The sequence below is a fragment of the Mesocricetus auratus genome, unplaced genomic scaffold (assembly GCF_017639785.1).
Source record: "Mesocricetus auratus isolate SY011 unplaced genomic scaffold, BCM_Maur_2.0 Super-Scaffold_100024, whole genome shotgun sequence".
NCBI classification, from domain to species: Eukaryota; Metazoa; Chordata; class Mammalia; order Rodentia; family Cricetidae; genus Mesocricetus; species Mesocricetus auratus.
The window spans coordinates 18,994,822-19,283,179 of record NW_024429205.1 but is presented as its reverse complement, the minus strand read 5'-3'; the positions used below and the strand labels follow the sequence as shown (position 1 = coordinate 19,283,179).

The 288,358-nt window shown below is 45.3% G+C and overlaps 2 protein-coding genes and 1 long non-coding RNA gene across 12 annotated transcripts in view; 2 read left to right on the top strand and 1 right to left on the bottom strand.

Moving 5' to 3' along the window:
* Asxl2 (ASXL transcriptional regulator 2) overlaps positions 1–4,664 on the top strand; it is a 78,309-nt gene extending 73,645 nt beyond the window's left edge. For all 4 annotated transcript variants that reach the window (XM_021232399.2, XM_005079112.4, XM_021232404.2 and 1 more), the window contains one exon: positions 1–4,664. This exon is cut by the window's left edge and continues 5,589 nt beyond it. The gene's annotated coding sequence lies outside the window, so the exon portion shown is untranslated.
* A 15,434-nt stretch (positions 4,665–20,098) lies between these two features.
* Positions 20,099–38,779, bottom strand: LOC121133840. Its single transcript, XR_005870850.1, has 2 exons — positions 38,458–38,779; positions 20,099–20,767 (listed from the first exon to the last, which is right to left on the bottom strand). It is a non-coding gene; the product is annotated as an uncharacterized LOC121133840 (long non-coding RNA).
* Positions 38,780–51,353: 12,574 nt separating this feature from the next.
* On the top strand, positions 51,354–251,460 carry Dtnb (dystrobrevin beta). 7 transcript variants are annotated; one of them, XM_013119858.3, is made up of 20 exons: positions 51,354–51,547; positions 71,874–71,941; positions 78,194–78,274; positions 82,892–83,105; positions 96,396–96,481; positions 106,310–106,464; positions 115,722–115,827; positions 118,094–118,260; positions 154,024–154,148; positions 180,970–181,044; positions 196,465–196,554; positions 199,011–199,098; positions 213,301–213,386; positions 214,112–214,225; positions 215,994–216,090; positions 222,338–222,358; positions 242,415–242,574; positions 243,269–243,358; positions 249,675–249,710; positions 251,344–251,460. In XM_013119858.3, exons 2-19 carry the CDS (start codon positions 71,875–71,877, stop codon positions 249,677–249,679), a joined length of 1,827 nt encoding a protein of 608 aa, XP_012975312.1. In that variant the 5' UTR covers positions 51,354–51,547; position 71,874; the 3' UTR covers positions 249,680–249,710; positions 251,344–251,460. The 7 variants fall into 7 exon arrangements, with proteins under 7 accessions (XP_012975312.1, XP_012975313.1, XP_021088100.2 ...); XM_013119859.3 differs by lacking the exon at positions 51,354–51,547 and adding an exon at positions 51,803–51,824; XM_021232441.2 differs by lacking the exons at positions 51,354–51,547; positions 196,465–196,554.
* The last annotated feature ends 36,898 nt before the right edge of the window (positions 251,461–288,358 follow it).

Sequence of the window (288,358 nt, the reverse complement as noted above, 5' to 3'; positions counted from 1 at the left end):
GAGGAGCTTTTCTTCGGGTGGGAAGGCTGCGCTTTCCTGGGTATACAGATGTGGATATTTGAGAGCCTGTCTCAGATGTAGATTAACAGACCTCACTGCCTTCCAGGTGGAGGTGCGATGCCCTGCGTAGAACAGGCCCATCAGTTACCATTCTGATTGCTCCATACTGCCTTTCTCCACTTTAGAAAATCTCAATGAGCTCTTTGGTTAAATGGGTCGCTAGAATAAGGGACTTCCTCTGGTCATTATACTGCTATTTGTTTTAGAGCTCATTGCTAATGAGCAGTGTCAGTTGTTTTCTCTCTGACTTCACATCATAACAAGGAGAAGGAAGCTTCCCATTGCAACACAATAGATAATTGGAAAGCTTGGCCATGGGTAGTTTGTAGCTCAATTTATAGAACAGTCCAAAGAGACTTCTTGAAACATGACAGGCAGGGACCTTTTCCTATGTGTTTCAATACCTACATACCTATTGAACAAAACAGTAGGTAGACATTTCCTAAAGTTGAAGCAATAGCTTCATAGAGTCTTGGTTACTTTATTTTTTTTAATGCTTTACATTTGATACAACTATTAAAGATCAATTTTAAAATAACTTTCCAGTAATATATTTTAAGTAATATATTTTAATATCTATGTAAAAAGTGACAGTGGAAGACTGAATTTCTCATATATGGTATGTTTAATGTAGGATCTCAACTGTTAAGGCACAAATTATTTCAAAGGAGTTACTCTAAAAACACTCAGATTATTTACCCCCCCAAAAGAAAAATGCAATAAGGGGAATGATTTGGGGGGTCTTTATTTTTTATTTTAAAGGAAAATTGACTTATTTACCACAAGCTATTTTTCCCTCTCTGGTGATAAGGTTTGTACAGACTGGTTTGGTAAATTCTAAATTTTTGTGTCTTTTGCCTTTTTAAAGGAATTGTTAACATTGGAATTGAGGGTATGTACAGAGAAGTTGGTGTCGACGCCATTTAATAAGTCATATTTTTTCACAAATAAGGAAAAATCATTTTAATAAGAATTTTAAGTATTTGCAATAAATATATGTATATAGATTGTATGTATTCATATATTATTTTTCATTTTATTATTAAGTAAAAGATAATTAAAAGTGAAATTTAAAACCTTGTAGTTTTTTTGATGAATCTTGAGATCTGACATCTGGATGTGACATGGGGAAGGGCCCTCAAATAGTTGCCTTAAACAGTTATGGTAGTGTCACCACAGACTGGGAAGAGGAACTTGACCATAAGTCAGGGTAGTGTATTTCACAACTTAAGTAAAAATATTAAAACTTCACCGCTTATCTGTCTTGTGTTTTTACCCTCATCTGTTCTTTCTCTTAACCATGTAATATCACTAGAAGGGTGAGATAAACGGTAGTCTCTTGTAGCAAGCCTGTGGTTTCTTGTAGCACCAAATGAGCTAAAGAGATGTTAGGGGAAACGGGCTTTTTATATATCAATTGACGCTTTGTTAAACATTGCTCCCACTACATACCAAGCCCTGGGTATGTTGAAGAACTATTATCCTCTTAAAGATACAAAAGGCTTGTTTTCTGTTGCCCAATCATTATTCCAAGGTGAGTTTCATAGCCAAATTCATGGCCTGCTTGATTGATCTAGGCAGGTCAAATACTACATCTGTGTCAGAGAACGTCTGTGCTTGATTAGGCTCTGTTTCCATGTGGTTGTGAGGATGGCTTGTATCAAGAAGAGTATTTAGGGAAGTGAGCAGTAGCAGAATATTTGAAGTTAATTATCTTTGGTACCACGACTGGATTACTGTTGAATCAAAGAAGTCACTTGTGGTTGAAAAATAAATGGGGAGAACAGAATATCTACATAGAGGGTCTTAGAGATAAAGGTAGATCTCCTGTTGTATAACATAGGTAGTGAAGGACAGAGATGGAGTTCAGTGATAAAATTACCTGCTCTTCCTGAGTGCTGGGATTTTAAAAAGTATCTTTTGAGTCCAACATCTGAATTACGGCATAAAACATTGAAGTTCAGCCATCCAAGAGGTCTAGAGATCTCAGTTGCCAGTATTATATATAAGTAACAAATTTCTCATGAGGACCTGACTGCAGGACCCCTGTGATACCAGTTCTAGGGAGTGAAGCAAGACTCATCTGGAGGTTTCCTGGCCAGTTAAGCTCCAGGTTCAGTGAGAAAACCCTTTCTCAAAAATAAGGTGGAGAATCAACCTCTACAAGTGTCCATGCAGGCAAGTGCACTTGAATACATATGTTTGCACAAACAAAAGGAAATTCTGTGAACTCAGGGAACATGTATTTGTGTCATAATTCCTACTCATGAAAGCAACGATAGTGAGATAATTCCCATTTTTAAGCTGGGCATTGGTGGCACACGCCTTTCATTCCAGCACTCAAGAGGCAAAGGAAGGTGGATCTCTGTGAGTTCGAGACCAGCTTGGTCTACAGAGCAAGTTCCAGGACAGCCTCCAAAACAGAGAAACCCTGTCTAAAAAACAATAAATAAATAAATAAATAAATCCCATTTTTGTAGCAGTACATATTGATCTCAGTCCCATAGTCACGTGATATAGGACTCTATTTACTTTCCAGAGTCTTGGAAACCTATGTTCATTATGTTTTACACTACTTTATTTCAACTGGTTTTCAGTCACATTGAACATTGCTCAGCTTTTATATACAAACCCTGTTACTTAAATATTTATTGGGTGCTTTTTGTGTGCTCAATGTTGCCAAAGTGCTGAATATACGAGGATAAGACAAATTCACCTAAACAGTTCTTCCTAAAATGCAACCCTGCAGCACTGGCTATAGATTTTAGTATCCAAAAGAAGTATAAGTGAGTTGATCACTGAACAAAGCAGTAGTGACATGAAAAAAAGTGTCATTGGATGGAAGCAGCCAACGTAGACCTAAGGGACCACAGTAATAAGATGTACCTTTTGGGATCATTGGAGTGTAGAGAGGTAAAGTGAACAGCTAGGGCACACACAACTTTATGGAAGTTTTAAACGTTGAGTTTCATATTCTTGCTGAGAAGAAACAGTCCCTTCATTTGAAATCTTGTGTCCTTGTTTTTTCTCCACAGTGGATGGATAGGATCACTTTAATAAGTAATCTCAATATTGTAGAATTGCCCTTAAGCCACTGAATGAAAATGCACTTCAACCTCTTCTTCCTTAGGCCCCAGTCCTAATTCTCTAGGCCTTTCTGGGAGGTAAAAAGTCATGGTCAGTACTTGCTCTTGAATTTTCCTCACCTCTTGTCTTTAACTAGATATTTGGGTTCACAATCTGATTTCTGTATGCCAAAATATCTGTATCTACACTTCAAAGGGAGACTCAGTGTATTTCACCAAGCTCTGTCCAGAACTCTTGCTGCCCTTGGGACATCTCACAGTATTTCCCTATACAGTAGTTTCACCCTTCCCACCTAAGATGGGGAGTTCCCAGAAGGCTTTTAGAACAGGAAAAAGGAGCCCTGAAAAGGCCAGATGGTCAGTTGTGGAGGCCGACTGTGACTAGATGGTGGCTTCTCCCGAGAGGAGTCTCATTTTCTTGTTCTTGATACTTGAAGCTGAGGGGTAGAAATAAAAATCAAAAGTTGATTTTCATCTTAACTGCAAAACTTAAAGGATCCCTTGGGGAGAAGAGGGGTAAACCCAAGATGGGTTTTTTTTTTTTAATGGGCTCCAGTAAAATTTCAGTTGAGTGCCTTAAGGACTTTTAAAAGATCACGGGTTCATTTAACATGAGTCACCAAGAGTGTTGCATGGAATTTGCTATGGGACATGGATGAAAAAGCTAGTTTTCTGTGAATAATGACAGCTTTTGCCACAAGTCAGGGCTTTGGGCTATGTGTCTGTATCTGAACTTCATGAACTATTAGTCCAACTGAAGCCAACACTCAAGTTTTATTAAATTTAATCAAGATGCTCATGAAATTGGACTTTTCCCCTTCAAGTTAGCAATTCCTTTGCAGTCAGGTTTTCAGGCAGTATTAACGTTTGCAGACTTCAGGAGTGACCCTGCTGAGCCCTGTCACTTCAACATCTAAAATGGAACTGTGCCAGAGTCACTGGTCCATCACGAGTGGTCAGTGGAAGGGATGAGGGTATGGTCACATGCCTGAAGTTCCTGACAGCTGGCAGGTGAAGGCTGCAAGATGAGCTCAAGATCATCTTCAGCTGTGGCAAGTTCAGGACCAGACTGGGCTACATGAGACCCTATCTCAAGAGGGAATCCCCTGGGCTGGGAATATGATGCTTAGTCAAACTGTTCTTGAAAAAAATGTATATTTCTTGAATATATGAAAGATCTAGAGTACACAACAAATGAATCTCTACAAGTTAGAAAGTGTTCTGTAGCCGTAAGTGCTTCGGTGTTTTTAGACCTCCTAACTAGGTTAGTTTCTACAGCACACTTTTCACCAGCAGCAAGAGTCAGAACAGAAGAGATGGGCTTAGCATTACTTGCTGGCTGAAATCTTTGTGCATATAGTCCTCAGCGCTTTGACACAGTCTGCCTTTCAACTCCACACTATCGTCCTTTCACTTTCTACTCTTCTTTTATTGGTACTGCAGAAGCTGTCTTCTTGAATGTATGTATGGTTCTGTCTTAATGACTCTTGTTAAATAAAGGCATAAAGTTTTACTCTATTTGTTGTGCCTTTTCTTTCCTAAAGGAATGGGACACATGGTACTTGCCTTACTTGCTGCTGGTCTCTTCCCTGGTTCATCACTTAATGTTTCAGACACATTCAAAAAGAGTTCAGGAACTCAGTTTAAACCCCAGTCTGTCTAAAAAAAAAAAAGGTAAATAAAGAAAAACATGTTTATATTGGCTTATTTTACCACCACTGTTAGGAGTTTGGTGTTTTCCTCTCTAAGATTATACAGTTTTTCTAGACTGATTTGCAGCCATGTTTGGAAGCTTTAGAATACTGTCAAGGGATCCATCATAATACTTAGTCCAATCTTGACCCTTAGTCCTTAGATATCTAATGATGAAAATCTGCCCAAAGATTGTATGGGCTCACAGCCAGAAAAGTTAATAAAAGATAGTTTCAACTCTAGTATCAAGCTCCTCCTTCTTTCCCAGGAAAGTTTACTTCAGGGTTGAGACAGAAGGGAAAGGATCTTTCAGACCACGGTAGCTTTGCACTATTGGAGAATGGGAACTGCAGGTGTCACTATTGTGGAAAGGACAGATGTCAAAATCGAGATAGAACCTAAGCTGCAGAAGCCCTTGGCTCAAAGACAACCAGGAGAGTTGGTCTTGAATGAGTTCGGAGTGAATCAGGAAGGGTGATAGCTGTTGAATTGTGCCTGCAGACATAATGTGTATCATTAGATTCTTTAACTAGGATGGGGGCTGGTCACAATAGGGTTGTGTTAGGCATCAAGTCTTCTGTTCTTCCCTGCTGTTCACTTAGATGCAGCAGGTGGCAAAAGCTAGGACAGCTTTGAATACCCAACATGTGATGATGTGAGTGCTATGACATTCCTAGCACTTTCCAGGGTAGAGTTGGTACCAGTAATTGACAGTTTACATAGTTTGGATGTATGTGGATGTCCCAATGAGTTAAATATTCCCATGTGCTATAACAAACAAGAAGTCTTTGGGTGGGGGGAAGCGGAGTGTGGTGGCACACGCCTTTAATCCCAGCACTAAGGAGGCAGAGACAGGTGGATCTCTGAATTAGAAGCCAGCCTGGTCTACAAAGCAAGTTCTAGGACTGTTACACAGAGAAAACCTATCTACAAACCAGCAAACAAAAACAAACAAAAAAACAGTAACTTGAAGGAATATAAAGAAAGTTTTGTCATAGGGAATTAAGAGGTATGTTTTCTAACTTTGAAGTTTTTGCAGCAAAATTTGCAGTAAAAAGTAAATGTTTTTATTTTCAATAGCAAATGTATGAAAGTATACATCCTATTTTGCTTTTCTGTTACTGTGATAAAATATTAATCAAAAGAACTGAGGGAGGGAAAACCTTACAGGGTATAGCCTACTATTGGGAGAAACCAAGGCAAAAATTCAAGACCAGAGCTTGAAGTAGAAACTAAAATAGGAACACTGGTTACTGGCTTGCTTCCCACAGTTTGCCCAGCTTACTTTATTACACAGCCCAAGACCGGCACTGCCCACAGTGGACTGGGCCCTCATGAGTCAGTAGTAAAAAGAGAAACCTTGCGCTTTGGTCTACAATGACCTGTCTGCATGGTGTGCTGGTGCAGTAGTGGCACAGCAGCTGGGCGGTGGTGGCACACACCTTCAGGAGGCAGAGACAAGCAGATCTCTTGAGAGTTCGAGGCCAGCCGAGAACACACAGAGAAACCCTGACTTGAAAAACTGAAAAAAAAAAAAAGAAAATCTATATCCAAAGCTACCAATCAAAACTAGTTCTGGCAAGAGGACAGGTTCATTGTGTAGGGTGCCCCAGAAGTAAACTCAGAGGCAAATGATTTTCAATGTCATGGGAAATGTGGGAAAGGGCAGTTCTCAACAAATGTGAACACTTGTTAACTTGATCATGTGTAAAATAATGAGACCCTTATCTAATGCTTAGAAAGTCAAGCAGAAGAAAGCAGAACATGCTTTATAGTTGGACTTGACAATGGCTTTCTGGATATGAAAAGGCAGAAAAGGAGAACAGTGAATACAAACAGAGCTTACGCTGGGCATGGTGGTACTCAGGAAGAAGGAGCAGGCAGATCTCTTGAATACCAGGCTAACCTGGTCTACATAGGTAGTTCCACACTGCACAGTGCTACTAGTGAGATCTTTCTCAAGAAAATAAAAAAAATTAAAACAGCTTAAAATTTTGTGCATCAGCTGGGCAGTGGTGGCACTCACCTTTAATCCCAGCACCTGGGAGGCAGAGGCAGGTAGATTTCTATGAGCTCGAGACCAGCCTGGTCCATTGAGCTAGTTCCAGGACAGGCTCCAAAGCAATACAGAGAAACCTTGTCTTGGAAAGCCAAAAAAAAAATGTACATCAGAGAACATTATGAGTAGAATGAGAAAACAACCTGGAGAATGATAGAAAATACAAATGATACCCAATAAATTCTGGACTTATGAGGAAAAAGGTTGGGGGCTGTCTTTTTGTGTATTTGACCTGGAACTTGCTCTAACATCCTAGTCTTTCTAACCCTCAGATAGTGCCACTCCCTGATTATTGAACATTCAAATATGGGGGTCAATTTTTATTCAAACCACCACAGGGGCAAAAGATTTGAATAGATTTTTTTTTTAACCCTGAAGTCAGTATACAGATGGCAAAAAAAAAAAATGTCTTGGAAAGTACTAGGAGAAAAGGGAACCCTCGTGCCTTGGTGGTAAAATGCTCAAGACTGACCAGTAGGTTGACAGTTATGTTTTGCCTTTGTGACAAGCACTTGGAGGAGGAAGTCTTTAGCTCCTGGTTTCAGTCCATGGCCAGCCGTCTCTATTACTTCTGGATGACAGTGACGAGACAGTGTTGTCACGACAGAAGGGACTTGAGAAGCAAGTGAAAGGCAGAGGTGGCTGGGGTGTGGAGGGCAAAGAGCATCCTTCCAGCACGTGGCCCTGGTGACTGTCTCTTCCAATTGGCTCTGTCCATCTTCTCTCCCCTCTCCAGACCGTACCAACGTGAGCCTGCCGTGTGCACTCCCCATCCCAGCCGTCCCGGTATATAGCCAGAGAAGTAAGCACAAAGGGACCCAGATCTTTTATTTCTGAGACAGTTATGTTCAAGCATGTTTGTACATCAATTTTTGTGGCATTGCTATAGCCTTACAGAAGCAACCCGTGAACCTTCACAAACAGATGGGAAAAGGTGTTTTATAAATACAGTAGTAGGACATTATTAAGCCTTAAAGTGGGAGGAAAAAGTGATATTTGGCAACATGTTCAACCTTGAAGTCATGCCCAATAAATAAACCAGACACAAAATTGACAATCACTGATGATTCCAGGAATATGAAACTTTAGAGTAGCCAAAACCACAGCCAGGAGTGAATGGATGAAAGAAAATGGGAATCATGTCTAATGGGTTCAGAAGTTCCAAAAAATAGGAAAAATTGTGCTGTGGTGGGTATTATAGTTCTGACTGCCAACTCCCCACAGTGTAGCATTATGTAGGAAGGAAGTCTCAATGAAGAACTATGTTAGTTATGTTGGTCTATGTACATACCTATGATGGCTTTTTCTCAATTGAGTTCAGGTGGGAAACTCAACCTTGAGAGTGGGTAGCACAATTCCCTAGGCCGGGCCCTGCATGTAAAGAAGTTGCTGAGCCATTGTTTGCCTGCGTTGTCTGCTCTGTGCTCCTAATTATGGATGTGACACAATCAATTCCCTCAAGCTTCTGCTGCTGTTAAGTCAGGGTGAGTTATAGCAACAGGAAGCAAAACTAACACAGCAGGTTTCACAACAGTGTGAACGTACATTATGTAAGTTGTTGTTACTGTACTTTGTGGATGTGTGACTTATGTAAATGCCACCTGTGTGCCCTATGTGCACATGCGTGTGGTCTTTATATGTGCTTGCAGAGCCAGAGGAAGATGATGGGTGTCTTGCTTAGTCAGCTTTCTCTTGTTCTTTGAAACAGTGTCTCTCACTGAACTTGGAGCTAGGATCCAGGGCAGCGCAGCAAGCTCCAGGGATCTTGCTGTTTCTGTCCCCAAGCACCACCGTCACAGTGGTGGGGGCTGATTTGTTACTGGCTTTCACTTGATCGTACATTTCTTTTGGCCTTGGTTTTTTTTTTTTTTTCCCCCAGTGCTGGGTGTTGATTCTTTCCAGACAAGCATTCCACCGCCGAGGACTCTCAGTCTCCAGCCCCCTCAGCTCACTTGTTCATCTGTGTTGTCAAGTGTATGAAAAGCTGGTTCCTCTTTATTGCTGGGCACTATTGTGTGGTTGTTTTTATAGTTTAACCAGTGAGTGACTGAGTTGGTTTTAACCCTTTCCTGTTCCTAACAAAGCTGCTTTTGTACACATCTTCAAATGGGCATATAATTTGGTTTCTCTCTGGATAAAGTGACGGCAACATGGTTAGCACTCCATGAGATACTTGATTTCCTAAACAATTGTAATAATCTATGTTCCTACACACAGTATGAAGATTCAGCCCTTCTGTGTCCTTGACAACATTTGGGTCAGTGTTTTGGCCATTTAAACAGATGTGTAGTGGCATCTCTCCAGGGATGCATGCTTGACACCCACAAGTGTGGGTTAACTTTTAGATACGGTGAGAGGTATAGCCCAAAGTGCACTCAGCATCTTGATTTCCAGTTGCTCTAGCATGGTGTTTGTTTTGAGACAGGGTTTCTCTGTGTAGCCTGGATGTCCTAGAGTTCACTCTGTAGATCAGGCTGGTCTCGAACTCAGGGAGCTCTGCCTGCTGCTCCAGCACATTTTAAAAGACTAGTATTTCCACAGAAGACGTTTGTTCCTCTGTTGAGAGTGGGTAGCCTAATGTTTTGGACTCCATTCTATTGGCATAGCTGTATATCTTTGAATGTTGCAACATTGTATTACTCACTGCAGCTTTAAGAGTTCTTGAAGTCAGGTCATGTTATTAATCTTTCAACTTTACTTTTATAAAATCGGATACACTGTATTAGATATTTTATTTCTATATGAATTGGAGTACCAGATAACCAGTTTCTACAAAATGGGTTTTTGTTTGACTGATTTTTTGAGACAGGATTTCTCTGTATAGCCCTGGCCTTCTGGGAACTAGCTGTTCCCAGGCTGGCCTCGAACTCACAGAGATCTGCCTGCCTCTGCCTCCCAAGTGCTGGGATTAAAGGCGTATGCCACCACCTCCCAGCAAAAAATGGTTTTTTTTATTGGAATTTATTTATTATTTTGTCACAAGGTCTCACTCTGCAGTACTGGCTGGGCTAGAATTTACTCTGTAGCCAATTTACTCTTATCCGAACTCAACCTCCCAAGTCTGGAATTACAAATGTAATCTCAATTTAAGATTATATTTAATCCATCAATTGTGGGGGAATTGACAACATAATACTGCCTGATCATCTGTCTTATGATGTATGATTCTTTAGTTTCAGTAATGGTAAGTTCTTTTAAATGAATATGCCTTCTACATCTTTTGTCATATTTACCCTAAGTGATATTATAAGTAAGATTCAATCCTAAATGATATTGCAAATACAAATTAACACTGCATATTTTAAGTATTTGTTTCTTCTTTTTTTTTTGAGACAAAGTTTTTCTGTGTAGCCCTGGCTGTCCTGAAACTTGTTCTATAGACCAAGCTGGCCTTGAACTCAGAGATCTGTCTGCCCCTGCCTCCTGGGTGCTGAGATTAAAGGTGTGTACTCAACCAATAAATAGTGCAATTTCAATTTTGATGTTTTGAGAAAGGGTCTCATTATGTAGCTCTGGCTGTGTAGACCAGGCTGGCTTCAAATGCAGAGATGCCCATCCTCTTCTCCCAAGCGATGGGATTAAAGACATGCATCCCTGCCCTTAGGTTAATTGCAGTTGTAAAGCTCCGCATTCATGCATGTATAATTTCAGTAGAGTCAAGGGACCATCATGAATCCAGACCAGCCCGGGCTACACATTGAAGCCCTCTCTCCAAGTTAAACATAGAGCCAACAACTTGATAGCCTTAGTTCTGACCCATGAATCCCACAGTAAAAGGAGACTCACCTCCTAAAAGCTTCTCATCTCTACAGGACCCAAGCACAGGTGCATACATGCACACACACAAATAATCATTTATGACCCAATTGATGGACACAAACATTGTTTATTTTTATGCTGATTTTTCTTCCTCTATGTTGATAAATCAACACTTGTACAGCCCTTTGGATTTTCTATCCAGATGTCAATGCCATCTCCAGGAACAGAACTCATTATTCTCAATTGCTCCCTTCGACGGACTGCACTGGTGCCACATCCTCAGTGCAGCATTGAGTAAAAGCAGAGAGTGCATCCTGGGTCTGACCTTACAGAAAGGCAGCTGGTGTTTCACGCCAAGTGTGATACCTTCCGCCGGGTCTCCACAGTGCCCCACATCAGGCTCACAAAGCTCACTAATGTTACCTGCTGGGAGCACACTGCTTCTGCTGCCCAGAAAGGAGAGCCGGATGCTGTGTTCTCTGCATCTGTCAATACACTTGACGTCTTGGGTCTGTTAGTGCTCACTTGTCTTGAGAATAGTAAACCAGCTTCAGGATTTACCGGTTTTCCACTTTCTAGTTTTGACTTACTCAGATACTTGATATGATTTCACATCTTCTGCTTAGTTTGTGTTTCATTTGTTGTCTCATGTTTAATTTCGAGAGCTGATGTCATTAATTTGAGACAGTTGTATTTTGGGGGAGGAGGGTTTTCATTTGTAACTCAGACTAACTGGAAAGGATTACGGGTGTGTGCCAGGAGCTGCCTCCTCTTCCTTCTATTTCTTCCTCCTCCTCTTCCTCCTCTTCAGGTTTCAGTTTATTTTATTATGTGTGTGTATTTGTGTACATGCAGATGACATGGAGTCCAGAAGATAGCACCCTTGGAGCTGAAGTTTGTGAACACCCCCCGCCCCACACACACACAATGTGGGTGCTAGGGTCTGAACTCTGGTTCACTGGTACAGCAGTAAGCACTCAACCATTAAACCCCCTCTCCACGGCCGGGTGGTGGTGGTGCCACCTTTAATCCCAGCACTTGGGAGGTAGAGGCAGGCGGATCTCTGTGAGTTCGAGGCTGGGTTGGGCCGACAGCCTCCAAAACAATACAGAGAAACCCTGTCTCATAAAACCAAAACAACAAAAAAAACCCTCTCCAGCCCCCAGAGCCTTCTTTTCTAATAGATATGCTTAGTCTGTAAGCTTTCTCCCAAGTGCTACTTTTGCAGTATCCCAGCAATCCTGATATGTTCTCATCTCACTTCTCCAGTTCATAATACTTCCAAAGTTCCACTTAAGTATGCCTTGTTGGGGCTGCATTTAATCCCAGCAGTCACTGGGAAGAGGCAGGAGGGACTCTTGAGTTTGAAGTCAGCTTGGTCTATATCATGAGTTAGTTCAGTGTCAGTCAGAACTACAAAATGAGACCCTATCTCAAAGAAAAAGAAAAGAAAAGAAAGAAAGAAAGAAAGAAGAGAGGAATTGGAGAGATGGCTCAGAGGTTAAGAGCACAAACTTTTCCAGAGGTCCTGAGTTCAATTCCCAGCAACTACATTGTGGCTCACAACCATCTGTAGTGAGATCTGGTGCCCTCTTCTGGTCGGCAGGCATACATGTAGGCAGAGCACTGTATACATAATGAATAAATCTTTAAAAAAAAAAACTTTACTGGAGCTAAAGACATGGATGGCTCACTGGCCTAGAGGGCAAACTGCTCTCCCAAAGAGCCTGGGCTCTGTTCCCAGCACTCAGAGGCTCACAACTCCCTAAAATCCTAACTCCAGAGGGATGGGCAACCTCAGTCTCCAAGGACACTTGCACACAAATGCACACTCCTCCACACAGACATGCATCATTAAAATAATATCTTTACAAATGGTTTATTAGATGGCTGGTGGTAGTGCATGCCTTTAACCCCAGCACTCAGGAGGCAGAGGCAGGCGGATCTCTGTGCGTTTGAGGCCAGTCTGGTCTACAGAGTGAATTCCAGGACAGTCAGGGCTGTTATACAGAGAAACCTTGTCTCGAAAAAACAGGAAAAAAAAGTTTATTAGGAAATACATATTTTATAACCTTTTTATAGCCTCTAAACACCTGTCATTTTAGTATGTATGAAATATGAGTTTGCTCAAGAAACACTTTTGTTTGTTGAATGCAAGTCATAGCAATTATCTTGGCAAAAATGATTTATGTGGTCGAGCCATGAAGTAAGCTAGGCTTTCATCATATAACTGTTTAGGGAAATGATGAAATGATAGTCTTGAGGCTTGGACATTTCTAAAAATGAACAAGCTTAAAACAATGGGTATTGTTTGTTAGCAATGATGAAATTTGAGATTTTAGGTAAAAACAAAGCAAAATGACAACAACAAAAAATAAGTTTATTTGCCACCATGAACTTGACAGATTTTCAACGTTTACAGTTTTCTGAGGAATTAAAAATATGAACGATACACCCTTTGATGTTACATAATGAATTTGAAGGCCACACTGGTGCTCTCTCCTGCTCTCCTACCTTGTGGGAACACAGCAGCTACTCAGTGGCAGAGTTGGGGACCAAACCTTATTTCCTGTTGTGTCCCATGACTTCCCCTCCAAGCCCGACTCCCCTACACTGTTCCCCTCTGGCATCAGTGTCTGCTAGGGAGGAATCCAAGACTCCTCTGGGGGAGAAAAAGCTGTGCAATTAGACTAAATATAGCTGGGAGAGGCTGCATCTCATTTGGACTAATTATCCTGTCACCCATCAGAAGAACAAAGAGTGAAGAATTTCAAGCCTCATCATCTCCTTTCCTTTCACTAGCTTGGGCTTTTATGTAATGGGCCTGACCCTGGGACTGGGAGACAGCAATAACCCAATCATAAATGTTGATTGGCTGAGACTTAAATGCCTGGGCTGCTGAGAAAGACAGTGATAAAATATTGCTTCCATCTCCAGCACAAGGACTCCATGAAAATGTGGGAGGCTGCCGTGTGGGATCCCTGAACTGCATGGATGATAGTACTGCATGGATGATAGTACTGGGATACGCTGGTGACCGACCTAGCCAACAGGCGACCACACAATGCAGCTGTAACTCATGCTGCAGAATTCTCCTATTCCTTAGCCCTACAAATGCTGAGCACCTGCTCTGCATACTTTTTGCAAGCTGGTGATCATCTACTGTGCAATAAAGAGGGTAAGGAAACTCACTGAGTCTCTAGGACTTGAATTCAAAACCAAGACTAGAGAAATTCAAGAGTGAAACAGGTTATGCCATTAACTTAACTTTTAGGATAGCAAAGGATTTCATTATTTAAAGTTTGCTTTTGAGATGAGGTCTAACATAGCTCTGGCTGTCCTGGAGCTCACTATGCAGACTAGACAGAGATCCACCTGCCTCTGCCTCCCAAGTGCTGGGATTAAAGGTGGGCGCCACTACCCTGCTTTCTTCTCTCTTAGGCAGTCCACTTTTTTGTTTTGTTTTGTTTTAAATTGAGACAGGGTACACTGTGTAGCGTTGGCTGATTTATAAGTGAACATGTAGTCCAGGCTGACCTCTGCCTTCGAAGTGCTGGGAATACATGTGTTTGCCACAACACCCAACGTGTTTGTTGAGACAGGATCTATATAGCCTTGGCTGGCCTAGAACTCACTTTGTAGACCAGGCTGACCTAGAGTCTCAGAAAATTTGCTTGCTGAGTGCTAGAATCAAAGGTTTGTGCCACAACATCAAGATAATGCTTTCCCCCTAAGATTTACTTTTATGAATATGATTGTTTGCCTGCATGTACCTACCACATGCATGCCCAATGTCCATAGATGCCAGAAGAGACCATTGGATCCCCTGGAACTGTTTGTTTTTTCTTTCTTTCTTTGTTTTTTGTGTGTGTGCTTTTGAGCCATTTTTGGTTCCTCTGCAAGAGCACCTATCTCCTGCTCTTAGCCACCCTGAGGGCACCAAGTTTAACTCTTTTATTAGATTCTTCGTCACTAGAAGTCCAATGTGCTATCCATTGCGCCACAGAGTCACACCTTTTATTAGATTCTTATGCTGATGAAGCACCATAGAACACTTACAACCAGCCGCAACAAAAGAATTATGTCACGCTTAATAAGAAAAAAATCCTGTTAGCCACAAGCATTACTTTCACTTTGTGACTACGATGCAAACCTGAACATCAGTGAGGGAGCTCAGAAGCTGTTAAAATGTGATCCATAGCAACGGAATCTATAGTTTAACATCTATAATACGTTTCAAATAGAAGCTGTACTGGGGAAAGGGGTTTATACGTCAAATCTCAATACTAACAAAAAGGCATTTCACTTTTTCTGCTAATGGGTCATACACTACAGAGTTCACAGGATTCCCGGGACAGTTTACCCAGCCAAGTGAAGGCTGGAGACCTGGCTCACTCACCTTGTATGCAGAAGCAACTGGGAAATACCCATGCTGCATCTAGACACACAAGCACCAGGGGAAGTGCCTGCTGATGCCCTGGTACCACCAGTAAACAGGCCAGAACGGCCTCACTCCCTTCTGCCGGCCGGCGTGCTCCTTCAAGACAGGAGCTGTGCCTCAAAGGCCAGTGTGAGGCCAGAGCTGCCCCTCTACCCAGAAGCTGGGAGACAGGGAAGCAGGCTGGAATTCAACTCGGTTCAGTGCAAGAGACAAAGGAGCTCAGGAGGCAGGATGTGTGAGACCAGGGTTAGACTGGCCGTTCACTGTCAGTCTTTCTATGTTGGTTTGCTTCTACCCCATTGGTGTGTAGCACGAATTTTAATTGGTCTTAATAATAAAAACCTGGAGTCAGATATTAGGGAGTGAAGGCTGAATGATCAGAAAGATGAAGGAGCCAGCCACAGCCTTTACCTCCTCAACTTCTCAGCAGAAAGGAGACTGAGCTCCTGTTTTCTCCTGCCTTATCACCTCCTCTCTATGCCCAGCCATATCACTTCCTGTCTGTCTGTACAAACCTCCAGACCTCTATGGTTAACTAGTAGCTAGCTCTGCCCTCTCATCTTCAGGTAAGCTTTATTTGTTAGAGTATAAACAAGATATCACAAATTCCCCCTTTTTTGTATAAAAACAAGAAAGAAGGTTATAACTAATATAAGATAAACTATATACAATAAGTACAATAGCTATAATGCATACAGGTAATAGATACACCAACAATGTCTAGTCCATTAACAATTGACAAATTCATAGAAAATACTCCATATCTATCCTCTCTAGGTGAGTCCAAAAGGTTGTACATAATTCACTTTCTATTCTAACTTGCATTACGGAAACTATCTTTTTATGTCTCTCAACCTTATACACTTAATTTACATTTCTTTAGTGCGCCACCAATGCCCGGCTTTTCTTCTCCGAAGTAGATTAATGCTGCCAGGAGCAAACATGTCTCATTGTCATAAAAAAAGAAAAGAACCTATTGATGGGGGATGTCCTTCTGTTTATATGTTTCTCTTATTGGTTAATGAATAAAACACTGTTTGGCCAGTAGCTAAACCAGGGGAAGGCTGGAAAGGGAGGCAGAGAGAGGCCAAGGAGACACCACGCTGCCGAAGGAGTAACATGCTGGATCACGGGTAATCCACAGCCTCATGGCAATGCATAGATTAATAGAAATGGGCTAGTAATTAAGACAGAGCTATCCAATAAGAAGCCTGAGTCAGTTTATAAATTAGTATAAGTCTTTGTGTAGTTGGGGCAAAGTGGCTGTGGGACCAGACAGGATGGAAACCTCTATCTACAACCTATCTTGTAAAAACATCTTAAATGCCATATTCTGCAGATCTCTGAAGTGCTTGAAGATGACATATCTATCTAAAATATATCTTTGTTTGACCTTGAAAACATGGCTACAAGTTTGATTGTAATAGTGACTAATTGCTAACCTGCATTTCCTTACTATCCTAAATAGTTGGTAATAATAACTTTCAAGGGCTAAAAATTTACATTATATTGTTATATGAATTACATAGGTACAATACCTTGAACAAGATTAGAAATGTATATACAGTATATTCTAACCAAAATAATCTCAACTTTGTATCAATATACAAAAAAATCCAAGCCAATGTAAAATATTTAAAATTAGTAATTGCTTTTTTGGTTTAAGAGTAGATTCAGCTGGGCAGTGGTGGCTCATGCCTTTAATCCTAGCACAAAGGAGGCAGAGGCAGGCAGATCTTTGTAAGTTCGAGGCCAGCCTGGTACCAGGACAGGATTCAAATCTGCACAGAGAAACCCTGTCTCAGAAAAACAAAGCAACAACAACAACAAAAAGAGTAGATAGTGTACCTTTTTGTCCTTTTTCTGTTATCCCCCTTTTTCTTTTCAGAGTAGATTTAATAATCTTCCCTTACATCCTATCAGTATGTTCGTTCTGTCTCTTGCTCCAGCTCACCCCCTCTCTTGCCGCTACCCCAACTCTGGCCTTATTTTATTTAATCTTACTCTTTCCCGTCCTCAATTTTGTCCAAATCTGATTGTTTTCTGTATGTACGTGAGAAGAGCAACAATCAAAACCAGTCACTTTGGAAGCCTGGGCCCCCCAAAGACCAAAAGACCAAATTGGATAATTTCTGTTCCAGCACACTTTTAAAAAAGAGAAAACAAACAAATGAACTGAAAACTTGGATCCAGTGACCTATGTATGATTTGACTCATTTGCATATCTCGGTAGAGTTTTCTAAGGATAAATTGGACATGGTCTTTTTCTGGGGCACTGTGTCTGAATAATCTGTTTATATAAGACAATTAACCCCTTCCAAATACAAGGCTCTGGACTGGGTCTCCAGTGATGCCCCTGGGGTGGGGGAATCAGCCAAATATAACCGTCACCAATGAATGACGTCAGAATGCAGAGCACTGCACAACAGCACTGTGCTGGGTTGGTACTGTCAGGTGGCCTCTCAGTCTTCTGAGAAGGCAGTTTCCTTGCCCAAGCCACTCTCCTCAGTAATGGAATACAGAGGGCCAGGTTATGAAGACTTCAAATGTGTTTCTGTTTGGGTACAGCTTGAAACAAGTGACTAAAGACTCAGAAGTTTCCTTCTAGAACAGTGGTGCGCTCAACCTGTGGGTCACGACCCCTTTGGGGTTGAATGACCTTTTCACTGGGGTCACCTAAGACCATCAGAAAACAGATTCATAACAGTAGCAGAATTACAGTTATGAAGTAGCAGTGAAAGTAAGTTTATGGTTGGGATCACCACAACACGAGAAACTGCATTAAAGGGTGGCAGCCTTAGGAAGACTGAGAAGCACTGTTGTAGACTAAGTTTCTAAGCCTGAATATTGCTGAAATCTGGGGCGCTGTCCTGTGTGTTCTAAGATTCTTAGAGCCTCCCTGATCGTAACTCAGTAGGCACCAGTGGTGGATACACAGCCAAGCTGACAACGAAAAACGTCACCACGCTTTACCAAATGTCCCTTGAGGAGTAGCACTGGCACCTATGAAAATGACTGGTCTAGAGACAGGGTGTAATACCACGCTCCAAAATACACTCATCGGATTGTGTCATCTTAAGTGTCTCGGGGAAGGTGATAGTTCCGAAAAAGCCACGCCTTAACGTTTCACCACCAGGCACTTCTCTAGGCTGCATTTTTACTAAAGAAGTGGGCTTCAGAAGGCAAGAACAATGTGCATTTTGTCTGTCTCTGTAGTCATGTTATCAGCCTATTGCCTGAGGGTGACCATTTGCAAACATCTGTGGAATGATCACCACCAATCGTCAGACTACTGTAGATCAGGTACCACGATGTTTCCTTCTTTTTCCTTCCCTTCAGCTTCTGTGGGTCTCATAGCCTATGCTGATCTTGAACTCGCTTTGCGGCCAGGGAGACCTTATCTCCTGGTCGTCCTGCCTCTACACCCTCAAGAGCTGGGGTTATTGGTGAGCACTACCACACCCAGCTGACGTTTCCAAACTGCTGCTGTTCTCTGATGTCTTGCTAACTGCCCCCTCCCCCCTGCCGCCAGTTCCTGTCCTCATCCCAAATTGTTGTTTTTATAGATTAAAAACAACAACAACAATTTCTTCCTTTGTATGTGCGTGTGTTTCTGTGTGCAACACATTCCCGTTGCTGCCTGGAGAGTAGAGGGTGCTAGATTTATTGGAGCTGGGGTGGCACAGTTGTGAGCTGTAGGGCATGGGCGCCGGGAACCAGACTGGGGTCCTCAAGAACAGACACGTTCTCTAAGGGATAAAATGATGAACATATAGACTTAGATACAGATGGGATGCATTCAAGTGGCTTATAGGCTAGGCTTCATGTTCAGTGTATGTCTTCTGACTTCAAATGACCCAGGTTTTAGGGTGGGTCTCCCACCTCATATAATACAACCAAGAAAACTCCCTCACAGGTGAGACCAGCTGCTTGGGTTTCAGTGAATTCCAGATGTAGTGAGGTGACAGCCAAGACTACCCACCACACATGGTGAGTACTCTTAACTACTGAGCCATCTCTCCAACTCGTTTAATTTTTTTTTGAAGAGTCCCATTTAACCCAGATTGGGTTCAAACTTATTGTGTAGTTGAGGATGACCTTGACTCTTGATGCCCCGCCCACCCCTCGGAGTGCTAGGATTATAGGTCAGTTTCTTTTTCACCTCCCAGCACTCTATAACCCAGGCTAGCCTAGAAGCCACTATACAGCTGGCCTTGAAGTTGTGGGCGATTCTTCCATGTCAGCTTCCCAAATTCTGAGACTGTGTGTGAACTGCCAGGCCAGGATCCTTTTCTTAGCTTCTTAGGCGTGAGCTGAAGTATCTACTGACCCGAGACTCAGTTCCCTCTAGGAAAATTCGGAGGATGCCAGATTTCTCTAGATCTGAACAGTGGAGCAGGTACCAGCCAGTTAGGAGGTTCTTGGGATTAGCACTGCTGTTCTGCACACCTCAGCCACCTGCAGAGCTTGTACTTGTCCCCATCAGTATTTAAACTTGCCCAGGAGGCATCAAACCACAAATGAGGCAGACAAGTGCTTGACTCATATAGTCAGACACCCTGGAAATCCAAGTCATGTTGATTTTCCGTCCTTCCTCCCTTCCTTCCTTCCTTCCTTCCTCCCTCCCTCCCTCCCTCCCTCCCTCCCTCCCTTCCTTCCTTCCTTTCTTCCTTCCTTCCCCTCCTCATCCTTCTCTCCCTTCCTTCCTTCTTTTTTTTTTAATTTTCAATACAGGGTTTCTTTGTGTAGCCCTGGCCTTCCTGGAACTAGCTGTGTAGAACAGGCTGGCCTTGAACTCACAGAGATCCACTTGCTTCTGCCTCGGAGTGCTGAGTGGTGTGTGCCACCACTGCCTGGCCCTTTTCTTTTTTTAGAGACAGGGTATCACTGTTTAGCCCTGGCTGTCCTGGAACTCCCCATGTAGATCAGGCTGGCCTCCAACTCAGAGGTCTGCCTTCCTCTACCTTCCAAGTGCTGGGATGAAAGGCGTGCGCCACCATGCCTGACTCACATGTTAATTTTTTGGCAACATATCCTTGCATTTTACAAGACTGTCATGGTGGGGCTTTACAGTATCAACTACTTGGCACAAATGGGAAACTGAGGCCCCATGACGTTCAAATCACAGAGTTGCTTTACGGAGGCACACACAAGGTTGCTGTGCTGACTTTTACACTCCGATTCCAGAATGGAGCTAGGAGGGCCAATCCCAAGCTCAGTACCTTGAGAGCAGGCACCTCGTGTGTCTAGTTCCTGGAAGATTTTGAGTGAAGAGATCACATTCTCTATGGTGTGGGCTTGGAAGGGGCAGAGGAAGAGGACCTGGTGTGGAGCCAACAGCCCCTAAGCTGTGCCAAGCCAGTGTGGTAGCAGGAACACAGGATGAATAGCAGGCAGGATGGGACTGGCCTGGTCAGAACAGGCAGAGACAAAGCATACAGCATTTATCACAGGGTTGAGCAAGATGAGACAGAATCCACTCCAGCTGCAGGCAGGAGAATCGAGTGCATCGCTCCTCCAGTCTGGTGTCGGGGCAAGCCAAGGACTAAGGAGGACTCCAGAAGCCGGGAGGATGCTGCGCTCTCTCCTCAGAGCCTCCAGCAGAAGCTACCCCGGTACTACCTTGACCTTTGCCCTCTAAAATGTCTTCTAGATTCCCGACCTCCAGACCTGCAAGAGAATAACCTCGTGTTAACTGAAGCCAGGTTCTGCTGGTGGTGTGTTACAGCAGTGACAGGAGCTGGTATATATGTGTTTCTTTTTTCTTCTTCCCTCCCTCTCTCCCCTCCCTCCCTCCCTCCCTCCCTCCCTCCCTCCCTCCCTCTCTCCCCTCCCTTTCTTCTTTTCTTTCTTTTTTTCTTTTGAGACAGGGTTTCTCTATGCAGCCCTGGCTGTCCTGGAACTCACATTGTAGACTAGGTTGGCCTTGAACCCAGAGATCTGCCTGTGTCTCCGAAGTGCTGGGATTAAAGGCGTGTACTACCACACACAGTAACATGTATGTTTTTCATCATACAGTAGGAAGGTATGATTCCTTCCAATTCTGGTCCCAAAGCCTTTACATGATGCAGTGGAGGTCCACATGTGGGAAGCCAGCAAATACGTAGACACTATTTAGGGAGAGGTCGTGGAGCTTCAGGGATGCGCTCCTCCCATCCGATTGCTCCTCCTCCTGTGCCCCCTTAAGTCTCTTCTCAGGAGTCATAAACTGAGCCTTCTTCCATCTCCCTGTGTCACTGCTAAACAGGAAACTGCCGCTGCTAGTCTGGGGTGGGCAGACCTCACAGGGAAGTCCTGATATTTCTTCCCTCACTATCAATAAGGAACAAATCAGCAAATAAACAAGCAAGTTTAACCAGTCACTAAGTATCTATTTCACATCTACAACTTGGTAGGCACTGTATGGACACCAGGGGCCAAAGACAACATATCCCCTCACCCATGGGAAAGACAGATCTGTCCATGATTATCTGTGGCACCGCATATAAAATTGTATAGTGAAAGGCCAGGGAGATGGCTACATCAGTAACGTACTTGCTACGTGGATATGAGCACCTGAGTTCAGTCCATAGCACTCATGTAAATAAGCCTATAATGCCAGGGCAGATGGAGACAGGGGCATCCATGGAGCTCACTAGCCAGCAAGAATATCAGAATCAATGAGTTCCAGGTTCAGTGAGAAATGATGTCTCAAAAAAGTGAAGTGGGCCGGGCGGTGGTGGCGCACGCCTTTAATCCCAGCACTCGGGAGGCAGAGGCAGGCGGATCTCTGTGAGTTCGAGGCAGGGCTGGACCAACAACCGACAGCCTCAAAAACAATACAGAGAAACCCTGTCTCGTAAAAACCAAAAAAAAAAAAAAAAAAAGTGAAGTGGGCCTGGAAATACGGTTCAGTCCCCATGCCAGGCAGTTCAGCATCTCTTAGTTCAATCCCCAGCTCCAGGGAATCTACCACCTCTGGTTTCTGAGGGTACCCATACACACATGGCTGATACACACATACACATGATTAAAACTTTTTATATCTTGAGAAAATAAGACGGCAAGTGATTGAGGAAGGCACTCAACATCTTTGGCCCCCACATGCACACACATGTGTACACATGGACACATGTGTACACACGACACACATGTGCACATGATATGTGTACACACGACACAAACTCCACAGTAGGTGGACCAAACACTTAAGAGGAATGCAGTATTCACTCTGATTAGAGGTGGTTCATGGAGGGTATACTATGGAGGAATGCAATATTCACTCTGATTAGAGGTGGTTCATGGAGGGTATACTATGTAGTGTGGGCTTTGAGAGAGGCTTGGCAACTTCTTCACAAACGAAATAGGACACATGCTCCATGCAGAAGGAGACGCACAGGTTAGTAGCCTACAACACTGTACCATTCGTCACCTTCTCCAACTCCCTGCCTCTCAATGGATCCTCTAAGAGACATCATTAAGTTTCATGGAGAAAGACTGTCATGGTCAAGGTTCTATGCAAACCAGAAATTAGTACTTTCCCGGGAAGGACCATTTCCCGACAACATGGGATTGCAGCCACAAACAAGCTGCCCATCAGTCTTCATTTGTCCTCGGGGCTTTTCCACCTGAGTCTGAGTCCTTGTTCCTATGCAACCCAGTGGCACTTAGACATTTTTCTCTATATTTCGGGGAAAACCACTCACTGACTACCCTGAGATGCCTTTTAAAAACTAAGAATACAGGGGCTGGAGAGATGGCTCAGAGGTTAAGAGTACTGACTGTGCTTCCAGAGGACCTGGGTTCAGTTCCCAGAAGCCACATGGCAGCTCACAGCTGTAACTCCGAGATCTGTCACCCTCACTCACACAGACATACATGCAGGCAAAACACCAATGCACGTCAAATAAGCATACATAAACTGCTTTAAAAATTAACAATACAGGGTGTTATTTTTTGGTTTTTGGTTTTTCTGCATACCTCTGGCTTTCCTGGAACTCACTCTGTAGACCAGGCTGGTTTTGAACTCAGAGATTCACCTGCCTCTGCCTCTGCTGGATTAAAGATGTGTGCCATCACCACCTAGCTGAATACAAGGAGTTTTACAGTAGAAACAAAGGCACCTGAAAAATGTCTATTTTGGTGGTGGTATTCACCTTTTTGGCTTTGTTAATGTGTCTTTCACAAGACAGAAATGGGTTAAAGCATGCTGTTTGCTTTCTGATACCTTTTGGTAGAATGCTTAAGATTTATTTTTTTAATGCACTATGACTTACCAAACTTAGGGGGTTTGCCTGTGTGAATGTCTGTATGAGGGTGTCAAATCACCTGAAACTGGACTTACAGACAGTCCTGAGCTGCCACGTGGGTCCTTTGGAAGAGCAGCCAGTGCCATTAACCACTGGGCCATCTCTGCAGCCCAGTAGAATGTTTTCGATGTGCGTATCTTAATGACATATAATAGTGGGTTTGTTTTATTATGACATGTTCATGCATGGATGATGTGTTTTGAGCCTATTTTCCCCACTGCCCTTCTTGTTCCCCTCCTATTTCCATTAATGCTGTTCCTCTTCCTATCATCTCTCTCTCTGTGTGTGTGTGTGTGTGTGTGTGTGTGTGTCTATGTCTGTGTGTGAGAGCCTTTGTGAAGAATAATCTACAGAGACATGGGCATCTTACCAATAGCTACACCAAAATGAAGAATGCCCCTCCCTCCCCCATCAACCATTAACTGTCTATAAATCCTTAAGGCATTTCCTCCTTCAGGCTGAACCTTTTCTCTAGATCCACTGCCCTGCCTGATACCAGCACTCCATCAGCTCTCCTCTGAATAGGACTCATCCGCTACATCCCTTAAACTAGAGAGCCCTGTGGACTGCAGGCGGCCACAAGCCCCTGTAGCACAGAGGCTGCTGATCCAACAGTATCAAAGCAAAGCAGACGTACAGAGAGGCGTAAGATGGCTGTCAGCATAGGCACGGCCCTCCGGGGGACTGCCCAGTTCCGTGTCTCAAGCCTTCTAGGGTTTTGGGTCTATTTGCTGTCTTTGGAGCCACAAGATTCCTCTGTTTTTATAGCAAATTTCCCTTTACTGAAACTAATTGGCTGAAATTCTACCCTCAAAAGGAAGCAACCGACCTCATGAGGACAAACCTGACTGCCTGTATCAACAGTCCGCATTCTTGCCATTCTCAGTGGTTAAGTGGCCATCCCGAATGTTCACAGATTATGCAGCTTCACAAGGTCCTGGGCGACCTCCAGCTTTTCAACCAACACGTGGGACAGTTACCGTCTCCACAGACCAGATCAAACAACGCTGAGGGTTTTGTCTGTTTTCTCCAGAACCCCCTCCAGCTCACAGACACCAGCCCTTGAAGGGCACCTCTTCCCACAGCCCTACTTAAGCCAGATTTTATTTTTATTTCAATTTGTGTAATGATACTTTGCAATCACTTAACTGGTGCTTCTAAATTGCTAGTTAGATTCAGTAAGAATTAGATTGGATAATATACACAGAGACCTGATATATAGCAAATTGGACTTTAAAATCTTTATTCTGAATATTACTTAATTAAAACTTAGATATTATCTTATTATAGATTTTTAAAATATATTTTTCTGAGTGATGGGTTTGCTTATCAATACAAAACTCCTTCTCAGCCATGGCAGATACCCTGGAGCTCAGCCCTAACAGTCCCTTCTTTCTCTTCCACTCTTACAGGTGGGGACATCATTTATGACTTTAATACTGCCTACATGCTGGGAACTCTCCAGTTTGTCCCTTGAGTGGCCCTCTCCTCTGTCCTTAAACACATCTAACTGCCTGTTGGGTCCTTTGGCTTTGAGGGGGCATATCACACTAATCTGTCAGAGCTGAATTCCTGCTCCCCACCTTAGCAAATACCTACCGATGCTTCCAGGTGCTCAAGCCAAACACATTTGAGTGATTGCTGCCTTGATCTTGCTGCCCACCCCGCATCCAGCCTTGTACAGTTTTTTCCTTGCCAGCCGCCTGGGCCCTGCCACAGTTGCAGTCCCCAAATAACTCACAGGACACTATATTAATTATGAAGCTGAGCCGGGCGGTGGTGACACATGCCTTTAATCCCAGCACTTGGGAGGCAGAGGCAGATGGATCTCTGTGAGTTCGAGGCCAGACTGGACCAACAGTCTCCAAAATAATACTGAGAAACCCTGTCTCGTAAAAACAAACAAAAATAATAATAATTATGAAGCTGTTGGCCATTTGCTTGGTTTCTTACTGGCTATCTCTGACTTAAGTATTTAACCCATAATTGTTAATCTAAGTATTTCTCTTACCGGAGAAAGGGTCTGGACCTCTTACTCCTCTGGAGGCTACATCGTGACTGTCTGTGTCTCTCTTTCCCAGAATCCTCCTCGACTCCTAGTCCCACCTATCTTGCTTCCCTAGTGCTTTATTCAAACCAATTAGACACATTTTTTACAGAATGATGTGGGAACACCAGACCTTGAGCAGAGACCCACTTCCCCTTCTGCCTGGGAGTAGGCAGCTATAAGACAATGTTTAGTAAAAACATGTTTACTAAAAACGATACAATAAGTTCCTGGCCACTTCCCCTTCTGCCTGGGAGTAGGCAGCTGTAAGACAATGTTTAGTAAATCCTATGAGTGGCAAAAGCCTCTTTTCAGTATTTGAACAGGACATGGTCACTTGATGGTTCCTGTTTCTGGAATCACGACTAGGCCAGTGTATTTTTCTGGAGAAATGCAACTTGTCCTAATGCGACAACTATTGTTCATATTTTTCGTAATGCTACATGTGTAACATCAATGATTATACCTAATGTATCTGTGCAAGTGCACTTTCTAAATGCTTTCCTGAGCAGATCTTGAAACGATTGGAAACTTTATCAAATTGTAAATGTAAATCACATGCGGGTTACCCTTGTAACAGATGAAGGCTGGTAGAATGTTATGGCCCAGATCTGGTGATGGGTATGGTGATAGAGAGGCGCTATGTCAATGGGGGTCCTGGAAATGGTGGCAGTGGCGGTAGGCATTCTGGCTTTATGCCAAGCTCAAACGTGCCTTGTTCCAGAGACAAGAGATCCGTAACCAAGTATTGCTTAGCTTAGCCCATGGCAATCCCGATAGCCATGAAGGTTGGTTACAGATGATTTAAGGTTGGGGTATCTCCGATGACGGGCAACCTGTGGGGAAGACCCTCCCACCTAAAACAGGGGTTCAAGGTCCCCCAAAGACGGGAAAGGGAGGGTGACCCTACTTGACCTAAGCCAGGAGTGCCTCATTTGAAAATAAAAAGGGGTGAATTGTGGGAACACCAGACCTTGAGCAGAGACCCACTTCCCCTTCTGCCTGGGAGTAGGCAGCTATAAGACAATGTTTAGTAAAAACATGTTTACTAAAAACGATACAATAAGTTCCTGGCCACTTCCCCTTCTGCCTGGGAGTAGGCAGCTGTAAGACAATGTTTAGTAAAAACCTGTTTACTAAAAATGATACAATAAGTTCCTGGGAAAGGCCTTCCCACGGAAACCGCCCTGACCTCGACCTTGTCCAGAGACTAACCGCACCTTCAAAAACCCACACACATCCACCTCTGGTGGCAGAGCAGAACCAGCCAGGGTAGAGGAGAGAGCAGAAGCTTCTCTGGTGGGAGCCTTTCTTAGGAAGTTTTTCTTGAACCTTTTTGGAGCCTGTTTAAAGTTTTCTTTATATCATTGAACGAGTCTCTGTGTTTTCAATACCCGACACCCTCCGCACGTTCTCGGACACAGGCCGCGCAGCAGACATGACAGAATGACATCTCCCAACACAGCCTTCATATCTTTTTGGCACTATATTTTTATTTTATCTTTTAGTGTTGATGAGAGTTTTCCCTATATATATTTTGCAGCACTGTCTTTAAAATATATAATAGGGGCCAGAGAGATGGCTCAGCTGTTAAGGGCACCAGTTGCTCTTTTAGAGGACTGTGGTTTGGTTCACAGCACCCGTGTGGCAGCTCATAACCATCTGTAACTGTAGTCCCAGGGGATCTGACACTTCTTTTTGTCTGGTTGGAGCCTCTGGCTGGTTCCTGCATGGTCCAGAAAGCCCCATCTTTCTCTGTCCCTCCAAACCCTGCCTGCTCACAGAGTCCCCTAACAAAGGAAAGGAACCAAAAAGCCCCGTCAGAATTCTTGGTGGCTATTGCTGGTTCCTCCTGTGGCGTTGCCAGCTGCTCTGGAGTCCCACCTAAGGGCTCAGCTTTTGACCATATTTGTGCACAAATCCAGCTTGTGGCAGGCGTGTCATCACCCTTCACCTACAACCTATAAAATCTCCCTGGTTTAGTTTGGGGCGCCACTTCTCTGGCCTTGATCTCTGGAACCAGAGAACCCGCCCTGGAGTTGCTCTCAATAAACCTGTTCTTAAACTTTTTCAATTCAACTTGATCTGGCTTACTGCATCAACAGAGAGACTTACATTATGGTGTGTGTGTGGGGGGCAGGAAAACCTATTACCTCTGACCTCTGTGGTGCTCATACACGTGCACATATAAAATAGAATAAATAGTTTAAAAAACGTATGCTAAACAAAATGCCATCTTTACACTGTCCTAGCAACTTCTCACTCTTCATTCTCATCACCCTGGCCAAGACACCATCTTCCCTCAGCTCTAAAGCTTTCCCGCCGGGCTGCTGACCAACATGGATCCAGATGCTCTCCTGCTCATTGGGCCACTCAGCACTGATGCTTCACAGGGTGCAGGTTTGGAGGACACTGTGCCTTCTGTGAAGGAAGAGAACCACTCCCAGCTCTCCAGCAGAGCCTTCCTCCCTGGCCCATCCCTACGGCATCCACTGGCAAGAGGAGTGGATTTCTGGGTGGCTCAGGACCAATCAGGATTTCTGCAGTGTAGGAGGAAGTCTGTATGCCGCCATTAACCATGTGGCTTGCTGGAGGTGCATACAGATGGGGTGATGAAGTGTTGACTGCTCTGGCAAAGAGACCCATGAGCAAAACTGGGGCTCTGCTTGTTAGGGAAGAAATGGGGGTAAATAATGGGTGGGTATCTAAACAGTCCATCAAGGTGAGGGGTCATGGACTTGTTATGTAGCCAGGCTAGTACTGAATTCATAACCCCACCTTGGCCTCCTAAGTGCTGGGAATTACGGTGCACACCACAATGCCCAGTTTATACTTTGGTTTTGGTATCAGTATAATATTAGCTTCCAGGTGAATTAGGAAATTGTCACCTATCAAATCCCTTCTGGAGAAACTTGTGAAGGATTGGTAATTATTCTTCAAAGACTCTGTTTTATGTTTTAGATTATGTGTGTAGTGTGGGTCTCTGTGTGGACAGGAGCACAGGAGTGCAGGTGACTGTGGAAGTCTGAGGAGGGTGTTGGCTCCCCTGAGGCTGGAGTTAAAGGGAACCTGGGTCACCTTTGAGAGCCGTCTCTGCAGCCCTTTAATGCTTCCTGAGATGTTTGGTCAGCCACCAAGAAGGCCACTGGAGCTTAGACTTTCCTCTGTGGTCTTGTTAGGGGACTGGATTTGGGGACCTTGTGCACATTAGGCAAGCCCTGTGCCCTGGGGGCTTTTATTTGCTTCTAACAAAATCTCTGTATCCTTGCTGGTCTATTCAGGTTTTCAGTTCTTTTGAGTCAATGTTGGCAGTTTTCATCTTTCTGAGAATCTGTCCATTTCAGTTTTTGTTACCTAATTTGTTGGCACACAGTTGCTCAAGATATTCTGTGATTCTATTTCCAGAAAGTTGGTAGTCATGTGTCCTCTTTTGCTTTTGATGTTAGCAATGAAGTCATTTTTCTCTTGGTAAGGCTAGCTAGAAGTTTCTGTCTTGTTTCTCTTCTAAAGACCAGCTTTTGCCTCCATTGGTGGTCTCTGGTATTTTTTTTTCTCTCTCTCTCTATTGTAGCTTTGAAGCCTGTCCTGTAACTCGATCTGTAGACCAGGCTGGTCTCGATCTCACAATGATCTTGCTGCCTCTGCCTTCTGAGTGCTGGGATTAAAGACATGCGCCCCCACTGCCTGGCCTCTGTTTTTCTATATGCTCTTTCTGTTTTCTATGTCCTTGGCCTACACTCTCATCTTCCTTCCTCCTTTCCTTCCTTATGATTACTTTGGTTTTAGATTCCCTGCCCTTTCTTGGTTTGTTTCCCTTCTCTTTGGAGATTTATTTTGGTTAGGGTTTCTATTGCTGTGAAGAGACACCATAACCACAGCAGTTCTTATAAAGGAAGAGCATTTAATTGGGGTGGTTTACATTTTCAAAGGCTCAGTCATTATCATCATGGCAGAAAGCAAGGCAGCGTGCAGACAGACATGGTGCTGGAGAGGTAGCTGAGAGTTCTATAACTTGCAGGCAACAGGAAGAGGTCTGTCTCACTGGGCCTGGCTTGAGTATATATGAGACCTCAAAGCCTGCCTCCATAGTGACATACTTCCTCAACAAGGCCCCACCCACTTCAGCAAGGCCACACCTCCCAATGGTGCCCCTCTTTTCTTTCAAACCACCACAGGCTTGAATCCAAGCCTTTCCGTTGTAACTCGGCTGTATCCTAGCACCTTTACCTTGGCTTCAAACTCAAAATCCTCTAAGCTTCAAGGACTGAGATTATGTGCGTCCCCTCACCTGGCTCCTGGGTGTGTGTATGTGTCTGTAGAAGTTGACACTGGATGTCTTCTCCTGCTTCCCAGCTTATCCTTTGAAACAGAGGCTGTGGTGGTTTGAATAGGAATGGCCCAGATAAACTCATGTGTTAGAATTGCTGGCCCATGGTGGGTAGCGCTATTAGGAGGTGTGGTTTTGTTGGAATAGGTGTGGCCATGCTGGAAGAAGTGTGTGGGAGCAGGCTTTGCGATCTCAGATGCTCAAGCCAGCTTTCTTCCTGCTGCCTGCTGATCTGGATGTATAACTTCTCCAGCACTGTCTTCATGCACACTGCTGTGTTTCCCACCAAGATGACAACGGACTAAAGCTCTGAAATGTAAGCCAGCCCCAGGTAAATGTTTCCTTACAAGAGTAGCAGAGAGCCAGGTGTTGGTGGCACACGCCTTTGATCCCAGCACTCGGGAGGCAGAGGCAGGCATATCTCTGTGAGTTCGAGGCCAGTCTGGTCTACAGAGCGGGTTCCAGGACAGCCTCCAAAGCCACAGAGAAATCCTGTCTCGAAAAACCAAACCAAACCAAAGCAAAAAAAAAAAAAAAAAAAAAAAAAAAAAAGAGTTGGCGCAGGCCTTTAATCCTAGCACAAGGGAGGCAGAGGCAGGCGGATCTCTGAGTTCGAGGCCAGGCTGATCAACAAAGCTCCATAAAGAAACCCTGTCTTGAAACAAACAAACAAACAAACAAAATACGTACCATGTACCAGTGGTGGCACATGCGTTTAATCCTAGCACTCGGGAGGTAGAGGCAGGTGGATCACTGTGAGTTTAAGGCCAGCCTGGTCTAGAAATCAAGTCCCAGGACAGCCAGGGCTACTCAGAGAAATCCTGTATGGAAAAACAAAACAAATAAACAAACAAAAAAGAAAAGGAAAAGCCATGGCTTCAACAGCCTTCAAAGTAGACAAGATATGATGTTTCACTTCAGAGCCTTGTGATTTTACATTTTTTTATCTGCAAGTCAGACTTCTTGTTTAGCTTAATTACCTCTCCTAAGAGACAGCAGATTAGGAAAATAGGCCTGGAAGCAGGTCTCGGGCAGAGCGCTTTCCTAACTTGATGAGTTATATTAACAAATCCTTGCTGGGAGTCACTGGGAGACAAGGCTCTGGGCACACCGGTGAGGGATTATTTAGGCTGGCGTCTGTGCATGCCTGTGAGGGATTATCCTGGTTAGACTAATGGAAGGGTGGCACCTTTCTCTAGGCTGGGCCTCTGTGCTACTTAAAAAGAAGCTAGGGACCGCCCTCTGCGACTTGATCAGCTTCTCCACCAGGACTCGGTGCCCTGTGGACTGTCCCTTGAAAGGTAAGCCGAAATATCCCCTTTCTCTTTTCCTTTTTTTTAAAGATTTATTTATTTTTGTGTGCATCTGGTGTTTTGCCTGCATGTGTGTCTATGTGAAGGTGTCAGATCCCCCGGAACTGGAGTTACAGACAGTTGTGAGGCACCATGTGGGTGCTGGGAATTGAACTCAGGACCTCTGGAAGAGCAGGCAGTGCTCTTAACCCCTGAGCCATCTCTCCAGCCCCTCCCTACTTTCTCTTTTTAAGTTACCAGGGTATTTTAGCCCAGTGACGGTAACTAACATAGTCAGCATTCGCAAAGCCCTGGGTTAGGTCCCCAGCACCATAGAAACTGAGTGTGGTGCTCACCCTTGTAATCCTAAGGAGGCCCCCCGCTACATAGCAAGTTGGAGGCCAGTGTGGGCTAGATGAGATCCTATTTTAAATAAAGGAAAATAAAAAGGGAAATGTCCATCAAGACTACTGTTTGCCCTCCTTAAATAACGATTGTCCTGGGCTCGCCACAATTCACCTTCTATGTCCACCGTCGCTGGGGCACCAGCCCTGTTTCAGCGCCTGAGCAGATTCTGCACACACACACACACACACACACACACACACACCGTCGCAAGAAGCCCTCCCAAGGTCTCCTCATGCTTCAGGAGCTGGCACTCCTCACACGGCCCTCAGTTTCTCTGACTGTGTTTCCTCAAATAGCCTTCGTTGGTGCTCCTGGCAGTGAGCTGTCTTGCCCAGTCATCTCCACCTGGTATTTATGAGCTGTCATCGCACCTCCCCTCTCCTCTCAGACACTTTCCGAATGTCGTCTGCCTCCCTCCATCCCCACAGAGAATAGCTTCTGTTGGCCAGGAGCACGAGACAAGGCACGAGTCCGCTGAAAGAGTACTTCCATCAGAGATGGTCCATGAGCAAAGCGGGATTTTTGAGCCGTCCTGACCGCGCACCGGCTGGGAAGGGAGGCAGGCGGCCTGCAAGTACAGATTTGGTCTGCACCAGAGGAGGCGGCCTTAGAGCCTAGCGAGGAGCGTTTTTTTTTTGTTTTTTTGTTTTTTTTTTTTTTGACCAGTATACTAAACAGCATGGTACTGGGGTCACCCGGACATGATGTAGCTCTGGGACTTGTGAGCAAGACTGCTTCCAGGCTGGAGCATCCTCCGGTGCTGTGGCTGGGTCCCTGTCGGTGTATGAAGCCGAACTCTCAGGAAGGGGCCTCTGCTTGGCTCTGTAGACCTCTGCAAGCCTGGCCCGAGTCTGCCGGGGTCACAGACCATTGCAACCATTGTCATTGTGACTAGTTGTCGGGGGACTCACCAGGTGACATTTGAAGTGCAAAACCAGTCTGCACTCTCCTTCCCAAGTGCTGACCTCTGCCCAGGCCTTCTCTCTGCTCCTGTCAATCACTCTCCAGCGCCGCCTCCGCAGCACTACCCGGCCTTGCCAGCTCCTCTCAGCGGAGCTGGTCCTGCCTCGGCAAAGAAGACCCGTCACGACCCGAGACAGATGGGTCTGGGGCCACAGTGAGCACCTCGTGGGCAGCCGCTGAGTGTTGTTCTGCTCCCCCCACTAGATCAGTCTTTCTGAAAATCGGCATCTGAATCTCACCTCCAGCTGATTTCATCTTCCAGGCTCTCCCCGCTGTGCACCTGTCTGGGTCTTCTGGCAACTCCGGGCTTATAAACTCCAGGCTGTCTCACTCAGTAGCATCTTGTTGGTCTCAGTCACAGACGCCTCATCACTGATTAATGATGGACAGGAAGCTCAGTGCGCAGAGTTAGCGCAGTAGCCAGTCACGCCAGATGAGGGCAGCGTCATTAACGTCTTCTTATCATTCTGCCATATGGTGTTTCGTCAGAACACGCGTAGTAAACCGTAGTTAAGGTGGTATCTTGCTGATGAGTCAGATATGTATCCGTAAATCAGTTCTGACCTCTGACTCATAAACCAGTAAAATATGAACTTGGAACTCCGTTTGAACATCTGCGATGTGTTTGTTTTACCCCTGGAAAGCAGAGGGTGGTGTTTTGGTCTGTTTCTCTTTCTGGGGAGCTTAAAGCTACCTGGAAATGCCAGATAGTGGAGGAGTCCCCAACCCTCAAAGAGTGGGCTACCTATGCTGGCTGGCTGGTTTTATGTCAACTTGACAGGAGCTAAAGTCATCTGAGAGGAGGGAACCTCAAATAAGAAAATGCCTCCAGAAGATTGGGCTGTAGGTAACCCTGCAGGACATTTTCTTAGTGATCAATGTGGGAGGGCCCAGCCCGTTGTAGTGGATGCCATCCCTGAGCTGGTGGTCTTGGGTTTTTATAATAAGACAGTCTGAAGCCGGCGGTGGTGGCACACGCCTTTAATCCCAGCACTAGGGAGGCAGAGGCAGGCAGATCTCTGTGAGTTCGAGACCAGCCTGGTCTAGAGTGAGTTCCAGGACAGCATCTAAAGCCACAAAGCCACAGAGAAATCCTGTCTCGAAAAACCAAAAAAAAAAAAAAAAAAAAAAAAAACCAGTCTGAGCAGGCCATGGGGGAACAAACCAGTAGGCAGCACCCTCCATGGCCTCCCAATCAGCTCCCGCCTCCAGGTTCCTGCCCTGCACGAATTCCTGTCCTAACTTCCTTCAGTGATGAACAGTGACAAGCAGTGCATAAGCCAAATAAACCCTTTCCCCCCAAGTCCCTTTGGCCATGGTGTTTCATCACAGCAACAGTGACCCTAACTAAGACACTACCCCACCGACAGAAGAGGACACAGGGCAGGGGACGTGGGGGAGGGTAAAATGGGAGCTTAGACATGTTGGAGAGTCTGGGTGTGGTGGTTCCTAGCTGTAACCCCAGCCCTTGGGGGGAGAGACGGGAGGGTTTCAAGTTCTACATAGTTACAAGCCAGCTAAGGCTACATTGATACACATAAGACCCAGTCTCTGGAAAAAAGAAAGAGTGGGAGAGGAGAGAGAGAGAGAGTGAGATGGGAGAGAACAGATTGACGCAGAAGCCTGCGGGGCTCCAGGACTTTTTTAAATTCACATGCACAGAGAAGGAAGGTGGCTGCCTCATTAGAGCTTGGTTTTATTTTTACAAATGGCCAGCTCCCGCCGGGCGTTGGTGGTGCACGCCTTTAATCCCAGCACTCGGGAGGCAGAGGCAGGCGGATCTCTGTGAGTTCGAGGCCAGCCTGGTCTACAGATCGAGTTCCAGGACAGCCTCCAAAGCCACAGGGAAACCCTGTCTCGAAAAAAAAACAAAAAAACAAAAAAACAAGAAAAAACAAATGGCCAGCTCCATCCTTGTCCATACCAAACCCTCTTATCTGTATAAGGCGTGTTTCACACAGCTGTGTGTGTATGTTGGTCCAGAGTCTGCTGGGGCTCCTCTGTGCTTTAAAAATTGTTAGTTTTCTTTACCATTATTGTGTGTGTTGTGTCTGTGATGTGATGGGGTGGGGTGGGGTGTGCACATACACCAGGAGGTCAGAGGACAACTTCATGGAGATTTTATTGTTTACTCCCACTTTTACATAGGTTACAGGGATCAAATTCAGGCTGTCAGGTTTGCACGGCAAATTCTCTTACCCGATGAGCCATCTCACTGGCCTGGATTCTTTTGCTCCCCAAATTAAAATAATCAATTTCAAGGCCCAGCCTTGAATCCTAAAGGAGTCCCCAAATCCCAGCCTAGTGCTCCAGAAACAGACATGTGTGAACTCAAGCTATTCCCAGGTTGGGTGATAGTATCCAGTTTTCCCTTGAATCTAGCATTCCACTGGCCAGCAGGACACATTCCCAGTCAAAGCTACATTAGTCTGTTTTTTTTTTTAATTCCCTTATGTGTATCACTTAAAAATATATCACAGGGTCAGGGAGATGGTTAAGTAGGCAAAGCCCTTGCCAAATAAGCTGGGCAACCTGGGTGTGATCCCAGGAACTCACATGAAAACCTGTAATCCCAGCATACCTGCAGCAAAATGGGAGCTGGAGATAGGAGAATCCACCAGAAGCTCTCCTAGAGAGTGTGATCATGGAGACAAAAGAGACCCTGCCCTCCCCCAAAACTATTGGCTGCAGAGATGGCTCATTGGTTAAGAGCACGTGATGCTCTTGCACAGGATCAGAGTTCAGTTTTCAGCACCCACATGGCAGCTCACAACTGTCCATGATTTCAGTTCCAGAGGATCTGATGCCCTTTTCTGAAATCTAAGGGCACTTATTACACTTACATACATACCGGCAGAATACTCATGCACATAAAAACCCTTAAAATTTAACAAATATACATAACAGGTTTTTTTTTTTGTTTTGTTTTACGAGACAGGGTTTCTCTGTATTGTTTTGGAGGCTGTCGATCCAGCCCGGCCTCGAACTCACAGAGATCCGCCTGCTTCTGCCTCCGGAGTGCTGGGATTAAAGGTGTGTGCCACCACCGCCCGGCTACATAACAGTTTTTACTTTTCAATATACCGTACAACAGAATCAAAAGTGCTGAACGGATGTCTGCACATCAATACTCAGTGCAGTATCATTAACACTAACTAAAAGATGGGAGCAACTCCAGCATCTACTCATGGGTGACCAGATAAAAATGATAGTGGTATTTCCATACAGTGGAGTATCCCTCAGACTTGGAAGAAATCCTATGACACACAACACCACTGATGAACCTTGAAATCATGCTCAGTAAAATAAGTCAATAACAGAAAGACATGCTGTGTGATGAGGCTTCCATGAGGTTCTGGGGTCAGGAAATTCATAGAGGTGGAAAGTGGAACAGAGGTTACTAGGGCCTAGGGGAGTTATGTGCAAGGATTACAGAGTTTAGCTGGTGATGACGGCAAAGTTCTGCCGATGGATAGTGGTGTCAGCTGTATCAGCTGTATAAAAACTCAACACATTTGATGCTACCCTGTAGGCTCAAAAGCACATTTTATGGTGCATATATATTTACTACAAGTCTTGGCTGTCCTAGAACTCACTCTATAGAGAGGCTGGCCTCGAGCTCACATAAAATTTTATTATTTGTCTGTGTGTGTACACAGGTATGTGCACACATAGAAGTCAGAGTTGACCTCAGGTGTGGATCTCCCAGAGATAGCCATCTTATGTATTTTTAAATTTTGTAAGCCAGACATGCCGGGCATTGGTGGCACACTCTAATCCCAGTACCCGGGAGGCAGAGGCAGGCAGATATCTGTGAGTTCGAGGCCAGCCTGGTCTATAGAGGGAGTGCCAGGATAGGCTCCAAAGCTACACAGAGAAACCCCATCTTGAAAATCCAAAAATTAAAAAATAAATAAATAAAAAGTAAGCCAGACATGGTGGTGCACACCTTAATCCTAGCCTCAGGAGGCAGAGGCAGGTGGATCTCTGAGTTTGAGGCCAGCCTGGTCTACAGAGCTAGTTTCAGGACAGCCAGAGCTACACAGAGAAAGGCTGTCTAGAAAAACAAAACAATCTATATATGTTATTTATTTGCATAAATTTATATACACCAAGCATGTTAGGAGCTCTCAGAGGCCAGATCCCCTGGCCAGCAGATGGGTTCTGGGAGCTGAACTCAGGTCCTCTGCAAGGAGGGTAAGTTCTCTCAACTCCTAAGCCACCTCTCCAGCCTTCATTTTTGTTTAAATAAATATTTTCCTTTTATTTGTTATGTTATGTGTGTGGGTGTTTGGTTGCATGTATTTCTGTGAACCACATGCGTGTCTGGAGCTGGATGAGGCCAGAGAGGCCATGGGATTCCCTAGAAATGGGTTGCAGGTGGTTGTGAGCTGCCTTGTGGGGGTTGGGAATTGAGCCCAGGTCCTCTGGAAGAGCAGTCAGTGCTCTTAACCACTGAGCCATCTCTCCAGACCCATGCCTTGCTGTTTACACAAGTGCTAGAACTTAACTAGGTTAAGTTGTCAGCATCTTGAGTGTTTGCTGAGGCTGATCAGACATCCCCTGACACAATCTAGAACCACCTGGAAAGACAGTAATGAGGAATTAGCTGCCTTTGTCACGATGGCCTGTGGGCATGTCTCCATTGTTAACTTATTTCAAAAGTCCCAGCCCATTGTGGCTAGTACCATTCCCTGGGGTGGTGGGGGACAGGCAGGTCCTAAACACTGTAAGAAAGGAGGAAGCTAACTGGAATAATCAGAGGAAGCTAACTGGAATAATCAACCAGCCTTTATTCTTCCTTAGCTCATGGCAGGAGGTATGATGTAACTAGCTGCTTCTGCCTTGGTTTCTCCTCACTGATCAGGAAATGAGCCCTTTCTTCTCTTTTGTAAAGATTTACTGGGTGTGTGTGTGTGTGTGTGTGTGTGTGTGTGTGTGTGTGTGTGTGTGTACAGGTGCCCGAAGGGGCCAGTGGTGTCAATTCTCTTGGAGCTGGAGTTACGACATGCTGTTATGAAGGACTTGACATGAATGCTAGAAACTGAACTCAGGCTCTCTGGAAGAACACTCCATGCTCTTTAACTGCTGAGCCGTCTCTCCAGCCCTCCTAAGTTTTTTGGTCAACATATTTTATCACAGCAACAAAAATAAAACTAGAACATCTTGTTTACATGGCAAGTACTTTACTGAGCCATCTCTCCAGCCCCAACTACAATTTCTCAAAGTTAAAGAAATAAATCACTAGCAATGTTAGTGTGAAGTTGTCAGCATCTTCTTTTCAAGCATCTTGTGTGTTTACTGAGGCCTATTGGAGGGGCACATCCCCTGACATAGCCAGAAGCCCCCATATCTGCCCTAACCTGGGCTCCTGGGAGAGGCTAGCTCTCTCCAGCATGTCCTTGTCCCCATGCCTGCCCTAACCTGGGCTCCCGGGAGAGGCTAGCTCTCTCCAGCATGTCCTTGACAGGACTGAGATCTTCACACCCCAACCTCCTACAGGACTAGCAGTGTCACTGTCCAACCTGGATCAGCACGTCGACAAGCTGCCCCTGCTAGAGGCTGCCAACAGCATCCCTGGAGAAAGGCAGTGTGTCCTTTGGCTGCACCTCATAGTCATGCTCTGGGCTCTGCGGGGACTTCCATGCTGCTTGGAGATCCCATTCTCCCCAGTTTATCTTTGATCGTGACTCTTTCAAACTCCCTCTCTACTTCCTTTAAGTTTGCAATTTTTCAACGCCCCCACCACCCTTTCCTTTCAGCTGCCAAAACCCGGGGCTGAATCAAGCTCCCATCACACCTCCCCCGCCTGGCTCCCCGGCCCCTCCCTCCGACATCCTCTCTCCTTTGAGTGGGGCGGGCGCTGTGTCCGAGGACATTCTACTGCCACACAGCCAGGCAGACCATCTAAGGTGCACGCTCTAGTGGCTCCGGTGGCTTGTTCCTACCAAGTCCTTAACTGAGGCCTCTGTGCCGGTCTTTGGCCCAGATTGGCTGGACCACTCCCCCAGATAATTACACAAGGGACTTCTCACCTGTACCTTTTAGCTTCTGCAAACCAGTCAGCCTGAAACATCCGGTGGCACCTCCTTCTCAACTGTCAAGTGCTCTGCCTCGGATGGTGGTCCTCCTTGCCCTTCCCCCTCTCCCTTCCATCTGTGGGGCGCTTAGCCATAGGCTCCTTGCTGAAGCTCTTCTTGCTCAAGGTTTTTGTTCTTGGTGGCTTACACATGGGGATGCTCAGGAGGATGGCTGCTTTAGGTGGAGAATTTATCTTCCCTTCAGATGGCAGTGAGGCCAGGCCCCACCTCCTGGGGGCCTTCTTCCGGTTCCCAGCATCAGGTCTGCCTTAGCAGCTCTGGTTCCTTGTGTTCATTGGTCTCCTGCCAGGGTTATCTTGTGTGAAAGGCAGGATATCTCATGCTTTTTTCAAGTGGCCTGTTATTCTTTCTGGCCCCCCTTCTTTGATCTGGTTCCCCATGACCTAGATTCTCCTCCCGAGTACAGGCCATCCTGATAATTACATCTTGGCCCCTGAGGGATTTATTAAATGCTTCCAGGAGAAGCTTCTACTTGAGTCTGGTCTCCTGTGGGCTTGTGTGCCAGCCGAGGGAGAGCAAATGAATTGACTTTATCTTTTGCTCCATAGGAAGGTCAGGCATGTCCCCAGAAACAAAGGATAACATTGTCACAGGGATGTGACGAGGCCAGCCTAGCAAGAAAAAGAATTAAGAGGAAAGCAAGAGTATATCCTTCACCATGATCTCATCTCTTTCGTGTTATGTCCCCACCTCCACTCCCCGCCTGGTGGGCTGGGGTGAAGCCCTGGGCTTTGTGAAAGGATTAAAAAAAAGGCAAAGTGGGTACCCTTTCTGCGGGCCCTGCCAAGGCATGCCACTAAGGAAACCCACCATGTGCAGCAGGGTTAGTGCAAGAGGATTATTGGGGGGCGGGGAGAGGGAAAGAGTGAAAGGCATGTTGATGGGGGATGGCCTCTTTATAGCATGGCTCCGTGTTCTCTTATTGGTTCATGGATAAAGTTGTTTTGGCCAATGGTCAGGCAGAATTGAACTAGGCAAGAATTCTAGACAAAGAGGAAGAGAGAAGGAAGACAGAGTAACCATGTAACCGCCAGTGAGGCAGGACACCAGGGCATCACCTAGGTAAGCCAAGGCCACATGGTGATACGCAGGTAACAGAAATAGGTTAATAATTAAGAGAGAGAGAGCTATCCAGTAAGAAGCCTAAGTCAATGGCCAAACAATTATAAATACATATTAAGTCCCTGAGTGGTCATTTCATAGTAGCTGTGGGGACCTGGTGGACAGAGAGAAACGGGTCCGGTAGGACTCAGACTAGTTGGAGAAAATCTCCCTTCTACACTCATGTGGGACTTGAGAGGCAGGCAGGCAGAACAGGGAAGAGGCAAGAAATAAAAAAGACAAGAAAGCAAGAGGGGAGAGAAGAGGCAAGAGAGTGAGCTGGTTGGTGGTCACTTTTAAAGGATGCCCATGTCACATAGCAGCTGGAAAGGCAGCTGGTGACAGGTGATGACATAACTGCTTTGGCGGCAGGGGCAGGCTGCTGCCCCCGCAGAAACTAACACTGGCACATAGTAGACAAATGCCCTCCACTAAACTGCGTTTCTAGTGTCCTAGAACTGTATTTATGCTTCCATCCTTTGTCTACACAGAGGCTACCCTCTACATAATTCCATTTTGCCTTTGCCATTAATTATGAAGTCATGAACTTGATTCTACAGGTTTCATAATCTGGCAATGGTTTTACCATGTGGCAAGGTGATAATTTATATTTTTTATTAGGTACACAATTTCTGATTTTTTTTTAGACAGGATCCCATATAGTCCAGTGTGGTTCAAACTCATGTAGCTGAGGATGTACATGAGCATGCCCAGCTGTTGTAGTGCTGGGATTGAGCCTAGGGCTTCCTGCGTGCTGGGAAATGTTCCACCAACTGAGCTACATCCCAGCTAGCCTGTTTTTCAACACAGGGTTTCTCTGTGTAGCCTTGGCCATCCTGGAACTCACTCTGAGGCCGGGCAGCATTCTCAACACACGTTCTGCCTGTAGAAAGTGGGGGACCCAGGGGACCTCTTCACTTTGAATTCTGGTTTGAAAACATTGTCAGCTGTGCACATATAGAGAGCACAGCAAAGTCAAACCCACGACTGCTCCAGCGAGGGTCCTCCTTCAGTCCAGGAAGCCTGCTGGCAAGTGGTCCAGCAATGACTCTGAGAGTGCCATCTTCTCCTTTAAGCCTCCAAGAGGTTTGAACAAAGGAGGCTTCCAAGCTCAAACGTGATTTGATGTCTACCCTGAAGCCATGCCTCCTTGTGCCTCTTTTTGGTGTCAGAAAGCCTGGAAATCCAAAAACATTGATTTTGCAGCCCAGCACCTCTCAGACCCTGAACACATCTTCTAAATCCAGTTTGCAAGCTAAATAGTTCCTTTCCAGTTAAAGCTGCTAAAAAGACAATTTTCACCCTTAACACTCTGCCTGGAAATTTCCCTAGCGGCAGTCACTAGTTCATTAGGTATGATTCCGTCATCCACAGCACGGCACCTGACAGTTTCACACCACTGCTTGCCTGTAATTGTCCTCATTACCCATCTTCACTGTGCAACACAGAGGTTCTATTCCCAGCCTCCTGACGCTGTTTCCTACGGCCTCCCGTCTGTAGTCACAGCCTCCTCTCTGCCCTGCCGCCTCCCTTCGATAGGCAGCCCAAGTGCTCCCCTCTTCCAGGCCTGATTATTGCCCCAAGGATTTAAACTTAAAGCAAAATTAATAACAATTAATAATAAATCAGAGCAATTGTAATAATTCACAATTATGAAAGCTATGTAACTATATCCTCTCTCTCCCTCCTTCCCTTCCTGCCTCCCTCCCTCCCTCCCTCCCTCCCTGCCTCCCTCCCTCCCTCCCTCTCTCTCCTTTCTCATTCTGCCACATGACAATGTGTGCACTGTGGATATTCTGGATGAATGCATGATTTGAGTCCCTGGTGGTATGTGGTAAGATGACAGTCTACGTCATCACATTATTCAGAATAACAGTTTGAAATTTAATAATTGGGGGCTGGAGAGAGGGCTCAGTGGTTAAGAGTACATTTGATTCTTGCAGACAACTTGAGTTTGGTTCCCAGCACTCTCACTCTGACGCCCTCTTCTGGCCTCTGTGGGTATGTGGGTTCATGTGCACATACCCATATACAGACAGACACATGACTATTAAATAATAAAAACAAATCTTTAAAATCTAAGAATTTTGTTTTCTTCTGTAAATTTCCATTTGCTTTAGGACCTCAGTTGATTGTGGGTAAGAGACAGTGTCAGCCACACCAGTATGTGAAATATTGTCTCACTCAAGTATCTAGTGACAGACCCTGACACTGGTTCTCTGCATATGCCTCACATCTTCCCTTTATCTAGAATGGCTTTCTTTTTCCTTTTTTTTTTTTTTTTTTTTTGGATTTTCACGACAGTATTGTTTGGAGGCTGTCCTAGAACTCACGCTGTAGACCAGGCTGGCCTCGAACTCACAGAGCTCCGCCTGCCTCTGCCTCCTGAGTGCTGGGATTAAAGGTGTGCACTTTCCTTTTTAAATATTTTATTTTTATTTCATATACATTGGTGTTTTGCCTACATGTGTGTCTCTGAGAGGGTGTAGGAGCCCCTGGAAATGGAGCTACAAACACTTATGAGCTACCCTGTGGGTGCTGGACTTGAACCTGGGTCCTCTGGAAGAGCAGCCAGTGCTCTTAACTGCTGAGCCATCTTTGCAACCCCTCTTTTTGGTTTTCTGAGACAGGGTTTCTCTGTGTAGTACTGGCTGTCCCGGAACTTTCTCTGTAGACCAGACTGGCCTTGAACTCAGAGACATGCCTGTCTCTGACTCCCAGGTGCTAGAATTAAAGTGTGTGATACCATTGCCTGACTAAGATTCAAACTTCTTTAATCAGAAACCCCCTGATCTATTTTCTGCTCCACTTCGCTATCTCATAGCCTCTTGGCACAAACATTAGTTGCAGGTCCTGTCTCAATGAGATGATGGGACAGACTCAGTACACTTCTTAGGGGAGGAGCAGAAAGGAGGTGGGGCGGGGGAAGATGGGGAGCAGGAACAGAGGAGGGAGGGGGAACTTGGACTGGAATGTAAAAAATAAATTAAAAAACAGTTGTAGTGAACAGGCCCTAGGCTCACAGAGTGAAACACTGTAGTTGCGCCACACACGCAAGGGGTTCATCTCTGTATTTCTCTCCAAGGGCCCAAAGTACTGCATAGGTCCTGGTGCCTGTGCCTTTCCCGGGTGTGTAAAACATCATGAAAAGATGTTATCTCATGGTGGGCACAGTCATGTTAGTCTGGTCAGGGCAAACATTCTTGGAGAGATGGCTCAGTGGCTAAGAGCACTTGGCACTCTTGCAGAGGAGCTGGGTTTGGTTCCCAGCCCTAACATGGTGTGGCTCACAACTGCCTGAAACTGCAGTCTCACAGAGATGATGCCCTCTTCTAGAACATGTCCACCAGGTTGCCCTCAATTTTGTGATGACCTTTCTACCTCTACTTGTTGAGACTGCAGGCCTGAGCCACCACCGCTGCTTGCCTCGGGCTCTGGAGTGAGTTCTGATCAGGTGTGAAGGGAGGCAGTAGAGGGTGAATGGATTCTGAACTGCAGCTGTGGGAAGCCTAAGGGATGTGGTAGGAATTAACACTCAGTATATATGGGAGAGCTAGGGAATCATGGAGTATGAGATGAAGCTGATGACTTAGACTGAGGAGGTAAGGAAGATGGCAGACTCGCCTATAAAGCCTGGCAAGACAAACGCAGATGCAGCCAGAGGATGAGCCGGGCCTCCCTGCGTGACTTGTTTCCAGAGACTTCTGTACCCCACAGGGAAGCGCATTCTAAACATGTGACGGAATAGTTAGTGTGATTGGCTGTGCTCCAGCTCCCAGGGATCTCTGAGAGTTTGGGTAGCACAGGCAGACTGGGTAGGAGAAGATGCTGGGCTGTGGGTGTCTACAGCTGAGAATAAAAATAATAGCCAGGTGGTTCTCTTTTTTTTTTTTTTTTTCAGTTTGGACTTGGTGCTCCTGAATCTTTGTGGAAGGTGGAGCACCTCAATGTGAGAAAACAAACAAACAAGCAAACAAGTTCCTCTAGACAAAACCGTGGCTCGCACCCATTCTCAGAAGCACCTGTGACATGAGAGAAGTTGAAGCCATAGGAACTCCCCCTTTTTCCAAGAACTGGTCCCATGTGGATGAAGACTGGAAGCCTAGGTCCTGTGTCCTCCAGTTATGAGATCAGAAAGAGCGCTGTACTGTGCTTCTGGCCTGAGCTCTGAGATGCCAAGACAGGCACAGACATGCTGCAACACAGGGCAGCGACTGACCTAACCAGGCCTGAGGGAATTCCTAACACGCCAAAGCAGAGAAGCAAAAATGTCCAAGCAAGGAGGAGGAGAGGCCAGGCCAGCTGCTAGGAAGCCCTTCCCTGACCCGGCACCAGCCCTGAGTGTGTGCCTGGAAGAGGAAGGACAGAGATCCACTCTAGCTGTCTTGGAACTAGCTTTGTAGACCAGGCTGGCTTCCAACTCCTCAAAGCTGCCCAAAGTTTCCTGTTAGCATTCTGGAGTTTGGACTAGCCCACCTCACCTTCGCCTTAGCACCTGCCCTGGGAAGCAAGGTTGCTATTTAAACCCACGTGCCCTTAGCTGGCAGAACTGATTTTCGTCTCCATTCTGTCTTGGTCTCCACTGTTCTTTGCATTTTTTCTACAGCTAGAACCTCTCCCCAAATAATTAAGTTTAGCAAGCAGAAGAGCCCAGGCACCGCAACGCCTGGGCTGTTCATATTATGTCCCTGCTTGAACTCCAGTTTAACGTCGTAAGCAAATTTGGTTCATTTATGTGGGGCCCAGGAGTAGGAGTTTTCCCAATGCATATTGGGTGATCCGTGTGTATCCCAGTTAACAATAGCTTCAGTCAGTCCTCTTGAGCAGGTTAAGAAGTCGAGCTGGAGGTGGGGCTCAGCTGCTGGAGTGCTTGTGTTTGCCTAGAATGATGAAGCTGTGGGTTTTGAACCCCAGGACCAAATAAACTGAGCATGGTGGCCCACACCTATAATCTCCAATCTTGGGAGGTGGAGGCAGGAGAAGGACTTCAGAATCAGCCTCAAGTACCTAGAGATTTTGAGGTTAGCCTGGGATACATGAGACCTTGTATCAACAACCCTCCCAATAAAAATTTTTTAAAAAGCAAAAAAGAAAGGCAGTGGTGTAGAATGCTTTTAATCCCAGCACTCAATAGGCAGAGGCAGGTGGATCTCTGTGAGTTCAAGGCCAGCCTGGTCTTCAGAGAGAATTCCAGGACAGCCAAGGTTATACAGAGAAACCCTGTCTCGAAAAATAAAACAAAAAACAAAAACAAACAAGAAAGATAGTTGCTTCAGCCAGGCAAGGACGGTATAGAATCCACCTCTGGAGGATTCTGACAGTTCAAGACTAGTCACATCTAAGTAACAAATTTCAGGTCAAGCAAGACCTTTTCTCAAAAAACAGCAGGTTCAGCACTTGCTATGTAGACATGAGAATGTGAGTTTGGATCTCCAGAACCTTCATAAACAGCCAGAGGTGGTGGTAGGTGCCTGTATCCTCAGAATTGGCAGGGGTAGAGGTTAGCAGGGGGTTGATGGCAGCTAGCCCAGTCAAAACAGCAAGCTTCAGTTTTCGTGAGAGACCCTGTCTCAGGAAATAAGGTAGAGAATGATCATGAAGATTCTCTATGTCACCAAACCTAGTCTCCAAAGGTGTGTGCATGAGAGGGTGAGCATACCTGCATATGCAGGTACACACACGCACACGCACACACACACACACACACACACACTTGCACATACGGGAGTGGCAGTTCACATCTGTAATTCCAGAACTCAGGAGGCTGAGGTAGGAGGAGCAGAAGATCAAGGTCAGCCTGCTACTTGTGAGCCTGTCTTAAACAAGCAGAACAAAAAACCCACCACTAACAAATGTATTGCATCAAGGGCATGGGGACATGGTTTAGTAGCTAAGACCACTGGCTGCCCTTCTAGAGAACCCAGGTTTGATTCCCAGCAGTCACAGAGAGACTCACTTTTGTAACTCCAGGTCCGGGGGATCTGATGCCCTCTTCTGGCCTCCTTGGGCAATGCATTTCCATAGTGTACAGACATACTTAGAGACAAAATACTCATAAGCAGAAGTTTTTTAAAAGATCACATCAATATACAATGTGTTTATCTTTTCAGGTGTCTGATGCTTCTGGATAATCATTGGTAAACTAACAAGGTAACCATGGATACCTTGGTTTCCATGGATTGGCTTCTCAGAGTAATCTTTGGGAGCTTTGAGGTGCCATTTACCTTCTGCCCTCTCCAGATAAGCCCAGTGCAATACAATGGCAGCTACCCCCTGCGACATGGATCCTAGAAATCACATGGTCTTGATACCCACTCCAGTCCAACCTCAGCTTGATCCCCGAGGCTGGCTTTGTTGAGGTGCTGTTCGCAAGGTTTTGTCATGATGGTTTTGCCTCCAGTTTTCTCAGACCAAGAATGCTAATATTATGGAGAGACAGGAGCTGTTATCCTTGTGCTGGTCCTCTTTCTGGCTACCCTAGGCCATCCAGAAGCCCCGGGTTGTTTCTTTCCCATCTTCATTCCATATTTGGGTAGGACTGGAAACCTGCAGACTCAATCTCTGGTGTTGAGTGTTTTCAAATTGTCCCCACCATGTAACAGAAACCCATATTTATTTTTTCCAAGTTGCCCATTTCTGCCCCGGAGGGCTCCCCTTACTGCTGTGTTGTGAGAGATGGCGACTCCCTCTGCGTTGTGATTACACACTCCTCTGCCCTGTCTTGTCTGAGCAAGCATCCTCCCTGAGCTTGCCATCCTGCCCAGGACCCTCATGCTTACCATTTGGTTACTCACGGCTGGACCCTTTCCAGCCCTGTTGTGTTATCTGTCAGCGGCAGAGAATAGAATGGGGGGCTCACACTATGGGGTCAATCGCCTGTCATCAGATAGAGAGGCGAGCTGGTGCTGTCATTTCCATATCCTTCTGTCTGCTTGTCTGGGCGGCTTATCGTTAGGAAAGATGATCCTGGAAGCCAGACAGGATTTCTGACTTTCAAGGACTGTTTTCCTTGAGCTCATTTGTCTTCCTCTCGCCCAAGCCAGCGCTGGCTGGCAGGTGTCTGCCTCCCACACGGCTCCCTCATATCCTCTGCGGCTTCATTCTGTCACTCTCAGCCACCCTCCTACCCAACCCGGAGTCACATGACCTCAGAGGCTTCACCGTGCCTCTCCCCCAGATCACTTATAATAACCTTCACAGTCCAGACGTGGATGCATGGGCTGTAGACTGTCAATCAAGCTGGTTCTAGCAGGCGTCTTTTCTTTTTCCTCTGGAGATAGAGGCTCACTGACGTGGAAAATAGAGGTTCCCGACGTGGGACTCACTACACAACCTCAGCTGGCCTTGAACTCTTGGTGACTCTCCTACCTATCTCCTAGTGGCTGCGATGACAGGTGTGAGTCCCCATGCCTGGCTTCTGGCATAGGTATGTAAAAGTATTTTTACTACTTTCAAAAAAGTATCTCTTCCATTAAGACAATTTTGAAAATATAAATACAAGGAAAATGTAAAACTCTTAATCTTACCACCCAGAGACAACCTCTTCTAATATTTTTTCCTCAGAGTCACAAACTACACATGCTTTATTGTGAATAATAGCCCTGATGATCGTTAGTAGGCAACACGGTAGGCGCCTCACATTGGCAATCCCATCACTGAGGAGGCGGAAGCTCCAAGTTCAGGAGTTCAAGGCTAGATAGAGCTACATAGAGACACTACCTCAAAACAAAACAAACAACAAAACAGTTCACACAAGATCTGCAACACATATGCCATTTTACAAGACACAGAACAGTGTCTCAAGACCACTGTACTTGGAGGCGGCAGAGAAGGCTGTCAGTGAAGCACGGGGGCTGAGTATGTGGGGTGCACTTGTAATTCCAGGGTTGCAGAGCTGGAGATGGGTGGAGCCTGGGGCTTGCTGTTGGGCCAAGCCTAGCCTACTCAGCAAGTCCCAGGCCAGTGAGGGAACTCGTCTTAAAAAAACAAAACAAAAAAACAAGATGGATAGCTCCTGAGGTTGCCCTCTGGCCTCCACACATGTGCACAGGCAACAAAACACACATGTGTTATTATAGTAATATGTATCTACGGGGTGCCATGGGACAATTTGACAAATGCATATATGGTGTGTAATGAAAAATAGGATAGCTAATATTTTTATCTCCTTAAACACTTTCAAAAACTTCAATTAATGGAACAACTGCACACACTTAAAATGACTGAGCATATTTCAATACGTGTATGCTGTATGTGATGACAGGGTACTGTCTAGCCCAGTGTGCTGGTTTTTTTTTTCCCCAACTAGACACAAGTTAGAATCTTCTGGGAAGAGGAACCTCAACAGGGGTTCTTCCTTTAGAGTGACCTTCAGGAAATATTAATGATTAATGTGGGGGGACCGAGTGTACTGTGGGCAGTGCTATCCTTGGGCAGGTGGTCCTAAGTGTGTACAAGAAGTCAGGTTTAGCAAGCTAGGGACAGCAAGCCAGTAAGCATGGTCTGCCCTCAGCTCCTGCCTCCAGGGTCAAACTCCTGCCCTGAAATTCCTTAGTGGTGGGTTGTTGCCTGGGAGTGTCAGATGAAATTAACCCTTTCCTTTCCCAAGTTGTTCTAGGTCAGATAAAAAAAAATCACAGCCATGGAGAACTGGACTAGGACTTTGTTTGTGTTTTGGGTGTTGCATCCAAGAAGGCTTTACTAGACCCAAGGTAATGGGATACACCTACATTTTCTTCCAAGAAGTTTATAGTTTTAGCTTTTGCACCTAGGTTGCTGAGATCCTAACTCCAGGTACCTCAGAGTGTGAGTGTATTTGAAGGCCTTTAAAGGGATGATTAACCTAAAACGAGGTTATTAGTGGTGGGCTCTATCAAACATGACTATTGTTTTCACAAGAGGGACACAGACACACAGGAGGAAAATCATGGTGATGGCCACCTACAAGCCAGAGAGGACTAACTGCAACCAAATTCTGTCAATACCTGATTCTTTTTTTTTTTTCCCCGAGGCGGGGTTTCTCTGTGGCTTTGGGGGTTGTCCTGGAACTAACTCTTGTAGACCAGGCTGGTCTGGAACTCACAGAGATCCGCCTGCCTCTGCCTCCTGAGTGCTGGGATTAAATGCGTGCGCCACCACCGCCTGGCCTGTTTTTTTTTTTTTTAATGGTGCTGATATTTGACAAACTTGATGGACAGATGGTGTATAAGATCCTTTGCTTGCATTTTTTTCCATGCATTTCTACAAAATGCTGCATGAGGTTTGCCTGGGTTTGTGTGTTTCTCTTAGAAGTTTGATACCAAGCATTCTGGTTAACAGTTTTCATGACAAAGTACCCTACAAAGAAAAACTTCAAGCAAGAAACATTTTTGCTTGTATTTTTGTTTTGTTTTTCCAAGACAGGGTTTCTTTGTGTAACAGTTCTGGCTGTCCTGGAACTCACTCTATAGACCAGGCTGGCCTCAAACTCCCATAGATCCACCTGCTTCTGCTTCCTGAGTGCTGGGATTAAAGGAATTTGCCACCTCCACAAGGCCTTTGGTTTTACAAGTTAGAATTCACTAGGAGCCATCCATATGGGAGAAAAGGAAGACAAAGTAGAGGTGCGGCACAAAGCTGAGGGTGTTAGAGCATAACACGTGTGCTGTCAAACGCCACCGGAGATCCTAGTGATATAAGGACTCAAAAATGGATGGTGGCATTTAAGATGAAATCAGTCATGGATGTGGTAGCCACAGCTATGGGTGGGGAGGCTGCAGAAGGGGGAGAGGTGTGTGTGGAGGACTTTTAAGACATTTATGAAAGAGGATACAGAAGGAGCAGTAGCTGAAGCAGAATCGTCCTTCTCAGGACAAGAAAGGCTTGAACACTATAGATAACGTAGGAAGAAGACAAGTAGGAAAGAGACACGGGTAATCTTGAAATATGAGAAATAATACGTTTGAAAAGTGGTGTGAGGCCATTAATCTCAAGTGACAAAAGCTATAAATTAGTAAGTCTCTGAAGAAGTTTATAATATTGTAATGTGGAAGAAGATGCCAGGCAACATTTGATTGTTTATTTTTATTTTTGACAGTGGTTCAATCTGCCCAGGATGACCAGGAATTCACTTTATAAGGGTCACAGTGGCCTCACACTCAGGGTGATCCTTCTGCCTCAGCCTCCTGAGTGCTAGGAATATAAGCCAGACAACATGCTGTGCGTCTACAGCTTCAAGTTAAATTCTCCACCTTTTTTTCCAACAGAGTCAATGTTTTTACCCTTTCAGTGTCTTCCCCATAGTAGGAGCTCAATAAATGGTAAGAGAAGAAACTAAATGTATCTTATCTATAGTTTGAGTATCTTAACACAGAGCAGTCACCACCCAGCAACAAGTGAGTCTCCAACATGCAAAATAGTCACACGATTCTTGTGTGAAAAGTGATGTATCCCCTTCCTTCAAAAAAAATTTACTTAAAGTTTTATGGGCACTGCCTCACCATAGGAGTTTAAAATAGAGTGAGAGGAGGAAGAGGGTGTTCTAGAGGCAGGCTGCCAGTCTGATCGCAGCAGGTGGCACGATCTGCCTTCCCATAAGGTGCCAGAACGCTACAAAAAGCATCTCAAAGCGCACAGGCTTGGAGTTGCTTCCCGTCTCTCAAGCACATTCACCAATAGTCCATCGGACCATACTGTTGTCTTAAGTAATGCTGAGGGGGAAAATGACCTTTTGGGTCATTAAAAAAAGACTTGGCTGTTTCTAAAGAACAGCATACCTTTAATCCCAGGAGACAGAAGGTGGATTTCTGGAAGTTCAAGGCCAGCCTGATCTCCAAAGAGGACTGATTGGGCTGTTACACTAAGAAACCTTATCTTGAAACAAACAAACAAACAAACAAACAAAAAAAACCAACCAACAAACATATGAGGGGCTGGAGTTAGGAACACTTTGATGTTATTAGAGGGCCTGGGTTTGATTTTCCAGCACCCGCAGGCAGTTCACAGTTCCAGGGGGTCCAATACGCCCGCACATGCGTGGTGAACACACCTACTTGTAGGCCAAACACTTATACACATACCATAAAAAAATCCATTAAAAAATGGCAGTATGAGCTGGCAGGTAAGACTTTGTCACCCCCTGCTCCTTTGCTCAAGCTGTTTTAACATGCCTAAACGTTCCCACTTTCAGGAACTACTGCGCAGCTAAGCGGAAGTAATCTGTTCCCCCTCATCCTCTCACAGCATCCGGCTGTGGCTTGGCTTTGCGCAGGTGACCGGACTCGGTCGTCGCAAGGCTACTCTTCCCCCTAAGTTACGCGCTCCTGGGGACCAGGGTGACCCAGACCATGTCCACGGCGCACCAGACACGGAGTCAGTGCTCAGCGAGCCTGCTGAGTCAATGTGGAAAGTCCCCCGGGGCAGGAGCCCGCGCTCGAGGCGCGGGTGAATCATTCACCGGGTGTTTCTTTGCATTCCTTACGGTGCAGTCACGTCGGCGCAGCATCCAGCCGCCGGGCAGCTACCTGTGGAGTGGAAGCGCGCCTCCGCCTCCGCCGCCCGCGCACCGCAGAGGCCCGGAGGGGGCGCGCGAACCCGCGGGAGGGCACTCGGCCGCCTCCCCGCCCCCTCTCGCGGCGGAAGCCCCGCCCCTCCGCGCGCCCGCCCGCCCGCCCGCCGGCCCTCCGCGCGCACCCGCCCTCGCCCTCGCGCCCTCGCGCCCTCGCGCCGGGGGGCGGGCTCGCTGCGCGTGCCGGGCGGGGAAGCGGCGCGAGCCGGCGCCGGGAACGTTCGCCGTGGGGGCGGCTCCGGGGCCTGAGTGGGCGCCGTCGCCTCAGCCGCTGCAGCTGCTTCAGCCGCCTCAAGCCGAGGGGGCCGGGCCGGAGGAGGCTGCGGCCGCCGGAGAGCCACGCGACGCCCCCTCAGCTCCGGCCGGGAAGTGAGCCAGGTGGGAGTCCTCCGTCCGGGCTGGGGGAGCGAGAAGGGAGCGGGCGGGGTGGCGGAGCGCGCGGCCGTGGAGCTGCGACCCTTGGGAGACAGCACGCCGGGCCGGGGAGGGGGCGGGAGGGGGGGGTCCTCGGGCCACCCGCGCGCACGGTGACGGCGGGGCGCAGAGCCGGGCTGCGCGCGCCTGCTGCTGCAGCCGGAGCCCGGCTCGCCGCGGGGAGGAGGCTCCGCGTTAGGTGCTGAAGGGGGCGAAGGCGGCAGGTCCTGGCAGAGGGCAGGTGAGGCAGGCAGGCCCTGGCAGAGGGAAGGGAATTCATTCCAGATCACCCCCTCAGTGTCTCCCGGTGGACGAACCTGTCCACCCAGGTCACCCTTGATGGGCACGGAGTCCCGAGAAGAGGGAGGATGCAGCTGACGAATGCTTACGGTTACATTCCCCGTGCCAGGCCTTGGGGAATCAGGGAGACCGTCCAGCATTTTCTGCAAAGCGTTTATTGATTAGCTACGGAGCAGGAGACAAGCGCGGTCAGCCCCCGGGGTCACGACTCAGTCACTCCCAGCCATCATTTGCTGCTGAAGTGCTGACGGTTGGGTGGTGAAAGTATGCATATAAAATGTAAAGCGCTCAATTTCACGTCTCTTGTCCTGGTCACTTCAGGTCTCTTTAGTCTTTTTTTTTTTTTTCCCAGCCTTGGGAAATTAGAGCCCTAAGTTGCTTGGTTTGTAGAGAAAGTAGGCTACTCAGGGAAGCCGGTGGGAGCTATTGAGAAGAGGTTGGAAGAGTCTTAGTGGCATTTTAAAGAGAGGGAAAGAATCTTGCCTTCTCAAGTAGAGTTAAGCTCAGTTCTTAGGATGTGGCCTGGATCCCAGTATTCTTACGTTTGATGCCACTGCATGAGTGGATGGAGGAGTCGTGTCGGTCTCTCTACAGTTAGGGGTGGTGGGCGGACTTCCTTTGGTCCTCAGATTATCTCTTTGCCTTGGGTAGCCAGGGTTGTAGGCGCTGGGTAGGTTAAAACAGTGGCCGGGGTGGCAGACTCTGGTGACTTGTGGCCCCTCTTCTACCTCCGCGTGGTTCTTGTGTGTTGGGTACCAGGTACTTGGGTGGTCGCTTGAGATCCGGTTCTGGTCCTTCTCTCGTTGGCCCTTTTTTTTTTTTTTTTTGCTAAGAACACTTAACAATTTCTGTTCTGCCTCTTGGGTCTTGGCTGAGAGAATGCTGAGGTGAGAGAATGTCTGGTCCGTCCTGTAAGGGCAGGAGTTCCAGGGTGTTGGACTCTCCAGCCCCAGGCTGCTGTTTCCTTTCCCTGGCTTGCCCTGCTTGTTGGGTTACTTTGCTTGCCAGATTAAAACTTGACCTTTTATGAGTTCTGAGGACTTTTATCAGACATAAGTGGAGCTGCCTCTGAAGGGGGTTGTGAAGTCAAAGAGGTGCTGGTGGGGTCTTTATGTTCAATGAATTCTCCCTGGAAGACAGAATTCCTGCTTTTAGTTAAAATATTAGAATTCATGGGATTTCCACTTACCATTTATTTCATGTCTTTACTGTTAACTTATCCTATCCTCAGTTTCCTCCGCTAAAAAAGTTAAGAGTAATATTAATCCATATTCGGTGTTGCATATACAGTAAGCTTTGAAGGAACACATTTATTTCATTTTAGTTACCATCTGCACTTCAGGGTGCAACCTTTAAGTTTCTAGAAAGTTTTGTTTTGGGGTACCTGCGTGGCTCTGCAATTTTTGGTACCGTGTTTCAGGCTTTCCTAATGTTTTTAGATATTTAATTTACATTTATTTTAAAACCAATGCCCCCCCTTTGAAGCAGTGTCATGCTGTACCCAGCTGGCCTGGTACTCAATATGCTGTAGCCAAGGCTATAGGCTAACATTGAATTTGTGGCCATCCTCCTCTTAGTCTCCTGAGTGAACCACCATGTCTGGTTAAACTTGTTATTGTTTTGTTTTTAAGATAGGGTCTCTCTATGTAGCCCTGACTGACTTTGAACTTGTGGCCATCCTCCTGCCCATGGGTGCTGGGTTACAGGTGTGTGCTGCTGTGCCCTCTTGATACATAGTTAGAATATGATAAAATGGGTAGATTTTACATGATGAGTTGCATGTTTTGAAAAAAACCATACATATTGCTGGGTGTGGTGGCACACGCCTTTAAATCCCAGTCTTCTGGAGGCAGAGGAGAGCTGATCACTGTGAGTTTAAGGCTAGCAGGTTGCATAGGGAGACACTGTTTCAACAGAAAATAAAATCAAAAGGGAAACAGTAACAAAAGCCTCCTACAAAGAAAACAAAAACAGAGGAAAACCATGTATACTTTGTAACCTATTCCAATAAAAATATATACATTTGTATTACCAGAAGGTTAACTCATCCTGTCTTTGAGGACAGACCCCCCCATTTTACTTATTTCAAATTACATATGCATTAGAGCTGTGGTTTCTGGTTGTGCTGGTTGTATGCTGTCCAGTTTTTTTTTATTTAAAGAAACAGTTAAGATTTATTTATTTTATATATTTTGAGTGCTTTATTGCCTTTATGCCAGAAGAGGGTATCAAATTCCACTGTAGATGGTTGTGAGCCACCATGTGGTTGCTGGGAATTGAACTCAGGGCCTCTAGAAGAGTAGCCAGTGCTGTCTAGTTTTAGGGGTATCATTTGCATTGGAGTCTCAGTGCCTGGCAGCTCCTGGAGTTGCAGTAGTTCAAGCTACTCATAATGCATACTTGGTTATAAAATACTCACAATAAAAAAACCCAAGCCGGGTGGTAGTGGCGCACGCCTTTAATCCCAGCACTCGGGAGGCAGAGGCAGGCGGATCTTTGTGAGTTCAAGGCCAGCCTGGTCTACAGAGTGAGTGCCAGGACAGGCTCCAAAGCAATACAGAGAAACCCTGTCTTGAAGAAAAAAAAAACCACACCAAAACAAAAACCAAAAAACCCTCTTGACACACCTACTTTTTCCCTTCCTCCCTCCCTTCCTCACTCCCTTCCTTTTTTCTTTCTCTTTTTATTCACTATATGAATGAGGAATCTACTTTTTCTACCACAGTTACCAGTTTGTTGTTTTTGTTATTTTCTTCCCAGCCCCTTTTCTATGCATTTTACTTCTTTTATGTGTACGTGGTATGTATGAGTGTGCATATGGATATCCTTGCACATGTGTGTGCATGCCTGTGAAAGCCCAAATTTGACACTGGATGTTCTCTATTGCTCTCTTATTTATTAAGTTCAGCCTCCTGCTGAACCTGGAGCTGGCCAATTTGGCTAGTCTAGCTAGTCAGTTTGCTCTGGTAACTGTTTCCTGAGTGCTGGTGTTATAGGCTTCTATGTTGCATCTAGAGATGTGAACTCCAATCCTTATGCTTGTGCTGCAGCAAGTGCACTATCCATGGAGTCATCTCCAGCTCCCTCTGTGGCATACTATCAAGGTTGCTCTGTAGCTTTTTTCCTGATGGATTATTTTTGAGTTTTTTTTTTTAATGTTGGAACATACGGATTTATCTGAGTCATCTTCACTGTGTGATTTCTTGGTATGCAGTGTACTGTATTTAGCATATTTAAGTGTCCATTAATGGTAATTGTTCAGTGAGTGGAAAGCAAATACACCTTCCAGTCTAAGGCTTTCCTTTAACACGCAGGCACGCACGCACGCACGCAGGGGCAGACACACACACTGTATTTAGTTGTATGTATGCTTCAATGTCATAAATATATGAAAAAATTGCTCCTAAAAAGTGACTCCAGGTGTGTGTGTATGTTTTCAGGAGAATTTCTCAAGCTGGTAATACGGTTCAGCAGGTAAAGGCACCTGTCACCAGTCCAATGACCCGAGTTCAATTCCTGGAACCCACATGGTGGAGGAAAAGAACTGACTCTCCGTGGGCTGTCTTTTGACCTCCACTTACTAAGTACAGCATGTGGGTGGATACCCACACACATATACACAAATAAGTGTAGTAAAGAATAAAAATTGAGAACTTTTTTCTCTGTTTCTAGTCTCTTATATTTCCTGTTTTTTTTTTTTTGACTTAGCAATGTGTATTTATGGTTCTTCTATATCTGTTTATGGACTGATGACTTTTAGCAACAAATAATATTCCATTCAATGAAAATGCCATTGGTTTTTTTTTTTATTCATTCATCTTGTGAAAATTTTTGGTAACTTTGAATAAAACTTGTAATCTTCTGTGTGCAGGTTTTTTTTTGTAGACACAAATGTTTAAGTTTTAATTAATTAATCATTTATTTATTTATTTATTTTTGGTTTTTTGGAACAGGGTTTCTCTCTGTAGTTTTGGTTTCTCTCTGTGGTTTTGGATGTCCTGGAACTTGCTCTGTAGACCAGGCTGGCCTTGAACTCACAGAGATCCACCTGCCTCTACCTCTTGAGTGCTGGGATTAAAGGTGTGCACCACCACTTCCTGGCACAAGTTTTTTGTTTGTTTTTATTTTTTAACACACTTGGATAAATTAGGAGTAAAATACAAATCAGAATATACCAGATCACATAAATGTTTGGCTGTATATTCCATGTCAAATATGTTTGGAGGTATAGGAAACTGTCAAGCTAGTTTCCAAAGTGGCAATTTTGCATAAATTTAACATTATGTCCAAGTGCCCCTAAATGTACTAGTAAAATCAGTCTTGTCATGCTGTCTGTGAACTCAGTATCTGGGTTGAGTTAATAATCATTTACTGCTGTTGATAGCTTACTTTTAGCATGACTTTGCTCTATGTGATTTGAAGTTTTGACTTATGGATTTGTGAGTCCATGGAAACTTCTTATTAATTATGAAAGGTTGGCCAATAGCTTAGGCCTCTTTCTAACTAGTTCTTATGACTTAAATTAACCCTTATCTTTTAATCTACATTCCTTTTTGTGGCTCAGTTACCTTTACTTTGTCAAGCCCTTGTTGCTTGCTCTGTGTCTCTGGAGTCTCCTCTGGACTCCGCCTTCTTCTTCCTAGCATCCTTTGCCTGGAAAATCCTGCCTAACTATTGACCATTCAGCTTTTTATTAAACCAGTCACAGTGACATATCTTTACAAAGTGTAATCAAATATCTTGCAACATGGATTCGTTCTACTTTGAGTTGTCTTTTTCTTTTTCTTTTCTTTTTTCTTTCTTTTTTATTTTTTCAAGACAGGGTTTCTCTGTGTAGCTTTGGAGCCTGTTGCCTGTCCTAGAACTAGCTCTTGTAGACCAGGCTGGCCTCAAACTCACAGAGATCAGCCTGCCTCTGCCTCCTGAGTGCTGGGATTAAAGGAGTGCACCACCAACGTCTGGCTTTTTTTTTTAAATAGGTTTTTTAAAAAAATGATTTTATTTATTATGTATACAGCATTCTGTCTGCATGTATCCCTGTAGGCCAGAGGAGGGCACCAGATCTCATTTCAGTTGATTGTGAGCTGTCATGTGGTTGCTGGGAATTGAACTCAGGACCTCTGGAAGAGTAGCTAGTGTTCTTCACCACTGAGCCATCTCTCTAGTCTCCCTATTTGGTTTTTCAAGACAGTATTTCTTTGTGTAGCTCTGGCTGTACTGGAACTCACTCTGTAGATCAGATTGGCCTTGCAGATCAGATCTGCCTGCTTCTGCCTCTCAAATGGCTGGGATTAAAGATGTGCACCACCACTACCACCACCACCACCATCAACACTACCAGCTTAAATTTCTTTTTCTGTGCTCACCCTTTTGTGTGTTGTATGTGGGATTTCAGGTGTTCAGCTGGCCTTCAGGGGTCCCAGTCCAGAATCAGATAAGACTGGGGACCAAGGGTCCTGCCCCTGAGGTAGCTGACTTAGATCGGATCATAAGTGTGTGCCCTGGTTCAGTTCCTAGCCATGAGTCTCTCACCTTCCCATTTTCTAAACCCATAGCGTTACATGATCTGCATTCTCTACAGAGACTGACGGGGGCATATTAAGTTTCTTTTCAGCTCCAGTCTGTCTCTGGCCTGCAACAGGGAGTCTGGCATAGATGCCTCTCATTCTCCACCCTCCTTTGCTTGGAATTGTGTTCCTCTGCAGGAGGTGTAGGCTCTGGACTCAAAATCCAGAAGTCTATACCTTCATCCTGCTCATAATTATGTCTCTTGTGTTTCTGATCCCAATAGAAGTTTTTCTTTTAAGCTTTGTCTTTTTGATTTATATTACATTTTTTTTCGTTTATTTGAAGTAAAGAGGTTGCAGTGAGGTGTCTCCTGTGTTGAATAGAGATCTGAATGGATCTTAGGGTCTTTCCACTGTCTTCTCCTTATTGTTGTCCATTTATGTACCAGAGTTGACAGTGGGCACTAAGTTTTTGTTTTTGTTTTTCTTTCCTGAATGGATGCTTACAGTGTTTGGCTAGTATCTGTAATGTTTTATAATATGTTCTGGCTTTTGATGTTTCTTGTCAATTTAAGGATGTCTCTTCTGTTCTTGTTTTATTGAGTGCTGGATTTTATCAGTGGCTTGTTTTTGGCATTTGTTGAAGTGATCTTTTTTTCTTTCTCTTTAGTATGGTAGAAATAGGTTAGACTGCTGGGGCTATAGAGATGGCTCAGTGGGTAAGAGCACTGGCGCCTCATCTAGAAGACATGAGTTTGATTCCTAACATTGCATGGTAACTCATAACCATCTGTAATCCTAGTCTTAAGGATTCAATACCCTCTTCTGGCCTCTGTGGGCCCTGGGCAAGTGCATGGTGTACAGAAATACATGTGCAAAACAGCCATATACATAAAAGTAAACTTAAAAGGAACAGGATGGACTATTCTGTGTTGTAGTTAATTGAAAGACATGTTTACAGTTTAATTTTTCCTTTGTTTTGAAAAAATTTCTGAGCATAGTCTCAGTTTGTGATTACCGGCAGGCCCAAAACTCACTGTCCAAGCCAGGCTGGCCCTAATTTATGGCTGTCCTGCCTTAGCTACCCAAGTGCTGGCGTTGCAGGCAGGTGGCACACTGCCCGGTATGTTAAATTATTTATATATATATATGCTAAATAATTATATATATATATATTTCTTTACTTCTTTTTTTGAGAGAGAGGATTTCTTTGTGTAGCCCTGCTGTCCTAGAACTAGCTCTATAGACCATGCCGGCCTTGAAGTCACAGAGATCCACCTGCCTCTGCCTCCCACGTGCTAGGACTGAAGACATATGTCACTACCACCTGTAGAGTTTTAAATTTTTTGAGACAGCCCTATATATGGCCTCAAACTCACTATGTAGCTGGAGATGACCTTGAACTTCTGATCCTCCTGCCTCTGTCTCCTGAGTGCTAGCAGTACAGTGTTGATGCTGAAACTCAGGACTAGCTAACACTGTAAACATTTCCTGCATGTTGGTCAAGCACTCCAAATGAGCTGCATCTCCAGCCCCTGGATCTGTATGTATTAATAACACTGTCTATAAATTAAAACAGAACTGAAACGCTGTGATGATCAGGTTTGGACTAAACATCTTTGTAACTGGGCTGCACTATAGTTGGAGTGCCTGATAGCTGGCATATGTTAGGCTGTTAGGTTGTTCCAGTCCTTGTGCTAACCACTTCCCATGATTCCTTTGCTGGTTAGCATAGCAGGGTTGAGGTTAAGCTCAGCTGGTCAGAATTCTGGGTAGTTATAGACTTTGTTACTGAATGTTTCTTATTGGAACCCAGAGAATGCTCTCAGATTTGTTACAAGAAGATATGTAGGGATTTATTTTCTGTGGCGCTCCTTTTAATCTGAAGGAGAAGAGTAAGTGTTAGAGGAAGAATATTAGAGAATTTTCCTGAAATGAACAAGGGAGTTAGGTTTCTTGTTTTGTTTTTATGTTTTTTTGAGACAGTATTTCTGTGTATGATCCTGGCTGTCCTGGAACTAGCTCTGTAGACCAGGCTACCCTTGAGTTCACAGAGATTCACCTGCTCTGCCTTCTGGAGTGCTGGAATTAAAGACATTCCACACAATGCTTTTAGGTGTGTATGTGTGTGTGTTGTGTGTGTGTGTGTGTTTTCTTTCTCTGTATTAATGGCAGTCAGCTTAGACCTGCCTGTCTATCAAATGGATAATAAGGGAATGTGGCAGATTTTTTTTTTCAGGAGACTATTTGCACATGGTTGCTGTGTGTGAGTGAGCATGTGCTGGTACATGACAGCCTCAGGCACCCTCCCTTAGGCACCCTTCCCTTTGGTTTTTGAGTTAGCCTTTCTTACTGGCAGGCTGTCAGGTTGGGCGAGTCTGGCTGGCTAGAGAGCAGCGCAGATCCCTGCCTCTTCAGGGCTGGGATTATAACTGTTTTTCACCAAGCCTGGTTTATTTACTTACCTTTTTGCTTATGTGTATGTATGTGGTATATGGTGTGTGTCTGTGTGTTCATGTCTATGTGGGGACTGGAGAATGATGTGTGGTGTCTTCTTTGAAGTCTCCCACCTGAATCCAGAGCTTGCTGATTTAGCTAACCGAGCAAGTGATCAGCTTGCTGTCGGGAGCCCCGTCTTTGCCTCCTGAGCACTTGGATGAGTGCAGGGTGCCAGGCCCGTGTCACATTTATGTGGGGGCTGGGAGTCCAAATCCCAGTCTTCATGTTGTATGGCCAGGGCTTTACCCCACTGAACTAGGATTTTATTAAAACTGGGTTCACATGAACTCAGATCCCAGAGCTTTCACGGCAAGCGCTTCACTGCTGAACCAGCGCCCTGGCCCCATACCCGAGTGCTTCGGTGTGACAGAGGTGCCAAGGTTAGGAAACCAGCAAGCGAACTCAAAGGAGGGGGGCGTTTAACACTCAGTGCAGTGCAGAGGCCGTCTGGAAACCTTTCCAAAGCTTTCTCTGCTCTGCGTTAGTCTGTGCTGTGGCAATTACTTACCCCCCCCCCTCCCGCCTGTAGACAGCGTTCAGCTCTGTAGCACATTGTCTTCCTAGGACGGAACAGACGGGAGGGTTCTTGTTGCCCTCTCCCCTGAAGCTCATCAAGGGCACGCTGTTTTGGCGATTTCTTTCCTTTCTCATTTACCTACTCCTGCTTGTTTTGCAGAGGGTAATGTGCACAGCTGAATGGTGAGGAAGGGCTTCTGTAGCCACATCACTGACTGCCTGAAGTAATTGCTTCATGATCTTAGGTCTCAGTGTGGTTTCAGCTGGTTCTAACATGCACAGCCCTGATTGCTCCTAAGGCCTACAGTCCGGATTTCTCAATCTTTGTTTAAGACATGGTGTGTCTTGCTTTATTTCCAGGCTGGCCTTGAACTCAATATCCTTTTGCCTCAGCCTCCTGAGTGCTAGGATTACAGGCAAGGCCACCTCTGACTTTTTACTTTTATTATTATTATTATTATTATTTTTGGAGCTGTGACTTCTTCCAAAAATTGAGAAGTGGCAGAGATAGGAAAAGGTGCTGTAGGCAGGGTAACAAGGAGGTTAAACAGTTATGTTTTATTAATATGTAACCCATCCACTGACATGTCTGATGGCAGGCCTCAGGGAAATGTGCTTAGGGGATGAGAGCTGATGGTGGCAACGCCTCAGCCTGAGTGGGTGACTCTCCTGCTTTGTCTGCTTACACTGGATATATGGCTGCTCCCCTCTACCTGGCTCAGTGGGCTTTCAGATTATTACTTGATTTGAAGGGAGTGAACCTTGCTAAATAGCAGAGCACTTTGGAGTGGATTTTCAGTCAGCTGCAATGTGAAGTCACAGTGCATGCATCCTCACAGACCCAGGAAAAGCAGGATGGATGCTGCTGCTGTTCGAGTGATGAGCTTGTTGTACATCAAATACAAAATACAAAGATGATGATCTGATCAGACTGATGTAGAATCAGCCAGAAGTAACCAAACAACTCCATAAGTATTAAAAACGCTATTTGTGTACACTGCTGAGTATATTATGCCTTAAGGTGATATTATAATGATGTAATTATATTATAGGCCAATAATATTGTTTCTGAATTTGTTTTTTTATTGTTTTGATTATTTTTTTGAGATAGGATTTCTCTGTGTAGCCCAGGCTGCCCTGGAACTCGCTCTATAGACCAGGCTGGTCTGGAACTTACAGAGACCCACCAGCCTCTGCCTCCCGAGCGCTGGGATTAGAGGCGTGTGCCACCACTGCTTGGCGATAAAATATTTATTTATTTAATTAAAAAATATTTTATTTATTTATTGTGTATACAGTCTTCTGCCTGCATGCCAGATCTCATTCAAGGTGGTTGTGAGCTACCACCATGTGGTTGCCGGAAATTGAACTCAGGACCTCTGAAAGCACAGTCAGTGTTTTTAACAGCTGAGCCGTCTCTCCAGCCTTATTTTTCATTTTTATTTATACTTTTTTTTGAGACAAGGTCTCACTTTACAATGTAGCTCTGATTGATCTGAAACTCATTGTGTGGGACAGGCTGGCTTAAACTCACAGAGATCCACCTGTCCAGTAACGGTAGGAGTTTCTTTTGCTCTCCATTCTTGTCAAATTTTATAATGTCAGCTTTTTCAATTCTATCCCTTTTAATAGATAACCATAGTGCATCTCTTTGTTGTTTTAACTGTTTGAACTTACTCTTTATCACCTTTGGCAAGGCATCTAATTAGACCTTTTAGCCATTTAAAAACATTTATTTATCATGTATATATGTGTGGGTGGAGGTCAAAACACAGTTTGTGGGAACTGGCTCTCTTCTTCCACCATGTGGGTTCCAGGGATCCAGTTCAGGTTGTCAGGTTTGGTGATATGCTCCTTTACCCACGAGCTATCCTGCTGGCCCATTGGCTGTTTTTTAATTGTACTGTTTTTGTTCCTGAGTTTTAAGCTTTATTTCTAAAATTTGCTTGGAAGACCTTTCTTAAGTCTGTGCTTTGACAAAGTATTCATTCATGTGTGTGTGAGTGTGATGTGAGTGTACTTGTCCCACGGTGTGCATGCAGATGACAGAGGACAGCCCTTGGGTTCATTTGTCTTCTATTTCATGTGGACTCTGGTGACCAAACTTAGCCTACCAGTGCTTTTACTCAGGGAGCCATGTCACTGGTCTGGAAAGTCTTTATTCTGCTTGTTTTCAACTTTTTTTCATAATAACTTTGCAGAATAGTTAATTTTGATAGCATTCAACTTAGAAAACTTTTTAGCTCATGAGTTATTGTTTTGGTGTTCTGTGTGAAAACCTCTTCCCTCAGTTTGGCTTTGGGCCAAGAATATTAAACAGCCTTGTCTAGGAACTTGCATTTTCAACTTTTAGACTTAAGATACCTTGCTTGAGTCTCACAGCTAGGACTCTGTCTTCTTTTTACACGTTGTAGACTGTGTCTGCATCATGTCTTTAACTGTGGGAAGAAGCTCCTGACCTGAGAGGATGGCTGGATGCTCTGAAGAGCTGGCAGGTTTATGTGGACATAGTCAGCGGGCGTGTTTCTTTGTGTGTCTGCTGGGTGAACTACAGGAAAAGGGGGTGGATACTCCTGGGATCAGGAGGTCATAGAATTTTATTTGTTCATTAATCTGGGTGAAGGCTTTGGCAGTAGAAGTGGGAAAAAGGGGGGGGTGAGTGTGAGAATGATTGGGGGAAGGAAGTGGCAGGGTTTGAAATTAGAGTCAGCATGCGAAGAGGATGATAGAGAGATACTGGTTATCTTCAGACTGTGGCTAAGAAAAGGCAGAGTTCCAGGAGTCCAAGTGGAAGGAAGTAGAGAGTTGTGCTTGCATTCATGCAAGCATTGATGTTCAAGGTCCTGTCTCAACAGCAGGGGCAAATGGGGGAAACTGGTCAGCTGTGGCGGTAGTAGGTCCCTGTTGGGTGTTGATCTGTTCAAACCCAATGACAGAAATGCGGATAATAATGCCCATAAAGCATCACCTGGGGAAAGAATTGGGGCACTCTTGGTTTTTGTACTTTGTAAGTTTGCACTTGAGGGAATCGGGATCATGCACTTGGTATTGTGATATCTGCAGGAGCTGATTCTAGGCAAGGGTTTGAATGCAAGCATTTTGTTTAGGAACTTATCCCGGGAAAAACTGTTGGGCAGAGAGATGTGAGATAGGATCAAGAAGATAGCAAATACAGGGTTAATTATCCATCGTGTTAGTGGGAGAGTAGCTGTAGCCACTGTGAAACAGGTATCTTAGAGTGGGTGAGGCAGCGGTGACCCTTCTCCATTAGCCATTGGGTAAGAATGTTCCTAGGTGGTAGATTTGTAGTGTTTCAGGACTGCCCTGAAGGAATCAAAATAGACTCCAAAGCTTGGGGGGACTGGCGGTGGGTTATCTGCTGCCAGTCTAGGATGCAAGGACTTGGAATAGTGTAGATGGGCTGGGGAGGAGGGAACCCTTTGACACTCGCCTTAACACCTTCTTGCAGTCCCAGCATCTCTAACTCATTTTCTCTAGGATGTCATTTAAGCATTATATTTCAGGCTTCCATGAGTCATTCCCACAACACGTCAGGATTGACTCCAGATGTTTTTATCTTATTAAGTCCTGAGTCATGAGCCAGTGCCCCCTATCAGTCAACACCGTTTTTCTTACCACTATATACTGGGCCTCCAAGACTAACACTCAAGATTCTTCCCCATGCCACCACCTCTCTTCTTCTTCTTCTTCTTCTTCTTCTTCTTCTTCTTCTTCTTCTTCTTCTTCTTCTTCTTCTTCTTCTTCTTCTTCTTCTTCTTCTTCTTCTTCTCCTTCTCCTCCTCCTCCTCCTCCTCCTCCTCCTCCTCCTCCTCCTCCTCCTCTTCCTCCTCCTCCTCTTCTTCTCCTCGTTCTCCTCCTCCTCTTCCTCCTCCTCTTTTTCCTTCCTGATTTATTTACTTTTATTTTATGTGCATTGGTGTTTTGCCTGCATGTGTGTCTGTCTAAGGGTGTTGGGTTCCCTGGAACTGGAGTCACAGACAGCTGTGAGCTGCCATGTGGGTGCTGGGAATCAAACCTGGGTCCTCTGGAAGAGCAGCTGGTGCACTTAACTGCTGAGCCATCTCTCCAGCCTTGGCCTCTTGTTCTTACTGTCCCAGAGGCAGGGGTAGATCTTGGAAGATAAACATCTTTCAGGACTTAATCCCAGCACAGGCCTTTGCAGTGTCTTTGACATCTTGTAGCAAGAGGGTCAAGGCTCCGTTTACGGTTTCTCAAATGTCTGTAGATTTCCTGTGTGCTTTCTGCCCTGACATTACACACACAGTGCCCTGATCACCAGCATTCCCCACCAGTGTGGTATGTAAATTAGAGTCATTGAGCCTACATGGACACATCGTTCACTCCCAAATTCATTGTTTATATTATGGTTGACTTGGCGTTGTATGTTCTTGGGTTTAAACAAATGGTATAATGGAATGTACCAGCCATTGTCAGACTGAATAGTGTCACTGTACAGATATTCCTCCATGTTTATTGGATTCATTGCCCACCTTAACGCTAGTGTCACCAGTCTTCACTGTCTTTGTAGTTTTGCCTTTTCATGAATGTTGTATAGTTAAAACCATGCTTTTTTCCTTTTGGATTGGTTTCTGTGACAGGGTCTCATTTAGCCCAGGCTGACCTTGACTTGCTATGTGTTAGGTCTAGGTTGGCCCTTTTCCCTTAGTAATTCTTCTTCTTTTTTCTTTTTCTTTTTTGAGACAGGGTTTCTCTGTGTAGCTTTGGAGCCTATCCTAGCACTCATTCTGTAGACCAGGCTGGCCTTGAACTCACAGAGATCTGCCTGCCTCTGCCTCCCAAGTGCTGGGATTAAAGGCATGCGCCACCACCGTCAGGCCCCTTAGTAATTCTTGATTAAGTTTCTTCAGTGTCTTAATGACTTTGTGGTTCATTTCCTTATAGAACTGAATAGTTTATTTCTTCACCCACTAAAGGCCCATGTGGTTGTTTTTAGGATTTGGCAATTATGAGTAAAGTTGTTATGGATATCTGTGGATTTTTTTTTTGGTAGATGTACATTTTCACCATCTCTGCCTGACTACCAAGGATTGTGTGAATATAGCACTTCTCATTATGTAAGATCCTGGCCAGCTGTCTTCAGAGTGTCTGGACCCGTTGATTTGCATCTTATCTTCACTAGTGCATGGTGTCGTCTGTCCTCCCCTTTGACTGTTCTTACAGGCACACAGTGCTGTCTCCTTGCTTTACTTTACTGTATGTGCTTGTGTGTGAGTGTGCAGGTACATGTGAACATGTCTGTGGAGGCCAAAACTCTTTTGTTGTTGCTGCTGCTGTTTTTGTTTTGTTTCTTGCAATGGGGATCTTACTGTTGTAGGCTTGACTGTCTTGGAACTCACTGTGTAGACCAGGCTTGTCCTGGAACTCACAGAGATTCACCTGTCTCTGCCTTCTCTGTGCTGGAAGGCCCTAACTTTTTACTTTTAGTGAAGTCTAGTTTAACAGTTCTTCCTTTGGTTCTGCCAGTGGTAGTATATCTAAAGACTGGAGAGATGGCTTAGGGAGTAAGAGTGCTTGCTGTGCAAACGTCAGGACTCTAGTTGGGATTGTAGCTCCTTTGGACAAAGCTAGGCCTGGCCATGTGTGCACTTCTCAGCACTGGAGGGTGGGAAGGAACAGAGACCAGAGGATCTCTGGGGCTTGCTGCCTGTAAGCCTAGCTCCTGGTTTAGTACAAGTCCCTGTGTCAGAGGGTTAAGGTTGATAGAGCACAGCACCCAATCCAATGTCTTTCAGCTTCAGAAAGTGTGGGTACAGAGACTTACGCCATACATGTATCTACTGCTGCTGCTGCTGCTGCTGCTGCTGCTGCTACTACACACACACTCAGAATCATTATCCACCAAATGTGGTGGCCCACACATGTAATCTCAGCTTCTGGGAGGCTGAGGCAGGAGGATTACCACAGTCAGGGGCCAAGACTGGACTACCTAGTTGAGTTTCAAACCAGCCTGGGTTACAGTGTGAGACCCTGACTGAGAAAACAAAAACCATAACCCTGATCGTTTATTTTCTCTTGTGATTCTAGGCATTGTACAAGTTTTATGTTTTAAAACTAGGCCATTTTGAGTTAATTTTGGTGACAGGTGCAAAGTCTGCGTTTGGATGAATGTTTTTTGCTCGAACACATCCAGTTCTTCCAGTGCCTTTTGTTGAAAAGACCGCTTCCCTCCACTGGATTGCCTTTTCATCCTGTGAGTCTTGAAGTAGTGGTGTCTGGCCTGCAGCTTTTTACTTTTATTTTTTAAAGATATTATCTTGGCTATTCTTAGATTTTTGTCTTCTGTTTTAGGATGAGTTTGTTAATATTTACCAGGTAACTTGCTGGGAGTTTGGTTGTGATTGCATTGAATTTATAAATTGAGTTTAAAGAAACTGGCATCTTGACAGTGTTTAGTCTTATTTATGAACTTATTTAGGAATCTCAGTGATTTATTTAAAAATTTTTTTTTTTTTTTGGTTTTTCGAGACAGGGTTTCTCTGTGGCTTTGGAGGCTGTCCTGGAACTAGCTCTTATAGACCAGGCTGGTCTCGAATTCACAAAGATCCGCCTGTCTCCGCTTCCTGAGTGCTGGGATTAAAGGCGTGTGCCACCAACGCCCGGCTAATTTATTTAATTTTATGTTGATTTTTTCACCAGTTTCTGGTATTGTACATGTTTTGTACATTGGTCTTGTACATGTTTTGCTATGTTTGTGCATAATATTCATATTTTTTGAGGGATGATAGCATTAAGTGGTATATTTAAAATTATTTTATTAGCTTTATTCATTTTTGATTTTATATGTGAGTGTTTGCCTGCATGTATATATGTGCATCGCGTTTGTGCTTGGTGCCCATGGAGGTCAGAAGAGGGTATTGGATGCCCTGGAATTGGAGTTATGGTTAGTTGTGAGCCACTGTGTGGATGCTGGGCATCAAATTTGGGTCTTCTGCAAGAGCAACAAGTGCTTTTGTAACCTGAGCTATTTCTCCAGCACCTCTATTTTTATTTTTTAATAAAATTAAAAATTTTATTATTTATTTTATGCATTACGTTTTAAATTTCATATTCCAGTTTGTTGCTACTACATAGGAAATGGATAGGTTTTCTGTATTGACCATGTATCCGCTACCCTTGCTGTAATTGCTTATTAGTTGGCAGAGTTTTGGTAATTCTTTTGGGTGTTCTGCGTAGATGATCTTGTCAAGGTGAACAAAGACAGTTTTATTTCTCCCCCCTCAAGCTGGTCGCTTTTCATTTCCTTTTCCCTTCACGGTTTTAACTCTGTAGTTTTCCATGCCAGCCGGCTTTTCTGCTTCTGCTGCCCTCAGTATGAGATAAGATTGCCTGTGAGCTGGGCTAAGAGAGAATGAAGGGGAAAGCAGCTGGGGATCTCTTCCACGCTGCAAGCAAACGAGAGGGCTTTCCTGAGTGGTTTTTTTTTTAGCATGTGCTACAAACAAGGCTCTGTTTGGGGAGCCTGGCAGTTTGGAATTCAGGCTTGGAGCAATGAGAGAAAAGTAGTAAACTCGCCTTCTTGGGTGGCCGCGTTAGTCCAGCTGCTCAGGCTTATTTCATATGTGTCTCCACTGACTCCACATACATGAGTTTGGGTTTAGTAGTTGTGCTCAGTGGCTGAGACATTTGTATACTTACCCCAGATTACAGGATCCAGAACTTTCTTGGGCTGGGTCATCTGCTGCAGCTGTCCTTTGCTCTATTGGAGTGAGTAACTTTGCAGGTGTTCCTTGGCTAGAGAATGTTCAGCCAGCTTGAGGGAGTCCTCCAGGGAAAAGTGCAGCTGTGACAAGATAGCCAGCTCCCAGCCCTAGAAAAGTAGCTAGGCCACCTGGGGAAAGTGTGGCTGGCTAGGACTGTTTCCTGACTGACACATCTCCAGTGAGTTTTTTTTTTTAAGATTTATTTATTTATTACATATACAGTGTTCTGCTTACATGCCAGAAGAGGACATCAGATTGAATTGCAGATGGTTGTGAGCCACCATGTGGTTGCTGGGAATTGAACTCAGGACCCCTGGAAGAGCAGTCAGTGCTCTTAACCTCTGAACCATCTCTCCAGCCCCTCCAGTGAGTTTTTATAAGTTGGTCTTACCCCTGCCGTGTGTGTGTGTGTGTGTGTGTGTGTGTGTGTGTGTGTGTGTGTGTGTGTGTGTGTATGCATGTGCTATCTTGGTACTTCCACAGATTGATGTTAGGTGTCTTACTCTATTGCTGTCTATGTTATTTTTTTTTTTAGCCGGGTCCCTCGCTGAACCTGGATCTCACTGATTGGCTAGACTGGCTGGCTGCTGAGATCAGTTTATTCCACCCCCACCGCCAGCACTGGGGATTACAGGTGCACACCACCACACCTGGCTTCTTCTATGTGCGTGCTGAGGATCTGAACTTAGGTCCTTGTGTTTCTACAGCAAGCAGGATACCCATGTAGCCATTATCCCCAGCTCCTGCCTCATTCTTTTTAAAACCTCTGCAGCATACTACGACAGTCTGAAAATTACTGAAGCGTTTTCATAGTGGGGTTTCATCTTTTTTCCTCCCTTTCACATCTGTTCCTCCTTGAGGTTTTTTTCTTTCCTTTCTCTTTCAGTTTCCTCTCTTTGCTTTGAAAACAGAAACGAATGAAGCTGGGTATATTAACTATTGTCTTGTGGATGACACAGAAACACCTGACTGAAGCTTCGTAAGAAGGGGTTTATTTTGGGTGTGAGGACTCGGTTCATAGTGGCTGTTGGAGCGTGAGGCAGGCGGTCACACTGCCCTGCAGCTGGGAAGCACGGAGTGATGCCAGAACCCGAAGCAGGCAACTCCTTCAAGGCTGGCCTCCAACAACCACTTCTAGCTAGGCTACAGTATCAGAGGTTCCACAAACAGTGCCTCCGGCGGGCTGGGAACCAAGTGTTCAAACACACGAAACTGGGCAGGACATTCACATTTAAATCATAATAGTTGGTGAAGTGTCTGTGATTTTTATGCCATTTTAGCATCTCAGCGTGATTAAATCACTCCTCCAAGGATGGACATTCAGTAATGGAACTGAAACAAAGACCATGGTATGATTGTTTTCATTTTGACAATGGGGACATACTGGTCTAATTGCATTCAGACATGTAGTAATTCAATGTTAATAATTATTGCTACAAACAAGATTGGCAAACTTTTTCTTACAGGGCCTGACAGTAAATTTTACTTTAGACTTTTCAGCCCAGAAGTTCTCTGTGGCATGCATTGTAGTCTGCCATTGTTTTATGAATACAGAAATTCTGCCTGTGGTAGAAGAGAGAAATGAAGCCAGGTATGAAAGCACATGCCTGTAAGCCCACCATTTCGGAGGTGAGGCAGGAGGGTTAGGAGTTCAGGTTTTCCTCAGTTGTATAGCAAGTTTGAGGCTAACCTGGACTACTTGAGACCATGTCTAGCCCTTATACTTCCTTCTAAAAAGAACAAGGTAACAGAATTAGATAGGCATGGCTGTGTTCCGAAGCTTTATTTGCAAAAGGAGATGGCAGGTCTGACTTGACCAAGAAAGTGTAGTTCGCCAGCTACCAGTCACCAGCAATTTTACATGCGGTTGTGGGTGCTGAAATGGCCTGGCAGTAGTTGTAGGACCATCTAGATGACCCAGGATACATATTGCTTCCTAAGATTAATCTGGAAATAAAAATAAAATTTCAGGAAATTGCCATTTAGAATTCAGCAGTCTCTGGGAATTTGTTTTCTCTGGTTTGAGAAAAGTGACACTGAAGCAGATAGAGGATGGAGGATGTAACTTTTGAGATACATCATAGAGGACGCTGTGGTTTATTCTGTTGCGATCCATATCAGCTGTTGACGTTGTGAGAGACCAAGTTCGGGATAAGGGAGCCGCAAGCTTCTGAGTGGCCTCTTCCCTTTGTAATTACAGGCTACTGGAACCAACTCCTGCTTTTTCTTTAAGTCCTAGATTTTATTAGATTGTTTTTCTGTTTCTGGCTGCTTTTTCTTTGGCTCTTTCTGTTCAGAATTCATTTGACTCGGGGTAAATTGTTGCCACGATGTGTGTTGAAGCCTCCCTGATGACATTTCCATGACCTGGACAGGGTCATTCTTGATCAAAATCTTAATTATGGAATGTTAAGGAATATATTTATGTTTAAAAGTCTCTTTAGGGTATAACTAAAGTTGCTGTAACCAAGCAGGCAACTTGCTCTTGTGATATGCAGTTTTATATAGTTTTCACTTAGTTTGTGATTGTAAGATGTTTGAGAATGGTTTGTACTAGTTTAATATATAACAATTTAATCATACTTGAGAGTGATTTACAGCAGTTTAATCTACTCAGGGTAATTATCTGGCTTATGTTCAGCAGAACTTGGCACAAGCAGGTCTGTATAATGGGTAGTGTTCTAGCTTTTTAGACACCAGAGATCCAGATATCTGTAAATAACAGTTACATGAAGACTGTGTTCAGGAGGTTACCATCTCACTGGTGTTGTCCTTTAGCTAGTTAGCTTTCTCTGCATCTGTCACCTAATCTGTGAAACGGGAGCAGCAGTAATAATAAAGCAGGCATGAAGGTTTCTGTGGGGACCAAATAGATGATATGCAAATGGCACTGTTGCTTTTGTTTTTAAGACAGAGTTTTGTTATGTTGTCTAGGTCAGCTTTGAACAACTAGGTTAAAAAGATTCTCCTGTCTCAGCCTCACAGGCAGCTGGGGCTTGACACTTGGTTCCACACATATGAGGAGTTTAAACTCCTGGCACAGCCTGGGTGTCAGCCTTAATAGTTGTTGCTATATGACAAAAATGTTCCTTGGAGGAGCTCTGTAGCGTGGGGATGAATCGTTTAACCTAATCCAGAAGATTTTATGTCTGTCTTTTGTGTGTGAGTGGAAAGCTCTCATGTTCTTTACTATAGGCTTGTTTCTGTTGTATCTGAAATCATATTTAGTAACATGCTAACATATGCCAAACAGTGATGGTAGATGAAACTGTCTCAACACACTCAGGGCTCTGTAAAGGAAATAATCAAGTTGGAACAAAGACATTCTCAGCCAGGAGTGATGGTGTGTGCCTGTAATTCCAGCACTCATGAGGCTGGGACAGGAGAGCAGCTGTGAATTCAGGGTCAGCCTGGGCTCTGTTGTGAGGTCTAGAGCAGCCTGAGTGAAAGTATGAGCCCCCAAAGAAAAGAAAAACAGTTCTGCATTTTCAATTCAGGAACTAAACATACCAACTGCTTCCTGTAAGTACTGACTGTCCGGTATCTTTTATAAGTTACCAGGTGGTGGGAGAATGGCCCACCTTTCTCGGTTGCAGGCTCCCACTTTATTTTAATGCTGCCGCTGTCCAGTGTTCAATATGGTTTCCTGCATTGCTCACAGCTGAATGATAAGTCCTTGGCTGAGTCCTCCATACCTTGGTTCATTCTGTCTTTCTTCATCTTTAGGATGATTGAGGAAGGTGGGAACAAGAGGAAGACCATGGCGGAGAAGAGGCAGCTTTTCATAGAAATGCGTGAGTATCCAGGGCTCCCACACATGGAATACTGGGGGGTTTGTGTGTGTATATATCCCCAAGACAAGGTTTCCCCTCTCAATTTCCACGCCCCCCTCTTCTCCAGGGTCTTATTATATAGCTCTGAGTAGCTAGGAACTTGCTATGTAGATCAGGCTGGCCTTGAACTCAGAGCTCTTGCCTGCTTCTGCCTCTGAAGTGCTTTGAATGCTTTCTTAGTTAAGATCATAAATAATAAGACAGAATGGAGTCCCTGTGACTTTAAGTCATGCCTACTCTTTCTATAACTGTTGTTACTATAGGCTTGCAGGTGGCGATAAGTAGTTAATAATTAACATATCATATAAATTACCTTTTTACTAGATGCCAGGCATGCAGTCAAGAGAACTAAGTGTTAGAACTATTGGAAAACCAAAAAGAAAGAACCTTACTATCCACTCAAAAATCTTCTGTTAAAAATTGTATTGTGATATTAAAAAAATCCCAAAACATGGCCTGGAGGAATTGGGTGGTTCCTGATATTTTTCTTTCTCTTTAACTGTGAGTATGTGTGACTTTCACACTTGTTAGGTCTCAAATTCATTTATAGTATTGGTCTGGATTAGTTTTTGTAAAATCTGTGTGTGTGTGTGTGTGTGTGTGTGTGTGTGTGTGTGTGTGTGGTGTTTTTGAGACAGGGTTTCCCTGTGTAGCCCTAGCTGTCCTGGAACTCTGCTCTGTAGACTAGGCTGGTCTTGAACTCATAAAGATTCACCTGCCTCTGCCTCTCAAGTGATGGGATTAAGGGTGTGCGCCACAACTGCCTGGCGTAAACCCTTTAAAAGCATTTTATAGGTATTAGGGCAAAGCTGGGTCTGGACGTGTGCCTGTCATCTTAGTCCTCAGAGGTGAGGCAGGAGGACCATGAGTTCAAGGACAGCCTTGACTACATACTGAGACCCTTATCTTAAAAAAAAAAAAATTACAAAATTGGTCCTGCATGGCTCAATCAGGAAATAGGAGGCAGAAACCCAGAGTAGGATAGTCCACGAAGTACTTGAAGAATTCCAGAATTCTACCTATTAGGATATAATTAACAGCATAGTTTGAATCTGTAGAGACTTAGTCAGTGGAGGCGGAGTTAGGCTCAGCCCAGAGGTTTAGTTTTGAGAACTGTCAGAAGTTGTAGAGAAGAAATGTTGGCACTGATGGGGAAGTCAGGTATTTAAGGCAGGTGCTTCCCTCTGTCTCACCCCCACAGAAACAAAGTGCGGTTGAGTTTACATGGGGCCTGTGCACTGTCCCTGTCCGTGTTGTGTGTCGTGCCACGTCCGTCCTCACTCTCTTCACCAGGGTCTCATCCACACGGGCTTTGAACTCTCCATCCCCTTGTCTCAGATTCCCAAGTGCTGGGATTACGGGTGTGTGCCCATGGCTGGCTCCATAATGGAGTCTTGGATCTGCTCCTCAGACCACAGGCTGTGCAGTTAGAGCGCCTGGGTTAATCTTGTTCCTGTGCTTAATGACTTTAGGTATATAACCTTATATATGTATAACCTTAGGCAAGTTTCTTGTTTTTCACTTAAAACTAAAAAAAATTATTTTATGTGCATTGGTATGAGGATCAGATCCCCCCTGGAACTGGAGTTACAGACAGTCGTGAGCTGCCATGTGGCTGCTGGGAACCGAACCCCAGGTCCTCTGGAAGAGCAGCCAGAATGCTGAGCCATCTTTCAACCCCCTCATTAAAACCATTTTTAAGAGTCTCTGGGACTTTACATTCCTTTATTCTTTCATTTATTCTCTGATAAATATATATGTATATTTTAAATAAAATAAAAATAAGTCATTTATGTATTGTGTGTGCGTGCAGTGCACATGCTCACATGCCATAGTGTGCATGTAGAGGTTAGAGGATGTTTTAGTTAGGGATATTATTGCTGTGATGAAACTTGTCGGGGAAAGGGTTTATTTCAGTTTACACTTCCAGTTAACAGTCTGTCATTAAAATGAAGTCAGGACAGAAACTAAAACAGGGCAGGAAGCTGAAGGCAGGAGCTGATGTAGAAACCATGGAGGGATGCTGCTTACTGGCTTGCTCTGCCTGGCTTGCTCAACCTGCTTTTTTGTAGAACTGAGGACCACCAACCCAGGGATGGCATCACCCTTCATGGCCTGGACTCTCCCTTGCCAATCATAATTAAGAAAACACTTTACAGGCTTGTGCACAGCCTGATCTTATGGAGGCATTTTCTCAGTTGAGATTCCCTCCTCTTAGGTGACTCCAGCTTGTGTCAAGTTTACATAAAACTAGCCAGGACAGAGGACAACCTGAAGAAGTCAGTTGTTTTCTACTGTGTGGGTTCCAGGGGTAGAACTCAGGTTGTCAGGCTTGGTGACAAGTGCCTTTATGTGCTAGGCTGTCTTGTTAGCCCTTAGGCCAAGTTTCTTAATCTCCATATGCCTCATCTAGAACCGACTTCATAGAATTCTTGTGCTTAACTATGATGACACTGGGAAAGCTCTGCACAGTGCCTGACCAAGAATAATAAATGCAGTTAACTGTGGGTTTCCCTGTGTAGCCCTGGCTGCCCTGACACCTGCTCTGTAGACCAGGTTGGTCTCAAACTCAGAGATCCACCTGCCTCTGCTTCCCCAGTGCTAGGATTAAAGACATGCGCCACCACTGCCAGACTATGTCCAAATGTTTTAAAAGATTTTTATCAATTTGATTTTATGTATATAAGTATTTTGCCTGCATGTAAGTCTGTGTGTCACATGTATGACTGGTGTCCTTGGAGGTCAGAGAGGGCACTGGATCTCCTGGAACTTGACTTACTCGGCTGTGAGCTGTTTGAGGTGGGTGCTGAGAATCAAACCTGGGTTCTCTGCAAGAGCAATGAGTGCTCTCAGCCACCGAGCCACCTCTCCAGCACCCATTTAAAAAATATTTATCGCCGGGCGTTGGTGGTGCACGCCTTTAATCCCAGCACTCGGGAGGCAGAGGCAGGCGGATCTCTGTGAGTTCGAGGCTGGGCTGGACCGATAGCCTCCAAAACAATACAGAGAAACCCTGTCTCGTAAAACCAAAAAAAAAAAAAATTTATCATCCCTTTTTTTAAAAAAAAGTTCTTAAAAATCATTTTGTGTGTATGAGTGTTTCGCCTACAAGTATGCCTATATACAGCCGTTGTGAGCTGTGTAGGTGCTAGGAATGAATGAATCGTGAGTCCTCAGAAGAGCAGCCAGCTCTCTTAACTGATGAGCCGTCTCTCCGGCCCTCTTACTGTTCTGAACTAAAGCCATAAGCATCTGATACTTTCTTCTAGCCTTGACCTGCTCAAGTCTGTCAGTGTGCCCCAGATCACACCGTATAGGATCTAGATTAGACCATGTAAATCCGTGCCACATCCTTGCTCAAAATTAGTTTAGCTGTTTCTTATTAACTTCGTAAGAGAGTTCTAGCTCCAGAATATGCCTTTGGGCACATGTCTTGCCTTGTTCACGAGTTCCCAATTTCTGCTTCATGGCTTGTGTTAACTTTTTGTCACCCGAGATGATCAGCTTATAAAGAGGAAAGGGGCATGTGAGAGTGATCTGGCTGTGACATCTGTCACCGCACTGATCTTCAGGGTTGATTCGGCTGATCTGGCTGGGTAGGCGGGTGTCCCCTTCCCCCCTCACCGCTCCATGTGCGTCCCTCCCAAAGCTGCGCTTCTCCTGGGCAAATTGAACTTTATAGCTCACAATTTCCCTTTACTTGATTGTGACTGAGACACTCTTGTTTTGGTTACCTTAGAAGTTATAGCATCAATTAATACAAAGTCCAAGCTTATCAATATTTATAATTTCATTCAGAGAATAACAGGTGCCTTAGGCTACTGTAGAGAACCTTCTTTATGAAGTGCGTGCTGTCTTTTAAAACTTGTCATTGTTTTTATGATCAGTCTTTTGGAAATACAGTCTATTTTGTTATTTTGCTTTCCCTTGCCATGTTGTTGTTGTTGTTAAATTCAGATTTTAAGACTGTGCGTATGTGTGTCTGTGTGGGTACCAGAAGAGGGCTTTAGATTCCCTGGCACAGTAGTTGCAATGTGGGTGCTGAGAACTGAACTGTGGACCTTTGCAAGAGCAACAAGTGCTCTTCAATGCTGAGCTATTTCAACGGCTCCTAAATCCTGATATTTTAAAGGTAAGTCTGGGGGAGCCAGGCTTGTGCCCCTTGCCGCTTCTCTGTGAATTTTGTCTTCATTTCTCCTGGTTCACTCACTGCGGTAGTTTTGCTTCAGTGCTCTCAAGGCTTCATCTTCCCCCAGGGTTTTTAATCCTCCTGCAGTGGGGGAAGGACCTGGTTGACGCCGCCTATGCTAGCACTGTTTTATGCGGATGAGGGCATGCTGCAGCCTGCAGGTGGAGGTCAGAGGCCAGCTTCACTCCAGTACCCGCTGAACTGCTTCACAGGCCCTGTGCTTACAATAGTTTAAGCAGCACAGACACATTGTTGCATGAACTCTATGTTTCAGTCCATTTCTGTTTCTAATAACAATATGCAGACCGAGTCACAAAGACGAAGCTTATTTTGGCCCAGGGTTCTGGCCTGAATTGCAGGGCCACATCCGGGGATGTTCTTGCCAGCAGGGTCCTGAGGTGGCTGAGGGCTCTGTGTGGCGAGAGATAGGGAGCGAGCCGAGTGTCTTCTGGCCCCATACGCCTGCTTCTTCCTCTGCTGCAGGTAGATTTGTTTGTTTTTTTGCTTGTTTATTTATTTAGGATCTCACTCTAGCTCGTGTCTCAGCCTTTCAAGTGCTGAGATGACAGGCATGAGCCGCTTACCCTGGCTCTGCTTTTCTTCCTTTTTTAAACTTTATTTTTCTTTTATGTTCATGGACATTTTGCCTACATGTATGTCTGTGTACCTCTTGTGTGCCTGTGGAGTCCAGAAGCCAGCGTGGGGTTCTCTTGGAACTGGAGTTAGAGATGGCTGGTAGCCACCACATTCAAATACAAGTGTTTAAAAATCTAACTTTTACCCTTTCTTTTGGGTGGGAGCAGAGTCTGGTTATGTAGTCCAGACTGGCCTAGAACTTGCTATTTAGACCAGGTTGACCTTGAACTCAGGGATCTGCTATCTCTGCCTCCTAAGTGCTGGGCTTAAGGATGCATGCCACCACACTCAGCAATTTTTACTTCTTCTTTTTTCCATTTTTTAAATTTAAATTAGAAACAAGCTTCTTTTACGAGCCAGTCCCAGTTCCCTCTCCCTCCTCTCCTCCCCTGCCCCCACCGGCCTCCTATCCCGTTCCCTTTCTGTTTCCCAGGGAGGGTGAGGTTTCAATTTTTACTTCTTGATAGGAACTTAATAGTAGCCAGCCCTGGTACTCCATGCCTGTTATCACAGCACTCAGGAGAGTGAGACAAGAGAGACCACAAGGTTGAGGCTGGGTACAGAGTAAGTCAAGGCCAAAGCTACTTCCCATTGAATAAAAAGGGTCTGGTGGTGTAGCTCTGTGGTAGAGCACTCGCCGGGCATATTCCCTGGATTCAGTCCCCAGCACTTGAGGAGGTGGTGGTGGTGGTTTTTTGGAGGAAGAGGTATAGTAGTATACTAGCAACAAAGAAATGCCATTGTGACTGGCTTTAGAAAAGGACAGGCTGCTACAGAGTGAGAAGTTAGAGTTAGCTGGCCCAATTCTCTCTACCCGTGAAGCCACAGGCTGAGAAAGAGACATGCAGCATGGCCACAGACAAGCTTTATAGTCAGGCTGAGCTTACCATTTACAGATCTCTTTTCGTGTGTCCCCGAGACCGTTTTGAGTTGGGTCTCATTGTGTAGTCTAGACTGGCCCGGTGCTTGTGGCAGTCCTTTGTCTCAGCCACACTATGCCTGGCTTGGAGTTTACCTCTTCCTTTTTTTAGTTTTGTTTCTCAAGATAGGGTTTATCTGTGTAGCAGCTCTGGATGTCCTGGAACTTGCTTTGTAGTCCAGGCTGGCCTCGAACTCACAGATCCTGCCTCTGCCACCCGAGTGCTAGTTTGTCTTCTTGACTTGACTCTCTTTTGCTATCCCTTAAGCTCACTGATAGCAAGTGTTCCTTCCTCTTGGGAGTTCTCTTGCTTAGCCTGGAACACAGCTGTGATGGCGTCTTGGCCTGTAGTGGGCATAGGCGAGGTGCTTCTTTCTTCTTCACGTATATCAGAGTGGAACTACACTTCTACCGTACAGCAATGGACTGCTCAAATACAGCTCACCTTTTTACTGTGTCCTTTTCTCAGGTGCTCAGAATTTTGATGTTATACGACTGTCAACTTACAGAACAGCTTGCAAGTTACGATTTGTACAGAAGCGATGCAACCGTAAGTCATTTCTTATTTCTTTGATGGGAGATAGGCTGACCTGAAACTCACTCTGTAGACCAGGCTAGCCTCAAACTCACAAAGATCTGCCTGCCTCTGCCCCCCAAGTGCTGGGATTAAAGGCGTGCACCACCACTGTGTGGCTTTCTTTTTTATTTTTAAATTATGTGTATAAATAAATGTATGTCTGCTTGTGAGTTAGTGCACCCAAGTGCAGATGCTTCCCCCAGAGGCCAGATGTAGGTTAAGTTTTTATGTTCCGCCAGTCAGCTCTGTCCTACCAGCTGACTCCCAAATAACCACACAGAGACTTATTATTAATTATAAATTCTTGGCTGATAGCTTAGGCTTATTATTGACTAGCTCTTTCTACTTAAATTAACCCATGTTTCTTAGCTACGCGCTACCACGTGGCAGCACCTTTTTTCAACATGGCATATTCATCTCCTGTTTCCTCTGCATGTGGCTGGTGACTTCAGTCCTCTCCTTCCCAACGTTCTCCCAGTCTGACTCTCCCCCCTACCCTCTACCTGCCTAGCTATTGGTCATCTAGCCTTTTATTAAACCAATCGGAAGGTGCCTTAGCAAAGACACATCTTCACAGTGTACAAAAAGATTATTCCACAACTGCTAGAGCCATAGGATACCTTGGAGCTGGGGTTATAGGCAGTTGTGAGCCTCCCAACATGGGTGCTGGGATCTGAACCTGAGTCCTATGGAATAGCAGTAAGTGCTCTTCTTAACCTCTGAGCCAACCCTCCAGCCCCAACTAATCCTGTTTGTCTTAAATGTGTATCAGAATATAAGCTTTGTAAATGGAATGCATTTGTCAACATATTCCTTTTTCCCTTAAAATGCTTGGCAATAGCCGGGTTGTGGTGATGCACGCCTTTAATCTCAGCACTTGGGAGGCAGAGGCAGTTTGAGACCAGTCTGGTCTACAAGAGTTAGTTCCAGAACAGTCTCTAAAGCTATACAGAGAAACCCTGTCTCGACACCCCCCCCAAAAAAAAGCTTAACAAAATTGATGTTATAAGTAATGTTGCTAGAATGTGTTTTTTATTACCTTTTAAAATATTTTTATAAGTTTTATTGAAATTAGAAACAATCTTATTTTACATATCAATCTCAGTTCCCTCTCCTTTCCATCCTCCTATACTCCCACCTGCCCCCTTTTTATTACATTTTTATTTATTGTGTATGTGTGTATGTATATATGCATGTTCATGTTATAGCAAGCTATAGTTCACGGAGGGCACAGGACAACTTTTAGGAGTCATTTCTTTCTTTCTGCCTTGTGAGTTCCAAAACTCAGGTCCTCGATGTTTGCACGATTGTCTTTACTCCCTGAACCATGGAGTCTGCTTCAGCCTTGACTCCCTGAGCCATGGAGCCTGCTCCAGTTCTTAGGACTTGGAATTAGTAACAGGTTCTGAGAGGACAGAATAGTAATGCTATTTTGTGGGAGAAAATCTTTTGTACAAAATTAATATAGTTACTAGGCTTCTGAAAGAAAGGCCTTGGTGTTTTGATACAGACACAGGGAAAATTGATATTCTTTTTTTTTTTTTTTTTTGGTTTTTACGAGACAGGGTTTCTCTGTATTGTTTTGGAGGCTGTCGGTCCAGCCCAGCCTCGAACTCACAGAGATCCGCCTGCCTCTGCCTCCCGAGTGCTGGGATTAAAGGCGTGCACCACCAACGCCCGGCGAAAATTGATATTCTTGATTGAATTTAGTATAACACAAATCAACTTCTAATAAGTAATGGTCTTCATGTGGATTATAAAATATGTAGAAATGTATGCATGCATGAGTATTCTTTTACTGTTTGTGAAGATGAATTGTTCCAGAATTGCTGTACATGTGTTAATGAAAAGCTTTTTTTTTTTTTTATGAAAAGCTGGTTTATATAATGGAAAGAACATTAGCCTAAAGATTGGAAAATGTTTTTTTAAAAAATGGTTTATTTTATTTGATGTGCATTGGTGTGTTTTCAGTTTTTTTTTTGTTTGTTTTTTTCAAGACATTACAGATTGTGAGCCACCATGGGTTGCTAGGAATTGAACTCAGGTTCTCTGAAAGAGCAAGCCGTCAATGCCCTTAACCTCTGAGCCATCTCTCCAGCCTGCATTGGTATTTTACCTGCATGTATATCTGTGTGAGGGTGTCAGATCTTTTGGAACTGGAATTACAAATGAGGAGAAGTTGTCTCAGGTCTAAGGCAAACCGTATGTGAGCTGCCATGTGGGTGCTGGGAATTGAACCTGGGTCCTTTGAAAGTGCAGTCAGTGTTCTTAACCATTAGCCATATTTCCAGCCTGGAAAATGTGTTGTAAAAGACTGAGTTTTACTGTTTATTATAAACAAGTGACTCTAGCAAGTCATGTTACATTTGATAACTTCTGTCAGATGTTAAGACGTAAAAATCCTTCTCATATACATACATAAATCTTTCAAAAGGGGGATGGGTGGGTGAAGAGATGACTCAGTGGTTAAGAGCACTGGCTGCTCCAAAGGTCCTGGGTTCAATTTCTGGCACCTACATGGTGGCTCACAAGCATCTATAACATCAGATCCCATAGAATCTGATAACTTCTTTTGGTTTGCAGATGTACATGTAGATAATAAAACACCCATATACATAAGTGTGTAAATCTTAAAGTAATTATATATCCTGCCAGGTTGTGGGTGTGGTGGCAGAGACAGGTAGATCTCTGAATTCAAGGGCCAGTCTGGCCTGCATATCAAGTTTCATGCTAGCCAGGGTTACACAGTGAGACCCTGTCTCAATTAAAAACAAAAAAAGACTTATAAAATTTTAAATTCTCCTACCATCTTGGATTGCAGCCATGTTTCTTTCATTGACATTTTCCAGGGCATTAATTTTCATATTATGGACGATGACCCATTAGTGCTTCATGAAGTCATTTTGATGGGCTGTAGCTAATGTAAAGTGTGTAATGCAAAAAGAGAGAGAAAAAGAAGCTATCAGAGTGCAGCTGGGCGGGTTTAAAAAGTGTTTGAGACTTACGTATCTAGGTATGTGTGTGCATGTGCGTGCGTAAGAGGGTGGCAGGGAGAGGGAAAGAGGGAGATCGATTGATTGAGATTACATATTGCCAGCTGGTGATGGCACACTTCTTTAATCCCAGCACTTGGGAGGCAGAGGCAGGTGAGCTCTGTGAGTTCGAGGCCAGCCTGGTTTACAGAGTGACTTTCAGGAGAGCCAGGGCTACACAGAGAAACCCTGTCTCGAAAACGAAACATCCATCCATCTGTAGGTTGAGTGTGGGTTGTGGCCAAGGTGTTTGAAAACAACTATCTTTGAGCAACTGTCTGAAAAATTTTATTATTATTCTTGGAGAGTGTGGTCTGTGTAGAGTGTTGTGAGCCTGAGGGCAGTGGTACTAATTGTCTTACTCTTCTATTGCTGTGCTAAGATACCACAGCCAAGACAGTTTACAGAAGCAACAGTTTATTGGAGGCTCACAATTTCTAAGGCCAGTCTGTCTATCATGACTGGGAACTGGCAGCAGACAGGCAGACATGGTGCTGGAGCAGTAGCTGAGAGAGAGCTTACATGTAGATCTATAAACATGGGACACAGGGAGAGCTAACCGGGAATGGCATGGAGTTTTTGAAGCATCAAAGTTCACCCCCACACCCCCCAGTGACACACCTCCTTCAACAAGGCCACACCTCCTTATCTTTCCCAAATAGTTCTACCAACCAGGACCAAGAATTCAAATATGAGCCTATGGGTTCATTCTCATTCAAACCACCACAGTAATGCTCTTAAATTTTCCTTCTCCGTGTATTGTACGTTCTACTGTGGATTTTTCTGTGTGTGGATGTACAGTATCCATGGAATTAACTTTCAGTGTTGTCTGTGTGTCTTCACTCTGTTCATTGAAAAATCACCCTTTTTCTTTTCTGTCCAAGATCCTCCTGTCTCCATTAGGAGACGAGTGTAGGGGCTGGAGAGGTGACTGAGTGGTTAAGGGCGCTGACTGCTCTTGCAGGGCCTGTGTTCAGTTCCCAGCACCCACACAGTGGCTCACAGCTCCCTGTAACTCCAGCTCCAGGTGATCTGATGCCCTCCTCTACCTCCACAGGCATCAGGCACACATGTGGCGAATAAACATAACATGCAGGGCAAAACATTCACACAATAAGTAAATAAAGACACAAAATTTTTAAAAAACAGAAGAATAATACAAGATGGTTCCTAGTAGTGTTCTCATGTGAGAACATCCATTGACAACCTTTTGTGTTCCCTGGGTCTATGCCTTGTCCCCAGGGAACCCAGAAAGATCGTGAACTGATAGCCATCTTTATAGTTTTACAGTAAGTCCCGAGGTTAAAGACTCCCCTCCCGAGTTAGCATTTCTCTGTGTAGCCCTAGCTGTCCTGGCACTCACGCTGTAGGCCAGGCCGGCCTCAGACTCACAGAGATCCGCCTTCGTCTGCCTCCTAAGTGCTGGGATTAAAGGTGTGCGCCACCCCTCCCTGCTGAGATCTTTATTTTAACCTTAAGAAGTTGATCAGTTTAAATATCCAGTTGTGAGGTGACACTGTCCTTTAAAATTGTTGACAGTCAATTTTCTTTGGTTTAGTTCATCTGGTTGATATCTGGAACATGATTGAAGCTTTCCGAGACAATGGCCTTAACACCTTGGACCACACCACTGAGATCAGTGTGTCCCGCCTGGAGACTGTCATCTCCTCCATCTACTACCAGCTGAACAAGCGCCTTCCCTCTACTCACCAAATCAGCGTGGAGCAGTCCATCAATCTCCTCCTCAACTTCATGATCGCCGCGTATGACAGGCTAGTAGTGTGCTCACTTTTAAATTGTGCCCATCTCTTCATCACCCCTCCCCCACTGCCTTGCTAACTTGTCAGCCTAGAGCCACAGTTGAGGTGAGTTACTCTATGTAAGTCCTTCCTGCACTCTGGACAGTCACCCACGCGAGTCAGATTGCCTGGTAAAGTGAGAGGCACTCCAGCAGACCTGTTCCCTCTCCCAGAATTAAGACATGCTTGAGCTCCAGACATGCTGACGTGGCTCTCTAGTTGACTCTAAGGCTAGCATCTGTACAACACCAGATGCCTTTAGACTGAAGCTTTCTCTTAAACATCTGAGAATCTGTTTCAGACTTTTTCAGTTTGATACACTGTGTGGTAGACTTTACAACAAGAACAAGAGACCACTTTAGTGTATCACAATTAAAATGGAAAGGATTTCCTCTATAAAAAACAAAGCAGAACCAAACCAAACAAATCCTAAAGGATGGAATGTGGAGAAATGGTTCTGTTCCAAGAGCCAAGAGTTCCTGTTTCTTCTCACTGCTGTTCTACTGACCATTGGATTTGGATGGATAAATTCTCTTGCTTCATTTATGCAGAGTTTGTACATTTGTAAAATAGTATTGGTTACATGTTGTAGTAGCAAAAATTCTTTGTATTAGTGACGAAGTATAGATGTGTCAAAGCCGGGTCACATTTTAGGATTTCTCTGGATTCATAATATGTTTATATTACCTAGTTAGATATTTTACTCATTTGGTAGAAAATTATTTAAAGAAATTTGAATTTTAAAAAGTTCTAGAATCTTAAAATTAAGTTAATATTGTACTCTCTAAGGACCAACTCTTGCAATCTAAAACCTTTGACAGAAATTATTATTCTTTGTGACCAAGTAGCATTTTACCATGGCTCTAATCCAGGGGCGCAGCCACTTCCATGCTTACATAACATAAATCAGTTCAAGAAACAATTTTTAAAAATGTAGTAATAAAAATTACCTTACTATCTGAAAAGGTAAGTGGGGATTAAGAACTCCAATTCTGGGCCAGGGAGGTGACTCAGTTTTATGAAAAAGTGTTTGCCTTACAGGCAGGAGGACTTCATTATAATCCCCAGAGTTGATGTTAAAAATGTCAGGCATTGTGGTGCACACTTGGAATCCTGGAGCTATAGTTTGAATCCCCACTGGTTACACAGAAAGAAGGGTGTGGCTGCCATTGCCAGTAACTTCAGTGCTGGGTGGATTGGGACTGATGGGTGCTGAGGGCTTCCAACTCAGTGAGAGACCCTGCCTCAGTCAGGAAGGTGGGGATCTGTAGAGGTCTTCTGGTGTGTTCCTCTGACTTCTGTGTGTCCATGAATAGCCATGCACGTGCATGCACACACACACCACAGACACATGCACCACAGCCACACACTCACACACACATTCCCACACACACACCACATACATACTCCCACACACACCACACACACACACACACACACACATACACACACATGCACACACACCACACACACACACATGCACACACACCACACACACACACACACACGGTGGGGGTGGTAACTAGACAGTTTCTCAGAAGAAGCGAAAGAAGGCTGGGACTGTGTAGAGCCTTCCAGGTTTACTCTCCAACACTGCCAAAAGAGAGGGGTGGACGTGAGAGGGAGGAAACGTGGATGGAAGAGCGAGCCGGACAGAACTGGCAAATGCGGACAGGGATTGAGAAGAGGAAGGGATGTGCTATGTTAGAGGGGGCTTGGTAATTTTCAGATCATTATGTCTACACCTGACATTGGATATACATTTTCATCCCTGTGGTCCCTCACGTCACAGGTGCTGATGCTCTGTGGTCTGGTCAAGCTGAGAGGCCTGTGATAGAGCTGTGTAAGGACATTCATGTTCCTAGTGTGCAGGGGTAGGGTGGGGGGCTGCCTCACTTCCTGCCAGTCCTACATCCTGGGCTTTTACTTACACCCCCCTTTCTGTTTCCTGCCTGGGTATTTGTTTAGTGACTTGGATCCCAGGCAGAGAAAGTCCATGATAACAGGGGCCTGAGGGAAGCCAGCCCTGGGCTTCCTCTGCATCTGCATCCCCTCAAGCTGCTCTGGCTTAGCCCTCCTACAAATTCTCCTCCTTCCATGCCTAGGTAAAGGGAGAGGGAAGAGCCAGCTTTTCTTAGCATCAAGCACGAGTACCCGGCTCCCCTGCAGACTCTTAAGTGTGTGCAGGGGCTGTGTCCTACAGTGTGTGTGCCCCTGGGGTACGGGGTTGTTTAGTTCTGACCCTGACTGTTGCCTTCCTTCCATGTGGAGGGCTGTGGATGAACTGGGGAGGCAGTGAGCTCCTGCACGGCTTGCTGCACACTCAGGCGAGGATTGAGTTACTGAGTTCTGTCATGTCTCCCTCTTCATTAGCTCCCCCATCTCTAGGGCCCCTCCCTCCACTGCCTGAGCCCTTCACTAATGTCTCCAGAGCTCCTGCATTGTTTTTCACCTTTTTTCTATACTTCCTTCCTTTCCTCATTCATTCATTCCTCGAAATGATTGATTCATGCACTCAGTGTCTGCCCCAACAATCCGAACACTGGCGGTAACTTCTAATATCTTTCTGTCTGGTCCCATCCCACAGCCTGTGTCTTGCAGGTGAGCGGGACCCTGGTTTGCGTTGTATCACTTTCTCAATTCTCATAAAGAAGAAGAAAGAAAAGAGATAGAAAGATAGGTAGCTTTTCAAATTGGGCATGGTGGCACTTACCCATAATTGTCACACCTAGTAGGTAGAGGCAGGAGGGTTAAGAATTCAGGTTATCCTCTGCTGCATAGTGAGTTCAAAGCCAGCCTGGGTAACATGAGACCTTATTTCAAACAATCTGCTAGCCTCCCCAATTAACCTTAGATCTTTTTCACATTTAAAGATAGAACCAAAGTATTGTGTTTGGTGCTGTTTGTTTGTTTCCTTAGTGCCCGTCCCCTCTCCCTCTCTCCCTTCCTTTCTTTCCGATACAGGGATTGAACCCAGGTCTGTATGAATGCAAGCGTTCTACCATTGAGTTGTGCCCACAATATGAGCATTGTTTAGTTTTCGTTTTTTTTTTGTTTGTTTGTTTGTTTTTTTTCCTGAGACAGGGTTCTTTATGTATAGTTGGCTGTCCTGGAACTCACTTTGTGGACCAGGGTGACCTTGAACTCAGAATTCTGCCTGCCTCTGCCTCCTGAGTGCTGGTTTTAAAGGCGTTACATAGTACCATTATGATTTTAATTGTTATTATGTAACAGTTATTTGAGGTCTTGGGGACTGTCTCTCTGGGCAGGGAAATGTGTGTGTTTCTGCCAGGTGCCTAGAGACCCCTGGAAGTCCAGGATGATGTCCAGGATGACCTCCTTTCCAGCTCTGCTGCTCCCCTTGCCTGAGGCCCTCATGTCTTTTGCACACCACCATCTTTAGGTTGAGCTTCAAGGCTTTTCATCCAAAGTAACATGGGTCCTCCCTCAGAAATCCCAGAGTCACATGCATGGAAAGGTTGATTCCAGGTACTGTGGAATATACATACAGGCTCACCTCCCAGGTCCTCCAGCCTCTCCTGTGTTGGAACTCATTTGTTCTTGTTGCTGCTCAGGGGGATTTACAGACTATTTTTCCTCTGTCTGTCTGTCTGTCTGTCTGTCTGTCTGTCTGTCTGTCTGTCTTCTACCCCTCTTTGCTTCATGGAAATATTGGTTAGAATCAATTTGTTTGTTTGTCATTATTTTAAGCCTGTTATTTCTTCAGATATTTCCTCTTATATTTTTTCTGTTAAATGACCTCTATCTTCTTTATTAATATTTCTCTTTTAATGGTTCAATTTCTTTAAACTCACCTAGTTTATCACCAGTTATGATGTCATGACTCCTTGGGAGCTACAGCTCATTGCTTTACCCAGCACAGGGGGAGAGAACACTCAAGTGTGCTAAACTGTGTTTTGCTATCTTAGGAAAGAATTGAAATACAAAGTCTGATTTCTATGGAATACATGTCAATTGTATACCCATCAAGTAAAAAAGAAAATTAAGTCAAACAAGTTGGGGGCTTCATCTGTATTTAATTTGAGATGGAGTTATATGAAACATTTTTGTATTGTTTATAAATCAGACTAGCAGTCATTTTAAAGTTGTGATTTTGAAGTTTAATTTGGGTTCATTAAAAAGATTTTAGAGTTCCCTCATAGTAGTGAATGTTTAAAACAGAACAGTATAAAACTACTTAGCATTCATGAGACTCTGGGTACATACAGCTAGTGGATTTGCCCCCTCCCCCCTCAACTGCAAGATAGTAGCAGATTCCTCCCTTTTACACACACACAAATGTATTCCTTAAATTCTGAGCTGTCTGACCAACAGAATGCGAACATTTCTGGAAGCAGATAATATCAGTTCCAGTCTTCCTCATTGGCGAGTTCTAAGCAAAGTCGTGCCGTCCTGGGCAGCACAGATATTTCACATGGGAGTACATTCTGTACTTGCATCTGTGCTTTTTCTTAGATGTCCTCAAGACTGCGAGAAAAAAAGCCACATAAAACTGGGGTTTTAGTGTGAGGAGGAAAACCTCCCGTAACAGCGGCTCTAACTCTGGAGGATCTGATTGCAGCACTGTCAGGGATTTTCCAGGAGCTGGCAGAGCGCGAGGGAGTGGCATTGGCTGTAGGAGAGCACTGTGATCCTAAGGGGGAACCTAGTGTAAAAGGAGGGGGAGGAGGTCTGGTGTTACCCCCTCATCCTGCCAGACTGGGTGCCACCACGTGTGTATCCTGACGAGCTCACTGTGTGCACTGACCACGTGTGTATCCTGACGAGGTCACTGTGTGCACTGACCATGTGTGTATCCTGATGAGGTCACTGTGTGCACTGCATGGTGGTGCCACCATTGCAACAAGTAAACTGGGCCACACTGAGCGTCTGCCACAGAGTCACCTGGGAGCAGACACAAATGACCTGAAGTGCTCTCACTTCTGGAGTTGTAGCTTTTCCTCCACGATCCAGCCTAGTGCAGGGAGAGGCAGGCGGACAGTATCTGAGCACTAGCTAATACTTCAGGTTTTATTTTCCTGACTCTGATGAGACGAACTCTCTGAATGACCCTGGTAACTATAGGACTTCACCTCAGAACCCTTCCAAGGCTGTTGTGTCTGTCCTCACCTCTGCCCACACCAGGCTCCAAAATAAGCAACCACCAGCTTCTCCTCTTTCTCAACATAGAGTACTTATTTCTCTCTTTATACAGTGGGGTCGCTCCTAGCTGCACCTTGACCCTACCTCAAGAATTCCAGTCTCTTTTTCTTACCAAATCTTTTCTTTCTCAGAATCTACCTCGGGTTTTCCTTACTATCACAAGCCACACACTCATCCTTTTGAGGATCCATAGTTCTTGGCTGTGTAATTGTTTTGGCTTTCATTTATGCAATGCCTTACTAAGAGCATGTAAGTGAACAGATGAGACTGGAACTCTATGAGGACAGAGGTTTACTTTATGCCTTTGGTTGCTTAGTGAGTGCAATGCTGGATTCGTAATAAGGGTCTGTGAGACTGAAATGAAAAGCTGCAGGTATCTCTGTAAGAAAATCAAGTAATATCTGAAGTTGATTTTACTTGAGTAAGCTGTTTGACTTTTTTGTTAAGTGGATTCTTGATTTGCAGTTGATTATTGCATAATCCATTCACTGTGAAGATTTTAAAATTGTGATTAATGGGAAAAACACGGGTTTCTGGAAATCAAAGAGAAGAGCTCTTTTAGCAACATTGCATAATTGGACTGGTAACAGTGTTTCTCAAGTACAAATCTATTTTCATATAAGAAGCACTAATTTATGGTTGGCAGGATCCACGATTGTTTGCTAAAGATGAAGAAACAGTTCATTTAAGTGAAAAATGTTCCCGGTAGTCTTGCTTCAAAAATACTGAGTTGAACATGAAACGCTTATTACCTACTGCACAGCCAATTGCCCAGATGAGTTTAGTTAATCAGAAGATAGGTAGAATTTGAGGCTTTATTAAACTGAAGTGAATGGTTTCCCATGTATAGGGCACAGGTGAGGTTTGTAGGTGCTTCTGAAGGTGCCTGTGTATTTAAATATCCCTGTTTATTCAGTGTTTTCTCAGTGCTGCATATTAAGAACGCCTTTTAGGAGTCACGAGCAAGGTTTATTGTCAGTCTGTAAAATGATAGGTGTGTGGAAGTGAATCATGGAGCAGTCTTAGGTAGACACTTACCTTGCTCCTTGTGGGTATGGGTGCTTGGTGCAGGGTGCTGTTTGGGTGGGGTTAAAATGACAAGTTTCTTTCCATCCTTTCATTTCAGTCTGTGGATAGGGTTAATATGTACTCTTGTGTTACATTTAAAAATGTTGACCTACTAATCAGTTCCCAGCTGTGATAGGCCACGTCAGTGAGTTACATGGTTTGTACTGAAAGTTTTTCCAAATCTTGCTTGGAGAGAATTAATTGTGATGGAAACTTATATTTCACATTAGAAGTAGTAAATCACAGACCTTTGTGAGGTTTGACCATAAACAGGCTTTGGCAAGCGGCTGCTACAGCTCAGTTCTGATAGACTTGTACAGTGTCCATAGAGTAATTCTAGATGTCGGGTGGAAGGATTCAGAGTGTGTTCTTCCCAGAAGAATCAGTTAGATGAAGGACATAATCATAGGGTATTGCTTCTACGTGACTACAGTTTCTTTCCCTGCCCCTAATTGTAGAGGAAAGATATCGAGCTTTAGAGAAAATCAGAAAAATGAAAGTGACACTTTCGTGCTTTGGGAACTATTCATATATGGAAGTAGCCAAGTACAGTGTTCATGACAAAGAGGTCAGTGCTGAAGTTGGTTTAGCAAGCAAATAGTGAAGAGAGGGGAGCTAAGGGGTTTTATTTTTATTTTTATTTTTTTGAGGCAGGGTCTCTCTTTGTAGACCAGGTTGGCCTTGAAGTCACAGAAACCACCTGCTTCTGCTTCCTGAGTAGCTGGGATTAAAGGCCACCACAAGCAGCTATCTAAAAAAATTATTTTATGTGTATGGATGTTTTGCCTGCATTTATATCTCTGCAGCACATGCATACAGTGTCCAGGGAAGCCAGACAAAGGTGTCAGATCTCATGGAAGTGGAATTACACATGTTTGTGCGTCTATTCGTGTGAGGAGGAGAACACCTGGAAGGGCAACCAGTGTTCTTAGTCACTGAATCATCTCTCCAGCCAGTGTTTCTTTTTGAGGAATGTGAGCAAGCCCTCTGATAGTAGAAACTGTATCTAAACCTGTGTGTGATGGCCAGTGTGCCAAGACTTGAGCTAACTTCCCACCCTCAGAATACCTAGCTACATAGAAGATTCTCAGCATCTCTCCCAAATTCTGGAAGCCATCTCCCTCGCAGAACCTTTGATCGCAAACACCTATGCGTTTGCCAGTGTTTGAATCCTTCAGCTTTACTCACACATTTTCTGTCTCTTACGCAGTAGCCCAGTGGCACTTACATGTGCATCCCTTACTTTGAGTGAAGCCGGTGATACTCAGCGGATGGGAAAGTGTGTGCTGGCACAGAGGAGGGAGGATCCATGGGTTACTGCACAGAAGACTATGTGTGGGGATTGCTGTCACAGATGAGAAAAATGGAAAAAACGCACGATGACTTGTGAAGGGACCACACACTGCGTGTTCTGGTGATAACGGGGTGGCTGATGATCCTCCTAGCTGTACATACTCTGAGCTACATTATTCTGTAAAGAGTGAATCCCTTGGTTAGAGACTAGCCATGAAGATTAGTAATTATCCGTTTTGTTTTGTGAGACAGGGTTTCACTTTCTGTCCTGAAGCTCACTTTGTAGACCAGGCTGGTCTCGAACTCTGAGATCCACCTGCCTCTGCCTCCCAAGTGCTGGAATTAAAGGTGAGCACCACCACCACCTGGCTCTAGTCTAATCCTGATGAATGGTGTTTTAGTGCTGTTTCTAGAGCACTAAATTAATCAATAATTATATATTTTTTCTATATTCGAATGTAAGATTGGATCTAGGAGTACTACATGTAACAGTCAGATTAGAGAATAGTTAAAATAAAGGATGCAGTGCATTTTAAAATAGTGTTTTGAGGATTAGGAGAAGGCTGTGAAAGTGCTAATTACCAGAATGATTTTAAAAAGTAAAACATCCTGGTATCACTGAGAGTCACTGTGCTGAGTGTACGGAGGCTACAGTCGCCTCCAGTGAAGAGTTGGATTTGGTCTGACTCTTGCCAGTAGCTGGGAGCCATTACACTTCCCTTCTCTTTGTACACGTGACATCAGTTCCTGTTCCATAGCGAGAGCGAGGAGTAGATGTCATTTTGTCTCTTTGACGGGAGAAAGTGAGATTTGGAGCTCAAAAGAAATCTATAAAATATACTTTATTATTCATCAATATTTTACTATAATAAAATACCAAGAGAGAGAATATATAAATACAGTTAAAGGAGGTTTAAAAATGTTTTGGCTACTTATTTTCATTTTATGCTATGGATGCCTGCCTGGTATACCATGTGCATGCAGTACCGACAGAGGCCAGAAGAGGGCTTAAAGTCCCTTGGAACTGCAGTCACAGATGCTTGTTAGCAGTCATGTGGATGCTGGGAATTGAACCAGGCCTTTTTGGTAGGATAGTCAGTGCTCTAACCTCTGAGAAACCTCTCCAGTGCAAGTTGGAGAGTTTTAAATACTGAGAGAAGTAGGGCTATTTGAGATCCAGGATCATAGTAAGTGTGAGGGAGAGTGATTTACGGAGAAATGCTGTCTTTAGGGTCAAGAATGTGCAAGTTGTAGCTAGGCACCCTGAACGTTGTGTTGCTAGTTCTCAGCTTAGGATGCTTACTAAAATAATGGGAAGATTTAAAAGTAACCACGAGCTTTAGTCACCCAAATAGAATATTCAACATCTTCTGAAGGAAAACTCTAAGAACATACAATTATTTTGTTGACTTCTATAAAAATATTCTCTTAGGAATTTTCAATTTGAAATAACATGCACGCTGATCTGTGCCCTCACCCCTGGCAGTTCCTACGAGCTGTGGGCACTAGGGAAATTTTTTGTTTTTATGTTTAGTCTCTGCCTTGGTTCCTGAGGTAGAGCTCCTAACACCCTTACTGATGGCAGAACTGAGGTAATCTTTGTGACTGGCTCCTGACAAAGTTTTCTGAGTCACAGTGATACTGATACAGTTCCCAAATTCCTCAACCCCCTGGGTGAGAACATCTGTCGTTCGAATCAGGTGACTCCTGGTGGACTCCTGGATATCCTTAGGATGGAAGCTGGTTGCCAGGGGGCCCAGTGGGCCCTGCAGTAAAAAGTGCTTACTCTTTTGAGGGGCCCACCACCCAGCTTCCAGGTAAATCACACTCCGAGTCTTGGCTTGTTCTAGCCAGCTTTTCTTATCTTTAAATTAACCCATCTACCTTTTGCCTCTGGGCATTTCCTGTTCTTACTTCTGTGAATCTTACTTGTGGATTGCCCGGTGGCTGGGTGGCCGACCCCTGATGTCCTCCTCTCTCCTTTTTCTCTTCTGCTCTCCTTCCTTGGTGGCTCTATTTTCACTCTCTGCCTGCTAGCCCCGCCTATCCTTGCTCCTGCCTCGCTATTGGCCATTCTTTGTTAAGACCATCAGGTGGTCTTAAACAGGCAAAGAATCACAGCTTCACAGAGTTAAACAAAGGTCAAACACTTAAAATGGTGTTCTACCACACGGCCGTCTGTGTGATTACAGTGGGAACTTGCAGCTCCTGTCCCCAACCTGGGGCATTAAAGAGACTGAGTCAGACTTAACGACTTAATCAACTGTGTACACAACGGAGCTTCACACAAACTCCAAAGAACTGAGTTTGAGAGTCTCCGGATGGCTGGACGTACTCATTGCCTAAGGAGGGCACAGGAGCTCTGTGCCCATTCCCACACAGATCCTGTGTCTCTTTCACATCCCTCCATTCATCTCTGTCCTTCATCGTGTCACCTATGAATAGATGTGTAAACATAAATTAGTTCCCCTAAGCCCTGTGAGTACCTACCCTACTTCCTGGAACTGGCTTCTGAAGTCCAAGGGGCTGCGTCTTCAGTGTGTCTGCTAGGTAGATGGTGTCAGAGTGGAATTCATCCTCACATCCCTACCTCCTTCTCCTCTCACTCTTCACACGGGCGCTCAGGCCCGACTCACGTCCTCACGCTTGCTTATTAAACACTTTACTCATGGAGCCATTCCCCAAGCCCTGCCCTATTCATTCTCACTTTGGTAATCTGTCTGTATCTTATTGTCTTCTGTTTTGCTAGAGATTCATTGGTATAATTGGTGATCTGCTCAAACATGAGCTCTTTGCTCTTCTTGATTTTTTTCCAATTTTTATTTTCAGTTTTATTAATTTCTGCTTTATTCATATTTTCCATTTTCTTGTTTGTAGTTTAATTTGCTGTCCCCCTTTCCCCCCCATAGTCATAAATTGGATGTTTGGGTGATTGACTTGAGACCCTTTTTTCCAGTGAGAAGTGATCAACTTCTTTGATGAAGGGTGTTTGCTTCCTCCCATTGTGGAGTCAAGCTGTTGTCCTCAATATCCCTTTACAAATGGTTTCTGCATGTACATGTGTGAAAATACAGCGTTTCTTAGGTTTATTTTATGTGTATGGCTGTCTTGCTTGCATGTGTGTCTGTGCACCACGTGTGTTCAGTGTCCTTAGATCCCCTGGAACTGGAGCTGCAGACGGTTGTGAGCCACCACGTGGGTGCTCAAAGTCAAAGCCAGATCCTGGGGAAGCGCAGCTCTTAACCACTCAACTTCTCTCTCTGCCTCCACTTTCTTCTCCCCTTAAAACATTTTGCTACATAGTTTTCTGGTACTTGCTTTATTCTGTACATTGCTGTTTTCCCCCTTTACTACTAGGGGTTACTAGGCAAGTGTTCTACCATTGAGTTTCATCTCCAGCCCCTCTTAATTTTTCTTTTGAGACAGATTCTTGCTACATTCATACTGGCCACCACAACTTATGGCCTCAAAGCCTCCTATATAGCTACAATTTCAGGTGTGTGCTACCAAGCCTGATTTTGCTGTCTGCTGTGAATAGCAGTTTTTCTTTCTTTATTTTATTTATTATTTATTATTAATGGCCTTAAACTCCTCCCACCACCTCCTGAGTGCTGAGATCACAGATGTGTGCCATCCACCACACCTGGTTTATGTGGTGCTGGGAAGTGAACCCAGGACTTGAGTTCATACTAGGTCAACATTTTCTACTAGTTGCTAGGCACTGGCTTGGCTTCTCCAAATTCAGTGAGTCATGTAGGTGTTTCTTTAGCAGTCGTTCTAGGATTCTTGAATATGTGAATTCTTTGGGAAAGGAATGGGGCAGTTTTATCTCCTTTACTTATCCCCCCCACACCATGCCCTATGTGCATTGTCTATTTTGTGAAGAGCCCAGTTGACATAAAGAAATAATTGCATTTCTGCACAAACTTTCTTGCTTGTTCTGTCTAGATAACCACTTTAAGATCTGTAGTTGTGATGGGTCATGGGGAGTATTCTTTCTCAAAAATATTTCTCCCTGCCTGTGTTTTTGCTCTAGGCCAGTGGTTCTCAACCTGTGGGTCTCGACCCTTTCACAGACATCACCAAAGACCTTTGGAAAACCCAGATATTTACCTTATGATTCAGAACAGTAGCAAAATTACAATTACAAAGTGGCAATGAAAATAATTCTATGGTGGGGGGTCAAGCACAGCATAAGGGACTGTATTAAAGGGTCACAGCACTAGGAAGGTTGAGAACCACTGCTCTAAGCTGTGCTCAGCTTCTCAGCATCTCCAGGGTGTAATCCTTAGACTCTCATCATCAGTTCTTATGCTGCTGGTGTGACCTTTATCCAGGGATGGCTTTGATCCCTCTGCAAGTCCATGCTTTCGTGTTAAGTGTAGTAGTGTGTGCCTGTAATTCCAACATTTGGGAGACTGAGATAGCAGGATTGCTTTAAGTTCAGAGCTAGCCTGGGCTTCGTAATGAGTTCCAAATCACCAAGGACTGGGAAGACCTCATCTAAAATGTTTAGGAAAAGAATACACTTTTTAAACTTCACTAATGATTCTTCAGATGCTGACTTTCCTTGCATAATGGAGTGGCTGTTTGACAAGAATATTTATCATTCCAGATCCATATAAAACAGTGTCTTTATTTCTGAAGAATTATGTATTTCTAAAAGCCCCGTCCTTCCTTGTTTTAGATCGTTACAGGGTTTGTTTTATGAATACACTCCATGCTATGTCATAGTTGAAAATGCAGCTGTAATAAAGACTGACTTACAGACCATGCTCTTCTCAGATGTCATCTTTTCAAATACAAGGAAGATTGGGCAGTGCGGAGTACTCTGTTTTCTTTGTTCCAGGCATGCTAGGATTCACTCTACCTGAGCTCCTCCAGCGTGGGAGACATTTCCTGGGCTCTGTAGAATATAATGGGGTGTTTGCTTTTTCAAAACCAACGTGGTAATGCCTCCTTACTGCAAAGATGTCTTAATCTCAGTTACCGTGAAACTTTATGATCACAAACCTTATAAAATATTCACAGAGGCCTACCTGCATATGTGGACTTTAACCAGCTGTGAGGTTTTTATCTGCACTGACAGCAGGTCTGAGTAGAAGGATGATGCCCTGGTGATGTTGCATAGCATTCACTAAGTTCTCCTTTTCATTTTCCTGTCATAAAGAACCAGTGCCCCCTGCCCCTTTGCCTCCTCACGGTGGCGTATGGAAGATCTGAGATAGATGTGATTAAGCGTCTCAGAATAAAGGCTTGACACTGTTGCAGAAAGATTGTTACAAGAAAAAACAAAGAAGAGCATACTGTAAAAGTTTCACAGCAGCGTGCCCCTGGTGTTTAGTGTGTAATAATAAACTACTGTTATTCTGATGTTGGGTCATATTTTTAAATTTTACTCAAACTGACTGAGCTTTCAATTTTGACCACTTACTACCACTCCGGCTATAGATTTAATGTTTTGTTAACAGGAGGGTCAATTCCGGCACACCCATTTGGTTTCTTCCTACAGATCAGCAGAGATTACAAACTATAAAATTCACCTTATGATGACCCGTTAGCTTTAGCTGTCTCTGCCAATTATAGATGAATCTTAGTTCTGCAAAGGATGAGAAACCTTTGTAGTTTATAAATGTGATGAAATTAAAGCATGTAAGGGCAGAAATCAATTTATTTAGAGATACATTTGATTGTTTTTGTGGTTCCAGGTAGCAATTATTTCTAATGTTTATTTTGCAGTGAGGGCCGAGGCAAGTTGACCGTCTTTTCAGTTAAAGCTATGTTAGCAACCATGTGTGGTGGGAAAATGCTGGACAAGCTGAGATGTAAGTATTGTCATATCATTTGAAAGTTTTTTATTTTCAGGTCAGGTTGTTTAGACAGTTTTAAGTGAATGAATGTTTCAAGAGTTTTGGATGAGGCTCTGTTGTAGCAGCTGGCTCCAAGTTCATGAGCTGTGCCGCCTACTGTTCAGATGGATGAGCTGACCTCACTTCTTGTTAGTGCTTTTGAAAGTGAGAAAACTGGAGTTTAGAACAATGAGATCGACATCTTAAGAAGTTCGTTAAAATGCCTTTCATATTAGTAAAAATGTGATTGGAGGTGATTATGTTTTTAGCTAGAAAATAAATTTAATTGCTTTTACTTGACTTGGTCAAGTTTAGCCTTCTTACTAACTGCATTCTTTACCAGGTTATTTTTTGCTGTCATCAAACTGTTCCTTAGATTCAGATACTTAGAAATTGGTAGCCTGAGCTGGGCTGTGGTGACACACACTTTTAATCCCAGCACTTGGGAGGCAGAGGCAGTCTCAGAGTTAGGGGCCAGCCTGGTCTACAGACAGCCAAGACTGTTTCCTAGAGAAACCCTGTCTTGAAAAACAAACAAAAAAAGAAAAAAAGAAAGGAAGGAAGGAAGGAAGGAAGGAAGGAAGGAAGGAAGGAAGGAAGGAAGGAAGAAAGAGCCTGATCCCCCTTCCAGCCTGTCCGTTCCCTTTCCAGCTGTTTTTCCTTTTATTGCTCTTACTTGCTTTTTGTTTCTTTGTTTTGTTTTCTTTTTCCACAGGCTGCCATTCATAACTATTTATTTTTGCTGCTTGTGGTTTTTAGGTGTATAGCTTGTACCTTCTTGTCTGTCTGTACACCACACTCAAACGTATGTTGCCCTTTATAGAGGGCAACAGTGGGGGCGTTCATCTAAATTTAGAGCCTAGTTTTAAGCTGTTCTTTTTCTCCACTATGTTAATTCTGTCACGGCAGAGACACACTTAGGGTCAGATGCCACGTGTCAGGGAAACGAAAGCAAAGTGTGGGTGTTAGTGAAGTTTTGGGATTATGTGTGTTGAGGGAGGGATGTCTCAAGAGATTAAAGTGCCTGCCAGAGCCTGACAGGGCCCCAGAATTCACTCGGTGGGAGTAGAGGACCAGTTAGTGGGTTCCATGACACACATACACACACACCACACACACAGCAGATATCAACATCATTTTAAAAAGACAATTCCAACATTTTGTGTTTGAATGAAGTATAATATCATCCATATTATCCTTTTCAAAAGAAATCTCCATAAAAAAACAAAAAAAGGAAGAAAAAGTAGAATCCTTATATAAGTGGCCCATAACATTTGAAATCTGTATTGTTCAGGGGGTCAGCTACACCGTGCTTTTTCAGATTTTATTTGTTGTTGTTTGTGGTGGTGATGTGTGGTTGTGTGTTCCTTGTTACTGGCTGATTGGATACTGTTAGAGGTGTTCTATCTTTGGAGATCTCTTTGCTTGATTCTGTATGCCACTGACAGAGAAACATCACACATGTAATCCTCCTGAAGAGGTTATCATGGGAGGATGGGCTGCTGTGAGAGCCTTTTCCCCTGGGCTCTCATTCCTGATGTTGTTCTCTCTGGTTGAGGTGGCTGAGGAATGGCATAGGCAAAAGAGACTTAACACTGCTTGGTAGCCTCCAACCGTAGCTTATTTACTTCCTTCTCCCTAGTGTGGGTTAGGTTCTGTCCACACTGCAGACTCTCTCCTGACTGCATTCTGTTACCTCTAGTAAAGGTCCCACTATATATTAAGCTTCTACTGTGTGGAACACGCCCAAGCTTTTTTCCTTTTGTTTCTTGCCTGTTAGATTTTTTTTCACAGAATTATTTGTTATTTGTTTTATGTGCACTGGTGTTTTGCCTGCATATGTGTCTGTGTGAGGTGCCAGATCCCCTGGAATCTGTAATCCACCATGTGGGTGCTGGGAATTGAACCTGGGTCCTCTGGAAGAGCAGTCAGTACTCTCAACTAGTGAGTCATCTCTCCAGCCCTGTCTTCAGGATTTTTTAGCTAAAAATTTCCTTTATTTTCCCCTCTACAAGAATCTATTTTTATTTATGTGAATATGTTTGTCCACTTGTCTGTGTGTACACCACATTCATGCAGGTGCCTGCTGGAGCTGGGATTGCAGGAGGTTCTCTGCAAGAAAGCCGTTTTATTTTACTACTGAGCTATCTCTCCAGCCCCTGCCTCCACCTTTTATATTTGATGTGTTTTGATTTCAAAATAACATTATAAATGACTCTACAACTGTTTGTGGTTTTGGTCTGAAATGTTAGATTTTTCAGAAATGCTTGGAGTATTTCTGTCTCTAGGACATTTGCAGAAATGTTCCACAGTAAGGGACATTCTGTATTCCTAGATTGAAAGATAATTTACATAGGCCTCTAAATGTCAAGGAGCTGTAGTCAGGGTGTAGAATTTAGTTAAAGTGTCATCAAAATGCAATGTCAGCACCCCAGCGTGGGAGCAGCACCTGCAGACAGATCATGGCTGCCAAACCTAACTTAGTCTCGACTTGATTGACTGGTGATTGACTTTGTCAGGGTTTGCTATTTGTTTCCTAAGGAATCTAACCCTCTTATTTAAACCCCACCTAAGTCACACTGAAAGTAGCAAGTGATCCATTTACTTTATTATGTATTTATTTTGATTTGCTATGGAGCAGAGTAGTTTGGCAGATGTGTGGGGAAAGACTAAAAATGCTTTTATCTATTCATTCATTGGATTGGTGGAGGAATAAGCAGGACTGAACCTCAAGTTACAGACACACACCTCTCACACTTTTTTATCCTTATGTTTTGAGCTCTGAGTTTTCCATTGATAGCCTAGAACTGTTAGGCTTCAGGGATTCTCCTACCTCAACCTTAGAGAGTTCAAACGTCAAAATGCTAACAGCAGTTTTCCCTAGTTGAACACACTGGGTTTGCAGTAAGATTATATGACTTATCTTTTTACATGTCTTTGAAAGACTACACTTTGAGTTGGAGAAAGGCTAACCCGAGATTGTTCTTACTATATTTGCTCATAATTGGCTTTTTCACTGTTGTTTCAGTCACTTGCTTCTGGTGTTTCAATAACAGGCCATACAGAGGCCTCTGTCTGAGGTTTCAGTTGGACAGTTTTCCCTGTTCAAAATTCCTGCTTCCTTTGCCCAGGCCTTTAATCACCTGTCACTCCGCCCTCACCTGCACTGGTGTCTGCTGGCCAGCCCCTTGGCTTCTCTTTCAATCAGAGACGCCTGTGGAGTGTTTTAGAATTAGGAGCAAACAAGAAATACTCTCCATGGCTGCACTTTATGGACTATAAAAAAAGTGAAGAAAAACAAAAACTAAGAAGCTGTGTTGGTTAGGACTTCTCAACCTTCCTAATGCTGTGAACTTTTCATATAGTTCCTCATGTTGTGTGACCCCAACCATAACATTGTGTTATTGCTACTTCATAGCTGTAAGTTTGCTACTGTTAGGAATCATGATGTAAATATCTGATATGAAAGATATCTGATATATGGCCCCCAGAAGGGTCATGATTCACAGGTTGAGAACCACTGCTCTAGAGGCACAAGACACATACACACATAAACACACGCATATGCATACATATACACACACATGGATATGCATATATTAATACATATATAACATACATATAACACATATATTCTAATAGATATATTCTAATACACAGTGCATATATATATGGTTTATTAGAATGACTTATAGACTGTGGTCCAGGTAGCCCAACCAACAATGCCCATCTTTGAACAGAAGGTGCAAGAATATAGTAGTTCTTCATTTTATGAAGCTGGTTGTTTTAGATGGTTTTTACTATATGCCAGAATCTCAGAGAAATAGGCTGTAATGCCAGTGAAGGAATGGACTTGTCAGTGAGAGCAAGCAGACGTGTCCTTTATATAGGCTGCCAGCAAGAAACATGTGATCCAGATAAGGCTGGACCTTTCCACCTCAAAAGATCTGGATTAAAAGTGGGTCTTCCCACTTCAAATGATTTAATTAAGGAAAAAAAATTCCCCTCACAGGTGTACCCAGTCCCTTGGGTTTTAGTTTAATTCTAATGCAGCCAAGTTGCCAACCAAGAACAGCCATCACAGAGGTCAAGAGCTCTTTGTAAGGAAGGGGGTGTGGCTGAACCAAAGGCTGCTGACCTCATCAGTGACATGGAATTTTAATGGGTCTGAGAGCGCAGCAGGCCTTGTGTTCACTTATGTGTGCTTAGAGACAGACAGATGTGTGTACATGGTTTTCTGGGTTAAGTCACACAGTAGGTGGAAAGATGGCAGGAGCTGGCAGTCATCTTTGCCAGGGGACATTCATGGGCAAGGAAAATGGCTGCTCATTAATAGTCTTGTCCCTTTTGTTTGAACGGTCCTGTCACTTTGCAGAAGCCTGTGGTGGTGACGGGTTTCATGAGGGTGAGAGGAGATGGCCCAGACATATGACAGTCAGTGCTTATATACAGACATAAGCAGTCACTAAAATCAGGGCCGCTATCACTGGGAACAAAAATCAAACAGGTGCCAGTGGTAGATCAGTAACGTTGTGCCTCCTGTTACACAGGGAATAGAGTATTTTAGAAACTGGGAGAGACTTGTACATTGAAGGGCTCAATTGTGGGTTTTCCACAAGGGATAAAACGTACTCCCCACTCTCCTTTTTCAGCTAGGAGCAACTGTTGGGGAACTGGCATACTTTCTGCTCTGTCAGAGCTGTGTAGATAGGATGTTCATCCTGCTATGCCAGAATGGGGTAGGGCTTTAATTAGAGAACTTACATTCTGTTTTTCTTTCTAAGGGTGGGACCTGTGTCTCATACTTGTCACATGCCCTCCGTCACCTCCAAAGCCCTTGTTCTTGATAGTTTTATTAAATTTTATTTGCTTCTTTAAGCTTTGTTATATGCAGGTAGTAAATTGCACTAACTTAGATTCTTGTTACTCTTCATTTAAGAAATCAGCTTAGTTTTGCACCATTTTTCTGCAGATAAGAGCTTATTTTAAAAAAATAATAAAAAAACAAGCCCACTAGTTAAACCAGTAACTCAAGAAATAATGAGTTACCTCATTATGTCTCCAGTTTTTGGATCTAGCTGTACTTCTAAAACAAACATGTTCCCTTCCCCCCTTTTATAATCTGTGCCCTTTCCTGATTAAAAGTTACTACCTTGAGTTCGTTCAGCATGACATAGTTAAATTGAAAATGCGTTTTTGTGGATGTGGCTAGTCATGTGATTCTCTGGTTATTATTTACCTTTATGCTTTTGAATGAATTAGATGTAGACTTGTTGATGTGGGTATTGTATACATAAGATTGATTATGATACGGTACACCTGTAAGTATGTGGCAGCTACGGTCTCTGGTCTTGTTTCTTCTCTAAATGACTATGTGTTAGTTACTCATTGTCTTGCTAGCTGTGAATACATGTAGTGGTAACAGAAAACTAGATTAATAAGTGACTTAAATACATGGGGTTTATATTCCTCATGTAAAAATAAGTCCAGAGGCCGTTGAGTTCAAAGTTGGTCCCATGACCTGAGGATGTCATAAGACTCCAGTTCCTTCCATCTTCCTGCCCTGATGTATGGTACCCTCCTGACGGTAATGCGATGACTGCCCTGTCCTGGGCTGAGGTATTCATTCCAGGCAGAGAGAAGAAAGGTACCTCTGATAGAAAACCAGTACTTTCCCAGAAGTCTACGCCAGAGTTACAGTGTGGACAGGAGGCAGGGAAGACCTTTTTAAAAACGTGCACACTGAGCCGGGCGGTGGTGGCGCACGCCTTTAATCCCAGCACTCGGGAGGCAGAGGCAGGCGGATCTCTGTGAGTTCGAGGCCGGGCTGGACCGATAGCCTCCGAAACAATACAGAGAAACCCTGTCTCGTAAAAACCAAAAAAAAAAAAAAAAAAAAAAAGTGCACACTGCTGCCACAAACACAGGGGTCAGCTAGAGAGTGAGAGGGGGACACTGTGGGTGCCTTGAGGTGTCTGCCACATCCCATACTGACCCTTTGTTCTGACTTAATGTGTAGTTGCGCTCCCCATGAGAATATCAGTCAGCTTTTTAAAAATGGAGTCAGCCATGCTCCCCCTTCTTTTTTAAACACACAAGCGCCTCTGAGCTTGCTGCAGTCCTTATCACCTACAACTCAGTACTGCAAGATGGCTCCACTTGCAAACAGCACGTTAGGCCCCATGCAGTTAGCTTTGATACAGGTATGACATCTCTAGTTTGTTAATTTTGTTAGGTTTGTCACAAGCTAGAAGTTTAGAATAATCCTAACCTTCAAAGTTCTTTATTCTCTGACCCAGTGCATTGAACCATCTTGATTCGATTCCTCTTACCCATCCATCACTGGCCACCGCCTCTGTAACCCATGTAAGTGCTTTGTAGCTATTGCAGCCATTAGCTGTCTACTCCTGAAAGCTGCTTTTACATACTCTGTCATCACTTCAGTGTTTTACAATCAAATTCAACTTGTTTTTGTCTTTGATTATCTTTCATAGCAGTGTCAGTGTTCTGCCCTAGTCAGAATGTTTCCTCACCCTCAAATGAGGACACAGCTGTAACTTACTGTCAGGCGTGCTTGGGCCCTTTTGTCTGGTTGTGGCTCTTAGTTCCACTTGTCTCCTGCTTCTACCTCATTGTTTCACGTCTTTTTTAGGATCTAGGCACTGAGTTCCTGTCTTTTAGACATTTTTAGGTAGGGTGCTTGCCTGACAGGCATGAAGCTCTGCGCTCACTCCCTAGCACCACATAAACCGGACTGGAGTGGTGGAGGGAGGCAGAGGCAGGGCCACCAGAAGTGCAAGGTCATTCTTGACTACGTAGTGAGTTCCACACCAACCGGGGCCTTATGAGATCCTGTCTCAAAAAATGAACAAAAGCTGGAAACTTTCTAAAAATATCTACTTTTGTTTTCTGTTCACTGGTGTTTTACCTGCGTGTATGACTGTGTAGGAGTGTCAGCAGCCTGGAACTGGAATTACAGACAGATATGAGCTGCCGTGTGGGTGCTGGGAATTGAACCCAGGTCTTCTGGAAGAGCAGCCAGTGCTCTTTACTGAGCCATCTCTCCAGCTCTGCTGAAAACTTTGACAATCCCTTTTGTGGCTTGTCATATCTGCTCTGTCTTCTAATTAATGTGTTTGTTTTGCTGAGAATTGAACCCAGTCTTATGCAGGATAGATAGGAAAAGAGCTCTGCCCTTGTAACTCTTTTTGCTGCTTGTCTTACTTGGTGTGGTAAATGTTTCTTACATATAGTTCAGTGTCTCTGCATTTCTCCACTTCTGGGAGATTGTACACATTTGCCTTTCCTTCCTCCTTTTCCAGCATTTATCCACCTGTCACGCTGGCCTATCTATGATGTTAGTTTTTTGGATATCAAGTATATCCCTATTCATCATTTTTCATGATTTTTGGTTCATTTGGGATACTCTAGTTGAACCTAGGGCTTTATGCATGCTAAGCAAGCATTCTTGTTCCTGACAGTACCTCGTTTAATATGCTTATTTTAAAGTTCTTAGTTTATTTGTTTTCCTCCCCTCCCTCTTTTTTTTCCCTCCTCTGATTTTTAGGAACATGGTCTTTTTATGTAGCCATAGTTGACCTCGAGCTTGCTATGTAGACCAGGATGGCTTCAAAATTATGAAACTTCTCCTGCCTCTAGTTCCTGAGTATTACACTGCAGGTAAACACTACCATACTCAGCTGCCACACCTAGCCAATATGTTGAAATTGGTATATATTGTCCTGTCTGTTGATATTTTAAAGTAGTTTCTTTTTATACTAATATATTTAAAATTTTGTATTTTACGTATATAAATGCTTTGTCTGCGTGTATACCTACACACCAGAAGAGGATATCAGATGCCATTATAGATGGTTGTGAGCCACCATGTGGTTGGTGGTAATTGAACTCAGGACCTCTAAGAGAGCAGCTATTTCTCCAGCCCCTGTTGTTTTTGTTTTGTTTTTATTTTGGAGACAGGGTTTCCTCTGTAGCTGTCCTAGAACTCACAGAGATCTCCCGTCTCTGCCTCCTGAGTGCTGGGATTAAAGGCATTTCCTGCCACAGCCCAGCTATCCCTAAGTTATATCTTATAGCAATATAATTTGATGAGATTTACTCCAGAGTTAGATAGGTATGAATTTAAAACTTGACTTAACTAATGGCTAAAGTTCTAAGCAATAATTTCTTGTCTGTTATTTTAAATAATTATATGTGTGCACATGTGTGATGGAGGTCATGTTTCCTTGTCACATGGTTCTTAGCTCCTGGTTATGTTTCCTTCCCCTCAACTCTGGATGAAAAGAGGAATATCTGAGACAAGAACTCTGTACAAAGAAATATGAGTAGTGTTAGCAGAAATTCCTTTCCCATCTTCTTGTGTGTGTGTGTGTGTGTGTGTGTATGTGTATGTGTATGTGTATGTGTATGTGTGTGTAATACCAGTTAATGAAAAGAGAGGCCATGAAGTTGAAAGACGGCATGGAGTACGTATTCATGAGGAAAACAAAGGGAGAAATGTAATTATAATATAAAAAAGCAAAACAGTGAGGCCAGGCTGCAGGGTATGAAATCACCACGCCTGCTCTTAGTGATGTGCTTCTTCCAACAAATATGTATTTCCTAGAAGTTTCATGATGCTCTCAAACCCCATCATCAGCTGGGGACCCAGTGTTTGAGACATGAGCCTATGGGGGAACATTTCTCATTCAAACAATGTATGGGCTATTATTTCTTAAAATGTTTTCATTGAAATAAATCATATCATTTACCCCTCTCCCTTTCCTCCATCCAGTCCTTCCCAGTGTGGCTCCCAACTTTCAAGTTGATAGTTCCTTTTTCTTTGATTATTACTCATATGTACCTGGGTGTATATATGTATTTGCACACACACACACACACACACACACACACACTCACTCACTGCCTGCTGAGTCTTTTTTTGTTGGTGGCATGTTTATGGTTTCAGGACTGACCACTGTGTATTGTATATCACCCCTGGGGCCCCCAGGATTTCCACCTTCCGTGTTGGTATGCCCTTTGACAGTGCATGCCCTGCTCTTGCTTGTGCAGCCATTATTAGGAGAGACTGTCTCACTGCAGGCTTCCCGTATTCTGGCTCATCAACCCTTGGTTGTTTTAGGAAGCAGGGTCTCCTGTCATTCAGGCTGGTTTTAAAATTGCTATACAGTTTCATTTGCTTGCCTCTGCCTTCTAAGTGCTGCGTGTGCATGTGTGTGTCTTATAAACACAGATACTAAGGAGTAAAGACATGCTGCTTCAAATTTTTCTTAGAACAGTGGGCTGCATAAATTAAAAGCTACTTCTCCTCCAGTTATGTGGATTTAGAAAGTTGTTAGGCGGGGGCTGGGGAGATGGCCGGGCAGTAAGAGCACTTGCTGCTCTTGCAGAAGATCCGGACTTGATTCTTACCTCTTATGGCAGGCACCTCACAGCTGCCAGTAACCCCCTCTTCTGGCTTCTGAGGGTACTGCACTCAGGTGCCCAACCCCTCCCCCACATTTAAACATTCTTTGAAAAGATGAGTGAGCATATATGAGTGGTTATTCCACTTAATGTTTAGGTAGAGCCGTAAGTGGGTAGGATTGAGGGGGCCTTGTGAGCAAAGTAACTCGGTAGCGATAATAAGAAGGAAAGTAATTTGAATGTTACCTAAAAGTTGTGACTTTACGGTACTTCTGAATGATGCCTGTTTAATGGTGCAGAAATAGCATAGAGACATTTGTAATTTTTAAGAGATGATATTTTCTCAGAGTTTTCCTTTATTCGCTTTTGTTCCTAAAGACATTTTCTCCCAGATGTCAGATTCCAGCGGCTTGATGATGTTTGGCAAGCTTGACCAGTTTCTGAAGGAAGCCCTGAAGCTCCCGACAGCAGTCTTTGAAGGGCCGTCCTTCGGTTACACGGAACACGCAGTCCGCACCTGTTTTCCACAACAGGTAAGGACCATTGACAACCTCGGGCTACAGGAGCCTCCACCTTCTGCCAGATTCCCCAGGTGGCTTCTGAAAGCAAGCAGCTTTAAACTAGGAGTGCACCGGTGGAGGCAGGGGAGGGGGTCAAAGTTCACCAGAGGACTCTTGTTCTCAGTTAAGATAACATTTGAAGTGTTTTAAAGAAAAATGTTTTTAAGGTTTTTTTTTTTTGTTGTTGTTTATTTTTGATTTTGCATTATTGCGACTGAATGAATATATGTATTTTTCTTTTCAAGCAGGAGTCTTTAAATTTTAAGGACAGGGATTTGGACCTAAAGCTCTAGCTAGCTCTTGCATCATTGTGTCCTGCACAGTGCTCATCTGCCCTGCCGAGCACACCGGGCTTGCATGTGACACCATCAGGAGTCTGGCTGTTTTTCCTGGTTTCTTACCCAGGGATTGGTATGAGTGTGTGCCTGAGAGTTTAACTTTGCCTCAGAGACTGGGATAGAGTAGATACTCATAACTCAAGGTAGAGAACAGGTTAAAGAACTAATACTGTACTTAGAAAGTTAGGAAAAACAAAAAAAGAAGTCTTTTAAAATCAATAGAAAAAAATATCTTCTCAGAAGATATTTTTTCAACAATTTATTTTTACTATTCATGCGTTGGTGTTTTGCCTGCATGTGTGTCTGGGTGAGAGTGTGGGATCCCCTGGAACTAGAGTTACAGACAGTTGTGAGCTGCCATGTGAGTGCTGGGAACTGACCAGGGCCTCTGGGAGAGCAGCCAGTGCTCTTAACCACTGAGCCATCTCTCCAGCCCCCAGAAGATACTTCTTAGTTACCAATGGAAACGGGAGCTTTACAGTTGGGAACCTACACCAGACAGGAGATGTGACTTCAGCCCCGCCATCCGTCATGTCACCAGCAAAGGGAGAAACTGACAGCTGACAGGCTGTGTCGTGCAGCTCCCCTGCTCAGACTTTCCTCTGAGATCTCATAGCTTGAATGGAATGTTGTGGAAACGTCCAAGGGTTCAATTTGTGCCACCTCAATACAGCTGTGAACCTTGCCAGGTTCAGCAAGGTAGCTGGCCTGTACACCTAAAGAGATTAGAATCATAAAAAAGAAAAGACACGGAACATTCTGGATTAAGGTCTAAAGAGATTTGAAAACTTCACAAATACTCCCACCCACCCCCATTATGAAGGACAAGAATAGGACAGTTGGAAAAATCTGAACAAAGTTTATAACCAGATAATAGTATTGTGGCACTAAATGATAATTTCTTGATTTTGATATTTATCTTTAGCTGTGTAATAGAAATTTTTTTAAAAAAGAAATTCTATCTGGGCTAGGTATAGTGACACACACCTTTAATCCCAGCACTGGGGAGGCAGAGGCAGGTGGATCTCTGAGTTTGAGGTCAGCCTGGCCTACAGAGTGAGTTCCAGGACAGCCAGGGCTATGTAGAGAGACCCTGTCTTGAAACCACCACCTCCCCACACACAAAAAAAAAAAAGAAAGAAAAAGGGGAAAAAATCAGTTCACATTTTGAATATACCAAATTTGAAGAAGTCTGAGAAGCTCATGCCAGGCTAATGATAGTTGGGTTTTTGTAAATTCTTGAGGATGATGTGGTTGGAGTGAGAACCACTCAAGGGCTAAAGTAGTGAAGTAGTAAAAATAGTTAAGGATGTGCACTCCTCTTTTAGGGTACTGGGTTTTTTCCCCCTCAGTACCCATATTAGGTTTCTCATAACTGCTTGTAACTGTAGTTCCAGGGGTTGTTAATGTCTCTGAGCACAGTAACACTCATATGTGTACACACACACACACACACACACACACACACACACACACACACACACACACACACTTAAAAATGATCAAAGTAAATGTTAAAAAATAAAAAAGAATAGAAACACTAATAGAGGGACCAGAGTGAGTCTGGACAAGGTTTAATACAAGAATTAAATTCAACTGGGTGTGATGGCACATGCCTTTAGTCCCAGCATTCAGGAGACAGGGGTAAGCAGATCTCTTGAGTTCCAGGCCAGTTGGTCTACAGAGCAAGTTCCAGGGCAGCCAGGGCTACACAGAGAAACCTTGTCTTAACAAAACAAAACAGAATTAAATTCAGTAAATTTTGGAGTTCTTTTTGAAAACTTGCTTTTTTCTTCAGTTTGCTTCCTACAGTGTATTTGTTTAGTGTGAGTTGATTCTTACAATGTCAGCCAGAGGATTGTTTCCAGGCAAATTAGATATGGCCTTGCTGGTCCTGATGCAAGCTTCCTCGATATGTTGATGCTTTGGGATGAGCAAGGAAGTGACTGATCACAGTTAGGGAAAAGATGGAGACTTAAGAAAAGCCTGAGGTCCTGCAGACCTTCCTTAAGTGAAAGAGTTAGGACGTCCAGCCTTTACACTGCACCTTGACACAGTCATCAAGCTGGAAGGTGTTGGGCCACAGATTGGACATGCTTGAAGAGAGCATGAGCTGCCTCCCTTTCTGCAGCATCGTGATGACGGAGCTGCAGCTGCAGTGACAGGGCAGTGATGACATTTCCTCATGCTAAAGTACAAGGTTATGAAACTGTGATTCAAAAGACTGGTCCATGCAGGAAATGGTTGCACTTACGAAGAAGGAACAAAGTATAGGATGTAAGCCTTAAAAATTTTGTTTGACTCTTAGTGGTCATAAACCAACAAACTGAAGTTAGAGGCTTAAGAGATATTGAAAATAGAGAGAAAATGAATTTAAATTTCCCCCCAGTTTTCTAGATTCCCAAGTTTTGGAGGAAGATTGTGGTTTTTTTTTTTTGGAAGATTTGTCCCTTGTTTGTGTATTTATTTTCTAGGTCTTGGTGCTGACTTTAGCTTGAAGAGTTGTCTGCTCCACTGGAGATTTTAGACCTGATGGTCTGTGTGGGAAGGGGAATGTGGGCATCAGAGTGGAGAGGGAGGGTGGAGGGAAAGGAGGTACATCATGCAACATGGCAGTCAGGGTCTGCAGACACTGTCTGTCCTTTCCTTGATGCATAGAACAGGTGGGGATATGGAGAGAGGGGTGACATTTTTGTTGGTCAGTTTTCAAAACAGTGAGACTATTTTATCTATTGGAGCTTCTTCTGATTTTACTTTATCCAGCCAATCTCCTCTGGCTATATGCCAAAATTATTTTTATTTCTACTTGGAGATGTTTTCTGGTTGTTCTGACTCTGCTTTCCTGGACATTGAATAAAATTTGGCAAGAATTACCTGGTGTGGGCACATGCATATTTGTGTTATACTGTACACATCTTAAGGGATTTCATGGTCTCACTCAACAGCCCTTCAACTGGGTCATTTCTGTAGATGAGTGTGTTGTTTTATTGACCTACAGACATATCTTCACATGTTATCTCTGGTGTTGAACTATGACATATGACCAGTAGCATCGTAGTTTCAGTTGGGTAGGCAGTGGTTGTGATAGGTTGTCATTTCCTACATTTGTGAGAACTTGGCCAGGACTGTTCATGTTGACACTGCCACGGAGCTAGATCCACTTTTGGTACTGTACATGTTATCATTTTCAGTGTTCTCAAAAATATATACTGTGACCTAGTGTTAACAAGTTACTGTAAACATGGGAAGATATGAACACAGAACAGAGGAGAATAAATTGGATAATTATTGCATTTATTTTGCAAAGCAACTATTAGGTATTTACAGTCTCCTGTTTTAAAGAGGATATCTATAAAAGGATGAAGCTAGATTATACTATTTCTTATTACCAAACATTGGTGATGTCTCAGGGTTTCTAGTGCTTTAATGAAAGACCATAACCAAAAAGCAAACTGGGGAGGAAAGGGTTTATGTGGTTTAACACTTCCACATTGCTGTTTATAACTGAAGACAGTCAGGACAGGCACTCAAACAGGGCAGGAGCTTGGGGGCAGAAGCTGATGCAGAAACCATGGAAGGGTGCTGCTTACTGCCTTGCTTCCCATGGCTTGCTCCACCTGCTCTCTTATAGACCCCAGAACCACTGACCCAGAGATGGGATGGGCACTCTCCCATTGATCACTAGTAAGAAATTGCCTTACAGCCTGATTTCATGGAGACATTTTCTCAATTAAGTTTCCCTCCTTTCAAACAACTGTCTAGTGAGTGTCAAGTTGACATAAAACTAGTCAGGCTAGGTGATAACCAAAAAGTGCAAAATAATTTCTTGTCACATCAAGCAGTACATTTGAAGGTAGTGAAAACTACTGAATCCTTCTGAGTAGATGAAAGAAATTTCTCTTCATTAAGTGCTGGGTGACTACTCACATGTGATGAGGAATTGCGGTTAATTAAGCCATTGAGTTAGTTTAATTGGCTAAGTATTTTTCTTAGAGATAGAAAAATGTATATAATTATGTACCTTAGAAGTGCTCTTCCAAGTGCATCTTAGATCAGATGAAATAGAGTGTATAAAATGGGTTTTATTATGAATGAGCCATAGTAATGAGACCTGTCTCACTACCATTAATTAGACCAAGCAAAATTACAGAGACCTAGCGTGAAGTTTTGTTCTAGTTGGGTCTGCCGAGGAGAATGTCTTATTAAATGAATCCTTAGAAATGACAGGTGGCTCCCCAATTTTCTCTATTGAATCTTGTTAGTGCCTAGTGCTTGCTGCCTGAATACTATCTGCAAAGTCCCCTGTTCAGTTATCAATAACTGGGAAAACATAGCTGCATTTGCCATGCATACCTGCCTGGGGCTGTGGGCAAGATGGAAGGCTCCAGCTTGGGTTCTCTGGTGTTTGCTGGTAGCACAGTCTAGCAGACATCATCCTAGACTTTGGGTGTTACGCCTATCTTGCTGCTTTGTAGTTTTCTAGGCTTTATGGAAAGCAGGAGATTTTGTTACTGAGGACCTTGGCTTGCTGGTCCCTTAGTGGTCATCTAAAGAAGGCCACTGCAAGTTTAATGTTAAGTCATTTTCTGAACTACAGCTCTAAGATGGAGAAATGGCAAATGCAAGCATGAAGCTCCTGAGTTTGATCCTCAGAACTCATGTAAAAAGAGCTGGGTTTGATTGTAGTGTGCTTGGGATCCCAGCACCGGGAGGCAGAGAGACAGGAGGAACCCCTGGTCTCCTTGGATAGCTAATCTAGCTGAATATGATGAGCTTTAGCTGCAAAGAGAGATGTTGTCTCAAAATATCTCTACTTCTTTGGAAAACAAAATAAAAAACCTTTACGAATTCCTTTGTGCCCTCTGATAAGGTTCCTAATGTGCCCTCCTGGCCCCCTGCCACCCTACCCTTAGACTGTCTCTTCCACATGCATTCCTGGTGCAGACCCTGCCAGCAAGCCATGTCTGCTCCCCAGAGGCCCTTGCCAGTCAGTGTCCTGCTTGGTCTCTGCCAACTTGATATGCATTTCTCTTGTTTTGAGTAACCTGCATTCGGGTGAGTGAAATTAACCAAGGTTCTAGTCTTTGTGTGTTTGTTAGCTTCCAAGGAAGTACAAATCTCCCTGACTGCATCTCCCCTTCAACAAAAACCTCTGATTTCATATCCGAGTTAAGATACCACTTTTACCCTGCACTCCTACACATGTTTCATATAGCTCAGGGGTACCCAGAGGGAGCAACGTTGGTCTCCAACTTTGTATCTCCAGTGATAAACACCGTGCCTGGAAAATGAGCTGTACTTACCAAATGTTTAATTAATGACAAAGTCATGTATAAACGAGAAAATTAGTAATTTTGGTTTGAGTCCTGACAGATTAAAATTTATGGTTGTGTTTGCACCCTTGTTTTTATCCATATTACTCCATTAGTTTCTCAAATGAAATAATTATTACAATGTGGCACATATAGCATTTCAGGCTTTTAAAAGCATTTTTATGATACTTCTTGTATCTGTGATAAAAATATCTCTAATCTCTACAGTTCTGTCTTTACAGAATACTCTTTTTTTTTTTTCTCCTGCTTTTGTTTTGTTTTGTAGTATTGAAGATTGAACCCAGGGCCTCATGCACTCTACTATTGAGCTGTGGGATAATATTAGCTCTTGTACACTGTAAAGATTTGCTACTCATCTTGGTTTAATAAAACACTGATTGGCCCATAGGCAGGCAGGAAGTACAGGGAGGGCTACCAGAGTTGGAGAATTCTGGGAAGAGGCAGCCAGATGACACAGAGGAAGCAAGATGAGAATGGCTTACTGAGAAAAGGTACCAAGCCATGTGGCTAATCGTAGATAAGAATTACGGGTTAATTTAAGTTGTATGAGCTTGTTAGTAAGAAGCCCGAGCAGTAGATCATTTTATAACTAATATAAGCCTCTGTGTGTTTATTTGGAACTGAACGGCTGAAGGAAGGGGCAGGACAGAATCTTCCGTCTACAGCTTTCAAATTGTTCTGAATGCTTCAAGTCTAAATCTGTGATGGACAAACTCAGTGTCCAGTGGTAATAGAAGGCTGCCTTTTAGCGTTGGTTCTACAACTCAAGTTGATGTATGCTTTCTCTTGCCAGATAAAATCTGCCTGCAACTCTATGTAGTTATAAATGCTAGTGTGCAGTTAGTTTTAAAATGTTTTGGGGGCCATTGAAGAGGCTCAGGGCCACCTTAGCCTGACAACCTGAGTTCAGTCCCCAGAATCCACGTAAGAGGTGGAAGGAGAACTGATCTCACAGACCTTCCCTCTGTTCTTGCATATATGGTAATAATAAATAAATACAGTTGTAATGTTTTCATCCAAAAGCTCATAAAAATGCCATTTTGGGACTAAATATAAAAAATTTCTTAAGTTATAAAGTCAGTGGGTAAGAAATGTTTACATATTGAACAAAAGAAAATACAAAGTACTTATTAGAATGATGTTGGAATTGCAGCAATGAGAATCTATTACTAAATCATTTCACTTGTTATGTTAAGTGCTGTTTTAGTGAGGCTAGATTTCTGAGGAAGCAGGGATGTGAAAATGAAATAGAAAGTAATTGTTAATATCAAGGATTAGACTAACAAGTGATGATGAAGAGAAATTCATTTTTAGGAAAAAGAATATGAGATTGCATTCAGCAATGGAGACAGCCAGTGTTTCCCAGAGAGAATTGTAAATGTGTTGTTTCTACTTAGTGTATCAGACAGCTGTGAAGTGATTAAAAAACGAAGACCTCGTATAAACATAATAAAAAGTTGAGTGAAAATGTTGTATGTAGCGAAACACTTAATAAAATGTTGAGTGTTGTGGGGTCTGGAGAGATGACTCAGCAGTTAAGAGCACTGGCTGCTCTTCCAGAGGACCCGGGTTCAATTCCCATCATCCACATGGAAGCTCACAACTGTCTTTTATCTCCAGTCCCAGGGCACCTGACAACCTCACATAGACACATATGCAGGCAAAACACCAATGTACATAAAGTAAAATAAACTGTTATTTGTATTTGCCTCATACTGCTACATAACTTGAAAGAGGAGGACACTCTTAGTATCCCCTTCAGGTAATTGTGGCTGCGTCTGGAAAGCCCCATTGTACTCTCAGAGAGAACAAGACCGAAGACACGGATATTCTAAATAGGATGAAGATGATTTTGCCCTGTAGAGTCCCTGAAAATACTTGCTTAAGCACCTCTCAGGGGTGTCCTGGCCATGCTTTGAGGGCCACTTTCTGACCCTTGAGAGGCAAAACAAGCCCAGAACTGTTAAGTGTGCTGCTCCTCATCGCGGGCCTGGCGTGAGGCAGAGCAGAGCACTGTGACTGCATTCTTGAGCCTACATTCCTCTGGCTTTTCGGGAACTTTTAGGACCTGGGTGAAACTGGAGATTGAACTGTGTGTATCTATGAGGGTCTGCTAGATGTCAACAATACACATCTGGCCTTGACAATTAAAAATAAGGCGACACAAAACTTCTAGGAAAATAGCATTACTATTATGAGCGGGTTTGTAAAAATGTTATAGTTAGCAAGTATATGAAGATACAGAAATTGTAAGCATTAAATTTGCAATAGAGATAAGATAAATTTTAAGTTGGTCCTACCTAGGATTCAGGGATTAAACTGAAGCTGCCAAGCATGTCTGGTAAGTAGCTTTACCAACTGAGCCATTTAGATACCACCCTCGTCTGGTAACAGGGTCTTTCTGTATAGACCAGGCTGGCCATGATCTCCCCGTGTCTGGGATTGCAGATATGCATCACAGTGACTGCCGCAGTTAACTGACCCCCCCCCCCCCCGCCGCCACGTTGGGGGCCTTTTGCTTTTCAGTGTTGTTTGCTCCTTCCTCCCAGATTCTACCAAGGTGTCAGAAACAGAGGCAGGCTTATGCTCGTAGAGATGCATTTTTCAATAGAAGTAGTGTGTGTATATTAAAATGTGTGTAGTCGTGAGTATGATAATGTAAACTATTTTGCTGTAAAGTCTTACATGCAGTTCATTTCTGTTTGCTTGGGAGAATCTTAATCCAGAAGTTTAAAGACACGTGCATATAACATGAATAAAATAACCCCAGAGACAGATATTGGGGTTCAAGCTTCAAGCTGAAGGTCAGAAAAACAAAGCAACCAAGCCAGTAGATCTTAACCTCTACCTCAGACCAAAATGGATGCTCCTGTCCCCACAAATCCTCAGAGTACAATGCAGACTGTACTGCCCTCCCACCAAGCCTCAGACTGCAGTCTGCTTCTCAGACTCACTCAGACTGCTATGCTCTCCTTAATGTGTCTGGAGACTAATTCTCACATGAGCCCCTTGACTGCTTCTTCCTTTTATTCCTCTCAAATCCTGGGATTAAAGGTGTAGGATCCCAGCCGGGCGGTGGTGGCGCACGCCTTTAATCCCAGCACTCGGGAGGCAGAGGCTGGCAGATCTCTGTGAGTTTGAGGCCAGCCTGGTCTAGAGAGCAAGTTCCTGGACAGGCTCCAAAACAATACAGAGAAACCCTGTTTCAAAAAAACCAAAAAAAAAAAAGGTGTAGGATCCCAAGTGCTGAGATCACCTTTGTGTGAGTTGTTTCTCTTTTAGACTGGATCAATTTTGTGTAGTTCAGTATGGCCTTGAACTCACAGAGATTCGTCTGTCCCTGTCTCCCAAGTCCTGGGACTAAAGGTGTATACCACCATTGCCTGGCCTCAATGGCTATCTAATATGGCTTCTGGGATTAAAGGTGTGTATCACTACTCCTTGGCTTGTGGCTGTGGCTAGCTTTGCATTTTGATCTCTAGTGGCTTTATTAACTCATAAATAATATATCCTTTCACTTGCAAGATATCAAGTGTATTTGTTTTTCTTCTCTTCACAGAAGAAGATAATGCTGAATATGTTTTTAGACACTATGATGGCCGATCCTCCTCCCCAGTGCCTTGTCTGGCTACCTCTCATGCATAGGCTTGCCCACGTGGAGAATGGTGAGCACAGCTTGACCCTTCCTCGCTTAGGTTGTAGGGAGGAGGAAACTGCAGCTATTATTGTGAAAATTGAAATTGACATTTGCTGGCAGACAATCATTTGAAGTTGTGGCTTTTGTTTTTAGAAGAATATTTATTTCAGCACAAAAGCAGGACTCTTGTAACTCTTGTAACTCACATAGGATTCTGAGAAATAATGAAACTTGGTTGGTATGGACACTTTTTTTTTTTTTTTTTCAGCCCAAGGTTGCTTACATTTATCTGATGTGGTCAAGAACCCCCCCCCATTTTAACTTATCAGAATTGCAGTTTTAGAGAATTGGAGCTCTGCAATATTAGCCACCAAAACTCTAGTTGATTTTGAGTCATTAAAACATGGTCAAGATAAAATTTAGTTCTGGTCTTCCTATCCCCTCCCCTTTTCTGTCTGTCCGTCCGTCCGTCCTGAGACCTGCTTTTCTCCACTGCCCTCCCACCAGGCTAGGGTTCCAGATTTGTTCAACCACACCCAGCTTTTCTGTAGGTGCTGGGATCTGAACTCAGGTCCTTATCCTTGTGGGGCAGGGGCTTTCCTCCCCAAGCCATCTCCCCAGGCCCTTCTTCGTCATCTTACCTCGAATGTTCCCTTGAGACCCTTCCTAGTAGTATCATTTCCCGGTGAAGTGGAGGCTTTCACTCTGAATCCAACTGATGCTAACTTCTTAGGACCCTCTTAGCGTTCCTCCGCATTTAGGTTGTGAGAACGTGCTCAAGGGGAGGCTGCCACTTTCCCATGCAGCCTCCCTCCTCTCTCTGTACTCCGCAGGATGGAACGAGGCAGAGCCGAGAGGCTTTTGGTGTCTATCCAGCGTTTTTCGTGTTTTAAACATCTATGCTACCTTTTGATCAAGTTTGGTTACCACAAGCATCTTAGTTTCTGGATTATTTTTCTGAAGGACTAGACTCCTAAAGTGGCTAAATTCCTAAGTAAGATAGATTTTCTAAATAGTCGTGTTAGTAGTTAAGTTGTTAAGCTGTTCCTGTCTTTTATAGTGATGCTTTTATATCCTTAAGTGTTTTAATCGTTTCATGTTTAGTTAATTTCTATAAACTATCTTGTATCTACTATGAGGGGTAGAAAGACCCTTATTTGTCATGATGTGCTATTAGCCAGAGGAGTATTTTACTATTACTTTGTATGGAATGTGTTGCCTATTGATCATGTTCTTTCTTGTTTGTTTGTCTTTTGCTTTTGTTTTCTGAGGCAGGGTTTCTCTGTGTGGCTTTAGAGCCTGTCCTGGCCCTTGCTCTGAAGATCAGGCTGGCCTCAAACTCACAGAGATCTTCCTGCTTCTGCCTCCCAAGCCCTGGGACTAAAGGCATGCACCACTGCCTGTTAATCATGTTCTTATAAGATTAGTGATATTTCTTCTTAGAGACAGAGAAATGGTGTAGAATCATTGAAATATCTAGTAATAAAACCATTTGTCTATAATATTGACATTTGTCTATATATCTACAAATCCTAAAATTATGATTTGTCCAGCTTGGGGCAGAGGGCTTGTTTGGTTTGTGTCCTTCCTAGGTGTTGGAAATCAACCTGTAATCTCTGTACTTGAGAGAGAGATACAAAAAAAAAATGTCATCATTGACTATATATTGTGTTCATAGCCAACCTGGAAGACATGACCCCATTTAAGAAACAAAACAAAGGAACAAGCCAAACAAATAAAGGGACATAGCTTTATTTTTTTAAGCTGAAATCATAGTTTTCATATTGGTTTATAAATCCAGATGTGTACAAAGAAGAAGGCAACTGGTGTCCGTTGCACTTAACAAAAGCGACACTTTCAGCAGCCTCTGAGTCTGTAGCGACAGACCCATTCACTTGTTGGTCTGCCTGGGCTGGCTCTCACTGCCCCTTCTGCTCACCCTCCCACTGTGTGAGCACGGGCTCTTCACATGCTCAGAGGAGAGTAGAAGAAAGTCACAAAGACATATGTTCTGCCAAAGTTGCCAGAGTAAATTTGATAATTCCTATTAATATCCGGTGGCATTTAATATTAGCCTAAAACTTTCACAGACACTGACCCACTGATGTTGGAGCTGTGCTAGCTGACGGCTTTACTTCTGAGCACACACTATTGCGAGCACTTCTGTTACGTCTTACAAATATGACGTCAGAGGTCAGACAGTTTAGAGTTTGTGGTTCTGTCTCCACCGTGTGTTACGTTAGATTTTGTTTTCTTCAGTGTTGATTCTGCTCTCTCTTCTTTCTGCTCGCCAGTCTTCCATCCTGTGGAGTGCTCCTACTGTCACTGCGAGAGCATGATGGGCTTCCGATACCGATGCCAGCAGTGCCACAATTATCAGCTCTGCCAGAACTGCTTTTGGCGTGGCCACGCCAGTGGCACTCACAGTAACCAGCACCAGATGAAGGAGCATTCCTCTTGGGTAACTACCTGCGCGTCTCTGACTGTGTCCTCTCCACTGTTTACTCAGCTCGTGTGTAACAGGAACCGTACTTGATCGAGGGTCCTGCAGGCGCCCTGCCCAATAAGAACGTGGTGTCATGACCTCTTGATGTCAGCATGGATGCTGGGCTTGCAGTCGTGTTATTCCTCACAGGGTTTTAAAAGCAGACTTTTAAAGTGTTCTGGGAGGCACCAGTGTTAAATGTATTTAAAATGGTTCTTTGCAAAGTAAAAAAGCAAATTTCTTCTGATTTGAAAAATTATACAAAGGGGATCTCCCTAGTGTTTATTCCCTTGAGCCTTCAGTTGGGTTTAAAGCCCTTTTTTCTTCAAGGTGGTTTTCTTTGCAGGTTGATTGTGTTTATATGCTGCAGAAAAAGCGGCATGTAGTACAGGAGTTATATATGTGTATCTTTTAGGTTGGGGAAAGACTGTATTTGATAACCATTGCCACATTGCTATTCTTACCTTCAAAGTAGCTTTCAAATAGTACTTAGGTGGTGGCCAACCACAGTGGTGTACACCCTTAACCCCATTGCTGAGTGGTCAGAAGCAGACGGAGCTCTGTGAGTTACAGCATACTCTACATAGTGAGACCCTGTCTTGAAACACACTAAATAAAATCAGGTAAGACAAACAAAACTCAACATTTGGGTTGGGATTGAAATCTGCTCTTCCTGGAGTGTTTATAAATAGTGTAATATGAATCTCAGAAAGTATTTTTCTTTACATCTTTTGATTTATTTCTATTTTTTGTTGGCTGCTTGCTTTACTGAACGGTAGAAGACCATGCAGGTCCTGAAGTATGGTTCGAGACCTAAGGGTCTCACCCCAGTACCTACTAGACTGCAGAGATGAAAAGACCTTAATAACTGAGTTTCCTCACCCATTTATTTTTCCTAGAATTCAAAGAAAAATTAAATAAACCAACACCAGGAAATAGTCAAAGAAAGGAAAGACCAAGTGTCAACCCGTCTGCACACTTGACTGTACTGTCAGAACCTGTGATGGTGTGTTAGGAACACACGTGTATTGGATTGAGTATCAGTTAGAGCTAACTACAAACTTTGTTTCAATGAACATCCTATTGTTCAGCTGTGCATTCCAGTACTATGTTTTGGTTTAATGTCAGTTTTTGAATCTTTCTTTTTAAAGTGGAAATCCCCCTAACATTTTTTAATTATTATTAAATAAAGCTAACTTGTTTGTCTTTTTTTTTCCTTTTCTCTATGTGAAGCACTATAGCCCACTGTGCTAATTGGTTGGTCAATGTGTTCCCTGTAGTTCTTAGTTTAGTCCCCTGCCGGAACCGAGACAGGTTCTGCTCAATTACTTTTCATGGTGATTTGGTTTGCTGGTGTGCTTCTGGTACCCAGTTCATAACCTTTTCAAAAGTAAGCAGTTTGCATTTATTTAAAGATCAGTAACTAAGTACCGCTTTATGGTTTGCAAAAGAGCTTTTCATGTACGCTTGAATTTTTGTTCTTTGAATTATAGCATACATACAGAAAAAGTACAAGCCAGGCATGGTGTTTTATGCCTGGAATAACAGTACTTGGAAGAGTGAGGCAGGAGGATTACTATGAGTTCAGGCCAGCCTATGTTAAGGCCTTATCCTCCAAAACCAACCAAACAAGGTACAGAATCCACAAGTGAATTCTTATTTAATCTTTTCAATACTGTGAAGATTTTCTTTCTAAATACTTCTCATTTTTTATTCATTCTTTCTGCCTTATGAATTCCTTTATTTTTTTTTTATAGAAACTTAAGTTTTTTTTTTTTTCTTTTTTTGATCTTTTGAGACAGGGTTTCTCTGTGGCTTTGGAGCCTGTCCTGGAACTAGCTCTTGTAGACCAGGCTGGTCTTGAACTCACAGAGATCTGCCTACCTCTGCCCGACGAGTGCTGGGACTAAAGGTGTGCACCACCACCACCTGGCTATAGGTGTTAAGAGAAGCTTTTTCTTTGCTAGCTGCTTTGGTTTATCCCCCGCCAGTCGCCTGGGCTCTGCCGCGCCAGCCTGGTTCTAGATCCGCATGAGTCCCAAATAAACACACAGGAGGCTATATTCATTATGAAGCTGTTGGCCTTGTTTGTCTCTTACTGGCTAGCTCTGCTTTAAGTAATTACCCCATAATTGTTAATCTAAGTAAGTCTCTTACCGGAGAATAGTTCCAGGCTTCCTACCCCCAATGGCGTTACATGTTGACTCTCCTGTGTTTCTCCTACCCAGAATCCTCCTGGATTCCTAGCCCCACCTATCTAGATTCCTATTGGCCAGACAGTGCTTTATTAGCATAAGACTTCCCCAACATCTCCTCCTTTCTGTTTAAACAAAAAGAAAGGTCTTAACTTTAACACAGTCAAATTGTATATAACAGAACAGTTATCAAATAAGAACATAGTTACAATATTTTAGCAAGATTTAAAGAAAATATCATCCATACCAGCCTTATGAGTTCAAAGTTCTATATGTAACTTATCTTTTATCATAACTAAGGAAAACTATAACTATCTGTCTTCAACTCCATCAAAGACCACAGAAGGATAATATATAAACACTAGGATTGACAGAGACATCTTACTGCCTGGACAGTCACCCGAAGTTCCTCTGTAACGTTGGGGTATCCATCTTCAGCCCATAGGCCACAATGTGTCTGGAACACTTCTCAGCAAAGCAAGAAATTTCAAACTGTCCATCTGCATTGGCAGTCTGTCAGTCATTTTTCTTTGTCCTGCAGAAAGTCTCGTAGACTCTTCATCAAGCAGGAACCCTGTAAGACTGAGTTCAGTAGTCACTTTCCTGTGAGTCCTGCATGTCCAGATGATACAACAACAGTCAAGAAGTACAGGCAAGGGCAGTTCTTGCCCAAATGGCTAATCTTGCCATGTTGAAAGCAAACTCCATAACAAGTTTCTTCAATGCCCATCTTCCTCTCAGATGTAATTGGTGCTGCCAGGAGCAGACATTTCTCATTGTCAAGAAAAGCCCTAAACCATTTTAAATGCCATTTTCTGAAGGTCTTTGAGAGGTTTGAAGACTGTTTATCTCAAATATTTTTCTGTATATCTAGAAAATCTAACTTACCTAACTATAAATTCTGACTATTATAAGTAACTATTTATAATCTGTATTTAATTACGCATTACATTTTAAAAGATCAGTATAAGCACAATACTTAATCAAGAGGAGAAATATACATATCACAAAATTTGACCTTGAATTTGTATCAATAAATGAAAAACAATACCCATACCATAATTCCCCTTTTTACCATTAAAAGGAGATTGGTTGTGATCATTAACCAATTATAAACAATCCCATTTAAATGAAAACAAAGATTTATAAACAAGATGGGAATTGGGACGTCGCTCATTCCAAACTGCTTCCTGCTGGAAGGGGGCGCTGTTCATACCATGGGGATCATGACAAAACTCAGAAACCTGTATAAGTCCATATTTTCGGGGTCTGTAAAGCTGCATCATCTTAGCTGTTTCGATTGTTGGAACACCTGGTCCACTGCTTCCGGGGGTCTTGGTTCGTCAAACCACAGAAGCCTGGAAGGAATCCTTAGCTTTTCATTTTCTGTAGAAACATAAATAAAAACTCCTTTTCCGAGTAACATATCCTTATGCTTAAATTTTGAAGTCAAGGTATTTTCAAAAGATATAAGTTGTATTAATTTAGCAGCATTTATAATCAAGTGTACTTTAGTAGCAGTTCCTTCCTGAGCAAGCAAAAAACTGAAAAACACAATAGCGTACAGTAAGTATCCAGACTCTCTGTGTATTTTCCATCTTTACGTGGCTTATTTATTTATCTATTATTACTTTATTTCTTTCACTTTTATTTATTTTTCTCTGAGACAGGGTTTCTCTTTTGAAATCTGTCTGCCTCTGCCTCTGGAGCAATCCTACCGGCGTGTGCCACCACAACGCCGGCTTTTGTATTTATTTACCACTTTGTCGTTTCAGTTTCTCTCTCAATCTCACATATATTTTAAAACACACTGTAAACCTTCAGAAGTTTTTCTTTATCCAAGTCTGACTTTACTGTAAATCTTTATGTTTTTCTGGCCACGTGTCTTATCTGTAAAACCTCGGCTGTTTTAAACTGCCGTTTCAAGGTGGCGGGCGTAAGCGTGACTCCAGCTTACCGCCTCAGTCCATGCTGACCTCCAGCAAAAGCTGCCACTTCCAGCTGTACGCACACACCTTTCAATCATTAGCAGAGTCTCTTAAAAGAACCTTGCTGTTTTTTGTTTTTTGTTTTTTTTTTTCTTTTTATGCCGAGTCAGGAAGACTCCGGTAAGCCAGCCACGTGAATCTCGGCTTGTCGCTAGCAAAACAGAGCACACCTGAGAAAAATGCTGCTACCAATAATTTGTGCTTCTCTCTGTTCTTCTGTTTCTAAAATTCCTTTAAAGCTTTTGCCATTCTGCGTGGAAATTCAATCCCACTCCTGATCACCATTATGTTAAGAGAAGCTTTTTCTTTGCTAGCTGCTTCGGTTTATCCCCCGCCAGTCGCCTGGGCTCTGCCGCGCCAGCCTGGTTCTAGATCCGCATGAGTCCCAAATAAACACACAGGAGGCTATATTCATTATGAAGCTGTTGGCCTTGTTTGTCTCTTACTGGCTAGCTCTGCTTTAAGTAATTACCCCATAATTGTTAATCTAAGTAAGTCTCTTACCGGAGAATAGTTCCAGGCTTCCTACCCCCAATGGCGTTACATGTTGACTCTCCTATGTTTCTCCTACCCAGAATCCTCCTGGATTCCTAGCCCCACCTATCTAGATTCCTATTGGCCAGACAGTGCTTTATTAGCATAAGACTTCCCCAACATATAGGCACTTAAGTTTTCAAAAATTTAGTGTTAACAACTTACATAAATTTTGAGTCTGATGCCATAAATAGATCAGTTCTGAATTTTGATGGGTTGCGTGCCTGGGAGTGGTGTGTGTCCTGGAAGTTAGTACATGTGTCTATATGGTCTTACTGGTTTGTTTGATTGTTTGTTTATTTGTTTTTTCAAGACAGGCTTTCTCTGTGTAGCTTGTTCTCAAAATTAAGAGTATGTATAGCAATCAGGTCCTTTGAAGAGGATATTGGCTAATTTTGAGGTTGGATAAAGGAATTTCCTTTTAACAAAAAAGATGCATAATTATTTTTTTCGATGTAAATGAGATTGAACATAGGGCCTTCCTTATACATGCAAGACAAGGGCTCTACTACTGAGACATATCCTGGCCACTGCTGTCAGTTTAGTACTAAGTTCCTTGAATGTTTTCCACTGTGTCTGTACCAATATTTGAAACGGATGCTTCTATGTTTGCAGCAGCAGATTTTAGTTTGTTTGATTGGTTTGTCGAAGAAGTTACACTGTAGATTTGATATATGTATGTCTCAGTGTTTGTAAGATTATTTTTATTTTCCCAAAGCCCCTATTTAATGTTTCATCTAAGTAATGAAATAGCAATTCAGTATCTCAGACCTCAGTCTATTTAGTTTGCTTTCATTCCCCAGAAGAGTGATACATGGGACTGTACCCAATGTTGCTCCTGCCCAAGCATCATTTGTCCATTCAAACAGTATTATATATGTAGTCAGCACAGTGATACTCCATGAACAAACAAGTCAAAGATGACTGCCCTCTTGAAAATGTTTTAGAATACGAACACAATTGCTGGGGCTTGTTGCTGTCTCCCTTTTCCTGTTCCCAGTGGGCATCTAGACTTGCTTTCCACACTCCCTTCTCCAGCTTGATATGGGTGGATCTGTGTGAATAGTGGATGTGGACCCACGTGTCTTTCCCCAACACTGTTAATGATAGAGTGTCTTCCCGGCCCTCTGCTTCCTCACTTCAGAGGACTCCATGAGGATCCAGTGGAAAGCTAAACTATGAAATAAAAAGAAACTGGACCTGGCATGGATGGTGGGTAGAGAGGAGCATATGCCAGCCCATTTACCTGAGATGGGGGCATGATAAGACCTGTGTCCCCATTGCGGTTGAGACTGAAACAAGAGTAATTTAGCAAGAGCCTGTCTCAAAATGAAACTTAAAAGGGCTGGGGATATTATATACCTCAGTAGTTTTTACAAGTGGGTTCAATTTCCAGCACGGTACACACACACACACACACACACACACACACACACACACACACACACACACACACACACACCAAACAGAAAACCCCTTGTTTTGTTTAAAGTTTTCATTTTTCCCATAGTGCTTAGTACCAGGAGTGAACCACTAGTAAAACCTTAAAAGTGTGTGGTGTTGGCTTGACAAGCAGGAGTATGATAAGTCAGATGATGGAGTAGAAAGACAAATCATATGATTTAGTAGTAACCAAACTGGTAAATTTGTACTTAAAAGTAGCCTCATACCAACTGAGCCATGTATTGGAAAGGATCACAGTGTGACCTGTTGACAGGTATTACAGGAAATAGATGGGCTCCCGAAAGAATCGGCTGGTTTGTAACAAAGAGTAAAAGAAACTAGAGAAAGTTCAGACAACTGGGGAAGTATAAGGAGAAAGAGGTTGTTTTTCGATGCTATCGAGTAAAAGATGAATATATTCACAAAGCCTGGTAGACATACTCAGTTGAATAGACAAGGTTAAGGGCCATCTACAGAGCTTCTGTTTATAGGGTTGAGGTCCATGAAATCTGCATGAAGATGGTTCTCCAAGTTTCCTAAGTCACTCTGTTGTACAGACAAAGTTAGGACCTTGTTTCATGTGGCTTCTAGTTGACTCCCGTTAGTTGAAAGTGAGAGTCTTGTGAAAAATAAGTCAAGCTTGAGAGTGAAGTCAGGAAGCAACTGAAGTTTCTGTCAGATGGGACTAATGGGGAACAAATAGATCAAAGGCCCACTGTATCTCCAGGGAATTGTGTTGGCAAAGAACTCATATAAGCCTGGGATGAAAATAACTTTTATTGTTTGAGTTAGACAATCACTTTATAAAACCCAGAACTTTCTCTAATGCCAGTAAGAGGTAGGGATGAGTTTATCATGAGGGCTGTATATCCTCAAAAGAGGGCGTGCCATAACACACTTGGCCACAGGGGATACTGGGTAAAGAAGAGACTTACAGCCAGGTCTAATCCCAGCACTGGGAGATACAGTAGTAAGTTTGAGTCCAGTCTGGTCTACATGGTACCTTGTAGACAAAGACACGCAAACCGGAAAGAATGAAAAAGACCAAGCACAAAGTTCCCATTTCCCCCGGTGTATCTTGGGAGTGGGAGGGGTGCAGGTACTGCTTCCCCCCTTTCAGGTCCTAGTAGCATCACTAGAAGTTGCACATGGTTCCAGGGAAGATTGTGCCATACACTTGGTCTTAGACGCGCTGACTAAATGGATGGCAGACCTTCTTCCCGGTGTCTGTTATCAGGGCAGTTTGACTGTGTTGGGGTACTCAGTGATCACAGTGCTCACTAAACTACGTTTCCCTTTCTACCCAGGTGTGTAACTCATTATATACCTCATCTTCCCTGCAATCCAGGGGTGTTACATTTTAGGCAAGGAGTTCAAAGCAGGTCTGCCGCCTCCGTTGCCTCTCCTGCTGATAACCCATCAGCCTGGTGGAAATGTTTTTGAAGGAATTAGGTGAGGCAAGAGCCCTTGATGGAAGGTGGCTGAGTACCTGCATGGATAGAGCCCCTTTACCAGTGTGCCGAGGACTCGGACATGAGCAAGGAATGAAGATGCTAAATCAGGAGGATAGGGTTGAGGAGATTAGAGACTGAGTATCGACATCACAGGGGCCTTACTTGGAAAGGGAGGAGCAATGGCTGATGCCTGCTTGGTGAAGGAGCAGGAATGCCATGCTGAATCACAGAGCAGCAAGGGAGCCAGTGAGGCTGAATAGCATGAACCGTGGAAGAAGTGGTGAAGAGGCCCGGATGAGCCATGCTCAGGACTTCTGAGTGAAATGAGGAGTCTTGGTAGAACTTGGGGTAGCATAACATGATTTCATTCCTGCTTTAAAGTGATCAGTCTAGATGTTGGGTTAAAAAGTAAATAATGTAAGTAATTGAGAAGCATAGAGGCTATTTGTGAAAGATTGTTATGCTAATTATATTAGTTACTTCCCTCATTACTGTTGCAAAATATCTAACAGAACGACTCATGGGAACAAGGATTTATTTCCTCTTGTGGGTTAGGGAGCCTAGTCCATCATGGGAGAGGGAATATGGAGGCAGGAATCTCCTTGCTTCCATCTGCACAGATCAGGAAATAGAGAAAAAGGGATGCTCATACTTAGCTTATTTTCTCCTTTTTCCCTTGTTTATTCAGGGAGGGACCTAGCCTATGAAATAGTGCTGCCCAGATTCAGGGGAGGAGAGAGGGAGAGGGAGAGGGAGAGGGAGAGGGAGAGGGAGAGGGAGAGGGAGAGAGGAGAGAGAGAAGAGAGAGAGGAGAGAGAGAGAGAGAGAATATATATGTGTGTTGCTAGAGTTTGAATCCAAGACCTCATATGCCAGGTAAACATTTTACTAATGAGTTATATTCTAGCCTAGAAATGACAAAAGAGACTGAATTAGGATAAGTTATAAACCAGCATAATGGACTGTATGGGACCAAGGAGAGGCTTTGAGAAACACTGACTGTCCTGAGCCACTTGCATGGTAGAACTGTTATTGGCCAAAGAAAGGGAAGACTGTGGGTGGTGTATGCCCAGGTCTTAGAATCAATGTTCTCTTCTGTTATTTGTGTCCCTCCAGGCATCCCTGGAACTCAGGAACCTATCCTCCGGAATACTATGGTTAAAGGCATGAGTGATTATGTTCAACTCAGGGGTTCTTCTCTTTGGCCATGTTGCATCAAAGTAGCTGTCCGTTTGGAGTGGTTGAGTAGGCCAGTGGACATGAGTCTAGAGCATAAGAGTGAGTCTGAGATAGACTATACTTAATACATATATTTAAAGTAACAGGTCACATTCAGTGAATGAGTGACTAACCCTGCCAAGTGTTTAACCATTGAGTAAGCAGACTGGACTGATGCTTTATCCATTAATATTTGGGTTATCTCGCACAGGAACAATTTCTTTGGAAGGGTGAGGACAGAAGCCTGATTAAAGTGAGTTCAAGAAGGAAAGGTAGTTCCGAGTACTGGTGCACACCTTTAATCCCAGCACTCTGGAAACAGAGGCAGGAGGATCTCTGTGAATTTGAGGCTAGCCTGGTCTACAGAGTGAGTTGCAGGACAGCCAGGGCTATATGGTGAGACCCTTTCTTGAAAAACAAAAAAGCAAAAAGAAGGAAGGAAAGGCAAGAGATGGAGATGACAAATACAGACTTTTCTTGAAACGACTGTTTATTTCTGGCAGTATCCCACCTCTTTGTAGGGTCTCCCTGTATAGCCCACCCCTCCTGCCTTAACTTCAAGCTGGGATTGAAGGCTTGTTCTGCTGTGCAAGGCCCCAACTCTACTTCTAAAAACACTTCTTTTTGGGATTAGTCACACTCCATTCCACACACACACACACACACACACACACACACACACACACACACACACACACACACTTTTCATTTCAGCCAGGAGTTAGGCTGATGGCAGGCTGCAAGAGGGACGTTTTGATTGGCAGGTTTTAGTGAACTTGGAGGTAGTCTCCGAATTGAACACCTCCTTCTATACACACCTGCTATCCTTTCTAGCAGGGGTAGATCTTGAGTACTGATGCTTCTGGGAAGCAGGGGAGAATGGCCTTGCTGTGGAATCTGCAGACCCCAAGAGAAAAGGAATAGAAACAGGCTAAGGCGAGCGTGTTCATTTCTTTCTCCGTCAGACTGACCAGCCTGTTAGAATAAGGAGTGAGTGTGAGGCAGAGGGCCCTCCACCAGGAAGCAACATTCCAGCTTGCAAGGGAATAGGTCATCTTCTCTGAAATACTTGGTTCATACCCGTGTAATTTTGTCATTGGAGCTGTGGTGCTGTAACATTTGGCAGTACTCTGTTGCATAATAAGCCACCCCTAAGAATCAGTGGTATAAAACACCATAATCATCTGGTTATACCCATGGTTTTGTGTCAGGTATTTGGGCAGGACATAGTGATTGGCTGTCTCTACTTCTTGCTTTCTTGGGATGACTGAAATACTGGGGTGCTTGGGTGTGGCTTGAAGGGTGGGGGCTTCTTAACTCCCATGTCCACTGTTACTTTGGATGTCAGGAAGGCCTGTCATAGCTAGAATGGTTGCTAGAATCCAGCCCTGTGTACCCTGCTCATGTACTGTGTGACCCTTATGCTTGACTCTTGTGTTTTAGGAGACTTTGTCTATGGCAGAGGCATCTGGAGAGCAAATAGTGCAGGTACCCGCCCTCGCCTTGCTGGAAAGTGCATCATCACTTCCACTACATCCCCTGGGCTGGAAGTTGGGTCACTGAGACAGGCCCAGGACAAGGGAGGGGACTGGAAGGGTGAGGTTGCAGGGAGTCCATGTGGTAGGAGAGAGTCCTTTGCAGTTCTCTCTGACCGGTTTCTGTTTGGGAAACACAGTCCACCACTCGAAGGACATTCCCATGTAAGCCGGGCTTCCCTTATAGTGGTTAATGTAGCCACAGAGTTGTGTGTGTTTTTATGCTAAATTTTGCTTTCAAAGAGCCCTTTATAACACTACAGAGGCAGAAGCAAGCGGATCTCTATGAGTTAGAGGCCAGCCTTGACTGCATAGTGAGCTCCAGGCCAGCCAAGGCTGTGTGGTGAGATGAAGCACAGAGAGGTGTGGAAACACACAGCCAACTTCTGTATGTTTCTCTGACTTCCCCTCAGACCTCTGCCTACCCTAGCTTTCACTTTACCAAGGCCAATCTGATGGATTCCCACTTAGTTCTTCCATATGGTGAGGGGGCTGGGGAAGGATGGGAGAATTTATGCAGATATCTTGGATCCAGATGTGGTTCTTAGTACAATGTCTTTAGTTACATAACTTGGGGGAGTGACCTGAAAACTTCACCTTTCTAACCAGCAGGTGGCAGACTCCACCTCTGAACAACCTTATCCCCTTCAGAAATCCATAAATGAGGAAACAGTCTGTGTTTAACAATATGTTAAACAAGTATTGCTTCTTTAAAATATTAATGATAATATCATATGTAATTTTTGTAGCATTAATGATACAAAATTGAACTATTTAATATGAGCAGCCAGATTTGTCAGAGAAATTCTTAATTTTCTTCCCTTCTCCCTCCCTCCCTTTGAGATAGGGTCTCACTGGTACAGCCCTGACTGTCCTGGAACTCGCTATGTAGACCCCACTAGCCTGGAAGTCTGCTTGCCTCTGCCTTCTGAGGGCTCCATTACTAGTATCTGTGTCCTTGCACCTCTTAAATTCTGAAGGATAATTTGATAATCTATTCTGGGAGAAAAAAATGTGTGCTTATTGGCCCTATGTTTTCCAGTTTCGAATGGATACATGTCATAATTTAATCACTATTTTACACATAGATAAATAAATATTCCCTCTTATTTAGTTTTGTGCTATCTACTATTTATTTATCTATCGAGACAGGGTTTCACTGTTAGTCCTGGCTGTCCTGGAACTCACTGTGTAGACGAGGCTGGCCTCAAACTCACAGAGATCCCCCTAGCTCTATTGTGATTGAAGGTGTGTGCCAGCATGCACAGCCTGGAGGATATGGAGATGTGTGCATAAATTTTATTTTATGTGCATGAGTGTTGTACCTGCACATATGCATGTACATTACGTGCATGCCAAGTGCCTGCGGAGCTCAGAAGAGGGGCTCCAGTTCCCTGATACTTCAGTCATGGGTGATTGTGAGCCTAGGTCCTCTGAAGAGCAACAGGTACCCCTAACCACTTTCCATCCTTGGGTACACATATATCTTTTTAAATGTAAAATAGCATCTCCACAAGTAGGAAATGGGGCATAGACTTGAAAACATTTAAAAGAAAATCTACAAAGTCCAGTTGTTTTTTTTTTTGTTTTGTTTGTTTGTTTTTGGCTCAGTGCCCAGGTAACCTCAGAAACTACTGAGTCAGTGTCTGCCTTGGCTGCTGCCTCTGTGTCTGCTGTTGGTGCAGTAAAGAACGCTGCCGCCTGTGTTCTGCTTGATACCAGCATTGCTGCTATGCTCTGAACTGAAACTCGGCATCCTGTTAGAGCCCTGCTTCTCCTGTGTCCCCAGATGGCCTGTGACTTATGCTGTAAACTGGACTCAATTGAGGGTAAAGGAAAGGGGTGTTACTCTGAAGAAACCATGGGCATCATCTAGGAGTGCCTCCTGAAAACTAGGGCCTGGGCTAACTGTTTTAGCATTTGGTCAGAAGTCTGGGCATGGTGCGGCTGAATTGCTGTCTGCAGACCTCTCTGGAGGCATCAGGCGAGACTGAAGTGTCGTCGTGATCTAGCTTTGTGGGGAATCTTGCCAGTTCACTGGCTGTTGGCAAGATGTATTTCTTTGCAGCCGAGCTGTGGTCCCTGCTTTCCTGTTCATAGCCACCTGCAGCCGTTTGCCATGCAGCCTACATAGCCCATTTAAACAGCATGGACAATCACTGCCTCCACAGCCAATGGAGCGCCTCCCTGTGATTTCCTCTTCTACCACTAGGGGCACACTCCCTTTTGCGGTATAATGTTATGTAATCTAAAGGAAGGCTATTTTAGCATACTCACAATTTTTACCCATGGACAAGAGGAGGGTTAATTTCTAATTCTATTCACACTAGTCACTCTGGCTATTTTATTCATTGCTTTTCAATTTATTACGTTTGGGATGATATACCTGGAATCTCTTAATTAAAAAAAATCTTAGAAAAATCAAGAAATCAAGACTCTGCTTAGAGACACATGTCAGTCTTGCTACCCTCGTTTTCTAGCTGCAGTTATTTCCCGACTTTCTGGTCATGCCCCTTTGCTCCAGGGGATTGGTTCCACATCCGTGGTTATCTCTCTGGTAATGTTGCTGTCTGTGGAGTTAAGCCTTTTAAATCCTGGCTGTGCAGTCTCTTGACTTCTCCAGTTCTGATGATCTCCTCCACTGAGCCTCATATGCCTGCCCCACAATTATGCCGGGCATTTCACCCCATCTGTCTGCTCTGCTTCCTCGATCACTGACTTAGCGGTTCTCTTTTGACAAGCTCTTATCGTTCCTGATTCATTCCTCTGATTTCACTAAGGTCATCCTTTAATCTCCTTCCCGTTTCAAACCCATTAACCTGTCTGTATCTGGTGTTTGTAGTGTTTCCACTTCTCTCTTTATTCATTTTAGACATCACTGCTCTTCTTGTGTTATTGACTCCGTCATATTCAACTTTGGGGAAATCTGTACATGGGTATATGTGCTTGTGCATCTAGAGGCCAGAGGTCAACCTCGAGTGTCGTTACTCAGGTACTGTCCACCTTGTTTTATGAGACAGTCACTATCCTGAAACTTACTATTAAGCCAGGTTGACCGGCAGCAAGCCCCAGGGACCCACCAGTCTTTGCCTTCCTAGTTCTGGGATTACATGTTATATAATACATACAGCGCTTAACTTTTTTTTTTTCTGGGTCCTCATGTTTGCATAGCAGACACTTTACTGACTGAGCCATCTCCCCAGTGCTAGTATGTGACTATTTAAGAAGAAAATCCCCCTCTTCTGCCAGCGAATGTACTGGGTAATTAATGGCTTTCTCTAAGAAAGCCATGTAACAAGGCAGATTAGTGTTGCCATACATTCATCATCTCTCCCAATTGGCCCTCACCACTGGAATGATGTTGCATTTCTCGGACCATCCTGCCCTTTGCTTTCTGGGAAACCATCAGTTGAGGAAGTCTTTGTTCTCCTTTCAGCAGATCTTTTCTTACTATAGAAAATAGAAAAGGCTTTTTTTTTTCTCTGTAGAGAGAAACGCCTTGAGACAGGCTCTCCCTCAACTCTCTGCTTCTAGGTTTGCTCACTTGTTCATATTCTACAGATTCTTACTTGGTACTTGGTACTTAGTTGACACTGTTGTAGGTGCTAGGGTTTCCCTGGAATGAGCTGAAAGTCTGCACCTTCACGGAGTTTGCATTGAAAAGAGAATAGATGAAAGCAAACAGCCAAAACCCTGAGTTCTAAAATAATACATGAAGAAGATATCAAGTGGCGGTTCCCTGTAGAGCGGTAGAATGTGATCTGACAAGAGGGAGGTAGCGATGTAAGATAGGGCCGTCAGCAAGCTACTGACATCGATTCAGGCCCCCAAACCATGCTAGGTACCAGCCCCTACCTAGCAATGCGAGACAAATGTTCTACCACTGAGCCAAATCCTCACTCAGAAGAGGAAAACCTGAACTGACTTAACACGCAAAGGGGTTGAGTCAGTAATCAAAAATCCTTCTTACAAAGAACAGACCCTTAATCTTTGCACTTGGGAAGTTGAGGCAGAAGAATCAGCACTTAAAGGTCAGCCTCGGGTTGCATGAGACCCTGGTGAGGGGTGAGGGAGAAAGACAGACACAGACAGAGACATATAGATCGAGACCAACCAACCAGGCCTCAGTGGTTTTGTTGGTGAGTTCTACTAGACATTTAAAGAATTATTACCAGTGATTTACAAAGTTTCCTTAATATACGAGACCAGAACACTTCCAAACTCATTTTATACAGCCAGAGTTTTCATGATGCCAAAACAAATAAAAGCAAAAAAAATAGACTAATAAATGTATGCAAAATACCTTAGCAAAATATTAGCTATATTAAAAAACACGATTAATGCAATAAAGTACATAAATTACATGATTTTCTTAATAAATGTTAAGAGGGCAAAACCTAATGCCTTTTTATGATTAAAGAAGTCTTATGGGCTAGAGAGGTGGCTCAGGGGTTTAGAACACTAGTTGGTCTTCCAGAGGTCCTGAGTTCAATTCCCAGTAACCACATGGTGGCTCACAACCATCTGTAATGAGATCTGATGCCCTCTTCCTGCCTTTAGGCATACATGCAGACAGAAAACTGTGTACATTAAAAAAAAAAAAAAAGAAGAAGTCTTGTGCTAGGGATATAGCTCAGGTGGCATAGCGCTTGCCTGGCATGCAAGAATCCGAGTTAAGTCCCAGCACCAAATAAGTTGAGCACTCAGGTGGCAGAGGCAGGAGGATCAAGATTATCCCTGATTACATAACAAGTTAAAAGCTAGCTTATGCCATGTGGGAGCCCTTCTCCTCAAAAGGGAGTCAGGGAGGAACAAACCAGAAATGCTTGAGGAGAGTTGAAGGGAGTATCTTCAGTCTAATAGAGGATGCCTGTCAACCACAGCGAGCGTCATGCATGCTGGTGAAAGAATGGACACTTTCTTCATAGAATCAAGGAGACAAAGTTGTCCACTCTTGTTACATTTGTTGAACATCATGCTTAAAGTTCTCACAGGGGAATTACACAAGAAAAAAGAACCAAAAAGTACAAAACAGGAATGAATTTAACCAAAGAAATAGTAGGCTTTTACAGCACATCAGAAAATACCACTGAAAGAAGACTAAAGGAATCAGAAAGAGTTGCAGGCTCGTGGGTCAGGAGGAGCTTCGTATGTTCCAGCAGCAGCACTCACTCAGTTGTTCCGCAGATTCACCGCCACCCTTTTGAAACTCTCAGCTGCCCTGTGTGACTCCATAAACCATTCATAGCATTTATACGGAAACACGAAAGACCCCTTCCATATTCCCAAACAAAGTTGATGGGCCAACATTTCCAGATTCCAAAACTCAATTCCCGCCACAGAAAAAGGACAGTATAGCACTGACTTGAAGAAGTGCATGAAGACTACTGAGGTAGAATTAAGCCTCTGAAAATGAACCTCTATTCACCCCTTATTTTTCCTCAAGGGTGAGAATACCATTTGCTGTGTTCCAAGAGTAGTCGTCTCAAAATAGGGTGCTAGGGCAAGCAGATGGAGGTGGACCCCTTCTATATATAAGTTACTTAAAGCAGTTCACAGAGGGTGCTAGGAAATGGCCCGGTGTGTATGAGTGCTTTCTCTGTAAGCATGGGGAACCAAGTTCAGATCTTAGTACCTACAGAAAACCAAAACCAGATGATCATGGCTACACAGACCTTTAACCCCCACACTGGAGGGGAGGGAGGCTGAGACAAGATGATTCATAGGACTTGCTGCTGCTAATGTATCCCCAAAACTTGTAAACTCTGGCTTCAGTGAGAGACGCTGTCTCAAGGACTAAGATGGAGGAAGAGAAGGGCACCAGTGTTCTCTGATCTCTACGTGTGCACACACGGGCATGTGCTTTGCATGCTTTACACACTGGCACACATCACACACACACTAAATAGGTTACAGTCCTAAACAGAAGAGCGAAAACACAGGTACAGTTTCCTCAGCTCTCTGAGTTAGACATATGACACCAAAAGCACAGTGAACAAAGGAAAAGTAGATAATTGGACTTAATGAAAACTAATAATTTTGATGCTTTAAAAATTGCCATCTGACTGTTTTCTGGCCCCCAAGAGTAACAATGTGGCCAATGTATGTAGACATACATACTTATGAATTTTATTAGTAATTTAGTGGCTAGGTATGATGGCACATACATGCCTGTAATCCCAGATCTTGGGAGACAGGGGCAGGAGAATCACTGCAAAATCAAGGCCAACCAGGTTTACATAGCATTGACCTTGACTCAGAAGATAAATTAACAATGAAAATAACGAGAAAGGCGTTTGAATGCATTGTTTCTCCAAAGAAATACACAAATAGCCAACAAACAAATGAAAAATGTTGGATATGATAACCATTAGGGAAATAAAAGTTTGAAACATGAAATGCTGTACATGATGGTGGTACATACCTCTAGTGGGGGTAGGTGTGGAAGGATCCTGCAGTCAAGGCCAGTCTGGGCTGCATATTGAGATCTTGTCTTCAAACAAACATCCAAACGAAATTCATATGAGATGTCTCACTCACGAGGATGGCTAAAATAAATACTGTTGACAATACTAAGTACTGGCAGAGATGTGGAAAAATTAAATTCCTCATATGTTGATGGAGAGATTGTAAAATTGTTCAGCCATGTTGGAAGAGAATGGGGGTCCTTGAAGGAGAATGGCTCCCATGGACTCTTATGTCTGAATGATTGGTCCCCAGTCAGTGGAACTATATGGGAAGGATTAGGAGGGATGACCTTGTTGGAATGTATCATTGAGGGTGGGGTTGATACTTCAAAAGCTCATGCCAGGCACAGTGTCTTTTTCTTTGCCCGCTGGTTGTGGATCATGATGTAAAACTCTCAGCTCCTTTTCCAGCACCACACCTGCCTGCCTGCCAATATACTTCACCGTGATGATAATGCCAATTTACTTCACCATGATAATAATCCCTTCGGAGCTGTAAGCAAGCCCCTAGTTAAATGCTTTATAAGTTGCCTTGGTCATGGTGTTTCTTCACAGCAATAGAACAGTAACTAAGGCAGTCTTCAGCATGTTAAACAAAGTTGCCATGGGATCCAGCAGTTCTTATTCTAAATATATACACTTGAGGGTAAAACTTTACATCTGCACCTCAGTAGGAGGGTTTGCAGACTAAGGATTCATAGAAGAAGGGATCTGTAAGACAATGGACAGAATTTTAGGGGATAAGACTACCTCATCAGCTTCGTAGAACGCTGAGCTTCCTAACATCATTGAGGCTCGAGGGGTCCTGGTAACAGTTATCAGCTTGGGATGTTTTAAATACTATTTTTGTCAATTTCTGAACATTGCCCAACTCTGCTGTGGTATTTGGCAGCACTGTTTATTCTTAAACCCATTTACAGCTGCAGAAATGTTGCATTTGAAAGCAGAACATTTGCAGTGGACCCAGCTGTTTGAAAAGATGGTGCTTATCAATGAAAGGAGTGGCGTGTCCTCTATAAACAATAAAGCACTTCCCCGCCACCAACTGCAGCCTGGTTTTCCTTAGAGCAAAGGGATTGCAAGGTCTGCAGGGAAGTAGAGCTGAAACCAAGCTGTCCTTCAAATGGGCAATTTCCTCTGGCTGTCATCACTCACCCACAGCCCTTTCTTCAATGTCAGATCTCCTTTGATTTGTACAGGTGGCCGCCAGAGCCAAGCGGGAGAATGTGTGCTCTGCACCCATGTGTGGGAGCACCAGTGTTCCCTTATGATCCGGCCACGAGAATGGTTTTATTGTCTCTGCCTCATCTCAAGTCTTCCAGTGATTACTGCTGAATACTTGAGAGCTATACACATGGACTTAGGGGAGATTCTCTAATAAATTAGTAACTGAATGTTATCTGTATAATTTCCTTTTACTGTCCCATTCATTGTCTGTTCATCTTCATTTAGTATCTAATTATAAAAACACTCATGTCATTTATTCATGAGACCTTTGGCTCACCTTCAGTAGAACAGATACTGTCTCTTCCAGTGTTCTCTCCCACTCCTCCGTGAACACTTTTCTGTAGTTTCAGCTTTCAGATGCCCAACACTGATAAATTTTCTAGATGCTGCTTAATTTCAGTGCCTCTATTCACTGACCTCATGGGCATCTCGTTGTCTTACCTGCTTTTCTGTGTGTAAACAGTTCTACTAATGTTTCCATTCATACATTTGGACTTTTAGAAGTTATTTATATTCACTTCCAAGAAGCAATAGCCGAATCCCTTTCAGATAGTTACATATCTGACTTGGTAGGAAGAATTTCAAAAGCACTGTTTCCCAGCCTTCTCTGAAAAGGATTCCTTGCACTGCTCATTAACTATGCAAATTACCAGGTCCCAGCCCTGGGAATTCTCACTCAGTGGCTCTGGGTTGAGGCAGAGGAGTCTGTTTTGTTTTGTTTTTCAAACAAGTGCCCAGAAATTTCTTATGTTCAGACAAGTTTGGCAAACACCGTGTCAGAGTGGTGCTAGGCAGTCAAGCTGGTCTTCGCTGGCTGACTTTAGGTGCTCTGAGCATTCTGTCACTGGACTGCTGACTTCTCTAGACCTGTTGCAGCGCCTGGCAGCTGGGTATAGCCAGACAGCGGGCAGCTGTGCTGGCAGAGAGCCTTGTGCTCTGGACTTTGCTCATCAATTAGTTTAGAGGATGCAGGGCTGGAGAGGAGGGCAAAAAGCATCGAGGTCTGCTTCACTTTCCAGACTGCATCCTTGACCCTCCTTCCTGGGACACCGGCTACTTGTGTGATTCACTCCTTCAGGACTTGTGACCCCTCCTTTCATTTCAGCTGGGTGTACTTGTTGTTTGTCCATCCCTAACATCCTGGTTGTGCTCGGCCTCATTTTTCCACCATGTAATCTGTGAGTGTGTGAGAGAGCCAGATAGCTGTCTGCTCAGCGTTGGCTAGAAGCACCTTCCAAAACTAGTTTGCCTCATAGTATGATATTTTGAAAGCTTTTATGTCTTTGGCCTGGATGTTTTATTCTTTTTTATTCATAGTCAGCAGTACGACAATATGAAACTATTTGTAGTTGCCTGGTATACTGTAGTTTCTTACTTTTATGCTTTCGAATCTGCTGTCCTAGCTGCCTTTCACTTCTCTCTTCTCCATCCTTCCAGCTTTTCTTTGCCAAATTCTCTGGGTCCTATAAAAATTAGTTCAGTGATTGCTTCTTTTTCTAATAGCCTAGGCTGATGACCATCTCTTTAAGGTTTGTCTGTTCTGCATGCAGAATAACTTATTTGAAGTATTTATCATACTTTTAGCATCATCTCTGTATTGTCTGTTAATTTGTCCACATAGTCTGTCAGATCACTCGTATTTAGTATGTTATGGTATCAGCCTTTACAAACCAATTACCTGGCACACAGCTTCAGTGTTGATTAAAAAACACTAGGAAAGTTAGGATTTCTCACTTGTTCCAGTTTTAAATGATTTGTGGCCATTAAAATGTTCATGTTATGCCTACCCCCACTTGCAGAAGAATGCAAACAATTAAGACTACCCAGATTTGCCAGAGGGTGGAGAAGAGGTGCTCTCAGGGTTCTGGTGTAGGGTGAGAGTTGTTCGGTCTGAAGGACAAATCTTAAATTACGTGTAACCTTGGGCCAGCAACTTTCCATATGGGAGTTTTCCCAAAACCACATCTGTACCAAATACACTCGGACTTTTGTAGGAGGATGTCATCAGCATAATTTAGAGTTGCTAATAGAAGAGTAAAAACATCGATCTGTAGTGAAGTGTAGGTTTACTATAGGGGCTGGAGAGATGGCTCAGAGTTAGGACCACTGGATGCTCTCTCAAAGGATCCATGTTTGATTCCTAGCATCCATGTAACAGTTCACAACTGTATGTAACTCCAGTCCCAGGGAATTTAATGCACCAGGCATACATGTGGTACACAGGTATACATGATGACAAAACACATGAAAATAATTTTTAAAATGTGCTATGGTATGTAAATTTGGTGGAATCCTGTGTGGTAGTCTGTTAGTGAACTAGCTCTGTATGTACAACTATGAAGGGGGTATGCAGTATAACAAGTGAGTGTGCTTGTATGGGGTAGCTAGGGACTAAACCTGGTTCCTAATGCTCTCTAGACAAGTGCCCCGACACTGAGGCATCCCCCCTCGCCACCACCCCTTTTTACTTTTTCAAGTTGGGGCACTTGGTGTTTTTCTCATTGGTCCTCCTGCCTTAATTTCTATGTGCTTGGGGCTATAGGTACATGCCACTATACCAAACATATAATTGTTATTGAATGAGAAAAACAGGTTGCATATCTGTATTCTACAAAGTATAATCTCATTTTTGTCAGTACAGATGATTTCCCATGTGTTTACTGTTTTTTTGTTTATTCATAGGAACCTGTTTAGTAAACAAGGGGGAAATTCTGCTTATCTAGTTACATTATTTAAATATTGCGTTGCACCATTTGATTTTTTTCCTAGTGCACATGCATGTGGGGTGCACGTGTTGAAGTGCATGTGGCAGAGGATAGCCTCCAGGTTGTCATTTTTAGGAACACTGTCTACTTTCTTTGAGACAGGGCCTATTATTGGCCTTGGACTTACCATTTAAGTTGGACTAGTGAGCCCCGGGGACCTCTCTTCCTTCCCGTCTCTGGTATTACAAGGGTGTGCCACCGTACCTGGCATATTCATGTGGTCTCTGAGAATCTAACTCAGGCAGGCATTGTACTAATTGAGCCATTCCCCCAGCCCCCATTTGTACCACAGCCTATATATGAATAGAGGCCAGAGGTCGGTTTTCATGTGTTGTTTCTCTATGTCTGTCATGGGATCTGGACAATGAACTTAGTTGTGTAGCAAGCAGTTAAGTGATTTTACCTTCTGCCATCTTCCAGTCCATATCTTCTACTTAAAAACATTTTTTAATTTAATTTTTGAAACAAGATCTTACTATGTAGACCAGGCATGTCTGGAACTTGCAATGATCCTCCTGTCTCTACTTCCTGAGTGCTGGGATTACAAGCATGGGCCTCTCTGGCTGGCTGGTTATTTTCAGTGCCATCTAGAATTCAATTCTGCAAATATAGCAAATCTTGTTTGCTCCCTTGCTAATAGATATTCAGCCTGCTTCTTGTTTCCTTGTTTTCCAAATATAGTTTCAGTGGTTCTTTTTTTCTCTTCTTATGTGGCATGGAGAGTGACCTAGTGAATGCTTTTACAACAGGACTTCATTTTCGATAGTAAGATGGTTTAATCTGAGGAGGCCTGACTACTTTGCACTCCTCCTACATATGAACTTCCCTGTTTGTTGACATCCTTATTTATAAACAATATGCTGCTTTTGTGATGTCTGGCATACACTCATGCACAGGAACACAGAGGTCAGAGAAGCACATTGGGTGTCCTGTTGTATCACTTTCTTTGCCTTACTCCCCGGAGACAGAGTCTCTCACTGAACCCAGGGCTCACTGATGCATGCATCCCCTAGGCTGGCTGGCCAGTCAGTGGGCTCCACTGGTTTTCCCGTGTCCTTGCCTCCTTACCCCACTCCCCCAGTACTGAACTCAGAGCCTCATGATTGCATAGCAAGCTCCCCTACCCACTTATCTAGCCCCTCATCCTCTTAATACAGAATCACTGATTCTTATATAAGGCAACGAAAGTACACAAATGAGAATGTGAAGTACCAGTTAAACTACACCAGGGGATGTTCCTCCCTTGGAATTCTTCCCACTTATAGGAGTTTTTTTTTTTTTTTTTTTTTTTTGTTCTTCTCCTTAGTAAATCTGCATTCATGCAGAGAAAGAAATTCTGTCTGTGGTGAACTCAAACTGCTGTTTTATTGGGTGCTGCAGTAGTTGGATAGTGCTTACCCAGTGTGTGCTGTGGAATGCCAGACCCACTCAAGAACATTGCAGGGATCAGCTCAGGACTTCTCACTCTTGCCACACTGATGACATACCAATTAGGAAAACCCTGAGCCCAGGCTTTGCCTATATTGCACCCACACCTTCTTCAGTCTTAAAGGGGCAGCATTTAGTGCAGCAGCTCTCCATCCTTCATCCTTCATGCCCCTCTCAGCCTCGGGGGTGTCCTGAGTGGGAGAGTGAGTGCTGCCTTGGCTGTTGTGGCACCCAGGAATACCTCTGTGGATGCTGAGTGACAGCAAGTTTTTCACCCTTTCTGTTCTACAAAGGAACCTGAAGGGAGTTGCTGAGCAATGTGAAACACTACTGTTCCTCCCGAGCCTGTGGGGGCAGGTGGGACAGCAGAGGCTTCTTTGGTAGGTAAAAGGGTTTTGTAATTTGTATAGACATGTTTCAGAAGCTGCGTGTGAACCAATTATATTTAATTCTTTAGTCATATTTTCTTGTCAGAGAGTTTATGCTCTTAAATCTTGGAAGATTAACAAAAATTACATGAATTACATTTCTCTCATACATAAGTCATTAAAAATTATAGCTTTATTAGTTAAGTGAAGCTGGAGATTAGCAATTCTAATTTTCACTTTTTAAAAGCAATCTCAAAAAAATGTATATTTTAGAATGAGGATTCCACTTCAAGCTGGGGGACTGAGGACATGCCTTGTAGCCTTTCCATCTTATACCAAATACTTAAAACTGATAGACTAGAATCTGAAAAATCACTTGCAAATATACTAAAAAGGAAAAAGGAAGGCAAACCTTAACTGCAGAATATCCATGAAAAGCTGGTCTAAAGCAGGGTAGGAAAGTGCTGCTGCTGCTGCTGCTGCTGCTGCAGATGGAACAATGCCCAGAGACATTCCACTCGGAAATAGTTGCACTGGGAGTACAAGGGGCTCTAGACAAGTGGAGAGACACTCTGGCACTGTGCTTGGGGACAGAGGCGTCTCAAGCAGATTCAGTGCGTATAGGAGCGTGGGCTGGAGACACAGGCAGTGTTCCAAGTGCTGGCAGAATCTAGGAGAGGAGGGAGTCCCTTGCTTAGGAGGCTGCAGAGCTTTTCCACTAGGAGCCACCACTGTCCCTCCTGCACGCTCACTGAGAACACATCCCACTCTTCAGCTCCAAGAAGGCCTTACAACAGAGTGGGGCAGCCTAAGCAGGAAGCAGGGGCACACGGCCACGCATTTGTTTCAGAAATAGAATAAGTAAACTACGTTTGAAATGTGTGTGTGTGTGCCTCTGTGTATGTGTGTGCACCTTTGTGTGTGTATGTGTATGTGTATATGCGCGCACGCATGCACACGTGTCTGTACAACTCCCGGGAGTCAGTTCATTCCTATTACCTTGTGAGATCCAGGACTGAACTCACGCGGTCAGTCTGGGTGCAAAGGCCTCTACTCACTGACCTATCCCACCTCTCCAAAGCTACCTATAGAGAGCCTACTTCAGTACTTTAAGAGAGAAGAACAGCTTTTCTTACTAAGAATGTTAAACTTTTAAAGATTTTACATTTTATTTTACTTATGTGGATGCTTTGTCTATACATATACCTGTGCACCATGTCTGAGCCTCCATGTGGGTGCTGGGAACTGAACTCAGATCCTCTGCAACCTATTACAGATTCCTTAAGAAAAAGGAACCAGAAAAAGAGAACCTGCTCCCCAGAGATTGGAGTATTGAAAAACTGAAGCTGTAAATGTTTACTTAACTGAAGTATCCAGTGAAACTTTCTACCAGTGAGTAGTTACATAGTCACGTCTTTAATCCTAGCTCTTGAAAGAGAAAGGTAGGTGGAACTCTGTGAGTTCTAAGCCAGCCTGGATTATATAATAAGTTCCAGGCCAGTCAGGGTTATATAGTGTGACTCTGTCTCAAAAGAAAAATATACTAAAAGTAATGCAAATATTTAACCAAGAGAAATGAAACTCTAGCTGCATATTCTAGTGTGGTAGTCATTTTACACGTGGCTATTTAATTTTAAGTTAAAATTTAAAATGAATTTCTTACACATAATAAAAAATTATGTGTGTCCTGTTGCTATCATACTTGACAGAAGCAGCATACTTCCCTTAAAATTTTGTTGTATAGCACTACTCTAGGCAGAATTCTTATTGGATATAGCCTCCTACCAAAAAATCTCTTTGTGGCAATAGTGCTTAACAACTCAGACCAAATGGGACTTCAGGACAGAGCACAGTCCCTACTGAAGGAAAGCTCATTTTCAGAGAGGAAAAATTCAATCACAAAGCAACTCATGAAGGAGAACCAGCAAACAAAAATACACACAAAAAAGTAAATTAACAAATCAAGAACTTTAGAAAATGGTATGTTAAAAATGCTAAAGAAGTAAACTTGGAATATAAAAATAATTGTTTGGTTTGCTAGGAGGAGGTCATTTGTTGTGTTTAAGGTAGAGCCTTGCTATATTTCCCAGACTGGACTCAAACTTTTCTTTGATACTTCTCTATGAGTCTCCCCAGTGCTAAGATCACTGGTATAAGCTGCCACATCTGGCTATTGACTTAAGAAAAAAGAAAAAAAAAAAAAGGAACAAGAAAATGTGAAAAAAGACTCCTAATAGAATCCTAAAAGCAAACGAACAAAAAAACCAAAAAACCCATTAAGGATAAGTGCAATGAAGAGGCTGAGAATCAAGCCAGAGGCAGCTAGAACGAAAGAATGAGAAACCAGTTTGAAGATGATTCTGAGGGCACAGAATACTGAACGCAGATAAAAGATGGAAAATGGTGGACAACAATGAAGGACTTAAAGAGGAGAATGAATAGGTTGTTGTAGAATTCTGTGCCCAGCTAATCTGTTTAGGGTAAAGAAAAAGTAAATTTGTTTTTTAAGAGGAAATCCATGGCTATTGGAACAAAGAAAGGATAATACTTTTGGGGAAAAGTAAATTGAAGCGAGGGGAGAGTTGGGACATGGAAATGGTGCATTTAGTGAAATTTATAAGCATTGGGGAATTTTAGCACACAAATAATAACAAATTAATAATAATAATAACAATAATAACAAAATAGTGATAGTTCGTTAGCAGTAACTGGCTTTTCTGGGATTAAAATAAGATGCAGCGAACACAGCTGTGACATGAAACTAGTTGAGACATGATTCGATTGAAAGGATTTTAAGTTACTGAATAAAGTGTTCATGTTAAAATACAGAAGATTCCAGACTTACTGGAAGATTTAATAGGCTTTGGATCAAGGGCCCTCTACTGCAGGCTACTTTTCTGCTTGAATCCCTTCAGATGGTTTGGCCTGGAGCTCAGGATGATGTTCCAAAGGGGGTAATTAGAAGAGAAATGACAGGAACGGCCTCTAAGGCACCAATCTTAAGCTTTTTCTGGTAGGCAGTTATACTCCCAGGTGTCAGGACCTGTCTTCATGTACCCTGGCTGGAGTGTGCTGTGCAAGGAATTAGCTTGAGGCTCATTGAAAATACAGTGACATGAGCTCAGAATTTAAAAAAAATTTAGTGTCTTAGAGCCTGGTCCATGGCCACCAGAGGAAACAAGTCTCAGCTCTGGTAAAGGAAAGCCCATAGCAACAGTTAAAGTTCAGGTTCCCTCTCAGTGCCCACATTGACAGTTGCTCCTTCCTATCTGGAGGCTCTGTGTCCCAGTTGTGGCACTTGGATGTCCCACTCTGTGCTCTGGATGTCCCACCCTGGACTTTGGATGTTCCAGCCTGGGCTCTGGATGTCCACACCAGGCTCTGGATGTCCCACACTGGGCTCTGGGTGTCCCACACTGGGCTCTGGATGTTCACATCAGGCTCTGGATGTCCACACCAGGCTCTGGATGTCCACACCGGGCTCTGGATGTCCACACTGGGCTCTGGGTGTCCACACTGGGCTCTGGGTGTCCACACTGGGCTCTGGGTGTCCACACTGGGCTCTGGATGTCCCACACTGGGCTCTGGGTGTCCACACTGGGCTCTGGGTGTCCACACTGGGCTCTGGGTGTCCACACTGGGCTCTGGGTGTCCACACTGGGCTCTGGGTGTCCACACTGGGCTCTGGGTGTCCCACACTGGGCTCTGTATGTCCACACCGGGCTCTGGATGTCCACACCGGGCTCTGGGTGTCCACACTGGGCTCTGGATGTCCACTCTGGGCTCTGGGTGTCCACACTGGGCTCTGGGTGTCCCACACTGGGCTCTGGATGTCCACACCAGGCTCTGGATGTCCACACCAGGCTCTGGATGTCCACACCGGGCTCTGGATGTCCACTCTGGGCTCTGGATGTCCACACCGGGCTCTGGGTGTCCACACTGGGCTCTGGGTGTCCCACACTGGGCTCTGGATGTCCACACCGGGCTCTGTATGTCCACACCGGGCTCTGTATGTCCACACCGGGCTCTGGGTGTCCACACTGGGCTCTGGGTGTCCACTCTGGGCTCTGGATGTCCACTCTGGGCTCTGGGTGTCCACTCTGGGCTCTGGATGTCCACACTGGGCTCTGGATGTCCACTCTGGGCTCTGGATGTCCACACTGGGCTCTGGGTGTCCACTCTGGCCTCTGGATGTCCACACTGGGCTCTGGGTGTCCCACACTGGCCTCTGGATGTCCACACTGGGCTCTGGGTGTCCCACACTGGCCTCTGGATGTCCACACTGGGCTCTGGGTGTCCACACTGGGCTCTGGATGTCCACACTGGGCTCTGGGTGTCCACTCTGGGCTCTGGATGTCCACACTGGGCTCTGGGTGTCCACTCTGGGCTCTGGATGCCCACACTGGGCTCTGGATGTCCACACTGGGCTCTGGATGTCCCACACTGGGCTCTGGATGTCCACACTGGGCTCTGGATGTCCACACTGGGCTCTGGGTGTCACACTCTGGCCTCTGGATGTCCACTCTGGGCTCTGGGTGTCCCACACTGGGCTCTGGGTGTCCCACGCTGGGCTCTGGATGTCTTTCTCTCCAGCTGCTCTGAAGAATGCCACATTGTTCTGGGCTGCCTCTCCTACTCTCTGCATACTCTTTCTCTAAGTAATAGTTACTGTTGAGGAACTGGGTTGTGGTTGGAAAAGAATAAGACATATTGTGATGGTGTTTTACTTGTTTGGCTTTATGAAGGGCCTGCTACCCAGCTCTCAAATAACTCACACATGGAAGCTTATTCTTAGTTATGAGTGCCCGGCCTTAGCTTGGCTTGTTTCTAGCCAGCTTTTCCTATCTTTAAATTATCCGGTCTACCTTTTGCCTCTGTAAATCTTGTGGTGTAGATGTCTGGCTGGCCCGTGGTGTCCTCTTCTGTTCTCTTTTTCTCTTTTCCTCAGTTCTCCTGTTTATCCTCCCTGCCTGCCAGCCTCACCTATCCTTGCTCCTGCCTCACTACTAGTCATTCAGACAAAGAGTCACAGCTTCACAGAGTTACACAAATGCAACATATACAAAAGTCACACACCTGAAAACAATATTTCCCAACAAAGACACGTCTGGTACTGTAAGCTTTAGTTTCTATACCACATTTTAAAGTTTATAGCCATAAAAGCTGAGGCCAATAACACCTAATTCACAAGACTGTTAGCAGGTCAAAATGAGCACGTACATAGATACATGCATACATACATATTCAAGCAGTAAATTTGCCAAAATGGAAGATAGAATAAAATGAGAAAAATTAAGCAGAACTTAAAATAATTCTGGTCTTGTGCAGTTTCTGAGATAGTTAAAAAATGAAGACATGGAAAAATGGAATATTAAGGATTTTTTAAAAAGAGACATAGCATGCAGTACTAATCAAAAGACATTTAGTACAATCATATTAATCTTAGGAAAAGGACCTTGAGGCAAAAATCTTTATCAGAAAAGTTAGTATGGTAGATTGTGTGTGATACATGTTTATCCAAGTTCTAAAGAGTCCTTACCAAAGATATAGCTTACCAAAGATAAAAAGAAAATGAGCAGTGCTACAGTAATAACATCTAGTAATAAATACACCTACATGATTTAAAATCCATAGTTCTGTGAGATGGCTCAGGGCTTAAAGGCACTTGTTACCACACCCAATAACCAGCATTCAATACATTGGACTCACATGTGGAAGGAGAGGACCAGCTACTGCAAGTTGTCCTCTGACCACCACGCGTTTCATGGCACATGTGCTCCCACATATAAAAAATATATGTAATAAATTATTTCAGAGCACACTAGAAATTGAGAAGTACACAAGCAGGTAGCCCTGACAACCTTTCTCAACAGCTGCTAGACTTAGTAGATAAAAATGAAGACTGTAGAAACTTTGAGCATAGGGGTCGGGTGGGTGGCTCAGTTGGAATTGTATGTGGTTTGCAGGCATAAGGACCACGTTCATTCCCCAGGGTATAGTGGAATATGCTCTTTCGACTCAATGGTGGAAACATTTCTGGACTCCCTAGCCAGGCACTGTAGCCTCATTGGTGAGAGCCAGGCCTGTCTCAGAGGAGGTGCAGCTCCTGAGGTTGTCCTCTGGCCTCCATTCATGTGTGTATACAGGCGCATATGCACCTGTACACATACATGTACCCCCACATACACACATGTGTAACACACAATAAAATAAAATTATTTCAACCATTCTGATTGTATCCATAACTGATTTCATTCTTAGAAAACACATAAAAGAAGCCTCAGAGAGAATTCCTATGATAGACTGTGTGCTCTGAGAACTTAGTAACAATAAAAAAGCTTCCGTGCATTTGGGTATTGAAAGCTTCATTGACAAGAACAAATTCCTAAAACAGCATTGCTCGACAAAACTGATTCCAGACGGAGCAGAAAAACCAAATAGTTGGGAAGGCTGAGGCATGAGTATCGAGAGTTTGAGGCCATCCATGGCAAATATCAAAGCCGTGTCTCAGAAGGAAAGGGGACTGGAGCAGCGTGGGGGGTGTCGGCACGAAGGACGCTCAGTTAGTATCCTTATCTTTCCACAAAGGAAACAGTCAGGCTGGCCTGGATGACTTTGTGTGAATAAACATTCAAATAAAAGATAAGTGCTAGTATTATAGAGAACTTCTCAGATTCCAGAAAAACTAAAAAGCATTTTTACTTAATATTTTAGGCTTTAATTATATTGGTACCATCAAGTTATAAAATAAAAAAGGAACATGACAAGCCACTTTCATGCATAGACGTAAATGAAATCTAAACAAAATAGTGGAAAACAAATGAAAACTGTTCACAAAAGATGCATTATGACCACACGTCTTTATTCCAGTAATTAAGGACTTAGTATTATAATTTAGCATACTTAGCTTTATAGCTTGATGCATTGAATCCACATAATCATCTCAAAAAACATAGATGAAAAATTTTACGAATTCCAGAATCCATTGAAACTCTAAACATGCATGTAACAACTGCAAGAAAACTGTTAGAAAACCACAAGTAGAGGAAATGTCCTCAACCTAGTATACAGTACTTTGCTAAATCACAGTATCCATTATGTTTACTGCTGAGATATGGAGTCAGTTTGTTTTAGGGTTTTAATAAGATGTGCTGTAGTCACTTTTATTTGTTGTTCCCCTAGCAATCCTGAACAGTAAAATAAATAAGGAAAAGAAAAGCTGTCTCATTTCTTGGTGACTGACAGTGTGGAAAGCTGGAGACATCTTCTGGGGAAGTCATTAGAATGAAAAAAGCATGGGGCAATAAAGCTAAACCACATCAAAATGTAAAGTTGGGGGGCATTAAATAATCAACAGAGTGAAGAAGCACTTTGTGGGATGGTGGAAAACACATGGAAGTAGACTGACTCCTGGGGAGTTAATACCTAAAATATATATATATTTTAGGTATTAACTCCATATATATATATATATATATATATATATATATATATATATATATATGGACCTACAACTCAACCAGAAACAAGAAGGCCCTGTATCTAAAGCCTTCTGCTCCCGCCCACCTTTCTCTTCAAAAGCAGTATATAAGTAACCAATGCTAACTCTACCATTGCAGATTTGGGGCACTGGCTGCATATGGAAGGATGGGAGTGTGCTCTCTTTGGAATATGGTTAATCTCAAAGGACTTTACAGTTTGGAGCCAGGCTAGATCAAGCTTAGACATTTTGCTGGTAGTTCAGCATCCTGTAACATTCTGAAGAATTCAAACTATCTTCCAGGATGAATTGAGTCCAGGTTGTCCTGATGGCTTGTCCAAAGGTTGAGTTCATACTAGGTTGAGTTCGTTGCTGTATACCACGAATCTCCAACATTCAGAGGTTCTGTTAACAGTGGAATACTTAGCCAGGCGGTGGTGGCACACGCCTTTAATCCCAGTACTCGGGAGGCAGAGGCAGGCAAATCTCTGTAGTTCAAGGCTGGGCGGGACCAATAGCCTCCAAAACAATACAGAGAAACCCTGTCTCGTAAAAAACAAGTAAACAAACCAAACAAACAAAACAGTGGAATACTTGTTGGTTCAGAGATCTGGTGTCAGGCCTAGAGAGCACCAAGAAGGCCAAGGAACCCTGCCAGAGAAATTAAGCATGTCTTCACCCCAGAATGAAGTGCTGGAATGAGGTCTGAAGCAAGAGTGAACTAACTGTATGTGGAAGGAATTGAAGTCTTCAAGGACAAAGATTTTGACTACTTGAAATGTGTCATCTTCATTTTCTTAATAAAATTGTTCTTTACCATTAAAAATGAGTAAAAGGAGTTGGAGGGATGGATCAGTGGTTGAGAACATACTGCTCTTGGTAGGATCTTAGTTCAGTTCCCAGCATTCACATCGGGCATCTCACATCAGCCTGTAACTCCAGCCCAAGAGGATCCAGTGACCTCTTCTGGACTCTGCAGGCACCTGTGCAAATGTAAACATATGCACGCACACAGAGACCCTCACACAGTTAGAGCCATGGCATAAGTGTAGCCATACACACACCGATAATAAGATGTAAATAAAAATTGAGAGTTGAGCAGGTTGTGTATGTAGTAGGTATAAATGACAGTAGTAGGTATAAATGACAAATTTATTCTGAAATTCAAGTGGAGCTGCAAAGAGTCCAGAAAAATGATGCCAGGTATGGTGGCTCACACCCCAGCACTCAGGAGGCAGAGGCAGGTGGATTTCTGTGAGTTTAAAGCCATTCTGGTCTACATAGTGAATTTCAGGACTGCCAGAATTATGTGAGACCCAGTTTCAAAAAAAAAAAAAAAAAGAGGAAGGAAGGAAGAAAAGAAAGTGTAAACACTCCTCAGGGACTCTTGTTGTAGCTGAGAGGATGATATGCTTTGGTAATTAAACTGATAGTGTCCTGCCCAGGACAAAATGTCTGCTAAATGACTTTTATACAGTTATCCATATAGGAAAAAAATGGGTTATTTCTTGATACCTACCAAAATCTATCAGTGCTAGGTTGGGAGGAGAAAGGACCATGAATTTGAGACTAGTCTGGGATATATAGCGAGATTTGCTTTTAAAGAAGAATCACAGCTAAATATATTGAGACTTACATATGAAACCTACAAATGACAAAACTTTAGTGTATGATTGGGGGCGTGCACATGAAAGTCAGAGAACAGCTTTGTGCAGTTGCTTCTCTCCTCCCTCTTTTGCCTCAGTTCTGGGATCAGCTTCACAGCATCACACTTGGACCGCACCTGCCCAGCCACCCCTGCAGTCGTAATTAACACAACTTCAGACAACAAATGTGGAGGTGCTGCTGGGGGGGAGGGGTGTCCTTCATGCTCTCAGGGAAAATTTTTAACATAGAAAAGGCACAAAATATGAAGAAAGTTGCAAAACTGGGATGGCTAATATTTAAAGCTAGCTCTTCATAAAAAATACAATACAGTGAAAAACCTAAAGGAGAAATTATACACTGTATCTTTCTTAGGCTTAAAATACAAAAACATATAAAGAATTGTTGCAAACCAGTAAGAGAGCCTATTTCAGAGAAGCATGAACAGCTTACAAATAGAGGAAATATACCCAGTATTTTTGGTTCTGAGGAAATTGCAAATTGAAATCACAGTACCATTTACTACCCATAGGCCTAGCAAATGTTAAAGTGTCAGGCAGTGACAGGGGCTGGAGAGAGTGTGGAGTTTTAGGAGTGCTCCCACACAGCTAATGGGAAATTAGTGTAACTGCTTTGTAGAGCAAATGAGTTGGCAGTGGTTGCCAAAATTGAAATGTACACAGCCATGGAAGCCAATAGTCCCTATATTACAAAATTCTGACATGTGGTCATCCATCATCATAAAATGGAACTTGTAAATAGTAGGACCTTGTAAATAGTAGGACCAAATGGATACAAACCAGCACTCATCGTGCATCGGCAGTGGAGTGACTCTCTAAGTTATAAGAAACTAAGCATGAAAGTGACATCACGCAGTGAAAAAGATTTGTGAATTATAATTACATATGCCCACATAGACAAATTATAGCAGTTTTGAATGAATGAAGCAAGTTGCTGAACACATTTGCACATACATTTGGCTTCTGTAGGTTTTAAACATTTCTTCACAATATATCATACATAATACACAACTGTGAGAAAAAAAATTAAGTTAAGGAAATCAATACAAAGTCCAAGTCAGTGAAGGAAATATGTGTAAGGGGGTCAAGGGAGAACCTGCAAGAAACATTCAAAGTGACTGTCATGTTTTTCAGGCAGAATGCTGGATAGATGAACATGATAGCTTTTATAGTTTTCTGGCTTTTACAATTATAGCACACATTTTATAGCCTCTTGATCATAGTATGTAATCAAGGATTGTCCTCCTGGTCATACCTGTGAGTGCTGGGATTATGGGAATATCACCACATCCAGCTCATGTGGTAGTGGGCATCAAAACTAGCGCTTTGTGCGTGGTAGCTAAGCATGTTGCTGACTGGGCTGTGTCCCTAGCTCTGTGTCTGTTTGAGGCTTGAAATTGGATGCTATCCTTTTGATTATTTGCAATAATGTATTGTGTTGTGGGCATGTGTAGGTTGCAATACATATGTGGAGGTCAAATAACAACTGTGGGAATCTGTTCTCTCCTTCCACCACATGGCTCCTGTGTATCCCACACGGGTCATCAGGCTTGGTGGCAAGTGCCTTTATCTGGCCTGCCCAAAACTGGATATACTTTTTAAGCTTTGACTTAAGGAGGTATTTTTAAGAGTACCATAGAATACTGCTAAGATTATTAAGGATTACAAGTGCAGACACTTACTTCACTAGCCAGATAATTTAATGTTGTTTATTAAGCCTTTGATTCCATGGTTGTTAGTGCTCAGGATGTAGCTAAAGTAAATCTGTCTCATATAGATGGCATGAATTAATGGCCCAGGTGGTTCTTTGGTATAGCAACAAATCATGAAATTAAAATTAGTTGTAAAGGTGAATTAAACTACTGTTTTCTGTTTCCATTGGTTGTCTCCCTCTTGTAATTCTCAAAATCAAAACAAAATAAAAGACTGAAAGTAGAGCTAGAAAATTGTGTTCAAGTCACATGCTCTGTTCTAAGAATAGGCTCTGTAAATACAGAGATGACTAAGACATGGCTGGTCTCTTCAGAAGCAAGAGTCTAACAGAGACATGAAAGGGATTAAACACTGTATATTCTAACATGGTCAGTGTGAGAGTGGGCATTTGCACAAGGTCACGGGCCGCCTGGAGAGGCATCACTGACCAGTGGAGCCGTGAGAAAAATCTTCTCAGAGGAAAGAAACTTCACTTGGGAAACAAGCAGGAGGCATATGTAAGACTGGTGGGAAAGGACAGGCCTGGGAAAGGTGTGTGCCCACATCTCTAGACCTAAGGGACATGCTATGCATCTGCTGTGCTCCCTGAAGGTAGGAGATGAGAGAGATATGAGCTGGAATGAATACACGTGCCCTTGTAGAACAAGACAGTGTTCCTTTAGCTCTTAGTGTATGTGGATTATCAGCCTGTGAGAGCTACTGGGAGAAGGCCTGCTCTCTAGGACCAGAGGTGGATGACAGACAGGGAGAACATTATAGCTACATGTCAGTAAGGAGGAAGCAGTAGTGAGCAGCTGGGGGACGTTCAGAATTCCTGCTGTGTTTTGCCCTACGTCATTTGAAGGAAACAAGGTTAGAAGTAGCCTTTTCTCAGAATAAAATGGCTTGAAGCATTCGTGGTTGTGAAGATATCCAAAATACAGTTTCTGAAGATACTGGTATTATCTTTAACAAATATTGACTTTGCCTATATGGTCTTAAGGGAAAACAGATTTGTGTTTATGTGGTGTTAAAATACAGCAAGCAGAATATAAAAGTTTAATGGTGGTAAATGCCAACATTTGAGGCTAAAGCAGCAAGATTGCAAGTTGAAGGCCAATCTGAGCTCCATGGTGGGTACTACTTAATAAATAATAAGTGGGAATGCAGTATTGATGAGGCACATAGCTGCACACAAGCTATACTTTGTATTCCAAGTGTCACATTTGATAATGAATTGTATAGACGGCAGGCTTTAATATTCAAACTTATTTTTCCTTAATATTCTGCCATTTCTCAGACAGCAGTGTTATTTGAAGGGAATTGGATGGACAGCATACAGTGTATGAAAGAGCCTCTGGGAATTTTCAGAGGCTGTGGGTGTATATAACTCAGAAGTAAGAGACCCCGGGTTTACTTGCCAGCTTTAAAAAAAAGCAAGAGGCAGGCTAAGTAAGGGCTATAGAATAGAATATTCTGTTCAGTATAATTGTGAAATCTTACTCACTTTGGGTGCATTTACTATTTTAATTAGCAATTAAATTGATGTTTCTGCTTTGTAGAGAATTACAGAATTCCATTTTTTTAATGTACCCTGTAGTACATCACCATGTATAGTCACAGGTCTAATGCTCAATGCTTGTATATAGGCTTATACTTGTTCAAATCTGTTGGCCCAGACAAACCCTAAGTACCAAATGCTCTGCCTCATTTTTTGTTGTTGTTTCAAGGTGGAGATTTACGAGGCCCAGGCTGGCTCAGATTAACTGAGCAGCTATAATGACCTTGAACTCCTGCTCCTGCTGCCTCCATCTCCTGAACGCTGGGATTATAGGCTTTCACCTCAATACCTGTCTGTCTTGCTTTTATTTGGGAAATATTCTAGTATTTAGGGACATAGCTTAGGCAACTGATTTGGTAACAAGCACAATCCATGTGTTCTTTGCATTGACTTAGTCTTTTTGTATGGTACCCATCAAAAAAAATTCCCCCAATAGGGGATTACCCTAATATCTTACCAGAAATGACCCGGAAGCCCCAAAAAGGGGAGGGGAAATTCCCAATATACATAGATATTCAGAAGAAATTTAGCATGTCTCTTTGGCCCCGTGGCTTGATAATGTGACTTTATGGTTGAAGGCAGGAACTGCAGGGGTCAAGAAGCTGCAGGAGACAGCAGAGCTCTGCCGGTCTTTGCTGCAAGGCTCAGTCACACTGACTGCAGTGAAATCTGATTTGTACTTGAAAAGGCCTCACTGCCTTGTTTTCTTCTTTGACACAGAAATCCCCTGCAAAGAAGCTGAGCCACGCAATTAGTAAATCTTTGGGCTGTGTACCCTCCAGAGAACCCCCACATCCTGTTTTTCCTGAGCAACCAGAGAAACCACTTGACCTTGCACATATAGTGTAAGTATACGCCTGCATGCGCTGTGCTGAAATGCAGCTTTCTGATGGGAATTCTAACTCTAATCAAGAGCTGATGTCCTTAAACCACCAAAAATACCTGCGTGTACCACTCTGCATTCCTCATGCTGGAATAGTACAGCAGCCTCCAGAAACACGAGCACATCGAAGAGCATACATGGTTGATAAATTGGGTTGCCTACCACGGTTTGTGTGTCCCTCCTTCCTGCAGTGTAGCCGCCATTTCTTTCTCTCTGGCAGTGAAACCCTCAGGGATTTAGATATTCACGTGGCAAGGGAATGAAAATCTACTGGGCTTTATCTTTTCAAACTTAAGGACACAGAACGACAAAATGCAACCCAGTACAACAGCTCATCATTCTTCTTTAGTGTACTTTAAGTTGTGAAACCCGTTTCTTCTGCATAGGTCTTCATTTCATATGAAATGGATTTTGTTGTGTAGTGTGTTGTTGAATTAGTCACACACACACACACACACACACACACACACACACACACACACACACTGGCACACCAGTGTGCATTTGAACAATAACTTGCTTCCAAAGTCATTTTTTTGCATAATAATTCATTCCCCTCATGGTTGATTTTTAGTGCTATCATTTTAAAAATTAAAATCTCCATAGCTGAGGAGATGTAGTTCACATAGCATGTACAGGCTCTGGGTTCAACCTCTGATACTGCATAAATAAGAAAAAAATTGTTTCCAAATGTACACAGGCTGATTTCTGGAGTCTTTATTCTGTTCTTTGGCCAAATTGGCTATCCCTTTGCCAAAATTACCCTATTTCAGTAACCATAGAGACAGTGATATTTTTTAGGACTATCTTCTCTATTCTTGTCCTTTCTTGTTTATTACAAATTTTGGGATCAGCTTATTGGAGTCGTCACAAAATTTTGTTCAGGTTTTCACTGACTTTTTTAACCCAAAGATCAAATTGGAGAGAATTGACTTTTAATAACATTAAATTTTCTATTGTGCATACATGGTCTCTTTACATTCACTTAAATGCCTTCTTACAACTTTAAGTAAAGTTTTATGGTTTTGACCTAGAAAAGGTGTTATATATGTTAGTTTCTTTGTTGAGTTTTTGGGATGGGTATTTTTTGGGGGGAGAAAGCATCTCACTATATAGTTCAACCTGACCTTAAGCCCTCTCTTAGCCCAGGCTAGCCTTAGTCTTCTGGGTGTGGAGTTGGAATGTCCCACTTGACTAGATTGATTCCTAAGAACTGTACATATTTTGTTGCAGTTACTAATAGCATCTTTTTTCCTACAAAATTCTCAAGGCATATTTAGTACTTCATAAAGTACCTTAAGCGTATAGTTCCTCTGAATTTGGGAACTATCTTGTGATGCCAGTGGGCTCTGTTTTGAATTATGTTTCTTAGCAGTTGTTGGCAGTTGTGGTATATAGCAAATATTGATGGCTTTTGTATTTTAGTGAACTTTGTACTTAATTTTTTGTTTGTTTGTTTTCAAGACAGGGTTTCTCTTTGGCTTTGGAGGCTGTCCTGGAACTAGCTCTTGTAGACCAGGCTGGTCTTGAACTCACAGAGATCCGCCTGCCTCTGCCTCTCAAGTGCTGGGACTAAAGGCGTGCGCCACCAACACCCAGCTGTACTTAGCTTTCTTAGCTTGCTCATTACTTCTGATAATTTGTATCCCAATTTTTTTTTAGAATTTTCTGTAAATAATTTTATAATCTACAAATGATGGCTTTGTTTCTTTCCACTTTTTAGACTTTAAATTAATCATGCTTTGGGGAGGGGGAGGACTTAACTGTGATGACTAGAAACCTCCGTAAAATTCTGAATAGAAAGGGTGTAATAAGTCTTTGTTGGTTTGTTTATTCTTTGAGTAGCCCTGGCTGTCTTGGAACTCCCTTTGCAGACCAGACTGGCCTTGAACTCACAGAGATCCACCTGCCTCTGCCTCCTGAGTGCTGGAGTTAAAGGCGTGCACCACCACTGCCAGGCACAATGGGCCTTCTTATGTTATAGTAACCTCAAAGAAAAGACTTGCAGCTGTACATAGCAGAGATGATGTAGATTTTACAGATCTAATTAGGTTAATCAGCTTCTCTGTTTCCAAAGAGTGCTTCATTTGGGTGATAGACAAATGCCGAATTGTATCAGATTTTTCTATTTTGAGATGATTGTATGATTTTTTCCCCATTAATTAATGTTGTGAATTGCATTAGCTGGAGGGTAACTTTGTGTTTGTGATGCTAGGGATTAAACCCAGAGCTTCCCACACATGAGGCAAGTGCTCTACCACTGGGCTACATTCCCAGTCGTATTTTTAAAAAACTCACTCTTACATTCCTGGAACCAACCTAAATTGGCTATCCAAAGTGCAGTTGAATTTTGTCTGGTAATATTTTGTTAGGTTTTGGCACTGTTTATAAGTGAATCTGAACTTCAGTTTTCCTTGTTTTTGTTTTTTTCCCTCTTTTTTTAAATACCTAAAAATGGTTTTATTTTAAGACAAAACAATTCACATTACTATATAGCCAGACTTCATAGTGTTCGTTCATCTAAAAAATATTTTTGCATGGTAATATGTACATGCCTTATCAGTGTGCATGTATGGGAATGAGTGAACATGTAGATCATATGTCGATGTTGAATGTCTGTTTCAGTTGAGTTCTACTTTGTCAGGTTTTAAGACAAGGTCTCTCACCCTGGAGCTCATCCATTTAGCTAGACTAAGTAGCGAGTGAGCTTCAGTGACCCACCTATATCTTCCCCTGTCTCCACCACCTCTGGAGTTGCAGATGTGGGCTGCCACACTCAGCTTTTGATGTGGTACTGGAGATGCAAGCTCAGGTTCTCCTGGGTACATAGCAATTTACCAATTGGTCCATTTTACCTTGCCTCTCCGTGTGTTCTATAAGAGAAAACCTGAGCTGGAGAGATGGTACAGTTGGTAAAGTACTTACTGTTAAAGCATGTGGGCCTGCATTTGAGCTCCAGAAACCATGTTTAAACCATGTTTAAACACTGAGCATGTTGGTATACACTTGAAATCCTAGTGCCTGGACTATCAAGACAGGTGGATCCCTGGGGCTCACTAACTAGTTGGCCTTGCCTAATTGGCAAGCCCCTGGCCCTAGTGAAAGATCCTGTCTCAAAAAAGAACAATACCCAGTATTGGACACTCAAGTAATAATTATAGTAATAATTTAGAAAATTGCTCAGATGTATCAGGTAAAAGCTGGAACTATTGATGAACAGCCAAAATAGCTCAGCAGGTAAAGGCATTGCCTCAAAGCCTGACAACCTGATTTGGATTTATGGGTCCAACATGGTGGAAACAGAGAACCAGGTCTTGCAAGTTGTTTTTGACCTCCACATACGTGACTTGTACACATGCTTCTCTCTTTCTCCTCTCCTCCACTATTCCCCCCAAAGCACAAATAGTCAAATGATTTTGTGTCTGTATTTATGTGGAAATGCATGACAAATACGATAATTAGACAATGTAAGACATATAGACTTTAAGACCTCTTCTGGCTGGGTGGTGGTGGCCCACACCTTTAATCCTAGCACTCAGGAGGCAGAGGCAGGCGGATCTCTGTGAGTTCCAGGCCAGCCTGGTCTATAGAGTTAGTTTCAATACAGTCAGAGCTACACAGAGAGACCCTGTCTTAAAAAAACAAAAACAAAAACAAAACAAAAACACAAAACAAAACAAAAAAATGTTTTCTGTCCATTCTAATGCACTGTTGCTCAGCTTTCTAGAATTAAAATAAGTAGCAGGTCATTTTACAAAGAATGGTAATATCAAGGAAAACTTGCAAAAAGTCTAAAAGAGATTCATAGTTGTAGTTGAAGTGGATTGGTGTTCTCAGAAGCCAGATATCACAGACACTAAATCTAGTCAAGCATGTTTGCAGTCCCATGGAAACATGGATGGATGCTGGTGTTATTCATGATGCCTGGGAACTCTAGCTCCCTCGTCTCTCCATCTCCATCAGCCTCCTGGTGTAGCTCCTCATCAGTCACGTTCTTGCTGAACTCAGCGTGCACTTCAGATTCATGCATGGAGTCTTCCCAGTGTCATCATCATGAAGCCAGAAGGCTTCCGGGGTTTCTTTCTGTTTCAGACATTTTTGGAATTGTCTCTGTCAAAAAAATCACCAAAGTTCACTTTTCCTGTCCTTTATTAGTTTTACCTATTATTTTCTCAACTTCTTCTTTCCTGGGTTCAAAGTCCAGGGCTCTCATCCATGTCTTTAGTGCTCCTGAAACTAGAGTTACAGAGGGTTGTAAGCCACTATGTAGGTATTGGGAATCAAGCCCAGGTCCTCTGCAAGAGCAGTGAGTGCTCTTAAACCCTGAACCATCTCTCCAACCCTGGTCACTGAACCCTGTCTTCTTCCTAATGTGGCCATTTGAATTAATCTGCCTTCTCTGCTTTTCACCGCCAGTTGCCCCTTTAATGGGTTTATTTAGAAGCTGTTCACGCCTAGTCAGGTGGCGCTGCCGGAGCCTTGGCTTTTGCCTAGAAACCCTGGTTACAGTAGGACTTTTACAGAAGGTCAAGTATATCATCACCATTTATCCAAACTTCAAAAGTAGGTGATTTGGGGAGGGCTGGAGAGATGGTTCAGAGGTTAAGAGCACTGGCTAGTCTTCCAGAGGTCCTGAGTTCAATTCCCAGCAACCACATGGTGGCTCACAACCATCTATAATGAGATCTCATACCCTCTTCTGGCATGCATACCAGAACACTGTATGCATAATAAATAAATAAATCTTTTAAAAAATAGGTGATTTGTATGAATGCATAAAAACATATACAGAAGATAACCAACAAACAGATATTAGTGGCTACCCTCAGGAAACAAATGGTAATGTGTATTTTGCCTAATTTGACATGCCACTTCACAGTTAAAATTTAATTTTGTGTCACGTCACTGGTGTCAGATCAGGGCCTTATTTACTTACTTACTGTGTGTGAATGTGTTCACGCGTATGAGGTACGAGGGGACGTCTGTATGCCTTGTGGAGGTCAGGGTTAACTTGTGTGAGTGGGTGCTCTCCTTCCACAATTTGTAGCTCAGGGCAGGCCATCATGCAGGTACCTCTACCACTTAGCCAGCCCACTAACTAGATAAATGTCTTTAAAGTTGAATGAGATTCTGTTTGAAAGAATAGCTTCCTTGTGTTAAGTATTCTTTAGCCGTGTGCCTTTGGCATTCTTTGAACTAAATACCAAGGAGCTTAAGAATTTCTTTAAATCTCTTGAGGATTTCTTGATGGACCAGTTTCATGGTTTCTGATCAGCTTCACAAATGTCCCATTGTATTCAGAAGAACTATCCTATTTACTTTGAATCTTTGGAAAATAATGCCTCATATGTGGCCTAATATGCAAACTAATTCTGTAACAAGATGTTTTTGCCTTATGGTCTGTCATTATCTTAGTGCCAAGCTAGGAAATGCACTCATGAAGAATGACATTTACAATGAAGCCAGAGATGACTAGGAATTAGCTGTGCAGGGTGGAGTGTCCTGGCAGAAGAAGGCATTAGGACCAGAGCCATAATGTGCCAGAGCAGGCTGTCGAGTAGGAATGGGCTGCAGGTTGATGGGCTTTCTCCCGAAGTGAAGACCTTAGATAGGAAGACTTACCAAGTTTTCCATTTTAAAAAGTTAAAAATGAAGAGCAAACAGAAACCCTATTGTCTAGACTAGCTGGCATTGGTGAGCTCTGGGGTCAGCAAGAGACCTTGCCTCAACAAGTAAAGAGGACAGTAACCAACAAAGGCATGCAATATCAGTGTTGGACCTCAATGCCCATGTACATGTGTGTGCCCATACACATGTGAACACATGCAAACATATACACATATGTACTCAAATAGATACATTTAGCTGGATGTGGTGATTCACACCTTCAACCCCAGCACTTAGGAGTCTAGATCAGCCTGAGCTATAGAGTAAGACTCTGTTAAAACCAAAAACCTAAACTAAACTTACATTATACAAGTATTGCACAGCAAGAAATAAGATTAAAACTCTAAGCTTGAGGTTTAGTGCTCTGTATCAGATGGTAAAGGTGCTTGCCACCAACCTTGATGACTTGAATTTGGTTCCCAAAACCCATATAGTGGAAGGAAAGAAATAAATTAAAGTTTATTCTGACCTCCGTGTTTGGGGGGGCAGGGGTGACAGGCACATTGCTACCAAGCCTGACCAAATTGATGTGCTTCAGTTGACTGAGACCTTGTCTGGAAAAATTGAAATGTAGAAAATTGTCAAGGGACGACAGCTTGTGTCCACCCCTGATCTTCCTACATACACAATCTTTACAAGATCTTACATTTTACCACTATTGCATGACAAGACAGAAAATTAAAACTCCAACCCAGGTGCCGTGACAGACTTCTGTAATTCCAGCACTTAGGAAGCGAAGGCAGGATGGTCAGGAGTTCAAGATTACCCCCAGCTACCTTGTTTCCTGTAGCCCTAGCCAGCCCAGACTACATGAGACCCAGTCTCAGAAAAATAAACAGACAAAAAATTCAAATCTATGGTAGTAATTTGGGGTGGAAACCTAAGCTGACTATGAGATAAAGTATATTTGACGATCTGATTGTTTGCACAGAATAGAGATTTGTTCAGGCCCACGGATTTGCAGGTCAGGTGTTGCTCCTGGAAACTCCCAGCAGATCTTTGCTTATTTATCTTTCACCACAACCCCATGGTATAACTGTCACTAGCCTGTCTTGGTGAGGTTGAATGACAGCCCTGTCACCATAGGAGCAGAGCAAGGGTGTTGGGGCTGTGTCCAGATCCCACCGTCTTCCCAGCCTTCTGTCCCGCCTGCTTCCTATAATGCTAAGAAACAGCACAGAAACAGGTAGAATTAAAGTGTAGCCTGAACCAATGGCCAGTTTCAGAATCGAGAGGGAACTTGGTTAGCAATAGAAGGGAGTGGTGGGAAAAGGCAGAAGGAAAGCTTTCTTTTAAGTTGGTGATAACCAGCCTACCAGTTACCTCAGGATAGTCTTAAAGGATAATGTGTGTGAAATAGCTTGTAAGAGGTTAGGGTTCTCTAAGTCTTTTCCTCAAGTAAGTTGAGTTATTGCAAAAACTTGTATCCAGAAGGCGTTGGCTTACTCTTCACTGAATTCTAAGTGTCTAAAATAGTGCCCAGAGCAAGGTAGGCACTTAAATGTATGGAAGAATAAATGCATGAGTGATGCTGGGCAGTGGCAACATACGCCTTTAATCCGAGCACGCAGGAGGCAGAGGCAGGAGTATTGCTGTGAGTTCCAGGCCAGCCTGATCTACAGCACAAGTTCCAGGACAGGCTCCAAAGCTACAGAGATTCCCTGTCTTGAAAACAAAAAACAAAAACAAACAAACAAAAACAAAAAGAATGAATGACACAGTACATGCCTTTTGCTGTTTTTGTTTTCTCCTTATAAAAGTCCTAATGGTCATGTACCTACATGTCCCCAAAGCCTCCACTAGATGGCAGCCATAATTCCTTATGTTCCTTTTGGGGGAGGTTGAGGCTATCAAGTAAACAAGGTTTCTGAAATCTCAGGGCTTGTATTCAAAACAAAACTAATTTGTCTATCAGAACTCTAGCAACTTTTCTTCTAAGTCTCTGAAAGAAATTAGCGTGTCTTTGATCAAAATATTTTCATACAACTTGCAGCTCTCAGTGCCTTTGATAAATCTTCTGTTGTTTAGTTCAAGCAATTTGTTCTTGCTCAAGGTCTAATTATCTAACCACATAGTCCTTAAACCTAATTTCTTTAATTAGCGGTTACTTGCTGTTTCACTTCGGTTTGTGGCTATTTATTTCTGACAGAAAGCAAAACTAGCTGGTATTGCTTCATGCCTGTATTATTTTTCATAATCCAGCAAGAAGAGCAGGATACGAATAGGAATCAGTGAGTTCTTAACAGGACTGACACATGGCTGCCCACGAGGGAAAGCCAGCCGATGGTCCACCATCTAGGAATGACTTTCATATTTTTACATCATTAGAGGTAATCTGGAGGGATGTAGTACTTGTGTACATGCATGCATGTGAAGGCCAGAGGTCAGGTGTGTGTTTTTAATTACTCTTTTCTATTACGTGTATTTATTTTGTGTGTAGGGAGAGTGAGTGTTTGTACATGCTAGCGCCAGTGGGTCTGTGGAGGTCAGAGGATAACTCAGGAGGGTTGATTCTCCCTACTGTGTGGGTACTGGGTATTGAACAGAGGCAATCAGGCTTGGCAACAAGTGTCTTCACTCACTGAGGCATCCCGCCAGACTTCTACCCTAGTTTTTGAGACAAGGTCACTCACTGAACCTTGCTAATTTGACCAACAAGCTCTAAAGACCCTCTTGTCTCTCTGCCTACCCAACATTGTAGGCACGTTCCACCCCTCACGGCTTTTTACAAGCATCCAACAGTTATTGTGCCAGCTGAACCATCTCCCCAGCCTTTAAAGATAAATCTTAATTTATCTCTAGATAAATTGTAATAATTAAAAAAAAACCACCTAACCAGGTATAGTAGCGCATGACTATAATCCAAGCACTCCAGAAAGTAAATGAGGAGACTTGCTGAGTGCGTCAAGCTAGCTGTGGCGATGTCTGCTCATCCATGATGCGGAGAAGTCAGGGAGTGATGGTGGATGTCTTCCTCAGTGTCTCTCTGCTTTATTTACTAAGGCAAAGTCTCTTACGGAACTGGGAACTTTCCAATTTGGATTGTTTAGCTAGCTGGCTTGCTCCAAGGATCCCTTGTCTTCACCTCAAAAACACTGGGATTACAGGTGAACCACTGTACCCACCTGGTTTCTATGTGAGTTCCGTTTTTTTTTTTTTTTTTAACTCTAATCCTCATGTTTGCATGGCGAGTATTTTTCTCAACCAGCCATCTCCCCAGCCCCATGAACTTCTTGATCATACAGTCTCTGCCTGTTAAGTACTGGGATTATAGGCGTGGACCACTATACCTAGTTTATGTATTGCTGGGAATCAAACCCAGCACTTCATTTATCCTAGACAAGCACTCTGCCAACAGAGCGGTGTACACAGCCTTATATCTTGTTTATAGCTGTTTTCAGTTACTGTGGCAGAATAGTTGCTGTAACTGACACACCATAACCCTCAGAGCCTAACATTCATTATCTGATCCTTTTAGAAAAAGCTTGCCAACCTCTGCTTTTAAGGAAGCATGAATGAAAAATTACAATTTTGAACACGTTATGCTTCTTCATATCCTTTTTTTCTGAATGTTTGTTGTCTTTGGTTCTATGGTCCAGGTTGACCTTACCAATTAACAGAAGTCTTATGTTTTATTATAATGATTTTGAAATGGTGCCCTTGGAGCCAGGCAGTGGTGGTGCATGCCTTTAGGCCCAGCACTCGGGAGGCAGAGGCAGATGGATCTCTGTGAGTTCGAGGCCAGTCTGGTCTACAGAGTGAGTTCCAGGACAGCCTCCAAAGCCACAGAGAAACCCTGTCTTGAAAAAAAAAAAAAAGAAAAGAAAGAAAGAAAATTGTGCCCTTGGTAGCATGATTTTGAACTCACCAGTGCTCCATCAAGCACTCAAAATTTCAGGCCTATACCATTTGACTTGGAAGAAGGAAAGTTGCTTTTGGGCATGGCTCTCAGACCATACACCAAGGCTGACTCTGACTTGTCTTCACAGCGCTGAAGTGGTTTTGAAGACCTAGCAGTTCATGAAGGGCTCCTTCAGAGGCCAAGCTCCAGACAGTCCTGCACTGGCGCTGGTCAGGCTGAAGATCCCTAAATCATTGTCTTCTAAATTTAGAGTTGGCTTGCTAGCCCTGAAACTATGCCAACCCAGTAAGAATGAACACAGAAGAGAGTGAACCAGCATAGTCCTAGAAATAGGATGATTTTGCCTGAGCATATGTATGCATATAGGGGTAGAGGAACTTGCATACACTCCCGTAAGTGTGTATGTGCGTGTGTGTGTGTGTGTGTGTGCACGTTACTCCTCTGTGTGTGCATGTATAACAGAGAGATGGCCACATGAACAGCAATGTAGTTATTCATTGTGGCGCATTAAGGAGACCCAACTCTATTTAATACAATAAAACTAAGAGCTGCCCGGCTTAATCCGAGGAGGGTAATGGTTTACAAGCAGCTGGGTCTTACCTTCCTCTAGGGATTGTCTCATATGGTTAACACCGGACCGCAGAAAACCACCTATTTTTAAACTCTAAATCTCACATGGCCACAAATTATGCCTTGGCTTTTTAAAAAGCTTTTTGGCATGTAATTTTTTTTTAGTTTTATGTGTATGGGTGTTTGCCTGCAAACAAGCATGTATATTTGTACACACATGCATGAAGCACACTCGGAGGTCAGAAGAAGGGTTGGGTCCCTTGAAACTAGAGTTACAGACCGTTGTGAGCCGCCGTGTGGGTGCTGGGAACTGAACCTGGGTTCTCTGGGAGAGCAGCAGCCAGTGCTCTTAACTGCTAAGTAATCCCTCCAGCCTTTTGCTTTCTTTTTTCAAGTGGGCGTTACATACATCTGCATATGGGTGTGTGCCTAGAGGTGTGCGTGCATGTCTGTGCACGTGGAGGGCAGAGGTTAATGCCAGATGTCTTCCTTATACTCTCCACCTTAATTTTGAGAGCAGGTTTCAAATTGAACTTGGAGCTCACCAGTTCAGCTAGACTGGTTGGCTTCTGAGCTCTGCCTGTGTCCTTGTCCCCCCTCCCCTCCCCCAGCATTGGGATTACAGAAGTCCTGTCATGCTCAGCTTTTACACGAGTGCCGGCAATCTGAACCAAGTGCTGCTAGCTTGTACAGCAAGCACTTTACCAACCAAGTCATTTCCCCGGCCCCCTTCTTCTTTAAAAAAAAAAAATGATATTAAAAAACACATGCAGTTGGGTTGGGAAGATGGCTGAGTGGTGAAGAGGACTGCTTGCTATTTCAGAGGACCTGAGTTAAATTCCTAGCACCTGTATGGAGGCTCATAACTGTCTCTCCCAGGGGTTACAAAGCCTTTTTTTTTGGCCTCTGTGGGTACTCTCCACCCATGGTATATAAACATACATACAAACACTCATACACACAAAATAAAATAAAAAATATTTTAAAAATACATAAAAGTTGTCATCTTAAAGAATTTTAAGTATATAGTTCATAAGTAAAGAATATTTGCATACCATAAAATTTGCTCACTTTGGCAAGTTACATTACTTTTACTAAGTTTGTATCATTTTATAACCATCACTACCATCTGGCTTTAGATGCTTCTATCATTTATATAAATTGCAGCTCACAGTTCGAGCCCTGTCATAGCTACTTTTCTATTGCTGCAAAGAGACACCATCATCAAGAAAGGTACAGAAGAAAGACCTTGTTGGGACTCAGTTCCAGAGGATTAGAGCCCATGACCTTCATGGCAGAAGGCGGGCCAGCAGGTATAAAGCTGGAGCAGAAGCTGAGAGCTCACATCTCATTTATATGCACACAGCAGAAATGGCCTAGCTGGGAATGGTGTGGGCTTTTGAAACCTCAAAGCTCATCCCCTATGACACACTTCCTCCAATCAGGTCACGCCTCATAATCCCGCCCAAACATTCCCACTACCTGGGAGCCAAGCCTCCAAACAATGAGTGAGCCTATGGGGGCCATCCTTATTCAAACCACCACAAACCTGAGGCAACTACCAGTCTGCAGTAGTTCCTCCTACCCATTAAGGATACATTCCAAGTTCCCCAGTGGGTACCAGAAACTGCAGATAATATAAATCATTTATGCGTTTGCATGTATATGCGAATGTATACTGCACATGTATGTATGTGTGTGCACTTACTGACTGTGGAGATAGCTTGGTGGGTAAAGTACGTGCTGGCAAGGCAGTAGCACAAGTGTCTATATATAGTCCCAGCATGCCCCAAACAAGAGATGGCTGGAAGATTGTGGGACAGCCAGCTTAATACTTGCAGCAGTCAACAAGAACAGAGATCCTAACTCAAACAAGGCAGAAGGCAAGACTGACTACACACACTAAAAACAACCTACATCTAAAACTGTTCTTTTTAGGAGAAGAAATACGGGGAAAGGGAGAAGAATGGGGGGGGGCAGGTTCAACATTCAGAGTTTTCAGTTTTAACGATTTGTGTATGATTTGCCAGTGCAGGCACGTGCACGCCAGGCATGCATGTGGAGGCCAGGGGATATTGCTCCTCCCCTCTCACGTTTGTGTGGCCTCTGGAAAATGAACTCAGGTTGTAGAGCTTGCACAGCAAGTGCGTCACCTGCTTCACTTCTCGTCAGCTGGGAAATTTAATCAAAATGTAAAACTGTTCCTTTTGAGGTGTTCTCCGGCTTGCCTGTCAGAAACTTGAGTCTTCTTCGAAGGATTGCCCTTCAAAACTGAGCTTCAAATAATCTCCTCAGTAAACTTCCAAGGAACCTGAGCTTCCCCCAAACCAGAAAAATACAAACTGGTGTGAATAAGAAGTAAAGGAAACCATGGTAAAGTCCCTGCAAAGAGTCTGGCTTGTCAAATGTAAAATATGTACACATATTACTTTTATTTTGTAACAGTAGGAGTGAGTTAAAAACAGAAAGTGTTACAAAGAATTTAAAATAAAACTGTACAAGTAGCAGAAAACATAAAGAGAAATCAAATCAAAGTCTAAGAACTGAAAAATAACTAGAAACCTCAATAAGAGAAAATAAATATCAGATAGGTCTAATCTGAACAAGGAGAGAATTAATGAACTGACAGATAAATCCGGAGTATTAGAATGTATAGAGGGCTGAGACAGAGATGAAGACAGATGAAATTCTGGCATCCAGGTTAAAGAAAGTCAGTAGAGGATCGATTAGCCTTCCAGAAGCACAAAATAAAGTCAGAGGTACAGGATGGCAGAGCCCAGCAAATCCCAGGGACTGTGTTCAGAGAGGGACGGGCGCACTGGGAGTACTGGAGCTACTTGAATGGTCTACAGTGGTGGCCCTGCTTTAAGAAAGCAGGTGTGAAAGGATTGCCACGTGCTCAAGGCCAGCCCGGACCACACACCAAGACCTCATCTTAAAAATAAAAGGGTTTGGGGGCTGAAGAGATGACTCAGCACTTGTTTCTTTTGCAGAGGAGCATCTATAACCTCAGTTCCAGGAGGTCTGATGGCCTCTTCTGACCTCCACAGGTGCCAGGGCGTGGTCAAATAGTGTTTGAACTTTGGAAATACAAATTTGGGAACTGACGACTTATAGGTGATATTTAGTATAGAAGAGAAAACAGAAGGATCAAAAACTATGACTAGTTTATTACTTCTTTAGATAACTCTTTAATAGACCTTTGGCAGGTTTTTTTTTTTCCTAATGTGCAATATAAAGTCAATTCCAAACAACCAAGACTTTGGTCTTCTTGGATGCTCTCTTTGGTAGTGTTGAGCTTGGTCAGTGGAGGTATTCTGTATGATGAAGATTCTTTAACAGATACAAGCTTTCTTCTCTGTCCTGGAACTCACTCTGTAGTTCAGGCCGGCCTTGAACTCAGAGGAGTGCTGGGATTAAAGCTATGCACCCCAATGCCCAGATGGAATGTTTTTTTTCCCTAAATATCTTCATGTGCTTAAAAATATTATCATCTTGTTGAGAGAGGGTCTCTACATCGCCATTCTATCAAGCCTACTTACTGGGTGCAGAATGAGCAAATTTGGACTTTTAAGTTTAAGAACGCATTGGATGATTGTAGGAGTATGCCAGCTGGTTTGGTGTTATGGGGGAGGCTGCTGTGAATTTTCTGTGGAGGACATTAGATGCAGAAGAGCAGCTTTTATCCAGTCTGTGCAGAAGCAAAGATGACACCTTGTGGGTAATTGTCTGCTGATTCAGAACCCATAGTGATAACAACAAAGGTGCTGATGTCAGGGATGCAAAGACTGGACAAAACCAAGTCTCACTGAGACTTTAACATTTTGTGATTGATGTTGAAGGAAGGAGAGAAATGGAGCATAGAATGGGTACTAATAAACTTTCCCCTTTGTGTGTGTGTGTGTGTGTGTGTGTGTGTACGTGAGAGAGATTTGTACGTGTTCATTGTATATGTGGCTTCTGAAGATTACACTTGAGGTTAGCCTTTAGCTTCCCTGTGTGCTTGTGTATGTGCTTGTGTTTGCAAGTCCGTAACGCGTGTGCGCGCAAACACACACACACACACACACACACACACACACACACACACACACACACACAGTTTTGGGGCTAGGGAGATGGCTTCATCAGTAAAGGACTTGGTGTCCAGTGCAAAGACTTGGGTTTTGTCCCCAGGACCCACATAAAAAAGCCAGATTTTGTAGCATATGCTTGTAATCCTAGCACTGGGGAAGTGAAACCAATCAGATTATTAGGGTTTATTGGCTCCTTGTGAACCCTAGGCCAGTGAGAAGCCTTGTCTCAAAAATAAAACAATCCAAAGTTCCTGAAGGCTGAGACCTGAGGTGGTTATCTGGCCTCCACATACACACACATTCATGCACACACATGTGCACCTGCATAAACACAAGCATACATACATATACACACAAAAGCTTAAGTAAAACTTCCAAAATAAAATAAGAGGAACAACCCCTACAAAATGCAGTCTTTCCCGAGCAGTGTTTCCAACTGCAGTCTTTCCCGAGCAGTATTTCCAAAGAGTAACTTGACTGCAAACCTCAGGTCAGATTTCTAACTGAGGTAGTCACTGGGGCAAAACCAAGAGGGAAAGGACTGGTGACTCCTCAAGTTAACCATCTTTAAAGGAAAAACACATTGTAAAATTCCTTCCTCTCTGCTCTCTGCCAAGCCCTTCAGCTTCCTGTGAGTCTGTTCATGTATTTTCCATTAATGGGGCCAGAGAAATGAAGACCTTGAGTATAGTACTGCTGCTGTGTGAACTCCATTTTGGGCCCTGTTACACCAAAATAAGTTTTAAGTCTGAAGTCAGGTGTTACATGTCATCCAGCTTTGTTCTTTTAGAATGTGGTTTTAGCTTTTCCATGTCCCTTGCATTTCCATTGGAATCAGCTCATTGGGTTCTGCATAAAAGCACAGATATTTCATTGATAAGAGATGCATTCCATCCATAGGTCAGTATGGGAAGGTTTTTACCTTAAAATTTTGAATTTTCCAACTCATGGGTAAGAGGCATCTTTCTGTTTACTTAAATGGTTTTTTAATTACTATGGTATGTTTTATAGTTGTAAGAATGTAAGTCTTACACTTTGGTTAAATTTACCATGGGTATTTTATTATTTTAGTGCTATTTAAATGAATGTTTTCTAAATTTCATTTTCAGATTGCTTGCTGTTAAGATTTAGAAATATAATTGACATTTTGTTCATTGATCTTGTGTCCTGCAGCTGTGCTGAGCTGGGTTCTAATGGCCCTTTGTGTGAGTTCTCAAGGGTTCTCTACATGTGAGATCATGTCATCTGAAAACAGAGTAGTTTCACGTCTTCATAATCTGGATCTCTTATTTCGTTTTCTTATTTCATTGTATGGTGCAGCTGTGTGTTTTTGTTTGTTCTTGTTTTTTAAGAGTGGTTCTCTCTGTGTATCCCAGGCTGATGTCAAACTCACTATCCTCCTGCCACAGCCTCCTGGGTGCTGGAATTATAGTTGTGGGGATGACACACCATTATCATCCTGAAATTAGAGCAACTGTTGTTACTTCAGGAGACCCTGGAAAGATCAGACCTTTACGTTGAGTAGGAGAGGAACGGTGGCATCAGGCCCTACCTGAGATCCAAGCCACTCACTCCATCTTGTTTCATGTAATCCAGCCCCAGCTGCACTTATTTTTGGAGATGCTAGAGTATGCTGGGGTAGAGCTTTTCAGGATGCAGTTTCCTCAAAGTCACAGATGCTTTGGTAACTAATTTCCGCAAATTCTTGTTCACCTGAACGTGTGTGGATTTTTTTTTCTTTGGTCTTTGATCACCTACCTGTTTGGGGTAGATAGATGTTTCTCCAGGAAAAGTCTCACAACACAGGTGTGACTTCAACCAGCCACAGGAATGGTTTAGCGGGCATATGTGGACAATTGTGTTTGGCTTATATGCAGAGTATTGCAGCTTCCGGGGGGTTCAGGTATTCTCTGAAAGTTTTATTTAGTCATCATGACTTCTGCTCTGGAATTTTTGCTCTCTTAGATAGCCTGTCTGACACCCTTCTTTAGTCGTCTGTCTAGACATCTGTCTCATTAAAGTTCAGTTCTGGTGAACCTTTCACTAGTTGGCCCTTTGGGGTTTCAGCTAAGAAGTTATTTGAAGTTGGTTAGAATGTTAAGTAGAATAGTAAGAATTTCAGATAGGAAAGAAAGGTATTATTTCACAGATCTGTTGTGGTTGCCGTTTTTGTTTGAGGCAGGGTCTCTTGTAGCCCAAGGTGGCCTTTAAAACCTCTGTATAGTCGAGGATGACCTTGAACTAGGACATGTTCCATCCTGCCTAGCTGAACTGATAGTGCTTGAGGTTCTACCATGCTCCAGTCAGGGTTTTAAGCGTGAATAAGATAAATAGAAAAGAGAAACAAGCCCTGCCCTCACAAGATGGCGCAGTGGGTAAAGCTGCTAGCTTCCAAGGCTAACGACCTGAATCTAATCCCTGGGGTCCACAAGGTGGAAGGTGAGAATCAGCCCTCAAGTTATACCGTGACCTCATGCATGTGCCATGGAAGAGCAGGTACACACACTAAGGCCACACAAGTAAATATAACAAGGTTTAAAAACTACTGAGTAAATCATTTGTAAATAAAAAGCAGTTGGTAAACAAAACATTAGTTACATACAGTCACAAACTACAATGAGTACTAAAAAAGAAAACAACTGGATATTAGAGAATACAGCAGGAACTTCTCACTTAAATCTTGCAGTTAGGAAGGGTCGTCAGGTTTTTTAAAGAGCAGCAGAGCATATTACCCACCTGAAGGCTTCAGTGGAGTAGGGGTGGAGTGTCTTACTGGAATAAGAGTGGAGTTAGGGACACATCCCAGAGGCAGCCAGCCCTTCCACACAGCCCAGTTGGCCAAGCCCCAAGAGGGTCACTGTCCAAAGTTACTCTAGTCTCATCGTTTGCTTAGTTCCCAGATTGGGAAAGAGCAGGCACAAAGCACAGGGTGGCCCTCCACCAGCAGGCCCCAGAGGCGGCAGATGTAGCTGGCACGGGACAGGCAGCACTGTGGAAGTTTAGAAATGGATCCCGTCCCCAACACTACCGTTTTCCACTCTCCCTCGTTCCCTTGTGATGCGCTTGTGTTTTGAATCTACGATGTTGAGGGATTTTTTTTAGGTTTTTTGTTTTGATTTTGCCCTCTCTCTTTCTCCTTCTTACCCTCCCTCTCTCCCTCCTCCCCCCCCTGTGTGTGTGTGTGTGTGTGTGTGTGTTGGGTTTTTGTTTGTTTGTTTTGAGACAGTGTTTCTCTGTGTAGTCCTGACTGTCTGGAATTTGCTTTGTAGACCAGGTTGACCTCAAACTCATGAGATCTGCCCCCCTCTACTTGCCAAGTGCTGGAATTAAAGATGCGTACCATCATCACCCGGCCAAGTAAGAGTATTTCTGTCTCAATAATCTGTTGCCCTTTTCCCTCCTGAAATTTTTTATTTATTCTTGTTCATACTCTGTTTATATTCTTTACTGTGCCCCCTCTTGTATACTATTAGAGCCTGTGTCCTTGAAAGATGCTAGCCACTGGCATTATATCTTGCTGTATTGTGATGTATAGACTCGCACACGCGCGCGCGCGCGCGCGTGTGTGTGTGTGTGTGTGTGTGTGTGTGTGTGTTTTGTTTTGTTTTGTCTGGGGGTAGGGTGTATTTTGGCTGGCCTGGAATTCTCTATATAGCTCCAGTTGACCTGGAACTGGTACTAATTTTCCTGGCTCTGCCTCCTGAATGGTGGTATTACAGGTAAGAGTCTCACCATGCTGGACTACATTTTCTTAAACAGGAAAGTTAGTATTACAACAGATACGGTGGCATACATTTTTAATCCCAGCACTTGGGAGACATGGGCAGGTGGAGTTCAAGGGCTATCTGGTTTAAATAGTAAGTTCCAGGACAGCCAAATCTTCATAGTGAGACCCTGTCTCAAGGGGAAAAATCTGATATTTCTATAAAGTAATAACAAATTTCTTCCTAAGTTTAATAAAGAGAGAAGAAGAGATTCATCATACAAAGGTTTTTAAAGTAGAATGGTGTGTTTCTGTGTTGGTGATCTGTACTACTTTCTCAGAATAAATGATTTTGGATGTGCTGGCCACTCATGCAATGCCAGCACTGAGGAGGCTGAAGAAAAATGATTTCTAATAGTTTAAGCCAGCATAGGCTTCAGAGTGAAACTCTGTCTCAAAAATTAATTCCATACATGTAAAAGGAGTTATTAATTGATCTACATAATAAAAGTTCAGAGTCAGATATAGAGGGAAATGCTGAGAGATCAGAGAGAGGGAGCAAGCCGCAGTCACTCTTTACCTCCTAAGTGTCTCAGCAGAGAAAAGAGCAACTTCCTGTTTCTCCCTGCTTATATCCTGTTTCTGCCTACCTACATAACTTCCTGTCTCTGTCTGTACAGACCTCCAGACCTCTATGGTTAGCTAGTGGCAAGCTCTGTTCTCTTACCCCCAGACAGTCTTTATTTTTGCAAGAAAGATATCAACACACTCTCACACACTCTCTCTCACACACACACACACACACACAGACAGAGAGAGAGAGAATAATGTATAGTTTTTAAAAAATTAAGAATTAATATTCTAAACTATCTCCTTCCTGAAAAAAACTCATTAAATAAGATCTTTATCACAAATGGTTATGTTGAACTACTAGAAATAGCAATTGAGGCACATTTACTCATTGATTGATTAACAGATTAATTACAGTCTGTTGAGATCAGAAGTTGATTTAGAAATTATACATCTCTTCTGTGGGTTAATCAGTATTAATGACTGTTAAAATGTACTTCCTGGAAGTCAGAGAAACCTCAAATAAGTTGCACGATGCTTTTGCTACACAATAGTACTACTGAGAATATTTTTTTTCAAGATTCATTTATTCTTAATGTGCTTGGGTATTTTGCCTGCATGTTTGTCTGTGTGAGGTGCCAGATCTCCTAGAACTGGAGTTGCAGACAGTTGTGAGCTTCCGTGTGAGTGCTGGGAATAGAACTTGGATCCTCTTGAAGAACAGCGAGTGCTCATAATAACTGAGCCATTTCTCCAGTCCCTAATATTTTTAGCCTTATGAGTTTCAAAAGGGTGCTTTAGTTTGTTGCTGTTTTGCTTTGCTTTGGTATGGTTTGGTTTTAGTGTTTTGAGATAGGCTGTCCTGGAACTTACTGTAACCCAGGCTAACATTAGATTCACAACATTCCTCCATCGTTACCCATCCTCCTACACAACATTCAGCCTCTCAAATGCTGAGATTAAAGGTGTGAACCACCATGTCTTGCTTTGTTTATTATTAAATGTCTTTGCTTTAGCAGATCATCATAGCACCTATTAGAGTAATAGGAGGTAGTTTATAGCTTGTGTAGAGACAGAGAACAAAACCTTACACTATTCAAAGAAGAAAAGATGAGCCACACTTATGTAACTATTGCCTACAGACATAGCATTCTGTGAGAAAATAATAGTCCTAACAATGAGAAGAACTTTAGGCTCTGCCTGTCTTAATATTTCAACAGAGCAATAGAATTCTCTTTGCCATCATGATAAGCTGGTTTTCTTCCTTGACAATATACTATTTCCATTTGTGAAATAAAGGAATAGGCTTACAAATTTTCTTGGATAGTGACTAAGTGGAAAGAAACAAATCTTGGGCAGGGCTTGTGCTGAGGACTCAGTGGGTAAAGTGCTTGTCATGCAAGCCTAAAGACCTGAGTTTGGATCACCTTTCATACTGACAGGAGCAAACAGACCAGAAAATCTACTAAGATGCCCAAGTGCACAGCGACAGCTGGCTGCCCAGCTGAAGAGTTTAATGTCTATAACTAAAAACTGCTGGGAAGGGGGCAAATCCACACACAAACATCGCAAAAACCAAGGCAGGGCTACGGAACCTACAGAAGGGTTCCGTCTAAAGGTCCTGGGGAAAAGGGCAGCCCTGACAGAATGGGGCTGTCACTCTGCTTCAGAGTCAGCTTTAGGCTTTTGTTCTTTTGTTTGCTGCAGGCAGCATCAAGAACATACTTTGCTTCTACAACCGTGATGCTCTACCCTCACATCCTTGCATGGGGAGCCCCATCTAGACAGTTATAGCTTGTATCTGAGCTAATTCAGAGGGCCAAAGCGTGGGCAGGAGAGCTGGTTCAGCAGTGAAGAGTTCCTAGCGCTGAGATGGCTGTTCATAGTCCTTTATAACTCCAGTTCCAGGGGATTTGGTGTCCTCTTCTGGCCTCCATGGGCACTGCATGCAGGTGGTGCATATATGCAATGATGTTCATGTGTCATTGTTACATCTTCATTGGTTTTAAAGTCAGCAATCTGGCAGATAATTGACTCACTAAATTTCCTTTGCTGTTATACTGAGACTAGGAACCTACATGAGCTTTGAAATTATTAGATTTTTAAGTCATTCTAAATGAATTAGAGGTGCAGAGGTGCTTTTTTGAAGGAAATAAGTTATTCTGTGTTATGAAGTTTTCTTTGTGGCAGAGTGGAAGCCCAGCTGGGAATGGTGGCACACACTTGTAATCCCAACCCTCTAGAGGTTGAGCTGCCAGGATATGGAGTTCTAAGCCAGTCTGGGCTGCATCATAAGACCCGGTTTAAACAAACAAACAAACAAAAACAGAAAACAAACAATCAAAAATATGGCGTGTGGATGGGCACTTACAATGCCATGTTGTAATGATGTCATGGAGAGCCCTACTCTGGGGCCACCATCATTGTTGCTCCTGTGAAGAGTGTCTAAGAACTATGAGCTAATGTTTTGTTTCTGAGGTGTCTGTGTATCTGAGTGTTTATATGTACAAGTGCCTACGGAGGCAAGAAGGGGACATTGGATCTCCTGGACATGGAGTTACAGGCAGTTGTGAGCTGCCTGATATAGGTGTTGGGAACTGAACCCCAGTCCTTTGTAAGAGCCGCAAGCACCCTTGGTTGCTAAGTTCTTTCTCCAGCCCCACATGATTGGTTTTCACTTAGCCAGTAAAAAAAAAAAAAAAAAAAAAAAAACAGCTTACATGAACATTTTGCTAAGTACAACAACCAAAGGCAGCAGAGGCACCAAGCCACCAGGACTGAGATAGCAAGAGCCATGCTGCCGTGGTTCGAAACCCTGATCATCTCACAGTTTGGCTTTGTAACCTCAAGAACATCATAGCTCCAGCCAGGCATAGTGGCTCATGCTCTTAATCCCAGCACTTGGGAGGCAGAGGCAGGTGAATCTTTGTGAGTTGGAAGCCAGCCTGGTCTACGCAGAGTTTCAGGACATGAAGAGAGACCTGTTCTCAAAATAGATAAATAAGTAAATGAAGCATTCCAGCTCTGTATGCCTCCATTTTTTAAATGTAAGACTTAAATGTAAATCCCTGAAAAATACCCCCACTGAGACTGGTACATGTTTAACACTCAGTAAGAACTGCTGTTGTTGTTAAAGGCACACTTCACTGCTGTCTCTGTCACTGAGTCATAGATTAGATTAATTAGAGGGGGAAAATGGCAGACCAATTAAGTACAGCAGAAGATGCAGTTTTGATACAAGGATGGGGAAATCCTGCTCCAGCTGCAAATGTGTCTACCAAACATAACATTCACCAAGAGTTTGACTAAAACTAAATTCACACATTCTCTGCTCTCTGCACTGTTGTGTGTTCTCAACATGGTGTTGACTCGCAACCAACAAATACTTTCTGAGTTCTATGCTTGGCACTTGAAAGATAATGATAAAAATACCACACAAATTTCCTAACAGTATAGGAGTGGAGATAACCCAGAATTAGCCATGATGTTTTCTCTAGTTCCTTTTAAGGGATAGTAGGGATGTTGGGAGGGTGTGAAACGTTGGACATGTTCTAACTATCGCACAGTTCTTCTGCTGCAAGTGTCAAAGTTCTACACAGATGCAGATAGATGCACTCAGCTGAGGACAGGGCTTGAGCATCATACCTTATGGAAAGCTTCCCCGTAGTTTCTGTGCACAAGCCTGAAAGGGGTGGGGGGAGGAATAGTCAGCAAGTGTTGTTATCCTTTTAAGACAAGATCCATGTATTCCAGGCTGAGTCTGACCCAAACTTCTAAGTGCTGGGTTTACAAATTTGCATCACCATGGCCGCTGCTTATGTGTTTGCTTGTGTGTTTGTTTCAGACCTTTGCTGGGGATGAAACCCAGGTCATATGCATCCTGGGTAAGCATTTCTTCCAGCTGAGCTGCTCTCATAGCCCTGTTTGAGTTTTTGTTTTGTTTTTATCTTTTGAGACAGGATTTTACTCTCGCTCAGGCTGGCTTTAAAGTTAATGGAATGTATGCTAGCTTCAAACTTGTAATCCTCCTGTCTCAGCCTCCCTAGTACTGGAGAGACAGGCATAAACCACCACATCCAGGTTACACTGTCTCTTAAAACCCTGCTATAGCTGGGCAAGGTAGCCATATTTGTAAGTTGAATATATGTGTGTGTGCTGTGTGCGTGACTGTGCATGTATGTGTGTGTGCTGTGGGCATGGCTGTGCATATGTGTGTGTGTGCTGTGGGCATGGCTGTGCCAGTCAGATTCCCTACAACTGGAGTTGTGGATGGTTGTGTGCTGTCATGTCAGTCCTCTGCAAGAACAAGTACTCTCACCCACTGAGCCGTCTCTCCAGCCCCTGACTACTGTGAATTTACAGCTAGCCTGAGCTACATGAGACTCTATCTCAAAAGATAAACAAAATCCACCAGATTAAAGCAATAAATAATGATGATGATGATGATGATAATCAATCCTCACTACTTATTAGAGGCCGGCTGTGGTACTGCACACCTGAAATCCATTCTCTTGGTGGTGATCCCAGTCAAATGACCTTCTGGAGACTTGCAAGTGCCAGTTACATTGGTCAGTAAAGCCACCTTGTCTCTTCAGTACTTGCTAAAAAGGATGGACTTGAGGGCAGTGTATGAGAAGTTTCTAGAATATGATGTAATCATGAGTGTCTGGCTTTGCAGATTAGAGAAGAGGCTTCTCTATGTGTGAAAAGGTAATAAACAGTTATCAAACCAAACAGAATGCTAGAGATCATGACATTTTGTCACCTGTGCCCATGTTCAGGAAATTAATTTTTTCTGCTGTATTTATTTCCTCTGAGAGTGTCAACAAGAAAATGGATGCAGTGGTCTCTTTAATATTGAGGTAAAGCAGATAACTACATTACCTCTGAAAGTAACATGAAATGTCATTATTTCGGAAGTGGATCACTAGTACTACTCCACCAAGAAGCAAACTTGCTCTGTCCATGACCAGCACGTGTCTGGTGCCCTTAGAGTGTGAACAGCCGCTTCTCTGACATGGTTCCTCCATAGGAATTATCTCCTTGTTTCAAGCAGGACAATTGATTTAAAAGACCCAGAGGCAGACATATAAATTTAGGACTAAAAGTAAGCTAATCTGTCCATTCTCTGCCATCATTAGTCAACCTAAAGCAATTAATTAATTGATTATAACTCCATATAGCCATTAGCATTAACAGTCATGAAGGTTTAGATGTTCATCTGGAAACAGGAAAGTAGATGAATAGCTTAGAACTGAAGTCAAGCCTGGGCAGGCATGTTTCTGTTATCAAGCAGAGTCCAAGCCAAGCACTGTGACTCGGGCCTTTTTTTTTTTTTCTCAATATATGTTTTTATTTAAATTAGAAACATGCATGCTTCACATGTCAATCCCAGCTCCCTCTCCCACCCCTCCTCCCTTGTCCCTATACCAGCTCCCCAGCTCCCCAGCCAATCCCCACATCATTCCCCAGGGAGGGTGAGGCCCTCCTTGGGGGGATCTCCAGAGTCTGTCATTTCATCCAGGGCAGGACCTAGGCCCTTCCCCATGTGTCCAGGCTGAGAGAGAATCCCTCCATGTGGAATGGGCTCCCAAAGTTCATTTGTTCGCCATGGTGAACACTGATCTACTACTCAAGCCCTCAGAGATTTCTGAGGCCTCCTCACTGACACTACATTCAAGGAGTCTGGATCAGTCCCCTGTTGGCCTCTCAGGCGTCAGTCTGGGGTAAAAGAGCTCCCCTTTGTCCAGTGAGCTGTCTTTGTGGGCTTCACCAGCATGGTCTTGACCCCTTTGCTCATCAGTCCTCCATCTCTGTCACTGGGTTCCAGGGGTTCTGTTCAGTGTTTAGCTGTGGGTATCAGTCACTGGATGAAGGTTCTAGGCTAGCATATAAGGTAGTCATCAACCTTATCATTATGGAGGGGCTATTAATGTAGACTCTCCACTATTGCTTAGTTTGCCAGTTGTGTTATCCTTGTAGATCTTTGGAAATCTCACTAGTGTCAGTTCTTTCCTCAAATCTATAAAAGACTCGGGCCTTTTATTACAGCCCTTGGACAGGTATAGCAGAGGCTAACCTGGGTTATCCCCCGAGACCCTGCTTTAAAAAAAAAAATTCAGAGGCCTGGCTGACCCAAATCTGTTCCTTGCATTCACTTTTCCATTTTGGATTCCCCCCCTCCCAATTGAATGGGAAATCATTTTTTTAAAGGCTTCCTACTCTGAAATAGAATTAGTTTAAGGAAAGTATGGAGGTGCATAGGTAGGTGGCAAGATAAATCTCTTTTCCTCTGGGCCCTCTGGCTCTCCCTGAACTAACTCCCCAGAGCCTTTGCATGAATGCACTGGGCAACCTGCAAAACAGTACAGTAGCAGTGCTGATGTAGCATCTTCAGAACATTTAGTGCACACCACTGTCTCTCTCAGAGGCAAGGAGGACTCAGCAGCTACATGAGCGTCTCTTACCGGGGCTTGGACAACTTTGTCAGTGGCTACACCCTGAAGACAATGACGCCCCTCCCCCCAGTAGCCTCTAACTGCCAGGAGTATCTCAGAAGGGAATGGAGTCTCATGAGCGTGAGTCCTTCTCCCATCCATGAGAAAATGCTGGCAGGCCCAATTCTGCGCCAGTCTTGTTCAGGGAACCCCAGCTGCAGTGAGTGAGCCAGCCACATCATGTCCAGAACACTGTTTCACAGCCCCATCCCCGTCCACTGGCTCTCAGACTCACCTGCTCTCTCTTCTGTGATGTTCCTGGAACCTTGGATGGGTGATACACATGTCCATTCAGGGGCCAGCACCAGTCACTCGCTCTCACTGCTTTGAGCTAGGGGTTTTTCCATTAACTGCTGCCCATTGCCAAAAGAAGCTTCCCTGAGAAAGGCTGAGTGAGGGAAGGGCTGGCCTGGAAGGCAGCTGACAGTATGTTCACTTCGCAAAGCAACAATAATAGGTTTGCCACATGACCTATGATCTCCCTCGCCATGGGCTCTGGACCAGGTTCATAATTCCAGGCATGACCAGAGTCTTATTTTTTATTTAGTATTTAAGAATCAAATACTGCAGGAGGGCTGGGGAAGAGGGGAGGGAGAAGGAGCTGGGATTGACATGTGAAACAAACTTGTTTCTAACTTAAATAAAAAAGTGGGGGGGATCAAATACTTTGGAGTCAGGTGTGGTGGCATACATCTATCGTCCTAGCACTTAGGAGGTAGGGGCAGGAGATCGGGAGGAGTTCAAAGTCATCCTAGGCAGCCTAGCAAATTTGATGCCATCCTGGGCTTCAAGACACCCTGTGTAAAAAAAAAAAAAAAAAGGAAGAACGAAAGAAATGTTTTATAAAACATTTGCAAATTGAATGTTACAGAACAATGAGCTGTAACTGAGTCTACAGAAAGTAGCATGTGGACATTATGACCTGTCCTTAAAACAGACAAACATGAATACTAGAAAGGTGGCTCAGTGGGTAAAAGAAGCATGTGCGCATGCACACAATTTTTAAAGGTGGAGAAAAAAAACAGATTAAAGTTAATTAAAAGTAAGAAAGTGGTGCAAGTTGGCAGGGTGACATATGGCTGCCACTCAGGCTGCCGAGGTAGAAGGATTTCCATTCTGAGGCCAGCCTGAGCTCCATGATGAGTCTCTTATCTCATAAAAGCAAATACACACATCAGGATGGGATTACAGCTGGGGGTAAAGCACTTGCCTAGGGTATTCAAGGCTCTGGATTCAGTTCACAGTCCCACCACCAAAAGAATGGGTACAATAAGCAAGTGGGTGGATTTGTATTCTTTTATATGAAAACTATGTATAGCAGAGGCAAACAGTTCTGTTCCCAAATAGACTTTTTTCCCTTTAGTATGTGTTGGGAGGTGAGACAGTCCACTAACTGTGGCCCGTGCTGGCCTTAAAAAATCCAGGATATGCCGGGCGTTGGTGGCGCATGCCTTTCAGCACTCGGGAGGCAGAGACAGGTGGATCACTGTGAGTTCGAGACCGGCCTGGTCTACCGAGCGAGTTCCAGGACAGGCTCCAAAACAATACAGAGAAACCCTGTCTCGAAAAAAAAAAAATCCAGGATATGCCAATCAATACACCCTTCTCCAAAGCAATGTCTTTATAATCTGTTGCCTCCCCGGTTTGCCATAGCCCTGGTGCTGTGGCCTTTGAGTGAGAACCTGTCTTGTTGAATTTATTTAGGCTTGAAGAATCTATTTCTAAACCCAAGTCCATCAGGCCCCGCACGTATCAGGAGCCATAGCTGGTCCTTTGTACTCTTTTGCTACCTTCAGCCCTGATAATTATTAATGCAATGGAAATATCTTTTCTTTCAGTCCTCCTCGACCTCTGAATATGAATGACACCGTGGTTAGCCACATGTCCTCTGGAGTGCCCACTCCCACCAAGAGGTAGGTATGTCTTGTACCTCGAAGCTGGGGACAGACTTCTGGCACTGATATCATTGCCCTTTCAGAAACGAGGCTTGGGCAGAGTGTCCCACTGAGCAGGAAGACTGGTGTTCTTAACCCCGCTCATAGTCCTTAATATCATTTTCTGCTCTCCTCCTCCCCTCCCCTCTGACTCATCGTGCAGCTGTTGGCATTCAGCTCTGAGGTGTACACGTGGAATCCCACTGTGGCCAGCAGCAAAGCTGTGTCAGACTGCATTGGGCATGTTTGAGATTTACTAACACTAAGCACAATTCACTAGTCGTAAGTTTCAACTGTTTTGTATTTGACTTTTTAATATCAAAGATCACGTCTGCATCTGATTACGTCTATAAATTGGATTATTCTCTCATAAAGCATTCTAAGTCATTCTGTGCATAGTTCATAAGCATTTAAGTTGAAAGGCCCAGGTCCTCCAGACTTAGTTATGAAAGAATTTGCTTTAGGGTCTCTCAAGGGAGAAAACTCTGTAAACTCCTGTCTCCTTTTTGTTTAATTTTCTCTTGTTCAGAATCCTCATAGGCAGACTTAAAAGTGCTATACTGAGTGACATACTTTCTATTTGATCTAAGCTTTTCCATGACCAGAGCAATACAGAAACTCCCTCATGGGCACAGCCATTAAAGAATTCTTTCAACAGTCATCACTTGAAAAGGAGGCAAAAAAAAAAAAAAAAAAAAGCACAGACATCTCACTTCACCCAGCATGACATCCCATCCTCCCTGGGGGGGGGGGACGAGAACCACTTTGTGCCATATGTGCTAAGCGCTTTGGATTAATGCAGCTATAGAAATGGGATCTTCCCTGTAATAATTTGACTCAGTATATGATCCTGAAGGCAGCCATGGTTGTTCCCAATGGCTAAAACTCCCAGAGCAGCATTTCTCAAACCCACAGAAGAGAAGAATCCCCTGGGGCACTTGTTAAAAATACACATTTCTGGGACCATGTCAGACTCAATGGATCAGAATCTCCGAGAATAGGATTGGGAGAGGCTGTGTGTTTAACAAGTTCTTCAGGCGATCTTTGTCATCAGACCAGTTTGGGGAGAACCTTAGCAGGAGGCAGAGGAGCTAGCAGCAGTGCTACCCTAGAAAGAGGACTTAAAGGCTGAGGAAATCAGTGACCTGGTGACAGCTCTGTCTGTGTGGAGACCCAGGACCTGGCCCAGGTAAGAGCACTTCTAGCAGGGAAACATGGGAAATGGCCGTGTGGCTAAGCACAGTCAAGTAGGACGTGATGCGGGGTGCTAGGGCAGAGTCTTTTGAGTCAGTGCCACCTGAGTTTGGTCCAGCTCTCTCTTAACTTTAGACACATTTAAGTTCTGTAGCCTGTGGTGTAGATGATGACATTTGCCTTGTGGGGCTTACTGCCTTTATTACTTTAGAGGTAACTGGAGTAAGAAACCTAGTGAGAAAGACAGAATAGGTTACAGATGATGTCCCCAAGGACCCAGTGCAGCTGACTGCCTGTCCTCAACTTTCACATATATATATAAAGCCATAACATTTAAACCTTGCACTCCCCATTGAGGATGATCTCACTTCACAATTAGAAGACAGGGCAGGTTATAGGAAGGAAGAATTCAGCTTGAGAATTTATGTTAACTTTAGTAACATCGCCTGTTGAGTAGGGGTTTGCTTCATCTGAGTTAGTTTTGCTCCCCTCCATCACCATAGTACATGAGGGCTCAAAGTGCTACGGAGTACCGGGATAAGATGCAAGGTGTGCAGTGCCCCGGGGTGAGTGTAGCTGCAAAAGGCCACCAGAAAGAGAAAAGAGTGACAGAAGGCACGCTGGACGCACAGTAACCACAGCCCCTTTCACAGACAAACCTTAGCCTTGCTGTGTTTATACCCAAGTCCCAGCTGCCAGTGTCAGCCCTAAAATTATGACTGCCATTTTTTAGAGCTGGTTCAGACAGCAGAATATAGTCCAGATTAAGGCTTAGAAAGCCAGCATTTCAGCTGGCACCTTGGCCTGTGTGAAATTAGTCCTAGAGCAGATATCCAGTGTATCCATGGCAACCAATGGGGCTATGCAGCATGGAGAAGCAGAGCTCAAGAGCAGCTGCCCTACCCTGACATTGTACCGCTGGGATCCTGGGGGATTTCATGTGTGTCCAGCAGGACATTGTGAGATGTCACATGGATAGTAATAGTTCACACGGGTTATGTTTTGTGGCTCCAGTAACCCAGGAGTCTAAATTGCAGGTAGCATGCTTGCTTCCTCCAGGCTCAGCACTTTTTATTCCTACTCTTGAGTGTAGTCAGACCTGTATTTCCAATCTGTGAAAGTCAAGTACCCAGTATGTTTTCCCTGCATGGCGTCTGGTGCTACTGAGGCAGGGATTCTCAAAGGATGGCGCTACTCTCCAGAAATAAGCACGTTCTACAAGAACAAAGATCAGACCAGATCAGACAAGAAATGTGTACTGTAATAAAAAAAATATTTAAATAGGAAGACTTTGAGGCTGGAGAGATGGCTAAGCAGTTAAGAGCACTGGCTACTTTTACAGACATCCTGAGTTCAATTCCCAGCAATCACATTGTAGCTCACAACCATCTATACAGGATCTGATGCCCTCTTCTGTAATGCAGGCATACATGTATACAGAACACTTGTATATAAAAATAAATAAATAAATATTTTAAAGAATAGAACATTTGAAGCAGTTTGGATTTTTTTAATTAATTTACTTGAGATAAAATTTCATATATCCCAGGCTGGCCTTGATCTGCCTTTTGAGTGCCAGCACTGCCACCTTATTTTGTGAACCTGGAGAGCAAAGCTGTGCCAGGCAGGGACTCTCCCAGCTGAACTACAGCCTCATCCTCTATGTTCTCTAATAGGCATTGCATGTATGAATGGTTTTGGCTAGAGTTGTCAAAAATAATGCTGTATTAGCCAAAAATAAAAGATGCAGATGACTTTCTAAATGGAAAAGATTAATACAAATTATATTCCTGGAAGGTTCTACTCAGAGAATTTACTCTTTGTAATATCCCCAAAGATATGCTTAGTGGTTAAACATGCTTACTATGAAGTCATGAGGACCAGAGCTTGGATCATTCACCCATTACAAGTCAGGAGCCCTGCACACACCTGTAACTTGAACACTGAGGACTGGAGACAGAAGGCTCACTACAGCTTCCTGTTCTAGGCTAACTAGGAAACCTGAACTCCATGTTCAGGGAAGAGACCACACCTCAAAGGAACGGGAACAGAAGGATAGAGGAGAACTCCTGGTGCGCTCTTCTGGCCTTTGACCAAGAGAACACACGCGCACACACTGGCTCTGTCTGTCTGTCTGTCTGTCTGTCTGTCTGTCTGTCTGTCTGTAGACAGGGCTCCTCTGAGTAGCCCTGGCTGTCCTGGAACTAGCTCTGTAGACCAGGCTGGCCTTGAGCTCACAGAGATCCGCCCGCCTCTGTCTCCCAGGTTCTGGGATTAAAGGGGTGAACCACCACCACCCAGTCACACTTGCTCTTATATGCGCACAAGACACATGTACACTTACACACACACAGGCATACAATGAATAAGCTTTTTAAAAAAACTATGGCTATTTCAATAGCTAAAAAGAAATTGTGTCTTTTGTCTTCAACCAGTTTCCTTCATTTTATTTTCTTTGTATTCATCAGATTTACACACTTTAAAACAATTTGAAAACTTAAAAATATATCCAAGAAGTTTGATTCCCTTCTACACTGTCTATTTTCCTCCCTTTGTGCCCCAGCCTTCCTTCTCCTTATGGTAAAGTTTTAGCGTTAATTATTTGAGGCTATTCTGGTGCTTACAGTTCTATGGAAATTTTATGTAACTGTACAGTAACAAAGACCATCAATATGAAACCTTTTGTTTTGTACATTTGGTCAATATACGAGTTGCAACTTCTTATGGTTCCAGGATTTTATTGCTTATTTCTCTTTTTGAAACAGGTCTCACGCTGTAGTACTTGCTGACCTTGAACACACTGTAGCCTAGGTTAGCCTCACACCTGAACATCTGTCTCTGCCTCCCAAATGCTGAGAATACAGGCATTACGCCACAACACTCAGCAAATTTCAGGCACTCAAACCTACCTAATAGATACAGACCACAAGGCAAGGCAAAGGAAGAGAAGGAGGACTGGACTGCACATTGATCGCTGGCAGGGGACACTACGTATTACTTCCTCCTTCTCTCATAGACATCAGCACTTTCCTTTGTTGGCAGATGGACACACTTGCCCCACTGGAACAGATACTCCCAATATTACCGGGTTTCCAGTGCATTATGAAGCCAGGGCCCTCCGGAGAATGCTTTTTCTACCCTGGAGAAAGGATTACTGAGGTTAGATTGTATATTGTGTTACTGCCTGTCCTGGGCATATGTGATAGGCCGTGCCTTTGAGATCCAAATCATCAAAATAAGATAGACGTTCTCTCTCTCTTCCCTCTCTCTCTCTCCTCTCCCCTCCCTCTCTAAATAATAAGGCCATGTTGTTAAGAAAGGTCAAGGTCCTGGGACAGGAAAAGATGAAGGTTACTACCCAGCACATAGCTATTTTCATATGTGTACACATTACACACACACACACACACACACACCTAATCAGACATGCTTCTGCTCCTAGGATTTTCCTCCATAGGCAGCTAGCTCTCTGTGCAAGTTTAGATACTTATCACACCTTTCTTTCCTGGGCCCTTTCTGCCTCCTGTGGAAAGTACCAAAATTGAGAATATATAGGTTGAAGCCATTGGTCCACATCAGGTCTGAGTGTCTTTTGTTACTCTTCAATCCTTTAAGCCGTGTACCAAATAATACACTTTTTTTTTCTCTAAATGATGCAGTTAAAAGGTTGCACAGAGGTAAAGGTCTGCAAATAGACTGAACATGGTGGTACGTTACCGTTGTCCCAGCACTCGGGAGGCAAAGGCAGGAGGATTGAAAGTTCAAGGCCAGTCTTGGCTACATGAGACCCAGTCTCAAAAACAAAAGCATAAAAACAAAGATCTGCAAATATGATGGTTGCAGGTTAAAAAAAAAAAGGAAGAAATCGAAGCTAACAGATAATATGGTGTATTAAGTCACACCTGGCTGTAGTTCTTTCTGACAGAGCCTGATGTGGTGGCGCACACCTGTAGCCCCAGCACTTGTGAGGCAGAGGCAGGCATCTCTTCATAGAGAATTCCAGGCCAGCCAGAGCTACACGTTAGAAAAACCCAGTCTCAAAACAGATAAATAAATAAGAACTACAAAGAAAAGAAAGCTATAAGAAGCGATAGTATCAAATTTTAGAAGAAGTCAAGCAAGCGTGTGAGCGATTTTGAATGAACAGACTAGAGAAAATGAGAACGGGACCAGAGATGCAGCTCAGTGGTAGAGCATTTGACTAGCATGTGTTGGGTCCTGGGTTTGACCTCCAGTCTGGGACAGAAGGGGAATTCTTTTTTTTTTTTTTTTTTTTGGTTTTTCCGAGACAGGGTTCCTCTATGGCTTTGGAGGCTGTCCTGGAACTAGCTCTTGTAGACCAGGCTGGCCTCGAACTCACAGAGATCCGCCTGCCTCTGCCTCCCGAGTGCTGGGATTAAAGGCGTGCGCCACCAACGCCCGGCCAGAAGGGGAATTCTTGATGAATGTTGTACACCTCCATGGGTAGTCACCATTTGCTAGGAATCCTGGGTAAGGGCAAAGGTATCATCTCTTTGGACTTTCTTACTTCAACGTACACTTCACAGGAGAGGAAAGTTTTTAAAAGACCCAAAAGCACCGCAGTGTGAGATACTCTTCCTGAGCTACAGAAAGTTTCAAGGTAGGCTGCCCCCGATGGCGGCAAGATGGCTTTCTGTCTGGGGAGAGCTTACTGAGTCATCCACAGAATCCAGTAGCACAGTGACAACCGTGGTCTGCTGGCTTTTTAGATGGAGAACAACAGAAATGTGGGGGAACTGAGAAAGGAGGCAAAATGAAATTGACTAAGCCAGAAAGTAGCCATATACATGGCCTGGTCCACTGAGTGACTTCCTATCCATAAAAAGAGGAAGCCAAGTCTGATTAAAAAGCAAGAATCAGTGAAGGTTTCAGGAAACAACTGGCTGGTTTGCATTCTTCGTGAGAAGCCCTCCAAGCCAACACAGGAATCATGTTTTTTTTTTCCTTTCCAGTCTCCTTTCGAAAGATGGAAAAGCATAGTAATTAAAAATTAACACATTATTGGAAGGAACTGCAGGGCGCTCTGTGTTGGCAGGCACCCAAAGCTGTCCTGGACCTGGGCAGCCTGCCAGTTTTCAGCCTCTGCTGGGTTGGGATTAGATTCCCATTCCATTTGAGATTTAAGGTGCACTTTCTACCAATTCTAACTCAGATTGGCACAAGCAGAAAATTTTACTATTTCCAGACAGTTGCAAACATAAAATTGAAAACCTGAAGCTGACAGAGCACAGTAACAGGTCCTTTCCTTCTCCCATTGGACTGAGGCCGACATCACATCTGAACAGGTCATAGCAGTGAAGGCAACTGGGGTGGGACACTTGGGACACTGCTCATTGTTAAACTGAACCCGAGAGCAGCTCTGGATGGTGTGGGTGACAGGCTCTGGAGGTTTTGTATATTGGGTGGCCAAGAAGAGTAAAGATAACATTCTGGGTTCTTTCCTGGCTTTCGTTAAGGTAACTTTGGTCAAACACAGGGGGGAAACTTGGGCAAGAAGCCAACAAGGTTATGTTGAGTTAGAAGTGCCTGTGGGATGCCATAGTGTTCCTAATACCTAGTTCTCCCATCTACCAGCAAAGAGCCTCCAAATGCTTAGATCCAGCAAATGACCAGTGGAGGCTACACTCACACTTTCTCCCCACTCCTCCCTTTCTTACTGAACATTCTCTGCCTTTCTATAGTACACATATGGTCTCTCCCTCCCCACCCCACTGTGATTTTTTTTTTCATTCATTAGTTGGCTTGGTTTTTGTGATAGAAGCTGGCCTCAAACTATGTAGCTGGGGGTGATGTTGAACTCCTGCCTCCACCACCCAAGTGCTGATAATACAGCTATGCACCTTCATGCTCAGTTTATGCAAGGCTAGGGCATGAACCCAGGGTTTCATATATATTACATGAGTGCTCCTCAAACTGAGCTGTGTTCGCAGCCCCGCCCCCAATACACATGAATGCACACACACACACACACACACACACACACGCACGCACGCATGCACGCACACACACACACTTTTTATATAATTTTCATATGCTCTGTAGGATTTTTGTTCACTTTTCTGTGTCTCCTCCTGAGGAGCTACCTCAGGGCTGTTCTCAGGTACTTGTGTTATGCCTCAGGTTTGCACGCCAGAGGAAGATCCTGTATCCCTGTTGGGCCCCTCTTATCCCTGTGACTTTCCGAGCTTACCCACAGATGTGTTGATGTTTTCTTTTTCTTTTTTTTTTTCTTCCGGGGTGGGGGGTGTTGTTTCTGAGACAGGGTTTCCCTGTGTAGCCCTAGCTGTCCTGGAACTCGCTCTGTAGACCAGGCTGGCCTTGAACTCACAGAGATCTGCCTGCTGCTGCCTCCTGATTGCTGGGATTGTTTTCAATAGCAAGCTATTAAAACACCCCCAGCTTATTTAGCTATTGAAGCTTATTCAGAGTGAGTCAGAGCTGTGACCCCATTTATCTTTTCAAGGAATTTATGTCCCCACCTCAGCCTCATCTTAGTCATTTCTTTGCAATCAGAGGGATTTTTTTTTTCCTGAAACTTGAGTCTGGTGGTGTTACCATCCTAAAAAGAACATTGCAGTTGCAAGTTTTCTCCAGCTTGTGATAATACCATCCCCATGCTAGCCATACTTCCATCCTTCATGCTAACTGTATAGCAGCCACTAGTCACATGTGGCTATTAAGAGCTTAGAATGTGGCTAATATGACATAGGAGATGACTTTAATTTCATTTTAATTAATTAGTGGTTAAAAACCTGCATATAGCTGGTGCATGTGGAAGAGAAAGGAGATATGTTTTTGTCTCTTTTTCCTTTGTTGTGATCTTTGCAAAGGTTTTTATTGTGGTCTGTATGAAGTAAAGTCATTTGGCAGACTATCTGAGATAACAGCACCTCACCCCATTCCATCAGTCAAGGTGAGTGGTGTCAACCAGGCTCAAAGAGGTCATCCTCTGTCACCTGGCTGGTGCAGATTTGCAGAGGACCTGACAGTATTTGGCCCATCCATCTTTCTCTGTGGGTTCTTATTGGACAGCATCATTTTTCCTCTTTGGCTTATATTGAAGTAAGGACCCAGAGGCAGTGAGTCAAATGAATGTCTTTTTCTTATTCCTTTCTCCTTCCTAAATGTTTGGTCCTTTAAGAAAAGATCAAGGTTGGGGAGATGGTTTGGTGTCCTCTCTGTACAAGCGTGAGGACCGAAGTTAGGATCCCAGCAGCTTTGTTAAAAATCCAGGTGTGGCCTCGTGTAACTCCAGCATTGTTGGGGCTGCGGTGGATACAGGAAGATCACTATGGCTACCAACTTAGCTCCAGGTTCAGTAGGAAACTGTCTCAAAGGAGTAAGGCAGAAAATAGAGAATAGTAGAGCAGTAGAGCAGGCCACCAGACATCTTTCTCTGGTTCACACACACACACACACACACACACACACACACACACACACACACACACACACACACACATTGCAGGTATGTGTATGCACACATGCACTCTCCTTGCACAAAATGAAAATGAATCTGAATGAGGAAAGAAGAGAGAATCCAGACGGAGACACTCTGTCAACACAGCTCTCCCACACTAATGCATTGATACTTTGTCTCTTTTAGTGACAGGAAAAAAGAAACTTGAGTTGCTCACAGGACTGCTTACAGTGTCATGAACCAGAGTAGCATTTTCTGCCTTATAGAGCCTGGAGTCTCAGCATCTGGAAGTGACTGTTGGTTGTACACTGATGACTGTGCTTATTGTACATTTTGCTGTAGAGTGATGTCCCTTCACCAAGGGTGAACCACAGCTATGTAGCCTTCTACCAGAACTCTATACTGCTGCTTTCAGTGTGTGTCCCTAGCCTGTCTCCATTTCCAGAAGGGATTTCCTGCTGAAGTCATTGGCTATTCTGGGTATTTGGTATGGGTTATTCTGTAGGTTGTTTTTTGTTTTTGTTTTTTGTTTTTTTTTTGAGATAGGGTTTCTCTGTAGTGTTGAAGGCAGTCTTGGAACTCGCTCAGTAAACCAGGCTGGCCTCTGACTGGTCAAGTTCTGGGAATAAAGGCATGCACCACCACCTCCCTGAGGTGTTTAAATTTTATTTTGCATGTATGAGTGTTTTGCCTGCATGTGTGTTAACCACACATGTGCCTAATGCCTGCAGAGGAGAAGATGGTGTTAAGTATCCTAGAACTAGGGTTACAGGAAGAGTTGTAAACCCCTGTGTAGGTTCGAGGAATTGTACCTGGGTCCTCTGCAAAAGCAGCAGATGTTCTGAACTTCGGAGTCATCCCTCCAGCCCCTGGGTGTTTGTGTTTTAATTAGACTCCCCTGGATGTCTTCCAACCCCTTTGACAGGGGCCAGGTTTCTCCTGCTGTAACAAAACACTAACATTTCTCTGATTTTGAGTGCTGCAATTAAGAGCCTTCTGATTTGCTGTTGGAATCAGCTGGTTCTGCTGGCTGATGGCGGAGAACACTGGCAAGCTCTCTGAGTTTGTTCAATAGCATTGCTAATAGGCTGCACGATGGGTCTTCTTTGAAGTCCTTCATTCCAACTGACCAAATGGTCTCTCTCCTTCCTAGTCTTGTATTTAGAAGATGAAAGAGGAAAACAACAACAAAATCTCAGAGGAACTGAATTTTTTGCTGTATTCCAGATTCCAGTGTAGCTGAAGTTTGATCTCTGTCTTTCCTTTGCCAGGCTCTCAGTCCCTGCAGTTATACAGTCCCTTGTGTGCTGGGTTTTTTTGGGGTCTCTGCTTAGCGCCTCCTATTGCTTCCATTAGTGATGCCATATCTTAATTTCCAGCCACATCGTTTTCCTGAAAACGCTCAGAAACGCTGGGGTGTTTCACAGGTGTCTCAAACTCCATACGTGTGCACCCAAGCTAACCTTTCCTCTCAAACCTCTTCCTCCTCACCCCCTCTCAGTGAAGAGTAGCTCCACTTAGTTCTTTACTGCTCGGCTCCAGCAAGCAGTCACCACATCACTATTTTGATCTTTATTGAGTTATAATCTAAATGTAATTAAATTCACCAATTAAGTGTATCCATTAAACAGCTACACACCAGTAGTTGCATTGTTTTGCATTTGGCTCTTATTTATTTATTTATTTGTTTGTTTGAAGCTGGCTTTTAATCATAGCACTTGGGAGGGAGAGGCAGGCAGATCTCTAAGTTCTACACCAGCCTGGTCTACATAGTGTGTTCCAGAGCGACATAGTGAGAACCAGCCTCAAATCAAAAAGTTCCATTTGATATGTACTTTTAAAATTTGTATTGTGTTTTTACTCAGATGTGGAGATACACACGTTTAATCTCAGCACTCAGGAAGCAGAGGCAGGTAGATGATGAGTTTGAGAGCAGTCTGGTCTATATATATTATCCCACATGAGCCAAGAGTATATAAAGAGAGTTTGTCTCAAGCTCCACCACCCAAAACAATAGTTTGTATTATGTTTGTATGTATTTGGGACAGGGAGGCATGTGCAGGTCAAAGGACAACTTGTAGGAGTTGGTTTTCTCTTTCTGTCCTGTGGGTCCTGAGGATCAAAGGCAGCAATCACCTTTACCTGCTGAGTTGCATTTTACTTTTGATTTAGCCTTGTTTCCTCAATATTGGTTCTCTTGTTCTCATTTTGATCTCTGGTTCAACCACAAAGGCCAATTAGTTCATATGGCTTTGTCCTGTTCTTGTCTATTGTCCTTCATTCGATTTTTTAAAGTGTTGTCTAGTATGTTTTACCATATTCCCTTCAAACTTAGACCAAATTGAAAAGCACCTGAGACTTGTGTGGCCATATTTACAACCACAAGCCTGGCAGGAATAACACAAACAATGTGTTGTAGCTTGGAACGGCCCTTTTAGACTTGGAGCACCTTGCAGTTGATTCTTGGCTAGAGAGGGTTACCTGGAAAGAGGACATGCTAATCCCAGAGCTTCTCTTCCCTGGATTGTGACACCATGGGAAAATGTAACTACCATCCGTAGTCTTTCACCAACATCACAGTGCATCCCTAGGGACACCTAAAATTCATCCAAGGTACTGAGGACTCTGAAACGTATTTGGAGTGAGAGTAGATTTAAACACCTCAGTCAAATGTGTCAATGTGGCTCAATGCTTCTTTGGTTCCTAATATTGACCCAAATTTGAGAATATAAAGCAAAGATTCCTGAACCCTGCAGAGATATTGGCATAGTGAACGAGATGTGTCTAGCCTGAGACTACTTTTCATCTACCACATAGACTGAAAACTGAACTCTGCAAGTAACAGTGTGGTTTTGTAAATAAAGTTTTATTGCCACACAGCCATGTTTGTTTGACTGCATGTTGTCTGTGACTGCATCCTCCTCAATGGCAACTGAATAGTTATAACAAAAACCCTGTGGACTCTAAAGCCTAGAATATTCACTCTTGCCCTTTGAGAAAAGCAGGCACTTAGCTTCATGAATTTAGAATAGGGGTGAAATGATGAGCTGCGTTTCTAAAGATAAACTGCTCTTATTAGACTCTGGGATATCATAGCCAAGAAACAGTACTTTGGAAAACAGTCTGTTGTGGTTCATTATTGAATTCAACACAGGAGATAATGACCTCCAATTACAGCAGGTTTTGGAGGCCTTCACATCTGTTTTGTTAATACTATCTTCTGATTATTGCAAGGGGGGAATCAAAAGTACAAAATCTGACCCCTGTGAAATTATTTAGGATCTCAAATATGGAGATGACTCTTATTACTTCACTTCAGCATGCCCATGGGCCTGGTAATGAGGAAGAGAGGTTTGGCTGAGTGTTTGAGCGCCTTCAAACTAAAAGTATAATAGGCATTTTCATCAGAGCAGCTGGCCCTTAAAATTGGGAGGACTGCTTCCACTAAGGCAGACAGTATTAGGGAATAATTGTCCACCAGTACATTAGAGGTCACTTGATGCTTTTAGCCTTCTTTGGAGATCAGTCCCCTAAATGTCTAGCACTTTGACTGGAAACTAAAAGAGTTGCAAGACTGACATCATTGTCTGAAATCCCGTCATAATGTCGCCATCTAATCTAAAAATCTGGACTCTCCATCCATTCCACATTCTATTTACTTCACAGTATTTATCGTTATCATTTGATTATGCTGTAAAGTTATTACACGTGGGCTGGTGAGATGACTCGGTAAGTCAAGCTACTTGCTGCCAAGCCTGAGGACTTGAGTTCCATCCTTAGAACCCACATGGTTGAGACGAGAGAAACAGTGTCAGTAAGTTGACCTATGATCTCTACACTTGCCATGATACCCTTGTTCCTACATATGTATGTGCATGCACAAAATGAATAATTTTTGAAAATGATTACTCTTCAGCTTCTCCACTAGAATAGAAGCTGATTCAGTTGCTATCAGTAGTTAATTAGGACTAAAGAAATAATTATGCTTGAGTGTGTTCAACGCATGCTTGTAATCTCAGCATTTGGGATATAAGTGAAGGATGATCAGAGTTTAACACTGCCATAGTAGCACTTGGGAGGCCAACCTGGTCTATATAGGGAGTTCTAGGACAGCTACAGTTACACAGAGAAGTCCTGTCTCAGGAAAAGAAAAAAAAAAGAGAGTTCAACACCAATCTCAGCCACATATCAAGTTTGAGACCAACATAAGGTGTATGAGACCATGTCTCAAAAAGTGGAGCCATAGAGGTGGCTTAGGAGATAAAGGCTCAGGCCACCAAACCTGATAGCTACTTCCATCTCTGGGCCCCACATGGTAGAAGGAGAGAAGCAACTCATGTAGGTTGTCCTTTGACTTCATACACATGCCATGGAGCACATGCACCCACACACATATACACACGTCTGCACATACGCTGTATAGTTACTTCTGGTTCGATGATGAAATGCCATGACCCAGGGAACTTATTATGTAAGAAGTTTTGGCTTATAATTCCAGAGAGTTAAGAATCCATCATGGCAAGGAAGCATAGCAGCAAGCAGCAGGCGGGAAGCTGAGAGCACCTATCTTCAGATGCAGGCGTGGAGCAGAGAGAGCAAACCAGAAGTGGCGAGAGGCTTTTAATATTGAAGCCTGTTCCCAGTGGTGCCTCTGCCTCCCAAGTGCTGCTGTGCCCGTCCGTGTTGAGCTACCTAAACATCACCAAAACTCACTACCAACTGGGGGTCAAGTGTTCAGATGCCTGAGACCATGAGGGTGCATTTTTCATTCAAACCATCACATGCTTAAAAAATAAAAATTTTAAAAAGGAAGTTCAGGGCCAAAAAAATGGCGCAGTGGGCAAACGTACTTGATGTACGAGCACCCTTGGGACCCACGAAGAAGCCAGGTAGAAAGGTGCATGTTTGTAATCCCAGCACACCTGCTGCTGTGCGATCAGAAGATCAGAAGCAGAGACAGAAGAGGCCCCTGGAGGCTTGTAGACCAGCTGGCCTACTTTGGTCAGCTAACAACTGTGTGTAAATCCAGCTCCAAGGGATTCAGCCCTCTTTTGGGCTCCAAGGCACCATACTGATGCGCACAAGCTCACGCTTACACAAATGCACACGCATATTTAAAAATAGAAATAAAATATTTTTTAGATGCTAGAAACATCCCGGTTTGGTGGCATACACCTATAATGCCAGCATTTGAGAGGCAAGTAGATCTCTGAGTTCAAGGCCAGCCTAGTCTGGCCTACATATTGAGCTCTAGGCAAGTCAGGACTACATAGTCAGACCTTGGTACACACAGGCTAAAACCATAAGGTAAAAGGCTGATGGAGGGGGCAGGTGACAGTGGAGCAGTATGGCCAATAATATCATCCACAAGTCTGCAAAAGAGGTGGTCTCTAATGTTGCTGGAGAAATTCTTGTCTTTTCTGAAAACAAACAAGAGCAAAAACTTAAGCATCTAGATGTAATCACAGAGAATAGAAAAACAACCAATGAAACCAAGAGTGTGGAGCATTTCTCAAGGTGTCTTGGCTTCTCCACAAGCATAGGAAAGAAGCAGGGGGAAGGGAGGACGGTTCTGGATTAAAAAACAGAAATGTGTCAATCAAGCACAAACATGAACAAGATGTATCGACCAAATGTAGTGGGAACCTACTTTGAATGATTTTTTTTTGTCTGAAAAGGACATTCTATAAGATCTGAAAATTTTTCAAATGGGCTTCAGACATTAGAACACTATCAAAATTATTAGATGCAGTAAAGATTCTATGAAATGTTTTCACTATCTCACAGACACATAATCAGGGGTTCCCCAGGTAAAAGATTGCCTGAGATCTAATTATGATTAGATCTGCGTGCTTAGTCACCTTAGTACAGGAGCAAGGTGACCAAGGGGAAAGGGACCTGTAAGATGGCCCAGTGGGGAAAAAGCTGCCAAGCCTAATGACTGGAATTTGATACCTGGGATCTACTTGGTGGGAGAAGAGAACTGACTCTCTGATCTCCACATATGTACTATGTCATACCACCCCCCCAAAAATGAATGAATGCAATTATAAAAAATAAATAAAATTGGGAAAGGAAGACTAGAATAAAACAAGATTGATTGAGTGGTGAGGTTTGTTCAAGTTTGTGATAGATGCGTGGAGAGCAATCACTAGATTTCTCTGCAGTTTTGTCATTTCTGTAGCTAAAGTGTTGTTGTTTTTAAGCTCATATGTTCATGGATCTTCCATGTATCTGTAGGAGAGGGCCTCACTGTTCCGTCATATTGTTAGATTCAACTCCAAGGCGTTCATCCAAGTGCTGCTTCTGTGAGGACTCTGGAATAGAAATAGAGATACTGCAGCTGGCAGGTAGCATGCTGTAACACTGGAAGTTCTTAAGTCTAGAAAAAAGCCATAAAAGCAAACCATTAGGGTGTCACTCAGTAATCAGTTGATTGACTGTGCTTGGTTTTTTCTTGCCAGAGGGCTTTTCCTAAAAAGTAATTCTATCCTAGAGCCCACAGCCCGGGCAGAACTGGGGAGCAGGGTCCTTCCTTCAGGACGTGTTCCAGTCAACCAAACCGGAAACAGAAAAGACTGCTGTGTTGTAGTAGGGCACATCTCCATGACCTAGCACCATGTTCCATTATGCATTGTGGTTTTATTATTTTCTTTATCGTGGTTGGTTTGTGTCTTCTACTTTTAAGTTACTGGTTTTAATCCATGTTCATCTCTCCTCTGTGCTTGTGTCTTGCTTGCTGTCTTTGCTTCCATCGTTCCCAGGTTACAGTGTAGCCAGGACATGCCCAATCTCTTGGCCGATGAGCATGCGCTGATAGCCTCCTATGTGGCCCGTCTGCAGCACTGCACACGGTTAGTTGGTAGAGCAGCAGCAGCACCGGGAGCGCAGCCAAGGCTGCTCTGAGGGAGGGGGTGAGGTCTGGTGCCTGGGGTTGCCAGCAGGAGCAGCTCTGCATGTGTGGTGTGACTGACCAGCGGCCAGTGGGGATTGGCACAGTTAATCGCCAGAGCATTGGCTTTCCATAAAAGAAGGGGCCTGGCCAAGCCTGGTGCTCACCTCAGCATGGAGTTAAAAAGTCTCCTCTGCAGTAAGGCACAGTCCCTACCGGTTACGCTGGAGGAGTCCCACACCTAGGAAGCTTCAGGTTCCAAACCTGGAACATTCTACTTCAGCAGTTGTCATTGAGGAAAATGTACATAGGAAAAGCACTGTTTGGGGCCAGTGAGATGGCTCAGCAGATAAAAGCCCTTGGAGATGAACTTGATAACCCAGGTGGTGGAAGGAAAGAACCAGTTCTGAAAGTTGTCCTCCCACCTGCCCTGGCATGCTGCGGTAGCCTGCCAACACACGTGCATGCATACATATCACACACAAGACAGATCAAAGTAAAAACACTCAATGAAAAGGACTATTTTATTTCATACTATTTCCAGTTACCAATATGACTAAGCGCCAGGCATTGGTGGCGCACTAAGCAACAGCTTTACTTAGGGGCATTTCCCTCTCCTTAAAGTCTTGGGGGAACAATCAGATCCTACAGACTCTCTGGAGGGTTTGATGAACTTCTCCAGTGGGAGGGCAAAAGGAGCTGATAATTGCATACTCTGTTAGAGAATATCCCAGCACACAGATAGTGTCTGTGTACTTGTCCCAGCCTTGTGGTCTTGAGAGCAGAAGTGTTTATCTTAGGCAGGGTAAGAAACATTCTGTCAGTAAAGGTCATTGCCCAGGGTGCCCAGGCTGTGGTAACCCAATAGCAGAATACTGCAGAGACTGCTACCTGGTCCACCAGCACATGAGTTTATGGTAGGTTTAGCTAGCATCCTCAAGTCCCTGAACAAGGGTTGGTGGCCATTAGTTCAGACAGAGCAGGCGGAATGGATGGGTACTGTATCCTCTATGGAGCTACAGTATAAGGAAATGAGCCCCACACTGCCTTGAAGGAATCAGAAATGTCTTGGCTGATTCTGAAACTGTAAGTTGACCAGAACAAACAAACAGTAAAGCGGTGATTGTTTTGTTTTGTTTTATTTCATGGCATGAGAGATTGACCTGGGCACTTTGCACACGCTAGACAAGTACATAAACACTGAGCAAGATCCTTAGCCTCTTTACTTTTCATTTGGGAACAGATCACCCAGACTGTCCTTGAACTCATTTTGTGACCCAGGTACATCTTGAACTTTCGATCCTCTTGCCTTAACCTCCCATGTTGCTCTGGTCAAGTCATCATCCCTGTCTCTCTAAAGCTTCTTAGTAGCTGTGGCGGCTCATGACCATAACCCCAGAATGCAAAAGGCAGAGGCAAGGAAGGTTACTGTGAATTCAAGGCCAGCCTGGGCTACAGAATGAGAGCCTGACTCACTCACTCAATCAATCAATCAATCAATCAATCAATCAATGAGCTGTATTTGTGGAGCTGATTTTCTTTTATCCGGTACCATGTTATCTGGTACCTCATCTGCATGGATTCTTACATTGTTACAATAATGAATGAGTCAGGACACAGTGACACACATTTGTTTAATATTTATTTATTTATTATGTATACAGCGTTCTGTCTGCATGTATGCCTACAATCCATAAGAGGGCACCAGATCTCATTACAGATGGTTGTGAGCCACCATGTGGTTGCTGGGAATTGAACTCAAGACCTCTGGAAGAGCAGCCAGTGCTCTTAACCTCTGAGCCACCTCCCCAGCCCGTGACACGCACTTTCAATTCCTGTTCTGGGGAAACTAAGGCAGGAGAATTGGAGGGAGGTGGAGGAGGATGGGCTGGTTCACCTCACACTGGGCCCATGAGTGAAAGGAGCTTTGTAGGACAGGAGAAAGGGTGTGTCTAATGCCACGGACTCTTTCCAACTTGACAGTCTTCTTGGCCCACCCTGCCTGGGATTCTTTTTCCTTCAGCCAGTGTTAAGTACTTTCTCAGTCCTCTTTTACATGACACCATAGTTTTCTTAAGTCTTTCTTTCTTCTATTTTTTTGTTTTAGTTTAAGACAGAGCTCTATAAAGTTAGTTTTCCCAAACATTTGGTTAGAAATCCCTGTCTTGGATCTTTGCAGGGTGTCTTTTCTTAGCCCTTCATTGAGAAAGAAATTGCCCCTTTGCTGATGGGGATGCTTGAGAATGGTATTTGCAGCCTTATTATTTCTCTAAATCCTCTTGTCTGAGGAGACTTAGTGTCTGTGACTCAGATGTCTCCTTGTTGTTATATTCTTAGTTATAAGTCTTTCTCTTTGAGGAACAGAACAAGAATTAGAGATGTCTAATAGGCACCTGTTGAATTTTATCTCTTTGGCAGTGTCCTAGACAGTCCTAGCCGATTGGATGAGGAGCACCGGCTTATAGCTCGTTATGCTGCCCGTCTGGCTGCAGAGGCAGGAAACATGGTAAGTGAATGGAGGATCCCAGGGAAGTACCAGGGTGAAGCATTGTTTGAATATATATCGAATATGCATATTACTTAGAAGATAGTAATTGTGACACTCACAAGAAGCAGTTGCTGGGGAATAAAAGGTAGGGGGATTTGTAGGAAGACAATGAATGACCCTTTAATTTTATCTGTAATGTTCTCTTTGAAACACAGATCAAGAAGAAAGAAAATCAAACAGAATTTAGTTATTCAAAAATATCAATACATTTAGTGTCAACTCCTAATGATACCAGTCAAGGGAAAAGGAGAGGCAATACAGATTACCAATATCAGGAATGAGAGAAGGGACATCACTACATATCTTACAGAAGTTGGAAGTATGAGGGAAAATAATTAATAACCCAGTTCATGTATGATAATGAATGCCTTTAATTCCAGCACTCAGGAAGCAGAGGTGTGGGTAGAACTCTGAGTTTGAAGCCAGCCTGGTCTACAAAGCAAATTCCAGGCCAGCCAAAGCTGCACAGTGTAGTCCTGTCTCAAAAAATTAACAACAACAAAAAGGTTAACGGAGATACAATGTACATACTTCTCGAAAGACACACACACAAAAAAAAATGAAATGAAAATTAGCAAAAAAAATCAGTTAAATGATTGTTAAATTGAATTTATAATTAATTTCCTACAAAGAAAACTTTATGCCTTGATGACTTTACTGTTGAATCTATCATGCTTAAAGGAAGGGGAGGAGGAATGTGAAAAGGTTAATACTCCTTGGTCAGCTTAATTTATCCAAGAATGCAAATTTATATACTATATTAAAATGAATCAATATAATTCACATTAACAATTTTAAGTAAAAATTTGTAAGGTCATTTTAGTAAATGCAGAAAATGCATCTGATATAGGGCCGACTTCCTACCCTGAGCAATGCCTATACAAAACCTCCAGCTAGTGTCAGCATTTAAAGACTAAATTCCAGAACATTCCTTCCTATATGTCCTCCAAATCTAATTTTACTATCTCTACTTGTAGTCAGCTACATTAGAAGACCTAGCCAGTGCAACATGAAGCATAAATCCTGAAAAGAAGAAAAATAGTCTTTGAAAGTCTAAAGCACTCCAGAGAGTGCTATAGAATCTGTGCAGACACTTTACAGTAGAGCTACAAGATAAAGGGTATCTAAAGAGCACTGGGAGTGTATTTCTCAATGCTAGAGTGCTTGCCCTGCATTCAGTCTCCAGCACCACCAACAATAAGGTTAATAATAATGAAAGGGGGGCTGGAGAGATGGTCAGACGCTAAGAGCACTGACTGCTCTTCCAGAGGCCCTGAGTTCAATTCCCAGCAACCACATGGTGGCTCACAACCATCTATACTTACACTAGTTTCTAGCCTGGAGGCATACATGCAGACAGAATATTGTATACATAATAAATAAATAATTCTTTAAAAAATAATAATGATGAAAGGGATTTAAGCCCGAAAGGTATAATAATACCTTGCTAAAAGGAGTTAAAGAGAGCCTGTGTATATTGAGAGGTGTGACATGTTGTTGACTGAAAGATTTGGTGCTGACATAAGGATATATCTTCAAACTGACTTACAGAGTCAATACCAGTCAGCAGCCCAGCAGGTGTTTGGTTTGGGTTGGGTTAGGACTGGGATTTGGAATCTAAGAATATAACCCTAGCTGGCCTCTAACTCACTGGGTAGACTGAGCATATACTACTGTGACATGTTCAACAGGCTTCTGCTTGTTGTCAAATTGGCAAACTCATTTTAAAATATGTTTAGAAAACTAAAGGACCTGTCTTAGTTTGGGTTTCTATTGCTGTGAAGAGACACCATGACCACAGTAACTCTTACAAAGGAAAACATTTAATTGGGGCTGGCTTACAGTTTCAGAGATTAGTCCATTGTCCTTAAGGCGGGACGTGATGGTATGCAGGCAGACATGGTGCCGGAGAAGGAGCTGAGAGTTCTGCATCTTGATCCTCAGTCTATAGGAGAGTGCCACACTAGGTGTGGCTTGAGCATATATGAGACCTCAAAGCCCACCTCCACAGTGACACACTTCCTCCAACAAGGCCACACCTACTCCAACAAAGCCACACCTCCTAATAGTACACCTCCCTTTGGACCAAGCATTCAAACACATGAGTCTGTAGGGGCATACCTGTTCAAACCATCACAGAAACTAGTGTAACTATATCAGTCTTGAAAAAGAACGGAGCTGGCAATGTCACCCTCGGTGAAGCCAAGGCCTACTATGAAGCACTAATAATCCAGAAAGTGAGGTTTAGTCCAGGTGTGGTGGTGTATGCCTTTCTAGCATTTGGGAGGCAGAGGCAGGTGGATCTCTGTGAGTCTGGGGGCTACCCTGGTCTATAGAATGAATTCTCTGTCACAAAAAAACTAACTAATCAAACACACAAACAAAAAATGAGGTTTAGTCAAAAGATGGACAGATAAACCAAGGGAACAAGTAGAGTAGCCATAAAATAGACTCCCAACTACGGCACAAAAGCAATTCTGTTAGGACAGGAATATTATTTTAAAGGTTTCTTTTTATTTTATGTATGTGAATGTATATGGTTTTTGTTTTTGCCTACATTTGTATCTGTGTACTGCTACTGCTCCAGAGGTAGTGGGGCCTGGAATAATGGAGCCCATAAGTGAGGAGGACTAAAGTCTCATGCAATAGACAGTTTTATTCAGTGCATCAGACAATTTACACTCTGAGGGTTAAGAGGAGTCACATGAGCAACGTGTCCAATCACAAGCACAAGCCACACACGCCAAACCATGTTTTTCTGTAGGGGCATATGAGCAAATAAATAGACATTTATAATGAATAATCTGAAGCAAACTCACTCCTCTCCCTACACCTGGGAGGCACACAACAGCATAACCCTGGAACAGTTTTGTGTTTTTGAAGAAACAAGACTCTTGTTTCCTTGGAATTTTCTCACACGCACTCAGAATTCTCACTCAGCTGCGTTCTTGGACTGTGTTCCAACTGTGTACCATGTGTGGGAGACAGCAAGAATGCGGCCTCAGATTCTCTGCAAGTAGAATTGCAGGTGGTTGTTAGCCATCACGTAGGTGCTGGGAACTAGACCTGGGTCCTCTTGAAGAGCAATCAGTGCTCTTAACTGCTAAGACTTCTCAACAGCCCCCAAGTTTCTCTCTTATTAGTTATCGAGTTTAAAAACTCTGGTGAGGGGAGGTGCTAGAGAGACACCTCTGCAGTTAAGAGCACTTGCTGCTCTTGCAGAGGACTGGGGCTCAGGTCCCAGCATCCACATCAGGCAGCTCACTATAACCTGAAACTACAGCTCCAGGGGATTCAGTGTCCATTTCTGGCCTCTGTAGGCAGCTGCACTCGTGTGCACAAATCCATACACAGAAACACATGCACCTACAAAACCAAGAATAAAATAATTTTTTACTTAAAAAACAGTGTGTTTATGAAATATCAGGCAGAATTGAAAATAAAATTTATGAGGTAGAAAAATATGCAAAAGACAAATTTCCAAAATTTTGGGACAGAGTGGCTTGTGCTGTAACCCCTGCTGCAAGTTCAAACTTAGCCTGATATATATATATATATATACACACACACACACACACACACACACACACACACACACACACACACACACACACACACACACACATTGTGAATCCCAGGGCATCCTGGAATATGCAGCACATCCAAAATTCCTAAACATGAGAATCCAATGTTCACTGTCATCTTCATTACACTGGGAATTTGAAGCTAGTCTGGGCTACATGAGACCCCAGCTCAGAAGAAGAAAAAAAAAAAATAGAAAAATTTCCAAAACACAACAGAGTTGGAAGATCTGAACTATTCTATTCAGAGGTGGCGTAGAGAAAACCAACAGTCATCTAATTGGAATCCAAACACTTTAGAATTAGGGTTAGAGCCAATGGTTAAAATTTTCCAGAGTTTATGTAAGATAAAAGTTCTCAGGAGCGTCAGAGTCAAGAATGAAAGTGGGGGATGCTGCCGCTAGGTTTCTCAGTAAGCTGTGCTTTCCCTGTGTGCACAGTTGCTCTACGTAAGAGAGGGAGAGTATACTGTTTACAAAGGATTGGCAATTTCTCCGCAGCAACAATGGGGTAATTTCTCATAAGTGGTGAGAAAAGGCTTTATTCAAAGATAAGATGTCTGCATACATCCTATGTTGCTGATGTTTTTGACAAACCTTAAGAATATTCCTTAGAGGGAAAACAGTTGAGTATCATTACTGCACTGAAAAGAACTAGTTAAAATGTTAAAAGGAAAAAGGAGACTCGGACTCCAACGGGCTTGGAAAGGTCACCGTGTGCCACATGTTAAGCAGTAGTACTAATGGCTCACACTTACTGAATATGCACTAGGTGGCAGTCATTATTCTAAGTGCCTTGCATATCTCAGCTAATTGATTATTCAAAATAGTCCTGTTTCCTGTGGCCTGAGAGATAAACACCCAGGGTTGCAGTCTGTAAGTGGCTGAGCTGAGAGGGGGATGCCCTTTTTATCTCTCAAGCACTGGTAAATTAACTGTTAAAGGTTGAGGTTCTGGATGAAAAGAATTAACAAAAAAAGCAAAGAATGGGATGAAAGGAAAGATGAACTGGAACCAAAAACCGTGGACTCTCAGACTCTCCCAGGTAAACAGAGCCAGGCTTTCCCGGAGCTAATTCAGCTTTTGTAAAGGTCTCTGAGGGTGGAAGTGGCAGGGCTTGGAGACCAGGACTGGAGATGAGTGAAGCAAAGCAGAAGCAACATAATCAGATTGGACAGTGCATACCCAGTTAGGGTTCCTTCTTCATGGGGAAATAGACTTGCTTGCCAAAGCTGCTAATGGAGATTCCTGATGTGTCTCTGCTCCCCAAAACAGTCCCTTTGGGCTTTTGTCTTGTGAATCTAACACTGGGTCGTGTGTCTGGCTCCAGTATTGCAACTCTAAAGGTTGGTGGGATGGAACGAGCAGCAGTAGAAGAAAAACAAGCTAGGGGAAATGCAGAGCAGTGTAGAAGAGGCCGGTAACCGTGCACATGCCCTCGGTTCCTACAGTGGTCAAGTGGCTTAGAAATTAAGATTCATGGGTTGAGATGTGCTGCACCATGACTCTGGCTGGATTCAAATAAGTGTGCTTAATGCTGTTAGATAGCCCCGTTGACCTTACACGGTGCTTTAAAATACTGTAGATAAGAGGTAAAGCCTTTCACCCTGAGGTCCTGGTCTCCTTTGCCATGAACCCAGATAAGGATGTTTACACCTGCTGGTTTCCATGGCCTGGTGTTGAATTGTCATGAAAGTGATCACAGCTCAGATGAGCTGGAGGCCAAGTGCTGAAAGGGTCCCTTTTATCTTGGTTTATTTTGCCAAGTATGGTTATCTTCTAAATATCAGGCCTCTCAAGGATTCTTCTTTGCCAGTTTCTGCCTGACTCAAAACCCCTAATCCTCTAATCTCACCCTGATACAAGTGCTTTGCATAAAGTGGGTGTGATGCTCTGAAGAGTTTGTTTTATAGCCTGCCGGATAGGCTTTGTATTGATTTCACTCAAAGACCTTCTTCCACAAAGAGAGGCCGGTCAATCATTTGTGCAGGCAGCACGCACCCTGTAGAGTGCTTCCCCAGCAGCCATTGGACAGCTTCCCCCTGGGTGCATAACAGACCATGCAGCACCTCAGGCTGACACTTGAAGAAAGGCACTGTGGGTGTCTTAGATGTGCCAGGAGAGCTCATTTGTTTTCCTCGAATGCCTAGGTTTCAAAAAAAAAAAAAAGAAACGGAAAAGCCTGTAATGTGTCATGAGTCATAACAGTAACAGCAGATTCTTAATTCTGTCACTTACCCAGCACTGGATGTGATCTTATTGTTTATTTTTAAGGATTGTTTCATGAAAAAGAGCAAAACAAAAAAACCCTTAAAACCCATTACAGAAAAGGTGAAAGGGAAGGGAAAGCATTACCCAATGTTATTCTCCCTCAAGTTTAAACATTCCTGAGAGACGGTCTCCATAGCTGCACCTCAGCCTTCATGGCCTCATTGTCACAGTTGCTCGAGGCACACACTGTCTCTAGTGCAGGTTTGTGTCTTCTCAAACTTTAGGGACCAACAGTTTTGCATGCTCATAATGACTTCAAGCCCCACTAAAACAGTCACCACAAAACCTGGCCACATAGTATGATCATATGTGAAGCACTTTAAAATGTGTAGACTTTGCCTCTGGCCTACTGAATGAGAACCTGTAGGTTTCAGGCCCATCTGTCTTTACTGAAGAAAAAAAAAGGAAGAAAATTTGCTGTCTTGTGATTTACAGCCAGCCTGGGAAACACCATCTTAAACAGCATTATTGGATTCTGGGGAGAGGTTAATAACCCATAACCCTGCACTTATCCTCTAGGAGGTAGGGTTGTGTGCAGACTGCCCAGGGATATAAAGACAATGTAGTGGCTCTCAGGGACATCTCTTTGGCTTATCCTGTCAGGTTCATAAAGGTCAAAGACACTGATCTCTTTCTTAGGAGGCTGCAGAAATGCATACTAGGCTACATCTGACTCGATGTCTACTTGCCTGGATGTGTAGCATTTGCTCTGTTCAACCAAAGGGACTTGTTTCTTACCCTGTATCTGCCCGATGCGTCTGAACCTGAGAGGATGCTAATGTGTGAGAAGCACCATCTTTCCTAGGATTACAGAGACTGCAGCCCAAATGGATCCCACTCTTTGCTCTCTAATGGAACCTTCATTCTCCATTTTTAAAGTTTCCCTCCCCTACACCACACGGTCTAGGCTGGAACTGGGTTACTCTGTAATCCATACTCTGTGTGTGTGTATGTTCATGCATGCATGCATGTGTGTTCTTAATGAGTGCATCATTAACTCTCCTGGAGCTTGAGTTATCAGGTAGGAGCTGCCCACTGTAGATGCTAAACCAGTCCTCTGGAAGAGTAGCAGGTTCTCTTAACTGCTGAGCCCTCTGGCCTGGATGTCTTACCTGGTCCTCAAGACAACTTTAGGAGATAGATAAGATTCCTAATGTGATTTACAAATGAGAAAATGTGTACATCAAAGTTGAAAGTCTCCACTAGACTTGAAAGTAAATATAGGTCTGTATGGATTCCTGTGTCACTGATGATCACCTCATGCCTTTACAACATTGGTGATTTAACAAACATATCACCAATGTTTTTGCTAAGTAAATTGTTGGGGTTTGTTTGGGTTGTTTTTTTAGACAGTGTCTAATGTACTCTGGGCTGGCCTCAAATTTGATAATGGAGCCAGGAATGACTTTGAGTTCATAATCCTCATACATCTACCTCCCAAGTGCTAGGATTTAAATTGATTTGCTTTTAACAATGTTCTGTGTGTTTGTTTATTTGGGGAGGTTATCTGCCACAGAAGTACTTGCAAGATTCAGTTTCTTCTTTCACCATGTGGGTCCCCAGAGGCTGAACACCTGTCATCGAGTTTGGCAGCAGGTACCTCTACCCACTGAGCAGTCTTTGCCAGTCTATGCCTGAAGGACGGAAGAAAGGAAGGAAGGAGGGAGGGAGGGAGAGAGAAAGGGAGGGAGGGAAGGGTGGAGGGTGCTGGAGAAATGCCTCAGTGCTTAAGAGCACTGGGTCACTCTTTCGGAGGACCTAGATTTGCTTCCCAGCACCCGTACGGCAGGTTCCAGGGGACCCACCCCCCCTTCTGATCTCCAGGGCCACACATGTGGTGCATAGACATACATGCAGGCAAAAACACTCATACACATAAAAAATCTTAAAAACAAAGCCAAAAGCATATAGGAGACATTCTAAGCTGCTGGGGTTTTGTCTCTTCCAGGAAGTCAGAGTTCTGACTGCTCTAGCAGTGTTTTGAAATAGCTGACAACTTAGAAAAGTATTTATGTGTGCATGTGGTCAGTGTACGCTCTGCGTGCAGGAACCTAAGTATGTCTTTTTCCGCCTGTTGCAGACCACCCAAGTTTCAGAAGTCAAGAGAATTTCAGAGTTCAAGTTTTTATTTAAATAAATCCAGAGATTAGCTTTTATTCAGCAGTGACTAAATCTTGATAATTTTTTTCTAGTCTAAAGTAAGCTAATAAAGGGCCTGTTGATGGACAAAGCATGGCTTAAAGAGAAAAAGTATTTACGTAGGGGGCAAACTGTGGAGAGGAACTCAATGCGCCAGCAATAGAAACTGAAATTGTTGCCTTTGGCCAATTTAAAAGGTCTAACAGGGCAGATGTTTGTGGCTGGATACATTAGAATCACCGGGCGAGATTTCACCCTCCCAATGCCCAAACCATATTATCCCGGACCAGCTATGACAAGCTTTAGAAGTGGGCCCTGAAATTAGTAGTTTAAAACATTCATAGCTGGAGCTGGAGAGATGGCTCAGTGAATAAGAGACTGGCTGCTCTTGCGGAGGACCTGGTTCCCAGCACCCACATGGCGGCTCGCAACCACCTGCAATTCCAGTTGTTGGGACTATGAGGCCGTCTTCTGACCTCTGCAGACTCATGTATCTTAGACTGTCTCCAACATCTTTTGTCTTGTTTTTAGATTTATTTAAAACTCAAAACAAAATGTAAACAGCTGAAAAGTTGCAAGCCTGAATGAATCAAACTCAAAGTGAGGGGCTGTTTTCTACCTGTGAAGTCTGGACCCTAAGAAAAGAACAGAAGTCTTTTCTTCAAAGACAAACCCGACTGCCAGGCTCCGACAGTGGAGACAGGATTTCTAGAACCTCGGGGTTAAAGTTCAGTCAGTTCCACCGGGACTGGGGGGTGGCAGTGGAGCTTTAAGCTTTGTGAACATTTTGTTAAAGTCCTGAAAGGCTTTTGATTCAGAGGTGCTCATAATTTCTCCATCTTTTATTTTGTTTCTAATTTTTCCTTTTTAGATTTAAAAACATTTTTTGTGTGTACGAAGGTTTTGTCTGCATGTATGGTATATATGTGTACCACATGCACACCTGGTGTCCATGGAGGTCAGAATAGTGCTTAAGAGCTCTTGGACACTGGGGTAATGATCCCTGGAGGCTGCTATGGGGGTGGGGGCTGGGGGTCTAAACTCACCAGTGCTCCTAACTTCTGAGTCATCTCTGTAGCCTTTGTGTTTGAGACAGTCTCATACTGTGTCCCAGGCTAGCCTGGAACTCACTGTGTAGCTCAGGCTAGCTTTGCATTTGTGGTAATCACTCTGTTCCCAGCCTCCCTAGTACTGAGGTTACTGGTGTGAACGACCGTACTGGTCTTAAAGAACCCTTTGTCGTCTTGTTTGAGCATCTCTGGTCCCCTTCCACAGCCGCAGATCTGATCAGTTTCCTCACCTGGAGGCCTTCTGGGTACAAGGAGGGAGGGGAGAGGTCAGGCTCTGGTTAAAGGATTTGCTGTGTAATAGAAACCTTCGTCCATGAATGAGAGTTTGGCTTTAAATATTTAAAGAGCTGTTGGCTGAATTATGAAGTATGACACACATTTTGCATAAAGATACTTCAGCAACGAGGAAGTAAACGTGGCGGAGTCCCGTAACAAATTAGGGAGCATGTGGAAACAGATTTATTTTTGCTATTGTCTGCTTAGGGCGTCCGTCTGTTAAGGTGGGCTGGCATGAGGACCCGTCTGTTAAGGTGGGCTGGCATGAGGACCCGTAGACACGGTCTGAATGTCTCAGTACTTATTTGTGTACGCTCACGCATATTTTCCCGGTGAGGCCTCCCAGGAGCAACTTGTCTCCTTCCCATGAAGCGCTTTCCCCCCAGCTTCCTTTTTGAGTTCTGTGCTGACATGACTGCATGGGAACTGATAAACTCTTGACTGCCAGATTCTTCTTCCTTACTTTCAAGCCCTTAAACTGCCTCAGCAGGGCCAGCTGCCCAGGCGCCAGCCCCTTTCACCCCATGTGAACGTGCTCTTCCCCAGTCGCCTGGCTCGCTGCACATGCTCGGAAGCACCTCACTGGAGGCACCTCCGCCCCAGTGAGGTGCTTCCTGTGCCTGTCACTGCTGGCGTGCGTTTATTTGCTTATTTCTATTTTTTTGCTTTATGGTCTCCCCCAATGTAACGTTAGCTCCGCGAGGTGAGGGTTGTCTCCCATTCACCCGGCATCACTGGCTTGAATAGTGTCTGGGCACTGAGGAGCCAGGAAATGAATAAATTGATTTCTTTCTAGAAAGAAATTATCTAGAGTCTCTTCTAGACAATGTATCCTGTGTCTTTATGAACTAATCATTCTGCTCCTGTCTTAGCCTCTGCAGAATCCAGAAGATAGGAAGGGAGACTTGCCTTTGTTTTATTATATCATGACTATTATTATTAAGGAGTCCCACAGTGTTGAGATAGCAAGCAAATACTAAATGTGTCTGTTATATAATATGTAATAGTTCATTTTTCAGTGCTAAAATGCCTAAAGTAAGGTACTGATAAAGAAGAAAGGTTTATTTGGACTCACTATTCTGGTAGTCCAAGGTCAAAGGGCCACCATCTGGTGGTGGTCTTCTTAAGGGAAGGGTCCTAAGGCAGCTCAGAGAGTAATATAGCAGGAGACAGAGACGAATGTATGTGTGTCCTATAGGATTCAATCCTGGGGAAACCACCAAAATCATGGTATCTATCTTAAAGACCTCTTCAAGTCCTAATTGCCTCTTGAAAATCATGTCCGAAAATGCCATGGAGTTCCTACCCTCTTTAATACCTTGAAGTGGGGATTATAATCTAACACAGGAAACAATAGGTCACACTCAGGGGAGAGAGCACCTAGGCTATATTTGCTGTTTCAGTTTTGATTTTTAAGACAGGGTCTCACTATGGAGCCTTGACTGGCCTGGAACTCACTCTGTAGAATAGGCTGACCAAGAACTTAGAGAGATCTGCCTCTGCCTCTCTGCCCCTCTGCCCCTCTGCCCTTCTGCCCCTCTGCCTCTGCCTCTGTCTCTGCCTCTGCCATGCTGAGGTTGAAGGTGTGCACCACCACTTATATTTACATTTGATCAAAGAAGACAGGGCATGCTAGACATTCACTGGGGCTAGACTGGGGGGGGAGGGGTCTGTGAGTCCAGGCAGGTGGGAAAGCCCAGCCCCATTCTGTCTGCAGGAACTGTTGCTTGCCCACTTCTGTTGGAGAAACTACTGGGAGCTAAGGAATCTTGCCTGCTTAGGGGTCTCTACTAATGGCTTTGGATTCCTACTTCAGTCTCCACTATAGAAGACACCAGGTTTACAGTCAGATACAAAAAGTACCCAAGGTTACTTAGACATTTCCAGTGAATAGCACCAAGCATGCTTGTTCTCATCTGATGCAAGTCCTTCCCAAATCTGTAATTTCCCCTGCTCTCACCCTAACAGAAACTATAATTTTCGATTCTACTTTTTTGAAATTAGAAACTAATTAATCATAGCTAGGTTCATTCTCAGACCATCTTTGCAAGGCTCAACCCAAGGTCTCACAAGAGTCTAAATACAGCGTGGGGAGTTTGCTCAGCTGGCTGCTGGTCAGACTTCTAAGGAAAGAAGAAAGTTATCTTGTTTTTCTTTTTCTTAAGAAGGAAAATATGAGTGGCCGTGCCGTTGTGCACGTTTATGTAGAAAACAGCCTGTGAGAGGGTTTTGTCAGTCAGTCTTTAACGAACAGGGTATTGGGCTTCTTGCAGGTGGTGCTTGAGGCAAAGCAGAGAAAGTACGGAGTGAGCATGGCTGTGCGGGGCCTAATTGAGAGCGTCCGTGCTAGTTGCTGAGTCAAAGGCAAGTCTAGACACAGTCTCACAGCTTTGGACTAGCTATGGAGCTGAGGATGACCTTGAACTCCTGATCCTCCTGCCTCCACCTGAATGTGACGATTACAAGTTTGTGTCACCACACCTGGTTTTTCGAGGTGTTGGTTTCATGTATGCAGGGCAAGCGCTATCCCATCTGAGCTACATGTCTGGGCCCTGACCCCCTCTCTACAGTGTGTATATGGTCTGTTTCTATGTGATTGTTGCATTCTCCCATATTCTTGAAGGAGCTAATGAGGGTAAAAATCACACCCACATGGTCTGTCCAAAGATAACACAAATAATGATGAAGCACATGAGAGTGTGCTCAACATTACAGTTCTTAAAGGAATCCACAATGAGCTACCACCTCACACCCATGAGAATGACTCCCCCGGAAGATGAACAAGTGTGAGCATTTACGGAGGAAAGCCGGGATGCCATACAGTGTCGACGGGAATCAGTCTGACCCCTTAGGAAAACAGTCTCTCAAAAGGCAGTTAGCATGAGGCTCAGCAGTTCTACTAGATGAGTACTCAGGGGAAAGAACATGTTTCTACACAAGTTTGGGAACAACCCAAATGTAAATCAACTCATAGGAAAATGTGGTATGTTTATATTGTGGAATATTATTTATCCATAAAAAAATAAATACTTAATACAAGTGAAGCTTGAATGCATCTTGCTAAGTTAAAGAAGTCAGATATAAAGGCTACAGATTGTATTTATGCCTAATATGCAGAATCAGTGAAACTACAGAGACAGAAAGAATGGTGGTTCTCAGGGCAGGTGGGAATGAGTCGTATGATTGCTAATGGGCGTGGGATGGGGAATAGTAAAACTTTGCTGGCATGAGAGGGTAGAGATGGTTTCACAGTCTCATGAGCACACTAAAAAATCACTGAACTGTATACTTAAAAGGTTAGGGGCTAGGGATTTAATGCAGTGAGTGTTTGCCCAGCATGCCCAAAGCTCCAGGTTCAACTCCCAGCACAGTGTAAACCAGGTGTGGCCCCAGATGCCTGTAAGCATTTGGGTGGCAGAGAAAGGAGGATCCGAAGTTCAGGGTCATCCTTGACTACATAACGTTCTAGGCCTGCACAAGCTGCTGTCTGAGAAAAAGGGAACGGGCAGATTTGTGAAATGTGAGCTCACTCCTGTTGAGATAAAAGGAAGCCTCACAGTCACAGCCTTTACAGTGAGGATGTTGAAACAAGAAAGATATTAACAGGCTTCAGTGAGACTGCTATGTCATTGGAGCTGGCTTAGAGGCCAAGATCACTGGATGATCTTCCAAAGGGCCTGGGTTCAACTCCCAGCACCCACCTGGCAACTAACAACCATTTGCTACTCTAGTTCCAGGAGTTCTGTAGACACCAGGCATACAGGTAGTTCGCAGACATATATGCAGGCAAAACACTCATGTGCATAAATATATAAAACAAAACTTAAAAAAAAAGAAATAGGTGTCCTCAGTCATGGTCAGAGGGGGGATAAGGTGGCTCAGCTACTTTGGGAAACAGTATGAAAGTTCCCAGACCTTGTTTATAGGGCTAGCATGCAGCAGCTCCATGTCAGTGTGCTTATTGAGAAGAAATAAAACATGTGTCAGGACTGCCGAGTAGGTAAAGGCTCTCATCACCACGCCTGAGTGCAGTCCTGGAGCCTACATGGTAGAAAGATGGAGGCAACTCACGCAGATCCTCTCACCTCACACCATGCATGCTCGTACACACACACACACATACACACACACACACACACAGTGGCATGTGCACATGTGCAAAGTAAAACACAAAGTATACATTAATACAAAACCCCATAAGTGAAAGTTCATTACTGCTTCATCTGTAGTTGCTAAAAGCTGGAAGCAAGGGTAAGCGTAAGTGGACGTACAAAACCCACTGTTACCTCAGAACAAGAACTATGCACGGAATGATTCTGTTGGGTGACATTTCTAGGAAAGAGCCATTTAGAAATCCAACCCGTCGGATATCCCCTGTGTGGAGGGAGGTGGGAATGGGGTGGGAGGCTGGGGGGGGATGGTGGGGAGATGCGGGAGGAGGGGAGGGAGAGGGAGCTGGGATTGACATGTGAAGCAAGCTCTTTTCTAAAAAATGTAAAAAAAAAAAAAAGAAATCCAACCCGTCAGTGCCCAGTGGTTTCCAGGGCACTCAAGCTCACTCGGCAGTGGCGTTAGCAACTGAGAACAGACTGTCCTATGGGATTATTTTATGGTGATGGGAAATGTTCTAAAACTGGATTGTGGTGGTTGCTTATCCAAATGTTTAGATTTACTAAGACTGTTGGATTGGTTTTATGGTATGCAAACAAAACCTCAAAAATTGTTTTTTTTTTTTAATATCAGCAGTCAGTCTCAGATTCTAGATATTTGAATTTGGGAAAACAAAATAAAACAAAACAAAATCCAATCCTCTCCCCTCCCCAGACCCGTCCTCCCACGGATGCCAGCTTCAACTTTGATGCCAACAGACAACAGAGACAGCTCATTGCGGAACTGGAAAACAAGAACAGGTGAAGACGTGACTCTGACCTGTTTCCCACGGTCATGCTGTCTTCTGTGTGGTCCTGGTCGCCTCACAGACTCCTTGGCTTGTCCGCTTGCTCTTTTTGCTTCTCTGAGACGGTCCCTTGTAAATGAGGCTGACCTCGAACTCACTGAGTAATACAAGCTGACTTTGCTGTCTGTCTCGACCCTCCTCCCCTCTCCCTCAAGTGCCAGGGTCACAGCCATGTCATCACACCTAGCTCTGCATGACTCTTCAGCAGACAAGAGTGGTCCTGCCATCTGATCTGTCACCTCTGGAGAGTCTCTGTCTGAGGACTCCTCCCACCCCCCACCGTGTCCCTCACAGTCCCTTACCCCATGCCTTCCCAGTAGCATTTTGCTCTGTTTTAGCAACTCACCGTGGCCTTTTCATTCTGCATGAAACCTGTCTCGTTTTATAATTAAAAGGCCCTGTGAAATGTTGCTAAAGGGCCTGGGGAATCACACATTGCACCTCTTTGCAGTGGGAGGCAGAAACCAGAACTAGGAGACTGGCCCTTGTATAGCGTGCTCTGGGGAGGACGTGGCAGCAGCCTCCAGTCAGGAGCCAGTCTCCAAGCGAAGTGAAAGGATGGCGGAAGAGTTGGGAAGTCCACATAGGACCAGCAGAGGAGGCACTGAGGGGTAAAGACAACTAATGGGAAAACAGAGCCGTCAAACACTAACAGCGAGCGCCTCTCCCCTTCCCCAGAGAGATCCTGCAGGAGATCCAACGCCTGCGTCTGGAGCACGAGCAGGCTTCCCAGCCCACTCCTGAGAAGGCCCAGCAGAACCCCACGCTGCTAGCAGAGCTGCGCTTGCTCAGGTTAGTGCGCACCCACCTGCTCCCAAACTGTAGCCTGCGGTGCAGTTTTAGTGGGCAGAACCTGCCCGCCAGCGCAGACTGCCTGAGCTCCGCGGACCACACTGGAGAGCATGGTGTGAGAGGGAGGCCTGTAGTGAGAGTCACTTTCCTCTCTACACGTGTGTTCCCATAAGTGAGGATGTCACAGAAACCAAATCCGACGTCTTAGATCTTACCAGAGCTCTGCATTCTTAAGAGTGTGCCTTTCTGTCTCTGTTGTAGCATTTAGAATTCTATATTTGATACTTGACGGGGTGGGGGTGAGGTAAGCTCTCATTCTGTAGCCCAGGCTGGCCTAGAACTTTTAGTGGTCTGTAGTACAGGCTGGCTTTGGACTTGTAATCTTCCTTCTTCAGCCTCCCCAGGGCTAGGATGATAGGCGTGCACCAGTGTCCTGCCAGCCTCACACTTAGTTATGAATAGGCTAGCATCTGACATATACATAGCTGAGTAGTGGAGTTTTCAGCGCTTCCTTTGTAGCCTTCACTGTGCTTTCTTTTAGGTAGGGAACAATGATTATTGGTTTTCTACTTGTATCCTGTCATTTAGATTCTTATCATCAATAAGTAAAACATAAAGAATGGAATTCACGAGATGAATGTATCCCCACAACTTCATTTCAGGCTGGACGTGTCAGCACACACCTTTAATCCTAGCACTTGAGGCAGAGGCAGGAGGATCTCTATGTCTATGAGTTCAAGGCCAATCTGGTCTACAGAGTGAGTTCCAGATCAGCCATGGAAGCATAGTGAGTGAGACCCTATCTCAGAAAGAAAAAAGTTTCATTTCAGTTTGGGATTTAGTTGGGCTGTGTTTTTGGTGGCCCCATTGTTCACTGTGGCACACTGGGATGGTCACAGGGTAAGTGCTTTACTAAGAAAGCCTGAGGAAGCGGATGCTGATCCCAGCAGAGAGGAAGAGCAGCTGTCAGCCTCAGACACACTCGTTTCACTTCCTATGCTCGGCTCACACACAGGTGACTATTTTTATATCTAGAAAAGCAGAAACTGTCATACCAGAATCTATTGCCGGAACTGTAGTTACCAGAAGTATCTGGTGATGGTATAAGGACCTGAAAAGTGTTGCAGATTCAGTCGGCCCAGGCTGAGTCCAGGGATGCCGCACAAAGCAGCAAGAAGCAGGAGATTAAGTCCAAGGGAGGGATCTCGTGCTAGGGAAGTCGGGAGCTCGTTTCAAGCCGCAGCTTCTGTGGGGGGGGGATATTGGGTCCCTGAGCTAAGCCAGGTGTCTGTGCATGTGGACACACAGCACAAAGCCAACAGCAATGAATTAAACAGAAAGAAAGAACTTGAAAACTTTGGGAGAAAGCATAGAAGAATTCCTTTAGGATTATGGAATGGAAAATAATTGTTCAGAAGTACTTACCGTGAAGAAGCTGGTAGAGTCGTCTACATTGATGATGACAGCGGGGGCTAAGGGTGTAGCTCACTTGGTAAAGGGCTTGCCTAGCATACTCAAAGCCCTGGGTTCAATCCCAGCACAGCGTAAACCAAGAACGATAGTGCATGCCTGTAACCCCAGCACCTGGGCAGCGAAGGCAAGAAGATCAGATGTTCAGGGTCACCCTCAGCTGCATAGTTTAAGGTCAGCAGGAGATGAAGGAGATGCAGGTATTTTGTGCCCTTTTGGTTTTGACCGTGTGTGTGAGTTAAGGACCTGCCAGTCACAAAGCTTTGTTTCTGACCAGCTCCTTCCTCCTCTCGGGCAGGCAAAGGAAAGATGAGCTGGAGCAGAGGATGTCAGCGCTGCAGGAGAGTAGGCGGGAGCTGATGGTACAGCTGGAGGGGCTGATGAAGCTGCTAAAGGTAAGAGCCTGTGTGCTCCGCTCCCACGGCATCCCTCACCGAGTAGCGTGGGACCCAGGCTTGGCTTTGGGGCCTGGAAACAGTTTTCAGGTAGACGTGCATAAGTGTAGCCCAATTTGGGTATCAGTCATCAAAATTAGCATAGAGCCTAGATGCCTCAGCAGGTAAAGGTGCTTGCTGCCAAGCCTGACCACTTGAGTTCAAATCCCGGGGACCCACAGGATGGAAGGAGAGAGCTGATTCCTAACTTCTACATGCACACGCATGTGCACACAGTAAATAAATGTCAAATAATAATAATAGTATTAGAAACAGAGCCGTGTTCTCAAGTAATTTCTTTGCCTCAGTGGCTAAGAGCACTGGCTGCTCTTTCAGAAGACTCACACCCTATTTCCAGCACCCACATGGCAGCTCACAACTGTTTGAAACTCCAGCTCCAAGGGATCCGACACCCTCTTCTGGCTTCCATGAGCACCAGGTACACAAGTGGTGAACATACATAAATGCAAGAAAAATGCTCATACACATAAAAATTAAGTAATTGCAAATAAAGATGTTTGCAAATCAGGTATTAGCTACGTATAAATGAAAATTATTTCTCAACTATTTAGTTTCTTTTAAGACAAGTTTCATATAGCCTATCTAAATATTTGACCAACATCAGTTGTCCTCTTCTTAATAAGAAGTACACCAGTAGACTGTATTAGGGTGTTTTCAGAGAAACAGCACCAACAGGAGATTTGTAGCTATATAAGGAAATTTATTGTGGGAAGTAGCTTGCTCCATCATGGAGGAAGAAGAATCTACAAGGGAGACACAGGAAAGCCAGTGGTGTGATCCAGTGTGTCTGGAGGTCTAAGAATCTGGGTTGCTGACTGCCCATCCCAATCCAGAAGGTGGGTTGTAAGGAATGGGTGTTGAATGGACCTAAGTCCTGGAGCCTGGGAACCCCCGCCCCCAGTGTAGATAAACTGATGGGGATGTCCTTCTGCATATATGTTTCTCTTATTGGTTGATGAATAAAACACTGTTTGGCCATAGAAGCAGGAAGATAGGTGGGACTAGGAGTCGAGGAGAATTTTGGGAAAGGTAGGCAGAGAGAGGTGCCACAAAGAGACGCCATGTAGCTGCAAAAGGAATAACAGGTCTGGGCATTCTCCAGTAAGCCAGGACCCGTGGAAATACATAGATTAATAGAAATTGATTAATAATTTAACAGAGCTAGCCAATAAGAAGCCGTAGCCATTGACCAGCAGTTTTATAGTTAATGTAAGTCTTTGTGTGCTTATTTGGGGCTAAAGAGGCAGTGGGACCTGGCAGGACTAGAGAAACTCCAGCAACAATAAACAACACTTGCTTTCTTTGCCTTCTGGTTGTATACGGTTCCTCTGTGGTCTGGATGACGCCTTTCCCTGTTGGCAAAAGCAGGTCTCCTGTCCTTGGTCATCAAGCTCTTTTCAATACTCTCAGGACAAGCCTGGGAATACTGTAACCATTTCTGTGGATATCCGTTAGCCCAGTCAGGTGGACACACAGGTAAACATCATGTAAACCAACTTACTCATCCTGATTCTGAATAGTAACTTTACTATACTGGGGAAAAATAAAATCGGAATATCTACCCTAGGTTTGGTGTTTAGGGACAGTGAATAAATCCATACATGTTTGCTGGAAAGTACATGACAGCCCTTTACTCTAGGTCAGAGACAGGCAGTGGCTGGTGTTAAATGTCCTCATCTGCACAGTGTGCTAGTGCTGAACACTCAGTGGATTATGTAGCAGAGATTCAAGGATGGCTGCCTGTGCTGTTGGTATTTAAGGTCCTAGCTGTGCCTAGCTGCACCCCCCACCACATTGTACAGTATGCCACACACAGCAGCTGTGCCCTCCACACTGTATGTACAGTATGCCCCAGCAGCCACAACTGCTGAAGGGAGTGTACCAAATATGTGACAATGAGGAGTTATTAAAAAAAAAAAACAGGTTTGAGACAATACTTGGCAGGCTAGAAGAGCAAGAAACTAAATGATTATAGGAGACTTGTGTAATCACCCAGGCCTGGGGTGACAAGGGTCCAGAGAGGGAGTAGTAACTCAAGGAAGCCATAGCTGAGACGTCTCCTCGGTGTCTGCGTTCTCAGCCAGCCCCTTAACAATAATAAAGTGGGTCCTGGCGACTGGCACAGTGTTATGTTTGTGTTGGAAACTGAGGTTTTACCTCCTCAAGCACTTACCGCTTCTAGTCTTGAGCTGAGGTTTTTTTTCCCCCTAACTTGGTCCTGGTATTTGGTTTATTTTACACGGACGGACGTGTTTCTGCATAGACCCTGCGACAGATTTCCTCTCAGAAGTATTTTATGTGCAAAGGAGTCTAATTTCAAGAAAACCTTACCCAGAAACTTGGTCAGCCCCATCCCCACCTCACAACAGCAGCTGGGTACATAAACATTCATCTCCTGTGACTCCTCTCACCTTGTGAGGTGTTGAAAACCCCACCTCATGGGATTGGCACACTTGTGGGCCAGGAGATGGTGTGAGCATGCCCCACCCCTGTGTCAGCCTCTCTTTCAGGGAGAGGCTTCCCAAATGTTAGCCACATGTGGATGGAAAGGTGCCCAGCTGTGATTTTTGGTTTGATTTGCTTTGTGGGCTTTTTGTTTGAGTCAAGGTTTTACTCTGTACCTTAGCTGCCTGGAACTCAGAGATCTGTCTGCCTCTTCCTCTCAAGGTCTGGGGTCGCTGTGCGCCGCCATGCCCTCTTCTGACCCTCTGTGCACATATAGACAAGTAGGTGCACATACCTACACATAAATAAAAAATAAACCATAGACCAGATGTGGTACTACACGACTTTAATCTCAGTACTTGGGAGGCAATGGCTGGAAATTTCTATGAGTTCAAGGCCAACCTGGCCTGCATAGTAACACCCTGTCTCAAAATAGTAATAATAATTATTATTAGTTATTTATGTATGTATATATTTTCCAAGTTTATAAATGTTAAGTATTTGATGAATAATAACCAGACTCAATCCCTATCACAAAGATCACAAAGGAGTGTCAGCAATCATCTCATTTTTTTTCTTTTAATGATATGTCATTAACATTGAGGCACCTGAGTTCTCTACATGGTTTCTTTATTTTTTCCTTGATTCAATATGTAAGTAACCTCTGTCTCAAACTACTTATTTAATCTATAAGTAATTATATGTCAGTATTTCTGTTTCTAACTCTTGCTTCTAACATTTTTACTTCATTTTAATTTTCTAATATTGCTTTTGTGTTGGTTTTTAATACAGACTGCTATAGAATTTACTTGTAGCTATAGGCTGGCCTTGAACTCATGATCCTTCTGCCTCAGAGCTCTGGGATTGTAGGCATCAATGTTCATGTTAGACTGTCAGTCTCTTTGTAGATTATTGCAGAACTATGCTACTACTACTTCCACTATATGGAAGAGACAGATTCATGTGTTTTTAGGGAACATAAACTCTTCTAGATTTGTGCCTCATCACTAAGATGTTATGACCCCCTTTAAATGAGATTAGTACTATCTTTTATCATCAGTCTATGTTGACTGACCCTAGCGGACTGATACAAAATGCTCTCAGACCGTATATCAGACCTTCTCACTTCTCACAGAGCCCTAGGGCTTTATCTGACTAGCTTTTTTGAGTTTGTGTGACACCAGCATAAGGAACACTTTGCCAAAGTCTGTCCTCTCTCAATGAAGAGACCTCTTCACTCTTGAGAACACACTGACCCTGTCCATCAGCCCATCCGAACCTGATCCGGTTTTCCCAAAAAATCATTATGGTGTTATGTCCTGGGGTAGTCTACATAGCAGAGGGAGCATGGTGTGGTCTTGAAACATTGTTTCTGAAATTTCCTTACTTCGTTTCATTTGTTGTCTTTCAAGACTGACCTTGAGACAGTCCTTTACCTGAGCCACCCCAGTGCTGGGAATACAGGCATGAGCCAACACAGCAGCTTCCTTGTTCGGCTAAACCAAAGCCATGGTATCTTCACTACCAAACATGGGGCACATGGTAATATTTAGCATTCTCAGTACAGCTAGAATTTCAGCCTGTGAAGAGTGCCCCACCCTCCCAACCCATCTCACTACGTAAACATGACTGTCCAGAAGCTCACTAGGTGTTCACAATGTAGACCAGGCTGGTCTTGAACGCTGTCTACAGAGATCCTTCTGCCCCTGCCTCCTCAGTGCTGGGATTAAAGTTGTGCACCACCATGCCCATCCCATCTCAGTTTCTGTTTCAGCAAGCAGTGCCAGCGATTTTTCGATTGCATAAAACCTGCCCCATGGCTGCCTCCTTGCTCATTAGAGTTGGAGATTCGCTTGCCTCAGAGAAGCATCCTCCACGCTGCAGCTTAGTCCCTCCATGCCGCTGGTGTGATGGGAAGCCTCTGACTTCTCAGTGACCCAGGCAGCTCAGGGACTCTGTCTGGCTACTGGGGTTAAGTCCCAATGCAGACAGCTGACTTTCAGCATGAAAGCTCCCTCCCCAGCTAATCCGGGCCTCAAGGGATTTCTTGGTGCTCACTGAGTTTTGAGTCCATATTTGTCTCTCCCTTGCAAGAATAAGAAATATTCTCCGTGTCTCCCCACTCTCCTTTGTGCAGGTTCTTTGCAGTACCAAATGACCCTGCCCTCAGACCCAGGCCTGCAAACCCTTCGAGAGCAGGAGCTTGCCCATTCCTGTGTCCCTCAAGCCACTGCACCCATGGACTCAGCACAGGTGGAGCCACCATAGCCACATAGTGATTTATATACCGGGGCCCCACAGAGGCTCCCTGACTACAGTTACCCATGGTGAGGCGCAGAGAACAGAAAGACGGTGACTGAGGAGCTCAGGACCAAGGCTAGAGAAACTCTGCAGGTTTATCTTTACTGCTTTTAGCTTTTTGCTCCAGTTCTTGGCACTGCGTTCATCTGTCAGCCGTGGTTAGCATGTCCTACGCTACCTGCCCTCACTGGAAGGCTATAAAAGGGAAGCCCATCTATGTTCCCAGTGCCTTATGCCTGAGAATTGCTAGATGGACCTGCACTGGAATAAAAAGAACTAGACCGAGGGTCCCATTCTCCTCTCCCTCAGACAAGCCCTTGCCGTGAAGCTCACACTGTCCTAGAATGCAGCTTCCTCCTGCCTCTGCCTTCCCAGTGCTAGGTTTACTAGCTTGTACCACAATGCCTAACTGAAATTCTTTTTTCCCTCCCCCTTGTGGGTTTTGTGTTTTATTTTATTTGTTTTATTATAACATGGTCTCATGTATCCCAGTCTGGCCTTTAACTCACTATGTGGTCAAAGATGGCCTTGAACCATCTGTCTCCATCTCCCTAGTGCCAGAATTACAGTCATGAGCTACCATACCTGGTTCATGTTGTGCAAGATATCAAACCGCGGGCTTCATGCATGCTAGGCAAACACTCTACCAACCAGGCTATACCCCAGTCGTTAGGATTCAGTTTTTTGAAAGGCCTGCCAGGGTTCTGAAGCAGTTTTCTGATCACTGAGAGAAATGGGCATGGGTGTACATCCCTGAAGGGAACCACAGAGCAGCTTGAATGTGAGTGAAGTGGTTACTGCTGAGAAGACACTGGAAAAGAAGAAAAGCAACTATGGCCTGGAGGACCCATCAGACTGGACACTAAAGCAGTGGTTCTCAAATAGAACCCAGGGCTCTTGGGACACATTCCAGGTGTCCTCACCCCCATCAAGGTGACAAGGCTCTTGGGACACATTTTAGGTGTCCTCAGGGATTTGGCTTAGTGGATCTCAGGTGGGGCTTAAAAAACTCATCTCTGAGACATCCCCAGGTAACCCTGATGTTGGTGGTCCAGGTTCCCACCTCAACAACAGCTGCCCTAGAAATACGTACCTAAACATATGCGAACATTGTAAATGGGATTTTAAGTTGAGATTAAACTTCCTCTTCCAGTCTGCCTGAAGTAGTTGAGACTGTAGGCTAGCCGGGACCTCCAGGAGGTTTAAGTAATTGGTTCCTAAGGTTCTTTGGAAGGCATCATTGCATTGATTACCTGGTTGGGACTGAGGACTGCCATTCACTGTATCCTACTGGTCCCCTTCTGGTGAATCGGACGTTGCTCTCCAGACCTGTGCGTGGCCACGTTTGCCCATTTTCTCCTGTCATTTCTTCCCAGCGTTTGTGGTGGTGGGCACTAATCTTTCTTTTTCTCCTCTGCCTCTTCACCTTCCACACCTCTAGGAGGAAGAGCAAAAGCAGGCAGTAAGTGGATTTCAGACTCCTCCCCCGGCCTCTCACTCCCTTTGCATGTCCCTCTGTTCCTTATGCAAGTGTTGCACACTCTCCCTTTTGCTCCTTGCATCACTTGGTCTCCGAGGAGTTGATTGCTTGTAAAACCCTCAGAAGTTTCCCTCCATGGCGGTGTGCAACGGCCTAAGACTGGTCCTGTTTACCTAAGGGGGCATGTTCTTACTTTAAACCCAAGCTTGTTTAATTTGTGCTTATTTAAATATGCATGATTAACCAGGATACCGTTTCATTTTCATGTTCTTTTATTTTCTGCTGGTTTTGTGTCCCAAGTGACCTTAATTGCTTGAAACAGCTTTCCAAGTGGTGGGAGTAACCTCAGGTCTAAATGATACGTTCTGAATGAATATGCATGAAAGTGAAGTGTTCCTTGGATGCCTAGAGATACCCTATGGTTGCAAATAGGTCTTGGCTCTACCAGCCTTTTTGACAAAAGTAATTATATTTCCTGCTCTGAGCCTTTGGGTGCTGGAAAAGCAAGTGACTCAGGGTGTTCTGAGTGACATAGTTATTAATTAATGATGTGTGGAGATGGTTGAAGGTTTCTTTTTTTCTTGGTAGCTGTTATCCTATGCAAGAAAAATTGAGGACCTGTCCATTATAATAAACTGGGATAAACGAAATTCAAGAGAGAAATATAAAATACTGATTCAAAAAAGAAATGTAAAATGTTTACTTTAAAAATTGCCCATCTTTTGGGACTGGAGAGACGGCTCAGCAGTTAGGAGCACTGACTACTCTTCCAGAGGACTCAGGATTGATTCCTGGCACTCACATAGTAACTCACAGCCGTCCGAAACTCCAGTCCCAGGGAAGGTGATGCCCTCTTCTGGCTGCTAGGGGTACTGCATGTACTTGGTACACATCCATGCAGGCAAAACACGGGTATACATAAAATAAAATGAGAAACAGTTCTCCATCTTTTTCAGAAACATGGATTTATCAGTGTGTTAGATTTTAGAGTATGCATATTTCAGGAAGGAGAACATTGGCAGTGGGCAGCAGAAGCAAGAAAGAACGATGAGAGGCTGCCAGTGAGGGAAGAAAACATTGGGCCCAGCTGAGGACCCAGAAGTCCCATGAGCTTTAATGAAATGAGCTTGCTTGGTTTGGTTCTTGCCTGGTTTGATTCACCTGTTTCCCTGAGTCACACAAAGTTTTTGAATTGCATCTCTCTGTCGACAGGTACATTCACCTGAGCAAAACAGAAAGATGAAAAATCAAACCCAGTTTTAAACACTTTTACCAGGAAGTGACAACTTAATCACTCCCATCCCCCTTCGTTGATGAAAGCAAGTCACATGGCCACACTTGACTAGAAGAGGGTTGGGGGTGTGGCTCCAGCTTGTTTCGAAGACACAGGGAAGATGCCGGGGACAACTCCCCACAGTAGGAGAATGAGTGACTGGGTTGAGGGGAAAGCACGGGGGCCTTAGTCCTTCCTGTCCCTCCTGCACACACCTCTGGGAGTCCCTCCTCCTCACCGGATGAGGCCAGCTGCTCACGCAGGGGCTGTTTTATCCATAGGCCCCGGCTTCCAGTGCACCCCTCCTCCTCTTCACTCCCGTACCCAGAATCTCACTGTAGGGCTGGCAGCACTTTCTGGGAGTCTTCTTCCAACGGTCTCCCTCACTAGCACCTCCCTGATGTCGCTGTCCCTGAATGTGACAGCCCAAAGGGACCCAAGAGCTGGAAGGATCCTCTTCCCTGCCCAAGAAGAGGGCAGATGACAGCAACAGAGCTCCCCGAGAACATTACATTTTCTTCAGTTTTTTATGAAAAACATGTAATCTATGAAATATGAATTGACCAGCAATGGGAGGCTAATTTAACGTTGTCCTTGCTGTATGTGGTGGTCATGATTGTGATCCTACCACCTGGGAGGTAGTGGCAGAAACATCAGGAGATCAAGGACAACCTGGGCTATATGAGATGCTAACTCAAAAAAAACTAAATAAAGAAGCAGAACTAACCTTGAACAGACATGATCCAAGCAAGCATACTTGCCCAGTGACCTTCCATTCTGCATGACATCACCATCTCTTGAGAATGAAAATGGAATTTTCCACATCTAGCAGTCCGAGCACATATCCTGGCCCTTGCAATCTGGTGGCACTGTGTCCATCTAGATGGGGAAATCCTTCTGTCCACCCCACAGAGCTTACACGGCACTCACCCAAGATCAATTCGGAAGCTCCGTTGTGGCTTGAGACATAATTCAGCCACTTTTTTATTTGTAAGATGAAAAGATTGCTAGTCTTTAGAGCCAAACCTTCTATAGCCCATATCATTGTCAAGTATGATGACAAAACTTTTTAAATGAAAAATTACTTTGGGGAGGGGGTGGGACAGAGCAGCCAGACGATGTCAGATCCCTGGAACTGGGTTACAGGTAGTTGTGAACCATCCAGCATGGGTCCTCAGACAGCAAATGCTCTTAACCACTAAGCTATCTCTCTAGCCCTAAAGGGTTTATTATTAAAGATTCTATTCATAGAACAGTTCAGACACCAAGTATTTGGGGGTTTTGCACCAAACAGTTATATACATATATTGGTCTTTCGAAACACGGTTTCTCTGTGTAGCTTTGGAGCCTGTCCTGGCACTCACTCTGTATACCAGCCTGGCCTTGAACTCACAGAGATCTGCCTGCCTGCCAAGTGCTGGGATTAAAAGCATGCACCACCACTGCTCAGCCCAAACAGTTTTACAGTTCACTGAGGTTATCAACTGGTGGTGCTGCCATTTAACTATTTATAACTAACTAACCAGATTTAACCCCAAACCCCCAGGTTAAGGGCTCATCTCACAAGACTGACCCAGACTTAAAATACCAATTGTAAGTACTAGGTCTCCAGGTTGCCTGCACTTCAGTATGATTTGAGTGTTCGTGATTTTCGTGATTCCCTCTTCCTCAAGATTGATCGTTTACATTAATGGCTAGTGCAACTGTTACCACCTTAATGTAAAGGATGTTATAAAAGATACAAATGAGCAGATAGATAAAGAGGAACATATGTCAAGGCCCAGAAGGTCCCCAGTGCCAGAGTTCTTTCTGTGTATTGGGGACGCTGCTCCCTGGCATGTAGATGTGTTCACTAATCCCTTCATTCAGGGGCTCACGTTTCATAGGCACAATGGATTCGGTTACTGCCCATTGGTAATTAGCTTCATCTCTGTTTCCCTTCCTCGGAGGTCTGGAGATGGTGGCAAGTTCTAACAATCATGCTGTGGGCTTTCTGGCATCTAGCTCCTATCTTGAAAGCTTCTTTAGCATATAGACACGCTTATCATTCTGGTCGTCCTAAAGACTTTTAGAAGTTCTTGTGGCTGAACCCAGGACAGAAGACTGAATATGCACTTGTTACATCACAGTATTATAAAGTCATTTTGACTTTACAAGAACTTGAAAGTGATGGATGGAACTGTTACTTTAAAGACTTAGATGATACCTCCTCCCCTCACGCCTTGACGCCTGCACCTCATCTGGGTGGCCCTGCAGAGCTGACCCTGTTGGCAGGGGGCATAGGTGAGCTGCCCAGAGAACATCACCCCTCATCTGCCACATGGCGACATGGGCAGGAGAGAGATGCCCCGTTCCTGAGGCAAGTGGGAAAGCAGGCCCTGAGGTCATAAGAGCTGGAAAGTTGCCCCTGCCCCCTGCATCTTGGGAGAGCAGGCCCTGCATCTTGCCTGGGCAGCACCATAAAGCCAGACCTTTTGGTGGAGTTGTGGGAGAACCGCTCTCACTACTTATGTCATGTGGCAGTGTGGGTGGGGAGAGACGCCTGCCTTCCCCCCACCCTTCCAACTGCAGCAGGTGGAGGAGCTGGCCCTGAGGTCATAGAAACGGAGAGCGGTCCCTGCCCCTCACCAGCTGCAGCACTCGGGAGGGTGGCGCCTGCAGCTCGCCTTGGCAACACAGTAGAGCTGGCACTGAAGGCATAGGTGTGGGAGAGCAGACCCTGCGGATGTGAAAGGAGAACAGGCCCTGCCCCTTGCTCACTGCTGCAAGAGGTGAACCAGCCAGGGCAATGCAGGAGCGCTCGCCCTGGTGGTGAAGATGGGAGAGCTGGCGGACTGACCAGTCCAGCAACTACCCAGGCCCAGAACCAGGGTTAGGAGTTGCCCACCCCAACTACGATCTGCTGGAGCACAGAAGGGGCCAGTCCTGCAGACCCAAAGCTGCAGGATCTCCATGAGACAGGGCAACAACAGAACATCCAAGAGGAGGCCCAGTGAGGGCCCAGCATCCATAGTGTAGCAGAATCCAGAGGCCTCAAACCAGACTCTGCAATGAACACTTACAAGTAAAGATAAATGGATAAAAGGGTTTACTGCGTGATGACTCACTGTGTCACACTACAGCCTCCACAACGAGATTCCCCCCCCCTCGAATTTTGTTTTATTTTATTGGAGGGTGTGTTGCATGAGCAGAGGGTGGATACAAATGGACAAGAAAGAATGGGATCGAGATCCTTCATGTGAAAGACACATAGAATAAATAAAAAGTTAAAAAAAATTTGATGCTAGGAGTCAGAGGTATAGCTCAGTGGGTAGAGCCATCTGTAGCTCAGTGGGTAGAGCCATCCTTAACATATGTGGGGCCTTGGGTCCCATCCGGAGCACTGAAAATAAGTGAATGAGTGAATGAGCACACCTTACTGAGGCTGGGCTTCTGCCTTCAGTCTCACCCCTTTTCCAGCGCCTTGAGTAGCCTTAGCTGGCAGTCCTTCTGTCTCACTTCCCCCACCCCCTTTCCATCTCTGTCCTCAGATACAAAGATTGTAAGTAAGGGCAGAACTGCATGGCGGCTTCAGCTGAGACGGCTCAGCCAGCGGTTTACACTGGGCCGGGCGATTTGGGGTTAATCACACCCAGAAACATCATGAGACGGTGAAGGACCTTGCCAGCTCTCTTCACTGTCGTATCTCCAGTCTCTAACCCAGCCTACTGCACGGCAGACAATAAATATTTGCCGAGGGAAAACCACTATTAACCAGAAGACCGCATGAGTTAATCATTGCGTTAATTGTGAGGAACATAACCAGTTCAAATGCCTGTGGCAGTGATTCTGCCCCAGCTGCTCTCAAGTGATAGACAGGACACTTGAGTTCTATCTCAGAAATCCTCTTTACAATAGCAATCAGAAAAACAAATTTCAGCCCCATGTGGTAACACACATCTTTAATCCCAGCGCTCAGGGGACAGAAGCAGATGGATCCCTATGAGTTGGGGGCCAGCTTGGTCAATGTAATGAGTTGCAGGACATCCAGGACTACATAGAGACTTTCTCAAAATTGATTAGTTAAACAAAAAAATAAGAAAGTCAGAAAGACAAATTTCAGTGCTTCTAAAATTATAGGAGTGTCAAGCTCATATATTGATATGATATACCTCTACTAGTTCTGCCTAGAGAGCAGATTATATAAAATAAAATCGCTATTTGACACTTATAGTCTATAACATTCAGTATGCTAGTTGTGTCATTTAAAAATAATTTAATCAGCTGGGTGGTAGTGGCACATGCCTTTAATCCTAGCACTCGGGAGGCAGAGACAGGTGGATCTCTGTGAGTTCGAGGCTAGCCTGGTCTACAGAGTGAGTTCCAGGACAAGCCCCAAAACTACAGAGAAACCCTGTCCTGAAAAAACAAAAAAGAAAGTAATTTAATCATTGCTGAGCAGAAAAACACCAGTGCCAACAATCAGAGGGTGGTTGTGGGATTTGTCTGTGTGTTACAAGGCAAAGGTAGCCACAGACTGACGGTGACTATAATACGGTCACCAGCACACTTGACCCCAAAGCTGCTACAGTCCTCGTCTGGAAGGACTTGAGATGTTCAGGTCCCTTTGGAGACATCTCAGATCTGCATTTTCCTCAGTGACTCAGCGTACCACATAGTTTCAGTTCTAGACCTCCAAGGCTCAAGGGAATAAGCTGTCCATGGCCAGGGGTTCGGCTTCCATGAAGAATCTGTTTCCTTGAGCATTTCTCTTCTCCTCTTACCCAGCTCCCGCTATGTTCCTCACGCCGGGACAGAAGCCTGAATCCCCTTCCAGCACAGCAAGGAGTTCCCATTTAGTCGCTGACTCGGCAGTGCTTTACTGCATGTGTTGCAGTCAGTGGCCTTAGTCTATTAGAGGACAAAAGGGGAGATCCAACACAAATCCCATTCTCACATAGTACAAAAGTAATTTTCTGGTTAGTAGGAAAGTAGTCACGTTGATACAATGCCTTAAATACAGATATATAAGCCCCATGGTCATCCCGAGCCTTAAATACATTCCTACCACCCTAAGACTGCAAAAAATGTAGCTTTTGGTGAGTGAGGATTGATGTTTGGTACAAGACAATCCCACAACCCTCTACCCTGGGTCCCAGTGTCTAGGCACACAGACTGACCACTGGGCCTAGTGACCTGCAGGCGGCTTGTGGAAGTCTACACAGCGTGCTTGTCCATCAGTCTTGCACTTATGCTCACTGTGGGGCCCAGCAGCTCCTTGTTCTGGTTTCCTTCTGTAAAAAAAGGAAATACAATTATACTCCCATAGAGTCCCTTGAGTGATGATAAAGGAGAGAGAGTTCTTGGCTCTGAGGAACATAGCCATGTTTCACTCCTCCATGAAAGACAAGCTAAGAGAGTTCTGTCCTGTAATGTGTTTCTGTCTTCTTCTTTCCTGACCGTAATGTGTATACGATATGGGAACTGTCCCCCAGAGGCTCCAGGGAACCCTCCACACTACACTGGAGAAATTCCCCCTCCACTGAAAGAACATTGAATTCTAGTCTAGGATACACTCTCCCCAGAACTACCCACTGTCTAGATCTCAGCAGAACATCCAAAGGAGAGGCACAGTGAGGACAACCTCTAGGTTTGGAACCCCAGAGTCTGGAAAATGAAGGCCCCTGCCAACGGAACAAGTGGAAACGGGTTATTCAGGGTTAGGTATGATCTCCGTTGTCAAGTGCTTGGTTGTGTGGCTAACCAAGCAGTCAAGCAGGAAGGCCTGCTAGATACTATAGCCGTGCAGCTTTAACTCCAGTGGGAAAAGTGGGCTAGCAAGGTAGATTTGGACATCTTCAATGTAGAGTCAGTGTTGAAACCATCCACAGAAGTCTGAGGAAAAGCACAGAGTAGACAAGAAAGAAGAGGAGAAGGAAAAAGAAAGTGGGGGAGGACTGTGAAGTCTCTCAAAAGCCCATAGAATTTGAAGGGGACAGTAACTAAGACAAGGAAACCCTTGCATTTGGTAACAAGACAGGGTTACCGGTAACTCTGCCAAGATGATTTTCTGTAGCTTTTAGAGCACAAATTCCTCTGCTGTTTTGTGATACTAGAGTTTGACCTGGGACTTCACACATGCTAAGTCAGCACTATACCACCATGCTATGTCTCCAGCTCTTACAGATAACTCTTTAAAAAATTTTTTTGTTGCCGGGCGGTGGTGGCACACGCCTTTAATCCTAGCACTCGGGAGGCAGAGGCAGGCGGATCTCTGTGAGTTCGAGGCCGGGCTGGACCGACAGCCTCCAAAACAAAACAGAGAAACCCTGTCTCGTAAAAACCAAAAAAATTTTTTGTTGTTGTTTATCAAGACAGGGTTTCTCTGTGTAGCTTTAGAACCTATCCTAGACAATTTCTTTATTTTTATTTTATGTGCATTGGTGTTTTGCCTGCATGTATGTCTATGTGAGAGTGTTGGATAACCTGGAACTGGAGCCACCATGTGGGTGTTGGAAATTGAACCCCAGTCTGCTGGAAGAGCAGCTGGTGCTCTTAACCACTGAGCCATCTCTCCAGTCCCCAGTTACAAATACCTCTTAAAAACAAAACAAAAAAAATTTATCTTGCTCAGTCATCATCCTATCCCTCCCTCAATAACCTCACCTCTTCGAGGAAAGGTAAATTGGGTATTAATGAGTGGTGTGTGAGTGGACAGCCCTTCTGAATGATAAGGCCTTGATGGTAAAATTTCAGTTCTATCTGAACAAGTCCACAAACCTGCTGGGCAGTAGTGGCGCATGCCTTTAATCCCAACACTTCGGAGACAGAGGCAGGAGTATCTCAGTGAGTTTGAGGCCAACCTGGACTACAGAGCTAGTTCCAGGACAGCCAGGGCTACACAGAGAAACCCTGTCTTGAAAAACCAAAATAATAATAATAATTAATTGATTGATTGATTGATTAAAAAGCACAAACCTAATAGACCTCATTTTCTTTATCTGTAAGCATCTAATGCCATAGTTCTTTGGTCTTTTGTCATTGTCTCTGATGAGAATATTAGAAAGGGCTATACACAAAGAAGGGTGTACCGAAACCTAGTTGGTTCACATCACTAGCTTCTTTGGCGACTTTGAAACCTGCTGGCCCACACCTCACTGTCTGGCCTCTCAAGATACTGCAGGCCTGCTGGAAGGAGGTGTCACTTCCTCCACGTCACCGCCCAATGCCTAGACAGTGGCAGAGACGGATGTGTATAGTACTTGGCGGCCGTCCTCACCAGCCCTGTGAGGCAGATACAGTTACCTCCCTCCATTCTGCAGATGAAGACCCTGAGACACAGAGGGGTTAAGTTGCCCAAGAGCTCACAGCTCGTAAATGGCAGAGCTGGAATCTCGGTCTGTCTCATGGCAAGGCCCAGACTGTAATGGCCACATTGTGTGCCCAGGCATATGACGGGCAGGTGATGGTGGGGTTTGCTTTCATTTTAATGTACGTGTGTCCATGTGCCACATGTGTGCAGGAGCCGGTGGATGTGGAATTCAGGTGGCTCACAGGTGCTGGTCCTCTAGAAGAGCGGCGTGTGCTCTTAGCCACCGAGCCATGTCTTAGGCCTCGAGCAGAGTATTGTTGAATAACAGTACCTCTTCATGCACACAAGTGGCATTCCAGCTTGCCTCATTGAGTTGTGAAGTACCGTTGGTGGGTTTGAGCGCCTGCCTTCTCCACTGGCCTAGCTTTCCAACAAGGACCACGTCCTCCCCGGTACCAGCCTAGTTTTGCTTCTTATGTGTATCTTGGGGTTTTGGTATTGTTCATGCGAGGTTTTTCTCTTAGTGAGGTTCCTGACCAGGTTGCTGAGAATTGGCTTTGAAATCCTGCACTGGGAACTCAGTGGAGAGGCCATCTTTACATGGGGGTAGCCAGCCCAGGAAAAACAGTAGTCTTAGAATGTATGAACGCTCTCAGCTAAAAGTTTACATATCAACTTCTGTTCCTTGAGTTTATTATAAGCTATAGTAAATTGTACTTTGTTCCAGAATTCAATATGCTGTCTTCCTCTGACCCAGAAAGTTAAGTAAACACCTTCCCTTCTACCCTTTACAGTCCAGAAGTGAGTTCTGGCTTCTATTACACCTGTGTGTGACTTACACAGAGACAAATCATGGTGATTGGGAGCCAAATATATGCCGCTCCACCCTGCCAACACTGTTGATCCACTTATAGAACATTGGCAATCCCAGGGTTGGTCCTCTGCAGGCCCGTTGGTGGCCTTACCATTCCATCAGGTATATAGAGATGTATTCTCAGAGCAGAGAAGCATCATAGAAAGTCTCCTCGGTGCTCTAGGAGGAGTCTGGAAACTAGGTTTGCCTTTTGAAGGTCATGCTGGCCTGTTGTTGCCAATGGGCGCTTCCTGAGGCAGGATGCTCAGGTGCCTCCTTCCCTGCTTCAGTTCATGGAATGCATCCGCTACCTTCCTCACTGCTGCTGGCCCTTTCTCGTCCCTGCTGCCCGTGCCCAGCCCTGTCTCCCAGCGGTCCGATGAGCTGCAAGGCTGCCTACTGCGGTGGAGACAGCCCACCCTCTCGCCACACTCGGCGGTGCAGCCGCATCTTCCCAGCTCCTCCTCCCGTGCAGCTCAGGGCTGGAGGCTTTTACCTGCTCTTCCAGGGAAAATGTTCTGAGCCCGTTCTTTATCTGCCCCCATTCTCCACACAGCCCCAGTTGCCTTGCCTAAATTTCAGACTTAAGGCTCTTTTCTCCCAGGGTTTTGTTTTTGTTTTTCTGAGAGGGCATCAACATCAGCAGCAAAAAGGCCAGTTTGTTTAATTTAAATACACTGCGGCAAAGTGAAGGTAATCGTCCACACAGGCCATCTGCTGCCTGGCAGGTATCCATGTGTCGGGGAGAGGGATGGAGACTGAAATGTCCTCGTCCTGTTGCCATGATAACAGCCTGGCTAGCTAGCGGGAGGAGGGGTGTTTGGGGGAAGGAGGGCTTGCTCTCTACATTACGTGTCTTACCACAGGCCTCCCTGGACTTGGTTACTTGCCTATAACGTGTACCAAGGAGATTAAAAAGTCTTACCTGTTCCATACAGAAAGAAGAGAAAGAAGGGCTATTTATGGAGTCCCTACTGTGTGCCAGGCACCATACTGGGGATGCCTAAAGACAGCCAAGAGCTGCCCTGGTAGTTTTTACTAAAGACGGTGCCCTTTTCTCTCTGCAGCTGGTCCTCTGGCAGGTCTCTGCCTTTGCATCTGACTTCTCATTGCTGTGGGGAGGGGTCCCTGTCCTCCCCTCGCCTTGTCTCGAATTCTCTGCACCTGTTTTGACCCCAGGGTTTGATCTGTGTTCTCAATAAGGGACGAAGTCGTCTCCCTTCTCCATTCTCCCTTCCTACATGTCTTGTATGCACTGGAAATGAAATCGATTCTTCCATAGAAAAATTACAGTAGTGCTGGGATTGTCGCTCAGTGGTAGAGGCCCTAGATTCTGCTCTTACCAAAGGGAAGTGGGGGAAATCATAGTTGCCTCAGTCATGGGAAGTCTTGACTAATTCATGTTCCTTCTGATCTCTGGACTGCGGTAATATGATCCAACTATACTCAGGCTTCTCCTAGCCACTCTGAGTCCTTCTCCTGGCCTGTTTGTAGCCTGGTTGACCTCTGCGGGTCTCAGTCTCTACATGTATAAAATGAGGTAGGTCAGCCGGGTGGTGGAGGCACACACTTTTTATCTCAGCACTTAGGAGGCAAAGGCAGGCACATCTTAGGAGTTCAAGGCCAGCCTGGTCTACAAAGTGAACTCCAGGACAGCCAGGGCTGTTACACAGAGAAACCCTGTCTTAAAAAACAAAACAAAACCAAAAATGAGGTAGATCATAAGACCCTTGAATACATAGTCGTAATTTCCACACACTTCTGGAGCCCAATGCAAAACTTTCTTGAGTTTGCCGCGTCTTTGCTGGTTTGAAAATGAGAACTGGCAGTCTGGACTGCTGCTCAGACTGGAATGTGTCCCTAGTTCTATATCCCCAGCAAGAGTGCTTCCAACTGTAAGGGTGCTTGCTTATAGGGAATCTGAGTTATAGGACGTTTACTATATGTGCTTATTGGTTAGACATGTGATTGCACATGCTGAATGCCATCCTTAGCTAGGGAGTGTGTTACAAGTGCTTTGTGGGGGATCCTGAAAGTTCTGCAGTATGTGATGGGGGTTCTCTTGTTCCCAAGGCCAATGGCCTCCTAGCTCGGAGCTGTCCCAGTAATTCTCTTACTGTTGCTTAGGGTTTTATTTTACTCTTAGATTCCCCTGCACCCCCCTCTTCCCCGGCTATCCACTGTGCTGCTCATCCTGGACTAGTTGCTCTTAACGGGGAAGCTTGGCAGTCCCTGTGGAGAGGGCCTGCCTTGACCATGTCGACCATGTCCTTGCTGTACCACAGCTGTCTGGCCCTAGCCTGTCAAGTACCTGATCACAGGTAAATCGCAGCACTTTTTTTTAATCTGAAAAATGCCTCATATGTCAAATAGCACCCTCCCATTTATAGATGAGAAAGCTGGACCCCAGAAATGGGAAGATGCGTCTGCCATGCGAGACAAGAAGCCAAGTCTCCAACTTTTGTTTCCAATGCCTTCTCACTGACACACTCCGCCTCCCTCTGTGCTCACCTGGGAAGGCCTGGGATGGCATCTCAGAGCCTGCAACTTCCCTTCTGCTCTGGGTACAGAGCAGTGCTACAAGGTGCTGATAGTCATGGACAGGGAGCCAGAGACGGGGTATTGGGCCAGGCTACTGGTCTCAAGGCCCTCAGTGCTTTCTCACATTAGGGATATGTTTTCCTGGTTACCTTTCCTTGCCTCTCTTCCCTCCCATGGGCCTCTTTCTGGGGGCCTTCATCCTGTCATTGTGGCCTCTGATTCTAGTCTCTTCCTAAATCTATGTGTCCACTTTGTCCACCCAATTCCAACTGTGACTGCCCTATTAAAGTAGTTATTTAAAAACAAAAACACCATAAGTTTGGCACATAGATTGTTTATTGCTACCCAGTATCATCTCAAAACTGACTTAGAAAAAACATACCAGGTGTGGCCGTGCACGCCTGTAAATCAATTATATCACAACTCTTATGGGCCAAGAACCCTGCAGAGGCTCCTATAAGGCTCTGGGTCACCCAGGCTACAGCCACCATCTTTTATAACCTAACCTCAAAAGTGATTCATTAGAAGCAAGTCACTTGGCCCAGCCAACATTCCAGACCAAGAGATTGTTCCAGGATGCGTGTGGCGGGTCACTTTGTGCTGTCTGAGGTCTGGCTACCACATTTAGTTAGCTAGTTAGAGAATTTCACACAGGATTTTCCAATGATGGATAGAGTTGCTGCTCACTGGGGAATCGTTGCCTGCCCTCAGTACTTTCCATTACGGAAGGAAGGGCGGAAAACTCGATGCCCCTCATCATTGCTGGACAAGTACTTACGAAGCATCAGCCTGTACTGGGGTGTAGGCAAGGAACGTGAGAAGGCATTGCTGCAACAGAATAGCAGAGCTGAGTCTCAGGAAGATGTAGGCTCAGCCGCAAGGCTGGTGCCTGGGGGTCCAGCAGGTACTAGTCGGGGGTACAACAAGCAGAGGGCAGTGTGAGGCCTGCTGGCATAAGGGTGTTGAGGACACAGTCTTCCCAACAGAGAGAATGCAGCGTTGCCAGCACTCTTGTTCTATTAGACTACAGAGTAGTAGTCTCTTGGCATCCCTGGACCAATGGCATTCCACAGCCAAGACCAGTTCCTTCTCCAGCAGTGCTGAGCAACTGGGTGTCCATGAGCCACACGTGGTGTCTTTGAGCTAGCTACCCTGGATACTAAAGTACTCGTCCTCCACCCAGACAAGAGTTCAGTGGGCCTGTCAGCTCTTTTTTTTTAAGCTTAAGATTTATCTATTTTTCATGTATACACTGTTTTGCTTGCATGTACGCCTGTACACCAGAGGAGGGCACCCGATCTCATTACAGATGGTTGTGAGCTACCATGTGGTTGCTGGGAACTGAACTCAGGACCTCTGGAAGAGCAGCCAGTACTCTTAACCTCTGAGCCATCTCTCCAGCTGCACTCCTCTCAGCTCTATTGCAATATTTTTTTTCAGCCTGTTGGTGGTACACACCTTTAATCCCAGCAGGGAGGCAGAGGCAGGCAGATCTCTGTGAGCTCAAGGCCAGCCTGGTCTACAAAGAGAGTTCTAGAACAGACTTCAAAGTTACACAAAGAAATCCTGTTTCAAAAAAACAAAAAAATGTTTTTTCAATTTTATGTGTATGAATTTTTACCTGCTTGTATGTACATGCACGAAGTGCTCTAGGTACTTGAAGGGGTCAGAATACGTTAGATTCCTTGAAACTGGAGTTACAGATGATTGTGAGCCACCACGTGAATGCTGGGGATTGAACCTGGGTCCTCTGGAAGAGCAGCCAGTGCTCTTAACCACTGAGCCATCTCTCCAACTCCCAGTTCCAGCTATTTTAATATGTGAATATTAAATAACCAAAATTGGTGGCTACTGGGAGAGGGAGAATCAGTTCTCTACAGGGATGCAGGCCCTGAGAAACCACTCACATGGACAGTCCCACACCCACCACATGCTGGGCTAAGGGCTTCCTTTCTCTCTTCTTTCCTTAAGTACATGAAATTGGGAGGGAGTAGTGGTGGGGTGAGCTTGTGTAAGAATTTCAGGGGAGGGATTGGGAGTGGATTTGATCAAAACACATTATATATATATATGTATGAAACACTCAATTTAAAAATAATAATAATTGGCCATAAGAAGATTCACTTATAACTGGGAAGAAATGATACAAACTCTGAAAAAGTAAGGAATAATGTGTAATAATTACTGACAAATAAAAATGAGCATTTCACAAAATAAAAAAAATTTAGTCGTGTCACATTTTATTAATCCAATTTAAATTGTTGCCAGTAAACATGTGCATGTTTAGGTGAGCTTATGTTTTCCCTTCTCTCAGGGAGTGGAGTTGCTGGGTTCCGTGGTTCCGTGGTTCCGTGGTTAAGCTTCTGTCTGTCCTAAGAAACTGCTAGATCCTTCCTAACCTGGCCACTTCTCAGCCTCGGCAGCAGTAGGACGGGTTCAGGTTCCCCACATCCTTGGCAGTCTCTCCAGTTGTAGTTTCTGAGCAGAGTGTACTGCATTGAGTATGCCGTGTCCTCTCCCTTGGGGCTTGGCCCGTGTATAATTACGATACTCAAACACCTTCTTCGAGGAAACACATACTCAGATTTCACCCATTCGTGATTGGATTGTTTGTCTCCTTACTGAGTTAGGAGAAACCGTCCTATGTTCTCCTCCAGATATAATTTGTGGATGTTTTCTTTCAGTCTATGCCGTCCTCGTCACTTACAGCCAACTTAAATTCACTGTTTTTAACTGTAAAATTCAGTGCTGTCTTTTTTTAAAACTATATTCAGAGTTGTACCATCATCATTACCTTCAGTTTAAGAAACTCCATCACAGGCAGGGCATTGGTGGCGCACGCCTTTAATCTCAGCACTTGGGAGGCAGAGGCAGGAGGATCTCTGTGAGTTCAAGGCCACCCTAGTCTCCAGAGCGAGTTCCAGGACAGCTTCCAAAGCAATACAGAGAAACACTGTCTTGAAAAACCAAAAAATAAAATAAAAGGAAGAAAGAAAGAAGGAAGGAAGGAAAGAAAGAAACTTCATCACTTCATCAGCCTCAAAAAAAAGTTACACCAGTTCGCAATTATTCCTCAGTCTTCCCAACCCCCACTGTGCCCATATAACCACTAATGTACTTTGTCTGTGATTTCCCTATTCTGAAATTTTCCTGTAAATTTAGAATGTGTGTTTGTTTGAATGGCCCCCTTCACTTAGCAAAATGTTTTCCAAATATTGTGAATGTTATCGGTCCTTCGTTCCTTTTTATTGCCTAATACTATTCCATTGTATGGGTATAGCGCACCACGTTTACATCTTCCATCAGTAGCATTTGAGTTGTTTCCGCTCTTTGGCTGTGTTAGTGTTCTTGTGAACATCTGGACACCGATTTTTGTTCAAACGTGTTTTCATTTCTCTTGGGTGGGTATACGCCTGAGAGTGATTGCCGCCGCATCATGTGTTACTCGGCCTTTTGAGGAGCATCCAGGCCGTTTTCCAAAGCAGCTGCCTCATTTTGCATCCCTTCTGGCAGTGTCTGAGGATTCCGGTTTCTCCGTATTCTTGTTCCTGTCTGCTCTGAAGCCTTCCCCCTGGTGGGTGTAGAGTGGTCTCTTCGTTCCTTTCCCTAGTGTCCAGTGCATCGAGCATCTTTCTCATGCCTGTTGGACTTCTTTGTGTTTTTAGAAAATTGTGTTTGGTCTTTTGCCCGTTTTAAAGTTGGAACTCACTATGTAGACCAGCTGGCCTCAAACTCAGAGCTTTGCCTCCCCAATGCTGTTCTTGTTTTATTTATTTAGATTGTTGATCCATTTTTTTAGTTGATATGCCCATAAGGAGTTTAATGACTTACTTTGAAGAGCAAAGGGTTCTGGGTTTTTTTTTTTATCAAAAGATGATAATTTTACATCTCTTTGCAATATAGCCTGATCTAATTTATATATTGTATCAATTAACTGGATATCCATCGTTATAAACAGGTAATAATTTCCTGTGATGAGAGCATTTGGAACCTTCTCTTCTTGAATATTTTGCAAGTGTTTATCATGGGCTGGGGAGATGACTTGTTGGTAAAGCACTTGGCACACAAGAATAAGGACATGATGGCATGCACTTGTAATCCCAACATTGGGGTTGCAGAAATAAGAACATCCCTGGAGCTTGCTGGCCAGCTTGAGTGACCTAATCAGTGAACTCCAGGTTCAGGGAGAGACCCCTCCCCCCATCTCAGGTGGAATGTGGAGAGATGGCTCAGCAGTTAAGAGCTATGGCCATGCTAGATATGGTGGCAGATACCTAGAGTCTCAGCATTTGGGAAGTAGAGGCAGGAGATTTCTGTGAGTTCAAGGCCTATCTGGTCTACAGAGTGAGTTCTAAGACAGCCAGGACTGTTACACAAAGGAACTCTGTCTTATAAATAAATAAATAAATAAATGGGGTGGGATCTGGCTGCTCTTCCAGAGGATCTGAGTTCAATCCCAAACACTCACATGGCAGCTCACAACCATCTGTAACTCCAGTTCTAGGGAATCTGACTAATCTTTGTGCACCAGGTACACATGTGGTACACAGACCCACATAGATGCAGGCAAAACACCCATACACATAAAATAAAAATAAGTAAATCTTAAGAACAGGTAAGATGGAGGGGGCTGGAGAGATGGCTCGGAGGTTAAGAGCCCTGGCTGCTCTTCAAGAGGTCCTGAGTTCAATTCCCAGCAACCACATGGTGGCTCACAACCATCTGCAATGAGATCTGGTGCCCTCTTCTGGCCTACCGGTGTACATGGAGGCAGAGTGCTGTATACATAATTATTAAATTTTTAAAAATCTTTTTAAAGAGCCTCTTAAAAAAAAAGATAAGATGGGAAGTAATTGTAGAAGGTACCTAATATTGATCTCTGGACTCTCACTCAAAAAATTACACACATTAAAAAATTATTTCTGTTTTTCTTTTAAACATAATGGTTTGGGTATTATATTTAAAAGGCCTTTGCATAGGATTTTCCTTTGATTTATTTGAGAAATTGTGAAATATTAGTTCTAATATTTAGTATGCTGCATTTTGATGTTCTTCTGTTTGGTTTTGAACTTTTTTGCAGGGGGTTTGGTTTTCAAGACAGAGTTTCTCTGTGTAGCCCTAACTGTCCTGGAACTCACTCTATAGACCAGGCTGGCCTCAAACTCAGAGATCTGCTTGCCTTTGCCTCCCACATATTTGGATTAAAGGGGTGTGCCACCCCCACCTGGTGGTTTGTTTTTTTAATGTGAGGTGAAGTAAGGGTCTAAATTTATATTTATTTGTATCATGGGTCACTCTCTAAGAGTGTGCTAAGTAATAAAAGCAATTTAAAAGTAATTATTGTAGTTCAATACCATTCATAAAGAATTTAAAGGCATGAAATGTTATATTCATTGTGCCACCAATGCCTGGCCATAGTTATATATGTACAAATATGTTTTTTAAAAAATTCTCTGGTGAGAAAGACAGGAAGTTTCCAAAGGGAAGGTACTGAGCCTTCGAAGAATTGGTGGTAAAGGAGTCTTCAAGCATTATCTGTACTGTTTTTAGATTAAAATAAATTGTTTGTAATGATTCATTTGGGGTGGCTTATGGTGTTATACGTGATCATTTTCTGAGCTTTTATATTTCTTAAATTAAAACACACCCAGAACTGGCCATTATGGTGTGCCTATAATCCCAGCACGTGGGAGGGAGAGGCAGGAGGAACAGGAGTCTATGGCTGTCCTCGGTGACCATAGCAAGTTCAAGACCATGAACCCTGTTTTTTTTTCTAAGTGGATAAATAACACACCCACACAGGAAGGTTCAGCAGCATCACAGAGAACAGGGTGGAGTGGCGTGCCCCTGAAATCCCAGCATGGGACTGCAGCAGGAAGGTCTGCAAGTTAAGGCCAGGGCCCAGAAAACAACAAACCTAGAAAATAGCCATGCTAGAGAAGAAAATATGTCATTCAGCACCCACGCAGCTGCAGCAGTGAGGGGAGGCATTGTGCATACCTCCAGGCAGCCCTTTCCGGCATATCCCGCCTGGCATTTCTAGGCTAGATCCCCAGAGGGATTCGCATGAACTTGTTCTCACTGTCACTTCTGTTCTCCCCAGTTTTGCTCCCACAAAGTCCTGCAACCTGACCCCCTGAGTCAGGGAACCACTTCTGATTAGTTTAGTTCTTCCAGCTGTCACTCCCCGTTGCTCCAAGCTACCTCTCAGGGGGTCAGCCCTGTCAAGACGAAACTGAGTATCTCTTTCCCAGCCAGTGGCCATCAGAGACATGGAAGTGGACAGTGATCGCAAACTTTGAAGTTTCTGCGGGAAGCCCATAGCCGCGGACGTAGCTGCCAATGCTCTGGTGGACGACAAACAAGGTTTTCCCATGAGGCCAGGTGTATTGACCCACGGCGGAGAGTGCTGTTATTCTAGTTACAGACCAAGGAGAACCAGAGAGGAGAAGTGACCTCTGTTCCTGGTGCATTGTGGCTGACAGTCTGAGTATCCTAAACTTGGTTATTTTAAAGAGAGAAGGCTATTCCTGGACTGACAGACACTACTGTGCCTTGGTGGTTGTGGCCCAAAAGAGCTTGCAGAAACTGAAAACTTGGGTTTCTTTAAAGAAGATGATGGCCACCAGTGTTGGTGGAAAGCCCTTTATCAAAGGAGGTAAGAAGTCCAGGACCAGCACACCCAAGATTCAGCGTCTTGTTCCTTCTCGTGTCCTGCAATACAAATGTGACATACTGCTCTGAAGAAACATTACATTAAGCAAAACTAGGAGGCTACAGAATGTGCTAAGCTTTTGACCAAGAGAATGAAGGAGGCCAAAGAGAAATCCCAGAAACAGATTGCCAAGAACTGTAGACTGTCCTTGCCAAGAGCTTTTACTTCCAAGTCTTGAGTCCAGTCAAAAATAAGTCTTGCCGGGCGTTGGTGGCGCACGCCTTTAATCCCAGCACTCGGGAGGCAGAGGCAGGCGGATCTCTGTGAGTTCGAGGCCAGGCTGGACCGACAGCCTCCAAAACAGAGAAACCCTGTCTCGTAAAACCAAAAAAAAAAAAAAAAAAAAAAAGTCTTTAAGAGTAATGAGTAGCCGGGCAGTGGTGACACATGCCTTTAGTCCCAGCACTCGGGAGGCAGAGGCAGGTGGATCTCTGTGAGTTTGAGGCCAGCCTGGTCTACATAGTTCTAAGACATCTAGGGCTATGTAGAAGAGACCTGGGGTGGGGGATACAAAACTATACCGGGCTTTACTGAGGAAGCCCCACTGTAGTGAGCATGTGGTCGCTGTCACTTGACCCTATGGCTACCCAAACTGACTTTCCTGAGCAGGTGTGGTGGAGGTTTTGCTGACCAGGCTCAGATCTCTTGTGAGAATGAAGGCTGCCACGCTGCCTGTGGAGTGGAAGGGGCTCTTCTAGTGAACCATGCTTCCTCCCACATACTCTTGAGGAGCCTCTCACATAATCTTGATTTTCATCTGTAAGAGTTATATGAAGCCAGGCGTTGGTGGCACATGCCTTTAATCCCAGCACTCAGGAGGCAGAGGCAGGCAGATCTCTGTGAGTTGGAGACCAGCCTGGTCTACAGAATGAGTTCCAGGACAACCTCCAAAGCCACAGGGAAACCCTGACTCGAAAAACCAAAACAGAGTTATATTAAGAAATGAACACTTTCTACCCACATGTTCTTGTGGGATCAGATAAGAATGGGTACAGAATGTTGTCACGCACACATGAGGGTGTTTGTGAATTTTTTTATTTTTTCCCTCTTGGATCCTCCTGGATGCAGCTCCTCTCTCCGCCTCTCTCAGCCTGTCCTTTGGACTTCAGGTTCTTACCCTGTAGTTTTGAACTTAATCACTGTGTAGCCCAAGCTGCCTTTGAATTCCCTCCTGCCTCCTATGTTGGAGGTCTCAGCCTGTTCTTATAGTGCTCCTACTCCCACACCGGCCCTTCCCTCTCCCTTTCCTTCCTTTGTCGAGTCCTGGCTCTTTCTTTTTTTAAGCATGATCCTGAGAAGTGCGTCCCCCTTTTCTTAGAGACGGTGGACACCCACGATGACATGTTTTCTCTCCCATCCTCCCAGGCTCAAGCCACAGGGTCACCTCACACATCACCCACTCATGGAGGTAGCCGCCCTATACCCATGCCTGTGCGTTCCACGTCTGCGGGCTCCACCCCCACCCATGGCCCACAGGATTCGCTGAGTGGAGTTGGGGGCGACGTACAGGAGGCCTTTGCCCAAGGTGAGTTTCCGGGCCTGTCTGTGGAGAGCTGAGGGGCTGAGAGCACATACAGGATGTCCGCCAGGATTTTTCCAGTTGCTTTCCTTTTGTGTTCTTGGCTTTGGGTGATCAGATTTACAGTATAAGTAAGTTGTGTGCTGGCTCCTTCTGCATGACAGGCTGGTCTTCACGGGAGGTCTGCGGGCATCCGGGTGAAGATGACTGGCCTCTTGGGCTCCGAGCTCTGGACTGAAGGAAATGCCTTGCCCTTTGGGTTTTGCCTCCTCACACATTTGGCCTAAAAGGTCTTTAGAATAAGAAGAATGGGAAGAGTGGTGATCCCCAAAGGACCTAGCCGAATGCACTGGCCACGGCGGCCAACTGAGGAACCAGGGACCCACAGTCTTAAGTGATGGGCAAGGGAGTCGTGTGGGGAGGGTATGAAGATGCGGAAATGGGAGGCAGTGGTGTTAGAGAATTTAGCCCCGCACTCTGAGACTGAGCCACCCCACTCTCCTCTACTGTGGCACCCACAAAGCATGGGCTTGGCAGGCCCCGGCGCTCCCAGTGGAGGACACGGAGTGAGTGGACGTTCCAGGAGCGTGCAGAGCTGCCCAGGCCCGCCTCCCCTAGTCGCCCCTCACTGGTGGGGGCATCTCTCAGGGCTCTTCTCCATGCCCACCCATCTGCACTGCCATCTGCTCTGACTCCTCAGGTACGAGGAGAAACCTCCGTAACGATCTGCTGGTGGCTGCTGACTCCATCACCAACACCATGTCATCTCTGCTGAAGGAGCTCCACTCAGGTGACACCCAGAGCTCCCCACCGGTCTCCGCCTCCACTCCGTGCCCATGTCTCCCTGCCACCAGGCCCATGGCCCTTCTTCCCAGTCCATCTCCTTCCTAGGAGCACACAGGATCCTCCCCCAGTGCCTCCCTCCTCCCACATGGGAGCACAGCTTAATTAAGAGCAGTCTGAAGGCGCACACGCAGTTCCAACATGAAGTCTGCTCTTCGGTGCAGCCGAGCCTCTCCTCCCTCTGTGTCCTGCTGCCCTTTGCCCACAGCGCTCTCTCCCTAGGCTGGCCACCGCCTCATTCCGAAGCTATCCTGGATGTAGCAGCAGCCAGCGCCAGGACACCTGTCTCTCTTCCAGCCGCCCTCTGGCTTCCTGCTGTTTGATTCTGTTTTGGAACTCCTGTCTTCTTTTGTCCATAACCAGGCTCTGATCTCACCTGCAGCTCCCCCTGTCCTTCCTGTTTGGTCCTATTTGACTTCTCTCTCCATCTCTCCCTGACTCAGCCAGCGTCGTGGCCTCCCAGAGTCCTCTGCTTCACAGCACTCTCCCCTCACGTGAAACCTGGGAAAGAGGACAAAGCCACCTTGCCACCAAGTACCCGCCAGCTCCATCAGTGACATGGCCACTCGGTGCTTAGGAATTATTTTCTAGCCATGGCATCCTTAGAGGGCTGCAGCATTCACACGGGAGCCCATCTCTGTCCTTAGTTACCCCAGGCAGTGCTTGTAAGCACTCTGCAGTGGGTTAGGCGGGCGGTCAGGCAAAAGCAGAGAGCAGTGTTCCAGGGCCATTCAGACACTCCTGTGGAAAGCACGCCAGGATGTCCGCAGCAGGGAAAGCGTCTCCTTAGGGCTGTCTTCCTTTCCACGCTTCATCCTTCAGGTCCCTGTGACCTGGCTGGCTTTCCCAGCTCAGCTCAGTCTCCCATCCTGCCACAGGCAATATGATGCCCTCACCCTCTTTCATCCTGTTTCTCATGCCCACACCGAGGCCCAGCACAGAGGGGGGTGGAGGGGGGGACCTCAGGATGACCTCACAGCTGGTTAGAATGCCCTTTCTCTAGACTTCACTTACAGCTTTAGAGGGAGTTTCTTAGGGATTTTTAGGACATGCAGATAAGGTACAGTAGGAGTTTATGCAAAACGAGCAGCTCACAAGCTCAGTACTCAAGAAGGAGAATAACTTGATTGACAGAAAGTGAGTCAGGCACAATCCTGCATGCCTGCAAGCCCCAGTCCTTGGGAGGCTTATGAAGTCAAAGTCCACCTAGGCCATATGGTGTGAGAGGAGGCAAGGGCATCAATTGATATGAAAAGCTGGCTTTAGTAATATTGTGTCATTTAGAAGGCACGTTAGTGATCCTGTTGTCCAACCTCCTTATTTTAGAAATGTGGTGAGGGGTTTTTCAGAAAAGTTCATTTGTTTGCGATCACACAACATGCAGAGGCAAAGCTAGTTCTAGAGCTTGGGTGTAGAGAAGCATGAGGCTGGGCTCTAAGCCGACCCAGCACAGACAACAGGGCAGGTTCTGCGAGGCTCCTTTCCCAAGCACAGAATCCTGTAGTCTGACCCAGATGAATGCACACAGGATCCACTCAGCCCGTTGTTAAACACAGTAAATCCTGTCTCTCAGTGGATGGGAGAGCCCTGCCCGATACAATACATTTGAACGTCTTCCTTGAAAGCAACTCCAAGGGCTTTCGTTAGAAGGGGTGGATATCCAGGTTGACTTCAGACGCTTCGCGCAACATGCACAGGACACACATCTATAGTCTGTCTTCCTCGTCCTTCAAAAATATTTTCATCGAACTCGCTGTCACAGTAAAAGCCTCCAGTCTGACTCTAATCACTGGAGATGTCTTCCTTATTAGGGAGCTAAAATCTCCCTTTCTGTCATGGGTTGTTACCTTCCTAAGCTGCCCTAAGTCCAGACTTCCTCTCCAGGCCACCTTTTGAGTGGTGTGTGGTAGATAACGTGGGAACTCTCAAGTTTTCTCCTTTCTGAGTAGATTTCTACCCAATCCCTTCAACATGTATCAACTATGACATGATTGTCTGTTTTCCTGTCTGGCCACACATGGCGAGATGTGACCTGATTCAGAGAGAACACTCAGAGTTGAGCACACAGCCCCACTTCAAAGCCAGTGTTAAAACCTGGGTTTGCCTCCACCATGCACTTCTTGTTTTCTTGAACCTGAATGCAAAATGCTGAGTAGACAGCACCGCCACCCTGATCGCCAAAGATACCAGCAGGCAGCATCATGCCCCCTGCTTCATGGATGTGAAGTGTTCCAATCAGACAGTGCCAGGGTGTGGATCGGTTGGGCATGGGGAAGGGACATTTATACACCCTGGAGGCTACTTGCTGCCTCAGGCCTCCGGCCTCCTAAGTGGCCTCACTTACCTGCCTCCCACACTGGTGTTAGACCGAGGGTCACTGGCCTCCTGGACTTGTTTCCACAGCCCAGGAAGGTGCAGAGGAAGAACAGCAGATGCAGGATGAGAAAGACAGAGATGAGGGCAGCTCAGGACTGCTGGTCTGAATGGGAACCCACGCTCCAGAGCAGCGAATGCTGACTTCCTTCCCCCGTGGTTCTGACCTCTCCTCTGCCACACCCTCCGCACATCTGCAGCCCCCCTAGTTCCTCCTGACTGCCCTCCTTACTGCCTCTGAGGTGTGCCAACAAGCAGTAACTTGTACTCTGGGGTGCAAGCAAGTCACAAAGCGTTGCCCCTTCTCGTGGGGTTGATGGTCTACTTGGGGAAGCACAGCTGAGATATGCAGAGGAAGAAAACAGCAGCATAAAATGTTGATCAGAGAAGTACATGTTGGGGCTGGAGAGTGGCTCAGAGGTTAGGAGCACTGCATGTTCTTCCAGAGGTCCTGAGTTCAATTCCCAGCAACCACATGGTGGCTCACAACCATCTGTAAATGAGGTCTGATGCCTTCTCCTGGGGTACAAGCATGCACACAGATTTTTTAAAAACTGCATAATTGTAAAGAGAAGCCTTTTCCTTGAGAGAAGCCTTCCCGCCAGCCTGGTTCCAGAGCCGCATCAGTCCCAAATAAACACACAGGAGGCTATATTAATTATGAAGCTGTTGGCCTTGCTTGTTTCTTACTGGCTAGCTCTAACTTAAGTAATTACCCCATAATTGTTAATCTAAGTATATCTCTTACCAGAGAAGTTTCCGGGCTTCCTACCCCATGGCGTTACATCTTGACTCTCTGTGTTTCTCCTTCCCAGAGTTCTCCTGGACTCCTAGTCCCACCTATCTTGGTTCCCTATTGACCCAACAGTGCTTTATTGACATATACATAGGACTTCCCCAACACATAATAAATAAATAATTTTTAAAAAGTAAAGTAAATGTTGGCTGGGGAAGTAACTCAGTTGGTAGATCACTCACCTAGCACACCCAAAGCCCAGACTAAACCTCCGCACCACATAAACCATAGGAGCGGTGGCATGCCCATGTAATCCCAGTGCTTGGCAGGAGGAAACAAGAGGATCCAAAATTCAGACTCATTCTCTGTTGCAAAGTGAGTTTGAGGCCAGAGTGCATTACAGAGCAAATTCTAGGAGAGCCAGAGTTACACAGAGAAATCCTGTCTCAAGACAAACCATTAACTGTATAATAAATAATACTAAGACTTTCTGAAAAGGAAGAGACTTGTAGGTTGGAATAGATGGCTTCCTGGAAAAATAAAAGCAAGATAGGAAGGTGTCGGCAAAGGACAGTAATGCCTTCCTAGTCTCACTATATGTATGAACTATTTATATACTTGTTATGTGGGGAGAGAGCTGCACTAAATGATTTCATGTTGCATTAAAATATGCAGATAATAATATCCCCATTTAAGTAATAGGGAAACCGACTCTGGGGGAGTCTGCTCACACAGCCTCTGGGTGGGAATAAGTGGACTTTAGGTGGGTCTTTCTGACTCCAAACTTCATGTTCTCCTTGTTTGTTTTTCGAGACAGGGTTCCTCTGTGTACCAAACCTCATGTTCTTGATTGTCATCTTTCAGTGGGATACTAAACAGACAACAAAATCCTCCTGAGGCGCTTTAGAGAATCTCCAGTTATGTCTACCACATATTAATATGTTGTTTCTGGATTCCTCCAGAACATAAACTCCCTAAGGCAAAGGCTCTGGCCTGTGTCGTTGGTGATGTATTCCCAGTGTCTGGAGCAGTCCCTGCCATCTAGTAATGACAGTGAATGAGCCAGTCTAAGGACGTGAACGGGACAACACGATAGTGTTGAGCGAGAGGGAGTGGTCTACCAACCTTGGGAGGCGATAGGAGAAACAGGAGAGGTGAGGAGAGACCCATGCTAGCTCCTAGCTACCTGCTAGACCTGTAGGTAAGTCTGTAACACAGCCATCTTCATTGACTTCACAGCCCCAGAGGGCCAGAATTCTAGACAAGGCTCCAAAGCTTACTAACTGGGTAGGTTAATAAGTGGCAGAACCTGGATTCACTCCAGGAGTCTCCAACTCCAAGCCCAGTGCTTTACTCCAAGCAGAACAACTAGACCAAGAGAAGCAGTCAAACCCCAGTACAAAGTGGAAGGCAGTCAAGGGGGGACAGGTGGGAACCCCTCAGAAGAGTGACTCTGTAGTGCTAGCTATCCCTGAGATGGTAAGGATAAGAGAAAGTGTTTGCAGGCTCAGGGCAAGGAATTTGTCAGCAAGGACACTGGCATAGGCAAGGAGAAAACATTGTGCAAGTACAGAAACCGTTAGGAAGCCAAAGTGAGGCCTGGGAGAGATGGGCCACTGGGCATGAGTTGGTGGGAATTGCTGTCCTGGCCATGCTTGAGGCTGTCAGAGGGGAATTCAGAGGTCCAGGTCCAGATAAGAAGGGCCACGAGGCAGGAGGGACAGAGACATGCCACCATGTAAACACCCACCTACCCCCAAACACATGCCCATGCCCAAACCAGACTTCAGCACTGCTCTGGAAATTCCTTGATACAGACGTAGCAGCTGCTGCCTTGGCCTTGCTTCCTGTGTGCTTCCCCACCCCAGGAGCTCCTCCCGGCCCCTCCTCAGCTCCCCTCCAATCCCAGCGCAAGCCTAGAACCCTGCCTTTGCTGCTTCAGTCTTGCCTTGGCCATGGAGTCCCACCCCCCCCCCCAAGTCGCTTGTAGGGATTGGCGTGGTTTCTGTTGGCCCGACCTGGCTCAGGGCCCTCTGTCTCTGTCCCTGACTGACCCTGCCAGTGCCTTCCTGTCTGACTGGTTGCTTGCTCTTAGCCCTTAGTCTCTCTTTATCCCTCCAAGTGCACACACCAGGGTCCGTGTGTCTGTGTGAGGGTTGTGAGGATGCCTGAGCTTCTATGGCTATTGTGTGCCATCTCTAAGAGCAAGAGGGCAAAGAGTCGGTGAGGAGAGTTTGTTTCTGTGTGAGTCCTTGCAGATAGGGTGTGAGGGCATTTAGAATCAATAGCTACCAACAGAGGAAGATGCCTCTTCTTTGGGGTGAAGTCAGGCGCATGTGACATAAGCACAAGCCAGCGGCTCCCTGCTCAGCACACGTGAGCACACGTGGTGTCTCCAGCACGCGTGAGCAGCACATGGGCACTTTTGAAGAACCCTGACCAAAGCAGGCTTCCCTGCCCTATGCACCCCTAGCTGTCTGTCGCCTCTGCCTGCCCTACCCTGCCTGTCTGAATCCCAGAGAAGGATACTGCTACTCTGTGGTACCATCCATTCTCTCTGAGCCGCCCTTTATCCTGAGCGTTAAAAAAGACCACAGAATGATGCATGGCCTCCTCTGGTTGCCCCCATACTCCACATTCATCTGAGCCTTTCCAGAGCTTCTGTGTCCTTCAGGGTGTCCCCTGGCAATCTAGTGCATACACTGGAGCATACTGACCCACGCCTGAGCAGCAGGGACCCTCTGTGAGGATGGCATGGGCTCGAAACACCCAACGGGCATCTGAATAGTAAAGCTGCTCCGGAACATAGCGAACCAATGTCCCCGGCAGAACATAGAGAAACAATGTCCCCATCAAAACTGGTTTTCAGAACCAAACAGGCTCCAACCCCCCACCCCATAACTGTTCCCCATAGTTAAGGTAGCTCGGCTTCCATTGGTTGACTTTCCTTCACAACATTGGTGTCAAGGGTTGAGTCGTGGGTTGTCAGTAATCTGCCTCTACCTCGTTATCCTTGGCAGGAAAGCTCTATAGAAAGGGAGATATAAATCTAGCCCCTGGGCTGGGTGGGTCAGGAAAGCCCCCTGAGAGAAGGCCAGGGGGCTGAGAGGAGCCTGTGTGTGACCTCAGTGTTGTTTCTGCTATGCTGCCACAGGTTAGCCGAGGAGCAGTCCCGACACAGGAAGCTCAGGTGAGTAGTGTGTCCTTGCCTTCCTCTTCCCTTCTTCCTTCATAGGTCCCAAACCAGAGCAAGCCTTGCAATTAGGACTCCCAACTTCGCCTCTTCCCCTGCTCCCCCACAGCTGCCCTCCTGGACCTGTTTACTGGGTTTCCAGGCAGTGGCCTGTCTTGCATTGCAAGTCTGTGGCCTGGTGTCACCAATAGCACTGACTGCCACAGGTGGCAAGAGTGTCAGCTGCCTCTGTAGTCCTGTCATCTGTAGGCACTGTCTACCCCACAGCAAGAACTCCCCTGGGATCAATCCTGTCACTCAGCACTGCCTCCTAATGTGGTCACACTGGCCGCAAAGAACCACTGAGTCAAAGGACAGACAGACACTCTTCTGGTCTTAAGGAATGAGTGTTGCATTCTGTTTGTTTAAGTCTTGTGCAACTTCTGTGTTCTTTTCTTTTTTCTTTTTGGTTTTTCAAGACAGGGTTTCTCTGTATTGTTTTGGAGGCTGTCCTGGAACTCGCTCTGTAGACCAGGCCGGCCTCGAACTCACAGAGATCTGCTTGCCTCTGCCTCCCGAGTACTGGGATTAAAGGTGTACGCCACCAACGCCTGGCTCTTCTCTTTTTTTAATATACATATACATGTATATTTAATATGCATATGCATATCCTTTTTTCAAGACAGAGTCTCACTGTGCATAATTGGCTGTCTTAGAACTCATGACTATCCCTGCTTCCCAGGTGCTGGGACTAAAGTCGCCACACTTGGCCTCTGCTTCTTTCTTTTAAAAATTGGGCATCTTTTTCAGTTACAAATCTCCAGGGTAGAAAAACGAAGGGCCATGGCATCACCAACCAGAAAAGGGACTTTCTCGGATAACCTTCTAAGAATGTCCTCTTAGAGCCACCTCTGGGCTGAACTAGTCCCCACCCTTCCCCAAGGCCAGCTGCACTCCTGGTTTGCCGAGCTGACTGCAGGTGGGCAGCACCAGGGTGCTGCTACTCAGTCTGTGCAGATCAGGCCCTTCCTGTGGCAAGCCCAGGCTGTCACATGCTGCTGGTGAGGTCAGGGACTGACTCAAAGACCTTCAGGTTCCCTCCGTCCCTAGGGCAAGAAAGACTGCATGGAAAGGAGATTTGTGAGCACTGTGTAGCCTGTTTCATTGGTGCATGCAAGGGAGCCGAAGCCCCCACTCAAGGACTTGGTGCCAGAGCTGGACTCAGCTGGTGTCCTGGCCTCTCCTCCTGGCCTCTGACCCAGGGCAGGAGTTATGAGAAGCCGGCAGTAGAGACAGATGAAAAGGGCCACACACCGCCATGCTCTCTGCTGCCAGAGGCTCTCTCCCCTTCTGCGTTCTCTGCCCATCTCTACCACACTTCCTCCCTTTCCAGACCTGGCATTGTGACCCAGTTTGTTATTCATTGGGAGCACTTCCTACCCCGTGACATAAGCAGTGACCTCAGAAGACACATACCCTCCCCCAGCCCCAGCCCTGTTCCACCAAAAGAGGAAAGGCACCTACACACACCATTGAAGAGCTGAGAGCCCCAACCTCCCCCCTCCCTGCCGAGGAGCTGCTGGTTCACAGCTGTGGCCAGCTTTGCCCTGAGCCCCTGGCGAGCTGGTGACTAACAGCGTTTCTTGTACAGGCACAGAGGCCGAGAAGCAAGCTGGCACCGACAAGACAAGGGAAGGTCTTCCCCCAGAGGCACATTCCTGTCCGTCTTTCTGCTGCACACCTGGACCCAGCTCGCTGGCTGCCAGACTCACTCAGCCACCAGGGAGAGGAACCAAGCCTGTGGGAAGAGGGGCGGGACTGCCTGAGGCCCCAGCTGGCGGGCCTCCTTGCGTAGCCCTGCATGTACTAGCCTCTGCGTTCCTCCCTCAGGGCATGGTCTCATCTCTGCATCAGGAATTTACCAGGAGGTGGAAATGAAAAGAAAAAGCCCTGAGCCCGTGTGTGTTCCTGACCTAATGGGGTTTCTTCTGGCATCTGGCCAGCCCGGGGTATGCTCCCCGGTGCGGGCACACAAGTTTCTTTCCTACCTTTGACCTTTAAAAACCAACAGGTCTTCTGTCTATGCAAAGAAAGCTGCAGGCCCTGCTCGGTTCTACAGACATTCATACCCTGGCTTCAGTGCTAAAAATAGTGTCCTCCCCCCTTCCTTTCTGAACTTCCGCCTGCGCAGTGCTGCGCGGTACTGTTGCTCTACAGCCAGGAGGAGGGCGGAGAACTTTGTGGTCCAGTCAATGGGGAGGCAGCAGTGTGCTAATTGCCAAGCTGGGGCTGGCAGCCAGGGGGCGCACGGCCTGGGTGCTCTGCATGCATCCTCTCCCCTGGGGTCCTGTGGCTCATGTGACCACCAAGTCCAATTCACATTGATTTTCATTTATTTTTTTTTTCTGCTCCCTGAGCTCCAGGATGTTATTTTTTAATAGAAGAGCTACTATAAATATTTATAAAGGGCAGTGACTGGGACGAAGTGAGAGGCCCACAGCTGGCATTGCAGCATCCCCTCCCCACATCCGCAGACCCCTCCCCTAATTTTAAAAGGTGTGCAGAGCCGCGGGCTGAACCTATGACCAGACATGGAGACAAGCATCTCCTCAAGGAGCGGATGGAAGAACCAAGGGTGGATGCCGTTGCATTCCTTCCTCCGTGTCCTAGGTACTACGCATGAAAGGCAGGTGCACCGTAGATTACTGCTGCCGTGGGGGCCGAAAGAAAAGGAGGACTTGGGAGCTGGATTCTGCTTGGTTGCTACAAAAACAGCTCAGCTTCCTGACGCACGTGTGGTTGGTTGGTAGGCAAGGCTAACGACCTGGGAGGGCTGGCAGGGGCTTGAGCAGAGATCATAGCGGTGAAAGGCTGCCCACACTCAGGGAAAGCGGGCTCAGGCTTATGGAAGGCCAGGGGGGCAAAGATGAACACCCCATATAGAAAGTTCTGGGGACACACTGCGCACCCCAGTGATGAAATCGACTGTAGGGGAATGACGGCCTCACAGACAACACTACGGGATGGGGTGCCCGTACTCTCCCCATCCTCTCTTCTCACACTCTGCGCCCAGGAGCACGGCAGACTCCTGCCTCCTCACATACGCTTCGTGTTTCCCCCAAAGCAAGAGACGGGTACAATGCAAAGTACCCCAGGCTGCAAAGAGCACAGGCCGGTCTCTCGGTGTAGGAAAAGCTGTCACTCTTGGCCACAGTGAGGGCTGAGGGCCCAGAAAGGGGCTGCATTCATGCCTCTGATGCCAGCATGTGAGACACGGCGTCTACCTCTGTTACATCAATTCTTGATTCCTTTTAGAGCTAGAAAACCATTGTTAGCTAAGGCCACTGATTTCTCTGCATCAGCTTTCAGACAAAGTTCTATACGTTCTGTGTGTGTTGAGGGGAAGATTGAGGTCCTAGATGACCTGGAACTTGGGTCTTCCTGCCTCTACGTCTTGAATGGTGAGATTCCAGATGTGCCACTAACCTGGCCAAGCCAGGTCTAGGAAGCAACCTCCCTTCTCTCCCTGGTGCATGATTGCAGCTATCCTGAACCCGTGTTCTCACCTGCCATTCTTCACTACCAGTAGACTGCTCTCCTGCACTGCCTGCTCCTGCTCCAGGTGCCCACCAGCGTTAGAGAGGCGCCGTTGCCATGGCAATGCCGAGTCATCTGAATCCCCGCTGCTATGCCTGGAAGAGAAGAGCTCACGAAGAGCTGGTTGGTGGGCTCCAAGCCTGGTTACAACTGGGGTGTGGGAGGTGGGTGGCCTGCCTGCCTCTGGAGGACCTCGATATTGGCAAACCACCCACACCCTCACAGGCTCTCAGAAATGGAGAACCCACAGCCAGGGTTCTTAGGCAATGCCCAAACTGAGCGGCTTCCAGGTCTGCTAGAAGCCTTGTTGATGTCGCCAGAGTTTCTGAGTCCATTGGCTCCAGGCTGGAGCAAGAGCTTGGCAATTCTGAGGAGTCCCAGGTGATGTTGGTGCTCTTAGCCTGGAGACTGTACTGCCAGCACAACTCTGAGCTTTTATGAGGAGGAAACCAATTGCTTCCCTGCAGGGAAATACTTTTTGGTAAGGTAGAAAAGGGACAGAGTCTGTTGTCTGTTCTAGAGGAAGATGTGTTAGGAGGAACCTCAGAACTTGCCTGGGGACTGAAAGAGGATAATGTGTGCTGTGTGCTCCTATACAGCATTTCTCTCTTGTTTTCTAGATTTATTTTTAATTATGTGTGTCTGTGTATGAGTCTGTGTATGTGCGTGTGAGTGCAGGTGCCCACAGAGGCCAGAAGAGAGTGTTAGACTTACAGGTGACTGTGAGCCACCCTTTGTGGGTAAGAGAAACCAAATGTGGGTCCTTTGCAGGAGCAGTACATATTCTTAACTGTAGACCCATCTCTTCAGCCTGATAGAGTGAATTTCTCTCTCACTTTTTAATGCTCAATAAACAGAGGGCCTGGAGAAATGGCTCCCATCTGCTAAGAAATCGTTAACTAAGCATGATCAGACACCACCTAACCTTAGCTCAGTGAAAGTCCTTAACCAGGTGATAGAACCCCAGCCCCATGGTGGCTCATAACCATGATCACACTATCAGCTGGGTCGCTAGTGTCATGGAAGTGTGAGCAGGCAGACACATCACACCCACGTCAGGCAGGGTCACGTGTGCCCAGACCCTTGAACTTCCGTTGGGTGCTATGGTTTCCTGTGAGAAGCAGAGCTTTAGATTCAGCCCTGGCTTGAAACTAATGGGGTATGCACCCCATTGGACCTGAAGGCCACCCGTGGACACAGAGCTTTTCACTCAGGCTCAGAGACATCTATCAGTCACTAGTGGAGAATGTGTCATCACATAGCAGGCACCAAACCCTGGTGAGCAAGATCAGGAAAGAATCAATTTGGGTCCTGTGTGTGACGCCATTAAGAGCCCTCCCCATAGCTCAAACATTCCCAGCCCAGGAGTCCCATAGGACCCAGTCCTTTGCTACCCACGGTCACCCCAGTGGCAGGCCCTTCTCCCAGGTGCCACTGGGGGCAATAGACATCCTACTCCCACGCAGCCTCTGGAGCTGTGTCACTGCCTTCCTAGTGTTACCTCTCTGCAACCTGGTGGTGGTTGGGGTGCCTGGAAGGAGTGTACACCTTGAGCTGCTGGGAAGGAAGTCATACAGTGAGTAAGTGACAAGCCACGGGTGACAAGAGCAGCTCTGGGCCAGGGTTAGGAGCCAGGCACAGACGGTAGCTATGAGAGGGTTTGGTGGGATCCTCCACCTTCTGCTTTTCCTCTTGGCTGCCAGTTGGTGTGGGTCCTACTTTCCTCCCTGGCTAAGCATCCATCCTGAGCTAACCCTTCACCCCCCAGCCCGCCATGGGAACCCAGATCCCTGCTCCTAAGAGGTGACGGAGGCCCAAGGAACGGCAGGTGAACTGGGGAAGAGAAGGGAAAGCGATTGGGAGAGCGGTGCTCACGCTGGAGGGTGCACAAGGTGGCACAGGGGCACCTAGGCCCAGGTGACGGCTTCCTTCGTCCGGAAGAAGCTCATTAGGTGTGGGATTTGCTCTGATGACCATGCCCTAGCTTGCTTTGGGGACCTAACTTCATAGTTCCTTCAGTAGGTTACCGAGTACAGGTGCTGTCTCCGCTGTCCCAGAGACTCTTATCTGCCCCTCCCTCCCCTTCACACCCTGCACCTTCCCCTGCGTAGCTCCTAACAGGATTTCCTGGGGGCTGCATGCTTCAAGGGGCCGCTTATCTTTGTGCCTTCAGTCATCCAGAGAGAGTGGGAATTAGATTGGGGTCATCCAGAGGCCTCAGGCCAAACTTTACACACTGTGGGGTTTTAAACTAGTGCAATGGGGAGGGGCACTGGTTTAACATTCTGTTTGCGGAGGCCCCTACCCTGTGCAGCCCAGGGCCCCACCTGGTGCTCGCTGGGCTTTTCCTGCCCCCCACTTTATGACTTAGGTCTTAATCCTCTCCTGTTCTTGCTCTACGACAAGGTCACCGGGGCTGTGTTGTGCACACACAGCTCTCCCCAGCAAAGGCCTTCCACTTGGCACACCCAGGCACACCCTACGTAGGAACTCCGCTTTCAGAACTATGTCCAAGCTAAGCCCCATGCCGGGAGAGTACAGACAGAGTAAAAAGAATCAGACTGTAGAGCTGCTAAGACATATAGAAAGAGATAGGTATAGCTCACTGGTCCAGTGCTTGCCTAGAATATGCCCGGCCACAGGTTCAACCCCCAGTGCCCAAAGAAACACCTGGGAAGAGACAAGTGCGCCCAGGTGTAGTGGCTCACACATTTCCAGCACCGTGGCAAAGATGGGGATTGCAGTAAGTTAATTCACTGCCAAGCAAGGTTCTATACAGTGAAACCTTATTTGTAGCAACAACAGAAACCAAGAATTAAGCAGTTATTCATAGCGGCTCTGGAAGAGAAATGTGTGCTGGTTGGGCTGATGGGCATCACTGACTCTGCAGCAGGTGGGATTCTTCAAGGGGCTTTTCTCTGAAGGAAAGGGAACGAGTATACACTTAGTGTCTGCCTTGTACCAGGTGTGTTTATGTTTGCAATCTTGCTTAATGCCATTTGCTCACAAAGCTGCCACCTTAGGTTTATCCATCCCCAGTGCAAGAAGGCTCAGAGAGGTCAAGTGTCTTGCCTGAGATCACATGGAAAGGAACAAGTCCCATCTGTGTGCTTGACTAATACTCCTGTGACCTCAGACTGCTAATGTGGTAAAATTTGTGTAAAGTTTCAAGAAAGGTGAATGTCCCAAGTTTAGTTGAAGGAGCATGGAAGGGCTCGGGAAAAAGCACAATGTTCAGTCAGTTGGTTTATCAGGAACCTGGTTTGCCCACCTCAGAAGCCACAATGGAAGCTGGTAACACAGCCTAGTTGGGACAGCGTTTACCCAGCATACAAGGAAGCACAGACTGGGCATGATAGTACACACCTGTAATCCCGAAACTGGGGAAGTGGAGGCAAGCGGGTCAGAAATCTAATGTCATCTTTGGCTATGTATTGGCTTTTGAGACTAGCCTTGGGCTACCAGAGACCCTCTCCCAAAAAGACAGTGGAAGTCAGGCTTTATACTGTGTGCTTGAACTCCCAGTACTCCTAAACTGAGGTAGGAGGGTTGCAAGTTCAGGGCCAGCCTGAGCTATATAGTGAGCATGAGACCAACCTGGGCCACATAGTGAGACCCTTCCTCCCCCCAAAAAAAGACAAAGGTGAAGATAGATGACTCAGCCATTAAGATCACTGACTGCCTTTGCAGAGGACCTGGGTTAGATTCTTACCACCCTCATCTCATGCTGGCTCACAACCATTTGTAACTCCAGTTCCAGGGGATCTGATGCTTTCTTCTGGCCTCCCTGGACACCAGACATACATGAGGTACATGACACACATGGAGACAAAATGCCTGTATGCATAAAGTAAAAAAATTGGGGGAGGGGGCTACTGTGGAATAGTCACCCAAATTTGTTACTATTTAAGCCTTAAAATGGATAATGTCTTACCTGGCATTGGTGGCGCAAGCCTTTAATCCCAGCACCTAGGAGGCAGAGGTAGGCAGATCCCTGAGTTGAAGGCCAGTCTGGTCTACAGAATGAGTTCCAGGACAGCCAGAGCTACACAGAGAAACCCTATATCTAAGGGGAAAAAAGTGGATAATGTCTCAATTCCTAATGCCACCCGGAGACATACCCCTCAGTGCTTTCCAGTCCATTTAAACCCTATGTGGACCTGGCACAGATGATTGTGCTCACTTTCCCTAGATATGGACCCTGCCATGCTAACCCAGCAAGAAGGGAAACAGCAGCCTTCCTGGACCCGTTAGCAAACTTGCTGGCAGTGTTTAGACTGAGTTCCACAACTGTCCCAGTAGGCACCATGAATGCCATCATCCCCCTGGGGACCAATGAGGCAACTCCAGCAGGGATGCTGCCTGGGGACCAAAGGGTGACAATGTGAATCTCAAAGCTGTCTCCAGAGGCAGATCTAGCCCCAGGAGGCACTGCCTTCTCTTAGTCCGTCATAACGACACTCCTAGTAGGCTGGGTGATTATGAAGGATGGTTTGTCCAGCTCACCACTCGCAAGGCTGGAAGTCCAAGATCAGGTGACAACTGGCCGGGGCCTCCTCCTGTTACTTCATAGTTTGGTGGGAGAGCAGGTGGGCATGTGTTAAACAGCAAACTGCAAGGGCAGCCCTTGCTTCCTACCAACTCACTCTTGCAGTAACTAGTCCAGTCCCCCCAGAGAGCCCATCAATCCCTTTTAGCAATCCCATCACCTCTTAAAGGTCCACAACCAGTCCATGCTGCTCTACTGGGAACCCCATCTGAATGCGTATTTCAGAGGAGGCAAGGCATGTTCAAACCATAAAGTGCCTCAATGCCCAATAGATGTGGATATGCAGGACGATGAGTCCCTTCCATGTACCGTTTCCCTTAAACAGGAAGAGGTAGAGATTGTCAGTCTCTGCTTAACCCAGGTGCTTTTTCTCTGGGACCACTCTGCATCGGGGACGCAGTAGATCCGTATTAACATCCCAGGGCCCCATCCAGCACTCAGTTTTCAGGGCAGAGTGGGAAAGTCTTAGGGCCCTTTGAGAGATTACCCTGCCTGACTCTGTACGGGGATCTCCAAATTTAATCAGCTCTACAAAGAGGCTGAGCTATTCCCACTGCCATGTGAGACGCAGGGAAGAGCATCATAGAACTTGACAGCTCAGGAAACTGAAGCCAAGGCCTCAAATGGGCCAGGGCCACCCAGAGAGGCATTGGAGGAGCTCCCAAAGGGGCCGATGGTGCCTTCCAAACTCCTGCCAACACGCATCATGGCAAACTGGTCCTGATGCAGGAGGGAATTCTGGATAAGGGACAGGGTGGCGAGGGCACTCCTCCAGAACACTCTGTGCCCAGCCCAAGTCTGTGAGCATCTGCCTCCTTCACCTCATGAAAAGTCCTATGACTGACTTCGAGAGAGCTGCTTCCAAGCACAGACTTTCCTGCTACCAGAGGCTGATGTTCCCATCAAGGTTCCCCAAAGATGCCATTTATCCTAGAATTGTCCTGTCTGAACTTAACTGGCCAAACAAAGAGGCTCTCCCTGCCCATACTTACTTAAAGTCTCCTGCAAGACTAGGTGAACAAGCAGGGCCTATGACAATGCCTCCCACCATGAGGATGCCAGGCCCTCTGGGAAGAAGGGAACTGGGTGGGCCTGTAAAAGGCAATCAGACAAAACAACACCTGCTCGTGACCAAACCAGGACAGGAAAATGCCAAGAGAAGAAGAGTCAACTCGGAGTAAATAAAACAGGGGCCGTGTGTGAGAGCACTGCCTTGTAGCCTCATTCCATTATACGCTGGTCAGCTCCTAAGCATCTTTATTTTAAGACAAACAAACCAGAGGAATCATTTTTGAAGTAAAACACTTCCTCCTGGGGAAAACTTATCTTCCCTGGCTCTTGCCTTTGAAGCTTTGCTGTCACTACCCTCGCTGGCAAGACTCTGAGGTCCCTTTCAGCCTGGAGGCCTGTGGTGATGTCACGGTACCCCAGCTGCTTTCAATTAAGCCCCTTGAGCTGAAGAGCAAATGGCTTTAGCGAGTTGATTTTCCAAAGGGTCAATCTTATTTTGAACCAATGTGTCAAAACAAAATCAACTCAACCACAACACATACTAAGCAAATAAATACATCTCTTCTCAGATTCCCTTGAAAAACGGCAAGCGAGAGAGAAGCAGTGTGTGGCTCAGCCCTCAGGACTCAGCTCTAGGAGAAAAAGGATGGGGTTCTGTTTCAACTCCTCTAAAGTAGGGCCCAAAACCTGGCAACACAGCAGAGTCTGGCTTTTGGGTCCCCTGTGACGATGCTGGCTCGACACTAGAAGCTGCCTAAAGCGAAGGCTGGGCCTCACCGTGCGAGCCTTTACCTGGTCACAGGCTGTGCGGACTGGGAAGGATACCATAGCCTACAGAAGTGAGTGGCAGAGGCTGGGAAGGGCAATGGTGAACCTTCAGAAAGTGGGATGCTAATGGCTTCACACTGTTGGTATCTTCTTGCTTGAAGAATGCTTGGAGCAGCCGGGCATTGGTGGCACACGCCTTTAATCCCAGCACTTGGGAGACAGAGACAGGCGGATCTCTGTGAGTTCGAGGCCGGGCTGGACCGACAGCCTCCGAAACAATACAGAGAAACCCTGTCTCATAAAACAAACAAAACAAAACAAAAAAGAATGCTTGGAGCATGGCACCCCAAGTCATCTGGCTATCCATCAGGCTAAGGAAATGGGTGCTGCTTTGTAGCTGGGGTCTACATTGGAAAGTAGAAGATGAGGAGGCCCAAAGTTTTACTTTGTCTTCCCAGGAGGGTCTTTTCAAAACAACAGATTGCAAATGGTGAACTGTCAAAAAGATTTTACGAGACACAGACTTAAAGTTTTCTTCTGGAAATACCACACTCTCTAGCTCTGCGGCTCCCTAGTTCACATGGCAACCAGCCTGCTGGTCTTGGACGTCCCCACACACAGCTCCACAAACACACACCTTGCTGGCTATGAGTCCTGGGTCAACTGTTCAAGGTGCTCCATCGGCATTCTGCATCCTCTGAGATCTTCCAACACAGAAAATCTCCCTCACCATCCCCAGGCAGCAGCCCAGAGATGGCTACCCACTGACCACAGCGGAGCACCTGGAAACATCCCTATACACAGGCATCCTGCCCTTGTCCTGAAGTCACCCCTGCAGAGCCAGAGAAGGCCTGCTGAGTCAGATTGCCCTCTGCCCCAGTCAGCTGCTTCTGCTGCCTGCAGTCACCATCCCTTCTGCTGCCATTGCTGAGGCTGGGGAACCCCGCAGCAAAAGTCCCACAGCCCTAATCCACATGCAGATCCTGTGATTCTGCTCAGCATAAAATTTGCATAGGTAATTGCCAGAGTAATTCTAGGAATTACCATTCCTAGAAGTGGTAGCCTTGGACTCCCCTATGGTGAAGGTAGGCCTGAAATGATCCACTGGGGTGGCCCAGCCAGAAGCAGGAATAAACAAATAAACATAGATAGATAGACAGACAGACAGATAGATAGGAGAGATGATTTAGAGTTGAAGAAGCTTGTAATGCCCATACTAGGAAGGCTGAGGCAGAAGGATCACCCAGAGTTGGCTGCCAGCCTGTGAGCTACAGAGTGAATTTCGGGCCAGCCTGGACTATAGTGTTGAGACCATCTTGAGACAAAAACCTAAGGGAGGAGTGTGGGTGAGAGGTCATAATCGTGAGGTTACCACCCAGCCTGGAGTGCTGCCTCCTGGACACTCCCTGTGTCTTGCTTTCTTCTCAGCATACCCCTGCAGATCATCTGGCCCTGAAGCTTTATACCATGAGTTCCACTGTCTTCCAGAACCCAACAAGCTTCCCAGGGCATGCTGGGGTTTCTTCAGATACATATATTTATACTTAAAATGTCTATAACATATACGTATAAAGTAGATTAAAGATTTTTACCTGCTAGCACTCATGAAATGATATACTAGTGTCCGACAAAGTTTGCAAATAACAATACTATTTTATTGCTTTTTTAAAAAAGATTCAGAGCTGGGTGCTGGTGGCACTTGCCTTTAATCCCAGCACTTGGTAGTGCTCTTAACCACTGAGGCAGAGGCAGTTGGATCTCTGTGAGCTCGAAGCCAGCCTGGTCTACAAAGCAAGTTCCAGGATCCAGAGCTGGAGGGCCGGCTCGTGGGAGACAGCTCTTGCTATATAAGCATGAAAACCCGAGTTTGGATCTCTGAGCCTACAAAAAGAGCTGAGTATGTCCTTACACTGGCGGGTAACCCCAGTGCTGTGGAAGACAGAGACAGGAAGACTCCTGCCAGCTTAGCTTCAAATTCAGTGAGACTTGTCAAAGGAATAAAGGGGAATGATAGAGAGAGACATCCGACATCCTCTGGCCTCCACGAACAGGTATGCACACCCTCCAACATACACATGCATATCATATGTACACCATGCATTCATACATACATACACACATTCATACATACATGCACACACACATACCCAAAGAACTTTTCTGATCCACCTGTCATCAAGCGTCTTCCAGAACACTGTCTCCAAACTGTAAACGTGAAGCATAGCTTCATACCCCATGCAAAGGAGAAGCTCACTGAAGGGTGCTACGGACCAACCCCTGCCTAGTGAGAGAAAGACCCATCACCAAGTCACCCATGTTGCAAGTTTTCTTCTTTTGACATTGTGACTCCTGTATCCGAGGTTGGCCGTTCTGTTAGGACCTTCCCAGATCTGGCCTCACTGCTAATGCACTCACCTCGATTTCCCTCCTGACCCTGTGCCCTCCTCCTGTGAGTAGCACCCTATAGACCCTGTGTTAGTCCCCTGGTCCTGCTCTTGTCTTTGCTCATGGGTGATGTCACCAGTGACAGCTCTGCCTTCTTCCCTGCAGTCAACCACCCTCTCACCTGGCCTGGCTGCGACCAGCTCCTGGGGCCATTCCCTAGCCTCTCCACCTTGGCCCCTGACTTCCAGGCAAGATATGGGGAGATCTGTGGGGAAGCATGAACTGTGAGGGCAAACATACCATCTGGGTTTTGTTTCAATTCTTTTTTTTTTTTTGAGACAATGTCTCATGTAGCCCAGACTGATCCTCCTGCTGCCATCTACCAAGTACCAAGATTGCAGACATAGGCTACCACCTAGCTTTTTGTCTTTTTTTTTCTGTTGTTGCTCGAAAGAGATGATTGTTTTATTGTGTAAGTGTGTGTGTGTGTGTGTGTGTGTGTGTGTGTGTATCTGTCACGATGAATATGCACTGAATGCATACAGCATCCATGGACCCAAGACCGGGTTTCTCTATGTAATAGTCCTGGCTGTCCTGGAACTCGCTCTGTAGATGAAGCTGACCTCGAACTCACTGAGATCCTCCTGCCTCTGCCTCCCAAGTGCTGGGACTAAAGGTGTGTGCTACCACTGCCCGGCACACACCTGCTTTTGAATCCCGATGCAGTGGCTTTCGAGAATGCTCTACCTCTGCGTAGAGTGAAGGTAATCCCAGCCTGGACTGTCAGTTAGGGTTGTATTAAATATCCAGGACCTGGAGTGACGCTGGGAAATATGGCATATCACTATGGCTATTACAGTCCTTTCTATCCACTAGTGTCTGTACCACCCAGATGGCTCTGAAAGTCAAGGACACAGAGCTCTGGCCAGGCCCCTCCTGGCTCAGTGAGGAGGTTGCAGTGGTGGCATATGGACACGCGGCACTGCGGGAGCCATGCCAGTGCCAAGTGGCTGAGAGTCACCAGACTGGCAAGCATGGTCAGGCTTGGAGAGCTGGTTCATGCCCCCCACAACAGACACATGAAGACTAACGTCAGAGGCTAGAGGGTGGGTCCCAAGTGCCAAGCCATACCTCTGCCCATTGCATCTTCACACCGCAGAACGACCATGTCTGGGTAGAAGTGTTGGTGCTGGTCCAGGAGTAGCCAGGCCAGGCGTCCTACAGACCTTACCCCATCACTTGGTATATGCACACCTCCTTAGAGCCCAGCAGCTCCCTCAGTATGTAGAAGCCCCCTCCCCAAGCCTCTGCAACACCAAGGTCTTGTCTCACAGGACAAAGGGCTATTTGCCAGATTGGAGACAACCTGCTATGAAAGTTGCCCTCATCCAAGGATGCTGGACCCTGTACACCCTAGCACAGATGCGGGTGGGTACCATTCTCATCCATTTAACATTGAACAGATACTTGTGTGTATGCATCTGTTGGGGGGGTTCTGAGCTCACCACTCGGGGCCTGTGCAACCCAGAGGTTGGGGTGGGACTGTCTCCCTAAACCATTCCCCACTTTATTTCCTGAGAAGGTCTCTCACTGAACCTGGCGCTCATCTTTTTGTTTAGACTAGTTAACCAGTGAGCTCTTGGGATCCACCTGTCTTCACTGGAGCTTGTGCTGAAGTTACAAATGTCCCTCAGCTTCCAGAGTGCTGGTATTACAGACACACTACTGTGGCACCCTGCCTAAACAGTTTTGAGTACCTACTATGTGCCAGGAATAATCTAGGCCCTGGGAAACAACAAGACTAAATACAACTTTAGGAAGCATTTGCCTTCTGTGTAGGATATGGACAGTAAAGAATTGTCTCCTGTCAAGAGGTGAAAAGCATTTGGGGGACTAAAAGCATGTGGGCAGGGGGAGCTCTTATTCTTGGTCCCTACACCAGTGTAGAGTAACCAGCTACTTTTTTAGATGAACAAAGAAAGCATGCACTTGCCAGGTTGTGGTGGTGCAAGCTTTTAATCCCAGCACTCAGGAGGCAGAGGCAGGCAGATCTCTGAGTTCAAGGCCAGCCTGGTCTACAGAGCAATTCCAGGACAGCCAAGACTACACAGAGAAACCCTGTCTTGGAAAACGAGAAAAGAAAACACACTCTTCTTTGGTGGGATTGTCTGGTCCCCCTCTAAGTTCAGGTTGAGGCGTGACAGTCCCAGCCATGCCCCTCCCTGGTGGCCCACTGGGAAAGCTCTCTGGGCAGCACGTCCCCTCCTCCCTGTTTCTTCTCTCCCTTCCGTGACCCTCCCCTGGATCTGGACACCAAGCCTTTGCTGACTGCATTGGAGCTTTGGTGGCTGGTAGTTTGTGTTTTCCCATCCTTCACAGACGCCTTCTCCAATGACAATTGTTTTCAGTCCTAACTTCTAACTCAGAGCTTGCTTTCTATCTGGAACAAGAAAAAGATACCCTGGAAAGCTGTACCTCCGGGACTTACCCTCCACAGCAACCAGACACAGGCAAGTAGCGTCCCAGCCATCCAAGAGCACCCCACTGGCCTCTCCTCCATCTGTACCCCTGACCCCACCGTTCCCAATCCAGACCCCTGGATCATCTACACTGGCCTGGGTCTAACTTCAGTCTAGTGGTCCAAAGCAGGGGCTGTGTCCGTGCAGCGGAACCTCCTAGGCACCAGCCACAGTCAGGTGTCTCGGGTATGCCCCCGCCCCACCACTGTCTCTGATCTCCTCCGAGGCAGGCAGGGCCAGATCTGCACCAATCAGGATACTCCAGTCAGGGTCCTCACACCAGCACAGAGTGGACGCTTAACCATCAGCTGTCAGAAAGCACCCGCGAGTACACCCGCCCCGACTCAGCACACACGGTCGGGGCTGAGAGGAAGGGCAAGTGTGGGACCCATGCCCCAAACCTGAGCTGCCTTATAAAGAAGCCGACAGCCAGGCGTGATGGTTCCCATCTGTCATCTCAGCACTGAGGAGGCTGACGCAGGAGGATTGCCTGTCTCCAAATAAATAAATAAATAAAAATAGCACACGAGAACAAACAAACCAAACATCTCTTCTGAGTAGGTCCCACCAGGGATTTTTCTCGTATGTCAGTTTGGGAGGTTTTTATAAATATATGACAAATGAGAAACTTGGTTAATTAAATTAACTTAACAAATTGCCTTTATTAAAAGTAAAAAAAATCATAAAATTAGGATTGTCCCCGAGGAGTGAACACAGCACAAACGTTCTCTTCATGGCAAGTAAGCCAGCTTCTCCCTCTAACCGCGTCCCCCACCACAGGTCCTCTGGGCCTGTCACCTCATTAGTCTGAACCCAGCCAATCAGAAGTCAACCTTTCGGATGCCCCGCCTCCTCTGTGACTCCGCCCCCCGCCCGCGCTACCTGGAGTCTGAGGAGCTTAGGTGCGGCGTCTGCGCAGAAGGTGCTGGACCAGGTCCTAGGTACCCTGCTGGTCCTCAATGTGGGGTGCTGCAGGATTTTTCTGGCGCGGTCCCCAGAAACTATCGCCAGTGCTTTCAGCTTCGATGCACAACTAGTTGTGTTGTAAACTATATGCCCCCCTTTATTTTTCTTTATGAAAAAAGGATTTGCTAAGGGAAAATTGGCTCAGAAAAGTGACCAGAGAGCAGTCTATTTTTTTCTATTTTCTTGGCCAATAACTCACTGTGTAAAACAGGCTGGTCTTTAACTTGAAGTAATCCTTCTGCCTCTACTTCCCAAATGCTGGGACTGCAAGCATGTACCACCTCGCCTAGCCTCAGGAACTATTTTAAAAGCTCCCATGGACGTCGGGTGTTGGTGCCGTACGCTTTTAATCCCAGCACTCGGGAGGCAGAGGCAGGAGGATCTCTGTGAGTTCGAGGCCAGCCTGGACTATAGAGTGAGTTCCAGGACAGGGTTCAAAACAATACAGAGAAACCCTGTCTCGGGGGAAAAAAAAAAGCGCTCCCATGGCATGCTGTGCAGCACCACCGCCCAGCTCATAACTGTAATTTTGCTAGCGCTGTGAATAATAATATATCTGATATGTGGCCCATGACCGGTCGCGACCCACAGGTTGAGAACCACTGCTTTAGGCAGCTGTCCATTTCCCTGAGGACTCCACTAACTTCGGTTGCTATCGGGAGTGATGGCCGTGCCTACTTAGAGCTGTTAAGCGTTAACGAGAGTGTCTAGTGCCTGGGTTTGTGCTTGACTCGTAGCCAGCCTTCCACAAATGCTGCCAACACTACCACGACTCATGGCAACCCATGCTTTCTGCCCCACCTCTCAGGGGGCCAGAGAGATAAGAAACTCTGGTTACATCCTTGTCACACTGGTAGGCTGGGGGGGGGGGCGGTGGCTAGCGACTGTAATGTCCATTCTAGGGATGAGGCTACTAAGGCCCAGGGAGTTGTTGGTGGCAAGTCAGTGACAGTCAGGGCCAGACTGAGCTTGCAGCCCTGTCCTATGCCTACAGGGGATTCCCAAAGATGGTCTGGGGCTCACAACTCTGTTCCTCCCTGGGCAGGCCCAAGCCAGCCAGCCTCCCCTTGCTGGATTCTCCTCCTCCAGGCAGTTCGAATCCAAGCAGCACCTGGAAATGTTGCCTGCCCCGGGCACTGGAGCCTCACTGGAGGCAAAGCCTTCCACTCCACAGGACCAGGAACCAGGAGCTAAGGTGTCTGGAGCCCTGGGGAGAGGGAGGGACAGCCAGGAACAGGTGAGAGGTGACACAGGACCGGGAGGAAACCCAGGCTGGTTGCTAGGTAACACCAGACCAGGACACCAAACCGGGACCTATGCTCCCCTGCACCTGCCTCAGTGGACCCCGCAGCACAAGCCTTTGGGGTTCAGAGTCTGGACATGACAGGGTTGGGGTGTCTTGGACCCTAGAGTTTCTACCAGGGCTATCTTGGGTACTCCAGCAGTGAAGCCTCTGTGGATCCCAGGACCACTCCCAGCAGCCTTGGGGTGTTTGGGGTGTGGCTGGCCTCAGTCTACTGAGCCCCTACTCAGTGGATCTCTTGGTTCTATGGCTGACATGATCCCTCTTCTAAGGCAGCCCTGAGCAGGGTCTATGGCTGCTCTTGGCCAGGCAGAACACCCTGGAGTTCCCAAAGCAGATGTTGAGCCCACAGGGAGAGGCCTGCCTTAGGAGTTCTCCCCTAAACCCTGGCTAACCATGGCAGACCTCTTCCCACTTCTCAGGTGGCAAGCCTCTGCATTTCTCTCTCACTCCATGGACTCTCTCTCTCTCTCTCTCTCTCTCTCTCTCTCTCTCTCTCTCTCTCTCTGTGACAAGAAAGGCAGAGTTGCAGGATTGGAAGAGTCTAGGGGGTATTTCCCTTTGTATGAAACTGGTGTACAATATTCCACGGCTAAAGCAAATCTCTTGGGGTTGTGGGGCAGCTGCTCTCCCATTCAGAACCCTAAGATTTGTCCCACTTTGTAGATGCTCAATAAAGAACACCTCTTCTGGCCGGGCAGTGGTGGTGAGTGCCTTTAAGTCCAGCGCTCAACAGGCAGACAGGGATCTCCGTGAGTTCACGGCCCTCCTGATCTACAGAGCAAGTTCCAGGGCAGTCAGGCCTACACAGAGAAGCCCTGTCTTGAAAAAAAACAAAAGAAGACAAAACAAACAAAAATTACAGTTATGAAGTAGCAACGAAAATAGTTTTATGGTTGGGGTCATCACAACATGAGGCACTGTATTAAAGGGTCACAGCATTAGGAAAGTTGAGAATCACCTGAAGGAGAGCTCTGGGATAGGGAACATGACCTTGCTAGAAGTCTAGCCTGAGTTTCTTATTCTTTCCAGCATCTGTGTGGGTTGGGGAAACTTGATTAATTTCTCTGGGCTTCTGTGCCCACAGTACTTGACTCATGGCTCAGGTTCCATCTTTCAAAGTCCAGAGCTGAGGGGCTCAGCATCTCCACCCTCCTCTTCTGTGGTGAGGACTCATTGGCTGCAGACAGTTAAGCCCCCTCCCCCACCCCGAGGTCTGCTGATGAACAGTCTCTGTCCTCAACCTCAAGCCATGAACAGTGGCTGACTCCTGCGGTCCCAAACCTTAGGAGGCTGAGTAGCATTATTGCCACAAGTTCAAGGCTAGCCTGAGAAATCTAGTGAGTTCCAAGCCAAGCTGGAATGAGACTGTCTCAAAACAGAACAAAGACGCTCAGCTTCAATCCCCTGCAGGTGACCTGACATCTTGGTAACCTCCAGCAATTAAGGGCACTATTCTGCCTGCTCTATGCCCCTTGTCCCAAAGGTTTCATCTCAAACTGCTACACTTCTTACACCCAGTGTGTGAGCTAACTGTTCTTACTACCTCTCCTGTGCCTGCCCCAAAGTCTGTGTCCAGCCCCTCAGTCCCGCCTCTGGACACTCCGCAGGGGTTCCTCTGGGGTGCTAACTCCTGATGGGGAGCCCTCTGTGCTGGCTTCTTAGCTCCTCCCCATCTCTGTCTGTCCCATCCATGACCTCTCGTGTGGACAGGCCTATAGCTTGGCAAACGCTCTGTCACTGAGCCACACCCTCAGATTCTCAGTGTTTATTGCTGCTTTTTTTTTCTGGCTCTGTGGGTTGGGGGTGGTGTGGGAAAAGAACTTGGACAATGAAATTGGGGTCCTCCAGAGACCCTGGGTGTGCCTGAGTCTCCCTGAGGTGCTGGGGCAGCTGAGCATTAGTCCATGTCTCCTCTGCGCTGTTGCCCTCCATACTCTCCAGATGCCATCTTCTCCCCAGTGAATGGCTCCGGATAGTCTGAGATCAAGTGCAGACACTTTTGGGTCTCTTCTCCCAGGGGTGGGCAGCTCCCAAGATCTGGTCTTCAGATCCTGCATCATGCCCTCCTCTTTTTGTTTGTTTGTTTGTTTTATTTTGTTTTATTGAGACAGGGTTTCTCTGTATAATAGTCCTGGCTGTCCTGGAACTCTCTCTGTAGACCAGGCTGGTTTCAAACTCACAGAGATCCACCTGCCTCTGCCTCCTGAGTGCTGCTGGGATTGAAGGCGTGCACCACCACCGTCCCTTGATGCCTTCCCTTTTGAGTGTTGTGCTTCTGACACAGGCACAAAGCAAAACTTCCAAGGTTTGGTTCTGGAAGTTTCTCTCTCATTCACTGCACCCTTCCTCTGGCTCTTACCTGCTTCCAAATGTAGGTTAAGCCAACTGCCATTTTGTGAACCCTCTGTGGAGAGGCCAACATGACAAGGAAATAGACCAAGGGTGGCCACTGGCCAACAGCCATTGTCAGAATGAAACCCCATCCAATAATGGGAGACACAGGCCTGTCCATCCGTAGCATGGAAAGGAGTTTGGAAAGGTCTCCTCCCCCGTTAGTCCTGGAGATGGTAGCAGTCAGACACCTTGATGGTAGCCTGAGAGAAGCCCTGAGCCAGATTATCCCACCAAGCCACTCTGACACACTGGACGTGTGAAAAGAGAAACGTGCAAGTCTCTGTGATCAGGTCAGCTTGTAAGACAGCACTAGATGACAGACAGACAGACAGACAGCCTTCTCCACAACCTCCCGCCTTGCTGATGGTGAGGTCTCCAGGCCTTGCCTTCATTCACTCATCCGTTTCTCCTCCTCCCACTCCTTTCTCTGTTGCCAGCCATCTCTTCCTTCCCCTATACTGAGATGTCTGCACGTCCCCGGGCTCCACACTCTCCTGAGCGTTGCCTACCCATGGCCATGGATATTCCCCAAGAAGATTCTCCATCTCTCACCACTGCACCCAGATCCACTCTCTGGCTCCCGAATGGATATTTTATCTGGATGTTACTCTAGCAACCCAAATCAGTCTGGTTGCTACCCTCCATCATCGGCTTTCCCTCAGCAATAGAGGTTCTCCTAGGAATGGCTTCTACAGCCTCCCACAGCTCCACAGGGCTCCTTTCCCTCCCCACTTACGTCTCTAGCCCTGGCCTTCAAGACATCGTCATCAATGAGTCCCAAGATCCCGTATTTCCCATGGAACCTCCTTGATCTGTTTCCCACCTTCCGTCCCATCTGGCTCTAGCAGTTGGACCATGGTTTGAATACTGGTTTCACCTTCTCTGCCTCACACGAGTCTGTTTGCTTCTCTGACCTCAGATTTCTACACCCCCCAAGAACTGTAAACCCTGGGAAACAGTTAAAAGCTGCCAAGACTCCAGATGTTCTTCTGCAGGTAAATGTTTGAGACGCCACATCTGCCTCTGGACTACGACTCAGCAACGAAAAGAGATGAGTTATTGGCATACCACAGTCCAATGAACACCCAGGGGATTTTGCAGAGAGAGAAAAAAACCCTGCCAATCTTACAAGCTTGCATACTGCTGGTCTCTGGCAAGCTCCACAGCAGCACGGAAGTGACAAACTTCAGGAAGTGAGGGAAAGATTGGCAGCCGTCCAGCTTAAGAGGGACAGGAGGGGGCTCTAATGGGCAACCTTGGAGACAGAGATGCTCATCCCAGTGTCACGGTCTTGGTTGAGATATAAACTAGATGCTGTGAGGCATCATGGGTGAGAGAACCCAGGCTATGAACACATGGGACCTATGTGTAGCACTTCTTACAATAGCATGTAAATCTAAAATTGTCTCAAGACAGAAAAAAGTTAGGATTTTTTTAAAAGTGGAAGGCAGTTTCTATGTAGCAAGTTCCAGGCCTAACAGGCAGCCCAGGGTTACATAGTAAGGCCTTATCCATAAAAATAGTCAGGCACTTGGAAACAGAGGCAAGTGAATCTCTGTGAGTTTGAGGCCAGCCTGGCTTACAGAGTGAGTTTCAGGGCAGCCAGGACTGTTTCACAGAGAACCCTGTCTCAAAAAAGCAAAAGCAAAAACAAAACCATTAACAACAACAACAACACAAAACAATAAACAAATAAATAATAAAAAAGAGACAGAGGCAGGTGAATCTCTGTGAGTTCAAGACCAACCTGGCCTATATATCAAGTTCCAGGAGAGCCAAGGCTACATAGAGAGACCCTGTATGAAAAAAATAATAATGCTTGGGTTACATAAAGTTGAATTTACAACTTAGGGGCAAATAGACTCCTAAAACAATGTGGAAAACAGATTGCGCGCACACATGCACGCTGAAACCCAGCTTATCTTCAGTCCCAACCAGAGGCCATTTCACCCAGCTGAGGTCACATCTTGCTTGAGCACCACAATTCAGCCCTCTGAAATGACTCTGCTCTGGGTGAAGTGTAAACTTGCACACCAAGACCATCTTTCCAGGTCCTCTGGCAGAATATTAGACACAGGCACAAAGGTACGGAGGTCACTGTCAGGGACTGGGATGTGGTTCAGGGGTAAAGACTTGTCCAAGCTGCTGGAAGACTTGAGGTCATCCCTAACACTAAAGACATTTTGTTTTATGTCAAAATCAAGGGACAAGAGCTAGGCAGGGTGGCACACACAGTATCCTGGTACTTGGGAGATAAGGCAGGAGTGTCCAGAGGTCAAGATTATCCTCAGCTACATAGTGAGCTTAAGGTCAGCCTATGCTGTGGTACTGTGTCCCAGAACCTCGTCAGCTGTGTATGGTGGTGCACACCTTTAATCCCGGGAGGCAGAGACAGGTGGATCTCTATGAGTTTGAGGTCAGCCTGCTCTGTATAGTGAGTCCCAGGCTAGCCATGACTTTGTAGTGAGACCCTGTCTCAAAACAAAACAAACAACGACAACAAAGAAAACCCTATCTTAAAAAAAAAAAACAAAACAAAACCCAAAACCACAAAATATCAGCAACAAGAAAGAGCCTCCTCAGTTACCAACATAATAACAAAGAAAAAAAGAACTAACCATAAGACAGAAAAATGGCCCAAAGACACAAATTCAGTGGTTCTCAACCTTCCTAATACTTTGACCCTTTAATACATTCTTCCTGCTGTTATTTTGTTGCTACTTCATAACTGTAATTTTGGTACTGTTATGAATCATAATGTAAATATCTGATATGCAGGCCATCTGATATAAAGGGTCAGTCAACCCCAAAGAGGTCATTACCCACAGGTTGAGAGCTACTGACATCCCTAGTTAGTGACTAACTGATCATTCTTGGTTTATAAATGTTAATAGACCCTGAACATATAAAAAGTCCAGTTTTTTTGTAATGTAACAAATACAAAATGAAACGGGAAGTAAGAGCCCCTGCGCCTACTCCAGGGAGGGACTTCTCTCCTTCTCCTTAATACTCCCTGCACCCCAAGACTTTGGCGTGTGTTGTGAGTGCATGTGTTGTGTGTTCCTGTGTTGTATGTGTGTTTCATGTATTGTGTATTCATGTTTTATGGTGTGTGTGCGCGCGTGCGCGGGCATGCTGAAACCCAACACATCTTCAGTCCCAACCAGGGAGCCTTGAATCCTGTATGTTCCTGGTGGAGAGGCAAAATGCTGTAATTGCTTAAATTTTGTAGACTTTTACTGTGGGACAGTATCAGACTTCAAAAGTAAGTTGCAATATGGTAGAAAGCCCTCTACTTGACCATTGAGAATAAGTGGTCAGCCCCCTGACATTTTAGTGTATATCACTAACAGATTACACATTTTCTTTTGTAGCTTCAGCACAACCAACCATCAAAATTAGGAAAGTAATATTGACTAATTACTACCACCTAATCTTTATACCTCATTCAGATTCATCCAACGGTTCTAACGGTCTTTATTTACTTATTTATTTAACTACATTTTTATTTTCAGAAAGGATCTTTTTACACAGCTCTGGCTGTCCTGGAACTCACTATATAGACAAGGTTGGCTCCAAACTCACAGAGATCCACCTGCCTCTGCCTCCTGCGTGCTGGGATTAAAGGTGCACAGCACCATTTGTTTATCTGTTTGTTTGTTTGTTTATATCATGTGTGCGTGTGTGTGAGCAAGTACACAAAGCCACAGTGCACAGAAGGAGAGAGGACAACTTTTGGGAGTTGGTTCTCTTTCCACCATGGGTTCTGGGACTCAAACTCAGGTCGTCAAGCTTGTGTGATTTTTAACCTGCTAACCCATCTTGTGGGCCCCTCTTTATTTTGAAATAGGGTCCACTCTGTAGCCCAGGCTGGCTTCAAATTTGTAATCCCAGTGCTAGGATTACAAGTGGAAGCCACTGATACACAGCACAAAGATCCAAATAAAGCCTTTCGCTTTTGTGTGCCCAGTCTCCTTCAATATCATAAAATTAATCATTGCTGGCAATCAAACCAAAGGCCTTCTACGTACTAGGCAAGTACTGTACCACCAAGCTACACTCTGAGCACTTCAGTTTTTCTTTGGCTCCCACGGTCGTGACTAAACGCAAGGCAGTTAGTTAATGTGTAGGAGAACCCTCATTTAGGGTTTTTCCGATGTCTTCTAAAGATCTGATTTAGGTTCGGAGTGGTGGCACACACCTTTAACCCCACTACTTTGAGACAGAGGCAGAAGGATAAGGTATTGAAGGCTAGCCTCAGCTATGTAGTATTTCAGTGACAGCCTGGGCTACAAGAAACAGTGTTACGTCCTCTCCACAGCTTGTTAGGTATAGAGCCGTGGGGTTGGAATGGTTGAGCTCAGGTGGTCTCACAGACGAGGGTGACACTATAAAGAAAAAAGTGCGCCTCAGACTTTGAGGCTCAGGGGGGGAGACAGTTACTAAAACCCATGAACTTTTGTGTTCTGGAGACAGTGGGAGATTCCAGGAAGTTCTACTGGGATCCAGAACTGGGAGAATTCAAACCCAAGATGAGCATGCCTTCCGGGGCTGGGTGGAGATTACTCAAACAGGATCTGGTGGTGCATGCTTGTAATCCCAGTGCTGAGGAGACAGAGGCAGGGCGGTCAGCTCAGCTAGGGTGGCTCTGTTTCAAATCCCCCCCACAAAGAAGTGTAGGAGGGAAACATGGCTGGGCGTGATGGCAGAGGGTGAGTTCCCACCCTGGAGCTGCATTTGAATCTGGGTTTACCTGGCCCTGAGTCCCCATCCTTGGGCTTCCCAGGTCCCCATGTTTAATTTGTCTGGGATGTCATCTCTTGCAATGGATAGCTGGGGCCAGCATAGCATCCTTCCCTGTAAGACAGGTGGACGCATGGCCATCTGGTTGGTGCAGATGAGGAGCCAACATCCATAGTGGTCCAAGATGGCTTTCTGGCTGTGACGTGAGGACAACTGGTATGGTGAGTCCCTGGAGGGTGAGGAGGGGCTGACGTCACCAAGCATGGAGGCTGGTGAACACGATCTGGAGGCCAGGGAGGTGAGTGGGGAGGCATGGGATGTTGGAGGAGATGGTGGAGAGGACAGTTGAGAGTGTGAGCATGCTGGGGTAGCCCTACTAACATGTTCCTCTCACAGTCAGCAGATGAGGACCGAGTTTTCAGTTACAGTCCCTGTGTAGAAAATGCCAAGCAATCATGCTGCCAGTGAGAGGGTCCCCAAAGCCCCCATGGTGATCTCTGTGGCTAATTATCTAATAACAAACAAACAAACAAACAAACGCATGGCTCAGGCTGGTCCCAAACTTCTGATGACTTTGCGCACACAGCCCTCCTGCTTCTACCTCTTCAGTGCTAGAGTTGCAAGTGTGTGCCATCCCCACACCAATTTCTGTGGCACTGGGGATGGAAGTCAGGGTTTTGTGCTTGCAAGATAGCACTCCAGTGACTGAGATATGTCCTCAGCCTAGCGTATCTGGTCTTTGAGGCCCTCTGTAGCTTTCGATACCCAGATCGCTAGTTGAATGGAGCTGCATGTTTGGTTTTACCCATCAAGTGACATGCCCATTGACAGGGTGACATCCCCTGGTGGTTCCCCTTAGATGGTGGCTCTTTCTGTTGGTCAGAGGCCCTGGATATTCCATGGGCACAGCCCCAAGTCCCACCCTTCATACCCACAAAGGACACGACACTTGCAATGACTTTACACTCTACTTGTTTTATTGTCGTCAAATACATATACCACAAACATCACCGTTTTAAAGTGTATTTTGTTTGTTTGTTTGTTTTCGAGACAGGGTTTCTCTGTATTGTTTTGGAGCCTGTCCTGGAACTCGCTCAGTAGATCAGGCTTGGACTCGAACTTACAGAGATCCGCCTGCCTCTGCCTCCCGAGTGCTGGGACTAGAGGCGTGCGCCACCACTGCCCGGCTTAAAGTGTATTTTTAAGTGCATCCCACACCCAATCTCTAGAAGACTTTCATAATTCAGGGTGAAGCTCTAGCAGTAAAACACTGGTTTACCATTCTCCCCATCCATGCCCAGGTAACCAGAATTCTATTTTGCTTGCACAGATTGGACTATTCTAGGTATCTCGTGCAAATAGAACCATGCGACATTTGTGTCTGTGACTGGCTTGTTTCACACAGCGTTGATGGCCTCAAGGTTCATCCATGTTGCAGCACATGTCAGAAACTCCTTTTCAAGCCCCAAAACTAGCCGGTTGTATGTACATTATGATTATCCACTCAACTGTTTGTGGGTGGACACTCAGGTTGCTCTCATTGTGCGGCTACGCAGACAGTTATGAACACTTCAAGTCTCTGCTTTCCATCCTGTTTGTTTGAGACAGGTCTCTCTATGTAGCTCTGGCTACCCTGGAACTCACTATGTAGATCAGGTTGACTTCAAATTGTCATTCTCCTGCCTCTGCCTCGAGAGTGTTGGGATCATGGACATTTGTCACCACACCTGGCTTGCTTTTAATTCTTTAGGATATACACCTCACGATGGAATTTCAGAGTCATATGGTAATACTGCATTTTACTTTTTGAGCCACCAAACTGTCATAAACTTGGTGGCTTTAAGTCACTGAGATTTGGGGGGTGTGCTATTATAGGGGTGGCCTTTTCTATTGGAACTGATGCTGCATCTTAGCCCAGAATGTCTAGAACTAAAGTGATGGGATGTAGGAACCTGTATCCACTGCTCTTCTGTTATGACCCAACAGAAATAGCCTAAAGGAGGGAAGAAGCACTTTGGTTCATGGTTTGGGGGGGGGTTAGTCTATGCACTTGGGTCAACTGTCAGGCTGAACACTATGGTGGAAGGTTCAGGTGATAGAGTAGGCTGCCTCCCTCATAGCAGCCAGGAAGCAGGGCAAGGACCAGATAGAGGTCAGGTCAAGATAGAGCTTCTAAGGAAATGCCCTCAGTGACACACTTCTTCCAGGCCACACGTCCTGCAGGTTCCAGACCCTCCAAAATAATGCCACCAGGCTGGTGTGGTGGAGCATGCCTTTGGTCCCAGCCCTCTGGAGGCAGAGGCAGGCGGATCTCTGTGAGTTTGAGGCCAGCCTAGTTTACAGAGTGAGTTCCAAGACAGTTAGAGTTACGTAATATGTCTCATACATAAACAAAAAACCCGACACCACCAGCAGAGGACCAATCCTTTAATGTGAAAGCCTTTATGGAGGGATGCTTCATATTCAAACTATAATAGAGTCTAAAGCCATCCAGCATTGACATGCTACCCCTTCTGAACCAAAGACATTAGTTCCTGGCATCTAGAATCAATGGTAGAGTCCCATGGCTCCTTCTCATTGGTCACAACTCCCCTGATGTGGTTATTGTGGGCCTCGTGACACTAGCAACACAGACATCCAACGTCACATGCATTTAAGGCTCCGAGTGACCTCACCATCAGTACTGAATACAGACTTACATTTGGCCCTCTTGGTCAATTTTGGCTTCGTGGGGGCAAGTGTGATGAGTGACGTGCCGATCTGAGTCAAATGAACCTGGCCTCACTCTTGCCCTGCCACTTCCCAAATCTGACAGGCTTAAAAAGCATATGTGTCCGTGCACCTCTCGGCATGTAGTAGTGCCATCAGAAGCACGGCGCTGGGTCCCCTGGAACTGGAGTTAAGAAACAGTTGTGTGTTGCCATGTGGGTGCTGAGAATTGAACCCAGGTCCTCTGGAAGAGCAACCAGTGTTCTTGAGTGCTGGGCCATCTCTCCAGCCTCAGGATGAGCTTTTCATCTGTGGTATTGATGACTGAGCCTAGAACCTGGTGATTACCAAGCAAATTCTCTACCACCAACTTCCACCCTGAATCTAAGCATGGGTTTCCACTGGAAAGTAGGGACAGTAACAACTCACTTGACAAGATGGCATAGACAAGGGAAAGTGTCATGTCTGGTGGCTGCTCTTTGGAGGTCGGGCCATGTAACTCTTGATGGAGTTGAGACCTTTCTCTAAAACAGCCTTGTCCTTAGTCAACTGGGAGCACCATCGGGGGGGCCGGGGGCTGTGGGTTTGGACGCAGGGAGCCTGCAGTTGATACTGTCATTCGACCAACATTTATGAGGACACAGCATGTACAGGCGCTGCGCTAACCGATGACAAATGGTGTCCTTGTCTTCACAGGGCACGGTGAGTCTTAAGAACTGGCCGGGTGGAAGACCGTGGGCAGCAGAAAGGGGCCGAAGAAACTTGGGGTGGGGGTGGGTCAAGAGGTAGTGTGACATTACGAAAGGTCAGGACAGTTGTCTGGGTGTGGGGAAGACCGAAGGGAAAGGTGCCCTGCAGCATGACAGGGTGGTTCTGCATCCCAAGGAATCAGGCAGCTGTCCCTGTGACCCTCCGGGGTGTTGTGTGGGGACCTGCTTCAGCATTGAGGGTCTGCAAACAAGTGTGACCATGGCTGTGGGAGACGCAGACCAGGACACTGGGGCACAGCTGAAGGTCTGGATGGATGAGGCTGTCCAGTGGCAGGAGGGAGGAGCCAGACGAGGAGGCTGGGAGTCAGGGGATCCAGCGCCAAGCTCCAGTGATGGTAGCTGGAGATAAGAGCACTACAGACCCGGAGCCCTGAGAGCACCCCCACCTTGAGGGACCCAGGTCTAGTGCAGGTCTGCGGAGAATCTGGCAGCTGCAAGAGGCCTTCAATGTCATTTAGTTCAACCTCTCACCTCTTCCGATCTTTCCAGAGCCCACCTGAGGGCATCCAACTCTTCTTGGACACATCAAGGTACGGGAAGCTCACTCCCTTCTTAGGCAGCCCACCCCACCGTGGTGCTCGAGCTCCTAAGGTAGCCTCGAGGCGCCAGGCTCTCCGACCTTGGCCGTGTGCAGCCGTCTGGCCACCGCGGCACCTGGCTTGGGGATGGCGACGCGGCTGGGCAGGCGCTGCTGTCCCCAGCCCCAGTGCTGAGGCGCGCAGAGCGCAGTGGGCTCTGGTGGAGGTCGGGAGAACTGCAGGGCGAAGGCCGCCGGGGGCTCCGCGGGCGGCGGCGGCGGGGGTGGGGGAGGCACTTGACACCGGCCCGGTAGAGGAGGGGCCGCTGTCCCTGCGGCCAGTGCTGGATGCGGGGACCCAGTGCAGAAGCTGCGCCAGGTAGAGGGGCGCCGCGCGGTGGGGAGGCTGAGGCCAGGCGGCGACCCGAGGGGCACCGGGCGCCCGGGAGCTCAGCCCCAGCGGGGTGCCCGGGCCGGAGCGGTGCGGACGGGGTCCCGAACCCGCTCCTCCCGCCGGGGGCGCTAGGACCGCCCGCCGCTCAGGCCGCTCCCGCCGAGGCGCCCCGGGGCCCCCGGTGCTGCCTCCCGGGAGGCTCCGCAGCGCCGGGGCCGGAGCCAGCGCGGCCACGGGGGGCGAGCGGCGGGCGGAGGCCTGGGCGGCGGGCGGCCGGAGGGAGGGAAGGAGGAAGGCGGAGAGAAGGGGCGGGCGGGGGGGACCCGGCGGAGGAGGCGGAGAGAGGGAGCGCGACAGCGACGGAGGGAGGGAGCGCGGCAGGCAGCGGGCGGGCCGGGAGGCGGCGCGGGCGGCGGCGCGAGCAGAGGACGAGCCGGGACGCGGCGCCGCGGCAGCAGGGCGAGCCGGGCCGCCCGACCCGCCGGGCCACAAGGTAACCAGCGCGGCCCGCGGCCGCCGAAGTGGGACGGTGGGCGGGCGGGCGGGCGCAGCGGGGCGGTGGGGAGCGCGGCTCGGATCCCGCAACTCGGTGCGCGGGGGCTGGCGCTACGGGCGCGGACGGCCCGGGCCGAGGGTTTGTTTATGTCCCCGCGGCTCGCCCGCTGCCCCTCTCCTGCGCGCCGCCTCCCCCGCGGACGCCCCTCGGCGCCCCCGCCCGACCCGGGCTCAAGTTCAAGTCCGTACAATGCCGCGGGGGGCCTCGGCCGGCCTGCGCGCTCCCCGACGCGCGCTGCCGCAGGGCCCCGCCGCCTCCGCCTTCCGGGCTCTGCCCCCGCCCCGGGGCCCTGCCAGGGCCTGCGATCGTGCGCTGCGGGGTGCGGACCCGACCCGGAATCGGGCGGCGGGAGGGGAGAGGGAGGGGGCGCGGGCGAGCGGGCGGCCGGGGAGCGCCGTGGCCACGGCAGAAAATGGCAGCCTGGCACGACCCGGGCCCCGCGCCCCGCCCCGCCCCTCCCCCCGGGCCTGGAGGCCCCGCGCGGTGGGGGGGACCCTGGAGGCCCCCGGCAGGGCCGAGGGGCGGCCGGGGCCCGCGCCGGGGAGAGCGGCGTCGCGATCTTCCCGCGGCCACCTGTGGCTTGGGGGTGCGGGGCGCCGGCGGGCCCGGGAGGGGCGCGCGCGTGGGGAGCGTGCCCGTTCGGGGGGCGCACGCTCCCGCGGAGGCCAGGCGGAACGGCGTGGGGTGGGGGGGCGTCGGGCCCGGCTCCTCCCTGCCCCCGCTGCGGGCCGTGGGAGCCGGGCGGCGGTGGCGGCGGCGCCGCAGTGTGGGGGCGGGGCGGGAGTGGGCGAGGATCCCCGGGCCCGGCCGCCCAGGGCTGGAAGGTGCGGGGGCGGCGGCGGCCAGGCTGGAAACGACTCCGGTGGGGATGCCGGGGTCGCCCCCTGCTGCAGACTCCCCCTGCACACACTCACACGCACCCCCCGGCGGGCCGGTGTAGACGTGTCCTTGAAAGCTTCGCATCTGCCCGGTGAAGGACGAGGCCTCGCGGAGGCTGCCGATCGGGGGGGTCTCGGTCCCCACGTTGCCCACACCCCAGGAGACCCCGAGCCTCAGAGCGGCGCGGGCCGCCGTCCGTGTCCCGCCCTCACCCGGGCTCCCCACTCCAGGCCGTCATGCCCTCCCTCCTCGTTGGCGCGGACCGAGCTGGCGAGCTTCCAGGGCCCGCCCCCGGCCTCCCCCAGCCCCTCTTCGCGGGGCCCGCAGCCCTATGGCTGCCAAACTTCATTTTGCTTTCCTGCAGCCAGCCTTCTTGGGGGCACCCTCTCCCTTCACTCCCCCCCTCAGTTGCTTCCCCCCCTGTCTCTGCATCCCCTCCCCTCCCCGTCTCCCGCAAAGCCAGCTGAGTAGGTGTGGGCACCCTGGGTGGGAGTAGGTGCCCACTGGGTCTCAGGGCTCCCTGCCCGGGCTCCCAAGGGGAGCCCTCTGTGGCTGCACCTTGACCCAAGATGGCGTCTTGCACCCAGCTGGGCAGTTATGGCCTGCTTAGGGCTGGGGAGGAAGGGCGGGCTGGGGACCGCACAACTGCACCCTCGCAAACTCGAGGGGACAGGAGCCTTCGGGGAGGAGTATCCTCGGCCGGGTGACCCAGCTTGCCCCTCGATGCTGTGCCCAGAGACTGCCATCAGCATCCCCCAGGGACAGTGCGGTCTTCATGTTTCACCCCGAGCTGCCAGCGGCTGAACCTCCTCCTGGGCAGGCGGGCGGGCGGGCGGGCAAGCTGCTCAGGGATTCTGGGATCAGGTGCTGCTCCACTGTGCCTCCTCCCTCCCAGGCAGATGTGACAGCTGCAGCCTGGGGAGCTAGCTATGCTTGCGTTGCTGGGGTGTTAGGACTGGCCTGTGGGATTTGGGAAGCCAAGCTGCCGGGTGGACCTCTTTGGACTGTCCTCTATGTTGGCAGGGGCCATTTGCAGGTAGTTAGGGCAGTCACTCGCCTTTGGATAGTTGGATTGTGGAAGTTCCTTGGGTTTTGGGGGCAAGCTGACTAGTCTCCTCTGCCTCTGGGGCCCATTAAGGCCCTGGCGGACCGGTTGACAGGTAGTCTGTGCGTTTGTGTGTGGAGGCTGGGGCAGGTAGGGGCCCCAGGCCAGATTGTGTCATACCTGCCTGCTTCCCCTCTTGCAGCCCCCTTCTCCTACAGGCCCTGGGGCCTCCGGGTGCTTTATTTTCGGCTCTCCTCCCCCCATCAAATCTGCAGCTCCTGATTCCTGGGCTCATGATGGCCCAGGCTTTTCCCGGTTACCTGGCCCCGGCTCTCCCGCTTGCCTGGAGCCTAACCCGAGGGAAGGTGAATCCCCTTTAGACTGAAGGAATGAACATCCCAAACGCACGGCTGCCTTCCACACTAGAGGAGCCTAGAGAGGCGCCAGTGGCCATCTGTCAGTGTGTCTGCAGGCGGGATTCCTCTGTGGGTGGGGGCTGTGAAGCCTGAGGGCCCATTCCAACTCTGAAATTCTATGGCTCCAGTTTTCCTGGTGGAATTTAAGACCCAGAATAGGAGTAGGGCATTCTGGTTCCCCCCCCCCCCCACTGTAGTGGTGATGGAGAAGGCTTCTCAGTAGGGAAGGTGGGAGAGAGTGAGGGCCTGCCAGGGGGTGGACTTTGGCTGAGACGGCAGGGTGGTGGGTTGCTTGTTCAGACTGCAGAGGGTGTAAAGTTTCCGTGCAGCCTTCACACTCGGCGCTCTCCTGAAGGTGTGTGTGTGTGTGTGTGTGTGTGTGTGTGTGTGTGCGCCCGCGCGCGTGTGCGTGTAGGAATCTATGTGTGGATAATTTGCAAGGGTCTTTCCCAGTTCATTCCAAGTCCCTCTGTCCTTAATGATAGTTCAGTGTCATGTTCATGCCTCTTTCTGCTGTTCTGCTTCTCAACAAGCCAGCAAGGGACACGATGAGACCAAGGATCCCTGTCCTGCTCTCTGGGTGGGAAGAATTGAGGGTGATCTGCCCTCTGGGGGAATTCTGGGTGTTCTCTTGGACATTCCCATGAGGGTCGCTTGGTCACATTCCCACTCTCCTGGGTGGTTTCTCTCTTACCCCTTCTGGTGTTGGTGGTTATCTGCTTATGGCCCTCCAGTGGCCATTATCTGTCTATAGGCCACCTGGAGACCCAGGTTCTTTCTCAGATTCCCTCACGACACCTGTTTTAGGGAACCAGATAGAAAGGGGAGTCCCAGCATAGCCTTGCCTATCAGGTGGGTGGACCTCCTTCCAAGATGCTACTTGATGCTCCGGCCCTTAGGATTGTGAGTGGGAAGAGGACACTTAAGAGCTGGCTTGGGGCTGTGTGGGGAGGCCAAACCCAGCTCCTCACGTGGTTGGCCCTGTTACCCAGGGCCTCAGGCACACACTGCCTCCTCCAGTGTGCTGGCTAGGGTCTCCTCAGGCTCCTCCCCACTGGCCATTGAGGGTTGAGTGTGTCTGGCTTGTACACGTTAGAGCTACAGTGTGCCTGGGGAGTTGCTTCTGCCTCCATTTTAGTATCTGAGTACCAGGAGCCCGCAGCTTTCTGGCAAGACTGGGTTTCTGCAAGGACTTTGCTGCCTGGGACCAGGGCTTTATTAGTAAATTAAAGGCGCCAGGCTCCTTTCCCTTCCCAGCCCCCTTGAGATAGGGTCTTGCTAATTGATCTTCCAGCCTTTGCCTCTCAAGTGCTGGTGTTATAAGGAAGCTACTTTGTAAACTTTAAGGACTTGTTTTGGGTCATCTGTCTTAAGTTTCTTTTATTTTTGAAATCACTGTCAGTCAACCCACGCTGGTCTCAAACTCCTGCGCTCCAGTCACCATCCTTACTCAGGCTCCCTTGTATCTGGCTGGGCTGACATGCCCCTGGCTTCATTTGTCTTGTTGATTATAGTATTTTTTCCCTAAGCAATGAAGTCGAGTCTCTCCCCGCGATCTGTGCTGTATCCCAGCTGCCTCCATTTGGCTAATGGTGTGGGTAAGATGGGGTCCATGCTGTGTGTCTGCGAGTTTGTGCAGATGTGTATGGACGGACGGCTCTGCTTTAAGTGAGTCATTTACAGCGCTGTGTAAGCAGGAGTCCTGGAGTTAGGAGGAGTTGACTCAGTCTAGCCGTAGGACCCAGGATGTGGGGAAGAGTCACTGCGTTAGCCCAGGGTCAGTGAATCTGTGGGTCGGTCGCTGCCCCTGCTCTCTGCATGTGGGTCGGGGGAGGGGCACTTAGAGAAGCCCCACCCACTTTCCTGCCTCTTTTACAAAACCCTGGTTGGGTGAGGACACTGCTGACACTGCTTGGAAATCTTGGCAGCCTGTCCCAAGTCTCACAAATGGCTTTGTCAACAGGTTGTAGAGCACCTTCAGTCCCTGGAGTTAGTGCCAGCATTTTATTCTTACCCTGCCCTGAGCATTCTCCCTCTGTGTTTGCTTCCGCTTGTCTGAGATCTTATTTATTGGGCATTTCCTGTGCCCACTCGGAGGGGCAGCTCTATTGTGGAGTACCCGACTAATTAACAACTTCAGGGTGCTGGAGAGGGAGGCCACTGCCAACTGAGGGGTCTGGACAGGCTTCTGGGAGGAAGGGGCAGTACCAAGTGTCCTCACAGCCCAGGAGTGGTGGGAGGGTGATTGGGGGGAGCTGGGGGGGCAGGAAATCATCTGGGGCAGCTGTAATATGGTGGATTCCTGGGGAGGTGGACCGGGCCCTGGGAGGTGCTGGAATCTCAGCTGAGGCTTCCAAGTAGTTTGGGAAGAGGTTCTCTGCTCTTGGTAACTCCTGTGTGTGTTCATGGAGAAATGCTGGCGGGGGTGGGGGTGGGGGTGGGGGGAGCAAGGAGGCAGGGCCAACTGGGCCCAAGTGGTGCTGGATCTTGATTCTTCAGTCTGTAGACGGTGGCTTAAGAGCTCAGACTCTGGACAGGAAGGCAAGGGTTCGGTTGCATCGCCCCAGGGGGTCTTGGCAATGAAGGGAAGGACAAGTCCGGGAAGGACAAGCCGAGGTCCCCCAATGCTGCCACTGAAGGCCACAGCCCTGTGGATTGCAGGCAGAGTTCCCTGCTCTGGTGTCCCAGAGGCCCCACATCCCTGTTGCCCATGCTCCGGGCAGACACCCTCCAGGAGGTTTTTTCGCCCCTACCCTCCCCTATACCAGGGAGATAGATGTCTAGACATCAAGCCCAGCGCCAACAGGTGTGGGTGCCGCTCTGCAGTCAGTGGATCCCAAGCTGCGTCTCTCTCTGTTGCTGACTGCAGCAGGCCACCAACCTGTGTGAAGACCGTCGGGAGCGGAAGTGGTTGTTTTTTCAACCGTGGCTGTTGCTCTGTACTGTAGTGCCCTCTGTCCTTCTGTGGTCCTCTCTGACCCCTCATTCAGATACGGACCAGTTTCCCATTCTCTCCTGTGGTCATCCCTATTGATCCTGCCTCTCTGTTTCAAATGTCAAGGTCATTTTCAATTCTGACCCTGTTAGCTGGCTGTCTGGGTGCCCAGATGGGGTGGACAGGTGGCCGTCTTACCAGCCAGTGATGGGACTGAACTAACCCAGTGACCCTTTGTGACTTGTTGGATTTTGGAGGCAGCGTCTCACTATCCTAGGCTAGCCCATACCCACGACAATCTTCCCACTTTAGCCCACAGAGCTCGGGGACTGCAGATGTGAGCCTCTGTGCGTGACCCCAGGGATCTCCCTACCCTGGCTGGTGCAGAAGGCAGTTCACACCTGACAGCTCAGCCAGTTCCGGGAAACCATTCTGAAAAATGAGATACTTCGGGTGGTGACGGTGGGATTGAGGGGTCAGGCTTGTGAGCTGAGCTATTGGCTGGATGTGGACTGCATCATTGAGATTGTCTGTGAGTGGCCATGACCTTGAAGCATGCCTTCATTTCCCAAAAGGCTCTGGGAGGCGCCAGACAGTGTGCCCTGCCCATGCCAAGCGGAGGCTTCCTCTAGCTTCCCAGCCGGCAGAAGCTATGGAGAGGCGGCTTGTTGATGGAATGGGCCTGTGTGAGTAATAGAGTCTGAATGGCTAAGCTTACAAACAAAGGCAGGTCTACATGGATTCCCTATAAGCATGTGAGCTGGTGAGGATATGAACATGAGGTGTTGTTGGGTTACCCAAAATGAAGTATGCTTAATGTAATTTCTTGCCTTTTGTAGACCAGGCTAGCCTTGAGCTCTCTCCTTCTCTGCTTTTCAAGTGCTACAGGTATAACTCACTTTTTAAAACTCTTTAAAAATGTATTTTATTAAGCTGGGCCATGGTGGCACACACCTTAATCCCAGCACTCAGGATGCAGAGGCAGGCGGATCTCTGTGAGTTTGACACCAGCCTGATCTACAAGAGCTAGTACCAGGACAGCTCCAAAGCCATAGAGAAACCCTGTTTTAAAAAACAAAACAAAACAAAAAAAGTATTTTACTATGTTTGTTGTGTGTGCATGTTATACACACACGACATACATGTGAAGGTCAAAGGACAACTGTGGGAGTCTTCCACCATGTGGGTCACCTTTAATTAAAAAGAAGATGGAAGAAGAGGAGCCAGATGTGGTGGCACACGCCTTTAATCCCAGCACTCGAGAGACAGATGCAGGCGGATCTCTGGGAGTTCAAGGCCAGTCTAGTCCACACTAAGTTCCAGGCCAGCCAGGACTACATAATGACACCATGTCGAAAAGGAAAAAAATTATTCATATTTATAGGTTAGTGGATGCATAGAAAAAACTTCCCTCTGAGGATACACACCAGCCTGTCATCGAGAACATGGCTTTCTTGTTTTTCATATATTTTTATATTCCTTGAAAAATGTAAATGAATTTGTAATGACAACAACAACAAAAGAATAAAGTCATACCTTAAAAGGGGATGGGGTAGAACTGTATTTTATCCAGGAACTCTTGTAGTGGAGGGAGAGAGTCTGCAGTGTGGTGGCTTCATCCTCTGTAGCGGGGACCAATGGGAAGCCAGGCTTAGGAGCATGGCTGGGGGTCAGGAATGAAAGCTAACAGAAGCCAAGCACTGTGGCTCCAACCCGTGAACTCAGCCCTCATGAGGATGAAGCAGGAAATTGGCTGAGAGTATAAGGCCAACCTGGGCTCCAGAGTGAGACCCTGTCTCAAAACAAACAACTGGACTTCATAGCGTGCACATTTGAGGGGTAGAGGCAGGAGGATCAGGAGTTCAAGGGTCCTCTGTCTAAACAGTGAATTTGAGGGCAGCCTGGGCTATGTGAAGCTGTTCAAAGGCAGGTCCCTCAAAGGAACCCTCAGGCATGGGGCTTTTGCAGAGCAGGTTTAATAGGAACCCTGATGAAGGCAGGCCAGGGGGGCTGGATGAGATTTTGAGAACACTCTGCTAACAAAGGAAAATCACACTTGAAAACTTGTGGATAGAATATGGAGCTCTGTGGTGGTGGCGCACACCTTTGATCCCATATTCAGGATGCAGAGGCAGATGTGTCTCTGAGTTCGAGGCTAGCTTGGTCTACAGAGTGAGTTCCCAGGACATCAGGACTATACAGAGAAACCCTGTCTCAAATATATATGTCACAAAATAAAAGCCAGAGAATAAACATACATGCAGGACAAGCCTGACAATTAGAGTTTAATCCCCCAGGAACCCACATAAAAGCGTGTACTTGCCTGCCTTTAATCCTAACTCTTGGGAAACAGAGACAGAAAGAGCTCTATGAGTTCAAGACCAGCCAGGTCTACATAGACTGTTTCAAATAAACAAAACAACATTACAAATAAATAAATGGTGAGAAATTGGCTTAAAGACTGGGGGCAGGTGACTCACTGTGTGCAGTAAGAAGCCCAGATTGGGAAGGGCTGGTGCAGAAGGGTTGCTTGTACGAGACTTCCAGGGACGGTGGACAGACTAGCTTTACAGGAGTATGACTGGACCAAGATGGGTTAAGAAAGAAGGAAGGAAGGAAGGAAGGAAGGAAAGAAAGAAAGAAAGAAAGAAAGAAAGAAAGAAAGAAAGAAAGAAAGAAAGAAAGAAATCTTTGAAAATCTCTCTGGACTATTGTCACCCAAATTGTTGCCCGGGAGTTGAAGATATAACTAAAGATCCAGCCAGGGGTGGAGGGCAGGTCTCCCAGCCCAAGTCTGCGTGGAGTGCCTGGAGAGGCCACACAAGCAGGAGAAAGAGCCTTCCGAAGGCCCCACCATAGGAAGGAATATCTTAGAATTTGCCTGGACTCAAGCTGTGTCTAGTTCTGATCCAGGAGTTCCTGAGAAGGTGGGTGACAGCAGAGGAAGAGAGGGGTAGGGAAGGGGACATAAAAATTTCTCTTCCTGGCTGGGCGTTGGTGGCGCACACCTTTAATCCCAGCACTCGGGAGGCAGAGGCAGGCGGATCTCTGAGTTTGAGGCCAGCCTGGTCTACAAGAGCTAGTTCCAGGACAGCCTCCAAAGCCACAGAGAAACCCTGTCTCAAAAAACCAAAAAAAAAAAAAAATCCTCTTCCTGCTCACCCTGGAAAGCTCAGGGCCAGTTGTTTGGCAATAGTACGGTACCCACCTTGCCTTCCTCAGCTCCTTCCCCAACACTGGCCACGGGAGCCTCTTGGGTCTAGCTGTCCCTGTTGGAGACAAGACTGGAAGGGATAAGACGGGGGAAAAAGAACCCTGCTTGGAGGTAAGCCCAGGGCTCCTCCCTCTGTTCATCAGACCCTTAGTTCCAGGCTCCTGGGGATAGTTGTGCAGAATAAAAAGGGAGCTGGGGAGTCAGGCAGCCCCCTTACTGGGGGGTTAGCATCTCAGCTCCTTGTCTGCCTGGCTGTATGCAGCTTTGAGTTGCAGAGTTTCTTAGTAAACTGGAAAGGACAGAGTCGTTATCCTTACAGTTGCACACAGTGGGTGCCCAGGAAGGATGTGTCCCTTTTCTTAAAGTGGAGGTCATTATACAATGGTCCATGAATAAGGAGGACTCTCATGGAGGCCTTGTGTGAGAGCATCCAAAATGTCTATCTCGTCACCCTTAGGATGAAGGGAAGAGGGTGACCTTGGTCAATATAGATGTAAATATCGATATGTAGATATAGCAGGTGGCAGATTTAGCGGTCAGGACAACCTGTGAGGTATCTCCAGATGTCAGGTTTGGCAGCAGACACCTTCATTTCCTGAGCTACCTTGATGGTCTCTCTGTTACTCCCACTGCAAAGCCGGGAATTGGCTGCAGAGGCTCCTGCCAGAGTGGTATGGCCCCGGCGCTGCCCCTGGACTCCCTCCCTGTCCCCCTGGTCTCCTATGGGTCCTGGAATTGCTGGCACTACTGGCTTTTCGCATAACCTAGAGCATGGGAGGATCCAGACCATAACCAGCTTGACAGGGTTGCAATGGCTTCTAATGGTTTTATTGCCGGCAACAGTGTGGCGCTTGTTGCCATCCACTCAGAGGCCTGTGGTTCCCAGCCTGGCTGGTGGTGGTGGTCTGAGGGCCCTGCCTCAGACTGGAAGATCATTTAAAAAGCCCAATGGGGCTGGGCAATGTCTCTGCATTTTCTCCTGTCAACACCCTC

Excerpts from the sequence above, each read along its gene's own strand:
- Dtnb (XM_013119858.3), top strand. The coding sequence starts at position 71,875 with ATGATTGAGGAAGGTGGGAACAAGAGGAAGACCATGGCGGAGAAGAGG. Across the intron at positions 154,149-180,969 it reads CTTGACCTTGCACATATAGT|TCCTCCTCGACCTCTGAATA; the intron begins GTAAGTATACGC and ends CTTTTCTTTCAG. Across the intron at positions 213,387-214,111 it reads GAACTGGAAAACAAGAACAG|AGAGATCCTGCAGGAGATCC; the intron begins GTGAAGACGTGA and ends CCCCTTCCCCAG.